This window comes from Nothoprocta perdicaria, unplaced genomic scaffold, assembly GCF_003342845.1.
Source record: "Nothoprocta perdicaria isolate Ctin4 unplaced genomic scaffold, notPer1 scaffold_17, whole genome shotgun sequence".
NCBI lineage: Eukaryota > Metazoa > Chordata > Aves > Tinamiformes > Tinamidae > Nothoprocta > Nothoprocta perdicaria.
The window spans coordinates 5,679,192-5,967,549 of record NW_020454871.1 but is presented as its reverse complement, the minus strand read 5'-3'; the positions used below and the strand labels follow the sequence as shown (position 1 = coordinate 5,967,549).

Below are 288,358 nucleotides of genomic sequence, written 5' to 3'. Positions count from 1 at the left end.
GCAGTATAAATAATAAAAAAAAGCTTAATTATTTTTTAAATATGCAAATAAAACTCCTTTGTTTTCTGAAGATCACTGACATAACTCGTATTATTCTTCTCAAGGCCTAATATCTTATGCACTATGCAGAAAATAAGTGTGTGCCGGAATCGGAGCTTCTGTTTTCTGCTCCTGCAGCAGAGCACGTGCCCAGCAGGAAGGGTTGCACATAGACCTGTAGCATCAGCTGCAGGGCACTGCATTCCCCACACGTAGTTTGGACTGTTTTGAAGTTGTTCATGTGATTCAGCCTTTTAAGATCAATTAGGTTCTCTTATTTTGCGCCCTTTGGGGATCTGCAATTCAGAGACTGTGTTTTTGGGGACTAGTAATTCTGAACTACCTCTGGCTGGATTTTCCAAGCTTGCAGCAATTCTATTCATTCCTTGGTTCTCTTCTGTGTTTTCTGTTCTGTTTGTTTTTAATCCCTTTTTATTAAACTTTAATATCAATCTGTCCCAGACAAGTGCCTCTTCACACTGTCCTGTGGCACAGAATGGGATAAGCAGCAAATTGGCTTGAAGTCTCTGAAGCGTCACCTCTCCAAAGCCCAGGGCTTTGGGCTCTCAGCTTCGAGCCCACGGTGGGCTGTTGTTGGGCTTCATGGAGCTGTTATCCGAGTTCTTTGGGGATTTCTTTTTTTTACATGGGAGGAGTTCTGGAATATAGTATATGGCTATATCAACATGTGAAATTTATTTTTTCCTTCTTTTGGGTTTTTCAGTATGAGTTGTTTCTAGGAATGTGAATGGTTTTGGTTGTGTTGTAGGGGCTTGCCACTGCTAAAATAATAATAATAATAGTTATTATTATTATTTTAGACAACCCTTCAGGTTTGACATTGTTGATGTTGTTGTTCTCCTCTTGGAATGGAAGAGGCAATAGGAGCATTCAAAGCTAGCTGAGAGTGAGACTTTCTATTGGATTTGCAAACTGGCTTTTATAGATTATGTAGCGGCTTCCTAATTGTGCATTAGGATTTGGGGTGATGTGAGCGATCCTGACGGAGAAGCGTGGGGCAGCTGCTCCGCGCGGGGAGCAGCATCCGTGTCCCTGCGCCCAGCAGTGCGGCCAGGGAAAACCTGTCCGTGGGCAAGAGCTGCTCTGTCCCCAGCCTTGCTAAGGTACCTCCCTCTCCTCAGCTGCTGGGCCATTCTGGGTTTATTTTTTTAAATGCTACATGCACTTCAGTAGTTTTCCTTTTAATTGCTGCCTTCAGTGTTTTATTATACTGCTGCTCCTAACTCTTCACCAGCGTTTCAGGTTACACCAGTACGGCTGTATTGGCAGCTTAGCAAAGCCTGAATTTTGGGGCTTCCTGGTATGTACCCCTTTTCTGACTATTTACTGCATTAATCTTTAATTAATTAATTAATTTACTACATTAAGGACAGCAAGAGGCTCTCCTTAACGTAAAGGAAGGTTCTAATCCTTTGCATTGGAATGTAGCAAACATCCTGGGGATCTTGTGCCAATAGTTACAGAAAAATAGGAAATACTATACTTGGTGTGTTCCCAATATTGTTAATACTTTCCTAATCTTGTAGATGGGATTCCTTTTGGATCTTTACTTTCATTGCTGTTTATTAGACACCTGTGTTGCTTTATTATTGGTAATGTTTTGCATTTCCATCTCTGGCAATTGTTCTTTGCTAATCACAGTGTTCCTTGGTGATCCCGATATTCCTTACAAATGCTGCCAAGTTCTTGGAAGTTGCCTGGTTGGCAGTAGTTATATGCAGGTTACATAGGGAAAGATTAAGGATCTAAATGGTTAATGGGAATTAAGCATCTATATAACTTAAAGTATCTTTAACTAACTTGTTGAGGAATATCTGAGAACTTCAGAGTTTTCTTCTTTTTTTCCTTCATTATGTGTAATGAAACTTGTGTTTGTATTTTCAAGCGGCATGTCTGTAAGTATTGGATATTCCTCTGTTAATCTTGAAAAATGAGCAATCACTTCGATCAGCTTAACGTGAGTAATACAGCTGGCATTGATACTGAAATAAGCACAGTGTTACTGTGATGTGATTGCTGTGTGGCTCTTATAATAATATAACAGCTGCGATAATGTTTCAGCATCATTGGAGAATGGATACAGACTTTATTTTTAGATGTCATAATATTCCCTTCAAAACACATGTACCACCCAACGATGATAAATGTCATTTGTACTCTCTTTTTGAGTCATCTCTGGTGTTATTTTTATGTGTAACTTCTGCTTTAAGCTTTGTCATAGTGATTAACTTAATACTTTGTCTTGAAATTTTAGAAAATGTGTGCTGTTTATCAGCCAGGGCAGTAGATAGGTTACTAGGTGTAGTAAGTTTGAATATCCAATACTAAATGACATCGGGTGTCTTGTTTATAATAGTGTTTTGTGTTGGATTTGGCTGTGCTGTCCCTAGTACTGCAAGCTGTAAAGCATTAAACCTGATGTTGCTGGTCGGGGTGGTGGCTCGAAGGGGCTCCAGCTTTACCTGCCCCAGCGGGGCAGTTAGTGGTGCCTGTTGGCTCTTTGGTGGTTTCGGTGGTTTGTTGCACCCTTTTTCCTGGTAAATTGGTGGTAAATCCTGGTAAAATTGTTGCTTGGCAGACGGGTCTTGAAGAAGAGCCCATCAGGGTTGTCAAGCCAGAGCGCTCTGGTACTGCAGTGCTTGCGGCTTGGCCAGGACAGCGACACCACTGCCACGGGCAACGTATTTCATGAAAGGGCCTTTCGCATAAACTTCTACTTACCAAATTTTTAAGGATTTAGGCAATCCTTCAGTTACTGTCTTTGCTTACTCTGTTTTCTGTGTCTCTTGACACATAAATGAGATCTTTGTCGAGTAGATTGAATTGTCTTTTTCCTGGCAAGGATATATTGTTTCTTGTGCCTTCCTTACGACCTTCTCTTCACAATCCTGAGAGCTTAAACCTTAGCGAGATAGAGTTCTTAATATTTCTTTCTATTAATAGTTTTTTCTATTTCCTGCTCTTGTAAGCTGAAAATAAAATAGTTTTAGGCATGTTTTCAATGCAAGTATTTTCTTTCCTGTAGTGGAGAAAGGTTTCGTTTACATGGGGCTAAACGTGGCTCAGAGGAGAACGGGCTTATTAACCTTCTGTTACTGCTTGTGTTCATACGTTTCAGCTCCAGGATACAAATGCCAAGCAGTTTTCCCCTCCTGTGCTGAATTTCCTCAATTTGTCAAAATGTTAATAAATAAGTAAATATTTGTATCAGACAGATTTGGAGGGCAGGGCGAGTGGAGAACTTGGTCTGACTTCTAATTATGCAGTTAATGCTCCTGCTGAACCATAAATGGTATTTTCGGTCTTGATCAGTTTTTAATTTTCCATGGTGTGAGTGGCCCACATTCTTAGCAGCCTTCTCCTTGCTTGCTCCTGAGCGTCGCTCAGCTCATCTTCTTTTTCATTTCGTTTGAGCAGCAAATGCGCTTTTTGTACAAGGTTACTGCAGTGCTTTTTTACTTATTTAGTTGCTGCTTTTTCCTCTTTTAGTTTCAAAAATGGAGTTAACAGCAAGAATAAGTTTGCATTTATCCTCCCATTTCCTCCCAAGTTTTTCTGCACTTACACTGTAAATTTGAGGGGAGTTTTGTTCAGTGTTTCTTGGAGGCAAGTGTTACGATTCATACTGCAATTGCAGATTTCTCTTTGCATGTACTTTAGATGTGTGGCCACGAAGACTTGCACAACTTTTCTCTTTGGTATTAGTCTTGGAATCATGGAAAACACTTGGATACTGCTGGTCTGATAAAAACAAACCTTTCCATGTAACTTCCTTGGGTAGTGCAAGCAGTTGCTTTTGCTTTTACTGCTATTCTTAGGATTTTCTTTTCTTCATGGTACTGGATTACCCATATGGAAAGAGTTCTTATATATGAGTAAAAACAAATGCATACACAGTCATACACATATTTTTAACAGCTATCTGCAATTAATTACTATATGTCAAAGCTGATGAAGTAACATATTGGTAGAAAGAAATATTTTACAAACTATTCCATAACTGTCAATCCCACAGCATGAGTAAAATAGTCATAAGTGTCTAAAATAAAGCTCAGAGCTGTTTCTTACCATTCGGGGAAACCTGGAACAGGGGCTCCAACCCCTTCACCTTCTCTTACCCAACCTCCATCTAGACACAGAGCACGTGGTGTGCAAGGCTGCTCCTGAATGCCTTGTGCTTTGGGAATATCTGAAAATATTTGGGAAGGGGGCACTTTCATCAAGAAATATTTTAATTGCCATAAAATGCTCAAGATTTGGGGAGCTCAGGCTCATATAAGCTGTTGTTTTAGACTCTGTGCTTGTCTCCTGTTTCTCTCCCAGTCCTGAAAGGCACTAGAGCTTCACACCAGGTACTGAGCAGTCAGGAGGAGACACTCGTGACTGCTCTAGTTGTTGCTTCATTTTGCAGATGCCTTAGTTCGGAGAGACTCCTCATTCCTTCTGCTGAGCCTGGGAAGCTGCTTTGTGCAGCTTTTTGCTTCATGTCGTAGAAGTTTAAACTGTGGAATTCTTTGCATTGTTTTAGTTGATACTTTTAGTTGATACATATGTCTAAAGACAGAATAAACGTGATTTTCTGAAGATTGTGTCTTGCACTTTCTGCCTGTTTCCAGCTCCTCCCTGCAATGTCTGGAGACTCTCTTGTGTTAGAATTCTTCTCGCCGTAAGAGAACCCCACAGTACCCAGAGCTGCTCCCTGTGCTCTCCAGGGGATCCTCTCTCTTTTGGTATCCGCTTCTTATCTCTGTCTGGACTTGCCAGATGTGCCAGTAGTTGCTCTGGATGGTGTGAATCCACACACAACAAGGTAGACAAAGAAAACTCTGTGCTGTTCTCCCAGGGGGAGCACTAAATAACCTTGTGTTACATCTGGGTGGGAATTTGTTCATGGAAGTTCTAGACCTGTGGTATCTCCGAGTAATTTCAACCCAATTTGATTCAATGAGCTTGATGATCACAGGGCAAAGATAAGAAAGGAAGGGAATGGATGGACTGTGTCAGTCTCACTTTCTTGGGTAGGTTAATACAGATTTCATGTCTGATAAGTGCAAAAGGAAAATATAATGGCTTATATGAATGACAAACTGTAAATGACAGACTGTAAATCACAAACTGTATATCCTTATGGGAAAAGATTAATTAAAATATGTGGGGTTCTGTGCATTTTTTCTCTATTGCAGGCTCAGCTCTGGAGAGACTGAGCTTTAACTTGCCATCAAATAACAGCTAAAGTTAGTTCTGCCAGGTGCTGCTAGCTATACGTATACCTCACACTGGTGAAGGGACAAAATCTTCTCTCTCAGAAATACAGAGAGAAGAAGGCTCCCTTTCTAGGCATGTCAGTGCACCTGAGAGAGATAAACGAGCAGCTCTGCTGTGTGTCTTCATTGCTTGTGCCCCTGCGTTGTGCCCCAGCACGGAGTGTCTGCACAGGTCCCCGCGGGTGGGATTCTGACTCCTGACTAGCGCTCTGCTCCGGGTGGCTCCGAGCAGAGCTCTGGCCTTCGTCTGCTTAGGCTGTTTTGTCTTTTTGTGGGTACTTCCTTTAGAAAAAAATAAGCAATTCACTGCCATATTTTTAATGCATTTCATTTGGTGGACTGTTGCTACACGTTTTTTTCCAGGCTTTGTTAAAAAACAACAACCAAGAATATAATTATACTGAGAACCTTGAACTGGTTTATAGGTAATCCCCGTTCGTTTGTTTGTTTTTCATTTTGCCTGCAGGTTTATTAGGTTGATTATCAGTTATTGCATGTAGCTAGTTATTTGTTATATCTGCAGTGGCTGGCATAATTCTGTTTAAAAATCTGGATCTTGCTTATAAATTGCAGGTGAACTGCTGTTTTCTATCATAATTACAGAGGAAACATAGTCTTTATCTTGAACAGTTATTTCTCTACAAAATAAGCACGTTTTGCCGAGTCCCTGTATACATTTGAACACAGTGTAGGCATATATGTCCTCTCAGAGGGTATGGAAATCGCTCTGCAGTTCCAGGTTAATGAAGTAGACGAAGAAGTGGGAGGTATTTAGTTCTGTAGCTCAGAGCTGGTAATTAGCTTGACCTGTAGTAAATTTATGCAATCGTAGTCAATATTCTATTTCACCCAGTTTCAAATGAGATGAATTAGGGCGAAAGTGTCTAAAACAAATAAAACCCCATTCTTCTTTGACAAAAGGTGCTTTATTTCCTCTTAGTACATAATGAAAATGTTGGTGTTAAACAGTCGCTCTGCAGCAGTGGCAGAAGCGAGGGGACCTGACGGGGCCGCGGCCTCGTCGGGAATGTGCTCCTGGCGTCCCAGAGCCTCCCAATCCGGCCTCCTGGTCCTTCCACCCAGCAGGAGGAGCTTGTCAGGGAGCTGGGAGTGACGGGCTGTTAACTGGGAAAGGGTCAGGTGCTTTAACAGAAAACTACAGCAATTCTATGTTTTTTGTATCTAACTTTCTGACAGTCACATAACCCAATTCTGTTCCTCAGTGAATTATGTTATTCTAGATCAAAGAATGTCAAAGTTTTCATAGGAGGGGGATCAGATCAATGCCTGAGGCCTTGAAGCCATGGAACAGCTTCTTCCTTTCCCTCTCATGGCCTCCTCATGGCTCCAGCTCCGCAGCTTCGGGGCTTGAGAGCTTCAGCAGCATCCGCAGCCCACGGTGCCCAGTGCTCCCTGCTCTGGCTTTCGTGTGGCCCCAGCACCAGGGCATGAGGCTCCTCTGCTGCCTCCCTCCTTAGGAAGCCCAGAAAACGGCAGTGTGGGCATCTGTAACGTGAGGTTGTGGCTGCTGGTTTGCAGTGCTGGACACTGCCTTTGCTCAGCTTCTTGTGCACGTCCTACGGGGATACGCCGTATGGCCCTGCACACAGGTAGCCCTCATTATTGCACAGCATTTTATTTTAGATTCAGATGTACTTCAAGAAATATGCCCAAGTTATTCATATATGCATATGCATACCCTAAGGATATCATAGATATTGTATGAATTTCACAGTGCTGTTTACAAACTGCTGACATGTAGGTTATTCTGTTTGACTTGGTGCTGCAGACTGATAAAAAGGTAGTGTCAGATGTTGAATCATGGTTTCTCTGAATCACTTATTCCAAAAGGATTTTGTCTAATTCTTGGATTTTAATTATTTTTGGAACTGAACCGGCTGCTTCCAGATCTGGTAAGATAAAAATGACAAAATCGTGTTTCTGGGTAGCGCTTTGCCCAGGTCTGACTTGGACAAGTGTCTCTCTAGAGCATTTGAGAGAGACAAACTGAATGCACCATCTAACATGGTCGCTGTTGGAACAGCTAGGTGGCAATGTTCTTCTTGTTTCTTATCACTGTACTAGTCCATCATTAAGATGTTTATTAGTAAAGAGTAGTAGCTTGTCCATTTCGTATGGAGAATGAAATTAATTAAAATAGTATCTAAGAAACAGTGATTTCACTGAGGTTTGGGAAGGAATCTCCATCTAAAACTGCTTATACTTTAGGGCTGTGGGTTACTTGTCCCTATTGCCTGCAAGCAATGCACAGCAGTAATTTTTTGGCATTTTTTGCAGACATATTTTAACAGAACCTCCCACCCTGTACTGGGAGGATGCAAGCTATGACTTTTCATGGAGCACGTGTGGTTTGTGAAGCTTTCATATGCCTTTACTCCAGTGCAAAGTTATTAGGGCTGTGTTTGCATTCGTGTTACAAAGCAGGGCTTCTTGAAAAGCAAATTTCCTCACGCTGTATCACGAGCAGCTGTGTCTGCGTGAGCCGTTTGCCTGCACAAGGGGAATGGGCCTCTTAATCTTGTAGCGCATGTGAGGGGCACGTGGAGCCTTCTTTAGCATCTCCACATTGCAGTTAGTGTTCAGCAAGAAAGGGAACCATTCAAAGCAAAAACACATCTAACTAGTATCGCATTTACACACTTCTTTCATTTGAAAAGCAGCATCTTCGTGTGATGCATCACAGTTATGCAGGTTGCTTCAATTAGTGAAAATAGGCAAGGCTGTGTTAGCATTTGAAGGGAAAGGTAAAGCAGGTGTGTTGAATTCCCCATTCTGGGGTGTCGCCACTCGCTGGCTTGCTCTGTGTCCGAAGGCACCATGGGTTAGATGTGGTCCTGCCCTGGGAAGCAGGGAGCCCCTCCTGGCTGTGCCAGCTTCTCCGAACACATCCCGGGCTGCCCTAGCTGCTGGTGCTTCTGGAAACGTGGCCCCTACCTGGTTCTTTGGTCTGCCGGGAGCTCCCAGTGACCAGGTTGGTGCCAGGCTGCAGTTCTTCCCAACGCTGGAGCCAAAGGCAAGTGAGAAGCTGCATTAGAGGATGGTGTCAAGAGCGACGCTTCCTGTTAGAATGTGTTTTCTTCTGAGATGAAATACCGGCTATTTTCTGGATGATGTAGGTTAAAATAAGTTACACTATGGTAATCCAGCCCTTAAGCAGCAAAGTTCCTCTGTCTGAGACCTGATCAGAGAAGATGAGGGCTGCATTGGCTTTCATTTTCTTCATAGTTTTTTGGATTTCTGCTTACTTGCAAGCAGTACTCAAGTTAGTATTCACCCTGGAAGCAGCTTCTTTAAAAGACCAAGTGAAGGAATGGGACTGTGGTATGTTAGTTCTCTGTTGGCATTTGTACAAGGCATTTGGCCCTTGTATATGGTCCATAGGTAGTGCTAAGTTACAGGAAGATACTGTGTCAGAGCAACAAAATCAACTCTTTTTCAAAATATTTAACTTTAATGTAAAATAATTAATGTAAAAACTACCACTTTGAGAAGATTTAATTAGTGTATAAAAATAATAATACTAACCTTCACTTCTAATTAGAAATTTGTGCAAGACTGAACAAAGGAAATGCTGCAGAACTCCATTTCAGAGAGCATGTTTTTGTTCTTTTGGGAATGCCTCTATTGCTGATTTGGAGACTAATTATATTTAGTAATAGTCAAGTGTACAGTGGTTAGCAAGAAAAACAGGCCTTTTCTTCAGTTTCAGAGGGACCAAGGTGCAAAACTCCCCATAGCGCTTGTCAGAGTAGCAGCCTTCCTGTGAGCTGGAGTAGAACTCTGCAATTTTTTTCTGTGGTGATGTACTCTATATTTTATATTTTTATTTTTATTATTATATATAATAATATATAATACGTATTTATATATAATATAAATATATTGTCTATGATAATATGAATTTATTAAATATATATATATTTATAAAAATCCAACCCTTCCTCAAGCGTTGAGAGGTGATGGAAGGCTGGTAGGGATGCTGCTTTGAAAAAGAGTGTAAAAGTTTTAATTGTCTGCGTGGTAGCCGGTAAAATATGCTCAGATTGAAAGACATTGTGGCTCTTGATGCTAGAATGAAGTCAGTCTTACTGTCAAAAAGGGAGGATTTTTTATTATGCTGAAATGCTCATATCCTATATATTTTCATTGTTAAAGTCTAGAATGCAGCCGTTCTGTACAAATTCTGTGTACTTTTTAAATTGTGTTGAATCACTTGACTCCTTATGCATTTCCATTTCTTGTTAGCTGTGTGGGCAGAATTGAGCAAATTTCATATACAGCAAATATCAAATTTTATTAGTAATTGTTATGATGTGGAAGTGTCTGGTAGAGTAATATGCATTGGACACTTTCAGGGTAAAATGGGAAGCATCTCTCCACAGCATTTTGTGTGTTTATTTTTGTTGTTATGATTACTCCAAGTCAACAGTTGCTTGTAAGCTGTGTTGATGTGCTGGCAAATTTGGAGGCTTGGATGGATTCAAGTCCCGTACTGGGTATCTGTTGCTTTGCTTTGCCTTCGAACTGGTGGTAAATTGCTGTGGCACTCAAAGTACATTTAAATATTATTATATTTGACACACCAAGAAACAATACCCTCTAAAAATGACTGTATTATGCAGTTCAAGATTTAGGTTTTACTTTGATATCTTTCAAACTCTTTGCCATGTGTTATCTTGCCGGCTGAGGTATCCAAAGGAGGAAAAATAAAGCCTGTTTCCTTTTTTTTCTTCCACATGTTTGATGAGAACAGTCAGTCCTATTAAGAGAGACAAGAAACCTGGTTAGTTTACTCTGCTTGTCAGACTGAGAGTCGAAGAATGGAGTACAAGGGAGTTTTATATTATCTAGAAGCAGACTAGAGTACAAAGCATTTGTGTTCAAAACTTGAATTCCCAACATTTAATTGGGAGAAGAGCCTGTAATTAAACACAGTCTAATGATCCCCTTAGCAAAAGGGCATTTAAAATATGGTATTGTGAAGTACCCTGTATAAGACAAATCGCATGTGAAAGCGTGGGTGCGTTAATGGTAAATGAGGAGATGCCCTCGTGTCCCCCTTGTTTCCATCCGGTCTGAGGTGCAATTCTGGTGGGAAGGCTTTTCTGCCAGGTCTCCTGCAGAAGGTGGCTTTTTGGGGTGGTGAAATAAATGGAAACAAATTCCATTGTATATGTTCCCCGCAAACATTTTATTACAATTATAGCAGTGTTTATTGAAGGACAATATGTAGGTTGATATGTCCCAGAAGTATTTATTGTAGCACAGCAGGAGTTCTGGAGAGTAGTAGCCAGAAAGCAATTATGGTAATAAACTGCCGAGGTAAAAACGTGTGGAAACCGTAGTGGTAGAATGGAGAGGGTCTGAATGGCTAATGTGGAGAGTAAGAATAAGCAGGAGGCTGTGCAGAACTGATGAAGTTTGCATTTTTATATCCTGATGCTGTGCCCTGCAACATGAAAGGCCTTTTATCGGGAGCCCCAGGGCAAGGTTTTTGATAGCCGCCCTACTAAATCAAAGCTAGGAAGGAAGCACAAATAAACTTAAGCTCCTGTGGCCCGAGGGAGAGGCTCCATGTGCTCTGTTGTGCCCAGGATGGGGCAGCGCTGCTGGAAGTGCCGGCGCGCGGAGCAGCGCGGCCGCTGCTGCAGCCGGGGGAGCCGCGAGCGAGGGCTGCCGTCCTGGCACCCCGATACCCGCTCCTGCTGCGGGACCGTCCGGCCCCTGCATGGGCAGCACGTTCCCCTGGTAGCAAAGGCAGGCCGTGCCCTGCGTGCGCCTGCCTGGCTTTGCTGCTGTTGTGGGGCTCTGCTTGGCAGGTTTGTGTGTAGACACTAAGCACGTAAAATGAGGAAATGCAAGGGAGCTGGATGAAAGCAGCTCTGTGCTTCCTTTCTAAAGGTTTGCACTAGTCTTGAAGTCTTAAAGTTCAGATCCCTGAGTTACTATTTCCAGAGGACTTCAGTTAAATCATATGAAATATAGTATAAATTTATGGGAGGGCATTTCCAGTGAATTCAGTACTTAAAATAATGTTTTTGTATGGGGAAAAAATCTACTGTATTTGTTTGATTTCTTTATATAGAAAAGTTTTACAGAAAAGCACTTTGATTTAAAAAAAAAATATAATGGTACTAATTGACTACTACATAAGTTTTCTGCTTATTGGTAGTTGATTCTGGGAGGAGGGAAAAAAAAAACACAAATGCACAAACAACCTTCTGTCAGGAGAGCTGGAGAGGGCTCTACCATGCCTGTACAATCTCTAACTTGCATCTTGAGTTGCAGCCTTCTGTGAACCTCAAAGTTCAAGCACTGTCTGTGCACCCAAAGTCTGTGAAGGAATCTGATGAATATCCTTATAAACCATCTACTTGGGTATTTTGTTTTCTTCAAATGGAGTATTTTTTTATTTATTTGTAATGTTTAGGTGAGGCGAGGAGGAAGAGCGGTTTGTGCTTATTTCTAGCCAGCTTAATAGAAAGGGCCCTGGGTGTTTCGGGAAGCTACATTAGGCGCTTTATTTACCTATTTGTAGTAGTTGTTAGCGTTGTCTTGTTGGCTGTGAATATTTTTATTTGCTCTACCTGGGGGCTTAGGAAATGAAGAGCTAGCAGCGTTAGGGAAGGGCTGGCCAGCGTGCACAGAGCAGCACAGCTCTGACGGGCTTCTGGATCCCCCTCTGAACTTGTGCGTCTGCTCAAGCCGGCGGCTCCCTGTTCCTGCTGTAAGCTTCTCTTTGGGCACATGTTGCTAATCGTCCTGGACTCAGCCAAATTAAATCGTGTGTTTTTAATGAGAAAGTGTTCGAATTCCTATCCATATGCTTTAGCTGGTGTCAAATCCTACTTCAAACAGATGCTGACCTCTATATCACCAAAAGGGCTAGTTACGCTTGAGCAAATTTCAAGTTTCATCTGTAAGAAACTGTGGTCTTTGCATAGCCAAGAAAATACTTATTTTTGTTAGATCGGTGTAAAGCACAGAGCAGAACTGGCAGTGAAACATGCCTGTCACCGGCTTTAGGATGTGCCATGCTCCAAAACCCCGTGCTTGAATGCAAGATATTGAAGACGAAGCCAGGTGTTCTTAGCAGATTTGTACCTCGTTCATCTTTACTGTGCTACGTTTCTGCCGGTGATTCATCACTGGGAAGATAACTGTGCCTTCTGTTTAACAGTATCTGCAGTGATGCTTTTAAAAGCTTGTCATGGAGCTTTGGGCCGCCATTTTGCACGCACTGGTGTGAATGGTTCAGTGTGGTGGAGCCGGCAGCGGCCCACACGAGGCCTTGGAGCTGCTCCCGTGGCCCCAGCCTCTTCCCGTCCCTGCTCGGAGCCAAAGCGTGTCAGTGGACGTGGGACCAGCTTAGGGAATTCTGCACAATGCCTGCAAGCGGCTCTTAGGTAAGAAGGGGTTTAGAGCTTGGGGCATTCACATGGAAGGATGTAAGTAAAAGATTCCTGGATGTTCTGCAGGTTTTTCTATTAGTTGAAGTTACGCTCTGTAAAACCATGTTAGCCAGTACAAAATTTATCTATGTAAAGCAAGTGCAAAAGGCTAAGTAGGTGATCATGAATGATCCAGCATGGTAGAGCATCTGGCCTATAATGAACAGTGTTTTATTTCATATAAATTTCTGTTTAAGGTTTTGTTTGGAGACCGAGTCTGCCTTTCTGAAAAGGCCCATATGGCTCGGGCAAAGTTCACGGATAAAGATTGTGCAACATTAGGGTTTCAGCCAGCAGTGGTGGTAGTACCAGTAATATGGATAAAGCCTGTCATACAGATCCTGTAACACTCCATAATCTGAGAAAACCCAGAAATCAAACTTGTAGAACTGAATTAGTGATGTGTGGGTATTAAACTCCTCTACTCGCTCCCATTTAAACGCGGCCCATCTGTTGTTTCCAGCTGTATGGCCTCCTGCGGCCGCGTGCCGGGCAGGGCTTTGCAGCACTAGCAAATCCTCCTTTCTGGGTCTCCGCTGTTGCTTCCGCAGCCCAGAGCCACCAGCCTCAGCATCGCTTCCTTAAATGCCCCTAAATACAGGGTACGGCCTGTTACTCCATGGGTAATCGGTGGGCTAGCTGGCAAAAGCACCTTAAGACGTCGCATATAATATTTTGAAGGCACTGGTGTTGTGTTTGGAGCTATGCGTAGTGCAACACCTTAATCTGCTGCTGTCTGTAAAGCAATGGGCTGTCACCTCCCTCAAGACCACTGCTTGCCTCATTAATATCACTGGAACAAATTAGCACTTCACAGTCCAGAAATCTTCTATAGTAGTTGCGGTGATTGATGTAACAAGGCTAAAAAATAATGATGAAATGCATGTTCCAGAAGACAGATTCAAATGGCAGGATCTTCAAAGGCAATTAAATGTGACACAGAAAGAGTCTTCCTGGAATAACGTAGTTTCAAATAAATGGCAAGATAGCTATGATACTCTATTGTTATTTTATTTAAGCTAGTTTTGCGTGCAGTAATTATCTCTGAAAACTTGAGCGTACCAGCATAAAAATAATAATAAAAGGAAGTTGTTTTATTACGTTTAAATATATGGACAGAAGAAAGTGATTTGAAGTGAGAAATAATTTCACTGAATAGATCTAGTTTTCCTCTGAATTATGCACTTTGTCATATGTAAGTACTTAGGAATTCAGATGAATCATGTCACTGCTTTTGAGCATCTATTTTATAGCAACCTATTTAGAGCTGCTATTATTCAAATGCACAGTTGAATTGTTATCAAATAATTGGATAGTTTTGTAGGATTTAAGCAACTTGGTGGTTTCTGGATCAAAAAACAGTTGCAAGTGGCAGAGCGTGGATAGCAAGGGGCTCACGTCCTTGCAGATGGGGGCAGAGAACGCAGGGGCTCGACTAGTCAGATTCTGATCGCGCGCTTGAACGATGGGGCTGGAGCCCATGGGTCTGTTGCCTGCCGCTGCCCACGTCGGTGGAGCTGTAAATGAGAACTGCAGGGCTCTGCCTGCCCAGTCCTGGGATTATTTTTCTTAACAAGAAATGTAAAGAAGGCTTCTTGCTGGTGGAAAGCAACAGTTATTCAATCTCAGAAGGCATTTACCAAGAAATAATTCAAGAAAAGAAGCACGAAAGGAGGCTGTTCTAGTGGAGGGACTGAACACAAATTTTAATTAAACTTAAGAGTGTTGATGTGGTCCAGATAACAGATATGACTAATCTCTTGTGGAACCTGCCAGAGTCCCTTTACTATGGGACGAGCTTTCAGGTAGTCGCTTCAGCGTGGGGGAGGCTTGCAAGGGGCTACTGAATTGTCACTGTCACTTAGTGCAGTACTTGAATTTTTATCACAAATCTGATCTCTCTCTGCACTCCTTGCTGTAACGGTGTGGTTAGGGAAATCCCAGCAGCATGGACACATCTGTGCCTGTGTTTGGAGGGTGCTCGGATGCCCTCCGGATTGAGGGCGCCTCTACAGCTGCATCTTCAAGAGCTTCCGGGAAGGAAGTACCAAGAACTCGATAATGAAAATATATTAGGCAAAGGAATTTTCTTGCTTTTTATAGTATTAAATTGATAGTTCTGAATAACCATGTTAAGTTTTTCAAAGTTTCTCAAATTTTAGTTTTTTGTGTCTGTGTCTTTTGTCAAATTAGCAGAAAAGTGGTGCTGCTTTTCATAGCATAGCTTAAAAAATTAGATATTTTATATATATATATAAAAAATATATATTTATGGTAGCTTGTAGGATATGCATCCTTGGGGAGCTAGGACAAATGCTGCTTTTCTTGCATAATGGAGAGCTCCATGTTTCAGTTTCCACGTACGGATTTATTCCTCCCCCCAGCACCAGGAGATGCCCACATGGAATTGAATTTTGGCTCCCTGAAGCAGGACTTACTTTGAAGTCCTAATAGAACAACTACTTATGAATGGATTGAGAACTTAAAAAAAAAAACAAGTTTAGGGTAAAGGTAATAGAAGTGTTGATGAATTCCTTTCTGTGGCTTAATTTTGCAAAAGGCAATTGAAAAGCAACTACACTGTTTAAAATAGAATGTGCTCCAAGTTCTCAAAGTCAACAATTTCAAATAGTAGATGAGCTTTGTGTGAAATAAAAACAAGCTAAAACAAGCTCCAGAGAATGAGCATAGTTTGGGGTGAAATTTAAAAGAGCTAGTTTAAGAATATAACTTTAAACTTGTATTATAAAAGCCTTACCTATTGAACAGATATGACGCATTCAGAATTACTAATATAAGAAGACTTTATGATAACCCTTTGACAGGGAATCTAGGGACCCAGCCTGTTTGTTTTGCACTCGGGTGCAATTTGACGTGATGCAGCAACTCAGAATTTTTCTGTTTAGGAGTTTAATTAGCTTGGTAGCAAAACCCTGCAGTTTTTTGATAAATTGAAATGCAATATAACTTGCTACAAAGAATTAGCTGCTGCGGTTGGTAGCCCTGGTCCTGCAGAGGAGCGTGCAGTCATCGAAGCGAGGATCTGTCTGTGCAGATCTTTGCAAGGCTGGGGTAAGAGGATGCACTTTCAAATCAATTAAAAGATTTCTGCTGACTTCGGTGGCCCTCAGGTTAGGATGCCATAGAAATGGGAGGAAATAAGTGGTGTGTGTTTGCAGTCTTCCATTGTAGAAATCACCTGAAGAAAATAGTTACGGTGGCCTTCGCTTGAACTATGCAGTTAATGTCGGTCAGTTCAGAAGGGCTGCCCCCCTCTGCAGGTGGTTGGGAAGGAGCTCAGTGGCAGATAGAGCTAAAGATACTTGATGAAAAACTGGGAGTGCAGTGGATTATTATGCTCATGCTCTGGAGAATGTTTGATGAGCAGTTTTCACAGAAGGATGTGATTGACTTATCCTTGATATAATGGTTTTAGAATTGGTGTCAAGGATTTGGTACGTCTGTTTACCTTCCTCATGCTAATCAATTTACTAAGCAAGTGGAATTTATAAATAAATATCTGAACTTGAAACTGTCTAGAAGATTGTCAGAATGCCCTGTCCATCTATCCATCATTGATTCATTGCTCATTTAAAAAATAATATTGACACCTAAGCAGCTGCCTAAATTTAGGTTGTTGAAGTACAGAGAGTTCTGGACTTTTTAATTTTGGAAGAACTTAAGCCATCTGTTGCCTTGAAGCAGAGAGATTTAGTAATCAAGTATAACTGTAAGAAGGAATTTATCTAGGGAGGCTATTAATTAACAAACTTGGATAAGGTTCAGCATCTTCCTGCTTTTAAAAGTCAAGTCACTTCTGACAAATATGTTGGACTGTAGGATCCTGGAGAAAGTCTTGGGCTAGGTTATTTGTTTGCTTGTTTTTCACTGCTGCCCTACTATGAAGAACAGTAACTGGATGAAGATAGCCTTTTTGATGACTGTTTTTGATAACCTTTATGTTTTTGGACAAAAAGGGACAGGAAGCTGAGTAACGTTGTCTATTTGCTCATTATGCTAAGGGGAGAGAGAGACCTACTCATGTAGTGGGTTTCTTTTTTAAAAAAGAAAGAAGTTCAATCTTTCCATTCCCCTGTCAGGGTGGCAATATCTCTTGTTACAGAAGTAAAGTTCACTTTGTAGGACACTAATGTGGTTGCCCTAAAAGCAGTAAAAAAGTGAGCTATTTTTTGGGGTTTGAAACAATATTTCAATATATCAAATATTTCTTTGAAGAAAAAAAATACAAATTCAAATGAAACTAATGTTCAGGAAAACCCAGTGAAGAAGATAAAGCTGTTGAAGCTCTGAACTGGAACGCCGTTGGGTTAGTTCCTTTGATGATGTTCTGTCAAAGGTGGTGTGTTTTCAGTTAAAAACTAATTAACTTACAGTAACTTTAGCCTCTGGTAAATGGTTTCTAATTAGACCTAGAATAACAGAGCTTTTGTTTGTTTGCTTTGTGTGTGGTGTTTTGTTTTCCTTATTCCAGAATTGAAGAATTAATTTGGAAAAAAATATGTAGCGCCCGCTATGCTTGAATAAAAACGTACTTTCAGGCTTTGCAGACTAAGAATGCAGCTAAGTCCACATAACTGCTAAGTATTTGCAGCTTACAGCATCATTTAAAGTTACCTTCAGTAATGGGCTGCCAACAGCTCGAGACCGCTGGACATGCTCACACCTTTAGTGCTCCAGTCGGCAACAGGGCCTCGTGGTTACATTAATATCAATAAACAATATGTTCTTGAGTTTGTGATTCTGAAGTGTAGTAATTAGTGAGGTTTCCTTAAAAATATCGGGGTGCTCCTCCTCTTTCTGAGGCCTGTGTTGCTTTTCCACTGCTTGGAGAGGTTGTTAGAGATAACAGCTCTTGGTGGCTGTGATATCTCATTAGCAGTGTAGCAGGAGATGGGGGAGTTGCTAAATGGCTTTTATTTTGCTTAGGAAATAATACTGGAGAAAAGGTCAGAACAAAAGCCATTTATCCTCTGAAAGCCATCACATGCCCTTAACGTCTCCACCAAGCTCTGTTCTCAAAGCCTTTTTCTCCTTTGACCTTCATGACTCAGCCCTCTCTGGATCATCTGCTCCTTTTTAATCCCTTCCTCAATATCCTTCCTCCTCCTACCTTTGCAGCTGAGGTTTCTTCCTGTCTGCCCTACATACCTGTCCCTGGTGTTTTTCCCGCTTCTCCCGTGATGCTGAGGCGACTCGAGCCGTTGTTGCTGCTTGATGTTGTCACCGGCCGGGTTGGTTGGCTCAGGCCCAGCCCTGTGGCAGGCCCTCCTTGGACCTTCTACTTGATCCAGACTAACAAAGTGAGTTGCTTTTGTACCCAGATTCCTAGGTAAAAGCTCTCCTCTGGCAGAAAAGTTGAAACTCTTAATCTTATTCTGTCATTCTGGGCTACTGTTGCCATCTCTCCTAATCATATTCCCCTTATAACCATTAAAAACAGTTCTATAAAAACTAGATTTCTAGCTTGTCATTTCAACCTCCCTTCTAACTCACTCCCTGTGCCTCATCAAAAATAAACTGGTTGACTTTTCTCCTTTGGGTCTCTGTGGTCTAATTCTTCTTTCTGTAATGTCAAAGAGAAGGCAAGGAGATACCCGAGTTGGCCCATGCCAAGCTTCATATCCAGCTAGGAAAGCATTTAGAAAATCACCTCTGCCCCTTCCATTCAGCAGAAAGGTTGCCGTGAATATCTGCCAAGCTGGTTCATCATCCTCAGATGCCTTCATAGAACTCATTGCATTCATGGAGGCTGCAAATTATTTAACACCAGTCACTTCAGATTACGCTCTGAGACTGCCTTTTAACCAGTATTGTCTCATTATTTGTATCCTTTTTCTTTTCCATCTGCTTGCTGTATTCATCTGTTGTCTCCCTTCTCGCTCTCCATTTGCAAACTGTTTGACTCAGATCCCTTCTATTTTGTATCCGTGATGCATCTGCTGGAACAGGAATCTGCAAACTCCTCGAAATAAGGGGGTGCTTTGGGAAGCAGCTAGTGGTGTTTGAAGGGCTGTTCCACGTGAGCGTGTGCAGAGAAGCTGCTCTTCTGTGTCTTTATGTTCTCCTTTTCACTGCTGCTTAGGACTTCATGGATTGCTTGGAGCTGAGGGGCAGGTCGGACGCCCCCAAACCAGTTTCTTCATATATTATGGCAAAAGGGAAGTGCAATTCAAGTGTCTCCCCAGCAGTATCTATTTAGCTATTTTGAATTAAGCTCTAATTGTTCCCATATTATACTTCAGTTTATTACATCTTAAAAGATGTCTCATTGAGTTTGCACAGTATTTGTTATTAAATAGTTTCAAGCAAAGATCAAAAGAAATAGCTTTGTTCAAAAATATAAAAAGAACAGAGAGAAAAGGCTGATGATGAGAAAAGAGGAAGGTAAATGTGGATATGAGAGAGAGAGGTGGCTTCAAAGGCAAACTCTCCTGTGATTTCAGGGAATACTTTGGGTGAGTGAATTACAGTAGAGGAAGTTTTGGAAGAAGTCTAGAGGAAAGTCTATAAGGACAAGAGTGCTCAGGAGCTGAAAGGTGGTAACGGAGAGTGGGTTCACCCAGGCAGGGTTCAGCTTGGCTTGTCAACACGGGCCCTCCAGCAAGAGATAATACACTGCTGTTTTGCTTCCACGAACATCCGAGCTTGCAGTGGAAAGGAACATGAAGTAGAACACTTGAATTTCTCTCATAGTCAAATTTCTGGTGAGGGAGCCCCCTTTTTAAACAGCAATGAAGTGTTTTATTTTGTGCTTTGGTTAGTTTCTGATGTCTCTGCCTTCACCATTTGTACAATTAGAATTTAAACTCTTTTCCTTACCTTTTGGGTGCATTTTCTTAGAAGGGCTTGAATTCTCTCCCTAAGAGCTTACCAAGCTCTTACAAAGTGAAAGCAATCCAGCTCTTACGAGGTGAAATTCATGGCACCTGCCTTGGTACCATCAATTCCAGACATGGCTGCAAATTGCCACCAGTTCTACTGTCTCCCTCCTGCTTCTGTTACCAGCAGCCATACACTGAGGCAGTTTAAGCACCCTGAAAGTATAACACATGTATCTAAATCCCCAAACATTCCTGTACCCAAAATATATTTATATATTTGTATTTACAGCAGTACTTAACTACATCTTTGTTGAGAGAATTAATGGGTGGTAGCCACCATGCTTGTGAGAAGAACTTTAAAAATGGCTAAGCAAATCTTAGTTGAGCACAAAACACTCTAATACTTGTATGAGATGATAGATTTATGGGTACTTGCACCTGATGATGTATGTGTGTTAGGTAACATGTATTTTATCCTTAATACATCCCTAATTACTACAAGCAGGTGGAATAATGGGAGCAGAGGCAGAATAAAAGATTCTGTCCCTTTCTTACAGAAACAAATAGGAGTTTCCTGCAAATACAAGTTTCCTTTGGATTTTCACAGATATTTTGCTGAGTTTAGTTCGAGACTTTTCTGATATTCACTCCTTGAAAAGATGTGGAAGATTCTTTTATCATCAATTAATTATCAAAAAGAAACAGACCTATGAAAGAATATGAGCATGTGTTTAATGAAAGCAATTGATCTGCCTTTTTCAGGCATCCATCCTTGTTGTTCGTTTTATTTGAAGATGACTTTGTAGTCTTGTTCAAAGACCACCTACTTCTTGTTATTATGTAGAAGGGAAAGTTTATCTCCATTTTACACTGGTAGCATAGTGATATATGTAGTTATGAACAAAGTGCAGTAGTACCGAGATTTTAAGGTTTTCATTGCATAAAAGCTCATTCTAGATATTGAGAATGGATATTTTTTATTTGGTAACAGCCTCTGATTAATAAACGTTATAGGCTAGACTTGCCAGGCTAATGTAGCTGAAGTAGTAATTATTGATGAGATGTCTTACAGAATAAAAATCTGCTCACCTTGGGCATCAGTGGTGGAATGTGGTCTGAATTTGGATGGCGGATGGAATAATTTCCCGTGGATCTTTTAAATGGAATCCATGAATCTTGTTAATGCTTATGTGTCTGTGTGATTTTCATGAGCACCTCGTTGCACTTGGGAAATAGGTTGCAGCGTTTGACTTTGCTTTCCAAATAACATCTTAAGCAAATGGTCTATATTGCAGGGGAGAATCCATGTGGAGAACACAAGGTAGTCCTTAGATGTTGAGTAAGGGTAATTTTGAGCTCACACCAGCATCGGTCTCGGTGGCTCTGACCCCTTCCTGAGGAGCAAGTGCCCTTTACCGCCTGCTGTGTCAAGCCCCGGCGTGATCCGCTGTGTCAATAATCTGATTTTACTCTGTTCAGTATTCATGCGGTGTCTCTCTTATTGCACACGTGCTCTCGGGGAGCCCTTCAGTGCTGTGGTCCCTGCGGAGCCAAGTCCTGCGAGCAGCGCTCGAGAACCGGCCGGCAGCGTCGGGGGCTTCCGACGCTGCGTTAACAGCGTGGCTCTGCTGCAGAAAGCAGCAACATCAGCCTGGTTTTCGACATTGCTTTTGCCAGTCTTGGAAGCTGTAATAAAACCTGCAAGTGAGGCGTTTTAAAGGAAATATTGTGAACTCGGTATCTGTTTTTAGTCCTGCTGCAGACAGCCAAGTTATAATATTCATGCAAGTATTACAGCGTGTAAGAGATTGTCCCTTGAAAAAGGTTTTAATTTACACAAGATAATAAAAATACCATTTGGATCTTATAACATTTTGTATATAGGAAATAGAGGGATTTTATTTTGTTTAGTTTACCTCTAGATATGACTTGTCACAACTGCAATCTGAGCATGTGAATGCCTTTTCAGTGCTTATTCATTAGCTGTCAGGATACTTTGATATACTTGCCTACTGTATTTTTATTAGTGTATTTTATTTCCCTTTAAAATCCCAGTGATGAGAAATTCACAGACTGGAAAATCATGATGATTTTTTGTTTCTCTACTTAACAGTTAATAAGGCCTTCGCAGTTTGTTAATATTCAGCACCATATTAAAATGCATTATTCTGCTGTGTTCCAAGGATCAGTGTCACAAAGATTTAGCAGCCTTCCCTCCTCTTCAGCACTCCCCAGTGAAATCTCCCTTTCTTCTTACAAACAAATCTGATGTGATATTTTCTTTGCAGCAAGCTTTGTCTTTAAAGGCCCGCAGCACTGTTATTTATCCCGTTACTTCTTTTCCACTCATTGTACTGATCTTTTCCCTCCGTTGGAGCTGGCTGCGTGTCCCAGCACTGGGCCCTTCCTGGCAGGCACGGGGGCTCCGATGGAGCTGCCCGCCACTCCCCAGTGCTGCCCGAGCTCGTGGTGCTCCCTAACCTGGAGAGGACATGTCGAACCGCAGGTGGGCACGTGGTAGCAAAGCTGAAGCACCATTGGCATCTTTCTGAAACATGTTCTTATGTTCAGGGAGCAGCTCGATCATTGCAATTTATTGCTTTGATACCCTAGCAGCTGGGTTGGGTGCTCTGCAAGGTCTCTTAGAAGAGCAGTCCCCTGTTGCTGATGGTCTTCCCTCCATGGATGCTGAACCAAAGGAGAAATGCCCATGTGCCTGCGCCCCATCATGCAGGTGAAAGCGAAGGAAAAGCCTCAGCACTCAGACACTCTGTGCATGTCCAAGTGCCCCAGCTCCTGCAGCTGGAGACACTGCAGTGGCTGATGCCACTTGTGCCCTTCACGATTACGAACCAGTAACGGGAAAGAAAACTGAGCAGCTCAAGAGCCGTGTCCTCTTCCCAGACACTCTGCCGTGGTAGCGCTCATCTCAAGGCGTGTGACATTGGCTGGTGGTGTCGCTGTGTCAATGGCCTTCAGAGCTGCTCCTGGGCTCTGCAGACATTGGGACTGACGTGGTCCAGGTTGCCCGGCTGTGCAGTGCAGAACCATTGCAAGGAGCCTCTGGCCTGTCTGGCAGCTCAGAGAAAAATCATCTTTTGATTCTAGACAAAATGTTGTGTTCCATAGGCAATCACTGTTTCAAGTGCAGGGAGATTGGAATTTAATCCTGGATCCAGGCTAAATAAATTAGTCAAATTTAAGGCAAATAAAGACTTTCTGACATGTAAACCCTGAGCAGAGAAGGGTTGGAAACAGAGGTCCAAGTGGAATAGTCTTCCTCTTATTCTTAGGTCTTGTGAAGTATCAATGCATCAGCAGATTGCTCTGTACAGTGATGGCAAAGAATGTGCACACTAAAGAAATAACGTGATATGTTGTTGCTGTTGTAAAGCACCTGAAAAATTCAAGGAAAGAAATAATTCTTAAAGGTCTCTTGTCTGTTTTTGTGCCTGAGTTTGACGGTGAATTATTAACTACACAGAGAAATCCCTCTGTCTGCAAAGTTTTCAGGGTTGTAGTTTCCATTTAATTTGCACTCAACATATTTATCTGCAAAGTACTCTCATGACGTAGTAAGTATTGTTATCTCAGTCTTCCACATTGCAGAGTGATTTGGGCAAGGTCAGTTGGGCAGTGTATGACTGAGCTGGGAGCTCAAGCTTCTCAAATCCTAAACTTGAAGGGTAAATCTTAGACAGCTTTTCTTAAGTGAAAGAATTGAAGTGTTCTTCTAGTTAATTTAAGATTTAATTTATTGCAGAAATAAATGTTGTTTTGTGTACTACTGAGCTAAGCTATCATATTGTATAAGAAGAAAAAAGGGAAAATTGATATCAAAATAATTACTGCATTATCTCCCAAATTTTCTAATAAAAAGTAATCCTTTAAATGAAATGGAACATGAAATATTGACAGCTGTCATACCTATAGGTGTGTACTTAAAAATCTATTTCTTCATGAAGCATTTTGGTCTCTGATTGAAGATGGTTAGTGCGAGAGTAGCTGGGCACTATAGAGCAGAGCTGGTGCCCATGGTTCACCCTCAGGTGATGTCCTCATGAGGAGGTCATGAAGTATCTGTTGTTCAACATAACTGACTCTACAGATACAGGTATATGTTAAATTTATAACGCAGGTTTTGAATGCATTTATGTTGGAAGTGTTGTGGTTTAGGTCACAATTCAATAGCAATTTGGAGTTTGAAATTGCGCAAATGACTTATTTTTGAAGTATATTTAATGTTTGTTTTGTTGCTACAGAAGAGCCAGATTGTGAGCTGAAAGTTATGGCAGTGCACTTTAACCAAATGTAGGTAATTAAATTTGCTTCTAATTTAAAGTGTCAACTTAGTGCAACTGCAGTGTCATTTGTAACATCATTTTAGAACTGCTTGATCCAAAATGCATCCTCACAGAAGAGTAGCTGTGGGGTAGCTCAATAGCTATAAATTTAATTAGGAATCTGACAGAGTTTTAAAGACCCACGGTGGGTTGTGGCTTTTTTTGTGTTTTTTCTATGAGAGTTGTGTGAAAAAAATCGAACTCTGAAAGCTCTGTCTAGGTTGTCTTTTTAGAAACCCTTCTCGACTTTGGCTGACAAATTATGATAGATGAAATATGATATGTCACCCGACAACTTTCTTCCCCTCCCTAGGTAGCTAGTGGTTACCCTTACAAAAATCAGCATTTGGCATTGGCTCCCTTCCAGCCATGCTTGAAATACTAGGAAATAGAAAATAACTGCCGGGGTGCAGCTGAATTATTCTGATGGCTTGTTTTGAATTTACTGAGGAAAAAGATGAGTCAGAGATTGCTTTGAGGCTGCGATTTTCAAAAAATCTCAAATAAGCTCGAGCAGAGCTGACTGGAGCCGGTGCGGGGCTGGCTCGGCCGGCGCGGTGCGGCTGGAGCCGCTGCCCCGGGGAGCCTTTCAGCATCCGTTTCAGGTGGCCTCGCACAAGCCACTGGGGATTGCTTCATACGTGGGGTATCTTTTGTTCTGTGTAAACAAAACCATGTGTAGTAAGAGTGAAAAATCTCACTTGCTGGTTAAAATGATTGCAAAATGCTGGATGAGAAAAGACTTGGCCAGGAGTGTGCTGTCTTGGCGGCTGCGTGTTACCTGCTCATGGAGTTTGGTGCTGGGCTCACTGGTCCCCTTCCACATCTGTTGGTGCTATAAATATGTCCAAATGCTTCAAGAAATAAAAGTTGCTCCTGAATATATGAAGAGCAAAGCGAGCTTCTCATCTCAGGAAAACTGTTGCCGTGAAAGCACTCGCAGCCCCATCATCTGCAACGGGAGAGCTCCAGTTGTGCGGGGACACAGGGGCTCCTGCCCCGCCACCAAGGAGGTGAAGTGAGGCGGGTGTGGGAGCGGCGCAGAGGCGCAGGCGGCTGCTCGCGGGCGTCCCGCTCCGCTCGTGCCCGCGTGCGCCCACGAGTCCTCCCGCTCTCTGCCTGCTCTTTACGGGCCACTCACTTTTCCATCCTACTTAATATGATCAAGCTGAAAATCAATGGGCATATGCTTGTATTAATACTTGGTGAGCTATGGGATGTCACTGGTTTTATGAAATATAATTAATATCTTAAAATACTGCTCTTTGGAAAAATAATATTACATTTAAATCTTTAAATGGTAAAATATAGTATATGGATTTCTTTTTTTAAAGCCCTGCTATGGATTTAAAGAAAACTTGGTAAGAAACTTGGGCTTTACTTCTATAAATTGTTTTTTTTCTTTTTTTTTTTTAAACAGTTATTTTAATGGAAATCATTTTTACTTTTAATTTGCAAATCCAAACCATATTTCCTTCTGTTAAGGGCTCATATCAGTTATGGTGGTGATTGCAGACATGATGCTATTCATAAGCTTTGGAGAGTTTTGTCATATTGCAAACCATACATAGCTTTTCTGGGCTGGTTACCTGTTCTTACTAGGCCATCCTTTGCTGTGAAGCATGTGAAAATTGGGGAATAAGACTCTTCTGTTGAGTTCTTGTTCTGGTTAAGTTGTGTTTGTATGTTTTGTTTGGTTTTCTCTTTCTTTCCAACCTGGTATGTCTGTGCTTGGAAAATCACGTATGATGTGAAGAGGTTTTGATAATACCATGCCATCTAGTAATCAACTCGGATACTTGGTTTAATGTATGTGCTACAGCAGTGAAGAATATGATGTTATGTTGAGTTGCTTTGAATCTATTCAGTGTGTATTCATATAAAATATATTTTTATAGAAATTGAGATGAGCACATATACTGTACACATTTATTTGCCCCTGTGCACCCATGCCATGATAGGTTTCCTGGGTGTTTGTTTTCCATGCAGTTGTTGTCTTGCCTGTACTTTACACACGCGGTCGTTAGGTTAAAACTGAGCCTGGGGGTTGTGCCAATGTGACAGCTATCAGATGCCACAGTTGGAAGGAATGTGAAAGTTGAATTTGGGTTGAGATTGTTTCAGACATATTTAAATTTAATACTAGACTTTAGACAAATGCTTTCATAATAGCAAAAAAAATGGATGGATGATGGCTTAAATCTTCTTTCTATAAAATTATATGTTTCTCAGAGGATAGTTGTAATTGAATTATAGAATGCCTTGTGAGTATCCCTGTCGGTGGTTAGAAAAATATGAAAAGAAGCTGAGAGACTCTTTCACAAACCTTAATATGGAAGAGACACCCTATAATTCAGCTATATGAAGCCCCCAGCAATCATATAATTATATTATAAGCGTAGTCTGGGAGGAATGAAAAGCAGCATTTATTTAAAACATTAAGAAAAATTACCTCATTGTGTGAGAGGGTTTTTATGCGTTATTCACTGAGGTCTCTCCGTTGGCCGCGTGCGGCAGGGCTCCCTCCCCGCTTATCCAAGCGCCACTGTCTGCCCGGCTGCGGGGAGCACATCAGCTGTGGGGATCCCACCTGGAGTTTGAGCAAACGGAGGGCAGGGCTAAGAGGAGCAAGACTTCATTTCTGCCTGTTTTGGCAGGGCTCGAGCTCCCTGTTTTCCTTTGTACGGTTCAGTACAGCAAGCTGAAAGCTAAAAATGGAGAAATTTCTGCCAACTGTCCTTATGTAGTGGTTAGGAATCATCTGAGCCGCAAGGAGAATTGTCTGCGGACCTTCTGTGTCCACATACTCTCAAGAACTTATTGTCTCTCCTGGAGGCTTATCTTAAGTCCTTTTCCGTCAGAAAGGAGCCTTAAAAATGTTATTCAAGTAAATGAGTCTAATTCAGCAAAACAAGAAAAACGCGTGGCAACTGGATGTCAGGGTAACTGGTAAATTCGGGTCAATGTGTCCGTAAGGAAGTGGACAGAAGGGGGCTAATGTTTAGTCTCTGCATTTGAAGATAACTTGGACAATTGCGGAGTTTGGACAATCCCAGAGTATCTGAGGGTTTTTTTAATGCTCTGGAAGGAAATTTCCTGTGTGAAGTTTCCCAAGAGCGACCACTTGGACGTACTTTGCGCTGCATTGCACCCTTCTTTGGCAGTTACCCATGTCTGGGCTTTACTGCTTTGGCTTTCCCTTAGCAATCATTATTAGTTCAGCCTGGATTTGAATCCTGGACATGAAAAGGTAGAGGAGAAACTGAAAAACTCAAAGTCAAATACAGTCCTAGACCAGGTAGTGTGAACTCTGTGCTGTTTTACAGTGAGAGAGTATTTCTTTTCAGTGAATAAAGGGGTTTGGGTTTATTTTTTAACAATAGCATGTCTGCAGCTTTCGTTTCTTGGTATATGGAACTATTTTCAGAGTCTTTCAGGTCAGAAGTTTTTAGTTTTGTTTGCCTTTTTCCCCTGTAGGAATCCTCTGTAGGATGATGTATGACTGAGGAGCTTTCTGACAATATTTTTAAATAATGATAAATGTTTGCGGACTGAAGCTATTTTCCCCCCCTCAGTGTGACAGTGACTGCAGCATACGCTGAAATAGTTGAGGTTTGGCTGCTTTTGTTGCCCCCTTCTCAAATCCTGGGTGCTGTGTCAGCTGCCCACAAGGTGCTGAGATGCAGACCCGGATGCCACGGCCCAGGCCCCAGGTGACGTGTCCCACACCAAACCTGCCCCCGTGCTGCAGTCCTTCCATGCAGGACAGTCCTGAGCCGCAGAGACTAAGCAGAGTTTGATGTTGAGCCTAGAACAGCTCCTAAATTTTGTCCTTTGATCTATTGCTTTTGAGTTGGCGATGGTCGGGTATTGTTGGCTCTTCTGACTTGTCTCCTTCCTTTTTTGACTGCACAAACCTTGTTTCCTGAGTGTTCAGATGTGCAGCTCATGGCTCGAGCTTTTTAGTTACACACTTGTAGGAGAAGGACTGCTTTGTGGCTTATTGAAACTTCTTTTAAAGGGTTCTTTGTGTACAGTGCATCTCATAGCTTAATGAAAACCAGTAGTTAATGTAGTACGATAGCGTGTTTTCTGCTGCAGACCATGGTGTTAGCGAAGCTTTCTTGCTAACCTGGTTTCTGTCAGACTTGGAAACAAGAACATGTTCACTCCTCTGTGACCCTAGGAAAAAGTCTATGAATGCAGGTTTGCATTTGCATTAGAGCAAAGCAGCCGGGTGACAAGGCCTGAGAGCAGAGCAGGCAGCGGGGGCCGGTGCCCAGACCCTACCAGGTGGCAGCTCCAGCGGGCGAGCCGAGCATGAGCATGGGAATGGCAACGGGAACGTGCCCGTGTCTTGTCATGTCCCTGGATTTCGATATGTGTATTTTGATTTGTTTGCTTTGTGTTTCTCTTCTGATTGTGTGGAGGTTTGGAGGAGGAGTTGGTTGTGATGATGATGATGTTGTTGTTCTTTTTTCCCCTCATCTCTTATATATAGCTCAATGGAAAACTGCACGAGCCGCTCCTTCGGGTTATGCTGCTCATAAGACATGCAAGGAGAGCTTGAAAGCCGAAGGATATCTATTTTCATAATCATTTCACTGCCTATTTTTGAACCTGTATGAGTTCATTATATATAGGCACGGTATTGCAGGAGAAGGTTTAGCATATGTGTTAGATGTCACTTAAAATATTTAATCCTTCACATTCTAATCTATTTCTGTGCACCCTGATATTTTAATTTGTGTTATTTTCCACTATCAGGTTCTTCTCCTGAGTAAATACACTTTATTCAGGACTGAGTTGTGTGTATGAATGCATTGCCTGGCATCTGTTGACAGTAGAATTAATCTGAATCCACTAATAGCTTCCCTCTCTTCTGAATTTAATATGCAGCTCGTCCATAAAAGTATTTCTGTTGCCAGAAACATCTGTTCTTGTAAGCATAGAACATAAAGTATTTCCATATTTTGCATTTTTTCTTAATAACAGAGTATTAGAGGTTTTCTGGGTTTTGTAGTTGTTGTGAGTTTTTTTTTCCCTCTAGAATATATGGAGGTAATAGATATGCTAAGAAATATCTAAACAAAAAATACAAAATTTAGATCCAGTGTAATCTTAACAGCAGAGATGTAAATCCAGAGTGTTTGTGTGAGCACAGTGGACCCACTTCTGGGCTCACATTCAACACCACACTAATTCATCTGAAATAAATTGTACAGACCTACAGATGAGCAGGTGAGAGCAACATCATATTCACAGGAAAGGTTAGTACGAGAGATGAAATGACTCAGTACGAGAGATGAAATGGCTCCAATTTGCGTAATAGTTTCTTTTTAAAAAAAAATTCTTTTCCTGTACCCTTCATACATTAATGATTTGCTTTTTAAAGCAAGAGGAAACAAATTCAGCAGTTCTTCCTTTCTGTGAAATAAGCAATTAAGTATTTTAAGTGTGAATTGAAGATAGCTTTTTCCTTTCTTTTGGCAAGGTAAACCAGTTTGACAGCTAGAGAGGGAGGCAGATTTCATCGTGGTTGCTCAATTAACAATTTTTTAAAAATACGTATATTCTGAAGCATTTTACTTTTTGCCTTTTCTCTTCCTTGCTGTCAAAAGAACAATTTCTGTATGCACACACAAATATATAGATATAAAATAAGGTTGTAATCCTGGAAAGGTGGTAACTTCATCAAACTTCGGTGCACTTTATTGAGAAGGTGTTTGCCACCCTATCCAAAATCAGGCTTGCTCTGAGTGCTTTATACCAAATACAGATAGACTGTATTGCTAAGTGATGAGACTAATGGGTGTATAAGAAATTATCGCTTCTAAATAATACCCTTCAGGAACCAGAAGTGATGGAGAGTGCAGGGGCTGTGAACTGTGTTGGCCAAGTGTGAGTGTCTGTGGTTGGAATTTGCCATCGGTCACGAGACTGATGTTTGCAAGGGCGTCAGTGTTCTGCCCGTGGGTGAATCCTTGGCTTCAGTTCAATCAGTAGTCCTGATCTCAGCTAAATGTTGTAAAATTGCAGTTCTTGGGATGCCAGTGTGCGGTAATACAGCGTAGGCTTCCGTGTCCTTGTCTGGTGCTCGTGCTTGAGTCCATTTTGTTCTGAAGCGAAGTGGAGCGACTGCATCTCTGCCGCCCCTAGGGAGAGGTTGGCGTTGCTGTTCGCGTCCTTGCTTTCTGCCTGCGCCTTCACAAAAACCCAAGTGACCCGAGTGGCGCTCCTCGGCTTCCTGCCGCCTCCCGGGTGGATCCGCAGAGCCGGCGCTGCGGGGGGCCGGGACAACGGGCGCAGGTGTCTGCCGGCCGGTCGGAGGGAGCTCGGCGCGCGTGCGGTGCTGCGGCCGAGCCCTTTGCTCGCGCCGTGGGCGCTGTCCGGGCGCACATCTAGGAGAGCAGCCAGACGCGGCTCCGTGGATGCCTCTCCGCTTCCCAAGTGGCTGCTCACTGCTGAGTGGTGGTAACAATTGTCCAGGGGAGTTTGATGGTGTCCGCAGTACTTGTCGGACTAACGCATGCCCTAGGAGCAGAGCAGAAGGTCCCTGCTCCACAGCCCCTTCCGAGGCGCCGCGTCAGTGGCTGAGCGGGTGGCTCGGCCCTGGTGTCCGGGCAGCCTGCGGTCACCCGGCCCGTGCCCATCTTCATCTTCCTGCCTTATGCCTCAGAGGATCCTTTCCTTTTGCACCTGAATCACTACTATTTTTTCTTCACAGTATCTCTCACTTCTACATTTTCCTTCAGATACCAATGGAAACAATGGTGCAGAGAGAGGCAGGATTGCAGGTTAGATTTCCTGTTTGCCAGCCCAAGGCTGGAGCTCCCGCTGCCATCTCGCCGCAGCTCTGCAGCGTGGCAGGAAGCGGCGGCCGCGCTCTGCGCCAGGGCTGCCCGCGGCTCCGCAGCGCCCCGGGACCTCCCCCGCAAAGGTGCGAGCTGAACGTGAGGCAATGGCATTATCTTCATTATCAATTAAACTTCTAGTGCCCTGCCAAGCTGGCATGCAAGGTGCATCAAAGGACATCTAGCTGTGGGTATGGCTGCTCGCTGTGTAAAAGCAGATCCGACTCTACTAATCACATAGAGAAAGAGCAAGAGGGCAACGCACTTATGTCATGATCAACTCACTTCAGTCTATTAGAATCTGCTTAGAAATATTGTCATTTTTCATACTCTGTTTTTCCCCTCAAGAGCCATATCTCTGCTTGGAGGACCCGAGCTGGCACATCCCTTCTCTCCAGGGTGTTCCTGTGACAGGATCATTGATGGCATTTTTGTAAGAGATTTTACTGAAGTAAGGACTGAAAATTCTGCTGTTTGCCTCAAGAATTTAAGGGTTTTTTTTTCTTTTTATTTTTCCAGAGTAATCCTATTTCTTCTTTCTAAGGATGAATTATTTCAGGGTGATTATGCTTCACATGGCTCCATATATTCTAGATGTTCTCATTCATGTTTTATCACTGGAGCTGTTACCTCTGTTTTCCTTCCCATTGCTTGCGTGTACGTACTACTTTTATATTTTTATTTCTTCTGTATGTTTCACATGAGCGTGATCTACACATTTGTCTTTGGGAGAAGCAATTGGAGAACACGCTTACTTGTATGGCTACTACACTTTGAATAAACCAAATTAACTTACTAGATAAGTTCTTTCTCCTAATCTTTAACTGAGGGAGGTGTTTCTGCACACTGTGGGGCACTGATGTCTGTCTTATCGGAGGAGGCTGCCCTCGGTGAAGAACGAAGTGAGCCACCAGAGCACAGAGCATCTCTGAAGTTGAAGAATTTCCTACCAGTTCTTCGGGAGGAAAAAAGTCCTTACATTTCTGTCTGTAACTGGGTTATGCTCACTAGAATTTTTACCAGTGCTTCCATTGGGCGGAGTTATTTTATACTTATTCATTAAATGAGCCATTTGACTATTTTTGATTTATCTTTTTATAAAACTAAAGCCAGGTTGTAAACAACTGTGCAAATCGAGATTCTGAACTTGATCCTGCTGAGAAGTTGCACATTTCTGAAATAAAGCATTTTTGCTCTCGGTGAAAGTAACAACAGACTTTGTGCAGAATTAACTGCACTATGCCCACCTTATCCTGAGATAAGTGATAGCAGAGCTAGCAGGAGTAGGGGGAACGGAGATAATTAGCAAATCTTCTGGTTAGTTCCTGGACCATTCTGGAAAAAAATAGAGATCAATTTATTGAGCTTTTTTATTGAGTGTAAATTACAGCCACCTTCTTTTGTTAGAATAATTTCTCCTGAGCATCTTCAAGTGGGTAGCCAGTAAACAGCTGTCTAATGGTATGATATTTTATGCATTTTCGGGTAAATTGAAATTTAAAAAAGCAAAGTCTAGCAGTTGGGGAATTATGTAGATTTATAGCACACTTGGAAAACTTTGGATTCTTCTGCAAGCCAGTGACTAGATTATTGTTGTCTCATATATGTGGTTCTTCATCTGCTGTTGTTTATATAGAAATCTTTATTTTGGCCGTGACACTTCTTGCTGAATTACATACTGCTCTCTGAGCGTTTTGGGGGGGTGCTGCCTACCTTTGCTCTAACTGATAACGTGGAATTCTCTGCTCTCAAGAAGCAAGATGGCCTATGGGGCAACTATTCCTGAGCATATGGTGAATTTGCTAGCACTTCAGGTGTGGCAAACCTATTAGGGTCACTTCAAAATGTAGTTACTGCATATTTTCCATAAATTCCCCCATAACCTTTATGGTAAGGTATTAATAAGTAGGTTGATGGGCTTATTCTGTGACAATAAGATACAGAAAAGAATACAAATATTTCCTTATGGGGGAAATGTAGGTGCTATAAATAAACAAGCAAATGAGCATCCTAAAACCATCTGAGCGCCTCAGCACTCAAACAAAATGTTTCCCACCAAATGGACGTGAGTTCAGGACGTCACTGGCTAGAGCTGTCCCCTGTTTTAAAGCTGGCCAGCAGTACTGCTGCTTTGTGCAGCAAGTAAAACATAGAGGATAAAAGCTCTGTACTAACACAGGAGGCTTATGATGCTGTGAAGATAGCACTATGGATGAGAGGAAAAAACAGGATGTGGGTCTGCGTGAGTGTATACTAAGACATCTGTATGTATGTGGAAATTTATGAAAGTTTGTACAGTATTCAAAAGTTAGGTCAGTCCTGATGGATTTCAGCTGTCACCATAATACTGGAAGTAATTTGAATTACGATATCACTTCTAATGTTATTGAAGTAATCTGTAAATCCCTTTCATTTATATGCCTCTTTTATCATATTTGAACCCTAACTAGCATGTGGCATGGCTGTAAATTGGGAATTAATGGAGTATCCAGAGCTGAGTACCCAAGGATGCCTCCTTCCCTGGCCAGCTGTAACCATGGTATCAGAAACACTGCTCAGCATAACCTCTTCAATACCGTTTTTCTCTTCTTCTTTTTTTTTTTTTTTTAGAGCTTTTATCAATTTTTTTCTACAGCTTTCCTGTTGCACTGACACCTAAGTTCATTTCTTATCAGCTGAGAATACACAGTTGGATTTTTTTTCCTTTAGTTAAAAAAAAAAAAAAAAAGCCAAAAAGGAAGATGAATGTAGTTCCCAAAATAACAAAAGAATATCTGTGTGTGCTGAGCAGCTATCGCATAGTATAATCCTATCTCTTTGAAGCTTTAGCTTTTCTCCGTAGACTGATAGTGTATATTAGAAATGTAGTTTTAGTAGCAATGGGGCTTTAAAGTGCTGCTCTTATTTGGTATGATAGAAATTGAAAAAAAATGAAAAAGGGAAATCAGAGCTCCTACTTGGAAAGTGCCAGCCTCTGGAGACTGCCCCCTTTCAGGGGCATTGCCAAAATAGTGTAAAATAGTATAATAATCAACATATTCCATAAGAAGCCTGTGGGTCAGATACTTTTTAATTGTAGTCAAACAATAGGGTCAAGGAATGTTTGAAGTGGGAGTGAGAAGCGAGGTGTGGAAAGGCCGGCGTGTCCCCGGAGCTGCACTGCCCCTCCGTGTTGTGTCTCCGTGCAGAGGTATGGAAAGCAGGTGCCTGTGTGTGCATGAACACGTATGCAGCCTATGTTACATGCAACAGTCTTGCCACCTATTGATGGAAGTTGTAACTTCATGTAGATGTCCCGAATATCCTTCCTTTTTCCAGCATAGCGAAGGTCTCCTGCTGGCAGGATTGGCAAAGCAAGGGGGTGGATTATTTCTAAAATAATACATCTTAAAGGCCCTGATAAGGGCAAACCGTTGGGAAGTAACGGGTGTCTTTTGGAAGCGAGGAAGGATAAACACTATCAAAGGAAGGATAAACACTATCAAAGGAAGGATAAACACTATCAAAGGAAGGATGAACACTATCAAAGAAACGTGAGCAGTGCCTGACACTGGTTGTATGGCCCCATGGGCAGCGGCATCCCCTGGGGAACAAAGGGGTGAGCAGGGCTTGTCTGCCCTTTTCAGGCTTGTCTTGATAATTTTCATTAAAATAAAATGAACAGTGCTATAATTAAGTAAATGGAGACCATATTTATAAATACATGACTGCTTAAGCTGCCCTTAAAAAAAAAAAAAAAAAAAAAAAAAAGTGTTCGGAGTCAAGTTGTTTTCCATTAATTGATGGGAGTATGATATGTTTTTATTTTAAAACAAATATCTGCTGACTCTAAATCTGATGCAATGGAAAATGAGTATTATTTCAAGAATGAGGAACTAGTAAATCTACATTGCTGTTCAAGAAGATTTTTCTTTCCAAAGAAAAATGCTTTTGTTTTCTGCAAGACTAGGAAAAATGAATCAGTCTAATAGATACTCAAGGCATTTTTATGAAACATGAGTGGAAAAATGTGAGTACTGATTTATAGTCAGAGGAAAAATATTTGGCCAATGAAATATTGTTTGTATAGTCATTAGTATACAAATACACATGTGCAACTCCATGTTTTTCTTTAGAGCAGCCTACTGCCACCATTTGTTCCAAATCAGGGTTCTTTTTGATGTTGATCAGTGTATCTCGTGGTAGAGATGCCCACAGTTTTGGAGACCTGGGTCTAAAAGGAGGGTTGTCATTTGTCTTTTTCTGGTGCTTTATGTGCCTGAAAATCACTTTGCTGCAAACTAACGGAGTCCCCGGTGTGCCAGCCAGGAAGGCTTCTCCCCACTTTCCTTGCAAGGGTCACCCCAAAAACCACGGAGCCAGGTTGGCTTCTTGTCGTCACTCTGGGCTCTGTGGGAGATGGATCCTGTGCCTCAAAGTGGAGGAAAAGGCCAGGATCAGCCTCTTCCTTGTCTGAGCTTTGCAGAGGTTGCATAGTTTGAATGCTTTAGAAATAACTGATGCTTTTGCACGCTCTCCATTATCCACATGGCCAATGCAAACTTTGAAGCCTGTCCATTTATGTTCCAGAATTGATGTTCTCCAGATACAGCTTGTTTTGTTGTCAATGGAGCTGGATTATGCATGAATAGCCTGATTAGCTTCCATGAAATTTTAATGCTTTTTCTGCAGGGCTTAAGATAGATCTCCAAACTGGTAGGCAGAGTTCCTGTCGCCCTTTCAGGGGAAGCATAGGCAAAAATTAACCTCTACTAGAGTATGTGGTAGCTGGAATTTGGAGTATTGTCCAATATTCCAAACAGCTTGTGTAGCCATGCAGGCCAGCTGAACTACCTGTGGGCTTTACTACCATATGGATAAAGGTGAAGCAGTGAATTTTCTTGAAAATATTTCATAGTAAACAATGAAACTAATAGATGTTGGAGAGATCAATTTTTTAGTGAACCTTAATGTTTTTCCTTTAATGCAATTTTATTTCCTGGTTTGAGGACTGAGTTGGGAGGTGATCCTGGCACTTGCATGCGGAGGAGCTGGTAGTTTTCTATAGCAGCTTCTTTTAGCATTGGGTTTTGTTTGTTAGGAGTGCCCAGCATTGGAATGTATCATTGACCATTGAAAAGAAGCCTTTGGAAATGATAGTAGAATAAACTTGTGTTCTTTTAAATCTCTAATGCAGTGGAAAAAAATAGTATATTTGTTGGTGTATGACTGTTGACATTTGGCATTCGTGCTTTCGTGAAACAGCAGCGCTTACTTCTTAAACAGTTGGACCCGAAGTAGAAGCATGGTCGGTGCGAGTGTCAGAACCAGGGCACTTGTCCAGGGAGTCTGGGCAAAGAGCTTGTGAAACCTTTGGTGTGTAAGGAGGGATGTAGAAGGACACACAAAATACTGGAGGAATTCAAATGATTCCCAGGCTGCACGGATAGAAGGAGGAGAAGTCTTTGGCACACACAGCATGGAAATTTGGCTTCTGTGATCTTGTTTTAAATCTGTTGTTAATATGGGAAGTTGCTATATGGAGGAAACACTTCAAAACTTTTAAAAAACATTTGGTTAATTATGTTACTTCAAACGATAATGAATTTAAATACTTAAAGATATTGTGAGGAAAAAAGGTTAACATTGCAATGACCATAGTCCTTGATGGCACGTTTAAAGGTCTTCACCGAATCTCTTTTTAGATTTAACAAAGATATTTATTCCCCTTACCAAAATGATAGGTTTAGTGTCTTGCAAGGGAATATTTAATAGAAATGCTTTGTATCATATTATCCACTTGTGGATTAAGCTTGCTGAGCTGCTGGAGAACCCTGTGGTAGTCCAGAGTTCACAACCTTAATCTGATTAGGCTGTTTCTGCCGATTAACTTGGATTTACTTATTTATTTATTTTCAGTCTGGGAGACCATAACTTCTTAGGAATCTGTGCATCTCTGCTGAGATGAACCTAATCCTGCTAAAAAAACCTCTGAATTACAAAATCTGAAGTGACCGTGGAGCTCAGCGCTTGACGGGCGGCTCAGTCAGTACTAAGCTTCCCTGGCCAAGAGCTCTCGGCTGGCTCTAGGGAAGCGGTTTGGACTAAGCAGAGCTCGTGGCAGGGCCCACGGCCCCTGCTGGGCATCACCTCTGCGTGGGGAGCACCCACGCGTTCCTCCTTCCGAGGCGACGTTCCTTTTGTTTGTGTCTTTTCTCTATGGATCCTCCCTCCTCCAGCAGGAGGGACACGTGCTTCAGTATTTACATAGTGCTTGAACGTATGGATTGATGCAGTTTACTGGTTGAATTTCTGATAGGAAAATAATTGTTCATTTGCTAACATCCTGTCAGCGTCAGCCACATAGATCACTAAGCAGGTATTACTGCTGCTTTCTGATCCAGTCACTGCAGACACTATGTTAATGATATGCATTTTTGTTTTTGTTTTTTGATATTATAAATGCCAGCATCTTAATCAAATTTGTTTACCTTTTCTGTATGTAAAGGCAGTGAAACTTGCACGGGGTGTTAGGTTTATTTTGGACGTGCTGCTATAAAAAAGCATGTGAGTATTGCTGAACGCTGCCTGGCCTTTCTAGCCTGGAAATCTCCCTTGCAAAACGCGGATCAGCCCAGGATAGCAAGCTGGAGGTTGCTAAACACATGGTGCTCATTACCTGAGGACCTTAATGACTATCAGTAAATATGATAATGTTGATTACCCTCCAGATTTCAGCCAAGATATTTATGCTATAAAAATTCAATTGCTCATGTCTGTCTCTGTTCAAACTCATCAGGGAGATGAACATACTCAGCATTCTGGTCAACTAATTAATTTTGGAACTTTGTGAACCATGTTTGGATGTCATCCCAAAAGAGAGTAATAAATTCTTAAGTCACTCTTTCACGTTTTATATGCCACACTTCCTATGAAATACCAACTTCTTCCTTTCCCTTTACCAAATAGATAAAGGAGGACTTTTAATTCCAAAGTGTGTTATCCCTGTTGCTGTTGGGTTGAAACACAGCTTGAAATACTTTAAGGCCAAGTTATCGAAGAAGTTAACATCCCACCTTGAGGAGGGCAAGTGACACTTCTCTTGCTCATGAAAGAAATGCAGCTTCACAGGCGGATGTGTTACAGTGCCCTGCTTCTTCCAGTGTAAAAATCACATTCACATGAACTGAATTGCTGCTGCACAGCTTCATTGAGGAGAGGTGGTGCAGAGAGCAGCTGGTGCTCACGTTAAGACCAGGGTAATGGTTCTGATTTGTCTTTAATGCAGCTAGAGCAGAAATGTGTGTGTAATATTATGTGTGCACGCACGCACACACAGAGCAGGCAAAAGCCACAATTTTGTTTTCATCCTTTCTGCCTCCTTCCTGTGACTTTTTACAGCTTAAGAAAGGGAACGAAGTTCCACGTTGTCATTTCACTCATGCCAAGGAGAGCATATGGCAAGTGCTTTAGCAGAGGGGTTGCCGTGACATGGTAAGCGTGTGATAAAAGGCCATGAGGAGCTGAGCCTTTCGAGAACTTGGTTCATTGCTCCAAACGGAACTGTCGCAGCGTCCTGCCCTCCGCTGATGGTCGCTGCCTGTTTCCTGGAGGTTCATCTTCCTCCAGTACCTGGAGGGCAAGGTAGGAACACTTGGTTCCTTAGACACTTCCATTGAAAGCTGCTGCTTTAGTAGTAAGAATCAGTGGAGCACACTTGGAATATTGCAGAATACCGACTTCCAAATAATTTTCCTCTTGGTATATTCTGAGAAGACCGCTGGTGTTTGTCGTTCCTAGGCTAGGAGAAAGGGCGATGTCTGGTGTCAGTTGTGCTGCACTGAGAAGCCTCAGGTAAATACAAAACTAAGAAGTTTGCAACCCTTCATTGATTGATTTATTTATTTAAATCCTTTGTAGCAGTTTAAGTGGGCTTAGTGAGAAGATGCTTTGTGTAGTTCAGTAGGTGCAACAATCTGTATCTGAGGAAGGAGGCAGTCCTGGCTAGAAGTGATTCCTTTCCAGTGTGCGTTAGAGCTTTTTCCACACGTCAGAACATCCTTATGTATTAGTGCAATTGCTGAAGTGTGGCAGAGTTTTTTGTTCTTTTTCCATGCATTCATTGAACAAGTTCTTATTCAACATTGAATATCTGAATTCCCATTGTATACTTACCAAAAAAAAAAAAAAAAAAAAAAAAAAAAAAAAAAAAAAAAAGGAAAGAAAACAACCTAGTATAGAAACATTAAACGGTCAAGTTTTTGATAAAGTCATAATAAATATTGCTGAATCTCCTGTGTCTGTCCACTCTGCTGTCTGCTCATGCCTACTTACTACTATGTTTTTGTTGAAGAGAGATTGTGGGCAAAAATGTCTGACATGTAGAGAAGAGGCTGCTTGTGATGTGAGAATGCAGAAAAGTTTGTGATGTGATGCACAGAAGCTTCGGAATCTGAAAGAGGTGCATGGTGTCCAAACAATACTGGAAATTGATTCTTATTTCCAAATGCAAATATAAGAATTCCATGGTGTAAAAGGGTAGTATTCCGCCAGTGTACTAGAGGCTTCATTGTATATATTTAGTCTGTTATGTTTCCTTGTGTAGGTGAGCATTTAGACATACAGCTAAGGCATCATCCTACTCTTTGCTGGCAGTACAGCCTTATGCTCTGTCTTTGTGAAGAAAATGAGATATTCGGTTTGCAAAAAGCATAAGGTTTGGGAGAGAGAGAGCCTGTCTTAAATTCATCTCTGGCAGGAAGGTTCCCACAGCTCTGACTGGTAAAATTGGATACATGCATAATATGCTTCCAGCTTTCGTTACAGAAGACTTGCTACGTGGAGGAGAAATTTCTAGCAGATATTCATTACAAAAGATCTGCTATTGAAATGAGAACAAAGGTTCCACTGGTGAGATCTCCAAGGATTCACGTGTACCTTTTCATAGGTGACACGCTGATACAAGCCTGTTCTCGAGGGGCTGCATCAAGGCACAAATCAGCAGTAATTTCAACCCTGCAAGATCATAGCCCTATCATGAACAGAAAGAAAATCAAGCTGACACCAGCTCAAATAATCACACTTCTGGGAGCCACGCTATATAGTACAAGTCCACTGGGAGGGTCTGCTTGTCAGAACAGTGGCACTTGAAGACACCGAGTGCTTTGACAGACATCAAAGCAAGAGGAAGAGGAGCAGTAAGATTGTTCCGAGGCGCAAGGGTGTCACGCGTGCGGCTGGCAAACTGAGCGATACTTCAAACGGAGGTGATGCAGGTGTTGGCCCTGTCTCAGGAGGGATGAAGCTAGTCAGGTCTTCTTGCAAAAAGTACTTCAGATGCCAGGGAAGTACTTCAGTACTTCAGTACTTCAGATGCCAGGGAAGCTTTTTAAGTTTTAACTTAGCTCATGTCAAAATTGGTATTTTTAATAATTAATGGTACTTCTTTCTCCAGTAGAAGAGCAGAAGTCAAGTAAAGTGAGGAAAATGGTGAGAAGTTCATGTCCCGAGGCAGTGAGTAATGGTGCCTCCATAAGTGGAAGCTCTTGCACACTGGGACATAATTTGTTCAGCTGTTTGTAAACTTATTGGATATTAAAGTGTAGCTCATGGACCTGGTATATGTATCCTGGCATTTTGAGCCCATACTGGAAATCAACATGATACTGAATTATTAAAGATACTGCTTTTATTTCAGAAGAATCTAAAAGTCTTAATGTAGCAAAAATAAATGGAGATGTCTGCCTCAAGAGAGGTCATCAATCTAAATATGAGCATATGGCAAGCAATGTAAAGCTGAGGAGTAGGGAAGGCCAGGGAGGGTCTGATGACGGGTGAGATACCGTGTCCCATTAGTCTGTGTTCACTTGGGGAGCTTCAGTGTTTTGTTCTGGAAATTTGTTTTGTGTTTCTTTTTGCTGATTTTGCATGTGGAAAATTGCTAATGCTACATGAGGCACTTGGCAGCATTTAGTGGAATCTTGCTTTAAGAGATGCCAAGGAAAGTGTAAAAATACTATCAGAAAGAACTAAAACCTACCAGTGAAATTCCCTTTTTGTGCCCTTGTTCACTGTAACATCAACTGATCACAGCTTTTATGTTTCATCAAAAGTAATGGGGCTTAAACGATTTCTTACACTTAAATGTGTCCGTGAGTACTCGGCTGAGTGTTCAGTGAAGACCTCTTCTTTTAAAGAAAAGAGAAAAAAGAAAAAATATAGCTGAAATTCCAAGCTCAATATTTTAAATAATACTACCAAAACATCCTAATATCAGGGACAGATAACTTAATATTTTTAAAGTGTTTTTTCTTTTTTTTAGATTCCCAAAGTATTGATGTGTTGTTCATTGTCCTGATGTACTAACCTTATGCAACAAAAATCAAATTAGTATCTCAAAAAATTATTAATATATGTGGAGCATGTTATTTTCCATTTTTGTAATCTTATTATCTACTAAAATGGATTTTAAAAATTACATTGTTGCTAATTAGGGCTTATTGGCTCTTTTTAACTAAGAACACAGTTGGAAAAGAGACATTGCAATAAGTTTTTCAATTTTTTGGTCATACAGTTTGCTTTACCAACAAATAGCCAAAGCACAATTCAGTTTTTGCATCATATGTAAGTAAATACAGTAGTTGCTTTATGGCAGCCCAGTGGTTTTCTCATTGTACCTTATAAAAGGCAGTGCCTGGTTATTACTAAGTGCAGTTAAGATTCCATTTTTCATATGTGTCTCTACACAAACCTCACTTTAAACTGTAAGATAACTGATAGTTTTAGATTGTGTGTGTGTGTGTGTGTATAAATTTAGAGGCCACCTTTACTGAAAGGCGTTTAAAGACTTTATCCAGTGTCTAATGGGAACATACTCTGTGGTGGGGCGACACTTAGTAAGCATTTGGTTAGTTTAGCTTAGCCCCCACTTTCTTCCCTTTCAGCAGCATTTCTAGTCAAAGCTTGCAGATGTCGGAATGCTTCGATATACTCGTCATGGTGTTAGTGTTATTGGAATTTATATGATGATAAATAATTGTTGATAATTATCAAATTTTACAAATCAAGTAATTGTTTAACTTAAGCTTGTTAGAATATTTTGTATTCAGTGAGTAGTCTGCATCACCTTGAACCGTGCAAGTTAACATTCTTAAACTCTCCTTCTAGAACCACCATTGACTCGTGCTCACGAGAATCCAACAGCTGCTTTCCAGGAGGAAAACAATAAGAACTCGCAGGATTTTATAGTGATTCCCCAGTAGTAATTCCCCAAGTAAAAGGCCACGTGTTGGCTGAGAATTATGTGCTGCCATTGAACAGTTGACATAACTCATGCTTCTTCAGTTCACTTCCAGGCTTGCCGTTTTAAATGAAGACCATTAAATATTAAAATGAATATTACCCCTCTTGCATCTATCACTATGAGGAATACAAATGTATGGACAAGTGTAATCTACCTGTAGGCTGAAAAACCACAAATCCTCCAGGGAGGGTGTTTAAACTTACGGTTTGTGCCTGAGAGCTGCTAATTGCATTTGCATATCTGATATAGCAGGAAGCCTTAATGGTAGAGTAAGGACGACTTCTTCTTGTAAAACATGAGCTAAGGTTTGGGGGTGATGGTCTTGTTGGTCTATACAAGCTTAGCTGTCTTCACCCGCCTTTATTTCTCTTGATATTGCCTTTCCTAAAGGTTTCAGGAGTTTCACTTTTCCCTGGTTTTATTTTTCATTCTTTATGGTTTCATATTTTAGAATGAAGTTCTTGGGTTTTTTGCCTTCAGCAAACTGGAGCGGAAATTACTATTTAGTAGTTCATTTTCAGGAATCCCTGGTCTGGAGAAGTAATGAGCAATCGCTAACCCTCAGATAAGAGTATATGTTGAGGACAGGAAATGAGAGAATTGTGCAGATGTGCAGTTGAGCCTGGCTCTTGCTTGAAGAGCCTCTGAGGATGAGAAATAGAAATACAGAAGGCTGTCTCTGAACTTAGGTTGTAGGTGTATGCAGTCTGCAGCTGTTTCCTGGTTATATTTTGGCAGTACAACTACAATTCATTTTAATTCTACATAGTTACTACATTAAAGACAAAAGACATTCCACATTAAAGATAAAAAAAAGAGTTTGCAGGACTTAATGGCTTCAGTCCTGTACTTGCAGGACACCCTCTTTGGCTGCATGATGCTCAAGATATCCCCAGTAAGAACCAGACTTCAGTGCGAACGAAGCCTCTGCACCACTGGTTAGTCCATAGGGTTGATGCTAGCAACCAGTATGGGAACTCCGTTACAAAGGGCGCTCTCTCAGAGTGGCCTGGCAAGGGTTTATTCAAAGTGCTGGCAATGCCGTGGGTGCTCTGGCCTTGCCGCGGTCGAGTGGGGAGCTGGGCTGGGCAGCCCCGCGCGGGCGGGAGCTTTGGCACGAACCCCTCGCATGCGAGCGCAGCCTCAGCGCTGCCTTTCTCCTGAGCAGCTGCTCTTGTCGCGGGGTTTTGTTCCACAGCAAGGAGCGTTCTAGAAAAAGTGGAATATGGAAATAGGATTTCGATCTAAAAGGGTATCTAAAAGAGAACGTGGAAATCATGTGTAATAACAACCTCCGCACAACGCGTGCATCAAAAACGTATCCATTTGCACATTTTTAGTGGTTGCATTGCTTGAAGATAGTGTTTTTCCCCCTAGTAGTTCTTTTAGGGGATGTTTTCTGGTTTACAAACTAGTGCTTGGTGGTGTTAGTTGTGTATTATATTCTTTGTGATTTCCATGTGGTATTGCTTTTAAAGTACGCTTCAGAATTATCTGTGCTGTTAGGTGCCGAGGTAACTGTATGTTTATTTGTGTATATATGTATGTGTATATATTGTTAAACCCTTCCCTGATGGAAAAGGCAGGAGAGAGCCATGCTCATAGAGAGGAGAGCATTAAGGCGCTGTGGGAAAGGTCACTTAGGGGACTGTAGGCTTTGATGAGACTTCATCGTTTTGCTGACAAGGTCAGCTTGCTATCGATCAGCTGGATGCTGGTGGTTTGAAAGAACCCGGGCAAGGATGCAGGGAGCCTTCTTTCAGCTCCTGCTTTATCCCGGTGTTTCGGAGTGGCGCTTGTTGTGCTGCTGTTTCCAAATAAGATGGGAACCAAGGTGAAGGCTCCAGCTGGCAGAGTTCAGCCTCAAAGCATTGCACCCTCTCTTCCTGTGGCAGAGCTGGAGGAATAACATGGTTGTCTTTCAGGAGGCTTTTTAAAAAAAAAAAAAATGCAGAATTGCCTTACCGAGGTTTTATTGCGTCTCATTACCTGCTATTCAGACAGGTGGTCCATCCAGGAGCATGGGGCTCCATGCTGAAGCATTTGGTGGGTGTCTCAGGGACCAGGGGGCTGCTGTGATGCTCTGTGAGGTCTCTTTTCCTCCCCAAGAGCTGCCTTGCTGACCCGGGTGCTCTCAGTCCCACCTTGCTGCAAGGAGGTTTGAACTTGCTCTTCTTGATGTTGCAGCCCTTGGTCAGGTGCTGTTTCCTCTGCTTCCCACAGGCTTTCCACACAGTCTTGGCTGTATTAAGCTCCTTGGGGTGTGCACAGCAGTGAAACGCTTTCTGTATTCCTGAATTTGCCTTTTGTGTGCTTGTTCCCAGGTTTCCTGTGGGAAGGTCCCCTCGGAGGTGAGAAGGTCCCAGTCCAAGATGGGGAGGGACGTGGCATGTGGGCTCTGGTAGATCTCCTTCAGCTTCATGGCTGTGGTCCTAGGCAGTGATGCAGCCACCTCTGCTTGAGAGGAATGGGATCTGCTGACATAGAAAAGAGTTCAGTTTTTGGCCGCGAGGAGAGGGCTGTGGCTGGGGGAGGCTGGGACGTGTCCGGGGGCTGCCGTGCGGCTCCCTGGCGCTCGCCCTGCCGGGTTCCTGCTGGAAGCTGCAGGTTGAAAAGATGCAAGATGGTGATGTCGTTAAGAGAAATGTGCCCCCTTTAGAGATGGAACAAGTGCTCAGTCGCGGTGGTTTTCTGTAATACGTTCCGTGCATGAAGTACCGTTATTGTTAGGTCTAGTAGGATGATGCGTAGGATTCAGGTTTGGGTTTTCTTCCTCAAGTTAATGTTATTTTAATAGCATTTAAAAAAAAAAAAAAAAAAGGCAATAAAATATGTCCAGATTCTTTCCTGACTAGCAATGATATAAATTCAATTCAGTTGGCTTATATTGACTAAAAATAAAATTTGATCTTTGTGAGCTAAATATTTATATATAGCTGAAATGACTCTTATATATTTAATTTTTTTTTCTTTTTTTTTTTTTCCAGGACTGTTTCCTTAAGGAATTCCAGTTGCTTGTTTTCATGACTCTAAGCCTATTTAGTCAGAGATGGAGCAGATGGACTGCAAACCCTACCAGCCACTGTCTAAAGCTAAACATGAAGTAGATCTAACTTACACCAGTTCCTCGGATGAAAGCGAGGATGGGCGAAAGCAGCGGCAATCTTACGACTCCAGAGAAACTCTGAATGAATATAGTCAGGAGCTGAGACTGAATTATAACAGTCATAGCAGGAAAAGAAAACCTGTTGACCAGTCCACTCAAGGTAAATTGTTTTTATCTACTAATTATGATTATGACATTCTAATTACTTACTGAAAGGGGAAAAAGGTTTACTTTCAAAGGTGTTTTGCAACAACCCATGTCTTTTACCCACTTTCACCAACTGTAATATCAGAAAAGTAGCAATATGGGGAGTGTGGAAGGGAAAAGACTGTTTTTCCAGAAGATGGAGTGACTGCCTGGTCTCCAGACCACTGCGTCATAGCTGTGGATAAATACGTCTTTAATAGTAGTTCTTCTCCTTTCTAACCTTGAGTGGTTAATTATGTTATTACCTTTACATATGTTATGTGGATTTAGGTACAAAATGAGCTTTTATGTTGTAGGATGTATCTGCACGTGCTTATAAGGCTTATGAATGAATTAAAATGCTTAAGTCCTCTTACCAAAAAAAAAAAAAAAAAAAAAAAGTCTAATCCCTGAAATAGCCAGCTCATTTAAAAACTGAAGGATAAATAATGTCTTATAAGAAAAAAGTAAACAGTTAAGTTCCCTTTTAGGTTTCTGCGTGTTACAGACAAAAGTCTAGGACAAATATTTGCGAGCTTATGGTGTTTGAGCCAAGGTTAGGAAGAGCTACTGTTTGGAGAGAGATAAAGGCTAAAAACTAGACTGGAATGGGTTTAAGGAAATGAGGAAGTAAATGAGCAGGATTTAATGCGTTCCTTGATAGCCTGCTGCTCGTGGGAGCCCCCTTGCTCTGTTGAACCCACTTGTGTGTATGGAAAGCATGAACGTGCTGCCTTCAGCCCTGCCACGGCTTGTGCCTCTGTGCTGGGGTAAGTAGAAAGTTGCTGGGAATGCGAGTGTCTGTGAGCGCGAGAGTCTCATCTGCTTCACAAAGGTAAAACAACAAGGTGCCATGGGCAGGGCTCGCTGCTCCTCACAGAAGTGGTTACATGGATCTGTCATAGGGTGGACAATATTTCAGAGTTAAAAAGTTTGATGCTTGTATAAGGGGGGAGTGCTTGGAAAAAAAAAAGAAACCCGACCATTTAGCCAAGACAGAAACCATTCCACTACCACCACCCAACCCAGTTTTGCATACTAGAACAATTTTCCTTTTGGACAAGAAGATTGAAACTATGTTCTAGACGATGAATGGAAAATGACCTCTTGTGTGGTATGTAAATTAATGTGGGAATTAAAGTAGCAGTGCTAGGTAGCTAAAGAGCTCTTCGGATCACTGCAGCTTCTGTTGTTACTGCTGGTATTTTGAATCAAATTACCTTTGTGCTACTGATGTTGTCTGAAAGTAGCTATAATTCATTAGAGAAATTATCATTACCAGATATAACAGAGATAAGACCCCCCCTGAACACAGATGTTCCCTCACTATAATTACAGAACCACATCAGTGAAAAAGAAGTCATGAATGCAGATTTCTCCAGATTAGTCTCTACAAAGACATGTGTTTGATTCAAGAAAAGTGACTTGATCTTGCACAGGTTGGGAAGGTTTGTGTAGCTGAGATGGTCAGTAGTGCAGTGAATGGAGGTCACGTCGATGCATCTTTGGATCTGCTTTACCTGCCTACCTCGTGGCTGGTGGCTGTGGAAGGACAACCTTGGCATTGACTGAGCCCGTGCAGAGCAAGTACAACTCCCAATGGACTCGGGCCAGCTTTAACCCAGCTAGCTTGCTTAGGTCTATCATTGCTTCAGTCAGCTTGTATGTCATCTGTTGTATTTACTCTTCCAGAACAGTACTTTTAAAAACAATCTGGCTAATAATTTCAGTGAAATGGACAAATTATGGTGTGTGCATTTCTGCAAGAAGTTGTCAGGCATTTTTTTTTCCATTCACTCAAGGCTGGCCTGTTAAGGAATCCAATTTATGCTTGTATAGACCAACAGATATTTTGCACTTACTCTGTAAGATCTTTTTTTCCTGGAAATATCTGTCTCAAGTCTTTTTTTGGTGGTTGTTGTTGTTTGTTTGTTTTTAAGTAAAGTTAGTATCTAGGATGTACCATATGAATTTGCAGTTCTTTTATGAGCATTTATATTTTTCTTCTTGCAAGTGCTATATTCCTGTACTACGTCAAGCTGCAGTGTGAGGCAAGATGTCCAAGTTTGTAGAAAAGCACTTAGTGTTATCTGTGAATATGTAGGGCAGCACTAGAACACTTGCTTACCTTCAGACTCTAATATACACTGCTTATTTGGTTTTATTATTGAGCATAACAACATTTTTAAAACAAACTTGTAAATTGAACTGTGAGGATGGAGGGATGGAGCTGAACCTTACTTGTTATACTAAAAGTCATAGTTTTCTCCTGTGATAGATTCAGGCTGGTATAATTGAGTTAGTGATCACGTTGTTCTGTGTATTAGTTTGACTTTCAGGGATTCATCTCCATGTCATGGTTTAAATCATATAGATTTACTCTTCCTCAGATCCAGTCTGAATGTTTGGCCTAGCAAGAGTCATGAAGACTTGAAATATAAAACTGAGCTGCTAAGTCAAGCAACAACAAAACCAGTTGTAAAGCTGAGTATAAAATTTCATCAGCTTTTTTACTTTGATTAAGCTAGTGTGGTGTTTCTGAAAGGGCAGCCAGCTTCAGCAGGGGAAGTCTTAGGAACTGGTGATTCTTGATATTTACTCAAACAATACCAGAAGACAATAGGTTCAGTTTAGTATTGTGAACCTGACATGACTCCATAAAAGCATATATTGAATTTGTGCTTTGAATACATCCTTTTCTAAAATTCCTCAGCAACATTGCTTTAAGAAAGTTTTTCTCACGTTTGGCACATCTTTGCAACTTAAATTAAAACCCTTTGCAGCTTAAACAAATTAAAACCCTTTGCAGCCTCCCTTTTCAGAAGGATGCACCTTCTGCAAGGAGAGAGCTATTTCAGGCAATTGTGTATGGCCATTATGCAGGAAACTTCTGAATATTAAATCTGGTGCTGCTGTCTTCTGTATAGAAAAGCTATGGTACAGAGGGGAAGGGACTCCATAGGTGCCACTCCACCTGGTGACAAAGTGTCACAAATCTCCAGCAACAAATTAGGACTGAAATAATGCTCAGACCTTAAAGTATGCTTAATTAATTGCAATGTTAGAGTAAAATCCAGCACTCAGCTTGACCTTCATGCATGAAAGGTGTGAAAGTAGATGAGGAAACAGGCACCACAGCAGTCGTGAACAAAGTGATAATGATGAAGGACGAGAGAGAAATCAAATCTGAATTCTGACTGTGGAGTGTGAGAGTAAAATCATTTGGCAATAAAAACATAAATAATGAGAAGCTTACACAAGGAATGAGGTGGAACTGGATATTTGTGATGATCTAGTTTTGTGAAAAGGATCATCAGTTCAGATGTTTATGGAAACTGATGAGCCTAAGGGCGTTGTGTTCTGCTGTTACACACAGTAGTTCATAGGAACTAGATTGGGCAATCTCATCTGTGCTTTCAATAGCTTCTGAGTAAACCATGAGGTGTGGCTCAAATTTAACTCAACTCTGGGATTATGTAGATTCCTGTGTATGGGTATTTATGTGTTTGCATGTACAGACAATCTGTATAAACAAGATCTCTAAGTTTATATGGCATGAACCCCTAGTAAATACTGTCAGTGTTTTCAGATATATCCTACAGTATTAATACTATTAGTAGCATTTTGACAGGTAACTTCTGTATCAAAGTTTTGATTCAAAAGCTTTGTGATCTTGCAAATTGTAACCTTGCTTTTATAGGTTGAAAACAATACTTAGAATACAGAATCTAGACTAGGATACTCCTTCAAGATTCCTGAATTGTTTACAAATTTCTGCAGTCAAATTTCAAACTTTCTTTCAGGAGATTTGGCTTCTTTCATTTTTCGCAAGTCTTATAGTATGAGAGTATGGGAAGAAAAAACAATACAGAATTAATCTATTGAGAAACTACCATTTCAGCTATCATTTCTAGACATGATTCCTGAGGTCTAGGACTGATGACCCATGTGGAGTTTGCAGTGTAAAATAAATGATACCTTTGAAGTTATTTAGCTCAGGAACTTGAACTTGTTCGTAATGGGAAGCTTAAAGTGTAAGGTTGCAGACAGGCTGAGCTCTTTTACTGACCTAGTAAGACAGTTTAAAATAAATTAAAAAAAATCTCATGACAAAATACAAGGTATTGTTCAGTCCCGAAGATGAAACGCTAATTGTTAGTGTGCAAATCTTGAATATCATTAGCTTGTCTCAATCCTTCCTCAGTCCTGCCTCAGCTTTCCCCCAAATAAGCGTGCAAGGAATTGAACTCTGCAAATATTGGCAGTGCCAAGAAGCTCTATTCCTTGTGGGCTAATTCTAGAGCAGACTGGTGCAGAGGAGCGCGGCCCTGATAGGAGAAGCATCTGGGATTGAGTCATTGGCATCATAAAGTTTATTGATCGTTAGCAGTATGAGCATACGGCAGTAAATTTCTGGTTAGACAAACATGTATTTCCTGGCAAGCTGAGTGCATTGAACTGCATTATGGGCGAGGCAAGCGAGAGTTATTCCTAGCAGGAAGATCCGAGAGCAATATCTTCTGGTAAATGTGTGTAAAAGGCGCTGGTGTTACTAGTAGTTCTAGGAAAATGTTTAGAATGCTTCACCAGAAATGGATGTTTTCTGGTTTTAGTCTGTGAAATGAGGAGCAACCTTGTTTGTAGGACGAAAGCTGAAGATGGGGGACAGCACAGACTTACCTGATGTGGAAAAGGTCCCTGAAGTGTCTTCAGGCACCCTGAGTAAAGAGGTGCAGGGGAACGTGCGAGATGTTCCCTGCATGAATGATCCTTGACCACCCCAACTCGCTGCCCCTGGCACCAGGTTCCCGTTGCTGCGCTTCCAGAAACACCTTCCTTGCTCTGCTTGTGCCATGGGGGCAACAGAGACACTGGAATGCCAGGAAGGACGGTTTGTTTTCCTTAGGAAAGAAAAACTGTGTGAAGAGCGCCGGAATTGGCGTTTTGTTTAGTTATGCTTTTAACTTCAGCAAACGTAAGCTTACAGGGGGAGATTGGAGCACAAACAACTAACTTCATATAACCAGTCAAAACCAGTTTTATTTAACATCAGAGACATAAATATAAGGCGCGCTGACAAGCGCTAGTAGGAAATTGCCCTGTCAGGAAAATGTCAGGGTGTCTTTTTGTCATCTGTGAAGCAGCAATAGCTCCGCACGCGCTGGCCCTGATCTTTGATGATTTAAAACTGGCGTTGCTACATCCAGGCCTGTGCATCTGCTGTGTACCAGGAGAGCAGAATTTGGGCTGTGTATAGCAAGTGCTCCTTGTTCAAATTGCTCTACTTCTAATTGACAGACAAAGGTGTTAAAAAGGCCGTTTTTTTCATCTGATTCTACTAGCCTGTTTTATATATGACGCTAGAATAATAACCCAGCATACCCCAAGTTCATGGTCACATCAGCCTTCCCAAGAGAAAACTGATGCCACCATAAAGCCTGTGATTTTTCATCACTTTAACAGAGATTTGTGAGACTTTATTACTTAGCTTTGACGGTCATACTTACAGTTTGTATGGAATAATGACATAACTTTATTGAAACCTGGAAAGCTGAATCTTTCCTTGTTGAGTTTAGACCTTTTGTGCTTTTAAACATCCGTAAAGAACAGTTAATAAGGTGAAGTTTTACTAGGGTGCATCCCCAAACTCCCACGAGGATATTAAAAACATAAAGTTCACCTATCACAGCTACTTCTTGGCTGCTGAGATGGGGGCAGAATAACTCAGTGCAGCTCTTACCTGCTGATTGCACCTTTTAGAGCCCTGGCCAGTGTTATTCATGAGATAAGGACTGGCTCAGAATGTTTTGCTGGGTAAATATTGACATCATAAATGTGGTAAAATGCATTTTCTTTGTTTGCCATGGGATAAGGTACGTTAGTTTTGAAAAGGGCACAGAAAAGCGTAAAAGTTGCTTTTAAAAGACTGTTGTCATGAAAGCTTTCAGAAATAGGATGAACTCCGCAGTTGTTTTTTTGATGATGACCTGCAAGCTGTGTAGTTTGTGTAGGATGAAGTGCTGAGGTGCTGTGGATGGTGACAGGACTCTGCGTTGGCGCATGGACCTTCCCAGCTTCTTGGGAAGGAGGTGGGAAGTGGTTGGTTGTGAGGGAAAGTGCTCGTATTTGTAAGCACTTACTGTGCAACTCAATAGCTGTAAGGGAAGAAACAAGATAAGAGAAAAGATACCTGGTGATATGTTATTATTAGATAGAGCTTTCTTTTTTCATAAATGCTGAGGGGTTTGGTATTACAGGAATCTGTTCTTACTTGTTTGTTTATACCAAACATTCAACCTTCAGACTGCAGATTTCCTTTCCGTTTGTCTTCAAAATTATTTTTTTGCTAATCTTAGAAAATCCATTGAGAACCTACTTTAAGTAATTTTTGTACCCACAGAATTTAGAGCTTGAAAAGTACCAAAGAGATGTCAATGTTAAGGATATTTAACATATATACTTTGTACTGTCTGCATGACAGGGCCTCATTTTTCAGTAGAAGCTGAAAGGTCCTTCAAAGGCCCTGCAGCTCTCCGCATGCGCTAACAGAGGGAAGTGCGAGTTCAGCCTCAAGCTGCTCTGTGTTTTACCATCTGTCTTTGTGTTTGAGCTCCGAATTGTCCAAGAAAATTGCACGGGGTGTGGAAACCTTCTCCCCGCCTGCACTTTCAGAGCCGTGGTCTCCCTCTCCTGCCTTGGGGAGCTGCAGGTTGCTGCTGCACTGTGTGCTGAACAGGGTGATGTTACTGGCTCGGGGAGAAGAGCAGAGCGATGGGGAGTTCCCTGTGGCTTCCTGGACGGAAACCTTTTCCACAAAGCGGGGAATATCTGCACGCTCCAAGGAGAGGCAAAGATGCACGAAGACGCAGGCCTCCTATAAAGGTTCTTGCACAATTTATCAAGTGTTTGGATATTCCTCCTTGGAAAAAATGGGAGGAAGAAACTATCTTTCATGGCTTCCTTTAAAAATCTCTTGGTAGGAATACCTTTATTCCCCCTTGTGAAATCAATGTTCATGTGCAAACAGCACATACAAAGTCTCTTTTCGCACTAGATTGACGTGAGCTCTCTTACTCGTTGACAAACGTGTTCTAAAACTTGCAACCTGCTGTCTGCAACCTTACAGTGTCTACTGTCGTGTCAGTGAAAAATGCCGTGTGTTTATCAAAATTCGTTCCATGCTCATAAGTAATTCCTTTGATTAAAAGATGAATAGATGAGAGGAAAAAAGAATGAGGGGGAAAAACTTTAATAAAAATAAATAAATAAGGCAAGAGAAGGATCACAGTTCATTTCCAATTCCGTTAACACATCTCATCTAAAGAGAATGAAAAGAAATTCTGAAGTGTTAAAAAAGCTTAACAATCCATTTTGCAATATACAGATGTAAAAGACCATCTGAATTTCCATTCACTTCTCAGAATTACCAATTTTCTGTAGCGTGAAGTGCCAGAAGTCATAGAAATAAAAATCGGGAGACAGGAGCATGGTCACGTTGAGGTGCCAAGATGCAGCAGTCCTTACAGCAACCGTCACCCAACGCTGACAGACTCTCCAGGAGTGTCCTAAGCCTTTGGATTGCCCTAATATATCTCACATTGTGACCTGCAATTATACTTGTCGGAGCATGTAAATGACCTATGAAATGCTGTATTCCATTTATGAAATGCTTCTGCTAAGTTAATAGAGCTTCTTCCCATCGCCCTTCAAAGTGCCCAAGAAGATGTTCAGTGAGTTAAAGCAGAGATATCAGCAAGCGTCAAGGCGAATAACTGAGCAAATCTCCTGGATCCCGGGAATGAGAAGAAATTCCGCATTGGTCCTACGAGCCAGGCTGTTATACGCACTCTTGCTGTGGCTTTTATGTCTCTCTCCCTGAAACACAGAAGAGCTGTCTTGCTTTCTGGGGCTAGAGGTAAAACCTGGTTTGCTTATCTTCGTTTATAGAGCAGATGCTGAAACAAAATAACATTTCTCCCTGGTGTTTCTCAATTATGTATCTGTCAGAAGGTTTTGTGCCTTCTGAAATAAAGACCTGTCAAGACGTAACTGGGTGAGTAGATGCCATTGCTGGTAACGTGGGGAAGCAGCAGGGGGGTACATCTTAAGTCATTTAGAGTTTGAATTAGTATTTCCTTCAAGAATTGACTCAGATACTTCTGAACTTAGTCTTATGGGTGTTTAAGTGAAGTAAATTGTATATATAATTTCAAGTCTAAGGATTCTATTTTCAGAGTTTCAGTTTTATTGGAAGCTGCTCAAAAATCTGTTTCCCACTGAGTGTCACTCATTAGAAGGCTTTGCAAGGAGATGCAGCATCCTTAGCTCAGATGGGAAAAGCAGCATGAAAGGAATAAGGTACAACCAACACCCACAGACTGATTTTGGTGTTGGTGGTTTGTTTGTTTGCTTGTGTTGTCCCTAAAATCATAGTTGTGGAATAGAAGAATGAGTGGGATAAGGTTGGTATGAACAGTTTCTGCTGTAACCTGAGGTATTAGGCAGAGTTTAGATATTATGGGTCAAAATATAACTAATCAGGGTGAGAATCACCAGGAGCTTGTGAAGCAGGCAAGTTCAGATCATTATGTTAGCATGGTAACCAGTGAAGCCTCAGTGAAGCTGTACGAGCTTTTGGGAAGAGTAGCCATGCTTCATTCAGTGTGGACGGCCTGCAGTCAGTAGCTGCTACAGAAGTTTTGATCCTTCCTGGGAAAAAACCAGCACTGGGCAGCTGCCAGCGCCCTGCTCACGCTCAGAGGTTTGGAAGTGCCACTCTGACAGAGCCTCTTCCATAGGGAGTTTATAATGATTGAAAATGGCCATTTCTGAGGTGGCCAATTCAGCGGTGCCTTGATGGACATAGGGGACCGAGCTCCCCCCACACTCCCAAAGGGACGGCGCCTCAGGCAGTGCGTGGTGGCAGCTTCAGTGCTGAGCTCTGCCTTGGCAAAGCCAGGCCTTTCCCACGCGAGCCCTGGCTGCAGACAGTGCTTTTGGCACCTGCCACGGGCCCGGAATGAGGGTTGGTCGAAGGGGGCGGCAGGAGGAGGCCTGGCTCCCGGCTGCCCACGCAGCTCCCGCGCATGGCTGGCTCCGGCGCTCCTCAGGACATGAGCAAATGATAAAAGTAAGGAAATGGGACTGTGATCAATGCAGTAACACAGAAAAGGTGACGGTCTCTCTTTCAGATGCCTTTTTGCGGCCTGTGAAACAGGCACACAGTTTCCTTAGTAATGAAAGTTTTAAATCCTCATCAAAGAGAAAGTGAAGTATTCTTTAAATATCAAATTTGTTCTTCTCTTTCAAACACTTGCATGAAGGTAATGGTTTGCCAACCTGACCTCTTTATTCTCCATCTATTGGTATGAAGAAAAAGTTCTGTAATTTCTGATGCTATTATATTGAAGACAATGTAATTTTGTAATTTTTAATGAAAATCATATCAGGGCACTGATTATGTGGCTTTATACCATGTATCTTTGGTGTGTAATCGTAATCCTTCTTAGTAATGAAATTAGAGAGATGGTTACTTAATTATTTTTGGTTGAATAAAAGGATCATGTAGTGTTCTATATCAGTGCAGCTATTTAGTTGGAGGCAAGAATTTATTTTAAAATTGCTCTACAGTATTTTTCTATTGTTATTTTTGTGAGAATTTTCAGCTAGTTTCAGCACAGTTTCTTACCCCATCTACTCCAGAAAAATAACTAGATTTTTGTCTGAAATATCCTTGCATGTGTATACCCATGTATGCGTGCACATGCACATACATATGTGTGTACATGTATTTGTTGGAGATCCTGCATTTTAAAGGAAATACAGAAGTTGGAAGTATGTGTGTGTGAGTGCAAATATTGGAAATTTTTTTTCATTGTTCTACATTTGGAATCAGTTGTTACAGATTTGAATGGATAAATATTGGAAACATCTAATAGTTGTTCCCAATGCACCCCCCTCTACTACTTGGAAAATACATCAGTAATTTCCTATTACTTTTATTACAATGTGCTTTGGGTTGAATTACAAAACTTCTCTGTGCCTCTTCAGAAGGAAATCTCAATAGAGAATTCACAAGGAGAAAGGCGTGGTGTGAAAAAAATTGTATTTCAGTAAAAGGAGTAAAAAAGGAAATGACCTGCCTGTTCTTCTTGGGTAAGTCGTGTGTTCTTTTTAGCTGTCCTTGCGTGCAGCTTTCTGGGCCAGTCCTGTATTCAGGAGTATTTAGCATGGTCTGTTTAGAAAGGTAAAACAAGCAAGAGAATAGTGTGCATACAGGATGAGCTGTTTGTGCAAATACCCTTCCTGTGCTCTGCACAGGGCTTAGTGTGGCAACGCCGCCCGCCTCGTGTGGCTGGCAGCGTGTCCGTGTCCCCTCTGCCTGCAGCACCAGCCTCCTGCCCCAGTAAAACCCACCCTGAGCTAAGGGGCTGGGCGTCTTGGTGGGCCCTGTGTCACGGCAAAGATAAGACTGCATTTCTGCCTTATGGCTTCTCCCTCAGCTTTAGCTTTGTTTGAGGAATTTCAGGTTCTTCTGCTGATGTTTTTCTTCTCTCATTTTCCCAAGATTCATTTTGCTATATAATGCCAATAACCCATTATAGAGATTCTTTAGTCTTTCAGGAAGCTTAGATGTGCATTTATATTGTGCCTGCCCTTTGCATTGGGACTTTGTGTATTCTGCTTCTGGCTAATAATATGAAAAACAAGTCTCAGTTTTTCTGTCATTCATACTAACTCTGTGTGCAGCCAGCCCTTTGACTTCCTCAGTCACGTTACTGTATCTCAGAAAATACTCATGCCTTTATATAACTTGTAGGTTTTTAATTGGTAATAATGTCGCTTGTGTTCTTGAATACATAGCATAGTACTTTCATACAAATAATTAATTAATGCTTTTGGAAAGGACATATTCATAGGGCTTATTTGTCTAGTTTGCTTTGTATACAGACTCTCAAAGGATTAACTTCAGATGTCAATTCTAGGGATACTGTTCTCCCTAGTATCGGTGAGAATTGTACCTATAGATTTGACATTAGTTTAAGCTGAAATAGTAGTAGTGATTACCACATGTTCACAATGGATTGTGCGCTATTGATCTGTAGAGTATAGGTCTTTAGGAAGAGTAATTCTAGTAATTTGCTTTTATTCTGAGTACAGAAAACAATCTGCATTCAGTAAATTAGGAAAGAACCATGAAAAGAGAAGAATTACTGGTCTATTTTTGAAGATCTCCATGTCTTCAAAATATATCTTGGCTCCTCTGTGCACTTTTTTTTTTTTTTTTTTTTTTTTWGATAGTGCTATCCATTATTAAAGTTTGGCTTGCTTCCCAGTGATGGCACAAATGGAGAAAGTGAGTGATGGCTCCGGTCAGCTGCCTGCTTTGCACGTGCCTTTCAAGCCACTCTGAAGCTGTCATGCAAATACTATTTCTAATGAACCTTCAGCATCATGTATGCTTGTTTACTGTTATTCACTTAAATGCTGCTATTTTGCATTTTAGATTCAGAGTTTAGAGCCTGAAAGCTTTTTCAGGCCCATAAGTTAGTGTGTGTTTTCTTTTTCTTTCATTGTTCTGTTGGGCTCCTCTCTGTTTCATCCCATCTCTTGATACCCCACATAGCTATTTAGCTCATTTTTGGTCATGAAAGGGAAGGCTCTTCAAAACAACCCAACTTTTTAAACTGTTGACTACAGTTGGTACATCTAGATATTTCTTTTTTCTCCATCCTGTATACCTACTCTCCATTGCAGTATTCAGCCTTAGCATTCACCTGTGTGATAACTATTTATTTCAGATAATTATCACCGTCCTTCATTGTCTCTGCACAAATAAACCTAGCTTCTGCCAATACCACCGATCATTTTTGCCACTGTTTTGGCAGAATGAATTTTCATGCTTTAATAGTGCCCATTTGAGGGGCAAGTTTGAGGTGAAATGATGGGATAGGAAACCCTTCCCTTTGATCGATACTTGAGGTGTTAGGAAAAGGAAAGAAGAGGCATCTGCTGCTCATCTTTGTGTGGTGACTTAAATCTTACACCTGAACTTGAGGTAACTGCATAATGGACATAAACAAGGTTATTTCCTGCAGCTTTGTGCTTGAATTGAGAATATGCGTTGATCGATGAAACGCTTATTGTTTTCATTGTTTTCAACTTTTGTTGAAAACATTGTCGTTGTCTTCAACTTTTTCTCAAGGGCTGAGCAATTAAAAAAAATTCTTGGTCCTTAAATTGGGTCTTGTAATGGATTTCTCTGGACTCTCAGCTGAGTGGCATAATGTTGCTAGCAAATACAAGTATTTCCATTTAATTTTATGATCTCTTTAGATGAATTATAGGCTTAAAATTTGAAATGTGTAGTAAGTCCTACTGAAGGTGCAAAGAAGGAGCATAAGTGCAGTGTCTTTCTATGAAGCACTAATATTAAGATGAATAAAATCCTTTAGTAAAGAATAACTGCAATTGGAATGGAAACAGAGCAGATCAGACATAGTATCTGTAATGGTTAGGGTTCAGTACAGGGTTTTCTGTGGCTCTTGTATTTACTTGCATGGTGTGTTTGGCAACATTCATGACAAAATCTTACATTTGTGTTGTTATTTCTTAAAAGTCATCCTCAAAACCTGCTTCACCAATCTGCCAGTTAGGATTTCAGCATCTAAACAGGCAGATGGCTGTATTAAAGAGGAAAACACTCACTTGGGAAATTTTCTGACCAATATCTCTTAAATGTTGCTGTAGCAGTTCACCTGAAGGTTGCCTCCTGTGCAGTGCTCTGGTTATTGTCCCAGCGTCCTTCCGTTCTTTCCCTGCTATTGATACATTATCTGTTTTGAGTAGAAATAAGGCAGGGAAATGGTGGCAAGGCACTGGGGTGAGGGATGCACCCTGCTTGCTGCATGTTTCATGACTTTTTCACGACTCCAGGCCGTGCCTATTGGAAAGGGTTCTCTGTACTGTGTTCCTTTCTGCATGTGGTTACTGTTCTTGCTGCCAGGCCCACCGCGTCCAACCTTTCCTCCTCCTCCCTCCTGAGGAAGCCCTGGCCTTCAAGATGCTTCTTCCTGGTTCAGCGCAGGCTGGCGAGTGCTGAGGAGAGCAGAGTCCATGTGACTGTGGATCATGTCCCTACAAACGTGTTGGTTTCTAATTCAGAGCCGCTTCTGCATTTGCCTCTTGCATCCTCTGCCAGTCCCCCTGATGAGCTGTGCTCTTTATTTCCGACGTGCTCTGCCACCGCTGCGTCCAATATCGGGCGCAGCATGAGATGGAGCAGCTCAGGAGCTGGAGAAGCAGCTGGCAGACAAATGAGATAATGCGGAGGAGCAGATAACGTGAACACTGACAAAAAACACCGGTGACTTGTGTGGGGGAACTGTTTCACATGGAGGCTCTGAACTGTGCTTCCGCAAAACAAATGTAATAGGGGGGAAAAGAAAAATCAAAAACAGAAGGGGACTTTAAGATCTGTTGAAGTCATAAAAATTGTCTATTAGAAAAGAGACTTTGGATAAAATAACCATCCTTTTTGTTCATCTGAAAACAGTTCATTTTGTAGCTGCAGAGGGGGTTGCATTTTTGCTGTAAAGTAGTCATGGAGAGGGAAGAATTTGGAATTGCCTTCTGCAGGCTGTCGCTTTACGTCACTCCGCTTGTCACAAAGGGGATGTTTGTTGCATCCCTTGGGTTAGCATTTTAAGGTTTCCAATTGCCTGTTTTTCACTCTTCAACCCTGCCTTGATAGATATGTGACAGAGTGCTTGTGTGAACTGTGTATTTCCAGATAAATGATTGTTGTTACAGTCCTTCCAAAACAGCAAAGGTAAAGTATGTTTTTATGGACTAATCCTGGAGAATTCATGTCAGGGATTGCTCCCGTGGGGCAGCGGTCGCCCATGGCCAGTAGCTGCACTCTGGCTCTCCACTCCCAGTCTAATGAATACGGACTTCTCCTGTCCAGCTGCGGCCTTAGCATTGGAGCTGATAACTGCACAGATCCTTTAAGCAGTATATAGGGTTGTCTTGGAATGTGCCTTAATACGCAGTTGCTCTCGTTTTTGCTCAACACTGGTATTTCCCTGGAGTCTCCGTTCTGAGCGTTCTCTCCCTTATGTGTCCCTTTTCTGATCATGCTTTAATTACATTTTAAATGCCTTCTGTGTTGCTGTCTCCACCACCTCAATTAGTTTCACCTCCAGCTGTGTGAATTTTTTTAATAAGGAAGCACGGAGCATTTGCAGCAATGCTGAACTTGAGCTTTTCTTATCTGCCCATGGCAGGCTTTCCTTCGGGCCGTGGCAGAGTATACAGAGCTGCTGCGGGCTAATCTGTTAGGTGGATATCTTGCCCTTTTGGTGTGATTTATTTTCGGCGGGTTAGAGTACACTCAGCCGCCGTGGAGACTTGTAACTTGACTCTGCCAAGTGTCATTGATCAAGCAGCCGCTTTGCCGAGCGGATACGGTGGGCGCGGGGGCTCCGGAGGCGCATGGGCTCTGGTGGCACAGGGATGTGGTGGCATAGGGCCATAGTGGCACATGGACTCTGGTGGCACGTGGGCTCCAGTGACACGCGGCACAGCTGGGACCGGCAGCAGGGCCGCCCCTGCGCTGTCCCGCCACAACATCACCCCATGGCAGCTGCTGGAAACGTGAGCTCTTCCCATGTGGACTACTAATAAATGGGTTCGTTCTGTGGCAACTTCCCAGCCCGTTACGATCCAAACCAGTAATTTTATTTTCTGATTTCCTTTTTGAGGGTTTCTCTAGCATAGTCCACTGCTTAGTTAGCTGTTTCTAGATGCCTCATGTTAGGTACAGTGCCCTAAACATCTTTATACACATTAGCAATACAGGTGGATGCACTGATTTGGCAGTGAAGTCCACATGATGTTTGCATTAGAAGGAGCCAGTGCCTCCCCCCTCATTTTCGAAGGAGAGCAGTTCACATTTTAATTTTTACCAGGCAGTGACCTGTTATTTGCTGGGTATCAAGTATGTCTGCATCTGACTGAAAGATAAAGATGGGAAGAAGCTGTGTGGTTAACCCAAAAAGCTGGAGTTGTGCAAGTGGAGGCCTAGGACAGCTAAAATGACTCTTACACACCTAAGTAAGCTAAGCTGTGTTCAGAAACAATTGGAATTCACACTAAGAGAGTGCAAGGTAGCTGAAAATGTTGGGAACTTCAAAAAATGCAGCCCAGATTAAAATGTTACCCACATTAAATTACCAGAGTTATCTCAGCGTAGTGGCTTTGTTCTTTGGTTCCCACAGTTTGGATAAATTTTGTTGCTAGATCATGCAAAATTGAGACACTTGTTTAAACATTGTGGAAATGTCTTTGATTCCTTTTGATTTCTTTTTTTTTCCCATTCCCTTTGGCTTAGATGAGCAACTGTGGTACTTGTTCCTTCTTTTGGAGCTCCACATCAAATGGCAAGATGAAAAAGGAGATGAGAACAGTGCTTGGTATTGCAACCCTATATAGCCCTCCTACAATACAGAGGCTTGCCCATCTTGGTAGTACCTGCTTAAGTAGATTAACAGCGTAAAAACAAATGCTATCAAATCAGTTCTGAAACATGTTCTTAGAGTTGAGTCATCCCCTTCCGTGCTCAGTTTTTCTACGTTAACAAATCTGGATTTTGTCAGTAACATGCAATGTGTACAGGAATCTTGGTTTATTGTACTGACACAAATGGCTCAGATTTTCCTCTTTCCGCTGTGCATTTTGGGTTGAAATTCCTTCTTAAGAACTGTTTAACTTGAACAGTAACAGTGCTATGAATGTCTATGCAATACGAGCACAGTGTGGTTTTGGGGAGACACAGATCTGGAATGGCCCCACCATATTCAGCTGAGTTATTTAAATGTATCTTGATGGTATCAAAGCAAAAATATGGCCCAATTTTGTAGCTACTAACACAGATTATAATAGCCTTTATAAATCAAGTAATTTATTAATGAAATGTAGTTAGAAGAAATAATAATGTCTGGAAATGTTAGAAAACCTAATAAAGATACTGGAAGGAAATGAGGAGTATAAACAGTTGTAAAATAGTTTCTGTGACTTTATATATTAAAAATAAGAAATTTGAAAATATTTTTTAAAATGACTTCAGTATTACTTAAGCTCCAGTATGGCTGACCTTTAAGTTTGAACTACTGTTGCTGAAATCCCTTTGGTTAAATGAACACTCCAAGAAAGAAGGGAATAGAAGTGGTCAGAAGTTTTTGAAGGCAATTTAATCTCCATGTCTTGGTCAACTGGAATATTTGATGATTACCCCCTCAAGGGATTTTTGAGGAAAAGAGGGGTTATTTGACTGACAATCTTATCTTCAGTTGGCTAGTCAAAGGCAGTAGATGGGCCAAGTTGTCTTTTGTATGTTCTCATTGATATCAGATTGGCAACTGGAAGTAATGGGAGGTGAATGGCAGTGCTAAAGGGTGTGCGCGGTGCACGTCTGTGCCTGCACAACCACTTGCCCTCTTCTTCCCAGATGGATCAGGCGAGTTGCTCTGAGTGTTGGCCGGCTTGGTCTGGGTGTTACCTGGGTGTCAGGAATCAAGAAAGTGCTGCCGAAGTTGTAGGTGTTTGTGTGTTAAGATCAGTGATTGCGCTTGGATCTCAAAAGGAGGAAGCAATGGTAATAGTTCAGAAACATGAGGTGTCAATATTTTGTGAAAACCAATCAAAACCAGTGGTAGTAGTCAATTTAGTGTTTTCACCCTAATTGTAAAAGAAATGAATATGTTACAAAAGTTAAAATTGATGCTTGAATGAAAGTGATGCAGAAGAGTGTCTCCACGTTGGATTCCAGTTTGTAGGGATCCAGCGACAGCCTGCGGGTAAATTCTCTTTAAAGAATGTTGGTATACAATTTGTATAGTCTGTTTGAACAAGACTGTTCAAAAAGAAGAGAAAAAGAAAATAAGGAAGAAGGGAAATTTAGTCGGTCTTTCATCTCTTAAATGAGATACAGACTTGCAGGCAAATTAGACCTGCAACCTTAGCTTTGCCTGCTAGAGCTGCAAGCATAGAGCACTAGAGCTGTCCGGGCTTCCAGACCTGCTTTTGGGAATCTTAAGGAAGGATGTTCGTTCCTCTGAAACTCTTTAAAAAGAAAAGGCAGTTAATAGTCTGCTCTAGATGGTTTGATATATAGACTGGCTGTGCAGCTCCCTGTCATGAAAGCTTTTTTTTCTTTCTTTATATACAAACTTTATGAAGTCCACAGACTAAGACTGTGACTGCTTTTAATTTGGAAAGTTAATGACAAAAGGGAGAGGTTTTGTAATTTATTGCTTCCTTGAAAGCATCACCTTCCCACACAAAACTTCTGGTTGGTTAAAAAGCAGTTTTAGGAATCAAAGAACCTTAATATTCTTTGAAAGAAAGTTTGAGTTTTGCTCTGTATGATACAGGGTTTTTTGGGGACAGAGGGGAGAAGGAGATTTTTTTCTTTCATGAAAATTATGCATTTCCTAATACACTTTAGCATGTGGAAAGTGGAATTGTAAGTGAATGTGTTGTAAAGCAAGTTAATCCAAACTCCATTCTAGTTGTAGTATTTTAAGAACTTCGTTTTTCTTCTCAAATGGTAGTTATGTTGTTTCTCATTGGAGATGATCGGGGTTTTTCTTCTTTAGTAGAGTTAGTGTGATCGTTATTTGTGATTAAGTAGGTTTCTTTTATGCGAAATGTAGGTTAAATGCTACCTCCTAGTTTCATAATCCTAAACTTCATTAGAGGAATTATACAGTTATATAAAGGAGTGCCTGCGGTGGAAATTTCTCTTCAACAAAGACTGTGCGGGTGGAAGTATTTCGCATCATAAAGGCACGCTTGAATTTGAAGAATTAAATTCCCAGTCTGATAATCTGATTTGACAAGGACAGTGTTTCTTCCTAAGTTAAAACTAAAACAAACTGCATCTACATTGCCTGACATCTGGCATCTTAGTAGTGATTCTTTAAAAAAAAAATAATTTATGGGTGTCTGATGATCTACAGAAAGAATATTACATTTCCAGAGGAAGGAGAAGGTAAGGTGGGCATCAAAAGGGGTGCCATGAAGATCTTGAAGTACATTTCCTCATTCTGTTGATTTTAACAGTAGGAAAAACAAATGCTCCCTGTGAACTCTTTGGCACAGGTTGAAAAGTTGGTACAGCTTTATTCCGGCCCTCTTTCTTAAGCTGGAAGAATTGGGTTGAAGAAGAGAACAGAAACACGTTTGCCATGAGGCCTGGGGTACAACCTCATTTTTAAATTCTTCCAGGGAAGACCCTGGGGGGTAAAGTTGCCTTCTTCCTCATAACTTTGGGAGAGTCTTCTGTGAAAGTACCGGCTTCCTTCCTAATCCCGTAGGTGCCTAATCTGCAAATTTCATGAAACTGCTCAGTGCTATCACAGATTCTGACTCCCATTTTAATCTTTCATTATTTGTTGTTAGATTATTATTATTATTATTATTATTATTAACTTTTCAGAATCTCTGGTGTAATAATATAGGAAAATAAACTACACAGTTAAGGACACATAAGGAAAAGTTGAAATGCAGTAAAAGAGAACATATGCAGTAGTATACATTTGATAAGAAAGTATAAAAGCACAAATAGCATATTTTATATGTAGAGTATTTACCTATATGTAATTGGTATATCAAATTAATTTTCTGTTTTATTAAAATAAATGCAACTTTAAATCTGTTTTGAGCTGTGATAATTGTGTAGCTGGTGATAAACAGAAGGCTTACAGAGCAAATTAATAGCCAATGTAATGTGCTTTTGCAAATTAATTGAATTTTGGTCTCTTTCCTAATGATTTTCATGTGAATGCTTACTGAAGTTTGATGTCTTTAAATTATATTGTCCCAGGAAAGATGCAGCATGTTCTCAACATTGGAACAAGTTTTTTAAAAAAAGACTTTGACTAAATGAAATGTAAGCAGAAAAATAAATGAAAGCTTATCTAGTGGGTTGTGTTACACAGAGGACTTTATGGAGCAGCTTAAGATCTCTGTGCGTTTAATTCTTGAGGCCAGTGTGTAGCCAGTAAACCATGGTGCTCAGGTGAGAAATGAGAAATTTTAAGGGCCGTTGAACACTCTGAATTTTGCGGAGTGCTCAATAGCCCTCAAAATTTCTCATTTAGGAGGATGCATATGTATTGCTTCAAAAATGAATGTGAACTTCACTTTCCCCATTTGATTTACATTTCTCCCTCCCCTCTTCCTCCCTCTCGCTCAATCTTATTATGGCAAGAGTAGCTGCCCTGACTTTCTTCTCATTTTGAAACATTAAATGTACGTGCTGGTTAAGCTATCGGATTAAGTTCCAAGTGGAGAGCCACATACACAGGCTCAGTGATAAATAACACACTAGAAAATCCCTCACCCTGTGGTACCCACAAAGCCTGAGCACCTGGGGATGGTTCCCCATTGCTGCTCCTTCAGGCCCCAGTTAGGCAGCTAATGTAAAAATAGCTCTCCAGGTTAATACAAAGAAAGGATCTGTGAACTGAAATGCTGCTTTTTATTGTTTTAATTAGACTCAAACTCATTTCATTTCCCGATAGCATAAAATATTTTACATTCCTTTATAGATTACTTTGGTTTTAATTTTTAAACAAAAATAGGGGATGAACTACTTGGTTTTTCAACCTTAAAGGTTAAAAAACCTTAGAGTGGACTATTCTGCCAGGCCCTATGGGTAGAATCCTATTGTGATCCACCGTATAAATTCATAGCTGCAACCTTTTCTCTCTGTCTGCGGTTTATGCAAAAAACAGACCTGAATTTCATATTAATTCTCATTCTTCTTCTTGAGTGGGTCTTTTTGGTAAGACTGAATCTATGATAAATCCACTTGAACTTTATCTCCTTGTAGAAATAAGTAGTATTGTAGGTAACAAGGTTAGATACGCAGACAAAAAGCAGCCTCTTTTGGCACTCTGAAGTGCTTTTCAGACAACGCATCCTGTGGGACTTAAAATACTACAAAGGCTTGTATGCCTAAGAAATAGGCTATTAAGGGACTGCATTGTGGAGGATGTCAGTTGAACACAAGTAATAGTATAAAGAAGTCAATTTCTGCTGCTCCACCAGGAAAAAAAAAAACCAAGCTAAAATATTGAATACGCACTGGCTGCTATGTTTTGGATTCACCTATAGACCAAAGGGTAAGTTCTGTGCTTTGTAAACACGAGTAAGCTAATGAGCCCTTGTGGGGGTTCCTGGGTTGAATTTCCCTGTTGCCTTGCTTGACCACGGACCGGGGCTGCTGGTGGACGGGCAGCTGCGTGGCTTGTGAGGCTGCTGCAGCGCTTGCACTTGTGGAGAGGCTCCTCAGCTGCTGAAAAAGGAGCAAATTCTGCTTCAGGTGTGCGGAGCGTGGGATGCATCTGGGTTGGCAAGTAGTAACCCAAGAATCCTGTTTGCTGTAACGCCTGTGCAGCTCTGAGGCTGAAAATGAGAATAAAACTGTTCTTTGAGAGAACTGGAAAAGAAAATAGAAATGTGGGATGGGTTTTTGAAATATAGGACGAGCTGTAAGGGGCTTGCCAGAGTTTGCAGCATTGCCTGGCCTGGCCTCCCTGGGCTTCTGCGTGAGTGGAATGGAGCCCGGCGGTTTGGAAGGAAGAGTCTTCTCCTGGCCCAAGCTGAGCTTTAGTCTAGTAGCTGCGATGGTGAAATCCGAAGAGCAGTGCGGTTGTTCTCTTAGTGCTTGCCCATTTTAATCAAAACTGAAAGCATTATCAAGGCTGGGAGTGAATCCTGTTTGCTCTCTTCTTTTTCATGAGGAAATAATGGGTTTTCAATGTATTTATTAATGTACTACAACAAACTATCCTTCCTTGGAAGTAGCCTTTCGTTATTGCTTATACCTGTTAGTGTTTTTAAATACACGTCTTCAAATGTGTAGGCTTAATTTGCTTTCCCTGAATTTTAGTGGGTTTGTCAGATAAATCTTAATTTTCTTTAATAATACAGTTCCTTAAATTGCAGTACTCGTTATTCTCCCTTCTCATGACATCTGCTAAAGCATGTGTTAACTGTCATAACTGTTTGGTATAGTGAGCAATCTGGACTTCATTTCTGCATGTGACAAGAGCTAGTTGTGCAGCTGGTTGTGAACTACTCAGAAGGATTTGGTTTTCACCTTATTTCAGAGCTCAGGTGCAGGATGTGGAATGAAGCTCTTACCCCTTTTTCATGGAAGTTCATTTCATTTAAGCAGAACTTTTAATCTTCTCTTTTCCAAGAAAGCTTTTACTTACATTTTTCAGGAACAAAAACAGTATGATGAATTAGTAACATCCACAACCTCCCTTTAAATGAATAATTTAGTCTTTCTGAGGTAGAATAGAATGAGCCTGTTCATCTAGTTCAGTCTTGATTTCATTGATCCTGGGCTCTACATGAATAATCTACCACTGTTGCTGGCTTTTTGATTGTTGGCTCATATAGAAGTCGTCTTAATTTAGTCAAGATGAGTAAGAATTGGCATGTACAGTTTGAGTTCATGTTTTGTGTAAAGATGGTTTGTATTCATTTGGTGCTGTGCAAAGGAAAGTAGAAGCGAGGAGTGAGTGCAGTTTTGGAGGCTGTGGCATCAATGTCTGCAGTGTTCATGTCCTACAAATATTTGGCCCGTGTTGTCTAATTAAATGAAGAAGAGCTTGCTTGTTGTGGATATAACAATTAAAATGATTATGAAAAAGGGCACTTTATGAACAACACTATGTTAAGTTTCATGCAGCAGCATCTTGTGAGATTGCCTCTGTGTGCATCTACCCAAGGAGCTTTGACCGTGGCAGAGTAGCAGGGCTTTTCTGGAGACTGGATGTTTCGTGTTTACCATCCTCGCACAGGTGATTTCCTGCTGGAGTTTCACAGGTGTGAGGTGGACCAAGTCCTCCCACTGCAGGTCCAGGACAGAGAAGCAGGTGAGAGATGAGGGAAGCCTCTGGAGAAGCCCTCAGGCCAGGTTACTGCTCCTGGCTTGACCAAGAGAAGCGGTGGCCATGACCGGTTGTAGGACCCAGCAGTAGCGCTGCCTCCTGAGCCATGAGACCGCATTGCCTCTGCAGTCCTTAGACTAGATTGTGGTCAAGACCTTGAGGAGAATGGCAGCGCTTTGGGTTACCTCTGAGAATCTGCTTCAAACAAGACCTGTTCCTCTCACTGCCTGTAAGTGGATTAGTCTGGCAAATTAAGGCTTTAGTTAGGATGACAGTGGAAGTGGGTATTTGGTTTCCATCTCCATCAGTGCCCCTTGTCTCTAATGTTTCTCTTCTAGAAATTGAAAAAAATACTGTATGCCTGTTTGAGATTGTATTCAGTCTCTCAAGATGGCCTCCCAGGTCTGCTGTTCAATTAGGGAGCGCGGCTCGGTAATCCTTATTTAATTAGAGCTCCTCACCGTGCTCCCTGGGAGCTGCGCCTGTAATTGGATTCGCACAAGTGAGAACACACGGCGGCTCCTCGGGTGGGAGCTGGGCCTTGCTGGGGGCGTCGCGTCCCTCGCGCTCTGCGCGTCTTTCCCCTGCATAGTCGTCCCCTCCACCCTGCTTCTCCTCGCGCTCTGCTGCCCTGCGGTGTGTGGTGGGACCCACGGACATGTTGAGCTCTGCCCAGCTCTGAATCCCTGAATTGGGCGCTCCCGGTAGCCTCTGCTCCTGGGCGAAGCACCTCCAGTTCCAGGTGCTCACTGGGGAGCCACGGCCTGGTGCGAGCAGAGTGCTCTCCAAGGTGCCTCCCTGCAAGTTCCCCTTTCCTGCTGCCTTTGCCCAAAAATGTCGAGTGTAGTTTTGTACGTTCCAGGCTTGCAAATATTGAATTCCTTTTCCCTACAATAACAAACACCGAGGAGCTTTCTGATTTGAGGGATTTATTTTAGAAGTGTTTTTTTATTTGCAAAATAAAAAATAAAAAGGCATTTTTGATGTGGGACTGTCTGCATGAGAGTATGTGTAAATACGCATATTGTATTTAGAGATGATCAGATTGGTCACCTGAGTCGCTGACCCAAGTCACCTGTCCAGGAGCATTAGTTCTCCAAACAGCTTCTCCAGAAGAAAATCCAGAGCCTGTTGCTTGACCCTCCTAACGTGTTCCTGCATCTCTCTCCGCAGAGCTGGAGTTCTGCGAGCCGCCCCGCATGCTGTGCACGGGCTACCAGGCCGAGGGGCGCGGGCCGTCGGAGCACAGCTACCCGCTGGAGGTGGCCTCTGACGGGGACACGGAGACGGAGGGCGGCGCCTCGCCGGACCATGCCCTGCGCCTCTGGATGCGCGGGATGAAGTCGGAGCACAGCTCCTGCTTGTCAAGCCGCGCCAACTCCGCCCTGTCCCTCACCGACACCGACCACGAGAGGAAGTCGGACGGCGAGAACGGTAAGAACGAAACGCGCCTCCCGGGCTGATGCAGTCACCGATTTGAACCTTTCTTCTTCTCGTTTGCTTTCATTCTCATACTTCTCCGTTCCTGTCTCCTTAGGTCTTAATGTTATATTGATACCTGCCTTCTATTTATAGCATAAACCTGATCTTATCTAACACTAAGACAAAAAAGGAGATAATGGTTTTGTTAAATTCTTCTACAGGCCATAGAGGCCAAATACCTTCCAATCTTTATGCAACGGGAAGTTTATCATTTGAATTTGGCCTATACATTAGGCTGGAAACAAATTCCTGCATGCTTATTTTAGTCAGGTATGTTTTGTGTAAAATCATCCAGCACACACGAGCTTCTGAGCCAGCTTCAGGACTCTCCAGGCAGCTGATTTCAGAGAGACATCCTGGAGTCCTAAATTACCAAGTCCTAAATCATCTGTTCAGCTGACCTTTTGAGGTAAGGCTCAGTTTTGGACTAAGACTTTTGATCTGTGCTCACGTGAACTGACAGGTCCCTTTCATGTTTTGCTTCTATGTGTACAAAAGGTGGGATTTCAGCTTAGATTGTTGTTTTTAGCTATTTGTTCAGTTCAAGGATATTTTTCTTCTTATACACATAGTGTGTCACAGAAGGGAAAAGTGTGTGTTTAATTGTGTAACAGAGAGAGGAAAATATTTACCTCAGTGCATCAGGCAGAAAATAATGAAGATCTGCTAAAAATACTTCCTTGAAGGGCAAATAGTAAGTAAATTTATTGTATTAATTTCAACAAGTTCAGCTTATTTCTTAATTTCTTTAATAACTGTGTTTTAGGGCAGTGATTTTCTAAGTGGTTAAGAAGGGATCAGAGAAAATGACACATGACTTCAGTGTTGACAATGGCATATTTATTTTGGTACTTCTCTAGTAATAACATGCAAGAGTTCAGTTTTAAGTGAATAACAAAGCACTGCCTTTGCTTAAACCCTATAATCTTTGTGATGCTGGTGGCCTGAGTGGGTGTAACTGAGACCAACGCTATTGCTCCAGCTGTAGAGGAGAACTGGTGCTCATGAGGGACTTCGGGGTCTATTATTTTACTCTTTGTCAAGCCCAGTGTGTCAGTGGTCTGGGTGTGTGCCTGCTCTGTTTGCTGCCTGCTACTGTAACAATGTGAGAATGAATGTTTTAATGTAGAAAAACAGTTTACAAGCATTTATGTTGAAATGTGTACATCATACACTTAAAATATATTTAAGATTATCAGGAAATTTTAAATACTGAGTCAGTCCTATTTTTTAGGCTTTGACCTATATAGCTTACAGCATTTTACTCTTGGGTAGTTCATGTGTATTTCCTCTTAAATTTACTTAGATTATACTTCATTATGTATTTTGAGTAGCCACATTTGAGAATATACTCAAGTCTGTTCCTTCACAGGCCAATATATCAGCTCTGAAATAGGATAAAATCACTGTTTAAAGACACTCTCTGGTTGTTTTGGAAGCATCAAACAGATTGTGTGAAACACCGACATTCCCATTTAGATTAGTGTTGTCAATGTTAATAGCAACTAATAATAGGCTATTAGTGCACAAACTGCCTTCAGCTTTGCCTGAGGCTAAGCAAAATATATTTTAACCGCAAGTAATGAATGGCCAGTTTCTTGGGGATCATTGCTTACCTCCCTTATGGTATAACTAACTCTATTTTAACATGAAGAGTGTTACCCTACAATGTATGAATGTAGTCTGCTGACAGAGACACTACTAAACAACGATATTAAATATAACTGCTATATTTCATTGAGGAAGACTGCAGTTAGCCTCCATTTGGTGTAATGATGATATCTCTCATTGCAGGAGTTCAGTGGTTTAGTCTCTGAGAAGGTTGAGCTGATACATACTCTTAAGTTGCACGATCTACAGTTATGTTTTTAATTAAATTACGGTGTCTTGGGACAAAAGTATGGGCCTGAAATGACTTTCATAGTGTTTTTTACTGCTTTTGAGAATTGTACTAAGATGCAAGATTGTGTTGTGTCGGGTTTGCTTTTGTTTTCTTGTTTATATGAAGTAAAAGATCTGGCCCAGGAGAGTGTACAACTCTGATTTCTAAGGAAAAGCAACAAACCTACCTGCTGTTTCATAGGTGGATGTATCTAAAACTACATCATATGACATGGGACTGCATCTTAGACTAGCTCATGTGCGAATGAGACTGAAGCTCTTTTTGTGTCCCTGTGCTCTTTCCTGTTGATTTGCAGAGCTGTCCTGTGAGGCAGTGTGTTCTATCCCAAGCTTACGCCCACCAAACATTCTTCAGTCACATTTGACTTGTCAGCACAACCACGTGCTCTTTCACTTCTAGGTACCGTTTGTCAGCTGAGAAGTAGTAAAGAACTTGAGTCACTTCAAAAGTAACAAAATTTTTAGCCTATTTCTGGTTAGGTTGGATTGTTTTGAATTATTTTAGAGACTGCCTTGCTTGACTCTACACGGACATAGATATTTTTATGTGACCATTACTCTTCTCTACAAAATGGTGCGAAGCAATAGCAGAAGACTAGCTTCCTACAGGTGTAGTGTGAAATGTAACCTCGTTCTTGGGGCCATTCATGCTCCATTCCTTTGGCTGCACAATTCTATTAAAACTGGACTTCAGCTGTAGTTCTCAGTCGATTCTCTGAGATTTGTGGGCAAGAAATGGGCATGTTCTTACAGGCTGAGGTAAGATGAGATGGATGATGAAATATCACTTCAGGGTGCATAACAACTAAGCAGAGGATACATATTTTTCAGTTTTTTTTTTTAAACCATGCAAGGGGAAAAACTTAAAAAATAAATGCTGTGCAAAGTTTAGAGATTCCTTTTCCCACAAAAATTATTGGGAAGCCTCTTGACATCAGCATTCAGTATCAGATTTAATTTGGAGTAATAAATGTTTTAGTAATATCAAGAATTTTAAACAGCAGATTACAATGAATAAAATATTAGCCATATGTTAATAAGTAGAAGTAGCAGAGAAATAAGGAACACTTAATATAAGTCACTTTCTTGTGTTCACATAGTGAATCAGCAGCAGACTCAGATGTTCCCTAATTCTCACTCCTGGGAGTAAGTTCTGCTTTAAAATATGCCAGTTAAAATCTTGCATAACTTCGCTGAAGTCAATATAAGCCAATTCACATGAGCTCGGAATTGAGCTCCAGCCTTGCACCCTGGAGAGCACGTGCCTGCCTTATAAATCCTTGGTGCACTAGGTTACAGATAAAAGCTGAGTTTATTGACACAGGAACATGTAAGATTAATATTGCGTAATTCACCTAAGTATTTATTTTATACCTTGGGAGCAATGGGCCATTTAATAGAGCTCTTGACTCCAATTTCCTAAATCTCCGGGGGGAGTTTCCATCCTTTGATTGCCAGGCAGGTGGGTGACTCTGAGCAAGTCACCTCAGCCTCTGCACTTGGGTTGCAGGATCTGTTCAAGATCCTTTTCATGATAAAGATGCTGAAGCAGGGAAAGAAATGCTGAAACTGTGATTATGCAGCTTTGTGAATGCTGTAGGTGTTCAGACATGCGGAGAATTTCAGTAAGGACAAGATCCTGTTTTAATTTATAGTGTGTGTCAATAGACCCGCTATGAAATCACACCTGTGTAAGTTGGACCCAAATTCAGCTCTTCATACAAGTGTTGTGTTTTAATGCAAGACAGTGAGAGCATTGGGATTAATGCTGCTGTTATTTACTGTTCTTTTGTAAACAAGCCAGTCATTAAGCTGATCCCTCTCCTTTCTTCAGGAAATGATTGCCAACAACTACATTATAATAACAATTCATGTGCTGGGAAGAGCTGCCCATGTGACTGTCAGTGCAGGATTCTGCCTGTAATAACTGTGGCTGTGTCTGAAGTGCTTCCATTAGCTTTGGTCCTGGCACTGTCTATTTACAATGGAGCAATTAAGAAATTGAGTTACTAATTTGCAAGTAGAGCAGCTAGGTCAAATATGATGTAAGTAGCCTTGAAAATAGAAAGGGAAACATCAGTCTAATCCCCCCTTTTTCTGCATCATTTAATATTTTCTTCTTCATTCCTAGTGTTCCTTGCTGTGCTGTGGATTGTACACAAAATTATGGTCGTGTACTGGATGTTTTCAGTCACCCACAGGATTTGGACAACCACATAATTTACACCAAGTGCAAATCCCCTATGGTGAAAACTCTTGGATTTGTGGTGTAATAAGGTACCTTCTTAGATAGTTGACATTCTCCAAGATACTTGCTAGAAAAGGACCGTTAATCCTCTCAATGCGAGAATTCATTTGCTTCTGTCATGTGTTTTTTCTTTTCTAGCGCTTACACAATGTTTTTATTGGTTGCTTCTACTATATTCACTATTGTTTCGAAAAACCCTTCTCGGTGTCAAAGTGCATGAATCTCGGCAGGAACACAGCACCAGTTTGGGGGAGCACTGGAGTCTGCAGTGATGCTGTAACTGCTCTCCCAGAGTTGTTAGGAGAGTAAAATGCTTTTCTCCTTTAGAAATGTTACTGCCTCAAAGGAAACATAAGTTGTCCGAATTGCCTTGGGTAAGTGTGGAGGCTTCTGCAACATCACCCCGCCTGTTTTGTTGGGAGAAGCCTGCCTTCGTGGAATTGCATTTATGAAATTGCTCACATACAAAGCATAGATAATGATGAATTGTTGTCAGTATTATGGGGGAAAATTCTGTCCTTTGAAATAACTATCATCATTAGTTTTGTTGACTGACAAGGGTATTGCATTAGCCTGACTTGTTTCAACTTTCACACTGCTCACGTAGTGTATTAAAATCAGTGCACAGTGGTGTTAAAAAACTCCTTTTAGTTTTGTATGATTTTGTAAGCCCAGTAAACATTCATTTAAGGAGAGATATCAAACAGCATTTAATATTTCACACTAAAGATAATAAAAAAAAATTGAAAATATTTCTGCTATTTTCTGATGTTCCACAATCTAAATGCCCTTCACCTACACCATTGTAAAATGTAGCTATATATTTATCCAAGATTGGGCATTATTTTTAGCCCTGCCATTTTGTTTTCTTTTATTGGTAACTAAGAAGAGAGGAGAAAGCTTGAGGACAAGTCAGGACTGATTTTTATCCCAGAGATTAGGCACTAGGCATAAAAGTTCAAAAAAAAAAAAAAAATCACTTGGCTTTCCTTCTCTCTGTAATGCAGAAGGGATAGCACATGTAGTAAGAAGCCTGTAGCACTGTAATTATTGCTCCCTCTTTCAGCTCCCTTCATTTCAGCAACCAGCCTGAAATGAGGAGGACCCAGAACAAAGTATTTTTTATCTATTTAAATGTATACCATTAATCCTGCCTGAGAGCAGGTCTGGTTTAGGGTATGGCAGGGAGCAGTGGCGTTCTAAACACTAGACATGTCTATGCTGTTATTTATTTTATTATTATTATTATTAAAATATTTTATCCCTTGCCTTTAGAACATTCTATAAAACCAGAAATTCACTTTTCAGAAATGGCCTACAATCATATGTTGTGCATATTTCCTTCTAAATAATTTATTTATTTTAGCTTAATGCTAGTAGTTACCTTTATGTACTGCTTCTGAATATAAACAATTCCTGCTCTTATGCCTTAAAATGTAAGGAATACTGATCCTTAAGATACTAATTTAGAACTGCAGCACTCAAATGAGTATATACTTGACACGCAAGGTTCCATTTTTATGAAAGACTTACTTGCATTGCTCTGGAATGCTCACATCTGAAAAGTAATCTGTTTTCAGAGGAGAATGGGTGCTGATTCATCTAGTTCATCCAACAGTATTAGCAAATGTCACAAATTCGATAGGTCGAATATGCATTACATATGCTACGTTGCTTCAATGTAATCATTTTGCAGTGCCTAGAGAAAATTGGTCCCTGTTTAATGCCTTCTATAAGTTACTGAAAAAATATCATTTTCTCTTAATGTTTAAAGTTTCTAAGCTATATACCTTATTTGGTGACATCCCTTTATTTATTTAAATTCAGATGTGATGTGCTAGGTAAAAGAAGAAAGTATAATTAATCTATATTATTAATTTATAGCTCTTGACTGCACAGGGATTCATGTGCATATTGCTTGAATCTAAAGGGTAGGAAATCATCCTGTATTGCTTAATTTTTATGAAATAATGTCATGTGAGGAAAAGCATGCACATTTAATGTCAGGTTTGGGAAATTATGGATAGGAAGTGATAAAACTGTGACCATACGATGGCATTCAGGAAAGGAATTGCCACTTTTTCAAACTAAACCTTAACTACTATATCTTTGTAGTAAAACTACAAAACTGTGCAATTCTGTAGTTATACTGCAAAGATATTCAAAGATTGTTATAGTTTATTTCTGAACTTCTTAATCTTCAAAAGTGACAGTCACGCTAAGAAGATTGGACAGTTGGAACTTGTTTTTCATGAAAGTAGGGGATGGTCCTGTGAAAGCTGCTTGTAAAACGTCACTGATGGAAAATGAGCCTAACACGAAAACTTGTGAATCCTGATCGCAGGAGAATTATACTTAAGGCTAAGGTCAAGTTACTCTTCTGCGTCCCTCAGCCAGTGTAATTTTTAATACGGAGATAGTGAGACTCTTTTTCCCCTCAGCAGAATGCTTTTTGGCTATTCCAAATAGAATTACTGTAAATGACATAGAAAGAAAGGATCTAGCAAATCAGTACAGGGTTGGTAGAAAAGTGGAAAATACTGACAAATTATCCTTTTAGGGAGAGCAAGGTTTAATCTAAATATCGTTTCTTCTTGACAGTATGAGAGTTTCTAAGAATTCATATGTCATCCGATGGATGACAAAAAGATTATTCATTCCTCTTCCTTCAGCCTTTTTTTCATTTTTACCCATTTAATTGGTTGTATGTTAAATTACATAGGAAAGTCATATCTTCCATTTTCAGATTGTTAGTATTTCATTTCACATTTCAGTGGGAGTATGATGAAGATCTGCATAGATTTGTAGTTTTCAGAATTACAAATATTAGCATATCCTCATTTTTACAAGGGAGAAGTATTGGTACCAGCCTTGGTCAGGGAATTTAAAAGTAAATGGTGAAAAGTAACTGTGACCTTCATAGTCTTCTAAAAGAGAAAGAGAAAATCAATATACTGGGCTCTGTATTTCCTTTTTCTGCAGTGGAAGATAGGATAGGAATTGGAAGTTGTATGTAAAATTACAATATAATATTACAAGAATGAGATATCACTTGTTTCTCCTTGCTTTCATGTAAAGGTCTTACAAAAAGAAATATAATATTTTAGATACTAATTTGTTTTCCTTAATCATATCTTGCTCTATGCACAGTTTCATATTCTATAGCATAAGCTTAAGCAGAATTGTGTATAATTAGCTCTTCTGGAACACGGATCCAGGAGCATTGAATAATTCCTGCAGGCAGCTTCCTCTCCCTGACAGATGTTTTTGAGTAATATTTTAATTAGATTCACATTTTCTGATGACTAATTACATTGCCGATGTAGCTGCTTTATCTTAAGCTTCTACTCCTGATGATTTGCAATGTAAATTCTACATGGTGCTGTACAACGCTGACTTTGGATTGAAGAGCACATGTTGGCATCTGAGGGCGAGCTGCTCGGCCGAGCAGAGGAGCAGCCCTTCAGGCACAGATACTGAGGTGCCTTAGCAGAGCTCTGCTCCTCTGGCCTGGGCACTGGCCAGAAAAGGAGCTAGAAAAAGTCTCAAGGAAGTTTTGAGCGTTGGCAGAAACGATGAGTCTGCCTTAGGAGGGTGAAAGTGTGGCCATCAGGTCAATGTTCATATCGGAGACCTTGCCAATGGCAACACAATTAGTAATGGGCAGTAATCAATACAGCAAGGTATATTGGAAAAACTTACTTAAGTTGAAAGAGGAAAAGCATCAGTATTTCAAACAAAATCAGGCAAAATAGATAATTATCTGTAGAATTTAATTTCACTTTGTCTCCAAATAATAGTCGGGTTATAGAAGTTTGAACACATGCAGATCAGTGATTCTGAAATATTTCTGTGACAGTAGCTACTAGGCTTTCTCCCCATTTTTCTTTTTGAAGATCCCATTTAGCTTTTTGCTGATTATGCTAATAAATACTGCAGAGAATGACTCCAACTTGATGCAGCCCAAGTTGTCTCATTTTGGGGGTGTATTTCTGGAGGAGTTGAATGCTGCTGATGAACTGTTAATTTTCTTCTGGCTTTCAAATCTAGCCGTTGCATTGAGTGTTTCTGAATGTTGCTTTGGGCTTGCTTATGTAGCTGCCGTAAGCATCTTACTTGTTTTGAAGCTGCAATGAAATACCACTTGTAAGTGAGCTTGGAACATTTTATGATGATTTATTCTTGTATTCTCCAAAATATTGTTACATTTCTCTGTCATTCAAGTATCATGGCCATGGTAGGGTGAAAGGTTTGTTTTATGTTTGTGTGGGTGGACTGATTTCTTTAATGAAGCAGATGTCCCCAGGAGACCTTCAAGAAGCTTCAGAAGAGTAGGTGGAAGGGAGTGCTGGTTGGTGCTGTGGTAGGTCCTTCAGGCCGTGTTGTCACTCCGCTTAGGCAAACCTCAGTAGTGGAAGTGCAGCATTTGCCACAGGGTTACGTGGCTCCCTCGAGCGATCCCTAAGCTACAAGAGGAGGCAGCAAGAAGAAAGAAGAGTATGTGCGCTGCAAATAACCAAAAATAAAAGTATAGGTAGTCAGCAGAGCAAAACACATTTAATCAAAGGGTATTACTGATATTTTCCTGTATAGTTATTGAAATGTATATGCAATACAATTTTCTTTCTCTGCCTACGATTATTTGAGAGTAAACACATATGGTTTCAGTGCACTTACATCCATAGTATCTGTTGTTTTGACTTTAGTGCCTTTCTCATTGCCTCATCAAGCAGCAATTTAAAGTGGCCCTTTTGGTTTGAGACTCTCCTCATATTTGATTAACTTTTCCCCAAATGGTGCTTTTGAGAGCATACTTGCTGTGTCATGTTAAGCACTTTTAGAACAGGTATTTTACCGTTTGCTGAAGCGCAGGAATCGTAATGCACACTCTGCTCTATAGTTTGGTATGGACAGATTTTTGATGCAACTTTCAGATTGAATCTATTAGATGCAGATTGAATCTGCTTGAACTCATGATATGGGGATTTCAAATAGAGCTGCTTGCTGCACATGCCTTGTTAATGGGTCCTGATGAGCTAGCTCCTAGCTCAGCAGCAGAGACATTGGATTTGCTTGCTTTATTTTTCTGGCGGTACAAATTATGGATGTGCTTGCAACCCCTTCAATTACACCAAAAATCTAAGTAGCAGAAAACCCCTTGCTTCTAATTATTGTTGTATATCCTCAAACTGCTTCCTGAGTTAGTGCTGTGGTTTGTGGTTTCTTCTGGCGTTGATGTTTTTGTGATATTTTGTGGGTTTTCAAATGAGGAAAAATCTAATTGATGATTCTCGCTGCAGCCGCCTGGCCGGGTGCTTGGTCAGTGCCCGGTTGTGGTGCCCTCCCTGCGGCTCGTGGCTTGCAGGGGGTTATCGCAGCTGGCCGTTCTGCCTCCACTCTCGCCTCTTAATGTTTATACTTCACTTCCCTCTGAACAGTGAATTCAGCTGTGTTTGCATGTTTGCATATTGTGGCAGAAATACAATCTCCTGAATACGGACTTCTCCAGAGCAGCTAATAATCCACAGTGCTTGAAAGCTCCTTTTTCTTTTTATCACCTGTCCCCTTCTCCAGTATGTTTTCTGGTTACTACACTGCAGTTCGATTTTTATTGGATCACTTTAGAGCATAATAATTTGTTTCTGATCCGTAGTACCTCTCCTCCATGCCTGAAGTGGTCCACATAATTTCAGTTGCTTGTTTCTGTTTACATCTTTTCTCTGAAGTCAGTCTTCTACTTTTTGTCTCAAAATACCTTTCTGACTGGCATCACCATCTCAGTCTTGTGATATTCAATTTCCTTTTAATACAAAATCATATAGAAATTATTTGTTGTGCTCTACCAGCCTACAGTACTTGCATTTTTTTTTTCAGTTGTATTATAGGTATCTCAAAAATTGGTTGGAAACTGATAGTGGCAAAAAGACTATTTTATAAAGTTCTGGAAGAAAACAAAAAGTAGAAAGAATTTTATATTAAATGTATTTAAAAATATTACACTTATAATTAAAATAGGCATGCTTATATACAATTACTGTGGATTTTTAACAGTGCTTATTAATGTTAAAAAAGATCCATGGTGATGAAGAGTCTAAATGAGTTGCATGTAAACTTTGGGCATAGGTCATTATGGCATTATTTGTTTGTGCATTGTGCCTCTACAGTAGTTGAGAAAGAATCATTATCTGTGATCAGCTAAAAAAATAAAATTAAAAACTAGAACTCCACAAATTTTCATGTTGTAGAAACCTATGTTAAAGTGTCACACTTGATCTAGGTTTCCCTCACACTTGGTAAGAGCTCTTAAGAAGCTGAACTGGGATCAAATCCGTGGCAAGGATCTCTGCTAAGAAAAATGGCTGTGAGTTGCCGTTTCCAAAAATGACTTCAGCTTCAATTCAAATAAAAGCAAATTCTTTCAGCTGATTTTTTTTTTCCCAAAACATTAGGTTTGTGCAGTCATGAAATAAAATATAGTTCTGGCTGTGAACTCATGTAAATGGATCCAACCTCTAGACATCTGGCAGAACTCAGGTTGTAGCTTCCCACTGGGGAAATATGCATTAGGAGGCAGAGGGAGAAAACATAAATAACCTGCAGCCAGATTGGAAACCAGCAAGGACAGTCCACAAAGTGGAGATGTTTGGCGCTCTGCTCTGCCAGCTCAGGTCATGTTTCCATGATACCTTTGACGGCTGCTCCCTGTAGAGCGCCCGTCACCGCAAATGCAGAGTCCCCAGCACTACTGCCGCTGTCACTGCTGCCCTCTCGGTGTGTAATGATGTAATTTGCAGTTTCGGGTGCCCACAGGAAAGAACAAGCAGTCTGGTCCTCTTAGGAGCGTAGCCTTTTCAGGGCTCCAGCGTAGCTGCCAACAAGTCGTGGCAGCAGCTTCCCGTCCTGCTGCTTTCCCTGCTTCCTGCCACAGTGTTCTCTACTTGCTTCAGTTAAAGGCTCCTTATGTTCTCGAAGGAAACCTACATATTTATATGACGGTTTGATAAAGTCTGTGATGGATAACATGTTTGAATCCACAAATTAGCTTCACTATATTAATAATGCTGTGAAAAAATCAGGTGGTTAGGAATCAAGAAGTGCAAATAAGATGTGTTTGTTTAGTTTTAAAAGATAGGAAGAAAGAGTTAAAAAAAAAAAAAAAAAAGTGGGGGGGATGCAGGGAGTGGGAAGCAAAAATGTAGCCATCATTCATGTAGACCAGGGCTCTGGTTGTATTTCAGTGACCTCCCTTATCCCAAGAGAGAGCTTCCGAAGTGCAAGTCAGGCTCTTTCTGGGTGGCCTTCTAGGATGTGATTCATGGCTTTGGCCACACTGCTTATTCTGCTGGATAACAAATGCCCAAATGCTCAGTGTACAGCTGCTGCTTGTAGCAGCTTGAGAAGTTTGAGCCCTGGAAGTATTTATATACCTAATCCACAAATGTGAGTGGTTGCACTGAAATCAATCAGTGCTCAAATGGAAAAGGTGAACAGGTGAAAAGCAGCTGTAGGTTTTGGTCTTTTCAGATGATAAATTTGCTGTTGGCTTTTGGTTTGACTGACACAAATGTTGCATCATAATTTCAAGTAATTTTAAAAGCCAGTAAATGTTTCATAAGTTTTCAGATTAGGCATCTTCTTTTTATCCCACAGTGAGCCACATGTACATACAACACAAGAAGAGCAAACACCCCAAAGGGCGGCTGGCTTCGTAATCCAGCAATTGTTCCTGTTCATATGAACAATAATTGTATTTGGCTATTTGCCTGTTGAGTTAACAAGTTTGATAATTTCAGACTGAGATCCTTCTTTGGATGGCCCCAATGAGCCACTAAAACAACAAGACAACCATTAGGAACATTAATTAGAATTTCTCTTCTATAAGTAGATCTTTACAGACTTGTAGTGCTTAGATGATTTGATTACTTCTGAAAACATGTTTTCAGGTTTGTTTTAGATACAGATAGTTGTCTGAAAACAGCAAATGACAAAAGCTTTAGCATATTTCAAGGCAGACAGTAGGATCAGCTATTTTATTTTCTTAAGAAGAGCAGAACTAGGAATAGCATTCTCCTAAACTAGCCTAATTAATTTTAAATGCCTACCAGATACGATGGCATTTTGTAAATCCACATCTTTGAATTAATTTCTTGACTTTTCTCTTGAATGTGGCCTGTGTTTGTTAATTTGAGGGCACCTCGGGGATTAGTTGGACATGCTTCTCGGTCACCTCAGCAGTGCGGTAGACTGATAACTCTGGTTGAAATTTGTAGTCATCCTAAAACAAAATAGAGAAATAGAATAAAAACCCATCTCATCGAGCTGTCACTTTGAGGGCTTAAATGTGACAGATTGTGGAGATGAGGAAGAGGAACCTGAGCTGCAGTCAGGTTCTGCCGGCTCAAATTAAAGCATTAGTTGTGCTCATAACAAAGGAGCACAAGGATTTTCTCTTCTTTTTGGCTTCAATGATATTACTTCGAAATGTTGACCTCAATTCAATACATGTAATTAAGTTTATTCTTAAAATAATGAAGGAGTAGGAAAAATGAAGAAGAAAGAAAAGTCATAATAGGACACTGGAGGCAGGTCACAACAAAAGGTTTTAGCCTCACTATTTTAACCTTCTGGTTTGACAGTTTTGTGAATTTCTTCTATAATTTCCTAAACAACATTTCTGGGCAGTGATACTTATTTTTTCTATCACAGGAATACTAATAAATCCATATCAAAATCAAGACCATGCTGCAGAGACAGTTAAAAGATGTTCTGCATAGATCAATCACTTAATCTCTGTTATCTTTCAAGGTGCATTCTGAGTCTCATATAATATAGATAAAGCTCCTAGATACAGAACTTCATTATTAACATTGAAGAATTTTATTACTATCCTTTTCTTATCTTTTGTTAAGATAGTGTCAAATCAAAATTTGCCCAAATATTTATTTTCTGCATAAGCATGTTTTTATTATGTCAGTGACATTTTTAATACATTTTTAATATGCTGAAAGCTTTTATTTCCCTTGATGTATTTTGCACCCCAGAAAATCAGGCATGAAAGTAGAGCAGACCATAAAAGTCTTCCATTATTGCTGTTGCTTATGTTGAAAAGTAAATGCAATAATTTTGAATTTGTAAATTCTTTTAAATTTATCCAATGATAGATAATGCAGATGCTTCTCACAGTACTAACATTTTTATTAATACAATATTTTATTAATACAATATTAATAATCTGGTTACCTCTTCAGTAGCTGAAAGAGGGAAAAGATGCATAGCATACCACATATCTGTGTTGGGGACATGAGCGTCCCTACGAGAATGAAATGGAATGAAAGGTGCTGCTTAATCTGATATTTTATCTGCAGACATTAGAAATGTCATTACTGTGATGGAAATAGATATAAAAGACTCCAAGATCCAGAAAGATACAGAAGGAATCAAATGAAATTTTAGTTTTCGTTCTTCTAGTGGATCCCCAGAGATAGCTTTTCAGTTCCCAAAATTGGTGTTTAAGCCTGGACAGGATGCACATGAATCCCCTTGGGATGGTGATGGGATTTGAATGGCTGATCCCTGGCATTTCTTTCAGCTTTTATTTCACTGTGGATAGATGCTCCATCTCTTCAAACAGCAACATTTTGCCAAGTACTTGCCTAGGAAAACTTTGAATAGTGAACTTAAATCTCTTGAGCATGTCTCTATTTCTAGCAGAGCACTTGATGTAGATAATGAGAATCTTTTATTAGGATTTCTCTCTTCTGAATTTTAGCACTAACTTCCCTGTTTAAAAAAAAAAATGTAAACCTTTAATATTTGACATTAATGTTTGAATTAGCTAGCTTAAAGCTAAGATCCAAGAAAGCCATTTTATCATTTTAATGTCAATTGGCAGACTTAAATTTGACCTAATGACTCAAAATTTGGTCTGCCATGCTTTTGCTAGACTTTTATCTTTAGTTAGTTATCTAAAGAACATCTTTTATTATTATTATTATTAGCAAAGACTGGGCTACAGTGAGAATGGCTGCTAATTATTACAGTTTATTTTGTAATAATACAAATACAGCCTGAGGAGCTCTGCTGTGCTTCTCTGGCTGCCTGCAGAACACTAACGGTGCAGGATGCAGGTGCTTGTCTGTCTCCAGCTCTGCCCTAGGTGTAAAGCGCATCATCCTCGCTGATGCCTCTGTTTCTTAGCAGAGCGTTAATATCCCAGTAACATATTTGCCCTCTATGTCTGGGGACGCTCACCAGGACGTGGCTTTTCGTCACTGTGCTAGGACAGTGACTCTTCCAGCTTATCCTTTGCTTCACATTAACTGCTGGTCAAGGGTAAGAGACTTGTGCTTTTCTGAACCTTACGGACTTTCTCTTTACAAGAAACCCGGCAAGCATCTACCCTGTGCGTGGACCGATGTGTGTGACTCGTTTGATGCCAGTAGAAGGAATGAAGTGACCTTGAAACGAATGTTTGCAGTCTGATACTGTCATTCATAGAGAGCCACAGAAATTGAACTCAAATGTGAAAGTGAAAGAGTACTTTAGTTCTTCTTTGCTAGATCAGCAGTTTAAGTGAGTTTGCACAAGCACTGAGAATGTGCCATTGAGAAGCTGCTCCTTTCATCTGTTTGACTTGCATTTTGGCATCCTGTTGTGGCTGCTGTGTGTGGAGAGGTAGAGGAGTGGACTTGGTTATCTGCTGCCAGCGCGTCACACTTCACGACCAGCCTTAGGTCCTGCCTCAGACCAACCTTAGGTCCTGTGAAGCAACAACCTCCAGCCTAGAAATTTCTTAATGCAATCCAGAATTTGAGTATTTTGCAGATTGTTCTGATTTTAAAAGGGGAGAGAGAGAATGTGGCTGCAGTGAGTGTGGCAGCATGTGCCATTCGTTGCCTCTGCTGGTTTTCTGGCTGTTGCCCTGGCAGAAAAAGGGCTTTGACCCAGGTTTCTAACTCCAAAGCAAGGTTGCATGGTTGGGCAAGGAGGTCAGGACATCGCTCACCAAAATAGGGACCTGATCTTAGGCTTTGTAGAGTTGCTTTTGAAGGGCAAATACTTCCCTAGCTTTATTGTGCTTAGTGCTACCTCGTTACCAGTTAGTCTATAAGTGCTAATAATAGAGGGTGATGAAGGCACTCATTATGTGTAAATACATATTACTAAGTTAATTTAATTAACACTGACACTTGTATGCTAATCCATACATTTAATTAATGAGAAGATTTCCGCATTGAGCTATAAATCTAGATTAAATGGAAGCTAAATTTGTCTCACTGTTTTGTTGAATAAAATAAAAAAAAAACTAAATATTCCTCACACAAGCTAAGATCACAGAGAAGTGAATAGGTGAATGAGGGTGTGTGCATGTGCATGCAATTTATCATGTTCTGATAAAAGGTCTTCTTGTAGAAGTTGGAGTAACGATGTCCTGTGAGTGTGTGCAGAGAGACAAAGATCCAGGACGAAGGTGACTCGCGTGGCCTTTTATCCCTCGGTTGGAGTGTTTTTTGGTTAAATTAAGAGCATCAGGCAGAAAATTTTACAACTTGTCACCCACCACCTTTGGAGAACTATAATCCCTCCCGCGACGCCACGTGTTCCTGCCTGCCTGCAGGTTTATTTTCAGTGTTATTTACCCTTTCATGTGAACAGTGCTGCTTTTCTGCATTTACGTACTTTCCATGTAATGATAACGATCACTAATCCGTGAATATCAAATCTAGTAGTAGTCCCAAAATTAGGAAGTATCAGAATTAAAGGTGCGTGTATGTAGGTATTATGCTACGGTTATTATCTGTATTATCTCATCATCCCTTCTCCCACAGGAACCATCTCATATTGAGTGTGCAAAATAGACTGTGCTAGCTTAATGACGAGCAATCCAATATTTTACTTTCTTTTCATTGTTCAATGTATAGTGTTAAACCTTATTTATTACTGCTATTCAAAATTTGTTCCTACAACAATATTAATTTCCTGTTGGCAATTCTGCCATGCTCACCACTACAGTATACAAATACTTCACAAACTAATTTATTTTCCTCGGCAATAACCCTGACATGTGGTGGGGGAACTTACCACCATTTTATTGTGAAGAATTCACATGAGTACGGATTAAAGTCAAATACCTCTTAAACTTGAGGGTCTAATTTGAAATACCCAACATCTGAATTTTTCTTTCTTTTTTTTTAAAAGAATGCTTTGAGCATTAATGCAATATAATGAGAATAGCTTTTATTGCCTTCAGCTAGGACTCTATAGCTTTATAAAACAGGGAAAATGAGAAGTGAAATTATGTAACGTCAGCTGGTCTACAAGCAGTTTCCTACACCTCAATAGATAGATAATGTAAAAAATGAGAGAAGAGGGAGGATTTGAAGGAAAACCTTGGAGTATTCTCTAAATTTTTTTCTTCCCAAGGAAGGGCAGAGGTATCTCTTCTGTGCAAATCTGCTTTGAAAACCTGTGTTAATAAATGTAAGTTTTGTAAATGTAGATTTGTAAGAAGCACAGATTTGTGTATTGGCACATTCTTAGAGAGTTGCCCATGACAAAACTAAAACTTTCTTCCTTTGTAGTTTTTCAGGCATTGTTAGGACAGTGCTGCCGTTGTGTACGTGACAAGCGTGCCAGGCTGGCGCTTCTCCGAAAGCCGGACACCTCTTTGGGAAACCCCTTGGGTGTCATCCTCTGTGTTTGCACATTGAGGGACACGGTCAGTGTTTCGGAGATAGGTCCTTGGTGTGGCAGCCAGGAGTGCCTCACCCCAAGGCTCTTTGGTCTTGCTTGCTGAACCTCCGCATCGTTTCCTTCCTCGCCTTTCTGCACGCGTGGCGGAGGAATTGATCAGCACTGGTGCAAAAGTAGGTGTGTGTACTTATATACAAGTTCAGTAAGAGATGTGGCCTGAGGGAGTTTGAATTTCCAGCTAATGTGTTTGTTTTCCCTGTCCCTTTTTGGCTTTGTAGTAATTATCCTATGCTAGAATTTCAATTTAAAAAGCTACTCAATGAACTAGCAGTCATAATTACAACGTACAGCGTTTCTATCAGATACTTGCAATATTCCCCAAGCCTAAAAACATTCACTGAATAGTCACTTCGATTATACCCAAAATGGATTCATCTACTCTGCTAGACTGTTAGCAGAAATGCACCCACCTGCTCCATGTTGCTGCATTAGATGTTATCCAGAGTTTTCTCGTGTGTTGTGTTTTATTATTGGGCTTGGGTCTGGCCCCTAATCTTTGTGGGAGAAAACTAATCCTTCTCTTTCATACAAGAAAAACATTATTAGTATTAATTCCTGCTATAATGATTATTTGGTTTTGGATCCTTCTCTGCAAACTGCTCTAATCTTGCTTTGACATATGTATTTTATGCCTGGAGAAATACAATATTCTGAAAAACCTATTAAGGTAATGTCTTTCTGTGAAAAATCCATTCTGGGGAGGATCCTTCTTACTTAGGTGTAAAATCCCTGAGAACAGTGTGGAAGGGCACAACTGGCTTTTAATTCCCATCAAATTCCTTGAATTCCTATTGCCAAGACACTTGGCCTTAGCAGGAGCTCGGCTGCAGCCTGGCTGGTCTCAGACCTGCTCCTGTTTGGCGTGTCCAATTCAGCCAAGAATTTCTTCCATTGCCACATTTATGTTGCCAGGAATACTATACAGAACCCCATTTTGTGTACACAGATGTCCTTGGAAAAGATACATTTAATAAATGTAAATACAATTATTCCTGAGGCTAATGATTTTGTTTTATACTGTTTTTTGTGCTTCCTATACAAAGCACTGTTTTTGCTAATAATTTCTTGAAAATTAGTACTTACCATTAGCTTGAATTATTTATGAAATAAGTGTGTGCTGCCACTTAGTGACCAGACAAACGGAGAAAACCTCTTTGATTCTGAGTTTTATTGTTTGAGTTATATTCCATTGCACAAAATGCTCTTAGAAACTGAAAATCTCACCTTCTCTGTGTCCTGTGGTTACTAAAAGCTCCCCAGTAACACTGTTATGCACAAATGACACTGCTGATTAGATGGTCACAAACTTTTAAAGGCCAAGTCTGGGTATACCTGGTGTATCCTGCAGTGACTTGACCCTCAGCCATGGCTCCTTGGGATAAAAGGCACGCTGCCTCCTCGCACTCTTGGAAAAGAGAGGCTATGGAGGAGTTTTTCCTTGTGTTCTCCCTGCAGTCTCCTCACTTAAAGAATGGAGGTCACTCCTCTTCCTCTTTCCCTCATGGGCCTTACATCACCTGTGAGGCCCCTGCCTTTCCCTCCTGTGCGCTTAAGACAGGCTCCCTTCTCTGGTTTTTACAGCACTGGTTGATTTGTGCTCTGGTGTGATCTCTAGGGTTGCTTTCTTAGCACTGTCGTGGGAAAATTAACGCTTTTCCTTTTGAAGGTTTTACTGGCTTCTGGGTTGGAAGATAAGAAGATATTGGACTTAATAAAGACCAAGTATAGTCATTGTGTTGTATTGCTGGAATATGCTTTTAGGCATGAACATACACAAAATGATGAACGGATTCAGAATATTAATTTCATACTTGAAATTACTTTTAATCCATTTTAATTTTTTGGCAGTTCCCTTTTTAGAACTCTGTGTCATCAGCATTGTAATACTAGCCTTAAAATAAGGATTAAACAAAGTTAGGGGGAATTTTTGCAGCATTGCCCTGAAGTCTTTTAAATAATGCAGATTTCTCAGTTTCCACATTTTATAATGTTTCTAACCTGCTTGTTACTTGTATTATGCTTTTGTCATTGTTGGTATCCTAGCTTTTGAGTTTTTGATAAATTAGCGCATTCATTATGAAAAGGGAATAAAGAATGTGTGCTGCAGTAAGACTCTGTGGAGGAGGGATTGCTAAGGGAATGAAAAGGTGGAAATTAACACTTCAACTGTGCCAAGCGCTCAGGAACGCTTAAAAAACGAGTCTCCGAGTAACGCATGTGTACTCGGCAGAGTGGGCGAGAGGGTGTCACATCAGTGCTATTTAGAGGTAATCAGAAGTAATCAAAAGTTTTAATCTCAAGTGGTTGACTGTACACGAAGTCTCTAGTAGCAGAAAGAGCCCGTTAGAAGCCTAAAACTGTGGTTTGAAGGGCTTGGGGCGTTGAGAAGCCACCCTGCAAGGAGGTTAATGATGGTGGTGGTGAAAATGCTGTAGGAAATGCATGTTGCGCTCTTAATCCGAGCTGGGCGAGAAGACTTATCCTCTCTTTCTCCATTTAAGAGGCATTTGGGAAATGTTTTTATTATGTCCATCATTCACTGCTGCATTCTCACCAAACAGCACGCTTAAGCATCTGCTTCCCTGAGCTTGACACCTGGCTGAATATTCAAAGGCATACTTAGAAGTGCTGCCGAAAAGAGAGAAATATATTATTAATTTGACTCTCACAAAACATGTTTTTAAACTAATGAAAGGTCAGGACGGGAGAAGAATATCTTAGTGCATTAGAAAGTACATTACCTTGATTTAGCTGTTAGCAATTCTAAAGTGAAATGGTTAATAAGGGATCTTGGCATTTAAGTGCTCATAATTAGGCATCTAGGTTTCCTATCACAAAACCACAGCTGGCACTAATGGGTGCCCTTGTTGTCGGTGTCAGCCATAGGCCAAGGACTGAGTGAAGATAGAAGAGAATTAACTGTATTCTCGACGGAGAGGGGCTGTGCCTGTTTGGGAGGAAGCAGGTTTAAGGCTTCAGGGCTGATCTTTGTCGTAAGCACTGCAGACTTCTCAAAGAAGTCTACAGAACTGAAGCTTAAAGACAGCATTTTAATAGTAATCATGCCTGCAACTTTTGCTTCTTAAAAAGATCTGTCTTAAGCACTTCCACTGCATTTGGCAGAAAACAGAACCTATTTCAAGCTAAAAATACATGGTGTTGTTTTGTATTTGTACAATGTGAAATAAATGGCTGAATCATAACATTACCAATTTCATGTGTTTTCTTACTGTTGCAGAAGAATTTTTTCCTAATCTGACCCTGGCTGTTTGCCCAGAATGACAAGAATACATACCGAGATGATGAAATAAAAAGAAATGTTCTTTTAAAAAACTTTCTTTTAAGGAGCCTTTTCTGCATGAGAGTCTCTGTCTTGGCAGCTCCCGTACAACACGGCTGTTGATTTGTGTGAGTTTTCAATTGTCATGAAATACTTGAAGGCCAGGATCCCCTGTTTCCCTCTGTATTTTCTCTGTAATCAGGGATGGGATAGAGAACAGAATTACAGCTTGTCAGACTTGCATCAACCTAAAATGCCCTCCCCAAGGTGAGGGAATGGTGAAAGCGCTTAAGCAGAGTCACCAGCTTCTCCTACTCAGATTAAATCACTTTCCAGCAGGCAGCTTGTTTGCGGGTTTCTTAATGGATGTGCAGTGGCTGATGTCATGTTGAAGACCTGCTGATGGATCATGAGAAGCTGGCAGGGATAGAAAGCAAATGGTAAATTTAGCAAATGAATTGTAGCAACATGAACTCTTGATAAAATGGTATTTGGAAGGCATGCTGGATTTTGTTGCTCAACAGGTTTTGACTTGCATTTAATTGTTTTGATGAATATTTCAATTTATTTGTACTTTAGCACAGCTAATGGAACTGTAAACACAGCATCACAGGAAGGCTTAACTCTTTCAGAAGATTGTCAATATAAAACACTACGAGCTGTATCTCACATCATTAATTTTAACTGCAGTTTGCACAGACAAATAGTTCTGCTCCTGCGGATGCAGCTGCCTCTCAAAAGCTGTTCTGAAGGGATGGCTGAAGCTCAGTACCTTGGGGTGTGACCGGGCTCCCTGTGCATGAGCTGGTAGACACTTTGGCTTCACACTACCCTGGAAAACTCCTGTTCCTCATATGTCAGTTTAACCCATTCAGTTTATTAATCTGGGTTGCATTGGTTTTTGTGAGGTGTCAGGAGGAAAGACCTGGCCCTAGTGTGCATTAGCTTTTAATGTAGAGGCTTCCGTTCTGTATGTTCAAGGTATGTTTCTCATATTTTCTAGAAAATTTATTTTTCATGACTGTAACAGAAAGGGAGAGATCTGCCTATTTTTGAAAAAGTGGAGCTCTTATTTCAATGGTTGGTTTTATTGATGCATTCGGCCCTTTTCCTGCCCCACGTTCCTGTGATGGCTGAAGGCTTGGAAATAGCTGCTGGAGATTGACTGCCCAGGGCCAGTTTTCTCTATATCCTTCAGTTTCTAGATGTGTTGTGCTGCTGGTTGTGACTGGCTCACTCTAAATGAAGAAAAGTTTTGCTTAATGCCCCTCTCTGATATCTTCCACATTCAGGCATTCATTTTTGCAAGTGGGATGAGCATGTGTAAACACTAAACTCTTCTGAAATTATTTGTGCAGCCTTCAATGTCTGACAAGCTCATGGATGTTATTAAGGTTGTAAATCTTGGCTATAATTTATACAACTTCTGTTCCAGTAAAATCATTCAAGTCACAGAAGCCGTTTATTTCCTTCTCGGTGGGCAGTGGTGGAGACGCTGTGTGGTGTAAATGGTCTCTCTGCAAGATGGGAATGGCCTCCCCGTGACTTTTAACTGCCATGAGAGATCCTCAAGATTAACTGTTGCAAGGCCTCTGTTCTGCAGTTATTTTAAAAGGTCATTTGGAAGAAAACAATCCATCCTGTTCCTTGAGACTATATATTAAATACACTGTAAGTTTGCTCCCAGTTAAACTAGTGGTGAAAAAGCATCCAGTTCTGTGGAGCAGTCTGGGCTGCGCTCAGTTCTGCCTCACCCGTGTAAGTGTTATTTGACGTGCATGCATTTGGACTAATAGCTTGTTCCATGCCATGTGTATTTCTAATATCCATGGAGACAAGGTTATTGCTCCCTCTTACCGAGGACAGTGGTGAAGGTTCAGCCCTGCGATGGTTCTTCCCAGCTCTGGTCTCCTGCTCTGTCTTGATTTGCCAAGTGCCGGGGAAAGACCCCTCTGTGTTGATGGCACTGGTGGCTCTCGCCACACGAGGTGCCTCTGTGGAGCTGAATTCCACAGACTGACGTTTGTGTCATTTCTCTTCTGTATGTTTGTGCACGGTGGGCAGTGCACAACAGAAGCCATCGATGTGCGTACAGTATGATTTTCCCACACCCTGAAACCAGCCTCGTTTTGCAACTGCCAGCTCAGAAATGCAGAGAAGTTCCTGATACCCAGGAACTTCTTGGGTTTGTGTTTTCTTGGGAGATCTGCAACTATATTAAGTATCTGTAGCAATTCTGTCAAGACACTTAAGAGTGATGCTCTCATACTGCCTTGGTACAACATAAAAACCTGAGTGTAGAAGTAAACTCCTCGTTCTGTCCTATCCTTATCATCAGCGCAAAGTTGGAGTTTTCTTCCAGCACATTTTCTTCCCTATAAACTTGTGCACTGGGGATGAGCTGCGCTGTTCTTTACCCGCTGATGGTGTCAGGAGCCTGGCCAAGACGTGTGCGGGTGCCGGCCTGGGCACTGAGGGGCAGTCTCTCTCGGACCCCTTGGGAGATGCACCTGCGGTGGCCCTGCTTTCCCTGGGGATTAGCAACAAGACGTTATTAATAAACATAATGGGGAAAAAGGCATATTAAATTCAAAAGTCATTTTTAAAATGTCACATGAGGATTTTTCTTGATATTTACTGATAGCTTTATTAGGTTGATTTCATTATTAAGTGAAGTTGATAGAAATGGTAGTCAAAGGAACAGGTGTAAAAACATCATGCCCAAAATATCACAGGAGAAGATTTTTTTATTAAAGAGTTCTTTCATAGAAGGTGGTCGTGGGCTTGAACAAAAAGAACAGAAGATTTAAAACACTGAGCTATTCTTATTTGAGTAAGCTTTGCTATGAAATCTAACCTTCTAGAAATAATATTATTTCAAAGAACCAAAACAAGACCTGCTAATTATGTTTTCTTATTTTTACATAAAATTGTATACATTCATTTATTCATGTTTACTAAGTGAGATCTTTTTCCTTATTCTGTGAGCTGTTGCAGAGGTGAAGATACTTAGTAAATTTTTTTAATTGAGAGTTGTATTTTCTTTCTGATGGTATAAGATTATACTGTAAAGAAGGCCAGGATGGTTGTTTTCTGAGTTAAATCCAAATTTAATCAATTTTAATGATGTGGCCAAGAAAAATTAACTTCAATAGACAAAGAAAAAAGAATTGGTATACTCAATATGTACAATGTCTATCTAAGTTGACGTACTTCAGGGCCTGAGAAGACGAGACAGCCTGCAAGGCCTGTTGCTTGTGGAGAGAAGGGAATTAAGAGAATATTTAATGAAGATATTTTTCTTCGTAGTAAAGAGAACTTAAGTCTATGTTACGTTGCTTTGAAGTACAGTATTGAAATTGTAGGTTATTCCATTGTCAAACTTAGGCTTATGTATTGGCCAGTGCCCAGCTCTGTTTTCCCCTGCTACTCCAGCAATTGTATTTGCTGGTCTGTGTTACAGATCAATATTTCAGTAACTGTGAGTAGAGTTCAATTTTAGCTTTCAGGAAAAGAACTGTTGAAAAGGTGTTGTTATTTTTATAATAAGGGAAGCATAATTTGAACTGACAAGAAGTGAGAAATTAAGTTCAAGAGCTAGATCTGTGCCAAATGGTCTCTATAAATGGTTTCACACCTATAAAATCCGGAATTGTCATCTGAGCTTTACAAAGGCATTCATTACCGAGTGTCAGCCTTAACTGTAGTTAATTTTTTGTCATTTTGTTCTTAAAGGCTGTTCTTGCTGTTTATTATCAAATTTATTTATTTCTATTGATTTTTCACCAATGCAACCATCGTTTTTTGTCGATTGTACATTATATGAATTATATTCTTTTTTTTTTTTCTGTTTTTCTTCCCCACCAAAACCAGGGACCTTCTTTGAATGCTTCTTACGTCCTGCTGCAGCCTTAGATTTTTCTTCCAGAACTCTCATGAAGTTCATTCTTGGATGATTGATGGGGCACAGGGTTTCATGAAGATTGTTTTTCATATCTTTCGCAGTTGCTGCTAAATCTTGTTCCTACAAATCAGAGTAGAAAAGAAAACTATTTTGTGAGCAATTTAATTAATACATGTGCACTATGCGTATGCATACATGGCATTAGTGTACAGGGGGAGTATGTGAGGGAGAATAGTATGTGTATGTATGCTGCAGGTGTGGAAGGTTGGAATTAGGCTTGGCCCAAGGAATGACTTTAGACATGAGTGTTTTGTCACTGCACGTAAGTGATTAATTTTGTGCCGAGCCCTGGCCTAGTGTTTTTATCCCATTTTGCTCTCAGTGCGTCCTGGAGTGTGTGTGTCTGCTTGGGTTTTGTCTGCAGGTCTGCCTGCATACGGTTACATTTGTGTGGGTTTCTCAGATTGAACTGATGTCTTTTCTGGCAAGTAACCAGGAGGGCACTGCAGCGTGTAGTAGGCAACTGGAGATAGGGCTACTTGCCACAGTTTCTTAAGGTATTGTGTGTATGTGTGCATATATATACACACACACACACACACACACACACACACATTATATATGTGTGTGTATATATATATATTCATGTGTGTGTGTGTCTGTGAACCAGCAGCAATATATTTTCCATTGTGTTAAATGGCGAGAGTGTTGAGGCATCTTTCCTGAGTATATGAAATTACTTGAAAAACTCTCAGAGACCTTGTCACAACTCTGCATGTGGTGTAGTGTTTGTTTGTTTGCTTACTTAAAAAGCTAGGATTTTTTTAACTTCTTATTTATATTTTGTCCGTGCAACACTGGCTATGCAATGGACTTCCTCATTATTCATTAAATTAGTGGGGCTTTTGTTGTGTTTTTCTCATCTTTGAAGTGCCCTTTAAAATTCCGTGCCTGTTTGCACAGATGTCCTTAGTTTTTCCCTGTTACCTACCTCATCCTCTGCAAAGGCAATAAAAGGCTATTTAATGTCAGGTCCTTGGGACTTGGGGTCCAAGAGTGCATGGTGCCCCAGGTCGGGCTTGTGGCAAAGCCTCAGCAGGGTCTGCCAAGCTCGCCGGGGAGCCGCTGCCAGGAGCCTGACTGCCGTGGCGGGACAGGAGGGGAGCAAATGTCATCCTTGGGCATGGGTTTATGTAGGCCTTGCTCACCTGCTTCATCTGTCTTCATTCTTGAAAGCGATGCCGATCGTATAACTGAAGTTGCTGCAACAGCTCCTCCATTTGCTCCTGCAGTCTTTGCGTTCCCTCTAACATCTTTTTGTGCATTTATTTGTTATTGTATCATAAAAGTTGTTTACAGATAGTACTGTTTCCCAGTGCCTTGGTAGAAATAGCAAATGAGCCATGCTATTCTATGGTCTGTATCTTTGTTTTATGTATACAGTGATTTGCAGTCCTACTTATCCTTGAAGTATGTCTGTGAGCCCTGATTAAACTGTTTTCCTTAAAATGGCAGTTTTGATTTGTAGCAAATCTCTCCAATTTAAACACAGCAGTTCTTCCTGCAGCTATGCTTGGCCCTCTCTTTTAAACAGATCTCCTTTTTTGTCCTTTGTTTAAAGTATGATCATAGCTAGTCCCCTTAGGTTGTGCTCCACTGGGAGACTTGTGTCGGACTGAATTTGCTTTGATTCTGTTGCATACAGTATAGTTAATGAAATTATATATAGTTATTCTGAACCTATTTTAATTAACATAGGCTGAATTTTACTATATGCAAGTATTTTTCTTACATAGAAATACCAGTGTATGTCAAGAGCAGTTCATACCAAACCCTTATATTAAAATGATATTGCTTTGCTGCATATTTTTGTGACATGTTTTGTACAGGACAGGAGTCATTTGAACTCTAATAATGTTTAGTATTCTGGAAAACTCTAATTAGAGCACCAAATTATTCAACAATATTTTGTTGAACAATATTCAACAATTAAAGCAACATTTTTAAACAATGTAAGATTAGCAGCATATAATTGTTACTTCTATTTTCCTTCAAGAAGTAGATTTCTTAATTTTTTTTATATAGACAGAACAAAAAATTAAATCACAACTTAATATTTTCTGAATATATTTACATAAATTTTGTTAGAATGATGGTTAGGAAATCTGAATGTATAGAGAAGAGATGCATCGGAATGGTTGTGTCAGAAGAAGCTGATAGATCCTTAGATCACATCTGGAGTCTCCCTTGTCTGACCCTCAGCAGGTGGGCAGAATCCCATCTGTGCTCATTGGAATGGGATTGCATTTATTGGAATTTGATAAGGAGATAGGGCTTTGCTGCCTGCCTTCTGTCTTGGTTGGGGAGGTTGAGATTTTGGGTGTTACTTTGATACGGTTTTGGAGGGTTGTTTTGTTTTGTTTAAGCTGTGAGCTATAGAGATCTGAAATCACTCCCAGAGCTGTGAACAGCAGCAACAATAAATGAGCTTTTCAGGCTCAGTACTTACATAGCAGTGGTAAATTTGTTGAAAAAGTACATGTTTAAAGGAGATAAAGAAATTAACTTGGACTTCTTTTTTTCCTTAAGCTTGCTCTTTTGGAAATGGCTCATTGATTAAACAGCAATAAGTAATAGAGCTTTCCCTTGGTCCAGGTCAGCTCCCTCGGAAGAAAGCTCTGTAGTGAGAAATCAGGTAGAACCAAATTTTGAGCTTTATCATCACTATTTTATTCCCACAGCTGAGTCACCTGAGGATGCTGCCTGTTTGTCCTGCCGTATACTGACTTGTGTGATGAGAACAAATAGGAGGTTATGCATTCAGCAAAGGTTTTCTGTGTTTTTGTTTTTGTTTTGTTTCACTTCAAAAGACCAAATCCTCAGTGGAGCTTAATCTCTTCTTTAATTTCTTCTCCCATGTTTGTGTTCCAGGCCCCTTTGGCTTTAGTTCTGTAGGAATTCAGAAGAAGTAACCTTCCGGGGCTGCTTTTTTTTTTTTTTGAGCAGTGGTGAACAAGTCGGTTTGCTTTCACTGCATCCTGCTGCTTATTGGTGCCTTTTGCTTGGCAGCCCCCACTCCGGAGCACCACGCACCTTCCCATCTTCTTCTGAGATGTTTTCAGTGTCTTTATAGCCAGTTGAGGCCAGGTGTTGTTCATTAACATGTAAATAGTGCAATTAGTGCCAATTACGGTTTTTTAAAGAGCATTAAAATCAATGGGAACACAGTTGTGTCACCCACACTCTTCTTTGTGTTTTATTACTTTACTTTCTTTTTTAGGCATCTGCTGGTACTTTCAGTGTTAATTCCTGTGGGGCTCCAAGCTGTTGTTTGCTTCTGAAACAAAACATTAACTCTGTGAGGAGAAGATGCTGGAGGATAATGCAGATGCAGGAACTCAAGTCTGATTAGATTTCATCACCTGGTGAGGCTTAAGTCTCTATTATATATATGAAAAGGGCATAAGGACTGCCCCAGACCTCATCAGTTTCAGGCAAGCCACAGTCATCTCTGTTGCCTCTCTCCATACATATATACTCCCACACAAACATACGTACATATACAGATATTTCATTAGAGATAGCTGTGGCAGGAGTGCCTAGATCAGTCTTCTAAATCAAGCGCCATTTGACTTCAAAACAAAACTCAACTAGAATTATTCACTGGCAACACTTTGAGGTAAGGATGTCCTGTCTCTTTGCGGTCCCTTGTGTTTATTGTGCTCCTTGCTTTGAAAACTCTGTTCCTTGGGTCATGGATTACATGGCTTTCCATGCCACCTAAACCTTTCTACTTACTAGTTTCTCGTTTTTTAGGGGTTGTGTCTTCAGTCAGTCAAGACAAATTAATTCTTGATGTTAGATGCAAGGGACCAAATTAAGACTAAGAAACTGCTTTTAAGCCAGTCAGAGCAATAATGTTAAATATGAATGTTTCTGGGAGCAGTCAGCAGATCATAGCTGAGGAAGAAGTTTACACATTAATAAAGACAATTATACAGTTCTCACGGCTTCATCCTCTACACAGCAACGTGTAAGGAGATATGAGAATTTCAGCTTTCTTTTCCAGTACAATTCTGCTCTTTTCAATTGTTCAAAGAAAAAGGTGCCCTTAGGACTAAAAAATTCCCAGGCAAATGGATAAATGGGTTTTACAAAACCACTCAATTTAGATTAGTCCCTTGTTTTCTGGGGCTTTATTCATGATTTTTGGACAGTTGTGGTCATAAATCCTGTTTACCTTTTATATAGGCTTCCGGGAATTTTCTGTTAGTCTTTGAATAGCTTTTTCTAAAGTTTCAATTGTGCCAGAATATTTTAAACTGAGCAGTTCCTGTCTGAAAGAAACACATTGCCCCTCCTTAAGTGAACTCCTCATAACGTTGTTGGTGTTGTGCTACCAGTCTTCGGTGCGTGTATTGGTGTTGCACAGCACGTTGCTCTGAACAGGAGCAGCTAAGCGCGGTCCAGGTGCGGGCTGCAGGAGCAGTACAGTCACTGAGGTAGCTCCAGCTGAACCTCACTGGGAATCTGGCTTTCCACTGCATCTCCCAGGCAGACAGATGGTCTTCCATACATCTGGAACAGGCTTTCCCGCTGGTATCTTCGTTCTCCTGAATTTTAAGGAGGTAGTTTTTATGTTTTTAATTTTAATGTGTTTCACTGTGTTGTTTGGCACTGCAGGTGGGTTGATGATTTGGGTGCTTTATGAAATGCATACTAATTTTATTACTATTATTCAGTAGCAGTGGTTTAAAAGTTTAGTGCAGTTATTGATTGGCAGTCCATTAAACTTAAATATTGATAAGAAATTACTCATTTAATGCATAATTTCTATCATTTTGTTTTGGCTATTGAAAGAACTGAACTATTAACTCCAGCCACAATATTTATGGATAAAATCCTTCAGCTTTAAAATTAAAAATAATTAGCTGTTGTCACAGTACTAATTATTGTACATACAGTATCAGCAGGGCTATAATCTATCTGTCCAATATGCGTTCTTCCCAAATTACATTAATCATAACTTGCTTAAATGTTAGCAAATGGTTCTACAAAGTGCTGGCAATAGCGATTCTTACAGTTGAGAAATAATGAAGATGTAAATCACTTCTATGCATCATTGCCATAATATTCATACGATAGGATATGAAACTGCTGCATCTGCTTTTATACTAATATTCGAGATGGTTATTCTTTGTGATGACAGTATCGTACGGTAGTGGTGCCGATTTCCCACTGTGCAGAGGTGTGTCAGGCAGTTGCATTTGTGAATTTAGATTTACTCTTTTGAACTCGTGGTGGGAGTCAATACTGGTATGGTATACTCTAAATCTAAGAGAACATCATTGATTTTTGGATATCAAGGTGCTTTATATTAACATGCATGTTCAGAGTAGGTTTTATCCTATGAAATTCTGTACATGAAGTATAATATTTTGACTTTTTATTGAGAAAAGTAGGTCTTCACTTTGTGTAAATTGCTATGGCTTGTTTCAACAGAGATACGCTATTTTGTATGACAATACATTGTTTCAGGACTCTAGTTTTCACATAAACTTGTTTTGATGGTGCAGTTTGCTTGATGCAGCATCGTGCATGCCCCAGCACGTTGGGCTGGGTTCTAGGCTCTTCAGCATGTTAGCCATGTGAGCTGCAATTGGTGGTTAGCTCGGGAGCACGCGCTCCTGCAACCTCTTGTATCTGGAAAGTTGAACATAATTTATTGAGGAGAGCACTGGCTCAAAGGCTCTCTCCATATTTCTGACCACAGTGTTAGGTCCTGCCAGGCCTGGTTCCCTGCAGTGCGGAGCGGGCGGAGGAGCTCGGAGCTGCTGCGCTCGCCACCGCTTTCCCTTCCATCCTGGAACTGGTCTGGGAAGTTACCAGTCTCTGCTGGGCTGGGTCTTCCAAACCCATGCAGAATTTAGTGACTAGAAAATGGAAAAGAGGCTGGGAATACACAGGTCAAGTGTTTAAGGTGTTCAGATGTTAGCTCATTATTAGGTCTGAGATTTTTGTAGGCTGTAATTTCAGTTATTTTTTGGAGAGCTGCAATGCTTAAGAACACATGAGACCGTCCCCGAGCGAGTTCCCTCCTGCACAAGGTTATCAAGCGAGTGCTGGCTATTATCGTGCCCGAGAATCTCAGAAGGGACTTTAAAAAGTGTTTTTTATAAACAAAATGAGTAAAAGTAAGACAGAGTAATAATAAGAACCTGCATTTGGCAGCTGCTTTCTGAAGTGTGCCATTCTTGTTGCTATGATAATAGAGAAAATGAATATATCCTGTCAAGACCACATGACAGGAACCCTGAAAAGCTGTGAAGTGACTGTACACAGTGGAATAAAGGAAATCCACTTTGATCTACCATTTTTGATGTTTTATAATTGCACTTATTATCAGGTCCTTTACTCTCTTCTTATTTGACACAAGATCCATTATCAGTGACAGCGTGAGTGTGAACATGGGCTTGATTTGAAAAACTACTTACGATGAGGTAATGGGAAAAAGCTTTTTGTTCCTAACTGTTGAGAAAGGGAAAAAAAAATTAAAACCATTTTAGTTAGTGCTATCAGCTAATACCTTCCCAGAAACGCTCCCCTTCACGGTAGTATTGTTTATATGCTGCATTTGAGTGCAGCTTGTTTAATTAGTTCTCTAATGAAATATTGTATAACAAAATGGGACTTTATCATTTGCTTTTATGCTTTTGTTCTGCCGCGAACTAGGGCAGGTCGCTGTGCCCAACCTGAACTAGACACCATCTCCTTTTGTGCTGCATTTGAATACAACCCATTTAATTTTTAAAAAAATGCTCTCTATTGAAATTGTCAAACAAAGGGCCAAAGTGCTGTCCTTTTAGCTTTCAGTGCCGTCTCTTATCTCGGCTGCATGAGATCAGAGGAAGCGCCGCTCCGCACAAAGATTACCAGGTATCCAACTTTTATTGGGCTGTATAGCAGAATTACTGTCTCTTTTTGGCATCAGCAGTGTGGCTACATGGAAACGTTCATTATCCTTGGAGCTTTTCACTTCTGTATTGTGCTGGGAAGGAGAAAAACCAGCGAGTTGGTTATTCGCTGTGCTGAACACATTTGAGATGATGCACTGGGGCAGGTATGTGCGATTCCTGCAGAAACCAACCTGCCCTCCTGGTGGTTATCCCTAGCCCAGATAGCCTTACCTTGTCTTGGGTAGTAAGAGTAAGTGATAGTGGAGCTGGTGCCTTTGCCGGGTAGATCAGGTGGCTGTCCTTGAGGATGGCCGCCCAGGCCTGGCGGAGCATGGGGCTGTCTTAAAGCGGGCAGAAAAGGCCCTCCCCAAGTTCAGGCTTCTCCACTCAAGGGAGAGAGACCTTCCCCTGGGACTTGGGACTACCCTGAAGTGCTCCCTGTATTTCCACAGCTGATCTTTAAAATGGCGAGTTGTATTTTGCTGAAAGCCCACATGCTTCAGGAAATGTGTCATTTCGGTGTCGTTCTCCCCAAAACGGCCTTCTCCATTTGGAATGCCTCATTGGAGCAAGAGTGTGCCCTAAGAGGGTGACTGTGGAGGGGCTCTCTGGGAAAGTCAGATAATGATGGAGAGGACTGGAAATGATATCCCTGCCTGGCACAGAGTTGCACATCTCTCTCATTCTCTCTGCTAGTCTCTCGGGAAGCTTTGTTATGTACAAATAAATGTTTATCGCCTGGAGAGGCGGAAGGCCCGGCCTGCTCCGCGTCCCAGGTCAGGCTCTGCAGCGCTGTGTGGCAGGCTGGAGCTCCACTCCTCGTGCCACCTGGATTTGAGTGACACAGAGCTGGTGTTGGGTGTGAGAGCCCACGGCCCGAGTCGGGGCAGCTGGAGCTGTGGGTGCCCTTCACGTGGGTGCCCTACGGACAGGCTGTGCGGTGCGTGGCGGGAGCGGATCTGCTCTCCTCCAGCCCTCTCTGTGCACAGCCCGGCTGTCCCTGTCCGCCCTGGAGCGCCGTGCTCAGCTCTGCTGCCTTGGCCAGCGAAACTGTCACCTTGCATCGGCTGTGGCTGCGCTTAATGCGTGCTAGCACTCGGATAGTGCCTTTCCGTGTTCCAAGTGCTACAGAAGTACTCAAGCCTGCTCGCAGCTGAACCAAATCCCCACTCATTGCCTGGCTTTACTTGATGGTAGGAACTGCAGAGCAGAAAGTGAAGAGCTGCTTCGCACCAGGGGAAGCATCAGGAGACACCGTGAGAGGAGCAGTGTGTCTCTGTGTGCATCAGGAGAGAGCATTAGCAGGTCCCCTGCACTCACCAGGTTTGTGTGAAGGGAAAATAAGCTGGAGTCCCACATCATCAGTACCTCTCCCTTCCCACTCTGTGAAAGAGGCTGTTGTCCTCTGATGACAATAGTTTGACCCTATTTATAGCTCTCATAGGGAATGTCCATGCTGGGGCTCGCTCGCTGTGTGCTGTGCATAGCAGTTGCATGCAGTCCTGCTGTGCATGCAGTTTGTGCACCATTTCCTTGTAATTCATGGAGTCTGTACTGGAAATTCTCCCGGTGATTTTACATACTCAGGGTTGACATGAACAAAATTATTCACTTACAACCAGGCACATTCAAGGGAGCTGTACTAATCCAACTAAGCAGCAGTCTCTGACTGCTGGAATAAGAGGCATCCTATTACTAAACATGGCACTTGCTGTTGTTTCTATGCAGTCTGGAGCTTTTGGAGGCTTGGAAAGTGGAGTCTTTTGGAAAAAAAACCACAAGTATTTAGTTCTGTGTATGTAAAACATGGCTATTTTAGTGCCACATATATCAAGGTTTGGAAGATGGCATTCAAAATGGAACTTATGCCTCTCAATGAAGATGGAGGCAAACATACCCAAGGCTGTCATACTGTAAGATCATCTGGAAGGAGATAAATCACTAATCAGGAAATGGATAAACTTCCCCAAACCTTTTTACTTTGTATTAAGCTTTGGAGTCAAATCAATACCATAAATGTCAACTACTGTTTCGGTCATTTAGCTTTGTTTAGTGAAGTTGAAGTTGCTTTTGCATTAGCTATGCTGTCAAGTCTAGTGCACAGCAATGCTTTTAAATCATGTAGCAATATAATCCTATTTGTGCAATCAAATTGCAAGGATATGAGAAGAATTTTGTGCCTTCGGTTGTTCCAGTACCAGTTCTTTCTTCTGAGCTCCTTTGGGACCAGAGTGATTCCTTTGCAGGCAAATGTGGGTGCTTGCACGGAAGTGCCAGAGCAGAGCTGGTGACAGATCCTGCCCTTTCTTTTACTGTCTAATCAAAAGGACAGAATTAGGACTTTGGGAGGTCACTACAGGCTGTAAACTAGCCTCAGAGCATCTCTGCAGCCAACTGATGTTCCCTCCTGAAGTACTGGGCAGAATTTTCGTCCCACGGATCTCAATTTGGACTGTGGACTGCCATAGAGCTGCCCTTTCTGGTCTTTGTATTCAGGTATGCTTTCTGCCATTGGAACCAGTTCATTAACCTGGTTTAGTTGTTCATCCATTTCAGATGTGTTTTTTCTACAATAGGATATGCTTTCATTTGATAGGTATGTGGTGCATTGCCTTTTCTTTAAGGTGAGGTTGTAAAACCAGACTGTAGAAGGAGAAAAGCGGTGTCTGAGTAGCCTGCTCCATGTGGGTACATACTTTCATGATTTCTACTTCAGAAGTACTGAATTATAGATATGCCAATTATGCTAATTTTGAAATTCCAAAGAGTTGAATTTTAGCTGAAGCTGTAACTTGGCTCTAATAATTAAATTTAACAGATCATTGGGAAATTGCATAAACTGAAACTGTCTGGTGATCTTCTCCCATTCTCTCCATTCCCATTAGCGAAGGGTAACTGCAGTATGTACTTTAGATGTCTGTATTACCACCAGCCAACTCTTTTCTCCAGCTCCATGACATATTGAAGTTATCTGCAATATTCAATACGAGTGCCTTTGTGGAAGGTTGTGAGTGAGTGTCAAGGGTAACATTTTAACAACTCAGGGCAAAATCATTTTGGAATTATTGTTCAGTTCTGAAAACTGTGGATTCACCATGTTTATGTACATTAAGTTTAAAACTGCTGTTTTAAGTGTCAGTACCCACTTCAGTCTGAAATCTGCAAATTAAGTGTTTGACTTCTGTGTGCATATGTATGTGTACATATACACATAAAATGCATCCTTTTTAAGTATAGATATACTCAGATTTTTATGTACACTGACTGCCAACTTTACATGTACATAAATAACTATATTAAATTTTACAGTTAAACAATATTAGCAACATCTTTATCTCGGTAATCTGTAGCAATGGATTCCTACATTAACTACATTTTTTAAAAAGCATTCCTATTTATCAGTTTCAAATTTGTTTCCTGTTTCATTTAGTGATCCACTGTATACATATTGTGAATGCAAATAGTATAGTTGTTTTCCTATTAATTATCTTGTTTCTCTGTCATTTGCCTCTTATTTGTCTTTAAAGAACACAGTCTTTTTAGTATCTCCTCATGTAGAGCATTTTACATACCACCAATCTAGTCACCTGCCTATAAAATTTCTTCTCTTTTTCCTAAACTGTTCTGAGAAGTGTCAAGAGTACAGTAGTGCACAGCACATATATGCAGTGCTGTAACACTGTTTTGCATTTTATTTTCTATCTAGTTCTCTCTATTTTTGATACTGCTCTTCCAGTAGTAGAGCTGTCCGTGGAAAAGAGGTTTTCACTGAGCTGTTAACAGGGCATTTTCTGAGTCCTGGCAGTTAATTTAGATCTCAGCAACGAGTTTGTAGTCATTTGCTGATGTGAGATTTGATCTGCTGATGAAGATTGCTGCCCTTTTGCATACGTCCGCAGGACTTTGCTAAAAGTTCTCAGTCTGTTTATCTTTACTAATTCACAGGAGCTTGTATGAACTCATCTGGATGAATGAAAATTAAATCCTCCAAATGAAAAAAATGGTGTTTTACCATTTTTGTCTCTGTTACTTTCTAAGTCACATGTAAATATGTTTAAATAACCTGATTTCTGGGACAGAATCATGTGGTGCTCCACAGCACTTTGAAGCTTTGATAAATTTACTTTGAAGTGATAGTTTATTATTTCTAAGTATGTAAAAAATGTGTGCCCTTTCATGGGAGGACTGCTAGTCTCTGCAGCTACACCTAGCCAGCTGAGTCAGAATAATGTTATTTGAAATCAATTGAATTAATCCAAAATCATACTGTTGTAGCTGGGAAAAGAGATGGATCCTAAATTCACACCTTAATCTTTCAAATAAAACCATCTGCTCGAAGTTTGGTCAGAACAGGTTTTAAGCCCATCATCCTTGCAATAAAAGCAAAATGAATGGTTCTGTGAGGCATTCAGCTTTTTGTACATAAAAATGAAACAACCTTGAAAAATCTATTGACTTTCCAGTAGGTTAATATTTTCTAGTAGGTGAATATAGCCTATAAACGTCAAAGTCTGCAAACAGATGAACAGAGGTTCCTCTAAGTTGCTATAAATTGTTGAAATTTGCCTTAATACTTCCTGAATGCATAACACAATAAAGTCTGGTATTTGACCTTTCAGGGCTAAGTTTGACAGGAATCCATAAACACATTCTAGTATGTTTTCAGTTTATAAAGACATCGTTGCACCCGCATCCCATCCCAAATTTTATGGTGCAGATGTGTGCATTTTAGTAAGGCAATGAAAACCTTTCAAAAATCAGTTCCTTGGGCCATGTTTTCCCCTCCTTTTTCTGGATGTCAGAGTGTGTGGAACCTCAAGTTTGCTCAGTATCACAAAGTGGAATACCTAGAGGATTCTATGGAGCCGTTCATGGCTGTCGCCCAAAGACGCCTAAGATGTGAAACTTTCCTAGGGAGCTCCCAGCTGGTTGAACTTACTTGGACCAGTATGAGGAGGCACTTGCCATCTTTGCAGTGTTGGCCCTTCTTTTAGAGCCCCTCTGTCTCATTTCATTTTCATGGATATTCTGCGCTTCCAAAGTTACCTGTATGAAGTCTGGTGATGTTTTTTTGTTTGGTTGTTTGTTTTTTTAATTTTCCCCTCCTTTTCTCCTGTAATTATATTAACTTCTGAAACAGGAGTTTGCCATAGGATTCAGAACTGAACAAAGAATAACAATTTTCTTCCAAGAATTGTAATTTCTGAGAAGTTAGTGGGTTTGTTGTTCTTTGAATGTTATCATTGCAATTTTCAGTCAAGGTATAATTATTGTTATATCATAGAATAATTATTATAAAGTAGCTTTGCCTAGTCTGGAAAGCCAAGAAAAATAGCTGATAATGAGTTGTGAATAATTTAGAGGCAATTTTAACAATGATAAAACAAAAGCTTGCAACAGTGCACTCAAACTTTGCATGACTTAGGGGGAAATTTCTATAAAATTCAGGGCTAACTGTATAGCCCTACGTTGGGAAAAGATAGAGATTTTTTTTTTCTTCCACCTGATGCTAACTCAAATATATTTGCAGTATTTGAATTCAAAATATTAATTATATTTAGTTAGAAGCATCATGATAAATATTCGAGTGTTAATGAAAAATATGTTCCTTTTTTGATATTCTGTTATGTTTAGGTTTCTATTATTTAATTACAGGTCTTGATATGAAACTAATCACGCATGCGTCCATATGAAGCTGGCACACTGACAGGATAAAATCATTAAACAGTCATTACTATCAACTGATGTTGGCCTGTAATTTTTGCAGTTAACGGGGGAGTTGATGCTTGGTGAACAATCCAATTAAAACTGGCAACAAAAGACCTAAAATGTCAGCCAAATTGCTTTTTAATAGTCAACGCAGCCATCACAAAACATAAACATTAAAGTCCCCATAGTAGCATAAAGCTTCATGGTGAAACAATTCTAGAAAATGAATAATAATTACAGCATCCTGAGAATTCTTTTAATAGATGTGCACTCATTAAAATACTTTGTTGGTTAGATTCATATGAAAAAGTATGTTTCCCTAGATACTTCTTTATGTATTTGTTTTGAAGGTTTTATTTGATATTTTATAGGTGTAATTTCTACCAATATTCAAAAATGCATGTCTTATTTACAAAGAGCTTAAATAGCTGTATATAGATAAGCGTTGAATGGAAAGCACCTTAGAAATGTATTGTGAGGTAAACTGCGAAAATGGTCACAGAGAGCTCTTATAGCCTATTAGTGCTGTAAAATAATGTCAACTTTATTAATTTTGAATTGCACCAGATTTCTTTTGCAAGCTGAGCAGGAATAACAAGAGAAATTTTTCAAGCCATATTTCCTGAAATTAACTGGCTAAATCAGCTTATGTGCTAATGACTTGATTGGTACTTGATTAGGTACTCGGGCTCAGGTCTTCGGGGTATTTAGGACTGCCTAACTCAACAAAATCCAGAGTGAAGTTCAGGTCCTAAGTAGATATGAAGAACTGGGCCACAAGCTCTGCTTGAAGGAAGGTTTTAGGCATGTTGGTGTTTCTGCAAATCTGCATGCTTGCTTATAAATGCCGAAATGCGCGTTTGAGAGACTAGCTTGAAAACTGTAAGTTTGTGCCCAGACTAGTGTGTGCCTTAGGCATTATATTAGCTGTTTATTTGTTGTTATTTTGTCTTTCCCCGAAGGAGTTTTTCTTTGTTTTAAAAAATAATTGCCTTGTTGTTTACTATCAGTTACGCCTGTGACATTGTCTTTCCTCCAGCAAGCTTAATATGATGGAAGTGTCAGTATTCCAGAAGAAAGTGTTACCAGCATCAATGGCAGAAGCAGATCTTTTTGCAGCAGTATATAGGTTGTTTTTGTGGAGGATGTTGAAAAGGACAGGAAGGTGTTAGCTGCTTATGTGGGTAAAAGGCAGGAAAGGTTGGTCAGCTACTTCTACACTAAGGTTTATATGAATATACTCTTTTAAAGTAGTTTAATGTATAGATACAACACAGAATTCTATTAATCCTGAATTATCTAATAATCACTACCTGCATGTTAAATGCACTTCTCTGTCTCTGCATGCAATTGATCATAAAAAATGGATCTCCTGTTTAAATTGTGCTCTTCAAAGTAATGTCAGTAGGTATGCTGGGGATGTGGTAATCTGTAATTATGGAGGTAAAATTTCAGTAGTTTGGAACGCAGAGAGTTAAGTTTCCCATGCAAAGTTGCTGCATGCCCAGGTTGTTGAAGAAAGTGGGCAGCGATTCATCCACGAACCTGTGGGCAGGATTGGTAAGAAAGTGAGTTTGTGTCCATGCTCTTATTTCCACTGAACTTCTGGGTTGAATATGCTGTGTATTTCATTAGGATTTATGGTTCCTAGATCTGTTACCTAATCCCCTTTAAACAACTCTCTCTACTAATGAATTTAGTGATGCAAAGGCAAAAAGTTGCATGTATAACACTCTGCTAAGACTGTTAGTAACTGGGGAAATGTTAATATTTACAGCCATGCCTAGCTGCAACCTATTTTACCAGTCATAAACTGCTCTTTAATCAAAATCTGCTCACCTGTAAGGTCAGCAGCATTTGCTGCTGGGCTACGTGTAACTGGCTTTTGTACACCTGGATGATAGGCTTACGGTGTAGGCTATAATCTCCCTCCCTTTGTTCAGAGGCTTAGAATAGTAATTTACTCTCCCCTGCGAGTTGCCACTGATAGAAGTTACAGCCGATGATGTTGACTGAACCCACCACTTGAAAGTAATGGCAGGAATTAGGCATTCTGCTGAAATATCACCTTTAAGCTTCCTGGGAGCTGTCAGTCTCTGTTTCTGAGCCTTGAATACTGCGTGACACTAATTGTACCTGCAGCTGCTGGATCTGCTAAATAAACCACTGGAAGGCAGAGCGGGCAGCTTGGATGGCTCTCCGGGTCTCCCCATAATTGGGCAGCCTCTCTGCTCCCCCGTCCCCCTTCTTCCCTTGACCCGTGTGTCTGGGCCACCGATGGCTCTTGTGTTGGAACAGATTTAACAGAATGAACTCAGTCTCTGTTTGACTGTTTCTCAGAGAAACTCTGATGCCTGGATCCTAGTGCACTGCTCCACCACCTGCAAGGAGGGAGATGGAGGAGACAGAGGAGGGTAGTTTCATTTCTAATTTGTCTTATTAATTGACATAAATGTGAGCATTTTGGCATTTCATGTGAAGGTGATGAATTTTCACATAAATATTATATGTAGAGTGAATTGGTATTTAACAGCTATATGAACAAATAGCGTAAAGCAAAGCTATAATTCAGACAATTCAGCAGAATAAAAACACCTCAGGAGCTCTGGTTATTCACTCCCCTTTGGCAATGTTTATTTTATATGAACAAGCATCTGTGCGATTATATTGTCAGGTGCTACTGCATGATAACATTTAAAACTTGTATCTTATCCATGGTAGGCACTGTTATAACCCAAAAGTCATTTCTGGTTGCAAACTACAGCAACGAAAATGGCATCATATAGTGCAATGTTTATGTCCAAAGTTATTCTACTTCAGCAATCAGACTCCCAAGTTAAATCACTGAGTGATGGAGTTAATTAAGGAGGAGAAGCGCTGCTGTAGTGCTAATGGGCTACAGATATAAGTGCCTCTAAGTGAGGCCAAGCTCGTCAGGAAAGGTAATGTCTTTGTTGCACCAGCTGATACAGCTGGAAAATATATATATATATATATATATATGAGCTTTGGGCATACAAATCCTTCTTTTGCTTTGAGTATATTAACAATTCTGTCATCATAAAAAGCAAAAACACCCCCACCCACACACACATCTAAATAGATAAATCGGGCTTTTCTTCAAGAATTTTACAAAGTAAAAATTGACAGGCTAGGTGCATTGTAGATGAAGAAGACAGATGCCAGAATCTTTTGAATCTTAAAAGGCAGAATATTATTAAACACATCCTATCAGCAAAGTTAGCAAGGGCTGCCATGCAATAGTTCCCTGGTGATAAATCACTGCCTTCCCATCTCTAATGAGTTCTGGTCTCCATTCTTTTGCCTGAAAAATTTGCTCTCCTTTCTTCAGCTGAGTAAAGAAACAGTTTGCTTGCAGAGGTGCTTCTGAGATAGCTACTTTTGGTTTTGCAATAATGCACTAGCTCCGATGTCTTTTTTGCTTTCATCATTCTGCTAATGAGAGGCTGGCAACATCATATTTGATGCCTTCGAGTGCGGCTGCGTTACCGTGCAGTAATGACCCAAACCCAGAAGTCCCCATGATGAAAATTGCTAATGTTCTGAGTTGACAGCAGTCATAAGGCGTTCATATTTACTGTCAATTCCTTATGCAGATAATTTCTCATCTGTTTGTGCTGTTTGAATTGCATAGTTTCTGGTTTTTAAGATTAAGTAATCCATTTTAATATTTTATGTGTTAATCTTACAGAATTTTTACAGCAGATATCTGTTAGAAGTAGGATGAAAATGAAAATTACAGTAATGAGAGAATACTACTAATCTACACAAATAAATATGGATTCTAGATAGAAATATAGCTGAATAATGAAGTGTTCCACAGGACATCATACTAGACAGAATTAAAGAAACAGAAAATACTTCTGATTATAATGTCAACATTCTGTATTACCCTGGTATTGAACATTCAGTAATTACATTTTCACAAAGTTTGCTAGAATGAGGTGCTTCTGACTCCTTAACAATTATACTCACTTAGGTCATACACTGCAAGGTTCAACTCCTAGTAGTGTAAGACTGAGAAAGGAAGGGGTGCACAAAGTTCCTGAGATAGGAGTCCTGACTGTTCTAATAGGTAAAGTTAGACCGTGCAGCAGTGAACATAAATATTACTTGTGTTTTAAGAAGAGAATTAAAGTATATTTTTCATTGTAAATATAACTGAATATGAAGGGAAAATAAGTTTGTTACCATTAGAAAATTGTTAAGAGTTCTTATTTTACCAAATCTATTCTTGTTAAAGTGACTCATGAAAGAGAAGTTAGAAGCTGTTAGCAAGTGCCATGTAGTTTATACGAGATTCAGGTGAATTGAACATATGTGTTACTAGTAATGTGAAGGAGGTATTTAATGGGATCCATGTAAGCACAGGGAACTGAAAGTTTAATTATGATAAACCACTAGTTTAACATCATTACGTTATTGCATTGCTTTGCAAATCCGTCCTGTCAGAATTTTTTGCTTGCTGACACGATTGAAAATAGTCTAAGACCTCTGTTAACTTTTGTTCAATACAGAAAATACTGCAGTATTTTCTATACAGAATTGCTGTAATGATACAGGGGTTTCATTCCGCTGTTAGAATGGTAGTGTGGTAGGAAACGAGATACTTGCTCTCTTTGTGTGCATCTGCACAGGCAAATAAAGGTCCTGGAGCGCCTTGGTCATGCGGAGGGCTGAGTTGTGCCCCTGTTCCCTGGGCCTGGTAGGGAGCATCCCGACAGCTCCACGAGGAAAGCGTGCAGCGGGCGCGCAGCCGCAGGCAGCAGCCAGCGGAGCGTGCAGGGACCAGCAGCGTCTCTGGAGGTCTCTCCATCTCTTTTACTTAGCGTCACGGATGTAAACTTCTCGTCCAAATGACCTTTAATTTATAAGCTTATTGCCTTATAATTTTAACTTGCACAGAACAGTGTATTTTGCAGAATTCTTTAGAGATGCTTAATATTTTATGTTCTAGAAGATTTGCTGTGTAGTAAGATGGGAAGAAATTACTTACAGCAAAAAGACTATAATGTCATCATGTCTGACAGCTCCAGAAGCAAAGAATTTTGCAGCCAAGGTAGGTTGACTACACGTTGAGTCGTTTCAGAAGGTGTAAGCGTAGAATATATTACTTAAAACACAATGTAAATTGCTACATCAACAGATAATCTCATACACATTTCTCTTTCATATTTGCCTTTTCCCAAAATATGTAACAGCAAAAAATACAAGGAATTCAGAGATGGGCGATAAATAATTAGAGGCCTGATAAGATCATAGGGGCATGCACAGAGGGAAACATTAAGTCTGAAGATACAGTCTCATAGAATCAGAATAGAAGGAAAGGGTATGAGATCAGTATGTATATTAATATTTAGCAGAGTCGGCAACTATAACACCAGCATTTAGTTCCTAGTCTTTCTTCTTAGAGCTGAGCATGAATCTCATTGTAAAATTGAGAATCTTAGTGTACACTTTTTATCTCTGTTCCCAAGCATTCAGATTCTTTCTGTTCCTTGTGCTGAATATTTTCCAGTTCTTCAATTTGTGTAAATTGGGCACAATGCCCTGGGTGTAATCCTTGTATTCTCTTCTGGAGTATCACACGCATCTTTCTGTATGCTATTGTCTTTGTATCTTCTGTTTTCATAAATAAGATTATGTTCATTCATCTCTGCATGATAAAATATTACAGACTGCTTTGAAATTGAGTAGTGTTGTACCCACCAAACTTTTAAATAGAAACCTACCCCAGAGTCTCTAAACATATGTTCCTGTTTAGTCAATTAAATAACGGATTGCAAGCTAATTCATACTCAACTGAGACACCTCTAGCTAGAAACATACATGTGTGTATATATATATATTATGTATAAAATTTTGAAACTTAAAAAAAATCAAATATTTCAAAAGTACTGCAGGTTAAGTGCAGATGTTTTAAAGTTCAGTACTTTTGCTGTATGTTTCACTCAGCATTGTAGTCTCCTCAGCAGATGATAAAATAGTTCGATTACCTCTTTTTATTTAGTGGATCCAAAGAGTATACTTCAAAACTATTAAGAAAATGGTTGAACAAAAGACCTGGGTTATTTTTAGAAACAGTTTTTAATTGGGAGCTAGCTAGTGCATAGAGCCTTTAGGTTCCTCTTACAGGATTCCACGTATTAACGTAGTTTCTAGGAAGGGCTTTCTATTTGTCGAAGAGGGGTCTAGACTTAGGTGGGGACCATCTGCCTTCACATGGCACTGCATCCTGAGACCGAAGAGGGTGTTTTTTGATTTTGGATGGTCCTCAGATGGGAATCTGATCTGATGCCAGTTACGGTAAAGGAGAAGTTTTAGCTGAAGTCAGGCTTATGGTTTTATTTTTAGGAACGTCAGTAGATGTATCAGAAACTAATAATGCTGTTATTCCATTTCATATGTAAACTTCCTGATCTAAGAAATTAAGACCTAAACATTTCTCTATTCAGCAACTATTACAAATAAAAACAAATATTGTCATAGATAGACAGCATTGTGTGGGGCAATAGCAGCAGGATAAAAATGCCAAACTAATCTAATTTCCATATCACTCCTGTACACACCAGATACTTCTTGGCTTTTTACAAGTTATGATGCGTAATTTCACTTTTTAGATATTTGAATGATTTTGTTGAAGAATTTTTTATGGAGTCTGCTGTTCATTCAGAGATAAATAAAGTTAATGAGATGTAGGCTTAGTTTCAAGCAATATAAAAATAACTTTGGTAAATTGGAAACAGTCTGTAAACCTGATTAGAAACTCAGACTGGATTCTCAGCTCCGTGGATTTACAGTGGCTCGTTGAAGTGAAGATCTGATGCAGAAGATCTATCTTTAAATCACGAAAGCCCTGTAGTCACTGGTGGGAGGTTTCCTGTGGTGGCAGTAGCATCACGGAGGGTGATGGTGGGATGGGATGTAGCTGTCCCCGAGCCCCGATGCGCTGCCGTGTTGTGGGAGGCAGCGCTGGGAGATAAGGTGCACTGTCAACCAGCAGTGTTTTATGGAATATCGGCTTCGCAGAGCAACTTTGGCCTATCACTTGCAACAAACTAAATTATCTGTCAGATAATGCGTGTGCTGACAAGAGGATAGGGAAGAGGAGAGGAAAGGAGCCAAAAAAATGTTCTGCTAGATAGATGGGGCCATTTATCCCATGCACCTGCAGAAGCAGCGGTCACCTCAGCTGCTCCACGCTTGCCCCTGAGCTCTTAAAGTACCTCCTGGAGGCTGCCTGTCCTGGCGGAGATCAGTGAAATGATCTTGTAGCTCCCAGCCCCGCAGCTCTGGTGTCAACACGGTTTGTCGCACAAATCCTGTGGGACGGGCAGTAGTCCCATGGATTTGCTGTAGAGCGGGAGGTAAGTATGGTACCTCCAGATCATGGACTTGTGGATGCTGAGCAGCAAATGTTATGTCCAAAATTTTGGTAGCTTTCGATTCTAAAATAGCAGGATACAGGATTTACTGAGATTAATTATTATATGAAAGTGCCTTAGCAGATTATTTCAGAGCTCTGGACTGTTGACTCCAGTGATTTAATTTACTGAGGTCTCCAATTTTCTAATATGCTTAGAAGTGCTTTTCTGGTATATGCAAACTAATATTATGGTGTAAACCTTAATGCAAGTCTAAGAATGCTGCCTTGATAAAAGATCAATGAAATGTAAAAGGATTAGGCCTGGGCCACATCCGTGACAGCTTTGCTTACGGCAGCATGGCGAGGCTTATGCTGAGCAGGAGACAGACTTGGTCCTGCAGCCAGGGTAAGCCGTGCTCGCCGCAGAGGTAAGAGTGCTTTGCCCCAGGACCATTCCCAGAGGGAATTCCACCTCTTAGCATGGAGTGTGCCAGGATTTCCCCCTGTGGAGTCGGTGGATGCCAACCCTGTCTTCTTGCAAGCATTTCTGTTGGAGTATTGGAAGCAAACGTAGGTGCACTGAAAGGGGGTGAGGTAAAGGAAGGGTGTGAAGCCGGAGCAGATGCTGAGATGTGCTGGCTGCTGCCATCTCTTCTTGAATCCCCTTGCGGGGCTCCTGGCCATCACACCAGAAGCCTTTGGCAAGCTGTGCCAGGAGGTTTTGCATTAGGAGGACTGTGTAGCTGCTGTGTCAAGGAAATCTGCCACTGTCACCCCTTCCTGGAGGCTGGCACCGAGGTCGCCTTGACTGCACCCCTCTGCAGGCTCAGAGACATGTATGGTATGGAAAGAAAGCGCTCGTACCTGCCTGTGATTTGAGACAGCCAGGGTCTGCCAAGCATCTGGGCAGTTTCATTAGTTACATCCTTTGAAAGGGTCAAAACCTACCTCTCACAAACTCAGTAGCTTCTGAAAGACGAGATTTAGGGGCTGGAAGAGTTTCAGGTTAATAGCTTCACAGTCTGCTCTGTCTGGCAGCAATTTTTATTCAGTATAATTTTCAGGGTATTCATGATATTTTTTATCATTCCTTTACAAGGGAATTTCTTGTCTCGGTTCTCCATGACTTCGTTCCCTGCTGCACCGGGAGTCTTTGGAGACTCCGGGGAGGAGTGGAGAGAACCCGATTTCCTTGTCCCTTCAAACTACCATTATTCCCTAATCGCATCTTCCCTTTGCAGGCACCAAGCTTGCTGCTACCCTGCAGGTCTTGATCTTGCCATCCCTCCATGATGCTCAAAGGCAGCTCCAGGGCCACCTTCATCATCATGGAGCCCTTTTCACAGGCATCCAGATGGAGAAGGTTCCAGGTGGGCTTGAGGAGACCTGTTCCCCAAGTCTAATTGAATAAATGCTGACAGAGAGTAGTAGAAATATGCTGTGGAGTAGAAATGCCTTTCATCATGGAGGATGCTCGTTAGGCAGTGGTTTTGCAGAAGAAATTGCTGCATTGTTTTCTCTTTTGAATTGAAGTGCAAGAGTTTTATTCTTGGAGTGCGTCTGTTTCTTTCACAACTGTTCTTAAATGAGATTTATACCTCATGAAATCATGCAGTATCTGTGCTGTAATTCAATGTCAGGTTGATTTATTTGTTCTTAACCCTCCTACCCCCAAAAATCCTATGACAAATTACAAATGCTCTGTCTTCCTTCATTTTTATTTTTAAACTGAACCGAACCGCAGTGCTGGAGCACGTATAATGTACCTTATTCTGTTTATAGCACTCTTTATTTCATTGAGTAATGTATTTTCTTTGGCAGGCCGCAGCAGGGCCTCGCAGAGACCCAAGTCTCGAGCGTGGCGGGTTGGGTTTAACACCACGCGTTGTGTGGCGCTCGCCTGCCCTGCTCGCACGTGACGCGGGTGTCTCTGCCATTTCAGACATGCCGGGGAGCCCGCACAACCAGTTCACGTTCAGGCCGCTGCCTCCGCCGCCGCCGCCGCCTCACGCGTGCACGTGCGCGCGCAAGCCGCCGCCGCCGGGCGACTCCCTGCAGCGGCGCTCCATGACGACGCGCAGCCAGCCCAGCCCCGCGGCGCCCGCGACGCCCGCCGGCGCCCAGGAGCCTGTGCACCTGCACAACAGCTGGGTCCTCAACAGCAATATCCCTCTGGAGACCAGGTATGTGACCCCACGGCTCCGAAACGGGGCGTGCGAGTCAGGAAGGACGCGTCGCGTTGACCGGAGGTGGTAACGGGGAAGTAGGTTTGTCCTTCAGGCCAAGCCAAGGCGTTCTGAGGCAAGGCTGTATTGCTTTAGTTTCTTCTAGAGGGTTGATGCTCTTTATGGTTTGTAAAGTTTGGGAAGAGATGGAGTTCTCCAAGGTGTGTACATTACACAGCTGTCTCTGATTCAGACTGCGTGCAAGTAAGAGTGGTGCTTGCGTCGTGGTGCCACCATCCCACCTTCTCATGGGGACATCATGCCCGAGCAGTCATCAGCACTTGTGGATTTGGTTAGCAGTTGTGTGTCCTCTGGCAGCTCTAGAGTCACTTCAGACTTCAGCACCCTGTGGTAAAAGAGAGATATCAAGTAATACTACTTTTTTTCTCCATGTTTGTTCAAACATGTAAATGCATATACAGACTCAAAGAATGCCATAACCATTTAATAACACTGAAAGGATGTAAGCCAAAGACATGAATTAAACTTGAAAAACCTTACTTTTTGAAGACAGAGCATGGAGGATTCAACTTCACAATCATCTGTAGTTTCCTATGTTGAAAAATAGCAACAAACAGATACATTGTGTATTCCGAAAAGCTGTGATTCAGTTCCCTGCATCCTGCCTGCAGGGATGCATGCGCAGCTTCCGCTGGCTTTCTGGCCATAGGCTTCTTTGTTCATGGTAAGTACTAGCTAATTTGATGGCCTTTAAGTACAGTCATGTTGCTGACTTGCTGCATTTAATGAGCCCTTGAATTTCTACAACATTTCTCCTTCTATTAGAATCATTGTGAATATAGAACTAGGAAGTTTCAACAAGGATTTTGTTTGGATTTTGAAATTCTACAACGTAAAAAGCACAGGATTGTCTCAATGATACTTGGTGATACTCTAAAGAAGTGAAGAATTAGCTGAGTCATTATATGATAAAACTTGACTTTTTTTTTCAAGCAGGCTGTCTGCTTGAAATACCTCAAAAGAAACAGGAGGAAAGAAACTTTTCCCCCAAATTTAACACAGACAAAATCTGAGTTTCACTAATCGCTCAATCAGTGTATTTTCAAAGTTATATCAAATAGATGAACTAAAAGCATTTTCTTCTATTTGAAATGTGTGTTCAACCACATTTTTCTATATGTCAGAGAAGTGAGAAAAAGGGAGGGGGGAAAAGTGAAAGAATAGTGAAATAACATAAAATGAAAACTCTTTAAAAATTCATTAGCAGCAGCAAAATACTATTATTTCTTAAATACGTTTTTTTAAACACAATGTTCTGTAAATGGTTAGAATCATCCTTCTGTTTATGTAGTTTTTATAATAAGTCTCTCTCATTTCTGTAACAAGGAGTCTTCACATGAAGGGTCCTATCTAGATACCTCTCTGGGATTGAATCCAGATGAAAAGGTACAGGGGATTAGGAATCAGAACCGGAGAACGTGCTGTGGGCTACGCTTCAGTGCATCACCAACCCTGGGAATTTTCTGCATTTCCAAACTTCACTGACTGCTTTGGGTGGTTTTGTGCACCCCAGTAGCTAGCTGCTAGCTAGCTCTCCTGAACCTGCTGAAAGGGTATTTAATCTTAAATCAGGAACCACGAAACTGTTCACCAAGGAATGCCTGCAGTTTATGTAGGGACAAGTGATGTAGCGGGTGAACATGTAAAAGAAAATGTTTGGTGTCACCGTTTCCAAGAACTTAGAGGCATACAGCACAGCCTTAAACAGAGAAAAATAAAAGATTTTTTTTTTTTCCTTCTTTAACAAGGAATGATTCAGGTAGGATCGCAAACACCTGGCCAGTATCTGACTTCTCTTCCCTTTCTCCTGCATGAATATTCATCCCTCTATTAAAAGTAATCCTTCAAAATAAATGGAAGCATGTAAATGGTAGCTGTATTTCTGTTCTAAATCTTTAATAGTACAAAATCTACCTAATATATATGTACTTAATAGGTATAGATTTTTTTTTAATTTGCAACATTTGTAATCGGCAAGAAGATTTAGAGAAATAATTTATTCTGTACTGAAATAACTGGCCAAAATCTACAATGCACATGTTCAGCCTTGCTATCCAACAGACTGTCCGGTTAATCCATAATAGCACACATGTTTGCACAGTTTAGCTACTGCTGCATAATACAGGAGAAATTCCAGACAGATTTCCTAGAACTAATGATGTGACTACAAGTCTCACTTGCTTTGGATGGACGGAAATGAAGCAGATTTATAAGTGGGCTTGTAATGGCAATGTGTCACAGGAAAAAAAACTCCATAGTTCTGAAAGTATATATAGCATAATGACTAGAAATCTATTCTTACATAATTATGCTTTGGAAACCTACATTAGACTGATAAAGGGTGTAGTAGAGGCTTATGCAGAGGTGGTACCTGCCAGAATTTTTGCTGTAGAGTTAAATTTTGTTACATTTTTATAGAAAAGGACTAATCAGAAATTTTGCAAGTGTTGGTGCTTCAGCTAAAGGTGTTGCATGCATGGGAATCCAGGGAAGAGTTTCCATGGGAAACACTCTTGCGGGGACCCAACCTGCTCTCCCAGCTTTCTGGTGCAGAGTTTAAAATAGAAAGGTGAGAACTTGTTAAGTTTGCACCAGCTTTTGCCAAAGCTGAAAATAGCATCTCCATCATCTTCATAGTCAGGGCCAGTTCTCTGCTCCGGCTGTGGGTCTGACTGTACCCAGTTTGAAGCAGCAGCAGAAGCACCGTTGCAGCCTCAGAGGATGAGATGCAGAACAGCCCTTGGTGAGGAAAGAGAAAAAACAATATAAAAAAATGTACCCGTAAGAGATGTAACAGCTTAACCCACCAGCTGACCGCGCTGCAGCCTTCAGGGCTGTAATGTGCCTGTGAATGCAAATGTGTGCTCAGTCTGTGTGCCTGCACACCCAGGGCTGGAAACAACTTAGGCCTTATTAAAATGACTTAGGAACACACAGCAATTATGTTGTGTCACATAGAAAATAATTTGTAAGTGCTGTCAGAAGAAAAGACTGCAAGGTTCTCTCGCACCGCATAAAAACACAGGAAACATTGATTCTCTTTTTTCGCAGCATAATTTTATTGGGCTCTTACATAAATTGATTTTTTTCTTCTCTAGAATGAAGTACTTGCAACCTTCTGCCTATTCCCGTCCTTTCCCTGCTATAATTGTTTTTTTCAGGTTTCATAGATACTTTGCTCTAATGTTTCAAATCTTATGATTTACAGAGTTATACATTGTCATTATCTCTGACAGCCCCATTTGAACCGGGCTTACTGCTTTTCATGGAGTATGTGTTAAACCCTGACAACTCAGAGGAGTGTGTTTTTTCTCTTCTCTGCTCCCTGTTAGTTGACTCAGCGTTTGTTTACATGGCTGAGTTGTTCTTTTTTTTTTTTTCCTGCTGCTTCTTGCTTTTTTTTTCATTCAGGCAATTTCCAAAATGCAAGTGAAAAATTAGATTTTAAGAATGTATTTCGGTTGATAGTATTTCTGATCCACTGTGTATTAGGCTACAGTACCCTCTCAGGGATAAACCTTTGGACTTTTTGGATACGGTTTTATGTTTAGACTCCCTGAGCGTTAGGTGTATGTTATTTTGTGATATTTAAATTCTCTGACAAAATATCAAAATGGACTAATTCCAATTTTGTTTCAAAGTGTGTATTTTTAGCCCTGTATTCTGTGCTTCAGGATTTTACATATGTGCTTGTTCCTTCCTTTTGAAATGAAATTTCTTTCTCGTTCCTATAACCCATTTAGCAGTGTTGGCAGTAAGGTTAATGCTGTGCTGAATGGACTGAAATCTCCCTTCAATGCACTGGAAACGAGCCAAGTCCTGTGAAAAAGACAGCTTAATTTAAGCAATCTTATCACCATGGTAATAGCTCCTCTAAAGGGACAGTGAAGTACCAGACCATGAACCTGTGATTCAATTATCATTAATTTTTATAAAACTTTAAAGTTGTAGGGTAATAAGAGAAGTATTCGGGATTGAAGGCAGTTGTGATTTTTGGTTATTATTCAGGAATATTTCAGGGCCCTAAAATTTGATTCTGGTTCAAAGCACTTAAAACTTGAAGAGTTTTGGAGTTTAAGAAGTTGATTTGACCCCTTATACACTGAGTGGGATTTCTTTCTGTTTTATGTAATTGGTCACAGTGCATATTTAACATTTTCTGGATTTCAGTTTTCTTGAAAGTAGTCTTTTTCTGGTGCTTTTTAGTATAATCTCAACAGCTGTTACTTACCAAAACATTTATTCAGAACAGTGGTCCTTTTCCTTTTTTTTTTTTTTTAATTAAGCTCATAATTACTTGTGCTGTTCAAAATATATGTTCATAGCTTTTGAAGCTGCAGAAACCTGTACATACTCGATCGTGGTCAGTTTAAGCTGGAAAATGCAAAAATAATAATAGCAGTAGTGGTAGTAGCAGTAGCGCACGCGCAGACATCCAGTTCAGTGGGAGATCTTGCAAGCTGCGTGTTTTCTCCTTGGTCACTTCACCCTGAGAATGCAGCTCCACTGCAGAGCTGCACAGAGCATTTTTGTGCCTACCTTTCCACCCTATTTTCCCAGGATTTTTCACAGCTCCGGAGGCAGACAGGTGTTGGTGACCATAAAGCATCAAGCAAGGAGGCAATTACTGCTTGAGCAGGGCAGTTCATTAGTTCGGTTGTGAATGGAACTTACCCCTGAGTTAAATGACCAAAAATAAATGCTAGGGAATATCATTTAGGAGCTTTCCTTCAAATTGTGGTGTTCACTTTCTGCTATTTTGAGATGACTTCTGTGTTTTGTCATTTTCTACCTAATTAAACAATAAATCTAACCCACAGAGAGACTGGTCATATTCAACCCAGACACAAGGCAAGGGTTAGAAATTCCAAGTCCCATGTGCTCTCTCTGCACGGAGGGAAAGATCTAAAAATATTTAAGACTTCTGGATTGAAAAAGATATACTGAAAGTCATAAATATGACCATGAACTTAATATAAAAGCTGTAAATATGACCCTAAATTTAATAATGCAAGGATAAAACCATCTTTTATAGAAGTAAAAATACAAGCATTTGTCAACTCCAGTGAATTATCATTTTAATGTCTCTAGTTATAGCACTTAAGGCTCTGTCTTCCTGTGAATAATTTGGAAGCCAGTCACTACAAGGCAATTTAAGTTGTTTGTATACTCGACTGTAATTTTTTCTTTGGAAGAAGGTCAGATTTGAGCTTTCCTGGCACGGTATGATAGTATTTGTATGTGTAAGTGTTTTTATCTAATCTGAATATAGTAATTTGAAATGTCTTGTTGTGGATAATTCTTGCTCATTTTGAATAATAGACTAGTGTATAAGGTAATAAATGAGAGTAAAAATATGTTGTCGTTTTCTGCCCACTGATACCCAAGTTGGTCAGGTGGCTTCCTATAAAACACACCATTTTCATTTACTAAAACAAAAGAGGAATAAATGTAAGTTTTGAAAGAGAAAAATGTTAACAGGTGAATACAAATGACTTAATCTGATTTGGAAGAGAGAACATCTGTAGCAGAAAAGGACACAGGCATACAAACAATGGTATCCTTTAATTTTAAGAAGAAACTTAAATATTTGGAATGTTATTGCCTGGAAACATGTATCTATACTATGGCATTAGTATAGCAGTGTCACGGTATATCATACTGATGAAGCCCTTGCTAATCTATTCAAGATTAAATTCCACCTCTGCTAGCGTAGCTTTTGTTTTAGCTACTTGTTCAGTAAACAACCAATGAAACCAGAAAAAGATTGAATTTCAGCTGACTGTCGCCTGTTTAAACTGTTTTTGATTGATCTTTGGCACTGTTGTGTGTTAATATAATGATTGTCCCAGATTTCTGCTGGGTCTTTGAAAGCTGAGGTGTCTGGTTAAGGGAGTGGAGTTGCCTTGGGCAGTAACGGGTGAGCGCCACGTCGCTTCTGTTGGGGCCCTCTAACGAAGCGATTAGCAGGGGACACGGGCAGCCTTTTACATCCTGCCACGTGCAGGGTCACAGGGCTGAAGTTTTCAAACACGATGCAAAGTCAATATGAGTGCGTAAAGAGAGGCAATTCTATGGAAATGATTCAGAAAGCAAATCCAGCCCAAGAGGGAATTAAAACAATGCAGTTGTATTTCCAAAGACAAATCTCTGATGGGTCTTTAAAGGAAATTCAGTTCTACATATAAAGATGCAATCATATAATAAATGAGCTACATATTTTTCAAGACCATTTCCCTCCTCTTTCATCCACATTCTCATAAATAAATAGCTAGAATAGGGCACAGGGCTGCACAAGATACAATTCTAGGTCAGATTCTATCTGTAATTATGAATCATGTCTTATAATTCACATACATTTTTGCCAGATTGGTTTTAAACAAGATGGTATTGTTAATATATTACTGCCGCATAACTGCTGTCTTGTTTCTATACTATATATTTCATATATACTGCATATCAGCTGTGTGGGAGATGAGGAATGATTTGTATGCAAAGGTCCATATTCTGATCATTAGTTAAGTTTAGAAGTTTCCTTCCTGCAATAATTATGCTATTGAAGAATGGCCTTTGCTGCTCCTGGTAGCATCTAAATTAGAATTATTTCAGTTGCGTTAACTAGGCAGTGAAGTCACACAACTTATTTAAAAAGAAGTTGAAGAACTTAAATGACCAAACTGAAGACTTCTTAGCTTCGTTGTCACTTAGTTATGCACTAGATAATTAATCAACTAATAACTACTTCATGCAACTGAACTGAATACAGGTATGGATGTATTCCTACTTCTGTTATCCAGGAGAACTGTGGGCAGATCCTCTGTATTTGTCTTTCTCTGAACTCCTTCATTGGATTGCTTTCAAATCACCTTTTTTTCCTTTGTTTTTCTGTTACAAATTTATCATTTTTGGTAAAACAAAGGAAAACATGTTGAACTGTATGAGATGGACTAAATTGAGATTGAAACACAGGGCGAGTTCTCTGAAGCAGTGCCAAGCCCTTGACAGAGTAGAGGGACATGGCTGCAGTACTGGGATAGCAAAATACTCTCTCAGGATTTAACAGAGGAGGCCTGCGTGTGGTTCGTGTTGTTTCTGCAGTGTTACTGCCTTATCACGTGAATTCAGTTGGGGTGTTGCTTCAGGTGTAGCTTTTACAGGACTTAGGTTGCCACTGCAGGTAACAAGCCAATGGAACAAAACGTCCTGACAGAGGAACATCAGGATGGACAGAAGGAAGTTAATTACCAGCCTGTATGTTTTTAGTCACTGTGAATGGAATATTTTGGTGCGAGCTGCACGCCTGCTTATGTGCCGTTAGTCTCGAGGTAGAGCGCGAGCAGTTAGGTGAGCCCTGTGGGACCCCTGGACTGGGAAAGCCAGCGCCTCTGCGAGCTGCAGGACTGAGGGGGCCCAGTTCCTGCCTCACACCACCTAACTCCCCAGAAACTCCCCGTCTGACCAGGAGGGGACCAAGCAGCAGGTTGGGACCTCGGTGCTCCCACCAACCTGCCCTGGTCTGGCCACGCGGGTGGCAGCTGGGCACAGGGCAGAGCGGGAAGAACCGACGTTGTTACCCGCAGCTCCTTGCACTTGGGGTCCCCTGTGTCCTTCCTGCTCCTTACGAGACTGGTAGGATCCTTTCCTCCTTGTCGGATTTCCTGGTGAAAGTTGAAAGTTCAAAAGATTTGGATTTGTAGAGTTGAACAAATATACAGATAGGCAAACAGGTATTACATTACATGATTACATTAATACATATTTTTTTGACTCTGTGTTTTGTACAGTGAAATTATAACTGAGCCTTGAATATTTTTATATCTTACAGCTATCAGTTTTATTAACTGACTTTTATTTCACAGATGCCTATGTCCTTTATTTCTTTTTTCTAAGAGAATTATATTTTCATCTTCATGATTTTTTTTTACATTTTTGGGAACATTTGGGTCTTTCCTATTTAGTATGAGTGGTCTTATCTATTGCTCTTATTCTCTGTTTTTTTCTTGTTCTCTTAATTGAAAAAAAAAAAGCTCTGCCTTTTATGTTAGGTTGAATATTAAGGCACATAACCAAGCTAAAGTCACATATAAACTCCTGAACTGCGATTTTTATTATTTTGCTCTTTAGAGAGAGGCTGATATTATAGAATTGATAGCAACAGTTTACTGTGTCCTAATGTCCTTTGGGAGCAGTGGTGTGCTTAGACGGATGAGTAGTCATCTGAGTTTATGAGAACATAGTCACAGTCTAGCTTTGGAAATTTGTCTTTGTGCCACCAGTGTTTTTCAAATTCTGTAGAAATGTCTTGAGGTAGTCATTATGCGCTCCCCAAAATGGGATGCATAAACAATTGCAGTTGATAATGTTTTCTCAACCGTATTTCATTGGTAGCTCCCTTGCAGTGTAGCTTTGCATCATAATCTCTGTTTTATAACAACAAATTAGAGCTATATCAATTCTCCTGGGTGTGATTATAGTTTTCTATCTGTCTGAAAGGGTGTGAGCTGAATCCATCTTGTGTGTACTCACATTCTCATGCTCTCCTGCTATTAAAGAAACCCCTCTGCACACTAGTATTTTACCATCAGGCTATCAAACCACATTTATAAATCCTTGTGCAAGAGAATGAGATTATTCCTGGCTATTGATTGCTAGGCTATTAGAGCTTTAATAATACCTCTCCATTCAGCATCTCTTTGCCTTTACCTCTGATATCTTTGAACTGTGCACCATATAGGGCAATCAATACTGCCAGTATCAGACCATTTTACAGTAATTTCCAAAATTTATAAAAGGAAAAGTATCAGATAAGTAGGGTTTTGTCATTACGTTCTGAACATCCAGTTAAACCAGTTAAAGACCTGTTGACTGGTTAAGATAAATTACAGTAATACTGCTCTTATTTTATATCCTTATTTTACTTGTGGTTCCTTACGTATATAAGAGAAATTTTGCTTCGAAGTTGACCACAACCAAAAGACTAAGTCACCACATATCTTGTTAACTGCTGACCGAAAAGTGAGTCTACCATATATATGGGCAAAAGCCTTCATGTGTGGCAGTGAAGCAGCCTAAAGAAATATAGAAGCCAAAATAACCAAGCAAAGTCCAGTGGCCTGATAAGGGAGAAGCAGGCAGAGAGAGTCTTGTAGGAAGTTATGTTATTTCATTGGAATTTATTATGGTATTGTATTTGATTATATTTTTTTTTGAACTTAAATAGTTAAAGGGAAAGTTAACATGTTCAGATCATTACCATTTATGAAAATAATCATAACATATAATTAATAATCTGACTCCCAGTGAATGAATGGGAAGGCCAATGGGACTGCTTTGTCTGACACAGCCCCGGGATGCTGTGCTCAGTGGAATCAGGTTGTCAGTACTTGGCTGAATGCTGCTTACATGTGTAGTAGGTATGAAGGCTGAATGTGTGTTACTCAACACAGCAATACCACAAAATTTGGCTCTTAATGGTTTATCAAAAGAATCCATGTAGGCAGACAGCATAACTGTAATACAAACTAAACAGTATTTTCGCTTTTTATGTAACTGCCTGAGAAAAGGCCCTTCAGAAGCAAATCTGCTTGTTAGTACCTTTTTATTTTCTTTAATCTGGCCTTTTGGAGAACTGTAACGTTTCTTTTAAAATGCTACAAGAGAAACAGTTCTATCCAGCTCATTGTCCCATTTTAGCAATTACCATTTTGCGAGCATGGATTTACAATATTCTTATATCAAATGTCCCAGGACACTCATGTTTCCTCTGAGCGCCTGGTTGTGTGTGCGCCCTGCTGTGGATGAAGCAGAGGAGCCTGCCAGGGTGATGGATACGTACACGCACTCAAAACTTCTCTTGCACCTTCCTGAAGGAATAAAGGTGCATTTGTCACCTGAAAGGCTGCAAAGGATGTCAGCTCTCATCAGGGAGCTCCAGCTTGGAAATTTCGCTGTGTCGTTTGGTTTGCACATGTGGTTGCCCACGGCCGCCAGCCCCTCATCCCTGCCAGCTTATCGCTAACCTAAAACAAAGCAAAAAAGCCACAAAAAATGTGTGTTTGCAAAAGAAGAGCACTTTGTATGGTCAGATTTGGTGATGTCCTTTATTGCTACAATATCTGAGCATGTAGAACAGTGAGTTATTTTTTAGAAGTTGAATATCTCTTCCCTAACTCTCCTGGAGAGTACTTTCCAGTCCTGAAAATCCTCCATATTCCTATAGCTGACTGCTGTAGGTGCGTCCACCAGAGCCTGTTCTGCAGGACATATTTCTCTGTCTTATTTTTTATGCTAATGTTAGTCTTTGCTTGGGTGCTTGTTTTGTTGGAGGCCCTCCTCCCACCCCGACTGAACTAGGCCTCCTCCTGGTGAGCTTGCCAGCCTAGTGCATTTGAGAACCACACGGAAGGGAAAAAGCATTTGTAGAGAGGCTGCTCTCCAAATCAGTGTCTCAGTTAAGATTGCTAAACTAAAGATTACTAAAGTGTGTGTACTTTGCTATGCCATAACTATCACTTTTCAAGATAGATAGGGTTGTCCTGAGGGTATCCCACGAAGCAGTCTCCTTTCTCTACTGTTTTTATTTTCCCTATTCTCTGATGACAATCAGTAGTAGAAAATAAGTACAGGGGTGCTGGGAGCAATGGGACCTGGCACACTTTTTCCTGTGCCATCTGTAGGCTGCTTTCAGCAGAGGTTGGTGTGTCTGCATCTCCCAGATACCTACTGACAGTCTCTGGCGTGGCTAAAATGCTGCACTTCCAGTGCAGGGTGTTTCAGTATACGTTTTCCTGTCTTTTATGTTCTCTGAAGGCATATACAGTATTTGCCATGCTACAATGCTTATGTAGTTCCTATCACTTTTGAAAGCACAAACTGGTGTTTACAATGTGCCTCTCTCTCTTCTTTTTGTAGGCATTTCCTATTTAAACATGGATCTGGGTCTTCAGCTATCTTCAGTGCAGCCAGTCAGAACTATCCTTTAACATCCAATACTGTTTACTCTCCACCTCCTAGGCCTCTTCCTAGAAGTACCTTTTCTAGACCTGCCTTCACTTTTAACAAACCTTACAGGTGTTGCAACTGGAAGTGCACTGCCCTGAGCGCTACCGCTATTACCGTGACGCTGGCGTTGTTGCTAGCCTATGTTATCGGTAAGCCTGTTTCTTTGCTACTGAAACTCTTCTTCACCTTTTCAGTTCTGCTGTCATGCTTGCTTTTGCACTAATATAAATATCATGTTTTACTAATAATATTTGCCGCTGGGTGCTCTGTAAATTCTGGCAAGCAAAATGCTAGATTGGCCAGAGGTTGCGTACGACAGGGAATTCTCATTAACTTTCTACTCTGTTAACCTCAATGCTGCCTAATAGAGAAAGAAATATTATTCAAGATGACATGTTTGCACTAGTAGAGGACTCCTACTGATTTTAATTGCTGTGATATTTTTCTTAAAGTAAAGGTTTGATTTTTGTATTAGGACTTACAATGTTGTTACTCTTAAATAATTTTTAGAGATACTGATTACTGTATTGCATTTTTGCCTTGCTGTTTTTCTTTCATTTCTTTGATTTAATCGAAATCGAATACCTTCATGTTTTCCCCTTAGTTTTTGCATCATTGGTTAGACTTGTAGCGGTTTAAAAATACTATATTTATGTTTTAGGGAAAAAAAATAAAAGTTACATATATCAAAGTGGACTTATTTAATTTCAAACTCATTTTGGGTAAGTAACGGATTTCACAATTTTGGTATCACGCTAGATTGATAGGATTTATCAAAACAGTTAGAAACTCCTTCCTTTTATTTGGAAGATAAATACTGAATTGCACTGGGAGTCAATGTGATTAAAATCATATACTAGAGAGCAAAGCTTTTTGACTTACTGCATGACATTTTGGCTGAACATTAATTTGCACGGTGGTTTTGCAGTTGGTGTTTATTGCAGGATGTTTGTTACAATCAATCTTGGATTGTGACTGTGACTTCTGTAAACACACAGAATTGTTGCTCGTATGATTCCCTTGCTCACATAGACTAACTTTGTTGCTGTAGCCGGTGATCTGTAGAGAAGCTGAGCCAGGCTGTCCCAACAGTTTCTTGGCTAATAGGAGTGTCTCTGGGTTTATCTGAAAGAGTAGTTTGCACTTGGTAAAGTTTGTGTGGAGACACCAAGATCTGCCTTCAACCAGAAAAGAAGCCATTGCTTTTCTATATCGCCTGAATAAACTTTTTATGATGGATTTGAGTTTCTGAACCAAGTCCCACTGAAAATTCAGTTATTTCTACTTTCCACTGTATTTTTGGTCCCCCAGTGACAAAGGTCTAGTTACTCTCAGTGACATTTTCATAAAGAGAGATTTTTTTTTCTAGCACCCTGATCTAATGCAGATGGGAAAGCAGATTTGATCATTTCTGGTATATGGTTATCTGAAAGCACCTGAGGATCTAGTAAGCTACATTAATTGCAGATTTGCATAACAGCTGGTGAGCATATGCCCTCAGTTAGGCCTGGCTGTATAATTTTTGCAGCCTCATCTGTTTGCTACATACATATCCCACCCACGTTATCTCAGTTTTAGCTGGATGAGGCACTGCCTGCTTCATACCTGCCTGGATCTGTCTGCCACGGGGAGAAATGGCTTCATTTTGCAGAGGTGCAGGGCTGCCGCCCTCAGCAAGTGAAGAACCTTATGTGAAGTCACTGTGTTGACTTCACACTGTGTTGACAAAGGTGTTTTCTTTGTAGCTACTAAGTTATAAAGGAGTTTTATTTATGTGTGTGCATATATATATATACATGTACAAATGAAGTAGCTTTATAGTTAGTTATATAAAGTAGCTTATTTGTTAGGCAGTACTGAGTAAAATTAGCATACCTTTGTTTATATTTTTTAGTTATTTCCACAACCAAATATAACCTCTGAAACAGAAATACAAATTTAGAAAAATTTCCCATGTGCGTTTGTTTCTTTTCATTTGTCCCAGAAATTTTTCAGTTGCAAAAGCTTTCATGTCCATTCAAATACTAGTTAATTTATTCCAAATTAATATTTATGCTGCCTCTTTCTAACTAGTTAAATATTAACCCAGTTTCAAGCTTCAGATCAAAACAGGCCAAAAGTCTTGGAAATTCAAGGCTTATTCCAGATCAAAAATTTGCAAATGGCTTTAATATTTATAAGGAACCAACGAAGACCAGTGTTGTATTGGTGTAAAATATCATTGATTCCTTTTTCCTCAGAAGATGAATTAGCAAATTTTCCTTCTTGTATTTTTCAGTCTTTCCTTATTATCAGGGAGTCTCAATAGGGTAATACTCGGTGAGCCCTAAGTGTGAATATTGGAGCTTTAACTGAGAGCACATATTTCCTCTGTATTTTCTAACTTTTGAACTCCTAGTTGTTTTTTAAATAATAGTAGTATATATTTTTCTCATATATTCCCATCTTTGCCCTATAAGTCAGCATGTTTATGATTTGGTCCCCCCTTGCTGAAATAAGTTTGAATATTATGGACGAAAAGGAACTGTAAATGATTATGTAAGAGCTGATGTATTGAAAAGCTTTAGTCACAGTATTTAGTTTAGCAAGTAAAATATTTTCATGTTTTAAAGGTTTAGGCAAATGTGCAAATGACCGCTCCAACCGGAGAAACAAATAGCTGACTGTCCTTGAGGGAAAATTACAGGAATACAGTTACAGTCAAAGTTTTTACTTTTAATTATAAAGAGAAGCAGATGAACTCCTGGCTTGGCGCTGGTGCATATTTCTCTCGGTGATGTGAGGTGTTTCTAACGGCCAGAACATGGATTCTCAATTACCACATGAAAGAAACGACCGTATCAGTTTGATTCAGTGCAGTCGATAGCTGCGGCCCTGTGCTCATCTGTTAGTCTGGGCTGCTCTCCCCACCAAGAAATAGCTTCGTGTTCTGGAGCCCTATCACTAAATGCAATCTCTTCTATTCTCAGTGTAACAAGAACTTTAGAATTCATCATCAATTAGAAAAGAAATTCAACCCAAAATTTGAAAAGAGTGTATAAGGCAAATACAAGAGTTAAAATAAGAAGTGAAAAGGGATTTTTTTCTGTAATTCTTCACTACTGCACTATTTTCTTTAAATACAGTATGATGTATGAGGATGTGACTGTTCATCCAGTTAGTTATTTTTAGCCCATTATTCAGTAGGGTTTTTCTTCTGTGATATCTCACCCTGTTTACCAGTATCTGATTCGGACTTGCAAATCACCAGTCCTATTGATCAGAGGTGCTGAACTCCTGCAGTGCCTATTGATTTCAAGAGGCGATGCAGATGTTCGGTGCCGCTGAAAATTGGATCCTGTGTTCCTAGGTTTAACCAGCACTGACTACAAAATGGCTATTTTATATACGAATGAATTCTCGAGCGTGGATGCTAAGTTATCCTGGCCACTGGCGACGTTACCGCTGTTTATGAGTGGGCAGAGGAGGTGGTATCAGGTCTAGGATTCCTCTCATGTAGAGGGAAGGGAAGTTAAAACAGGCCTGCTGTTGGCGTGAAGGCTTAAGGCAGAACGACTAGGCCGGGGTTGGAGGCCATGTGTATTTCAGACCGGGGCCTCGCTGGTGCCGCTGCTGTTGCCACAAGCCTCCCCACGCTGTCCTGTCGTCTAACGTTGCTTTGTTTGGCCCGAGCTTTAACAGCCTCCCCACGCTGTCCTGTCGTCTAATGTTGCTTTGTTTGGCCCGAGCTTTAACAGACGGCTTAGTAATGAGAAGTGAAACCAGGCTAATTATTCTATGTCTGCGTAGGAGGATTGCACGGGAGGGGAGATATTTTTAATCTCAGGTATAGATATATATAAAGGGGGTGGCTTGAACTAGAGGGAGATGCTTGAAAGTTAAGGTGGATAATAAAAACTATATATTACAGAATAACACAGCACTTCAATACAGAACCAAAAAGAAAAAAAATGGTAGGTTGCTTCAGGCTGAAATCCAGTATTAACAGTTTCCAATATCATTGTGGTAGGATATTAGCATTTTATCTACAAAACAAGTCTAAAAGTCTAGAAAGGCACCTGTCTGTAGGTTCAGATTCAGCAGCAGAATTTGACTAGACTCCTAGCTGTCTTAGATATTTTTCTCATTAATTCGCCTTTACACTGGCCACACAGAACTGAAGAAGTGATGTGCAATGTGGCTTTATGCCACAATCAAAATGCCACTCAAATCCATTTTTAAAAACAGAACCTGATAGTAGTTACTGCAAATAACTGCTTTTCTGGTACTTGGTCAGAGCAGGAAGAATAGTGAGCTGCAGATCTGCTCTCTGCTGTGGCTCTTCTAACGTCTAGGCTTCATGTGGGATGTAGTCGTGGGAGAGATGTAGTCTCATCTAATGAGACTTTCCAAAATAACTAAGAACAGCACAGAAAGCTGAACAAAAGCATGTAGTGCAGGTCAACAATTTGCAGATAATTCGCATTTCTAGGATTTCTGTCCTCTGAAGTTCGTCTTGGGGATGATGAGCACAGGACTTTTTTGACATTTCCTCACTACTGAGAGTCTATTCTGTATGTGCGCCAAGCCTCTTATTCATATTCTGCCAAACATGTAGCACAGGAGTTGACAAGCTGTGCTTACACAGAAGGTAGATAAGAATAAATTAAATTAGATCATTGACTTCATAGCAGATGGTGGGTTAATCCAGTTTGCGAAGTCAATTCTGAAAAAAAAATGCTTATATGTTTGTGAATATTTACTTTTACAGTATACTGCAAAATTGCAGAGCTGGATTGCACCTTATCTAAAAGTGTCAGTTTTATTTAAATGCTGCACAAAATGAGCAACCTGGTCATTTACTTAGCAGGTAAAGGCCCAAACTCTGATTCTGAACAGCTCCCAAGTGCTTTTGGTTACAGAAGTAACATGAACTAACCAAAAATCTGCCTCTGGATAGAGAAAATCCCTCAGACAGAATAAAGCCATCTTAGCTTTTCATGTCCTTTTTTCCATGAAGGAAAATTATGGGTAGGATAGAAGATATAGGCCTTTAATTTATCTTCTGCAAGAGATCTGCTTTATACCTAATAATTATTTTTCTTTACAAGCGTAGTAAATTAGCCAGGAGAGGGACCGTAAGCAGACTCTGCTGTACTCCAGGTCACTGCTCTAATGCCACCTTGAGCGACCCCACGCTGCAGCCTGTCCAGGGGAGCCGCTCAGTGTCACGGCACCCACCGTTCTCTTCAGCACCACCAAATACAGTAGCTGGACTAAAATCCTTGTCTATGATGTAAAATCTCTACATCCACTTTTTTGTTGCTACTTTATCTGAAACTTTATTTCAATTAAGCAGCACTATCTTAAAAATATGTTCTGAGTACAGGTAACATCTCTAGACATTTCGTGAAGAGGGTCAGATTTGGCCTTTAGGTATATTTGCCTCCTTCAAATCATCCTAGAGTAACGTAGAGCTCTACGTATAGTAGCATATAACTCATAAGTAACATAGAGCAGGGAAATAATATAATGGTGGAGGGGTGAATATACTGAAAGTTCAAGCAAACTAAGAGAGAATATGTTTTCAGATGAGATTTGCTGTAGCGTGGAAGAGTCAAGGAAACAGAGGAATCAAGATGGATGTTCAGGAATGTCAGGTAGAGAAGCACAGGTGCTGATAGCTTTTATATGAGAGGATTGATCAGGCCCAGGTGAGGGGATATGGGTTGATTCCTCTGGGGACTCACTGCAGCCCTTCCTAACTTGAAGTAGGAATTTTGCAGCTGTGAAGCTCATTGATGTTAAGAAACTGTTTACTCACTCACTTAGTGAAATATCTGAATATTTTACATACGATGCATGTACAATATAGGAAAAAGACTTCGTCAAAGTTCAGTCTAACTTAGGTAAAAGAAAAGTACCACAGAAGAGGGAAGAGGCAAGCTAAAGCTCTCTGTCTGCTAAATACACACGGAATATTCCCTGTAGGTACCTTCTGGAAAAGGTATCTCTAAGAATCAATGGCTTTTGGTTGTAGTCCGGTTCTTACAGGAGTAGTACCTGGATCCAAAGGCAGGTATGTAGTATCCTAGGAGGCAGGATAATGAAAGTCCCATTTACTGCAACATTGCCAGGTAACCAGGCTCCCGCAGTGGGAGAAGCCGGTGGGATTAGTTCAGGCGCACGGTGGTTCCGTAGCAGAGCGCAGTGTTTCCAAGCGCTGGGTCCCTCGTTGTGTAAGAGGAGGCTGCTCTGCCAGTATCACACGCGGTCCCCCACACGCTGCGAGTCAGGAGTCCAGGGCTGGCAGAGCCCGGCATCTCTGCGAGGCAGTTGGTGTTTTTCAGGGAGGAAACAGCCTGTCAAACATGCATACAAACAGTTTTGCTAGCTTGCCAAGCTCTGGCACAAACTGTAAAAACAACAGCACTTCCTCAGCCTGAAGGGAAGACAAAGCAAGCAAACTAGTGGAATCGGTGCAAACGGATGACAAAATGCATAATGTATGTAATCTGGAAACGGTGTAGAGTAAGGAAAAATATGCATTACACATTCAGTTCTTTTCTGTGATGTGCTCTCTGTAGCTGATGTAAATACTCTCTTAAGATAGGTATGATAACAACAGTAAAAATACATATAGAGGTTATGCTTCTTGATTGTATGGGCACTAAAAGCAGTTCTGTATGTGCAATTATGATTCACGTCAGCTGTTAATGTTTCATGTATTAATATAATTATTTGCACTACTATAAATTAAATATGCATTTATTACTTATCGGTCCTATTACACTTGGTTCTTTTTGGTTGTTATTGACTTTTTAAATTGTAATGCCCTGAAGTTCAGGTGAGGAGCACGAGCTGCGAGCTCTGGAGCAGGGCAGGGTGCTGGTGTATCTGTTGTTCCTTTATGTAGCAGTGATCTGTCTTACATTAATAAGCTTGCGGATCAGAGCGGCGGGCTGAGCTGACTACAAGCTCCTTTTAAAGCATTCCCAGGGGCCCACAGCACATTCCAGGCAATGGAATATGAAGCAGTTGAGGTGAATCTCTGGTTTGGGAGCTCTCCTCTGATTCGAGAGTAATCCTCTTCTAGGGAGGGGGAATTGGCATTTCAGTGGTGTCTGCAGAGCCCGGGGCTGATCCTGAAGCCATGGTCTGAGAATTCAGTCAACTTGCCTCTCTTCTCCTGCAGCCAGTATGAAAATACAAATGTGGCACAAAGTCTGTGCAGTGTCACCTCACCAATTCAGCTGTCATTGGCTGTGCTTGGCTTGCCTCGTTCTTTCCTGCTGCTTGATCCAGGAGGCGCAGACCTGGAATGAACCCTGGTGCAGTGACAGCTTGGTGTTCAGTGGTGGCTTTGGCAAGTCCTTGGCAGGAGCCCACTGGAAGCCTGGGTTCCCAGGTTAGCTGTTAAGCATGCAAGGCAGACATGAGCAAACAGATGCAGACAGCAATGTGCTGGTTTCCTGTACATATCATGATTATTTTTTTTCTAAAAGTATATGCAAGTGTAAGGGAGAGCACAGCATCTTTTAAATGAGAAGTCTCATCTTAGATCATCCTCATTTTTTTTTCCCTAGTGTCCTTGAGGTTCCTATACTTTTCAGGAAAAGCTGATACATGGCCTGTATTTTTAGACTTCTGTGGTGGGCTGCAGCTACTCACTGCCAATTGCTGCCTGTGGCTACAGAGATCGTTACTCAATTTTTGCTCTTTATATGATATTTCCATCCCCTCTGTGGAGGGGTATCCTCAATCCATATTTTAGTGGGTCATCAGTCCTCCCTGCTGAGTTACTTCAATACCGAGGCAACCTCTTCCTCGAATAATTTGTCCTCCTCAGTAAGGCCTGGGTAATTGGCTAGAAAGACTGCAGCACAAACATATTATGCTGAAAATTGTACCTTCTGTTGCTGGCTTTCTCCTACAAACCTTCAGTGCTTCATATGAAAAGCAACTTAAAGAAAACATAATAGTGAATGGCTATGTAGCCAGAATGAAGTAAGTAGCTGCATAAAAATATGTTGTACAAAAGGGTTAATAATTAGAAGAGTTTTCCCATTGCACAAATAATAATATTTTTTTCTGTTCTTGTTCATTATAGACTGATTACATGTATTTTAGATACAGAGCTAGAATACTGTCTGCAGTTTAATATAAATCTATCCAAGTCACTGTTTTTACTCATGTTTAGACTAATCTAAATGAAAAGAATTGGGAATGCGGTAGGCACAATCTTGCTTAGAAGTGAGTTGGAAAGGGTTAGAAATTTGCTTCATGGCAGTGTTTTAATCAAACAAACTCTGAGCTCTTTGGCAGTTGAAAGTTGATGGGCAACATTGATGTAGCATTAGAGTCTGTCACAGACACTCTGTCATGCAACTGTTATCCTATTATTGCAAGTTATTTCCATTAATTGCTGTAGAAATTCATCACGCTGACCTGGCTGAGCTCCAAAAGAAAGTATGGAAGCTAATTAAACATTGAGTTTTTCAGGTAAAAGAGTAAATTGCTCATTAAAATCCATGGAATTCTGATTTATTCCTGACAGAACTAAATAATACTTCACTTGGCAGAAATTGGGTCATAACAATCTTTTTTAGTCTGAGTGACTGTGCTGTAGCTTAGAAATCAATTAATTGGTGTTCGTTTCTTTGCAGCAGTGCACTTGTTTGGCTTAACCTGGCAACTGCAGCCTGTGGAAGGGCAGCTCTATGAAAATGGAGTTAGCCATGGAAATAAAGGAACAGAATCCGTGGATACCACCTACTCGCCGATTGGAGGAAAAGTATCTGATAAAACAGAAAAAAAAGGTATGTATGAGTGGCAGGGGAGAGGATTTAGAAATATTTAAACATTACTCCAACTCTGATTCTGTTTGTTACATATCTTAAGAAGTTGTTGTATGTTCTCTGGTATAATTTTAAAGCAGATGTGAAAAGTCCATGTCTTGGTGATGTGCTCTTCAGGAGAACTCCTGAAATTACCAGAGTGAAGCAGGCCCTTAGGAAAGCTATGTTCAGCACCCAAACAGTTGCCCTCCTTTGGTTAGAGAGTTCAGGGGTTCCTTTTTCAGCCAGGAGAGGGGAGAGGCTCCCTGCAGCTTCCCGGTTTCCGCGGAGGGCTTGTGCAGCAGCTCTGCTTCATGGACCAAAGCCAGTCTAGGGGAAGTGAAAGTCCTTGTACTGACAGCCCAGAAGATGCAGCAGGTTGGAAATCCTAATGCTTTTAAAGGCATCCAATCCATTAAGGCTTAAGCTAAAATACAGCGTCCCTGTCAAATCCTGGTTCCCTCAGTTGTAGGGAATGAGACTGTAGGAATCTGCTGAGGTTTCACTTGAAGCCTGAGCGAGTCGAAAGGCTCCTTGCTGCCCCAGGATGGTGGGACTGTCACCCCACTTTCTTGGTACGTGTCCTCACAGCTTCCCATGGCCCTGCAGGGATGTGGGGAGGAGCAAGTGGCTCACCTCAGTTTGCTCTGCAGGCACCAAGTGGCTTTGTGGGGTGGGTGGGCAGTCTTGTGCCAGGTCAGTGAGCTGACCCAGTCCTGCCAAGGGGCACACATGGACTGGCAAGGACTGCGGAACCAGGAGCCTGAAGCAGGGAGCAGGGTGACTTGGGCAGACGTGCAAGTTCTTCCTGTCAGATCTTTCCGTTTAATCAGCTAGATTGACTACCCTGTATCAATTACAAGCTCTGACACGTATTTCCTGTTGAGCGCTATGAGATAACTGACCACGGTGATGTGTTACAACTGTAGGAAGCAGATGGCCCTCCCATTTCACCTTAAGATACTTAAGGGAGGGGAAAGAAAAAGAAAAAAGAAAAAAAAAGAGAAAAAAGAATGAGTGGATAAATCAGATAGGTTAGATTGGAGAAAAGTGAATGGGAATATAATGCAAACACCAGTCATTTGCAAGAAGGTAAAATTGTCCTGAGAGCTCTGCAACAATATGAGAGCTCTGGAGTGTTCGACTTCCCTAGCAGAGCAGCTGTCTGATTTTGTGTATGCCAGGTAAGATCTCGCCCTTGATGAGACAAGGGGGAGCATTATTGTTCCAGACCCTCCAGAAGGAAGATTACATCCCACTAGAGAAGTCTAACAAATCAATGTGGCACAACTGCTAAGACATCGTGTCAGATGAATGAGCAGTGATGCTGTTATTTTCCATTATTTCTTCCCTTAGAATGGATTGACGGTGAATTACTTTAAATGTTTTGTACACTTTGGTATTGTTGTCCAGGTACGCTGTGGGAAATATCTAACCTATCTCAAATAGTTTTTCTCAACTACGCTAAATAATTTTGTCAATAGATTACAGATTTAACAAGGGCTCTTCCAAAGCATTTGGCTTCCGAAGGTGGAAGAACAGAAGAAAAACACATCAGAACATGGTCTTAGAAGTTAGAGATGCTCAAAGGCATCTCAAGATATCCCAACGTGTCAAAAGACTGCAAAATCCCCTTACTCCAAACCATCCAAACCTCATGTGAATCCACAAAAACACCCAAGAACAAGGTCTCATCAAGCTCAGAGGCCAGTCTTTAATGTAGTTACATTGTTGGCACTGTGGTTCCACCTTCTTGTTCTTCATTTTTAGGGGGATCTTATACAGGGCATGCTAACCGGGAGCATACACTGGGGGAAGCACAAGAAAAAAGAATGGGAGCTTGGGATCAGGCATTGATACGTGGGCTCTGGCTATTTTCTGCCTTTTTTTTTTCCCCCCTTTTTTTAAATCTCCTTTCCTCCATCTTTTTTCATAGATACCAGTGATTTTATTCCTCCATGTAGATACAGTGGGAAAGAGGACCTGGAAACAGGCAGCTCTTTTCTCCCTTCGCTTCAGCAGTATACCACAGAGAGAATTGATTTTTGCCTCTAAATTTGAAGCCCCTAGTGCGATTTCACAGGAATAAATAAGTACTGCCAGATATTGTGACCTCCCAACTCTATGTAGCTGCATAGGATGCTTTGCCAAACTTTGAAAGCATATATTTTAACTAATCTTTTAATGAAAATCAAGTTGACAAAACAGCAAGTCAGAGTTCTTTAAAAAATCATTTTATAACACACTGACCCGTGGCTATGAGTTAACATTTTAATACGTAGCAATGTGATTAAAAACTCAGGCATCCTATTGATGCTGGTATTTACCCGGGGAGTACAAGGAGATTGATTGTTTCAGGATCAGTAATAATCATCATATGGGTACTTTCTTGTGAAGATAATTGGCACCATGCTGCTCAGAGTTTTACTTTCTTGAAGCCAAAGAAACCTGCGATTAGGAATCTATCTTAGACTTTAGGCTTACAAAGAAAGTGCACTTGGAAAGAACAGGAAAGATGTAATACCAACGGGGAGCTATATCAGGAATAATATGTAGATAATTAAATCCTGCTTTTTCATAGGTATAATGTTGTTAGGAGAAAGATGGTTAGGGAAGAAGTGCAGGATTGTAATTTGAAATGCTTGTTTCAGTGTCTCCAAAGAAACAGCAAGAAAAACATGAGAGGCTGGTCTGGAGAGTGCATCATCAAATGGCTTGTTTGTACTGCTGAGTACCTGTGTAGCTCAGTTCAGCATAGCAACAAACTGAAGCATTTTCCTATAAGGAAGGAACAGCGTCTCGGTGAATATGAAAACATGCAGTTCAGGCAGGGCTCTTACAGGAGCCATTTCATGCTGGATGGTTGTCTGAGAAAGTTGCATGTGAAAGGAAGGGATGCTGCAACTACGTATTCTCGGTGGGCAATGTATTATTTTCCTGTATGCCACCGTTGTCAATAGCAACATGCATTTCTTTCATACATAGTGAAATAAAACTAAATCTAAATGCATGTTGGTTTTTCTTAAAGAGTACACCAAATTATTACCAGAATGAAAGCACTTTCCTTTCAGAGAAATGTGGGAAAGCTACTGAGATGTGTTGAGCCTAGCCAAACTAACACATTAATTAAGCAAAATTTGATAGCATCAAATTAGGCATTTCTCAAAGGATGCCTGTGCCCTAGCTGAACATGTGATGCTTTTTATTTACAACAAAGAACCCGGCCTTTTCACTCTGACAAACTGAGGAGCAGTTTCTGTCTTTTTAAAGGACTTTGAACCCAGACCAATAAGGCCATTAACATCAAAAATTATCCGGAATCCTTGACTTTCTACGCAATGCTCTGCCATCTTGTAACTGAATCTCGTTAATTCCTGTTTGTCAATACCACCAAAAAAACCCTTAATGTTTTATTTAATGCATGATAATTGCTTGCAAATAATCACTAACATTTAATATTGCTGGATTACTGGAAAGAGAGGAGAATTCTTAAAATTTATATCATCCAAGTAGAACTTAGCATGTGGATTGGGGCAGGACAATATGTGTCTTTTGTGTTCAACTGCATTAAAAGCTTTAATGTATTTTCAAAATTGAATATTCAAGGTTGGTAGGGGTCCATAAAAAATTGAAGAAGCTTTGTTAAAGCAGCACGAACTAAGTAACAGGTATGTGAGTTCTAGAAAATGCATTCTGTGCCCTAAGAATAGCTGTTTTTATGGAGCGGTGTGTGTTAGAAGTCACTTCCAGTTTTTGCTGTAGCTTTGTTACTAGTGACACAAAGCAGCCATAAAGCTGGAAGATCCAGTACCCTGAGAATTGCTCCTGCCCTCTAAATTAAGTCCCTATTCATTAAGCATGCTGAGTACCTCCTACACTAGTTAAAGCCTTACGTAAGAGCCCGCTGAGGATCCTGATGCAATTAAAGTTTAGGAAAACGCTGGCCATAGCTTCACTACTGCCATGTTCACTTCCAGGGGAAATCTACAATATTTCAGGCAGATTATGTTGTATTACACATTTTTATGCATTATTGTAAAAACTGAGATTTGAGTCATTTTTGCTCCGCTTTATCCTTCATTCTGCTCCACTTTATCCTTCATTCTGTTTTGGAATGAATTAAAGCATAAATGGCTAAGGCTGCTGATGGCAGTTTTCTGCTCTTGGGCTCTTCTTGTGTGTAGCAACTTAACTTGCCTTTTTTTCCAGTCAAGAATGTGAGTTTTGCAAATCACAGAGGATGGAGTTACCTCTGATAGTAGCAGGACTGAGTCCATGCCTTGAAGCTTGTCAGGATGCTGATCTCTGGCAGGCAGTAAAATACAGAAAGATGGTGATACAAGCCAGCAAAGCAAGCCAGCTCCAATTTAGTTTGGCAACAAATTCTTTACACGTTCCATTTCCCTTTCTATTTCAGCTCTCTCATACCCTTGTGTAAAGTTGCATACTGTAGATGTCTGCAAATTTATTGTTAGTCATTGTGAAGTTATGCCAATTTTTGCTATAGACTTAATGCTTGTCCCTCTCCTTATGCCCTTGTATATCCTTTTATGCAGAAAGACCAAACAAAAACAGATGTTCTTTATTCTCTAGGACTAGAATATCACTGCTGTAATACAGTCATTAGCAATAGTGGTTAATAGAAATCCAGGCTTGGACGTGGTGTCTCAGCCACCAGATCTGATGCATTTTCTGCCTTCCCCAGTGTCCCTTTTTGTGGCTTGGGCAGCAGCCTGGGTGACGGCTCCGAGGAAGCCCCCTCTGCACCCCCGCGTTGGTGGGTTGTGTTTCGCAGCCTGACGGTCACTTAAAAAGCCTGTGGTTACCTCAGTGGCCCTAGAACTTTGCTGTAATCAGGAACTTGTTGCAAGATTTCCGGGGCAAAAATGTTCTGCAGTGTGGATTTTTGTAAATATTGCAGGCAAGTTTACTTCTCAATTGATTAATTTTTTAAAAATGCAATGAACTCAGTGAAATGCCCTCAGTTTAGGGGTTGGTGTCAATATGCTCCAGTGTATCTAAGGATGCAACATTATTTTCAGCTGCTATGAATATGACTGTTGATTATTTTCTTTGTTTTTGCAAAATCAGTGTTTCAGAAGGGCCGAGCCATAGACACAGGAGAAGTTGAGATTGGAGCCCAAGTTATGCAGACCATCCCACCCGGTTTGTTCTGGCGCTTCCAGATCACTATTCACCACCCCATGTACCTGAAATTTAACATTTCACTGGCGAAGGATTCTCTGCTGGGAATTTATGGCAGAAGAAACATTCCACCTACTCATACTCAGGTAATTAGCAATAAAGTAATTCAATCATGCATTACATTTTCAAACAGCAAAGTGGATGCTAATATTCACAATTGCACTTTGAAAGCACCGGGGATGGAAGGAAGGAACTGGATGTAACCACAAAACGCTGCCTGCTCATCCCTTTCTCTTCCTGAGGTCTAGCTGTACCCTCAAATTGTGCTTTCAGATGGAGGGACTGGGTGGTCCTGGAAAGGTTGGCAATTCTGGCTACTCCATAGGGCTGCAAGAGGCCGGATGGCTGCAGCTATGTGACCGTGTGGCACCTGCAGCCCCTATGGGGCCAGCGGGCTGGTGTGCCACCTTGCCCAAAACTGCTTCAGGCTTTTTAGTCCTTGCTGCAACTTTCATCTCAGAAATATTAAATGCCCTTAGCTGTTGTTGGCTCTAGCTGAAACTGTGTCTGCACTTGTGCTGAAGTGGGGCTTGTCTGAAAATCAGGCTGAAGAATGCCTAGAAAAAAAAACAGAGCCATTTTTGAACAGGGTAAAATAAATAGAAATATTTGTAAATAGATGTAAATAGAAATATTTACATCTTGTCAGGTATTTTGTTGCTAATTCATCTCAAGGCTGCCAGTAGCCACTCCATTAAGTATTTCTTTTTCAGTGACACAGAATATTTGTATTAATGCTTATTTTCATGAATAAAATATGAAGAAAAAAAGTATATGCAAATGCTAATGTGTGATATTTAAGTGACAAACATTTAAAAATTTGATGTAGAACAATAGCTTATTCAGTCACTGTTTGGTGTTTGAGATTAATCACGGCCTAACCTAGGCCGTGCATCTTGGGAATCTTGGAATTGTTCCTTTTAAAGAGATACAGTTTTTAAAGTAAGTCTGCTGAATTTAATGGAGCAGGTCTGAACTTACCCAGCTGCAGAAGAGAGCAAGTTTTGATGCCTGATTTCAGACCTGCTATAGATCATTTTTTATATGTAATGAAGGGCTGGAGCTAAATGGACCAGGTTATACAACTTCCATTCCCGTTGGTGAATCCTTATTCATTCGGGCAGGTTCCCCTGAAGATTTCAGTGGTTTAGCCCTGTTTGACTGAGACAGGGCAGAGTAGATCCTATACAAATTTACCAAGCGGTTAATTTCTATTCATTATTATTTCAGTTTGATTTTGTAAAACTGATGGATGGAAAGCAGTTAATTAAACAAGAACCAAGAAACTCAGAGGAGCCTCAGCAAGCTCCCAGGAACCTGATCCTAACTTCACTGCAAGAGACAGGTTTCATTGAATATATGGATCAAGGGGCTTGGCACATGGCATTTTACAACGATGGAAAGAAAGTGGAGCAAGTATTTGTGCTAACTACAGCGATTGGTAAGAATGATTGTGATAAAATTCTTGCTCTGATTTTTATATTGGGAAACTGTATTTAAAAAGGTGTCATTGACCTTGACTCCAGCTTCTCTTAAAGAACTTTTATTTCAGTTTAATGTATTTGACCTCACTGAGAATAGCTGCATACTTATGCCAATATTAGACAAATAGCCACATTCCTGCATTAAAGATGGATATTATCAAAAACTATGAATTTTTCATGTGTTTTAAGATTATATGCTAGCTTAAATGTCTGAGTAATTTCTGGTGATATTTTGCTCAATGTTAATGGAAATGGGTATGTGTCCTCTATGTTTATATAGGAATCATAAATCTTAGAAAAATAATCCAGACTTCAGGCTTTTGTTTTCATTATGTTAATCACTTAGAAAATCTAAAAGGCAGCATTTGTGGGCTTGATTATGGTTATTGCTATTTGTTGGAGAGTTACTCTTATTTCATATGATTATTTCTTTGCACTATTTTGTCTGCAACACAGAAGGCAAATACATGAGAAATTGTCCCGTTGGCATCTTAAATCAATATTGCCTTTTTTTTTTTTTTTTTTTTTTAAATATGGTGGACAAAAGTTTGCAACTTTAGTTGTTAGTGAGCACAGCTCACATATGGGGTTTGTTTGGAATTCAATGTTGGGTAAAGTGTTGTAGTATTTATGACAGTGTTGGTTTGCTGTAAGATTTTAACCATTTTGCCCTTTAGTTAACCTGTTCAACCATATGTTTAGCAAGATGTCTTTACTAGTAATGGACATGCCATCTGCTCTTTACAACAATTAGAGGCTATTTTTACTAGATGGTAATACCTTGCAAAAAATGGCAATATCGTTCCAATACCAACATTATGAAGAGCTTGCATAAAATCATTTTAAAAAGAGCAGGTAGAATTGTAATGATGATATTATGTGAGAAAGCTCTTATTTGCAGTGCTTTGAGAAAAAGCACCTTTTCCTAGCAGAAGAGGTGCCAGTGTTCTTTGCTGTGTGAGAAAGTCCTACTCAAGGTGTCTGGGAAGCTTCTTCACGGATGCTCAATGAAGAGTGTGAAACCTGGCCAAAGTCCAGCCCGGAGCAGAACGCAGGCACCTTCCTCCCTGTTTGTTTCTGCACCAACACAGAAGCAGCATTTCTAAACAGCATAACCCCTCCGAGAGGAGGCTGCAGCTGCAGTTTCCCTGAGGAAAAGCCTTTCCCAAAACACCTGCCATGGACAGACACGCTTCAAAAGGATCTGGCTTTTTCTCTGTTTCCCCAGCAGTTGTTACTTAAGTTCCCATCTTTCTGCAGCCAAAAGGACTTTTCTAGCTCCAGTGCTGGTGCCCACCCAATAAATAGCCTTTTGGCTGCTCATTTACCACTGTTTTGTGACTACCGGCCATCCTGTGCCCCACTGCCCCAGGATGTGAAAGGCTGAGTATGAAGCATGTGCGTATGGAGGAGCAAAACGGAGATTTTTTTTCTTGAAATCTAAGTCTGTTACTGCATTTAGCCTCACTTTATTTAAGACAGCTTTTTTTTTTATTTCTTCTGATTATGCAGAAGTGGAAATCTTCCCTTTCCCCTTGGAAGTCCACTCACATAGTTCAAATGAACACCGTAGAAGACAATCTATTCTGTAGGCAGCTTTCAAACAAATTACTTCACCAGTAAAAGAGTGTTTAAGGTGGATATTTCTCAGGAAATACTTTGGTTCTTATAGTGCTTTTAATGGTGGTAAATTTTACATGAACACTTAGTTTAAAAGCTTTCCTGTGTAATATAAATGATGCGCTTGTTATCTCCAAGCTGTCAGGGCAAAATCTAATATTTGTAAGATGCTTGAACAGGAATTTTCTTTTATACTCCCTATGAATGGAAATGGGTCTTTTACTGCCTCTGTACCTCGTTGTATGTTAAGCTGTGTCCTGCAGAGTGGTGAAGATGCCATTCGCTTCAAAAGTCAACCAATTTCTCTTTTTCTTTGTGCCCAACTCTGCGGATAAATAGAAGTGCTGGACGACTGCTCCACTAATTGCAACGGGAACGGGGAATGTATCTCGGGGCACTGCCACTGCTTCCCGGGCTTCCTTGGTCCCGACTGTGCCAAAGGTAATCTCCTATGGACTGACCCGTGGTGCGTGACGGGAATCAGGGGTGATGTGGGCGATTGCTGCGCTGGCAGAGATTCGGAGTGATGAGGGGAGATGAAATTCTTTTTTCCAGCCAGATGGCACATGTGTAACAAGCACAGGCAGTACAAGGCTTCTTGCGCTCTATTCTTGCTAAGCTGCTGCAGCCACCTCTCCCTCAGTGGCTTTCGGAGTTGGGGCTCTTCCAGCCTTCCTTTACTCACTCTTAAAAGCACATTTTTAACACTTAGTGTGTACTGGTATTTAAAATTGACAAACCAGCTGTTTCTTTTTGAAGCAACAGGCACATGATTGTATGCTTTCGTGTGGTCTTAACTTGAATAGTGTCTAGAAGAGAAATCTTTCAGAAACTTTTCCAGCGCTTTAGGCACAAACTTACTAAAAATACTGTAAGTGAGCTTATTTCTGTTTCATATATTTCTGGCAATACTGTATGACATACTCAGAATATTCTGTCTGGAGAGTCTTGCGTTTTTCCTACTGTTTCCTCAAATTCATGGTTGACTTTATATATAAAAAGATTGGTTGGTACAGAAATTGGTACTGCCTTGTAAAGCCAAGCTTCCAGATCACTGGTTTACACTTAGATCAGTGACAGCTCCAACTTCAATAATGTTAAGTCTGCTTAGAAGAAGGAAGAAGAAAAGGTGGATATCTTGCTCCAGTTCACCGGAACAAATGCTAATATTACAGAAAATTGCAAGCAGGCATCGCTGTGCGAATCTCAGCAGAGCCTAGCCAAGGGCTGGGATCCGCTTTTACCTTTGGGCATGTCCCGTTTCAGGTGAGCATTAAGGTGTACAAGTTAGGCAGGACAAGGAGACTTGTCTTCCTGTTGCACTTCCTCTTTCAAACATCTCAGCCTGTCACAGCCCAAAGTCAAAGCAAAGTGACTGGAATGGGAAAAAAAGAAATAAAAAAGAATTACCGACTGATAAATGTAGTATGTGTTAAAATATGTAAGTATTTAAAGACATTACAGAGGTTAATTTGCCTCCTTCAGATTCATGCCCAGTGCTGTGCAGTGGAAATGGAGAATACGAGAAGGGTCACTGCGTTTGTCGGAATGGGTGGAAAGGAGCCGAATGTGACGTCCCAGAAGAACAGTGCATTGATCCGACCTGCTTTGGCCACGGCACTTGTATCATGGGAGTCTGCATCTGCGTCCCTGGATACAAAGGAGAGATTTGTGAAGAAGGTTTGTGGAGTTTTTCTCTTAGCATTTTTGATTGTGTCTTTCATCTACCAGGCTGTTCTACGCATTCTAGGTTTTAAAGTAGTTAAAAACACACATACATCTATGTGTAGGAAACCTACTGTGAGGCAGTACTGTTTTTCTCTAAACCACGTTTACTGTCTCATGGAAAGTAATGTTGATGTAAGGATCTAGGCCTTAGTGACAGTTGGGGGAGTTGATCAGATAATGTCTAATACCCACATTTTTATTCAAAAAGATTTTAACTATTTGACATTACCTGGTTAGAATATCTAACCCTGTTGTGCAGGCCAGACCCCCAAAAGGCTCAGCTGCCCTTTTAGGGAGGACTGTAGCTCCCCAGTGACCTCCCTTGCCTCTGGCTGCTGAATGCCGAGAGCCGGGTCCGGTGGGAGTCCTCGCCTCTCAGCGGGTCATGGGCTCTTCTGCAGGAGAGTTGACAGCAAAGTGGCCCTGCCAGCCAGCGACTCCTGTATTTTGTGAAAGCTGTGAGATCACCCTGACTTGTTTGTCTCCACCGACCTTCTCTGAGAGTCCTCATGCTTCTTCCAGGGAGGGTGGCTAATACCCCAAGCCTCACGGCAACCAGTAGGCCAGTCCCATAGCAACGTGCTCTACCAGAGCCTGGTTTTCTGTGCCCAAGAAAGGCAACTGGGACGTCATTTGGATGAAATAGAATGTGGTCGTTTTCCAAAGCAATCAGCAAGTCATAACCAGCTATTCTCTATCTACATTCTGTTCATTTTAGAATTTTTCCATGAAGAATGTAGTAACTCTGTAGAGTCAAGATAGCAGCAGGCAGTTCCTGTTTACTGGGTGTATTGTGCAATTCTGTTGCTGTATGTCATTTTTACTGTGAGCCTATATTCAGGGTACTAAAATGACATCTTTTAAAGCCTCACTAGTAAAAAATGGGAAATTACAAGAACGAGTAATTGTGTTTCAACTAGTTATAGTACCAATATGTCTGTGCCCTATCTGTAGCAGGAGGAAGCTGTCATTTGCCTGTTAGCATTTCTGAAAGCTCATCAGCTACAACTTGCTTCCCCCATGCAGAGCCATGAAAAACAGAACTGTTCTTCATGCTTGCCCTGATCTGATCATTTTTTCAGGAGTCTCTTTAGCCTGAAGCTGGTGACAGCACACCTTGTGCCTCCTGTTGTATAGGTTTTAGGTACTACTTTTGAGTAACTCACAAAGCAAGTTTTTACATAGCCTGGATACTCTAATGAGAAAAATGCAAATTGGGATGTTCTGGATGGATTTTACATATCTGTTACAGTTTTAAAAGGGAAAATCAAGAGAAGTGCTTTTGGTATACCTAATTGTATTTTCAAAAATGTACAAAATCAGGAAAATTAAATGGAAAAAAAAGCAAGCAATATACACGTTTACACACCAGAGCCATGATACCGAGCAAGCCTGGAGCTTGGGCAAAAGGCTGACTGAAAATTTTATTCAGCTGCTTTGCTCGTTGTCATAACGTGATCCTGTAAAACAATTGAAAAAGTAATGGAGATAAATGTGTTCAGACAGCTGTTGAAACTAGAATCATGAAAAAATTGTTTGTTCTTTTTCAAAGAAGAAAAACACTTAAATGAGAAAATGAGACTATGTAGAAATAGGATGTATAGAACAGATCTATACAACCTGTACATAATGCGGCTAATTTTTATCGTGGCAATGGGTGCATGACATGACTGTTAACTATCTACTATATTGCACAGCTTGTGGAAGTAATTCTGTCAATAATTCAAATTACATTGTTGTATGTAAACCTGAGGATCATTAACTGTTGAATTTAGTATCATAGCAGTATTGCTAATCACAGACATGGTAACAAATGTAACACTCAGAGAATGCCAATAGCTGAATGCATCCATTGCTATGGACATCCTTTCAACTTGTCCTGTCAGATTATCAGTACTAAGTGATACTTTTTAAGCTGTGCAAATCAAAAGAACTGTATTTCAGGACAAGAGAAGGTTGCCAAGCACATTTATTATTGCACAGCAAGATGTACTTTGTCCAGAAGTACTGATTTTCCCTTTTGAAGGAGTCCACTGCACTGGGCACAAGCCTGGAAGGCTGGAAAAGATGCAAAAACATCCTGAAATAAGATCCTGCATTGGTGGTATAGCACATTCAAGAGATAAAATGTCACTGCTTTATTCTTTGGTCAGAAAGTTCAGTAAAGTGGAGACCATTAATCTGTAAGCCTGAAGTGCTTGGTCTTCTGTTACTAAAACAGAGAGCAGTCTCCTCGTTTAGCAGGGAAAGCTGTTCCTAAGTATACAATTTAAATCTTAAAGAAGAGCTCATTCTAATACTTGGAGCATTCAAAGAAGAACTTTCAAGGTGTCTTTTTAAGATTAGCTTGAAGCACAATTTAACGTGGAAAGGGCTTTTGGCTAATTGTTTTGCATGCTCAGACACCCCACAAATTCCTCCTCAGCCAAGCAGTCCTACCAGGGCCTCCCGAGAGGGCACACTATGTGCTCGGCTTCGCATTTGTCTTGTTAGGGAAATGCCAGATCTTAATAAAAGAATATGCTGATTATACAGCCCTAACCAACTGATTTAAATTCTTCTGCAGAGCTCCTGAGTTCTTCACTAGGAATGGTTTAATCCAAATTGAGAACAAATTTTGCTCTTTGTCTGTTTGCAAATTGTTCATCAGTATGTTATGTCTTTTATGAATCTGTTAATTATCTACATTGCCCAGCACATACTTTTTAGGAGCGCGTAAGATTTTTGTGGTTGGTTTTCAGTCAGAGATTCACTGCTTGAGTGGGATCATTATTTTGGGGGGATCAAAGTCTCTGCTATGGAAGTAGCCTTCCAGGAGATCTTTAAAGAATAAGTCTTTCTTTTCAGAAATGTAAACAAACATAGAGTGCAAAGGCCCAGATGGAAATACACAATGGTAGAAAAAAATTAAGTGCTTCAGTTCTTCTCCAGCTCCTGCTGCTGAAAAACAGACTTGGCTAATTTGGATCACTGAATTTATCTAAAGAATTTGCATTTTAAAAATAAGAAAATTGTGAGATCTCTGAAAATCTGCATACTTCTTTTCCTGTTTTTAATTTACCTTTATACATTTGTTAGCCAATTTTTTTCCTTGTGTATTTGTTAACATTGTTTCAGTTTGAGCATTTGCACAGAAATCACTTTTTTACCTAATCAACCTGAATGCCCAATGTTGTGTTTCACTGGAAACCCTTGTAATAAAGGTGTAAGGCTCAAGCCTGTGTGCTCCTTGCTTCCCAGAGGACTGCCTGGATCCCATGTGCTCCGGCCACGGCGTGTGCGTCCAAGGCGAGTGTCACTGCTCGGCGGGCTGGGGCGGCGTCAACTGCGACACGTCGCTGCCCGTGTGCCAGGAGCAGTGCTCGGGCCACGGCACCTTCCTGCTGGAAACGGGGCTCTGCAGCTGCGAGCCCCAGTGGACGGGGTCAGACTGCTCAACAGGTATGGCAAGATTTTGCTCTCTTCATAAAAGCTATTGAAACCTCTTGTTTTCTCTTGGGCTCATGGAAAGTACAAGTATTGGTTTCAAACTCAGGATGAGTGAAGCAGAGGTGCTGTGGCATTGAATTTTTGCTGTGGGGTATGCAAGTGAGCATATTGAAATGAATATTCATCCTGTAATGGAGCATGTCATTACCAAAAAAATGTACTACTACTTTTTTTTAAAGTAAAACTCACAGAATTTAATTTGATGATTAACATTATCCCAGTACAGAATAGATTCAAGACTTGCTGAATGCAATCAATTGTCCAGGCCCCATCCATGACAGCTTTTTACTACTGACTTGGTAATAATTTGGAGTGTTTGTTACAAAGACCCTCGTTTCCTCACTCTGAAATTAATGTGTAACTTCTGTCTGACGCTATTGGAGGTGATACTTTGACAAGAAATGACTTTCTGCTAACTTTCAGCAAAACCCCAGTTGCTTGCATTTTTATTATGTGTTTCATTATGTGTTAGAAATATTCCTGAAGGATAGCAATATAGTAGAAGTTTCATTAATGAAGCAAATAATTAGCTAAGTTGCTAGTTATTTTCTAAAATTGTTTCCCACTAAATATAAAAGATAATTCTCTTCTGATAGGAAGCTACTGTAGCTCAAAAGGAGTTATTAATCTCTCATGAGTCTGTTGTCAGCTGCATGGGACAGTTGAGTAATCAGTAAAAGAACTTGGAGATAATAATGGCTGCAGTGAAGAGGCTGCTGTCTTGTCTGCAAGGATCTTCATTTCTGTGTTTGTCTCAATTTCAGAGTTATTTTGATGGATTCTTAGAAGGAAGGATTTTTTTTTTTCCTTACTTCCATCAACCAGTAGGCAACAAATGTCTTTTTGTCCCTACTGTCTTCAGAGTTATAGGATGCTTTTATGACCACCAACAGGCACCCATATAGCTAGATATGTCAGGTTTCTCCTAGCAGATTCTCTTCTCTCATAGCTATTAAACACGATTTGGGATTGTTGTGACAATATGATGAAAATTAGATGGAACTTCAGATGTTCATTTGCTGCCAGAGACTGTCTTGTTAGGCTCAGTGCGTACTGTGCAGGCTTGATCTTAGTGAGGAAGGAAAACATCACAAGACAAAGTCAACAAGACCAGAGGAAAAGCTTTCATATGCAAATAGAAAAAAAATCATGAAGTTCTGTACAATTAATAGGATGAAATGGTGTAAAGCAGAGCCTACTCATCTGGAATCAGAAGGAAAGGAAAACTTTGCAACTGATATACCCGAGGTCTGCCAGGCTGCCTCAAGCCCTTGTACTTTCCCAGCATCTGAGTGCCTCAAGCCACGCAAGTGGAAGAATCATTGTAGGAGCTGAGAAGTATTTGCTACGTCTTGGGAGAATTTGCCTTTCTGTATGGTTGTCAAGCATGTGAGCTTTCTGCATTTGCCAGTAAATACTAAGCATTTCCAAAATAAAACAAATGGAAATTATTTTTTAGTTTGCATGATTTCCTAAATAGGAAATTAATGTTTCTTACTTTATTGTAAAAAGCAGCAATAACAGAGGAACACCAGTACTTCTGACTGCATTATCCCACAGATACTATGGCTCACCAGCAAAGGGGTGAGCCACCTCTACAGTTCCTTCCCCAGCCTGCCCATTTGTAGCTTTTTATACAGTAAGAAATTCTATTTAAAGTGTCGCATACTATGGAAAGAAAGAAAGAAAACAGTATCCGGAAGGATTGACAATGTTTGGAGCCTCAGCCTGCGATCTAATGGAATCATTCGTAGATTTTTGAGGCTAGGAAAAAAAATTTAATGTTCATGCAGTTTGACTTTCCATAAAATACATACTCAAAAATTTTTTAGTTTCTTCTTGAAGCTCATAACTTCTGCTTAATATTTAAAAATTCAATCTTCATCAAAAGGCTGCAAGTGAAAGGCCATCTACTGTGCTCCAAGGTAAATTAGTTCAATCACATCTGACCCTCACTGCTAAAAGGTGCAGCTTCTAATCCCAGTTTGAGTAGGTGAAAAATCCATGTTGCTTTCTCTGCTGGATGAGACTGCCTAATTTTTCTTCTAAAAGTTCCTACTCTCTTCATCTCCTACCAGTCTCTTCGGTAAACTAAAACTAACATAATGGTCTCCTTAAGGGGTTCTTCCCATTGATTCGTTTTTCTAGAGACTTTTAGTTGTATTGAGTGGAAATTCATCTGATCCTGTGTCCATCGGGAAGATTGCTAAACATTCTCCAAAGCAGGGGTGTATATTTAAAGAAATAAAGCAGTGCAGGTAAGGACAGGAGAAGTACTTTCAAATGAAGTGTAGGTTATTGTGAAAATGGATGATCTGATGGGAATTCTGCAAGAGTCAGTTCTATCTTTAAAATATTTAGAATATACTTTAGAATATTTTAGAGATGTCCTGATTTGAGGAAATTTCTGTGTCTGTGTGTATGCAGATGTGTGTATGTATATATACATATCTATCTATAAATATATATATATACACATGGAGAGTTGTGCAAGTTCTGGTAATTTCTTGAAAATGGGAGAGGCTTTTTAAGTGCTGCCAGTATAGCTGTGGTACAGAAAGAAAGCAGACAAACCGAAAGAGGCTCATTTGTAGACAAACTTAAAGAAAAGCGTTTTCAAAATGTGATTTTTTTTTCCTTAATGATGATAGAACTTGAGTTCTATCAGGGGAGCCAATATTTTACATCAGCATTTCTTGTAGTGATACCCATGGTTTATAAATAAACCTCTACCTGTGCACATTCATATATGCACAGATCCTTCTCTCTCTTTTAATCTCTCCTCCTTGCCTCCTTATAAGAAATATAATGCCAAGAAAGACAGAACATTTTATGTATTTCCTATTTTCAGGTAGTCCTTTTGGGAATATGACTGACCGTATAGGGTTTTCTATTGCTTTTGTAAAATGATATCAAGCAAACACTAAAATGCTAAGCTTAAACATTCAAAGGTCAAAGAAAGACAAAAGAAGATACCTATGCCTTAACTGATTCATCTTCCTCGTACTTCTTATGAAACTGTTTGCATTTTTCTCACTTAGAGAAATGCCGTTTTGCTGAAGATGTATGGCCTGATCATTCAAGCAGTTACTTGCTCTTGTATTTTTGCTGTTCTGCACAGCAGACATTTATAGGACTATATCAGATCAGATTTTACATGAAGTTGCTTATTGAGAATGCTTGGATTTAACAAATTCTGAACTCTGACATGATTGAATTAATTGGGTAGTAAGAAATGGTTAGCTTAGAAAAGGATAAATATGTAGACAGCACGATGGGGGAGCAGATGCACAAGAGTAGAGAGGAATGGAGTGGGTGGGATTTTCTATTCATCCCTCAGATGAGGCTGTATCCAAAGGGTTGTGAGAAGGAAGACACTGCAGCTCTGCTCCAGCTAATATTCCATGGTTCCACGTAGAGGTCTCCATATAGGGATAGGAACCTGCCATTATATCTTTTCTTGGGTCAGCAGCTAAATGCCTCAGACTGGCCATTGAGTTTGTACAATGCTTCTTCTGTGGAGCTCTTCCTTTTTCTTCAGGCCCAATGTACATGTCCTTAAAGAAATAATTTATTCAGTGGAGTAGAATAATTGGATAAATAACATCTGTACTACAAAGACCAGTGTAACTAGGGCAGCTCCCTAGTTTAATATTAGAGCTCAGAATTAGTGAATAGAAGTGTCCAAAAATAGCTTGTAAGCCATGCAGGAGATATTGCTTGTGCTGTGGCTGTGGAGGAAAGAGCGGTGGCACTGGATGAAGCACCTTTAACCAGGCCAGAATCCACCTGACCTGCTGCTTTAGTTGATCGATCAGCTCAAGCAGCTTTCACTTAGGAGGCAGTCAGTCCTAGGCTTGTGGGGAAGAGCATCGTCCTGTTAGCAGCTCGGAGCTGGGGCAAGTGGGCATCTGCTGCCAGCACCACTGTCCTCCTCATGAGCAGCCCTGCCAACTTCTGGCCAAGGGATGATGATTTGGAGGTGCTTTGAGATCATCTTATTATCCTCGCAAGTATGAGACCAGGATCCTTCTACAGCATCTCACTATCTTTCCAGCTCACTATCTTTCCATCCTTTTGACTTCAGGAGGACTTCCAAGACCAAAGAAACAGAGCAACAACACTGCTATAGTTCCACACTGCTCATGACATTGACCCCAGCAGCCATATAACATAAAGCAAATAGTTCTTCATGTATCACCTTGGTTTTGACTGATGCCTTTAAGCAGCGTATGATTTTCTCTCTAATCATTTATTTGTGGAAAACTGAGTGCTTTCCTGATGTAAAACGCTAAAAATTAAAAACCCTCGATACTATTCAGCATATGAAGGTATTTTGTGTTTCAGTTCATTCCTTACTGTTTTGCATGTCATACCATTCATTTTGTTTTGGTTTTTGCTTTTTCCTATTTCATTCATCCTTTGGCAAGTTGCACAAAAATATCCACAGATGTTAGGGCCGTGGATCTTGCCTCCTTTATGGCCATTATTGATTTAGTCGTCTGACTGTGGAGATGCCTTAGAGAGATGCACAAGAGATTGGGTTCCATTTCTCATTTAGTCTTCCCTCTCCTCTAAGAGCTGTATAGAGAATAGAAATGTCATATTCTATTCCAAGTGACACTTATTATAAAACTTTTTTTTTTTTGTGACAAATGCTTGTACTGGAAAAGGTCATCCTTGCCTGTTTGGGAGTCTCAGCAGCTTAACCCCATCCAGTTATGACTGTCGGTGAAAATCCATTATTATTCAGACCGCCAGCGTATGGGTCTGTTGACCTGTGCAGCATGGGGATGGTTGACAGCATGCATGACAAAGTAAAGTAGCTGAATGGAAGACTGAAAGGAAACCACCTTAACATCACCAGGACGTCAGTGCAGTCAACGTTCTGCTTATTGTCTGTAGAACTTTGTTGCTTTATTTATAAAGTGTCATCCTAAACCCCTTGAAGTTAATGAGTCATTTCCCTTTGAGGTCTGTAGGCAGTGCTTTTCAGAAAGACAAACCTCAAGCTTGTGCGTACTGACTACTCCTCCTCAGATAGAAGAGAGCCCTGGCTAATTGAAGTGATCTACATGCTATTCTCACATTAACAACAGTCAGTCCACAAAACAAAAGCCAGCAGTTCACCTCTAAAAAAGATGACTTGGTGCTTCCATAAAACTCAAGTAGCGGGAGGGAGTTTTCCAAGATCATGCTGTCTCCCCAGATAAAACCGGGACCACATGATTTGTCTTACTTTGGACATTAAAAAGCCAAACTTCATGAATAAAACATCAGAAAGGCTAAAACAAAACAGGACAAGAGGCAGTGGGCACACACTGAAGCACAGAAAACTCCCTCAGAACTTGAGCTCAGCGAGCAGGAATTAGCATGCAGTAGGTCCACCAGAGCACGGCCAGTGCGTTGCTGCTGCGAATCCAGCCCTGAGCCATTAATTAATTGCTGCATATGCTGTGCCCAAAATATTATAGACTGAAAAGTAATGAAATCTGTGACAGAGCTGATACCTCTGACATCCCGTCCTGCATTCATTTCTCTAGACTCTACCGAGTTCAGCCAAAGTAGGCCAATTTCTGTCCTCCTTACTCCAGGACATTTGTCATAATTCCACTGAATCCATTTATACCACTGAAGCAACCTAATTATGGTTGGTTAAAAAAAAAAAAATAGTGGCAGTTCTTCGTCACAAAAACATTCATCCTAAAATGATTATATGTAGATGGTATATGTTTAGCATATCTATTTTTGGTTAAACTCTCTCTAGCAAGATTGGCGATAATTTTACAAAGGGTAAAAATGGATCAGCAGCCTCTTCACTGAGTATCTTGCAGAGCATAAAACCTCTCTAAACTGAAGTGCTTTGAAAAATGCAAAGTGTTGTAATTGTTGTAAATTGATATGTGCAGAGTAGAGTAATTTAAAAATCATTAGAAGTATGCATTTTTTAAAGTACTTCAAAAAGAAATGAAGGCATAATACAGTATATTAATATAGTTCAAGACATCTCAAATTGATTTCAAAATTAAACATCAAAAACTGCAACTTGAAAAAATAATTAGGTAAAGTCATTTCGCTGCAATCAGAAAACTCTTCAGATTTAAGAAATTGCAGATTATGAGTGTCAGTCATTCTGATTTGCCAAGGACAAGGGTATTCAGTACAAGAAAACTCAAATAGTGAAAATAGCCTCGAAATTTCTTCACTACGTGATGTGCTCTGTCACGCATTTTTTATAGACTCTTCTTTTATGTGCTGGCACTTTTACTGTACTTCCTATTTTAGACAAATCTGAAGAACTTTATCTACTATAACCATCCCTCATTGTTCTGTTCTGCAGAAATGATGGACTTAATTCCAGCTAACTGTCCTGCTTCTTTAATTTGTGAGGAGCTTTGACTATTACTGCTGTGCTAATTAAAAGGATGATTGAAGTTTCCCCTGCTGTACATTGTTTGACATTGTAGAAAGGCTCTTCCTACTACTATATATTTCACTGAGAAGAAAAAACTGTGTAGCTAGTTTGATTTGTATCTCCTGTAGAGTTGCAAGAGTTTGCAAAAAGATATCTGGTGAGCAAGATTTCTATTAAAAACTCAGTAGTTAGGCTGGAATACTGAATGCGTGTTGCTGGAGAATTTAAAATATGAGAAATTTAAGGCGGTGAAAGAGCATTCCAATAAAAATTAATTCTCCTGTATGTTGAAATCAGTCCAGGGGGAACAAGAAAGACCTGATGTAGTCATGTATTGATTTAAGAAATAGGATGAGTCAAGGGTATGAGAGATACAATAAGGAAACCTGGGATGTTTTTCAATAGATTGCTGCTTATTTTGCAGATCTGCCAAAAATAATGGTTATTCCCTTGCCTTTTTCAACCTGAAAATTAAGGTTCTTAATCTATTGCTGTCTGCTCCTCATTCAGCAATTATTGGAAATATTCAGATATAAATATAAGGTACCTAGGTCAGCCTTTGTAGATCCTGGTCTAATGCACAGCAAAGTGTTGCTTAGTGCGCGGGGCGGAATCGCAGAGCCTCTTCAGGGTGTTCCTGTCCCAGGAGGGCAAGCTACAGGAGTCAGGGCTCTCCTTCCTTCCGGAGGCTGACAAGACTTCCCTCTGTGCATGCACAGCATCGCATCTCTATAGGGAGTCCAGGATTCCCAGACCGAATCCGGCAGCTCTGATTTGAGGGTGATGCTGATTAAGACTGGTAGGTGATGCCACCTAAGGAACACCCCGGTTGTGAATCCGCAGGAGTTACCACCAGGTTCTGTGGCAAGACAGCTGGCCCGTTGTCTAGCAGCAAAGCTTGGCAAGTACGTTTGATTTTGGTAGCAATTCAGGTGTCTAAGTAATTAAAAAAAAAAAAAAAAGGGTAAGCTAAGCAAAGCGTTAGGGATATAAATCTTGTATTTTGGCAATCAGAGTTGTAACTGAGCAACTACATGCCTTTGAGCATCTTCTTCTTACCAGTATGGTAGCAGAACTACTAAAAGTCATTAAGTATGATAGTAAAACAGCTGGCAGGATTTTGGATGGGAAGAACTTTTACGAATACTCTATCCAAGAAAATACCAGGAGAGAAGTTCTGGATAGAAAAAACCCATACTGCTCCATAGCTCGGTCCAGCTTCTAAAGCCAGCAAGTTGGGACAAGCTTCTCTGGTGTTGTGGATTCCATAAAGGAGTGGAAATCCAGAGCCTTGGCAGACAGGAGATGAAGAGTCTTCATCTCTTTATTTGCCAGGTCAGTTCCAGTGACAAAACTGCAGCAAGGTCCTGGCCAGAGTGAAGGCAGCGCTGCCGACAGCCTGTCAAGGGGATGCTCCTGTTGGGAGGAAGCTTCCCATCATCACAGCTGGAAAAGCACGGGGCTAGAACAAGAGCACAAAGAAACAAGAAGCTCTAGTTTTTATCCTTTAATTAATTTCAGAACACCCAGCTGTGAAATGTGCTGCTTAAGTCCCCCCAAAGCAGATATTTTGAACAGTTTTTATTGTTGTGGTAAGAATTTTACAAAAATAGTTATCCTTTCAATATGCAGCGGAGTCTTTCTGTTAAATTTAACTTGCCTCTGAAAATAGGAAATTGCTATCAGTAAAAGTTTAAATTATGGAAGCCTTCTCCTGCTTGGAAACTTTCATTTCTCCTGCAAATTGCTTTGTTGAGCTTTTCGACTGTGTAGATAATTGCAGCAGTAATAGATGTAGACATCCAAAGAATTACTGGTCTTTGCCCTCTTTAAGCAAGGACTTTTGCTTAAGTGTTTAGGTTCAGATGACACTTTTTAAGCAGAATTATAGTAATTATGCAAAACCATTTCGGTGGCGATAGAGCAAAACAACTTTGTGCTTCATAACTGCAGTGTGTGTTTGGGCACATCGCTCTCTAGGAAGCCTTGGCTATTTTGTAAGCAGCTTATAAAAACAGTACCTATCACCCTGCGATCCACAGTCATTTTGGGGAGGGGGGCTGCACAAAGCTGGCTGGCTGCTGCATTTCCTGCCCCTCTGTGTCACCCATGCAGCTCCTTATAAACACAGCTGCAGGGCGACAGCCACCACACGCCTCTGCAGCTGCGTTGAGTGGAAAGTTCCTGCAGAAGAGACACAAATCTGAGCAGCCTGTCAACTGGGCAGCATGTCCAGGCAATGCAGGACCAAGGGTAGCCAAGAGTTTGCAGGAGGAGGCAGAACCAGAGAAGCGTGGGCAGTAGCAGGAGGATGAGGTGCTTGCTTACAGTTTGCTCGCAGCTCAGTCAGCAGGGGCTCCTCTGCACTTTGGCACTGCAATTACTTTTACACAAGTGAATCTGGATAAATATCCTGGATGAGGTATAAGAAGTAGGGCCCACTCCCACTTTTTCAGCGTTTTTTTTAGCCCTTCAGAAGGGCTAACTGAAATATATCTTGATTACTGAAGTCAGCAGTTGAGTCTAACATACAGAGCATGTGATCTGGACGAGTTGAGGATTTAACAGAGCCCTTTTGGGGATCAGATCCATACTAAAAGGTAAACCTGTAAGCCAATGATATTGGTGCCTCCACTTTGCTAGCAGTGTTTAGATAAAACATTCCTTCTTTACTAAATAGGACTAAACAAATTTACTTATCAATTATGAAAACTTAATGCTCAGAGTAGAGCCCTATTCAGTGTTAATAATGATGCTTCCTGGTGTATCATGAAAGATTTAGTGCATGTATAAAAGATGTGTCCTGATCGAACCGGGCAGGCTGGCAGCCCTTGGCTGAAAATAGCCTTTCCTTTATTTTCTTTTGATACTGTGTTAGTTCAGGCTGTACCTGTGAGGCAGCTTTATTAAATGCACCTACTGCTTTGCCCATTTCCCTTTATCCTGCCGAACACTTTGGTTGCTCCGCATGTTTCTCATCATTATCATACACCACCTTGTGCCTTTCCCCAGTTCTCGCTGTTTGTCGCTTCCCCAACAGGTTCCCTTTTTTCCTATTTCCCCATACCCTGGCTTTTCAGCCCGAGGACCTGTGGTTTCCGTTTTCCCTCTGTGCGTGAGCACAAAGCCGCAGCTTCCAGGGCTTTCATGTGATTCATTACTGGCTCGAGCCAGGTTGTTCTGGAGCGCTTTCTTGCCGCTCTCCCGATCGCATAAAGTGCTGCACAAGGCAGACATTGTAAGGCATTTTCTTCTGTGGCTCGCGGTATATTGTGAGGGATTTTATGAAGCCTGTTAGTCAGAGAAAGAGCCTTGAGTGACCGCTGTAATTTCAGCGCTTTACAATACGTACAACTGAAATCAAATAGCGGAGGCAAATTATAAAACAGGACAAAATTGGAACGAGAAACTTGCCGTTTCCTTGGGAAACTGAGTATTAAAGGAAAGGTTATCGTGGTCAGAGTTGTGTGTGGTTCTCCTCACCCTTGTGTCAGTCTAATCTTCCTTGCTATTAGGTTATATTTCTGCTCATTTATTTTAAACATTTCCCACAAAGGCCTTATCTGACCTGCCAACCTGTGTCATGTCCAAGAAAGAGCCGGCTTCTGTGGCTGCAATCCCTCGTGTGTCAAGCACAGCATAATTGTATTCTGCTTTACACCAACACTATGCCTGGGTAAACACAGATATACCCAATGGCAAATGAGTAATCCTTTTCAGTGATATCAATTTTCAGAGCTTAGGCTCCTTGAAATGAAATATCTGTTAGTATGTTTACCATTACCAGTCCAGACTCATAAGATGGTATTGATTAAATTTTTGCACTGTAAAAATACCATTCTGAAGCACAGCACAATCAATAAAGGGTGAGGGTTTTTTATATATACAAATTGGATTTGGATCAGGAAGAAAATATTCTTCATCAGATGGAAAATAAAGTTGAAGAAAAAAGTGCAATAAGAGACCCAAAAAGGGGGACGAGTTCACCGAGAGGTGTTTCTCCATCGTCTCCCTGTGCTTGCTCTATCGGCCCCTCAGACATTTCTTCTACCCAGAGGTTACTTTCTCACAGAACCGCCTTCTCAAGCAAATCGGGGCCTCTAAGGTAGGAAAAGAGATTTTCCCAGTAGGTGTAGCATTATGAGAGGGTACATTACAGCAATTGCATTCATATCTTTTAAGGTGCACAAGAGTGTTAATGGCATCGTTGCTCCTGGAAGTCAGCAGAGCTATTTTTAGAGTACTTACTGCATGAGGAATAAGCACAGTGAGATGAGGCTAGGATTATTTCCAGAAAGCAATTAAAACAGTTAGTAGATTGATGGGGAGAGAGTAGGAATAACAAACAGAGAGGCTATGGCATTTTAGTTCCAGTGGTTTGGTCCTGGGTGTTGTGGGCTGCAGTGAGAAGATAAGAAAGGTAGTTAGGAATCTGGGAAGCAGCATATCAAAAAGGGTTCCTGCAGAAAGCTTGCGATAAAAAAGGTTTAAAATGAAACAATATTTGGAGAAGTCTTAGCTTTGCTGTGTTGCTGGGAATATTTGATGATTGGTTGTTACTTGTGACTGAGTTATCCTAGGTAATAATCTGGCCTGTGTGAAGTTGAAATTTTCTTTCCCTTTGAGATTTAAGGAGGGTCTTTATGCTTCTGTAATCCACAGAAAACCACAAATGTTTGTAATACATTATGATCCTCCCTGGCATCAGTCAGGGTCGGAAATATGGGCAATGATGATCGGGAGTAGAATCTGTTTTGTACCGGGATGCGCCATCATGTCCCACTTTGCTCAAGAAACAGAATCTTTTGAAAACAACTTTGGACATATCTGTAGCGATAAGTTCAGTGCAACAGTCTCAAGATGTTCATTTAAATAACAACAAAATGTTGTGCTCAGCTTACTTGCATGGATAGAACAAACCAGCCAAGTCTACAGATTTTTGTAGTCTCATGCAATGACCTATATATTTCCTTATGAGGTTTAAGTATGGGATGCCTGGAAAACAAGACAAGGAGAACAAGACAAGGAATGCTGTTGCAAGAGAAGTTTACACCGAGAAAGTTGTTGTCCTAGTTTTTGTTGCAATATGCTGAGAGTAGAGACTTTTTTTCCATGCAAGCAGTTGTCAGTTGGTGATGATCTATCAGCTGATTTAATTTTGATTGTACCGGTTTTTGTATAAAGTTTTATCGCTCTTTTCCATTGAGTGTTGCCTGATGGAAAGATAGAAGGCATAGCTGGGGTTGCGTGGAGTCTGTGCAGGAGTCGGGAAGCTGCTTTTGCCGCGTGTTGCCCGCTGGAAGCTCGTGTTGCGTTGCTGGAGGAGGCGCCTTGGGTTGCGCGGAGGGAATCGGCTTTCGCCGGCACGTCCGAGTCCCTGCGATTTCAGCACTGGCTGGAAGAGCCAGGGCTCTTGGGTGCTCGAATCCTGCCTTGTAATTCTCCCGCCTTGCCTCCCTAGAAGGAGTTGAGCCTCCAGTTTCGTGGTTTGACACTAATCATCATTATGTAGCTGCAAACATACCAACAGGAGAAAGTGGATATTCAGTGGGACTGCAATTACAACTATATTATCAAAAAATTACAAATAATACATTAAAAATATATTCCTAGACATACGAAAATAATGGGAATAGGAATAATAACATTCTCACGTTTCAGCTGAGTATAGCCCAGGGTATTTGGTTTCAGTGAGAATCACAAACTAATTTTTATCTGTGAGCTCCAATTATCTATTACCACCGAAGTTCTGAATTAGATAAAATAACCTCCCTTTTCTGCTTCAGCCAAAAATGGTATACGAATGACTTAAACAGACTGATGAGGACCATTGCTGTGCTTTTGCATTTTCTCAACCATCTCTTCCTCTTGTCCTCTTTCGAAGTGAAATTAATCTGCCCATGAAAATCAGAACAAATGAATGGCAAGAACACCTTTTACGCTGCCTGTAGGCTTGAGGGCCTGAGCTAAAAAGTTTGTTAGTATAATTGTGTCTGGCTAAGAGAGTATAGAGATGTGCACCTAACAAGCATGCTGTTGGAACAAGCGAATTGCTAGAAGAGTTTGTTTAAATCAGGGCATTTATATAAAGCTTTTTCTATTACAGACTCACTAAGCTTGGTTTTAAGCCTCTATACTGTACTTCTATCAGGTAACCTATTCTAGTGGGGACAGCTTTCCATTAGGTTTTACTGAAAGAACAAAATAGCTCAGATGCTTTGAGATGATAAATTTTAAAATTTAAAGTTTTAGACTTTTTTACGATGTAAAAAATTGTGTTAATAAAGTCAGTTGCGGAAAATGAAAGCTAGAACAGAGTTGTCTCCGGGACACAGCAGGAAGGTAATTTTAAAAAGCTCAGGAACATTGTTGAAATTATCATGCAAGCTTATTAAATGCAATGTATATTTAAATTAAAAAAAAAAAACCTTTCTTTATTAGGCCTAGATAGGTGATGTTTTTGCTGCCTCCAGCAGTTAAACATATTGGGTGAAAGTCAGGTTAGATTAATTTCTAATCTTTATGGAAATCCATTTATTAAAAAATGGATAGTCAAGTTATGAATATGATGCTTAGGGGTTTAGACTGTCTGTTGCACCAGTCACCATTTGAAAGTGAAGAAAAGTGAAATGAAAGTGTTTCGTGTTATGATTACTTGACCACCTTTGTTTACATGTATTTTTGTGTTTTTGACTTGATTTTCTAAGAGTTACTCCTGAACTATGTTGAATTAACATTAAAATCTTCCTTTATCATTACAAATTATAAAATATTTAGCTTTAATTTTCCTTTTCAAGTTACATAAGTAGAAACTTATTATAAAACACATTTAGAAGGACTCAATGTTGACTTAGGTAATTAAAATGGAGAGTACAGAGTGAATTTTTAATGCTTTTTAGATTAGTTCAGGAATGATCAACGTATTTGTCTTCTACTCAAGAATATGCACAAATAATGCTTTTTTAGGTGCCTTCCCTGCAATTTGCTCCGTGCTTAATTTGCATTGTCATTTCTCTGATACGTGCTAATGTTGTAGCTATGTCCAATAGTAACGTGATTGAGTAACACTTTCTAAAGAGTTATATTAATAAAAATAACTTTATGGGTGAATGTATTGCTGTAGCGCCTTCTTTCTTGTTGGTAAACTAGAGATGACTGAGAAGTTGTGCTGAAATAGTTGGTTGTTTCAAAATTCTGCATGCACATCACTCTGTGGCATTATATGTTGAAAATACAGGTCAAGTTAAGCAATTGCCCTTTGGATAGCTACAGAAGATTCTTTAGAAACTGTCCTGTGCTGTCAGGGAGATGTTAAATTCTCTTGTTTTGTTAAATTCTTCCAGCGTTGCTCATTATCCCCGTGTGTCTGGAGACAAGGAGATGGGGCAGGTGGTCACTAGTATAAACGTGCTAGCATTTCATTCCCCTGATTGTAAAATAATAATAAGTGTTGGATCTGATCCTCCCTCCCCCCCAGCAGAGGTATGTCCACAATAATCCATATTTATTTTGTTTCTCTTCGTAAGAAAAACGTGTCAGGATTAAACTCTGCGAGGAGGTGGGCAGAGGTGTGCTGTATGGGAATGTGTTTAAGGTTTTCCACAGCTGGTTCCCTGAGATTCATTTGCAATTGGAAAAGTTGGAGGACGTTTCTAGAGTTGCTAAGAAGATAGGAAGCTCTGTCTATCACTCTTTTTTCCTCCGCATCAGACTTTCAGGCTTGGAGTTAAGTTCTGAGTTATGTTTTATATACTAATATCTGGACTTACTCCCTGAAGTTTTGGCATTACTTCAGCTGAGCCAGTCCCACAGCTGCAGTGTGTAGAGGGCTCTTAATCCAGCATGGTCCAAACCCATCTATTCCACGTAGCCCCTTGTAGCGCAGGTGACAGACTATTTCTTAAAATCCTCTCAACAAACTTTTCCACTTACAGTGAAATACGAAAAGCTGTAATATAATGTAATGAACTAGAGGGGGATCAGGAGAGATCAAAGGCATCTCTCGAGCAGCCTAAATCCTTGAAGTAGCAGGTAATTTGTTCGATTTAATTCTTGGGAGTTAGCCCGTGGCCCGTGCCATAAAGGTAAGCACAAATAATTGCAGTGATGCTCTGCCGGTGCCCGGGGCGAGGAGAGGATTCCTCTATGGTCCCGGGTCTGGGGCGCAGTTGCCTCCCCGACAGAGGAGAAGGGACTTGTGAGGGGGGCAGATACCAGCACGAAGGCAGAGCGGGTCCCCCCCTGCTCTCTGAGCCTTGGTCTACGTTCCCAAGGAAAAACAAGAAACAAAACAGGAAAATGATGCAAAATCCCACTAAATAGGTATATCTGCAGGCTGCTTTTTCTTCATGTTACAATGCTCAAGATGGGTGAGAATTCAACATGAACTTTATAAGCTGTGCTCAGTACTACAGTGACGGTGCTTGCTGCTGTGGGTGCTTTCAGGAGTACCTGAAATGTACTTATGTACCATACTTCTAAGATACAAATAATCATTGTTTAAAATCTGTCAAAGGGAAAATCTTTCCAACGGTAAGTGTGTCACTGGCATTTTAAATCAGAACAGACATTATTTGGCATATGCTCATAATATTATCATCTGCTTTGTGAGAGGAAGGAGGAGGAAACGTTTCTAGGGCAGGTTAATTGCAGAATAACAAGCAAATTCTGTCTCCTGCCACTAATTATTTGAAATAAATTTAAACTCTAGAGCCCTTTTGTAATGAAGGCATTCTTTTCACCAAGCAGCACTAGGCTAAGTGGAAGCAGCGTTGCCATTGGCATGTTGTGATGTATGGAAGCAAGGCAGGACTCGTTGCACTTCACACTACGCAGAGCTCTGCAACACCCAGGTGGAGGGTTTGCTCAAGTGAGAGGTGGAAACGCTCCTGTCTTCCTGAGGGTGTCCATGAGTTTTTAGTGGTTGGATCAGAAGGAGGAAAGAAAGTTTTTATCCTTGGAAATAACTGCTAAAGAAGGAAGCAGTAAGATTGGGTGAGGTCTGAAGTGGGTGATATAACCCAGTATTTGATCCAGTGATGAGTGGCATCAGTCGGGAAGCGGTTATGTTTGTTATCAGTGCACAGCCTATATCCAGTATGAAATTGCCATTTCACTTTATCCGTTTTTTGCCCCCTTGTGCAGAGCTCTGTACCCTGGACTGCGGCAGCCACGGCGTGTGTTCCCGAGGGATATGCCAGTGTGAAGAGGGCTGGGTGGGACCGACGTGTGAAGAGCGGAGCTGCCACGCGCACTGCGCGGAGCACGGCCAGTGCAAAGACGGGAAGTGCGAGTGCAGCCCTGGCTGGGAAGGAGACCACTGCACCATCGGTAAGGCATTGGTACCTGTAGCAATAAATAACTATGAGCTGAACCAGCCGTGCAAACCTCTGCTACAGCCTTTAGTCAAATTCAGGTGGTTTTGGGAAAAAAACAGAGATATAGGATCAGACTGGGTATGAAAAGGTGTTTCTGCCGTCATGATGCATGCTGTCTGTCCCACTGTCCCAGTGAAGCTTTCTGTTTAAAAGAAATAGCACTGATACATTAATTAAAGAAAAAAAGAACACTCAAAGATATCTTGGTGCCAGTGAATGTCTGGGTTATGCTCAATATGAACTTAGTCATGGACAAAGAAGAAAAAATAATGCTCCTTCTTAAGTAATAGAAGTTGCAAGAGGATGAAGTTATTACTCAGCTTAAGTAATTCTCACATCAATTCTTTTGCCTTTGTGTCTGAGGATTTGCATATTTTACTTATTGCTAGAGGTGTTTTTTGTAGCTGGCTTCTAACAAGATTCCTAATAAGTTAAAGCTTTCAGCTTTCCTTTTCCAAAGGCATTACTCTGCTGTACAAATGTAATTGTTATATTTTTAATGGAATATGAAATGGAATATTTGTGAAGTCTTATAGTGGTGCTCTCTAAAATATCATTAATGATTTCACAGAGCAGTATTATTCATAAATATTTTAATTGCATAAGAGTCAGGTATCTAATTTTCAGTCAAGTAAGCAGCATAACCTTTCATGCTTGCTTATTGAGAAAATGTAGGTTCTTTTATCTTCGTCTTAATCATTTTAAAATAATTCATTCACTGGCTCTAGAATTTGTTGAATTTTATTTGCCAATTCTGGAATTAGATTTGTTGAGGAAGAAGGGCCTAATTCTCAAAAGGCTCTGTATAATGAATCTAGAAAGGACCGAAATAATGTTGAAAACAGAGCTGGAATAATAAGGTGAAAATAGAGTTTATTTCCTCGGTTGTTCATGTTGTAGGCACAGCCCGTGCCGTCCTGCACGTCCTTCTGATCAAATGGAGAACAAACCCACAAGATGCATTTTGATCATAGCAGTAACAATAGCCCTAACTGTAATTAATAAGAGGGAGACAGTTTAGCCAACAAGTGACAAACCATAAGCAATGGTTTCTGTATTTTTATTTTGGTACAGAAATTCAATCCATCTCAGTTTTGTTCTTTTCTTTTTTAAGCTCACTACTTAGATGCTGTTCGAGGTAAGTTTTTTTTGTATCAGCTTTGCAAAGAGTAATGAAAAGACAAAAAAGTACTGGGAGTGCTGTGGTCTGTGTTACCTGTTTTGCCTGAGCTTCTGCAACCTTAAGTTGCCAGAAGAGTAAGCATGCTTCGTGTGGATATCTAATGTATTAAGTTAGGCAAATGAGATTTTTGTTCTTGGTTCCCATTCCAAAATAATGACAGAGCTGAGAACTTGCTGGAAAAAACAGTAATCCTGTCTTCCATGAGAAGAAAAATTTTCATATTTTTTTCGTTTGCAATTACAGCAAGCTTCTCTTGATAGAGAAGTTCTCGTTTTTTAGAACTATCTAGTCTCAATGTGATGCGGCTGTGCTCAAACTGTTTGAAACGGGGAGTAAAACGTTTGTGTTGCTGTGTGCCTGGTGCTGCTCGTTAGCTTTCTGTGGCTTGCCTGAGGTCCCGCTCCGTTATGTCAGTGTGAGCACGAGCACCAGCCTTGCCTGTGCTTGGCAGCCTTCCCTCCCCGTCCTGGCCGTGCTGTGCAGGGCAATGATGCACATCCCCCTTTCAGAAGCATTCCCAGGAGAAATATCAAATTAACCAAATTCCCCAAAGACTTGAACATTTATTTGTATTTTTTATTTTAAGAATTAGATAATAATAAAAAGGTTAGGCACTCATTTGATTAGATTTATAATCTGGAAAGATTGGAATAATAATGGTACAGAGCAGCAAAATAATCAGATTCAAATAATGAAATAAGTCTTGTGAATCGAAGTGGAAAAACATCCCCTTTCCCAGAACCACTCTCAAACCTGCTCTTTCCTCCAGTCATCTAAAAGTGGCCACTAATTGGCACTGCAGTGTGCCTGGTGCTGGCCAGCCCCATGCCATTTCTGAGCAGCAAGGTCCAGAATTCCCGTGCATAAGCATGATTCTCTGTACTCCAGAGCTCTTCCGAAGGCAAAAGCCAAACCATCCTCCACTCCTGTATCCCACTGGGGTGGATGAACTGCCCGGAGGCTGAGGAGGAGGCCAGTGATGTGCAAAGTTGCCAGGACATGTGCCGTGTACTGGGCTTTGGGTCACAACCTGACAGACTAGTTGCACCTGCCCTCTGATTGTGTGGGCAGCTCTTCAGGGCCCTGCTGGAGCATCCATCCCTCGAGGCTGCCAAAGACACCTGCAAACTGAGTCCTTTTCTTTCGTCGTCAAAAATAAAAATTAAAATAAATCCCACTGGTAATACAGTAGTGTTGATCCTCACTGTTAAGTATAGGAGAACAGTCCATGTTGGCAAAGAGAAAGAAGCCTCTTAGAGGAGATTCCTCTTGCAGTGTTAAGCTTTATCCTCAGTCCAGCTTTATGCTCAGTCCTTTGGCTCTGTGTGTGACATGGTGAGGATTGAACAAATGTCTGAGCTCTGGCACCAAAGACTGCAGGCAGATGGACATGAGCATGCACATGCAAGAGACAGTCCCTCCATCACCCTTACAGGCACACAGCACAGTGTATTGCACTGAGAATGCCCAAATTACCATTGATTCAGGGTTTGCAAGCATATAATCCAGGGATGGTGTGATCCTTGTTCCAGGTTTGATCTAGAATCACAGTCACCAAACAGCAAATGTTGGTCCTGTTTGAATCCGATACAGCTCTGTAAGGAAGCCACAAATGGGCATTGATTAAAAGGAAATGATCATTTGCCTTCTGTGGAAGAAAAAGGAATTGTGTTGTGGAATGAATCAAATCAGCTTTCCCTTGTCCAGCTGAGTCTTTATGGACAGAGTAGAAAGATCAACTTCCCTGTGGCCTATAGGAAGAGTATGCCCACAAAAGCCAATTGTAATTTAAATGATATTTTTGGTGTATAGATTTGATATAAGCCTTGCATATATATGTACTTTCCTTGTGTTATATAACATGTTTTTCCATTCAGAGGAGAGAAATGGACACAGCAGGCTGTTTAATATCTTGTTGTTCATTTACTCTCTGATGAGTTTTTCCTCTGCCACAGATCTCTCATGATAAAACATTACAATTTGTCACTGAGACATGATTTCCTGGGCAAGCAAAGGGAGGGACAAGGATGAGGATTTCCTCATACTTATCCAAGAATATCAGTGGAGCACTGTAATGATTTGAAGGCCAGAGTATGATACTATTTTGCAGAATACTATAGGATAATTATAACCTTAATAGAAGAGAGCAAAACTCTTTCACAAGGGCTTCTTTTGTACGTTTTCTGTTATAGATGGCTGCCCAGGGCTATGCTATGGAAATGGGCGATGCACTCTGGACCAGAACGGCTGGCACTGTGTTTGTCAAGTGGGCTGGAGTGGCGCTGGATGTAACGTTGTCATGGAAATGGTGTGTGGAGATAACCTGGACAATGACGGAGGTATGATACATAATTCACAGCTCTTTGCTTCATTGGCACATCCTTGAGTTTCTTTTGTGTATGTAGTTTGGGGGTATTTTTCCTGTTTTATCACAGAACATCAACATTGTGCCTGTTTGCTCAAGGCAGTTGTACCCGTGTCTGGAGCTGAAGCAGGCAGTGAGTGAGCAGCTGCAGGATCAGACCCCTGTGTTAGCCTTTCTTGAAGGCAGTATCTGCACACAGGCTCATGCCATCCCTATTGTCCTGCTGAGTGTTTCCCAAGAAAAGCATATTATAGTAATCACTAACAAAGGTTAGGTTGTCTCCTTTCCGTTATTCCTCACGTTCAAAATAACTCCAATATCTGTTTTTTTAAAAAACGGCCAATTGAAACCAAATTAGAAACCCTCTCTCCTAGTACTCTGTGTCTGAAGAAAGCCTCCATAGTTTAGTCTTCCGTTAATATCAAGCAAATACATTTACAAACGTAAAGCATTCATTTAGCGATATTCCTGTTTCTTAGGGGTACTTTGGGGATACAACACAGTACATGGAATTATGTGGATTTGAGTCAGTGTCAAAAGTGTGCAGAAGTGATTTTGGCAAATATCGTAAGCAGAGTCCTCTGCGAAAACACTCATTTACTCTTTCCTAACAACTAAACCAAGGCATTTACAGTTAGGTGCTCCCTACCTCAGCCCTTGCTAGCCTTGATAATTTTCAGGGCTTTATATGATTTGGGACTACTGGGGAAAACATAGTTGTTGCACTAATTAAGCAGCCTCATTTCTAGCAGCCCATTCCAACACAGGCTATTCCTAGTGTATTCCTTTCAGGAAAAATATCTTGTCTTTGTGTAGATATCTTGTCTTATGTCTTTCTGCCCCTACAAAACTCAAAGGGACCAAATTGTTGTTCTAGGAGTTAATTCTTATTTTTTTCTTCTTTTAATGAGGAATATTTCTTCACCTGGCAGTCAAAAAGGACTATTGTTTTTCACTTTTTTAGTTGTTGCTATTCCTTACAGTGTGCTTGCTGCTCTGCTGTGCTTGAGGCTGAGCAGCTCTCTCCTACAGACTGTGAATATATCTGCCCCAAGTACAATTACATTCTTCTCCCTTAACTTTAGCTTTGGGAGGTATTGAGATAAGTACCGTCCAACTGTGTCACACAACAGGTCATCTCAGTATCTTGAGTGAGGTCTCACACCCCAACGTTGTGTCAAGCTTTAGTATAATGATTATGTAGGGTTTTTTCTAGGTCATTGATAAAATAAGCTTGATTCAGGGCCAAGAGCTGAGGTCACTGAAGGACCTCAATAGAAACACTCTGACTCAATGATGATTCCTCATTTGCAGATATATTTTGAGACTTTCTGATTTTGTATCCTGTGGGCTCCATGGCCATGCTGTCCTTTGGCAAAGCCTTCCTCCTTTCTGAATCCCATTCAAAATTGCCTTATCCCTCCCTCACCCTTCTTCCTTTCCCACCTCATTTCCAAGTCCGTGGTCACCATCTCTCTGCCCACTCAGCCGGCTGCTCTCGGCTCGGCGGCCGGCGCCGTATCCGTGTCCCACGTGGGCCCGGCCCGGGATCGCGCCTCCCCGCGCGTTCCCATCTGTCCTCAGCTCCCCCCCGCCGGGCCAGCCCGAGTCACTCGTGCTCTTAAATCTGCCCACAGAAGCCCTGCTTAGCCTGTAATGTATGTAAGACACTTCCTGATACACTCTGAGAACTGGCTCTCTATAAATTGCCCTGTGTTGTGGCTCTGTATGCTTTATATTCTGCGGTAGCAGTGAGCTATTGAAAGAGTTGGCAGTCTTAACTCTAAATCTCCTTGAATTTGTCAATTTAAGGCAGACACTTAACATCATTTCACTGCAGGTTTTAAAAGTAATTTTCTTTTTCTTTTTTAATGGTAGCATAGCATACACTAGGACAGCTCTGTTGACATTACAATTAGAGATAAGTGCTGAGAGAAATATTTAATTAATCTGACTGCTACAGATGGGCTAAATGTAATTAAGTTTCCTTCACAATCAATTTTATATTAAAAAAAAAAAAGAAAATTATATCTACATATTGAAACCACATCTCGTTATATATGAAATTCAAAGGCCTGATTTCGCGTAAGCATAAATCAGAAAAAAAAAAATCCCCCACGGTCACTGGTGATACAGCACTGCTAAGTTAATGTGGAAGCAGAAGCTGGTTCCTTGCATTTGGGGTTTGTGTAAAGAGAAGGATAAAAACAGGACACGGGAGAGCGACATTATGTCTGTGAAGTCCTGCTGGCTGCGAGAGGGTTCCGTAGACCATGAGCGTGTCATGGCAGGATAACAAATTATCCTCTCTCAAGCTACATAACTGGATGTGGTTCATAAAGATGGAAGCTAATATGTTTTTGCCTGCAGTAGTGGGGAGCTAGAAGCGTGCGCCTCGGCGAGGTACCTGCTGGCAGGCAGTAACTTGTGAAGTTACGATGTGATCACCCCCAGCCAGTGACACGCGGCCTCCAGATATCACTCCCTAGTACCCACTTCAGTGCCGCTGTATATTCCAGACCTGGGAAAGGTCTTATTTATCCCACTTGTGAGTAAATCAAGTATCTATCTCAGCACTCGGGAGGGGTTTTGTGCTTCGAGTTCATTAGGGAGAATCACAACCAAAGAATGAAGCCCTAATAATGTTGAACAATTATTATTCCAAGCAAGCTCTAATTTCAGGGGTTAGTCTCCAGGATAATTCTGTGCAGTTTCTGGCTGATTGATTATACAATACTTTTAGATGCTGAAACCCTGACATTTTTACTGTATAAAAATACATGGTAGAAAAAATGTATAACTTTAGTATATGAAATAAAATACTTTTATTAGTTCCAAGGCATAAAATAATGTCACTTTCTTGGTATAAGGAAGTACAAGTTTTACTGTTTGGCCTATAGTAACAGCACAAAAGCTTTAGGAGAGAGGGAGTTCTCGGTTCTTTCTTTTAGGGCTCAGTATATTAGTATGCATGGTAAGCCATAAACGTGCTCCCTTGAGTCCCAGTGCTACGGACATGGAAGCCCCAGTTCCACAGCAGTGCAGTTTTTCATGCTGATAAGGTTAAACACATGCAGAAATACTTTTTTCCAAGCAAGGAGAGTAGTTTTTCTTTTAGCTCCCATTAGCATCCGCACTACTTGGAGCTTGGTTGTACCGTGACCATCTTTGCCTTTCCGTTTCATAACTCCCTGTTAGCTTTTCCAGCTTGTAGACTTAAGGGCATGTTTACCTGTTCAAATATCACTACAAATATCATTCAAAAGGTCTTAGCATTATAGCAGATGCATGACAGCGTGGCTTGCACTTGCTCTTGCGGAGTGCATCTGCAGTCTGTTAGCAGTGTGGTGTCCATTAAATAATGCCAAGATCTCAAGCACGTGTCCTTTGCGGTGGGATATGGCTCTGCCCAGCTATAGCTTTCCTCAGTATTGCATTATTTCCTGTTCTCATTTTATATTCTTTCTTGCATTGTCATGACAGCCATGATTTCATTTTCAGTTTATAAGATGACCATTTAGCTCATTTGAGCAGGTCATTTTCTCTTAGCCTACCATTATTTTTGACTTCTTTTGGAAGCTTCAGGAGCTCTGGGAGATTGCTCGCAACGCTCTGCTGAGTGCTGTTAATGCCTCTCTTGGTGCCCAAGGCCGGCAGGCAGAGCTCGCTGCTGGCAGGCAGCAAGGAAGTGTGCAGAGAGCTGGCATCGGCTTGCAGGTCACTGCTCTGCCCTGCCAAGCCACAATTTACATGATATTGTTATATAAATTTACATTGATGCTGAACGTACAAGCTCAAAGATGCAGCCCATCATTCATCTTGATTTCTTTGATAGTGGTCTCTGTTTTTAGTTTGCCAGGATCTCTTTTCATCATTCGCTTTCTTTCAAGAATCAATCTCAACTGTTTGCTTTAAAGTACTGTGTACTACAAGCTTTGAATTTGCTTTCAAAAGTCCTTTCAGTCACTTTTCACTTCTTGTAGCATTCTCCAGGCTTTCCCAAGCATGAGAAAACAGATGACTCAGCATAGCTTATGGTTGATAGCCAGTGCAGCTAAAATATTGATGTATTTCTGACCTATCCATTGGCATTTTAATAGCCTATCCATCACAGAGATATTGAGTCCGTATATAAGTAATATGCTATTATTACACAATACATATAATACTGATAGGAATGGTTTGCACTGCTGCTGAGCAGCGAGGGCTCCCCAGGGATGCTTATTGTTTCTGAAAATCATACCCTGATTTATTTGCATGCCATTGTGTGCAGAAGGCCAAACACCACTGGCATTCATAGAATAAAACACGGGGCCGCCTTCCTGCGCACACATGCTGGCTGTTGCAGATGTCCTGATGCAAACCCAAGCGTTCTTAGGCTACTGTAGAGTATTACAGCTAAAATTTGAGAAGCAGGTTGGATTAGTGCGTGCTCATAAGCCTTGCAGTCTCGTTAATGTTACTGCTGCTTAGTCTCTGCTCAAGTTACCCTTCAGTTTGCTCAGAATCCTGGCAACCCTAATTGGACTTAGCGGAGTCTGCGGTGACATGAGTAGGCACGGACATTGCTTAATGCTTGGGTGAAATCTCTAAAAGCGAGTAAGCAGAGGCAGGTGAAGAGTCCTGTGGAAGTTTTTTCCACAAAGAACAATAGTATTAAGCACTTGACTCCATGAGTATAAAGCCTGGAAGTCTCGCTGACAGCAGTGCCATCCTTGTGTAAGAGTGTGATGCATCTTCGCTTCTCAGATATGTACCAAGCCCAAATGGCCTCTTTGATGATTACCATAGAAACAGAGGTGGAAGGATTTAATTTCCTCACTTCTGTGGCTTTCTTTCCGTCACAAAAAGAAATACATAGTGCATATGTGCATATATATCTATACATGAGAAAATGTACTTTGTCCAATGGTAACAGTTTATGATTCCATTGATGCAGACTCCTGATATAGCAAACATTAATACTATTCCTTATAGAAGATTTCCTGGAAGGATCCCTTCCCCAGCAAGGAAGTGGGGAAATCTTGTCCTGCATGAGGTACAGCAATGCAGAGAGTGTGACTGAGAGCAGAGCTGCTTGCTGCCACGTGCTCTGTCATGTCTTCGAGCTTGTGTAAATTATTTAAACGTGCTACGAAGCGCTCCTTTATCCTTAAGTTGGTCTTTGTGAGTTCTGTTTTAACAGTAATGCTGGAAATATTTTCATTCTCTAATTTATTAAAAAGAAAAATGTAGTCCAACATTACATCTCACGCACATAACAAGGTATCTGGAAGAGGGGAACCTGTTCGTGTCTGATTAATTTAGAATTTGACTCATCAGAATCTGAATCACTCTGTTATATAATCTGTACTGCACTGGCAGAGGTGCCTGACTGTCTTTTATGTTGGAAAAAAAAATAAAAAAGAAATGCCAATGGTAAAATCAAGTCATTTACACCTCTGTGTAATACATTTTAGTCTTCATCCGTGTTGTGATGCACTGTGGGGTGATGGAAAGTAAAAAGTTGAGTGTACAGGCCCCCCTACTGTATGAAATACTGCGTTTGCTCTTTGAGTAGTTAATTCCTGCTCCTGATGCTCATCTCCTGAGATTTAACAGAAACCTTGCTGTTTTCTCAACGCTGTGGGTTTTTTAATGGTTGGTTCCTGAAAATTGAAAAGAAAATTTAACCAAAAAACACAACCATCGCTTGAGGATTAAATGTATTTGCAGCGTTTTCAGGTGAATGAGTTTGAAGCTATAGTTCATAAACAAGATTTGCCTTTTCTGAGTTACTCTTCTAGACTGAAAACCTCCTTTCAAATAAGATTGGCTTGTTGAACATGTTATCCTCACATGCACTTACTAATACAGGCTGCAGTATTGCATGCTGCCTCCATGTGCGACTCAGCAGTCTGCACCGGAATGTGTTCCCGGATTCCTTTTAATGAGTGTAATGTTGAATTGCAGCAGTAACCGCAATAGTTAACCGCTGAAGAAAATATTTGTAGGAAGCAAGAATATCTGACTTCTGAGGTGTTCTGCTAACAGAGGCTGAAGCAAGGGAAGGGCTTTATGTCTTCATTCCTCTCTGTCACTGGGTGCAAATAATAAGTGGTGTATGAGAAGACTGGAACAAATTGCTTTCAGTATCCGTTAATGAAGTTGCTCTGTTCAGAAATCGCAGAGCACTTCATGTTGATGGTTCAAAACAAAATGTTTCCTTTGTGGCTTTGGCCATCTCTGGAGGGAGAGCACCTGCCTCTCTCCACAGCTTATCCAGCCCAACTTCTGGGATTTCACAGCTGTATGGACGGGAAAGCCACCCTTTCCACGAGGGACGAGGGAATCCACCTGCAGGGCACTTCAGTAGAAATAACTCCATTAGCAGAACTGGTAAGAGTTATCAGTCACTCATCTTGCTGACAGGTAAACTGCAAAAAAAAAGAGATGAAAATTGAGTCCAACTGGAAAAGGGAAGGCTCTTTCCCTTGGCTTGGTTTCTGCAGGGGCAGTGTGAGCGCCTGGTGCTGGCTGCCAGGTGCACAAGCGATTGACCTGTGCCGAAAAGCACGAGGGAGCTGTGAAATATTTAATTGTCGTTTTTATGGCTCTTTCTTTTCTAAATACAGTAAGTATCAGGCTCAACTGTTTCTATGAATTTTCACGTTTATTTTTACATAAATAAGAGAATCAGGTCAGCTCAGTTCCCACATCTAGTAGCTTGTTGACAAAGGAAAATTAATCAGAAAAGCTGCTGTGGAAAAGCTAGGTTTCCCTGGATGCTGTTATTCCGGAGCCGATATGCCTCTTTCACCTTTTGCTGATTAATACTTACTCTGCCAGAGCAGCATTTTTCAAATTTCCCAGGAATGTAGCAGTCAGCTTGTAGAAATTAGTATCTTCCAGAAAGTCCTGTGTTTTTTTGAGCAAGACTTTGAGCAAGACAGCCGTGTCACTAGCGAAAACCTGCCCAGAGCAGGTGCTCCTCGTCACACACGGAGCCCCACATAGGCACCTGCACCAGCAAGTGCAAGAGCAAGAGGTTGCTGTTCTTTAATGCTTTCTTAGTGTAATTTTGCAATTTTGGACAATTTAACCATAATTTGTTGCTTTTCAGCTCCCTTATTAAGCATATTGAGAGTTTTGTTCCTTGGCCACAAAGGAGGAAACAATAATAAGATATTTTCTTTCCTTTCAGTTCCAAACCTGCTGTTCAGGTTTCAACCCAAAAAGCTTTTCTTCCATTTTTGCTTCATCAGCACACAATGAAACCGCCTTTTGTTTGTGTAGTTACCTTCTCCATCAGCCTCCCACGTGGCGTTGTTGAGATGGCGGCCCCTGAGTGTTTTGGCCTGCTGATTTCCTGGAGAACTTCAGTAGCTTTTTGGCTTTCCTGAAAAAGATGTGACGGCCACACTCAAAGCCAGTAAGCTCTGCACGGCCCTGTGAAGCTCTTCTCTCGCGGCTGGCAAACGCCTGTTGCCTCCAGGCCTGGGCAAGTGTAGAAAGAAGGTGAAACCGCTGTGGAACAGCGATGCACTGACCTGTAGCTGGCCCAGCGTGGCTGAATCTGAGGCGCTCACACTGTTGTCGCTGCCTGTTTACAGTCACCCTTGGTTCATTATCACAAAAACAAGGCTGCTCTGTTTGATTTCCCAGTTGCAGGAGGAGAGAGTTGTTAATATTTTTTGCTTAGGCAAACAACCGTCTCGCTCAAGGTCAGGCAAGGAGTTTTGATTCTGGAAAAGACCATTTTGGGCTGCTTGTTTGTTCTGCAGAAGGGCTTTTGCTTTCCTCTCTAAGCAAATATTTTATGCTGTTATTTGGTGTGTATTTGCAGAGCACAGGCTGCTCTACTAAGGGGAGTGGAAAGGCTTTTCTGCTCTGGTGGTTGGCCTTGCAGACATTAAAGTCAGTGGCAAAACTTCAGTAGCCTCCCAGATGATGGAGTTTGCTCTGAGGACACACAATTTTATAGGAACCAAAATGCTGGTAGGAACAGAGAATAATAAAAAATCCAAGTATGAAGTGAAAATGCAGGACAGTCTGTTGATACTGTAGCATTCCAGATTTAACACAAGGGAAATCTGCCCAGTGAAATGTTCATTTAGCATTTATGCAGCCTGCCCTTGTTAAAAGGATCAAAAAAGATGTCTTTTCTTGAAGGAGGTGATGCGTAATCTCTCTGTGTATGCATTAGTGTCCTGGTCAGTCCAAGCCCGTTAGCAATTGATGAGTCATAAAATTCATGTTGCCTGTAAGATGATTGAGCATTTTTACCATATTGTATTAGTTCTGACTATCTGGTTGAGTATGTGATTTAGGCAATTTAGATATCTACTGTGCTGATAGGTAGAAGCAGTTAAATGCTGATGGCCCCATTTTAAGTTGTGATTAGATGCTTAATTTAGACAGATTTCAGTACTACACTTTTAATCACAAGTTTTGTATATTTAAATAGTTTTATTTCACCCACAAATATAGTTGCATTTTTTCCATGCAGAAATTATAGCTTTTTAAATATATATACATATGTTCTCTTTATATATATATATATATTCTCTTTTTTTTCTGCTTGAAAATGGGGGAAAGAGGAATAGTTTTATCTCAACCTTCCATATGTGCTTGCTTAGGGACAAGCATCCACTATCTGTCAGGTTCCTGGTCAGCACCTGCACCATGTTGTGTGTTTGTACTGCACCAACAGCTGCAACATATGCATAGCAACAAATAAATAAGAAATAAACATCCTAAAGCAGTAATAAAAGTACTATAGAGTTTAAAAGGGAACTTAACGCTTTTTGTTTACTACTGTAGAGAAGATGCCTATGAAAGTTAGATAACATTCCAGACATCAGATTATTGCGTGTTCAGGAGCAAATGTATATCCTTCACACTTGTGAGCAGATAGTGGTGACAGTAGAGGAGCTTTAGAGAAATGGGCTGCATGCTAACAAGGACTTTGTGGTGGTTTTCTTTTTCTGTAAGTTCTACAGTGAAGGCAGTTCACTTAGCTTGTAGGATCTGCCTTCTCATTGTTGTGTTGGAACTTTCTGAGGCAATACAGTGTGGATGACTAGAGAAAAATACCCACCCTGAAGTAAGCATCTACATACATGCTCTAGGAAATTTGAATTTATGTCATCCTGTTTGTCATGCCCTCCAATGAATTAAATGCCTCTTCTCTGGTGCTTTTCAGTAGTAAGCACTTTGTCTTATTCTCAGAAACACTCATCTCCTGGCTTTCTTTTCTCCATTTTCAGATGGCTTGACAGACTGTGTAGACCCTGACTGCTGTCAGCAGAGCAACTGCTACGCCAGCCCCCTGTGCCAGGGTTCGCCGGATCCCCTTGACCTTATCCAGCACAGCCAGCCGCCCTTCTCGCAGCATCCGCCGCGGCTCTTCTATGACCGAATCAGATTCCTCATCGGGAAGGAAAGCACTCACGTCATCCCAGGAGATGTCTCATTTGAGAGCAGGTAACTTTCCTTTTACATTAAAGACTTCTGAATATTGAGAACAGCAATAAAATTACTTAACTAGGGAGAAGCACTGACATGTTGGCAGTTGAGAATTCTTCGCTGTTGATCAAAAAATATCAGAATAGCAAACTTCGAGGTCAGAACAAGTCCAAATCCTTTTTTTTCTTTTTTCTTTTCTTTGGCCAACTCTCTTTATTACCTGGTAGTTGATAAAAGTGTCAGTGTAACAAACTGTACTACTTTTATTAACTGACGGCTGTGGAAGGTAAATGACCTTGTACTTCAAAAATAAGTGGAGGGAAGTTCAGCTCTTTATGCAGTAGAAGCATCCGATGGCAGGAGGGGCTGGATTCAATGAGCTGTATTCAGTCACCTCTCTGCCCAGGAGTGCAGAGTTTACTGTTTTGTGCTGCAGGTTACTCTTAAGCTGTCATGCAAACAGTGCAGTGTGATCATTGAGTGTCTGTGAGATTGGCACGTCCTTGAAGAGAGGAAGCTGTTCACACTGGCTGTGTGGCAGGAAGAGGCACTTGCTTTCTCAGAAAACCTGGTAACACAACTTGAACGTTTGAAATGCAGGGGCACATAAGTTTTTATGCTGTAGCTCACATGGGAAGCTATAATTTACAGGTTGACAGAGAGATCCACAAATCATCGCATCATCTAACCACTGCCCTGTCAACTAGGCCTATGCATTAGATAAACCATATCTACCAATAATGAGGGCATAAGAATTTTATTTTCACCACACTTAGATTACAACCTTGTCTTCGTTCTGTAGCTGCCCACAAATTTAGTGCACTCTTTCATTGTAACTTATTAATTTTTAATAAAATAAATATGTAAACTGAGTCTTTATTGATCTAAAATGCCTAAACATTTAATCACTTTTAATAATGTAACAGGATGTTATAAGTGTGTAGAACAATAGTGCACAGAAATGGGCTACATGAAAAGCCTCCACCTGGCAGCATCCTTGGCTACCTGTACACGTAGCAGAGCATAGTGCAGTTTAGAGCAGAAGTCACCAGTGAAAGATGTTCCTAATCAAAATGCCTCGCAGGAAGGTGTTTTCGCAGAGCAGGTGAGCACTCAAGTCGCCCATACGGTGCTTGGTGGCATGGCAATTGTTAGCAGCCAGCCTGCACATAATCCCATCAACGTGCCTTTATAGATACAAGGAACTGATCTTTGAAAGCTGTCGTTGACAGGATGTAACTTGGATTTGAAAGACTCTTCTGGATATTTCATTTCTGCGCCCTGATACCTGGCATGCCTTTGGAAAAGGAAGGATAATGACAGTCTGTTGGTGATTTATCCTTTGAAACTGGTATAGCTGCAGGGATGGGGAAGGCTCTGGTAAACAGCAGTGCGTGACCAGCAGGCCACCCTAGCCATGGGTAGGTTTCAGGCTTTTTAATAATAATATTTTAGACTTCATAGTATAGTAGCAGATATGACTTGTAGTTGGATTCCTGCATTGTTCACACCCCAGATATCATTTCCTTCTCACTATAAAGAAAATTGCTGGTTAGTTTGCTGAGCAGATCACAGGGATTCAGATGATGCTGTCTGCATGTGTGGAATCAGTGCAGTGCCTTAAGAGACTGATGCTGTGTCACGTCTCTGGGGCGTTGTCAGCAGTAATCTGCAATGTCTGGGGCACCCTGAGGACTTCGTTGGTCCTCACTTTGCTTGATCTTCAAGTCTTCCTGGCTGTTGAGAAATTGTTTGTCCATAAGTCAAATAATATTAAAAACTGTCAAAATTTTCCTTAAGGATCACAGATAAGTGGAATCTCAGAAGGAAGCAATGACTTAGCTGGGTGTCTCTGTTCAGAAATCTTCCCCTAACACTGTCAGTCAGGCTGTCATCCACTGTCTGTTTTGCTCCTGGGAATCAAGATTACTGAAAAGAAGGTAGTGAGGCAAGTGTTAGTACTGTAAATACCTCAGACTTCTGTGAACCTTCCTGCTTGGTGCTGACCAAAGCATGTTTGGGTTTTTATTTCCTTAAGGCTGGTACTGAAGACTTCGTGTCCGTGCAGATGATGCCAACTATTTTGGTTGCTTACAATGCTGTTTATTTTATTGTGTAGGTGGTTCGATAAGAAATGCTGGAAGGATTGAATGAAATTGCTCCATTCATTTATTTTGGAACATTAGTATCTGTTCCCATTTCTTCTCAAATGTAAAATTCTGCATATCCTATCTGACACATTTTAGCTTTACAATAAGTCTCTGAGACCATTTGTAGGAGTAATGAAGAAAACACCAGAAATTGTCAAAAATCTTTCTCCCCATCCAGGTGGCATTGTGCAGTGTTTTACTGTGGTGTGTGATCAGTGAAACTCCATGATGGGTCTTGCTTGCATGAATCCCCTTCTACATAAAGACAAAGTGATGTTGGGTAAACTTGGGAATGCTGCTGAAAGAAGGTGAAGATTATCTCTGTATTTCAGATTGTGAGACTGTTTGATCCCTGCCAAATACTGGCATTCTCAGCATCTTCTGAAATACCAAGATTATTTGTTCTACCAACTGCTAGAATATCTTTCCTTTTGCATTTGCATCTTGACTTTACTTTAGATTTTGCCAGCTATTTAAAGTTTTCAAATATTTGGTCTCCACAGCACAGTCAAGTTCAGGGAGTGAACCTTGGCCAAATACTAGACCAAAAATATCATTAAGGTTAATTCTCCTGTTTTAGAAGTATATTTTGCTTTCTGATATGTTGTTTGTACTGGCTTTCTGCAAAATCCAAACTTGAACTGTGTCATGCTTAAGGGCAGATTAGACACACTGTGAATAAAGGGAAGTCTGCTTGCTTACATCAGGAATTATTCTGACCCATTGCAAGTAGTGGAGTGTAGCGGATTACAGTGTTTTGGCATCTTCTGTTCTCAGGAAGGTTTTTAACTTGTTTCTTTGCCGAGTAATTTTAACGCATGCTGCTGGCAGGCTGTTTGACTCGCTGCAAATTGCCTACAAAAGAAGGGACCAGTGCATGGTACTGAATTAATTACCCTTCAAAGGCTGCTTACAGCAACACTGTCAGCAGGAAGAAATGAATGTATGTTGCTAGCCTTCAGCTTAATTTCTCCGAATGAAGATTTTAATCAGAAATGTAATACAGTAAGTGACATCTTCTGATAATGTGACACTTGTGAATTCACGAGTTTCCTTGACGCAGTGACAGGTCTGAGCCTGATGCCTCAGCCTGAGGTGCTCAGAGAACCTTGGATGCTTAACACAAAAAAAAAAACAGAAGTGAAAGAATATCAAGTAAGTAGTAGGCACAATGGTGGTGGATTAATAAAACGCCTGAGAAGTAACAAAATAACGCACCTAGAATTTTGAAGTCCTATTTGTATTTTAAATTAGAGATGTCGAACAAACTGCCTGCTGGCGGAGAAGTGAGGCCCTCAAAGTGGAGATCTGCTGCTCCATGTGGAACGGCCCCGAGGCTCTTAACAAGAAATCCGACTTCTGTACTGCCCTCGCAGCCCCAGGGAATCTCTGCTTTTCTCAAAAAGCAACTGCTCCCTCTGGAGTTGCAGCTTTAGTACAGCCTGCCAGGGGACCAGAGAGATTTTTAATGCATTTGAAAAGGCGGACGGAGCTTATCAGGAACACATTCCTCCCCTGATACAGGACAGAAAATAGACGCTCCTCCAAATTAGAGAAGACATTTTGCACATACACAAATTGGACATCATAGTTTGCAAGGCTTACTGCAAGATTTTGCAATCCTTGCAAATAAGGTGACTGTTAGAGAGGTTGGATGAGTTGCTATCCATGTGAGAAATAAAGGCAGGCCAGTCACAAGTGTGTGGAATGAGCTCCAGAGGCTGGGAAGAGGGAAATGCAGCACATCGTGGAGGCTTAATGGGCTTCAGAGGTCGCTTTGTTAGAACTGAGAAAGCAGTGAGCAGTAGCAAGCTGCACATCCGACCCTGCAGGAAGAGAGGGAATGCTGAAGCCAGAAAAGCACGAAATGGCAGTGGTGTCAACAGTGACACTGCTGCAGGAAGCATGTGCTGAAAGCTCCCGTAAAAGGAGGAGCCAAGTGGGGTCCTCTGCAAGGAGCAAGGGCACCAGGAACCTGCAAGGAAGCTGGGCAGCCTCTGGAGCATCCATCCCCTTTGGGAGACGGTAGGAGTTAGGGAAGAGAGGGAACCTCCTGCAGAGCCTTGCTAAATGCAAAAAGTAAAGCCAATTTGGATTGAATACTGTTAATCAAAGATTTAGTAGGTGTCGGTAATTCAAGAGGAGGCCAAAGAGGAAAGGCTGCTTCAGCCTATAGCAGGATAATAACAAGACAGAAAATAATGAAGGCAACACACAGACAGGTTGGAACTTTTAAAATCTAAAAGATAGCAAAGACAGTTCAACACAGATAAATGTAGAATAATGAGGTTTTTGAGTCTTTATCGCATACTGTAAATGTGTTTGGCTCCTAAAATGCAAGGAATAATAAAAGAGTAAGAAAGTTGAAATATAAGTCTCTGAATATTATTTATGAATAATGAGAAACAAAGTGAGTAAAGACAGACAATATATGAAGTAATGAAGACTGATTAGTTGCTATCACATAAATCTGTGTGCTTGATAAAATAGGAGGAAGGAGTACAGTCGGAAGACAAATCTTTGCAGAATGAGAAATGGGGAATGAGCAAAAAGGAGTACTAGAATAATATACAGAATAGTGATGTATCTTGCAGGACTCTCTGCCTCAAACCAATGTACTTGGTAAATATATGGAATGCAAAAATAGAAGTATTAGAAAAGGAAGGATAGGTCTGTAGATGTCAGAAAATAAGAGAAAACAGTAGAAACTTGTAGTTTCTGTTCTAGCAAATCAAAAAGTAATTGAACCTGGCATAGTCTGTTGAGACATATGAGAATTTGATTGCATTCCAGAGGGGAACTGGTTTTGCCCAACTTAGTTAATGCAGAAACCTAAAAGGTGGTAAATTAGAACTCTGTTCTGCATACTGAAAGTAATGCAGCTTCCTTTTCGTATTCAGCTGGGTTTTTCAGCAACTCTGCTCTCAGCCTACCTGCTGGCAGCATGGAATTGGGATTAGCTGCCCTGGTGAACGGCGTGCTCCCAAAGAGGTTAATTTTTACCAGTTGTATTTTCTCAAGGCACAGCCAGCTGAGTTTGATGATATCAGAGCTAGAAATTAACGTCCTGTTGAGTGGCTTTGGAGAATGGGATCTTATGAAACAAGACAGAATTTTGAGAAATATATAGTCCAGCTTTCGCCTGTTGATTTCATTGCATCGAAATCAATTAATCTCCTAAGGCATTTTCTTCAAAAATAGCATATAGACCCTTGTGTAGCTTTCATTTAAAGAGCTATTGAGTTTTTCCTTTAGAATACCTACTCATCGTGCAAAGATGGGATGTGTCTTTTGAGACACGTACGAACTGGTAACTTGAGAAAAAAAAATGTAACGGTGCTTAAATTTATGCTTATTGTTTACATTGAGTAATTAATACCAGAAACATTTCTAGGTATTCTGACTCTACATGTCTTAGCCTACATGTAAATTGTTATAAAAAGACTTCTGAATACGCTGTTCACTCTGCTGTTTGAAACTGTATTTCCAGGAAATATGTGCAATTGTATCACTAGGTACCCAAGACCTGGATCCTTCGAGCTAGTGGAAGCATCTAATGTAGACCTGAGGGCTTGGGGCGAAATACGAAAGCTGTTTCAATGGACTTTAGCTGTGTAAGCCCTTAGAAAATCTCAGAAGGTCTTGATCTGCACTGTGAGAGTATTTCACATCTTACTCCTCATCTCTGATGTGACTTGTTTCCCTTATGATTCTTGGGTTATGAGTCTTCAAATGCGTAAAAGGCTAAAGCTAAGAAAAAGAGTATTTTGTTCACCACGGCCAGGGCTAGGGTGAAAGTGCTGGTCTGAAAGGGCAGCAGGAGAGCTTCAAATTACACAGCAGACGAGACTTGCCATGAGTGAGGCACTCACGCAGAAGCATTGCAGGAGGTTGCGTGGTGAGCTTATAGAGTTAGACAAGCATCTGTCTGGAATAATGTAGGTATAGTTGATCTTACCTGAGGCAAAGGAATGGACAAGATAAAGTCTTGTATGTCCTTTCAGCTCGCATTTTCTATGATTCGTGATTCTCTTAGCCTCCGATTAGACCCACTTAGTTATGAGTTCACTTTCCTGTCCAGTGAGTTTGATGTGTTCTCCTGATCTGCCGTCTCTCTCGGGCTCTTTACATTGACTGGAAAGGAAGGATTTTTTTTGTTTTCATGCTGGTAAATGGGTGCAAGTCTAACACATCCTAGAGGGAATTCTAAAAGGCATAACATGCGTTACACCTGGTTAGGCTCTCTCTGGATTTATGTATATAACTTCCTGAAGTTCAGTGAAGACCATGCATCTCACTGCTGCCTTAGCATATTTGTTCAGCTTTTCTCTAATAGACAGTGATGCTCTGTTCCTAGCACCAGAGAATTGGGTTTGGTTCTCCTCTTTCACAAATTGTCACCGCTGGAGCTGCAGCAAGCTAACCCATGCTATTATGAAACCTTTGCAACACTATTTAATGGCAGAGCAGCAGAAATATACTGAATTGTTGCTGGAAATAGAAATGTACTTGTGCATTCATGGTACACCAAGAATTCATAGCACAGTCTGTATGTTTTCAGTATAAGGTAATGCTTTTTCAAATCAGTCTTTCAGGCTTTGAATTTTCATTCAAAATTAACAGTCACTGTGATTTCACTGTTGTTCTGCCTTTGTTTGGAACAGAAGTATAGCGAAGTTTCTGAAATAATCCTGCTCTTGCCTTCCATGTGTCTAACTGTCACTTTTGCCTGTTTCGTTACAGACGTGCCTGTGTCATTCGAGGCCAGGTGGTAGCAGTAGATGGGACACCTTTGGTTGGAGTCAACGTCAGTTTTCTGCACCACAATGAATACGGATACACCATCAGTCGACAAGATGGGAGGTGAGACTTTTATGTACAGCCTTTCATTGAGTTAGATTTTTTTACAGCTGGGACCATCTACTGCCTCTGTTCATGTGCAAAATTCTCCTAGACACCACTGTTCTTAATGTGGACTGAGGATGGCATCTGGTCCTCTGTTTGGGGAGCGCAGCTCATTAGAGCTCCCTGTGGTAAAGAGAACAAAGCAGAAAAGGAAGAATAAAAACACAATAGCAACAAGAAAATTACAGTGACATTCAAACACCTGGAGTCCAAGTGTGACTGTACTGCTGTCACAGCACCTCTAGTGAGTCTCTGTTCTGAATGGTGTCAATCACATACTGTTTGGCATATTACTAACCTCCTTGACATTTGAATATTTTCAGCAGTCACATTTTCCATACAGTTCCCTGTCTTCCATCTTTTTTTCTTTCTGTCCTTAAGTGTGAATCTTCAGGTAGTTTGTTGAGATTCAGTAGAGAGCTGATCACCTGATCCATACACATAAAAGATTCTGTAATGGCAGATTCTTATCAGAACCTAAATGCTTAAACTGCTCTTCTGCACCCAAGCCAAAGTAATTCTGGCTTTCCCTTTCTTTTAGGGCTGAGTTTAGTTCCTGAAAAGAGCATTTCCCATGTGTCCTACATTGTATTCCAAGGCTGGCCATCCATTTGCAATACCTTCATGATTTGAACTTTAGTCATATTCAGTTACCAAGGGCTCTTAAAGACTTCATCTTCCTTGACAAAAACAAAAGTGGAATTTTCTAAGAGGGAAAAATAATTTGCTTTTATTTCCACAATCTTTTGGGGTGGCACTGTCATTCAGTACAAGAGCATGCATATTTATTTTCTCTTATTTTAGTGACTTTCAAATCACACTACTGAAAGTTAGTAATTATCATTTCCTATTTACACTGGCTTGGATAAAGTTGTTGTATAAAGATATGCTACCTGTATTTTGCTGTGAATGTAATCGGTGTCATTTGGGAAATGTGATGAGAGATGCATAATTAAGTCTGACTTCTTATCACAGTTTGTTACCATCAAAAGCCTCCATAATAGATGCATTCAATAATACAGAGGGTGAAGTGTCAATTTACATATTACCGTATGGTACCTGACTATAGATGTCAGAAACTCGGGGAACTGAGACTGTGTACAGCTCGCTTCTGCGTCCCGCTGCTTTGCAGCCACATATGCTAAGGGTTCTCACAGCGGCTCCCAGAGGAGCCCCATGTGCAGGAGCTCCTCAGTTCTCAGTGCAGTTAATCAGCTGCTTTTCCAAAATCTTCATATCCTGCGCTCCGTGGCCTCCTGTTTCAATGTACTCAACCTTTTTCTCCTGCTACCTTCAGGAAATGGGAAATGGATGTTAATAATGGAAAGACGTACCAGGCTTAAGAGTTCCTTATTCTGCGTTTCCATATGGAATTTCTTTTCATATGGACCAAAGTATGGGTTGACAAAGGGTGGATCACCACCCTTGTTATGGTATTTTGTGTGTAAACAAACTACTTCTAGTGATTCTAGATTATAAGCAGTGGAGAAGGGCCAGGTAGTAGTGCACTACCAGACCTGGACTAGTGTCACATAGGGAGAAAGGAGAGAGACATCCAGCTTCCACATGAATGCCTAAGTGACACTGGAGAAATCCACTGGAGTGATTTCACACAGCAAGTTAAAGGTTGCAACAAACAATATAAAGAGGTGTTTTGTGATGCATTGAAAATTGTGGCGGTGTGATGATGAAAAGAAAATGAAACATAGCATTTTATTTTGTCGTTTCCAGTTTTGACCTTGTGGCTGTTGGAGGCATCTCTGTCACTCTAGTTTTTGACAGATCTCCATTCATATCTGAAAAAAGGACCCTTTGGTTGCCTTGGAATCGATTTATCATCGTGGACAAAGTTGTAATGCAAAGAACAGAGGCAGAAATACCATCTTGTGACATCAGTAGTTTTATTAGCCCAAATCCCATCGTACTCCCTTCACCCTTGACAGCATTTGGAGGGTCCTGTCCGGAAAGAGGGACCGTTATCCCAGAGCTGCAGGTAATACAAATACTTTCAAATTAGTAAAATGTTCTATTACAGAAAAAAAGAATTCTAGACAGTTCTAAAAGTTACCTTTCTTGACCTGTATTAATGAACCTGACATAATTATTTGGTGATATTGAGAATTTGACACTGAATGTCAAGCAGATCCAGCCTTTGTCATTAAATTTGCATGCACAATTGCTCCTATCAGTGTATTATCATAAAAGTTTTATCAAACTCTTCTGCCCAAATCATATATATTCCTGAGGTGCATACATAAATATTAAAGCACATAGATATAAAACTGACACGAGTTTTAAAAAAATGTGGATTTCACTGAAATCAGTAGTAGAACTTTCTGTTTAAAAGTTACAGTTTCAGGCTTTCAGACTAATTTGGAGCAGTGGTGTGGTGGGTATTCATTCACTGGGTATTTGGCACTGCCTTAATGTCTTTCCTTGGGCCTAGAAAGTTCTGAAGGTGCCACTGTGAGGGGCCAAAAAGCGGCTTTTAACAACAGTGATGTTACACCTTCCTCTGAATGCCATCAGTGCAGGCTGCTCTAGCACTGCTGAGCAAAGCGCTTTCCTCCTCTTTCTTTTTTTCTCTTTTCTTTTTAAAGATGCTCATTTCCTCCCACCAAGTAGAAGCAGAAGGTGGGGAGTGCTACTGTGATTTATTATTGAAATCCTGATTTATTTATAATGATGCACAAAACCATTCCTAGGTTACAGACAAACAGTACTGCTTCACCATACATTAATGTGAGACATCACCCAGCAGGCCATGAAGATTTCCAGGGATTTTTCATCCCTCTATATCTCCGTATATAAAAATTCTTTATAATGGCTTCTGCTGCTATATGCTACTCCTTGAATTTTTTTCACTTGTTACGTTGTTTTTTGTTTGTTTGTTTGTTTGTTTTACTTTTTTTCCATGATAGAACAATATTAACATGGTATTTGCAATTGGTTACATTTAAATGTCGTCTTTTCTGGAGTCAATGTGTATTTAGAATTGCTTTCTCATTAGCTTTCCACTTAACTATTATGTTCTTCAATGCTTAAAAGAGGTGATATGAGTTGGATACCCAGCAAAATACAGTTTTGAATCATAGTAACACCCATAATGTTTCATATGTTATTTGAGCAAATAGTGTTCAATCAAAGTCTTATAGTAAGGTCTTTTTTGGATTGTCTTTTAAGTTCACTGAGGGAGCATGGAAGGTATTTGGCAACTACTTGAAAATACGAATATTTTCGCCCTTAAAAAAAAAAAAAAGAATGATGAAGAGCCCTTTTCCTATATGGAGGAGCACTTTGATTGAACTCAATAATATTTATTTAAGTATCTGTACAACAGTAGACAGCTAGCTGATGGCCACAGTGCTGCTTCATAGAACAGTACAGGTGAACCTAATGAACATAGATTAAAAATAACTGATGCACATTGGTAAGAAAAAACTGGGTCACATTATTCCACATGAAGTGTTCCTAGGTCTTTTTTAAGCAGTAAGGTACCTAAAGATGCAGTCCACTCATAAGAGAAACTGCTCCTGGTCCCTTTGCTGGCAGCAAAGGGTCCTTAGAGTGTTGATTTTTATTGTACAGGACTGGGAGATGAATAAAAAGTAACCCAGAATAGCAAGGAAAGGAGATATATCAAAATATATTAGTACATATGTATTTCTTCCTGATTTTTTTCTATTAAAAAATAAGAGGAGATGTCAGATGTATGACAGAGGGGCAGCTGGGATGTCAGCAGGAAAGAGGGGAGCACTGCAAGTCCGGAGCATTAAAGGGAGCGGGAATTCCCTGGCAACACTGCATTTCATATGTTGAAACGACAAGTGCTGGCTGGCCTCCAGCAGCACTGCAGCAATCCGGTGGCAGGGAGACTGGAGCAATATGTAAATAAAAGGGGGTTGAAAGTGAAGCATTTTATTGTTGAAGAATCAAAAGCAAAAAGAAGGGGAAAAAAAGGGAAAAAAAATGGGGGGTATGAGCAAAACACAGTATGTATTTTTCGAAATTGAGCTAGTTTAATATTGTGGCAGATTGGTTGTTATTACTGCAGCGTGCTAGAATCCTTGACCTTCGGGGAGGTTAATGGAGCAGAGCGCAGAGCGGTTCCCGGGCTCGCGCGGCCCGTGCGAGAGGCTGCTGCAGACGAGCACTCGCCCTCGGGCGCTGTGAGAGCTCCAGCGCTCCCCAGCTCCGAGGTCCCCGTCACTCAGAAGGCCAGGGCCAGGGTTTCTCTGCGTGCCACGCGAGCTCCCAGCCTCCGCAGCCCCTCTCGTTGCTGAGGGCATCTCCGCGCTGCGGCCGGGAGCTGACGCTGCGCCGGCGTGGGCATATCCAAGCCAGCTCGGATCCGACCCGTTGCGACAGCAGCAGTGACAGCCGCGCGATGGGATTTGACCTCTGCAGCGCGTCCCCAGGACTTTACCTGTTAGCTAGATGAGCCTGACGCCCGGGCGGTTTCCTGCTCAGCACTGCGTGTCCCCAGCTGCCTTGTTACACTGTGCCCTGGTACGCTCTGCGCTCTGACGCTGTCCCTTCGTGCCGCAGTGGCCTCCCTGCGAGCCCTTCTGCGCAGCGCTTGGTCTATCAGCCAGACCGTTTTCTTTCTGAGCTCTCTCATAGCAGGTCCACTTTGCCTCCCGAACAGCACAGTGTCTTCAAATCGTCGTGTAATACAGAATCTGGGTACAGATTTAAAAATATATATTTGTATAATTATATTCTAATTAAAATGTTCATTAAGTACACCAAGTAATAAGACCAAGGTGCATCGACTAGTGCTTATACATATGAATATGATCACAGATACCGTATATGCCCCTCTGGGTATAACAGTGAAGAATTAGAGAAAAGGGTTCTGTAACAAAGTAGACACGGTGCCACCTAGCCAGATGAGAAAGCAGTTCTTGGTGTCGGAGGTTCTTCAGTATGCTACTGCACTGCTCAAATAAGCTCAGAAAAGAACAGTGTCTTAAGCGATACTGTCTTCAGGTCCTATTTGTACAATAAAAACACCTGTCGTTATTAGAAATAATCAAAATTTTGCACTTTTCTTGGCCAGAGGTATAAGCGTATGATTGTTTTTATCCAAGGTGGTCCAGGAGGAAATTCCAATACCTTCCAGCTTTGTGAAGCTTAGTTATCTCAGCAGTCGAACACCGGGGTATAAAACTTTGCTGCGCATTATTCTGACACACACAACCGTCCCTCCTGGAATGACAAAAGTACATCTGATAGTTGCTGTTGAAGGACGTCTGCTCCAGAAATGGTTTCCAGCTGCAGCCAATTTGGTCTACACATTTGCCTGGAATAAGACAGATATTTATGGACAGAAGGTTTCTGGTCTGGCAGAGGCGATGGGTATGTACAATCACTTTGGTACAAGCAGAAACACTAACACATATCAAGCCAGGAAAATGCACTTAAGATTTTGTTTCTGCCCTTGCATGGATTTCAGTCAAATGCTTCTTTAACTAATTGAAATGACTTGTATGATTTTCTAGAAACATTTGTTTTCATGTTCCTTCAACATCCTCATTCTAACTTAATCAATTTGAAAATCCCCTTTTCCCTCTGAGAATAGTTACAGATTAATGACATTATGTTCAGCTCTCCATTTTTGAATGGTACTTTGAATATGACCTTTGGTGTGTCATTGTGTCTGCCATTTTTTAGCTGTGACATTTAAAATGTCATTTCCATTTAAGGTTTGCAAAATACAGAATTTTGGACATCCTTTTTTTACTGCGTTTTATGACCCCACCAGTTAAAACTTTTTGTTTGTTTGTTTAAAGGTGTTCGTGTGAAAATCATCATAGTACTTAGACTTCCTTTACTAAGTAACATAAGCAGATAATCAGAATTGCTAATGAAATGCTGTTTGTGAAGATGCATTTTATTTGGCCAGGCCGTTTTGTCCAGGAGTCTAATCATTTGATTTTTAAAGGAGTTGCCTTGCTTTTGAAGTCAGGGGACTGTTATTCTGAGGGGCAGCCAGAAGTTCTGCTCAGCACTGTTGCCTTGGGCATACAGACCCCATATGTGCCAACTGGTCCTGGCTTCACAGCATCCCGCGAGTCCCCAGCAGCATTGAGCTCTTCACTGCGTTATCACGTGCCCCCACACAGGCAGGTTGTGAGGGAGCTCTGGGGAGAGGAGAGGGAAGGAATCCGTCACTTCCACAGTCACTGCTGCTTGGAGACTGCTGCAGATGCAGTCGCTGGTGTCAGCAAAGGATAATGTTGGAGTCAGAAATGTGGAGTATGATTTACATTGTGTAATGTACAGAGGAATATGTCAAGAAATAAGGAGCTTACCCCAAGGTTGTGGTTCCACAATCAATTTATGAAGATACAGCTGCAGGCTGCTGCCGGAAGGGACATTCCCACATTCCCTCCTTCTCCCCTGAGCTGCCACTCACATTCATTTGATCATGAAATGAGCCAGATCAGGAACAAATTCAGCTGAAAACTGAAGCAACCAGAAAATAAGTGATAAATTTTCGGTTTCATTAGTTTCCTGATCTGCTATGAATGCTAGTGCAGAAGTGCAAGTCTACACATTTCAACTGCATCTCTCACTTTACATTGTCCCGCAGCAATCAGAGCTCCAACCTCAGCGCAGGCTTCCCTGAGCTGGGCTGTTGCACGCGCACCTGATTTATCACAGCAGCCCTTCATGGCTCCTCCATCTCACAAAACCTTGTTGGGAGGATGTCAAATCCAGTCCTAACCGATTGCAGGTGCAAATTCCTGCAGGTGTTTTGCAGTGGAGGTCGGTTTTAAATGAGTTATTGGTCCTACTTACATGTATTTGGGCAAGTGCAGAAATGGAAACGCATTCATATTGTGCCCTTTGGTGCTCCTGTGCAAGCCATCTTTATGGGGTTCATTCCTTGCACTGCTATTACTCATGTATGTGAGGTAGAACCGGGAACCTGTTCCCTCTGGATCATTTAAGAGGTTTCTCATGACCAGGAAATCCAGTACATGCCTGCACTTTATAACCATTTTAAATCAAATGCATAACTTAGAAAATGGTATATCCATTACAAAATCCTGAATTAGAAGTAGATAAGGTGCATGTGTTTAAACATGAATAGGACTTATACAATACCATGGATAACATTTTTTAATTATTTTGTTGGTGCTTTTTTATTTTACTCAAGACTTAGTTTCATTGGGCTTCTTGCAATATAGAAGGAGAAATCTTTATATTTCAGTGCATTGTTAGCATGATTTGTTTCACTCCAATAGAGATGTATTTAACTTGACAGTGTAGAATTCAGGGACCTTTCTCTGCATCCATTATATGAATTTTGTCAAAATTATTTCCTCTGCCTGCATATTACCAGTATCTAATACTATGTTCTGTTCAGATTTCATTTTAATTACATTAAACTGCAGTAGCTTGAGGTCCTGGCAACTCGGGCATATAACCATCTGCATTTATAAATACTGTAAGCATCTCTATTTTCCTTCAGGATTATTGACCACAGTGAGCACATTCCAGGGACAGAAAAGGCGGCTTTGTGAGCAGTGCTTGCACACCTAAGAGGGGCTGTCCCGATGTGCTGGGAAGTGTTTGCCAGTGTGTGCGTTCATTCCCCGAGTCTCCAGCAGAGAGGCCATTTTCTCTTCTTCAAGCAACAGGATAAAGTAGCTTTTTTATTTGTTCGGAATCAAAACATCGTGAGGCTGTTGCCATATGAAACCTTTGCAGTGTAGCCTGTGTTCTCCTGGGAGTTAACATAGCTTGAGGGAAGCTTTCCATGGAAATCCCAGCGCCTGTCCTGGGAAGCCCGGCCGCACCTGGGTTATTTCCTCGAGCATCTGCGCGAGGGGCTCCTCGTTCTACACAGGGATGAACCCACCCTCACATTTGATGCTCTTAGGGCTTCACAGGCTATTAGCTTACATGTTATTTAAGCTTATTTCATTAAAGTTATTGCTCAAAGAAGCTACTGCTAAGTACAAATAGTTCAGGAGAAAGCAAGATAGAGATCGCTGTCCCGTTTAATCATGTCTTTGATTTCTTACCTGCTTTTTTTTTGCAGCAGTATCAGGAGAAACAACAGCAGCTTGTGATTTATGACATGCTAGCTCTATAAACAGCTTAATCTTAATTCTTCTAAATAATTGTATGAAAAGGTAGGGTTTGGATGCACAGTACATCATCTTTTGAAATCCATTTTGAGGCTGAAACCCTACTTGCTGGTTATTAGTTTCCGAAAGCATAGTTATGGGCACTGAGAATAACACCCAAAATGTACGAAGTTTTAGACATGCCGTATGTAGAGCACCTAAGGAGATGTGGGTTTTCAGGAGTCGGAGTTGAGCTGCAAACCCTTGGTTGTCTCCACGAAAATGATGAACTGGCTCTGCTAAGTGAAGTTGCTGTAGGGAACAGCTTTCCGTTTGCCATAAAATATTTATCTTACAAACACAAACGTTCCCTGCTGTAGCTGGCCAAAATATTTTGATTGCATCCGGTAATGGAATTTTGATGGAATTAAAACTATTCATGGTTCAGGTAAAAAGGGAACTGAAATTGCTAGATGGATAAAGTATGAGGAAAATACTGAAAATGTCAGAAGGCTACATTTCTTAAAATATTTTTATATTTCATCTTAGTATATTTTTAAAGACTGTTTTATTTTTAAAAGCTGAAATATTTCAGTATTTCCTAGATCAAACTTTTGGGACTTGGTTTCAAAATAGCATCTTTTAGTTAGGAATTAATTCCAATGAAAAGGTTAACTAGAGGAGAAAAGTAAATATAAAAAAATATATATAGTGGTTGGAATGAGTGATTTTGCAGTTACCAAAAAATTCTGAAGGATTTTTTGTGTTTTTCAGTCGTTTTGAGCCAGCCTTTTCCCAAAGATTTCTCTTGGTAGGGGAATCAGGATTTACAGAAGAGTGTTGGCCCACTGTAAGGGGAAGGCATGTGCCACACAAGCCTCTTAACAGACTTTTTATTTAATTCTAGAAATTTTCAGTTGGCAATCCATTTCTTTCCAACTACTGTTCTTGTAATTACAACAAGACCCTTAGGATAAAGATCACTAAGTTTCAAAACTGCAAATACAGAAGTAATATTCTTTGGCTTACCAGGCAAACAAAAACAGTTTCAGGTTCAACACAGAATTTTTCTATTTAAGCTCTTATTCAGGTAGGTAGTAGAAATGCAGTAAACAATTAAGTCGAAAGTTATTGGGAGAGATTTATATTCATAGGACAATCCTTAATTGATACTCTGCTTTGAAGCTGTAGTACCCATAGCTTTCACAAGATACTAATCTCTTAAACTCTTTATAATACCCTTCCCCAATAGCAATCAGGCAGAAGATAATTAGTGGCATCATTACCTGACAGGTGAATATAGAAACCTAGAATGAAAAATTACCCTACAGTTCACAGAGAAAAGCTAGTCTGATACATCTTTAATTATTTGTTTGCAGTGTCTGTGGGATATGAATATGAAACGTGTCCCGATTTTATTTTGTGGGAGAAAAGAACCGTAATCCTTCAAGGCTTTGAGATGGATGCTGCAAACCTGGGAGGCTGGTCTATAAACAAGCACCATGTGCTGAATCCACAAAGCGGTAAGTCCTTCCTTCGCTCACTGGCCACGTGGAAGAGGAATACAGTTTTTAGAGAAATTAATTGTTCGGATTTTCAGTTTTACACTTTAAAGTGTTTATTCCTTATTGTTCAAATATGCACCTTCATTTATTAGGGGGTGGACCATAAATGCCACAAAGGGATATTCCTAGTATTCTGGCTCGCAGGTGGTAAACGTTCGTTTCACTGGTTCTTCTGACCACTAACACATTGTGGTCATTTGGGTGGGCAAAGGGCACGCTAATTTGGCCTGAGAAGCTTTCAGCCCTGCACATTTGGTGCCACAGTACTAAATTTGAAGCCACTTTATAGTGTGTCATATTCTCAGTGAAGGATCTGCATCCCTAATACAGCCTCCAACTGCCATCCGTTTGTGGTGTTGTCAGCACAGGCAGAAAGTCGTGGTGAGACACGAAATGTGCCTGAAAGCAGCAGAGCGAGGCGTGAGGCTGCCCGGTCATCCCCACGGGCAGCCTGGCAGGGCCCGGGCAGCCGCTGTCCCAGCACTGCCCAAAGCATTATAAGTGTCTGTAAATCCTCATGATGTCCTAACATGAACCCCGCGTGCAGATTCTTCAAGCTTGGAGACTATAGTTGCCTTTCACATTGCTTTTATTTTATTCATGCTTTTTTTCATCCCCTAACACCTAAAACACAGGAATTACTCTCGGGGGGATTAAATTATTAAAATAATATTTGCATATAAGTTATGGTAATTAGAAAAATAATTTTGCAGATAAACAGCTATCTCACTTCCCTGGGGAAGAGAAGCTTAGGCTCCTGTTTCAGCACATACACATCAGGATAGTATTGGATTCAGTAAAGTTCTCTCAATTTGCTCCAGCTGAGAGTTTGTCCACTAAAATCTATTTCCATCTGTGAGCTTCAGTAATGGGGGTCCGTGCACAGATGTAGAGCTGTCACGTCTTTGCAAGTTCTGTTGTTGAATGCACAACTACAGTATAAATATTCCAAATACAAAAGGTCAGATTTAGTTTGTAAATTATCTGGATTTCTGTTTTGATTTAAAATAGTTTGACATTTTGAACAGCCGTTCTTTCATACCCTGTCTTACTGGTTTGTATAGATTGTCTCTTTTAAATGCCAGCTATTGACATTTAACACAAAGAGAAATCTGACCTCAGCCAGCTCAGCCCCCAACTGTGAGCCCCATAGTCTCCTCCTTAGTGCCAATTTGCCACTTGCATAGTTTAATTTCCAGACTAAATTGCTGGCAGGAACTCCAATATATTTGACTGTCCGCGAGCTGCGGTGGTTCCAAGCATAATTCACCCCATAGCGCTGATGTGTTTTGAGATTTTATGAAATACACAGTTGTAACCAAAGCAGGGCTACATCACTGTCACTGCGTGGTGACAGGCTGCTTCCCGGCCACGTTCAGCTGGGTGGCCCTAACTTTTGGGAAATGCCGGTGAGTGCCGAGGGGAACAGGACACATCTCCTGCTCGTGGATGCTCCTCTGGTCACTACAGGCTTTGCCCGTGCACCCCTGGCTTGTGTACAGGGGCGTGAGCACCATGACCGTGTCAAGCAGCCACCTCACCCGGTAGCCTGGAGTTTGGTAGGAAGCAACAGCCCATATAATCAGCTGTGGTAGTCAAAAGGGTAAAAATAACTAGTACATTCCTGCTGTCATCAAGAAACTGCTCTTCAATTTCACTTATGCAAAAATGTACTTTTAAATAAGGACAAAATTGTGATTTCACCTTAGAGTTGTTCGTCTCAGAGTTATCTTCACACCACCACGAGTGGAATAAAAAGCACGAGTAGCCTTCTTAAGTGTGAATATATTGAAATTTTCATTTTTAATTAAAGCATTCCCTCTGTACATATGAAGAGCTGCATATTTTAGAAGCATGAAATTTACATTCATTTTGAAATGCTGTCACTGGATTAACTACAGAAATAGCATTACAATGTAATACAAATATATTCCTAAAAATTCTCTACTGCAAATTACAATGTTCTTTTCAGACTAAAACTTAAACCACTTCAATTAGTGAGTTCAGTGTTGCTGAAGAGCTTATATTTAACTTCCCCACTCAAGCTTCTCTTCTAGCAGTGTGTGTGTGTGTGCTTGCCTGCTCTAAGACAAGGTGTATGTGCTTCCTTCCCTCCCCATAAAGGCTTTTCATTTTAGAGCTTTTAGAAAGTGAATTTAATCACACAGTAGCAGAGTTAAGGAAATAAATAGATGCGGTTACTCAGAGTTACATTTCATAGCACAGTCTGAGCTCTGGAGGTGCGTGTATTGATACGTAGAACTGCACAAAGTGAAAAACATATTCTTTTGTAGGGTTAAGCATTCAAAACAAGACAAACAAATAAAAGCCTCTCTGATTCCAGTACTATGTGGGGAGAAAAAAATAAAAAGTAAACGAAAAAAGATTCTAGTTTAGTGTTTTTTCGGCACAAAGGTTTTGGTGAGTAGAAGAAGACAGACCATAAGTGCTTGTTCCTCTATAGAGATGCTTTAAAGGCCCAGATAGCTCATAAATACAAGCAAATGTACTGTTAATTATTTTCAGAGTATTCTTTGAATTAGATTCCTGTCTGATTGCCAAATGTATTGATTTCATTTTTATTTGGGGAAGAGGGAGTAATTTTGTGGTAGCTGTTGCCTTAATCCAACACAGCACCGACTCAAATGAAAGCAGCAGCCTATAAGCCTGGAATCGCACACGTGCTTATCTTTATGGAGAGCACAACGTATTCTCCAGGGCCCTAATTATTTACCGGCCTTTCTAGGAGGCAGCTGAAAGATTACCTGCACCAAGCTCGCTTCAGCCAACCTGCAGCATCTTCCCTGCCTGGTATTTTTATCTGGTAGGTAAGGGAGGAAGTGGCCCTTAATTTGACTGGCCCAATTCCAAGCGACTTTTCTGTACTGCCTTTCAGCTCCAAAGAAACACGGCTGTTCTGTCCTTTGCTATTCAGGAATAAATTGGAAATAATGGATTTCTCTTTGAAATATCAATAGCAATACTCCCCAACTTCCAAGACGACAGCTAGTTTCAAATTTAACTGAAGCTGCAAAGCAAAAGTTGGTGGGGAAAGTACATGTACACATTCGTTGTGCTATGAGAAACCCCTCGCGTGCCTTCCTGCAGTACCGAGCTGTGCCCGTTGCCCTGGCTGGAGGCAGGATCCCCCGGACCCCGAGCTCCAGCACTGACTTGCAGCTCGCTGGACTCCCAAGCTCCGCAGAAAAGATTTACTGAAAGCACCTTTTTTTCCCCACAATACCATTTCTCAGGTGGGAGGTGAAATGTGCTCCAGCAACGGCGACAAAAGCAGCTGTCAGCGGGATCATTTCTTGCAAACTCTTGAGTATTGTGCAATACAAAGGGGTTTTCTTCTCCCATTTTTATTGTTCGCGCTTTAGCTAGGCAGGCTCATTTCAGTGCGTGGAAGGTGCTGTGTGTCATGTAAAGACAAGCCAACCACTGGGCCACTGCAACCAGAAAGTCATTACCTTGCAATATGGCTTTAATCATACCATTTTTTTATATAAAGTGCTTGGATCTATAATGGAAATAAGAGATTTTGGAAGTCTGAAAGAGTTTTGTGATCTGAAAGAACACCTATCTGCTGTAAAGAAAAAAGCTAAAGTTTTGTAATAATATGTCAATTTGAAGGTAATTGCTACCTCTATCACCTCATATATATATGTCTATCACCTCATATATATATATTTTCCCTTTGGAAAAAAAAAAAAGTCTGGTAATTGGAAAGAGTTTCAATAAAGTTTCCTGCAGGATGGGCCTGAAATATTCACACATTGCCAAGTTGTTTTACACTTTATGGTTAGCACCTAATGGTTTCTTATTGGTAAGAAATCCACTTGGGCCTCAGAATTACTCCTCCACTTTTAACTTGGCTGTGCTGCGGTCAGCACCCTTTTTATATACCATGAAGGACTTGCATTTAAATCTGAATATTGATTTTGTACTGCCACTCAGTGCTCTTTCCTGAAAAATGCATAGTAGTCCTGCTATTAATCTCCTTTAATTAAATATTCAAACTGCCTGAGAAATTCCTCTGCTACCTAATAAAAATTTATGAATAAAATGAATATTAAAGTAGTAATCCCCAAGAAATCAGATAGCACTGCAATTAACAGTCAATTTGTTAGAGCATTAACCAACCATGAGTTCTCTTCATGATGTTGGCTTTTAAAATAGCCACTAACCACTAATCGACAAAATGGTGATGATGAAGCTTGGGACTGCATGAAATAGGGAGAGATTAGGGGAACTCATGGCTCAGTCCTTAAAAGATCCAATGATTCGTTGCTGGTTTGCTTAATGCGCTTTCCTGCAGGAACACAAAATCCAAAGGAAAACTGTGGCGTAGTTTAGCTGCCCTGTGCACGTTTTTACTGTCCCCTGTGTAATTTCTCTTTGCTTGCTCGCTTTCTCGTAGGGATTCTGCACAAAGGCAACGGGGAGAACATGTTCATCTCCCAGCAGCCGCCCGTCATCTCGACCGTGATGGGCAACGGGCACCAGCGAAGCGTCTCCTGCTCCACCTGCAACGGGCTGGCGCTCAACAGCAAACTCTTTGCCCCCGTCGCTCTGGCGTCGGGTCCGGACGGCTCCGTGTATATCGGAGACTTCAATTTTGTCAGACGAGTCTTCCCATCAGGGAATTCTATCAGCATATTAGAGCTGAGGTAAATTAAATAAAATTGAAAAAAAAAAAAAAAAAAGGAAAAGAAAGTCTTGCCCTATCTGGTGGTCATTATCCAGGCTGCGACAGACCTGGGAAAACTTCAGTGAGCACCCCTTTTTTTTTTTCTTTATGTGACTTAAGAGAAGCAGTCACGTTTCGTTGCCGAGTGGGGATGTGTGTCTCTGACTGTCAAACTCAACTGAAAAGTTAGGCTTACTTTAAAGTCACCAGTTACAAAGAGCGTTAGCACCCACCTTAAGCAGCCTTTAGAACAGGTTTTGCATAATAGGTTTCTACAAACTAATAGATCTGATTTTCCTGTGAGTCGTTTAATACATTATTTTTTCAGAAATGAGTTAAAAATCTTCAATGAAGTACTTCTTTTTAGAAAAAAGGAATAAAATTGTAACTTAAGAGAGGATATGTACCATCATCTCAGATTGTGATATTGTGGCTGAAGGTGGACCTACATATTTTAACTTGATAAAATTTTATTGTTTCTCATGTGTAACAGAAGGGTATGGTTGGGTTTAAGCAGACAGGAGCAACTCAGGTATTGCAGACTCCACTGTATTCATGGCTCCGACTGAAAAGGAGACAGGGAATTTTGAGGGAAGGAAGTGATACTGAGTGCTACTGAATGGAGCTATGTTTTGATACTGGTTTATAGCTCTGTAAGCAGTTTGCAATGAGTACAGCTGTGTTAATGAATACTAACTGCTGTTTCTTTTTTTCTTTCTTCTTTTTTAACCCTGATCTGACTTACTAGGAACAGAGACACAAGACACAGGTGAGTAAAACACAGTAAAACATATGAACCACATGGCTTTAAAGAAAAAGTGCTGTGAAGGCCATGTTAGAAGTCTGGATGTAGAGAAAACTGTGAAATTAGTAAACATTAATAATTTATTGTAAAGAAGACTTGTTGTGTTCCCTTTAAAGGGATATGAAGTCTTTCTCTTAGAATCAGGTTGTTCATCACCAAACAAAGCTTGAGAGGTTTAAACCTGAAGGCTGGTTGTGCTCTCAGGCTGTTCTATTCACTTTACATGATGCTAGTATGATAACAAGTACAGCTTTCCAAGGAGACCAACGACATAGTTTTAGCAACAGAGAAACAACCAAATTTTAAAAATAGCAAAAGCAAGTTGCTTCTCCCCTTTTCATTTAATATTGTGATATTACAGTATTAGAGTTCCTTTAAAGCGATGAATGTTGCGTGTTAGCCTGCATTGGATGGAGAGGGGTCCCTAGCAGTCAGTCTGCAGAAATGGCATCACAGGCTGCAAGGAGACAGCAAGGCACCAGGGCACCAGGCATCATCGAGACAATCTTCTTAGCATTTCAGAATAGAAGTAGATCAATAAAGCAGCACTAGTTCAGCCTAAGTTGATGACTGCGTGTTACGGTAGGAAGCAGTGTGTGGACTGCATGCACATTTTGAGGCCTGAGATCACTGGTCCGAATTATGTGGTTTAGCCCCAATAAAGCTATGGAATACCTCAGGTTACTTGCCAATTCATTGATAAAAGATGTCACATTTCATATATTCTACAGTGAAAACTTAGTTTAAAAAATCCTAGTTGGTAAGGGTAAGTTTCATATTTTAACTGAAGGATCATTTCCATTTTCCTGTATGTTAATCTGGTCAGTCTTTTTGTAAATTGATGAAAAGACACAAATTGAACAAATTGAATGTTTTTACTATGTAATGCATTCAGAATGTTAATTAGGTTTCTTTCGTAATAAATTCTTATTTTGTTAAAATACTATTAAAAAAAAGTTGGTGCCTGATATAGAGGTTTTTAAGTAGGATACTGTGGGACCAATGACTACATGTTTTGTTAAGCCCATGAAGGCCACATGGACAAATCCTGCTTTGTGTTTGTCCTAGAGATTTCCACAAAGCTCAAAGAAGCATGTGGAAGCAACGGGTGAATGTTGCTAAGCAAGAGGAGTCAGGCTCCTGACATTCCCAGTGGGAAAAGGTTTCCAAATTGAAGCCCTCAGTGCAGTGTTTAGTCCCCAGAGAATGAGAGGGAAAGTGTCCTTTTTTCCAGAGTAAAAGGAAGTGCAGTGTAGTAAAGGATAGTGTTTGAAAACCTGGAAAGACACCAGTTATATATTTGGCTTTTTAAATCAATTCATCCAGTTTAATTTTCTAAACTTTCCCATCATTGCTATTTTAATAAGAAAAAGTGAAGCGGTTTGATAACTGATCAAATGGAAGCCAGGCTTTGAAGTTGGAGTGAAAAATGGACTAAGGGGAAGTAATAACTTGTTCTGGAAGGAATCATTGTAAGTACCAGCCTACTTGACACAGTTTTTTAACAGGCTAATTCAAGTAGTCCCCAATTTAGATTTGATTGCAACTTTTCCAAAGATTAGGAGTGTTAGATTTTGTTCCATTTTTTTCTGGTACTTTTTAAATGTAAACCTCTTAGTATTCAAGGCTTTAAGCAAAGATAACATCAGGAGTTCTCTAAAAGCCAATGTTTTAGACATCATGACAAGGATGACAGAAGATGTGTCTCTGAGGAGGGTTTATAAAGACCCCTGGTCCCCTACAGTTCAGTTTTGATGGAGTGTGCATTTATTTGACATCTGAAATTATCCTTGCAGCTTTTCCCTCAACAGTGTTTTTATTGAAAAATCTTCTTTTGGTTAGCCAGTCTCGTCTGAGCTTGCTGCAGATTGTTCAATGACTTATAAAGTTTCTAACAAACCAAATTTTATAATAGTTAAATGTACTTAGGATTATTGCCTCATCCTCTTATTCATTTTCACCCTATCAAGATCCTCTTTCATACTCTGTATTTCCTTTGCCCTGGGTTTCACATCTTTGTCTTCATGGTGAGAATATGCCATTCCTTGTATTTACACGTCTGTCTTTTATGAAAGCTTATGGTGAGGATCAGCATTAGTTTGTGGCCCAGTTCTCAGAGAAGGTGAGATGTTTCCCTGCCTTTGGGGATGAGGAATGAGAGTGGAGAGAAAGCAGCCCAAGCATTTCTCATTTGTTACATTTCTCACGGCACAACTTTGACATAGTCTCTCATAAATAAAAATACGAGATTTCAGCTGATGATCAGTTAGAGGTGTCTTAGCAATATGTAGATTACTGAGTTGACTGCTAAACTAAAAGAGATACTAATAAGTATTTTTAATTGGTATGTAATATTGCTCTGTAAGCTAGAACTGTGGGATAGATGATTAATGAAGCTTAGTCTCTCTCATCCAAGCACAAGCTTCAAACTTAAGGAGGCTCCATTAACTTCAACTCCAGTCAGTAAGAAAAAAGTCTTTGTCACTTCAGTCGTTACATGGATGCCTTGTTTCCTAATTTGTTGTGGTACAAAGTCCTGGGCACTCGGGAAGAGCTGTACCCAACATTGTGAAAGCCACCATCTAAACAAAACTGATAAGCTTGAGAGAACTGCATCTCTTTTCCTAACTTAGTTTTAACACTTGCATGTTAATTAGTTATAAAAATGTCATAAAATTTTTCCTTAGTGAAGTGTAGTTTTCACAGCCTTCCTAATCTGCTTAACATAATACTTCAGAGCACATTTCACATTTGTGTGATGAAATTCTCTATAAAGCTACAAGAAGTATGGGAAGGTCACTGTCTAATACAGCTCTTTGCCAGGGATCAGATACTCTGCAGTGGCAGCAATCAGCGTGTTGCTCAGGCCCTGCTCAGCTCCCACCATTTCAGTAAAAGCCTGTGTATGCTAAAGGATCTAAGCCCATCTGCAGTTTCATCTTATTTTATGATCGGAGGCAGTGCAACCTCGCAAGGTTCAGGACAGTCGTGTGTGATACAATTTCCTGAACCAAAATTAACTTTGCACTCAAAAAGAGTGCAAACTCTTTCTGCTTAATAAGATGCAGCCCAGTTTCCTGATTAGAATGGATGATTCTCAGCATTTAATTAACATATGTAAATATTTCTTAAATAACATTTCATAACCTCAATAAGGCACTTCAGTGTGTGAATTATGGTGCATTAATTCATGCCTAGTTGCACTGACAGTACTTGGCCTTCTGCCTTGCTCCTGACAACACAGTAGGTTTGAATTAAGGCACCATGTTTCACACCTTCATATTTCCTAACGTTTAAAAACAGATAAAAATAACCGGGAGTAGGTATTGGTGCCCCTTCAGAAGAGCCTGTGATTCACTCTGCTGCAAGTCATAGATTTGTTTCTTGCTGCCAAGAGGACCAGAACTTAACAGATACAGAAAAATGACCTCGCTTTGGAAAATAGGAGTTATAACTATGGTAAAATCATTGCAGTTAGCTTTATATTTGTTGGCTTGGTACTGATGGCGGACTACCTCTGGCAGTGGCACGCTTTGCGTAAGATAGCTCCCTAATGTGTAGCTGGCAACCTGGCCAGGCTTTATAGCTAGTCCTCATTCCTTCCTTCTCGCCCATGGTGCTAATTTAAAACCAGTCTCACTTATGCTGCTGTCTCTCTCCAAACAGACGTGTCTTTTGCATCAGTAGGAATACAACCATTGTACTATCATGAAAGAAGATTGAAAGGGAAAAAAAAAAAAAAAAGCTGAACTTCGATGCTTTTTTCTTCTTTTTTAGTACGAGTCCTGCACATAAATATTACTTGGCTATTGACCCAGTGTCTGAATCTCTTTACTTGTCGGACACAAACACCAGAAAAGTCTACAAAGCAAAATCTCTCGTTGAAACAAAGGACCTGGCCAAGAATGTGGACGTGGTGGCTGGCACGGGGGATCAGTGCCTGCCGTTTGACCAGAGTCACTGCGGCGATGGTGGAAAGGCATCCGAGGCCTCACTCAACAGCCCGAGAGGTAGGAATGTGCCCACAGCACTTGGTGGTCCTCTGTCTTGTTCATACCTTGCTTAGAAACTCACGTGTGTTTGGATGTACTAAGACGGGTGTGAGGTGGCATGTGGTTGAATTCATAAGGAAACTAGATCACAAAACTCACAAAATTCCATGTATTTGATAGAGCCAGCCCCTCCTCACAGAGTGAGCAGCACACTGCAGCCAGCATCCTCCCTGTGTGGCAACACTCCTCTTTAATTACCTTTCAACTGCAGGATGGAAGCTTTTAATTATATTTAATTTTGAAGCAAATAATGTAGGTGTGAAGTCCATTTTGAAACTTAATGCATTCAGATGACCCCTGTACATTGATGAAATGTACACTTACATACTAAGTCAGTGTCCTTCAATAAGCCAGCAAAATTGAGTTTATTTGAAAATCTATAGTATGTCTCTCCTCATTAAATACATTTTGCAAGGTGCCAGCATCTCATGCACTCCAAGCAAAGTGAGTGTTATGATGCAACCAGCCAAAATGCATGTGAAGTCTTGAATCCCCAAGAGCACCGCAATTAATCCACTTGCAGTGTGCTTTGGACCTGTGATAAAAGTCTCTGGACTTGATCCTCTAATGAAGTGTTCGCCCCCAGCTCCCACTGAAATCACTGGGACCACAAGGTACTGAGCATCTCTGGTGGCAGAGCTCTAAGTGGACTTCTAGCAAGCTGGCCCTGCAGCACACTGCCTACTCCTGGTGACTAGCTCTAAGGGAGAGTTTTGATTAGTTTTCATGAGCTAATAAAGGAAGGCTGCATTTCAGGAGGAAATTAGAGTGTATATCCTTGCAGAAATGTTTCAAAGACAAACAAATAATCCTGTTTTAAGGCTTAGCAAGAGACACATTGTAATTATAGATACAGTGACTTTAACATGTCTTTAATGATAGAAGGTAAGTGCAAGGTAAGTACAAATAAATGTTAATCTCCAGTCAGCTAATTAATGTAATGAATCAATTCTAAAAATAGAAAATAAAGGTTTTCAGATCTTTTAGCAGAAAAAAAATCAATGTATTATTGCTGATTGATTATATCTAATTACACTACAATTATTTGTTCCATCTTATTTTCTTATTGGAGGACTATGGCAAATATCTTTAATATACCATCTGCATTAAAAATACGCATAGCTGGCTTCCTCAATAGAAAGCTCTAGTCATAGAGATTAACAGCAATAAAGATAAAATTCGCCAGTTCTGGGGCAGCCAGCAAAAGCTGCTAGAATTCACTCTAAGTGGGCAGTGGTTCATGTCTTGGCAGATAACGGCTCCCAGCTGTTTTCAAGTAAGCACCTGTTCTAAATTCTAACCGATTACCTTGAAATTTTTTCTGTTGCATTTGTTATGCTTTGTATTTTAGATTTCAGTGTGGTATAGTGTCAATATGTACTCACTATCAAACAGCAGATAGTTGTGTGTTATCTTAATGGTCTTGTAAGTGTGGTACATTATCTTTCTCTTAGATGTAAGAAGTTGAATAACCTGAAAAGCAGTCAGAAATGCTTGCCTAGTTCCGTAAATTTATTATTTATAAGAAAACCTAAAAGTTTTATGTACTTCAGTGCAGCTTGGCCAGTATTTTGATTGCTTATTTTGCTTGTTTTGAGGATCTTTATTAAGTTACGAGATACCAGGTCACATTTCTGTTGAAATTACATTCAAACAGTATATGCAAAATAATTTCCTGGAAGAGAGGAAATGTGGATAAATTTTTTGGTGCATGCACAGACTCACCAATATCTTTTCCATGCTTAAACATACTTGAGCACAAAGCAACAAAACCTTATGTAGCATTTGACTGCATAAACAAATGAATCGCTCCTAATTTCTCTCCTTTGGGTTATTTGCAACACAAAAAATATGTGCCTGATAATGCAGAAGATAGAACTGCTCAATGACCAGAAAAGATTGTAGCATTTTTTTTATCTGATGCAGAGAAACTGTGTTTGTTCTTGTTTTTGCTGTTATTTTTAATCCTCAATATTCATTCTTTTGCAGTAAAGGAATAAGGTAACAGATTTACCTGTTTTACTTGGGAGAAAGATGGTATCTGGAAAAAAAAAATCAGTTTAGCCGCTGTTTGACCTTGCTTAGTTCCAGCTTAAGTTACATTTTCACTTTTGGCTACTTGTGGCTTTGGATATAGGCTTACCTATATGACTCATCCATTTGTAAAACTGATAAGCAATACCTACTGTGTAATGGTGCTGGGAACATAATACTGCTTGGTAACATTGCTCAGATGTATGAGAATAAGTGGAAATTCACGTATTCTTTTTACTTCTCTGAGTGAAAGATGCTTCAAATACTTTCTTGACCTTTTGGAACTTGCACTGATTGTTCTGCTTGAGTAGGCATGCGAGTGCTCTTGGTACAGTTCTAGAATATTATTTAATCTCTTAGGCTTTCACAACCTCTTATTTTTCGGTATTTTTATTTGGCCTGACTGTCTTTACCTAGTCACTGGGAGCAGAGTGCCCAGCATAGTACAGTCACACCAGTAAATTACCATTTGATCTACTTTCCCCAACTTTTATTTTGCTGGTAATTCACAAGCTGTGTAGCTTTGTTTGGCCTGTTTCCACTTCTCTGTGAAGGACTAAAGATGAAGGAAGGGGCTTAAGTGGACATTAATCTTGCACAATTGTATATGTGTTTGAGCTGACTTTGAAAGATGCTTTTAAACATGCATGGGTGATGTAGTTGAAACTTGAACTTCAATATATTATTTTTACTGGAACTTTCTTTAATTCTGTAGAGAACTCAGACTAATGAGTCATGTAATAGATGACCAAGTGCTTAAGCAGAATGTGAAATGATACAAGGTGGGGACATAAAATAAGATCTGTGACAAGCTGAACACATTTATTACACAAGAAGATATTGAAAATGAAGAAGTAACTACACAAGATATTAATCACTGACTGAATTCCAATCTTTGAACTTTACCAAGTAGCAGATTTTAATTTGGGAGTGGAGAGTTCTGTTTGGTGAGTTTGGGAATTTTTTGGTAAAGATATTTTGGCACCATCTAGTCACCAATCCTATCATTTGAATAATCTAGACTAATACTTAAAATAAAGCACTGAGGGACAGCACCTTGATTTTTCCTAGGTAAGTCACTGGACATGGCAGGAGTAAGAAGCACTAAAATGAAAGAAATTCCTGGGAGTTATTCCATTTAGCGCTGCAAAGCCAGAGTCTGGATCAAAAGTACTGTGCACTTACCCTGCCCTTCTGAAGTCAGTGGGCTTTAAACGTATAAATGCCTTTGACTTTCCAAGCTTAATTGACAGAGGCGCAGTGTGAGTGGAGACAATCAAGTTACCCCATTTTGCTGAGCTGCAATATCTCTCAACAAGTAGGCAAGTGAAGTGACTTAGATTAACATCTGATTGGAATGACGCTGTGTTTGCCGCAGCCTCAGCGCATCCGCTCGGGACAGCTATTGTGGACCGGCAAACTGTGTAACTTGATAAAACATTAAGTCCCTCCTGTGTTTGAATGATAGTTTTCAAAAGTGACCTACAGCATTTAGAAGCTCAAGCACTAGATCCAAAGATTTGTGCGCACCAGGTACTGCAGTGTCTGCTTTTAACTCCTGCATCCAGACCAGGCTCTTCAATTGGGAGAGAGATGCACAGACAGTCTTTGCAAGCTATATGGAGAGTAACTGCCTTAAAAGCTATTAAAAAGTGCACGATGAGTGCAAAGTACTTAAATGCAGTGCAGTGACCTCACTACAGATGCAGTGACCTCAGGGTAAGTACTAGGGAAATGCAGAAGGTTGAAATGGGCTCTAAATCCCATGCATAAAGATGCCTTATTCACAGTTGCGGCAAAGTACCTTTTTTCACTCTGATCCATAGCCAAGAACTAGCAGCACAAATGAAAGCTTAAATTAAAAATCAATTCTGCAGTGTACTTTTATTCATTTTGCTTAAAATTATTTTACTAAGGCAATGCTAGAAAAAAAAATAGTATTATCCCCCACCAATCGCTTACATCCTGAAATAATCACTCTTGTTGATCACCATCTGCAGCGCTGCTTTCTAAAGTAAATAAAGCTGTAAGAACAACTGCTCAGATTAAACCTTTAAATTTGTCATGTGACAGTAGTCTATTTAAGGCTGGCTCCTGCTCAGCTAAAAGATTCCTATTAACTTTAGTTGTATCAGTTGTACCAGTTCTTATTATAGCCTTCTGTGAGGATTGAGACCACCTTCCCTTTACTGGGTAGTGAGTCACTAATATTTATTCAGCAGTCTCTGCCATTTTCCAAGTCCATAAAAGCTTTTGAAGACTTCTATAATATCCAAAAAGAAAGGCACACGGGGTGGGATGCTCACTATCAACACGTAAAGTAATAAGCTGATGCTAAGCAAGGTAAATTTTCAAACTCTCATCATTGTTATTGTTTTCATGATGTGAGAATCATTAGAGAAAACCATATCTTTCCATTTTTGATTCACCAAGGTGCTTTCCTTAATTTTTCTTCCATGATTTTTAGCTACTTATGATTTCAGGCATCTGGGAATCTTACAGAAGTCTTTTTTAATGAAAACTTTCTGCAATGCAAATTTTACTAAATTTCATCAAAACTTCAGCTGAATGCATAAGAAAGTTACTTTTCTGCTAACCAATGTGAGCAACGTGTGCCTCCCACCTCCCAGCATTGTGTCTTGAACTGGAAGCAGGACACATTTGTTTAGAATCAGTCCTTAAAATAATATTTTTAAATAGTATTGTTCTCAATAGTGCTACTGTTACACATTTCCAAAGCAAACAACATTCGAGTGCAAAAATGACTTTGTGTTTCAGCTAACGAAAACTAGTTGAACATTTTGCTGCCAGTACTGAGAAAGTAATGAAGTAAAAGATGACAAAGATCACAAAGCAACAGAATGCAAATCATTTGAATCATATTTGGAGTGGTGTATTATGGTAACCTATAAATAACTAATTGCATAAAATTGCTTTAGTAGTTTCTAGATGGCAGCTTTAATTAAAAGCACCAGAGACATTTAGAAGTTTAGAAATGGATGGCATGTAATTTGCCCTTTTACCAACCATAAAATGGTAATTAACCAATTTGATTCACTTCTTCCTATTAAAAGTTTTATGAGAATAGCAAGTTCCTTCTAAATACAGTTTTTCTTCAGCAGAAGGTAGCACATTCTCTTTTATCAGTCTCCACCAGTAGTTTTAGATGTTCATGTACAAATTCTTCAGAAGTTTAATTAGAAGTTTTCAACGTGAAATGCTCATTTGCAGAGTTTTTAAATGGGCAAAAAGTGTCAAGTAGAATTTCCAGAAGCAGGCATTATATAGCTCTTGCTGTTATTCATTGATGTATTGTTTTTGTTAACTAAAAAAAAAAAAAAAAGAAAGAAAAAAGTCTTAGAATGACAAGTGTGGGCTATGGCTATGATATGGGGGGGGAAAAAAAAGAAGAGGAAAAAAATAGGAAACTTGCTCTATTAATTTTAATCCCTACTTTTTAATTTAATTACAAATCCACCATAAGCTTACCCCCATTAACATTGCCAGGCCAAGATTTCTAGCTTGCAGCTAAAGGTCAGATGCATCATACTCACATCTGTTTTGGAGTTACACCTATGGTAGCTATGCACAGAAGTTAGTAGTTTGCTTTCAAAGCATTACTTGCATTTGTCATTGTGGATGTATGTGCACCAGGGGAGATCTATCAAAAGTTAACCCGCTTAAGACCCGCTTCCCAAAGTGTATTGCAGGAGAGGTTACTCTCTCTGCACCTACTGCAGCTGTATCCAGCCTGTCTGCTACATACTGCTTTGTGCAGAAAAGTTGCAAAGAGCAAAATTTTTTGTGCAAATCATAGGGCTGATGATAGGGAATTGCTAATGTATGAGGGCCTGAGCAGCAGTCCATTTTTTATGCTGGTTAAGAGAATCAAAACAGAACTGATTAACAGATCAATAACAGTGTTATAAATAGTCTAAGATGTCCGAGCATAAAACCACTGGAGATTCTGCTGTTTTATATGCAGGTGCAAGATCTAGTTGCATGTAAGACCATTCTGGTGACCAAACACGACTAAAGCAGTTCTTTGGGACAAGGAGGTTGCTCAGAAAAACAGATTGTGCTCAGCCTTTGAGGCAAAGGACACAACCAGATCCTCACACAGGAGGACTTAGGCTCATGTGTAAGTAGGAAACTCGGATATCCCAGCAGCCTAGGTCTGGCACGCGGGCAGTAAGCCGTGCTTGCGCCTGGAGACTGTGTCGTTGAGGCATGCAGTTCATCCCATAGGAAACCAGAACCAGGATGAGACCCTATGGCAAACTACAATGCACAAAGGAAAAAAGAAAAGAAACACTAAAAATGAGCCTTTTCACTCAGTCATAAATGAGCAGTGTTCGTACTTGCACTGAGAGCAAGTTCTGTATACACTGAGGCTCGGGAAGTGCCTGGTTCCTCCCTGACTTTCTAAGTGATTAGAGAGCAGCTAAAGTGCTGCGTGTGCTTCTCCATGGCATTACCCTGTGCGTCACAAAAGGATTAAAAATAAGCTCTTGGAGTACAGATTATGTGGAGCATCATGCAACTCGTGACAGCAGCATTAATGAGTCCAGCATCTAATCGTGAGTAAATTGGGAGTGTTTAACCAGAGATCTGGATTTTGCTTTTGGATGATGTGTTATCTATAGGGCATTTGTCAGTGAGATTTAAAAGTATAAGTGTTTTTGTTTCCTAACAGGTAAACTAATGTTATCTTGTGTGAAATTGGAAGCTACTAAAAGGTGTGGGGGAGTTCTGAGTGAAGTTGTTCCACAGCACTGGATGTAGTGGTTCTGTGCTGCGCATATATAAAATAATGCTTGAAATTTGACTTCTTAGGAATTCTGGGAATTCATTGCCTTTGGTAGCAGCCTCAAGGCCACAGTCCTGTGTTATTTCACTGGCATAGGTGCTTCTCCTGCACAGATCCTCACCCTGGGGCTCCCTGCTCTGGCCTGTATCCGAGTAGGGGTGCCGCAGTCAGCACAGCCCTGCTCGGAGGACAAACCTGTGTGTCCCGGCCCTGTAGCCCAAGGCATTCGAGCAGTCCTTGGGCATGGCAGCACTGGGAATACTGCTCCTCTGAGTGCAGTTTACAGCCAGGTGAGGACACCGAATTGCTAATTTCAGAGTTCTAATTTCAACTACCAGCACTGCACCAATAGCCTGAAGACTAAGCTTAGTAGGAGAGTTAGACACTAAAAAGTTAACTGCTGTGGCCTTTGGATTTTTTTTTTCTTGTTTTTATGATGATGCCCTTGGACCTTGGAGAGCTGCCTAAATGTCACATACAAAGTAAAGGTGCCTCCAAATGGGAGCTGAAGCAACGAGGATGCTTCAAGAGGACATATCTGAAATCCTGCATCCTTTACAGCTGTATTTGGCTCTTCTGGCTGTTAGTGCTCCAGGAGAAACCTCTGTAGCTGCCAGCATATCCAGCTCCCAGCAGGAGAGTATCCTTGGGCCTGGGAGGCTACCCTGGCTCCCAGTTACATCTGCCCCTTTATACGTAAAGAAAGATTAAAGATGTGCAATGGGTTGGTGGCAGGGAATTGGATTTTGCCTTCGTTTTTAATGGCTTCTGGAGGTGCCATGTGGTGCCCAAGCTGGCAGGCACGCAAGCGTTTTGTAAACTCGGAGTGCACGCAGTCTTCAGTTGTGCTAATTGCAGGGGACAAAAATCCAGAGCCATATAAGCCACCATCCAAACCATCTGTTGAAGTCCTCTGCCTTTCCTTTCTAGGTAGCAGAACATAAATTCATTATTAAAAGAGCTTGGCTGTGCACAGCAGATGCTGTAATTGCAAAGTTATGCAACTTTAAATGGGAAATTATGAAGTAGTTTTTAAAGCAAGAAATTGAGTGGCTTGGATGGAGAGGATTTCACAAACCCAACTCAAGTAGAAGTGCTCTTCTAGCTGCTTTCAATTTTTCAAGGAGAAAAGACCGTATTTACATTTCATGCAATATAGAGAAGTCTGCCAAAACAGGAGCGCAGGAAGAGCCGAGGCGGAAGCGTGAGGCCGGGCCGAGCGGTGCCACCACGTGTCGTGGCGCGGCCCCTGGCTCCGTGACACGGTTTCCACAGCGAATGAAAGAAGATGGTGACCTTCACCTTGCCACCCATCTGCTTTAGGGCCTGTCCTTACTTTGCAGAGCAGTGGGGTGAGAGCTTTGGGGCACCAGAAAGGGCAGAGCCCTGTTAGCTCACGCTGCAGCATCCTCAAGCCCTAGGTTGCCAGAGCACTAGCCTGTTTCCAGTACATGACACGAGCATTTTGGGGCATGCTGCAGGACATTCAGTAGTCTGCTATTCCTGGAGACCAGACAACTTGTATAGATAACCCCTTCTCCAACAGGAAAGGGTTCTCTGTGGCTTTTCATGGGTGCTGCCTGCTTGCCCCAGTGTTCTGATAATGCAGACGGAACTGCCATATAACAGCTCTGCATCTGCATGAGGATTAAGAAGGTGAAAATGAAAATAAATCAGCTATAAGGTAAGGTATAGAAAAGCTAGTCTTCCCCGCTGCCTATGGTAAAGGACATGATGCAAAGTTGTTGAAGAGCATAATTCTAAGAATGTATGTTATAAGTGCACCTGCTGCTTTATTCTATTGCTTCTCTATATCTCTGGAAGTCTGAGAGACTCTGATACGTGGATATCTTTCCATATGCAGTTTGTACAAATGTCAAATACAAATACAAAATAATAGAAAAAAAATGACTCATACTTTTCTTAATCACCAGATTTTCAGAATCTAGGAGGAGAGTAAATATTTTCAAGTCATACTTTCCAATCTGGATAATGTCAGTACTAACGTTTTTTTTAACCTTTCCTTTCATCCAGGTATCACTGTAGATAAGCACGGATTTATTTACTTCGTTGATGGTACCATGATTCGGAAAATTGATGGGAATGGTGTGATCACAACAATAATAGGTTCGAATGGCCTCACATCAACCCAGCCGTTGAGCTGTGACTCTGGAATGGACATCACTCAGGTAGACACCTGGTTTTCATGCCTTGTCAGTGTTTCACACATTATGGAGACAAATAGCTTAGTCTCCCCTACAAAAATTAGGTATCAGGATATGCTGGATGAATCAGGTAATTCTGTCCTGCACATTTTAAAGACATGTTTTCAAGAGGAGCAGTGATTTGTTGCTAGCACATGGATCTTTCATTCAAAGAGTTATAGTAAGGTATAGCATATCTATGCAGAAGCATGCTTGCATGTGAATGTTTAGAGGGGCTTATATAATGAATACCAAGTGTGTCTAAACTGCTTTAGAAAGTTACTTGCTGCTTTGAAATGTATCTTTTAAACCATCAGAAGTTTAGAGTGCTTTTCTTTGGTCCAGCGTTTGGACTGATTTGTTTGAACCACTAAATGGAGAAGATGTATATTCTGTTGATGTCTAAGCGTCTGCTGTAAATCCTAGAAGATTATTTAGTAAGTTTTAATTGGTTTCAATTAAATAAGAAGAGATGTGATTGCTTGGCTCTAAATCTTGTAAATGCCAACAACAAAACAGTGATGCTGTGCAGAAGCTACTGCATGTCAATACATTTCTCAAAGTACTTTTCAGTTCTTATTTCACAATCAGTGTAAAAGAAATTGGCCTAAAAACATCTCTTTGCCTCTCTAATTTGTAGTAAGAAAGATGAACAGATAAATATGAAGAAACATAAATGCTCCTGCCGACTAGTCAGTGAGCAAGACGTAGGTATCACAAGGAAGGGATTCTGTTTTGCCAATGAATACTTGAGTTAATCAGCTTCAAAGTGTGGGGACAAACTTTATTAAAGTAAAAGTAGGGAAAAAAGACACACACGCATTCAGGAATCATCATAAAGGTGTATTACAAAATTTATAAGAATGTAGTTGATTTCATGTTTCATTTTTTTCCCTTTCTCGCCTTCCTGTGCTCTTCATCATTGTAGGATCACAATTTAAAAACACTAAAGTATTATATATAATATGTATAGTTACATAATAATTATATAATTAAGAGCTTCTATATAGAATTTGATTAGTAGCAGCAGCAGGCTCCTGTGATGCTGTAATCAAGTACACAGAGAATATGGGATTGATATTTGGGTTTGTTTTGTAATAGGTTTCCCAGGGGCAATCAATGGTATCTGAGGCCAGAGTCATCAAAGCAGTTTGGGATTTATTGCCACTATAATCAAAAGAGAAAATCATGTCCTCCTACTATTTCATATGTCACTACACAGCCAGTTCTTGTAAATGCAAAAAAAAATCTGTCCGAGTAGGAATTCAGTATTCCATGTAAAATAGAACAGGATTAACCGATTTATCTGGAATTTAAACCCAAAGTTGAGCTAGCCCAGTAATTGTCAATTTGTCACTGCTGTAGGATGCCACGTGCCCCCGAGGGTGAGCACAACCCCACTCACAGGACCAGTGTTCCTCCACGGCGCGGCAGCTGGCACCAGGGACGCTTCCGGGGATTTGGGGCTGCCTGCAGCACGTTGTACTTATTTCTTAGATACATAAAACAACTGCCTGGAGCATCCGTAACCAGATTAGAGATCTCAGAGGTGCAGGGATGGTGCCAGGCGCAGTGTCTGTTCCCTGCCTCCTTCTCCTTGTGATCCGTGTCTAGGGCTGTGCACGTCACTGCTTCACTGGCCACATAATGTGCGAGTGTTCGTCTGTGTGCAGTTTTTTGCTAAATTTCTGTGTGATATGCAAAAAGAAACAAAATCATATGCAAACAAAATGTACCAGTAATCTGAAATTTGATTTTTTTTCCAATTCCTTTTTTATTCACTAAATAACTTAATTAGTGAATAAGTTGTGGGAAGGGGGGTTAGCAAATGAACAGAATAATTTTATTTTTAAAATGAGTAGTTACAAGTGAAATTATTTGGTGAGTTGCTTAGTTGCTAGAAAGAACAGACCTAGTTCAGCTTACTCTATAACTGCAGTACCAGAGAGGAAGGGCCTCTGCCAAATCACAGATAAGAAAACGCATGTTATAAAGCAAATTCTTCTCCACGTTGTTTTCAGGATATGGGTATTCTGGTGAGACACCACCATCTTTTCACAGACACAGAAAGGAGCTGTGTTCTCTGTGAATAAAGTGAGCACTGTACTTGCATGCTACAGGAATTTCTAATCGCATACATTGGGACAATTTTAAGATAAATACTCTGAAACACTACATATTCTAAACAACATAATCAGTGATGGCATATAAAACACCCTAAAAAGTTGCCAAGCAATCTAATTACTTTAAAAAAAAAATGAAACTAATTCTATCTTACTAAATAATTGTCAGTGATTGATAAAGTCTTATTATTCACAGCCTGCAATACCGAAGTATTTCTTGAACCATTTCTGGTTTTATAGGTTGGTGGGATGGGGGGGCTAAGCATCCTGTGTCATACTGAAATTCTTCACAGAATTTGGGATTTTGAATATTTTCACATAGTGTGGAAAAACAGACCCTAAGTAACCCTGAATGCCCAGAATGAAGGTTGTGAAAGCTAACTATACCAAATTTGGTTGATAGTTGTCTTTCAAAGGCTGTTGTCAATTAACACAAATCTACAAAGTAATCATATCCCATTGAAGTCAATCATATTGATCTGAAATTAGAGCAAAATAACAAAGTTGCATTTTTACTTTGTCTCAAAAAATGTCCTTGCAAGCCTACTCAGTTTGTTCCGGAGTGGCATAAATACAAATGAAAGATGAATTTGGCCCATGTCCACCTGAATTGTTTTTTGGCTAAATCACAAATAGCATTTACATCAAGAGAATGTGGTTTGCTCACAAATTGTATGTTTAGAGGAACTTATGAAGTAGGTTAATAAAATCAATTCTAAAAGCTAAATTTGCTCTGACAATAAAATCAACAACTTGCTAAAAATCAATATTTCTTGATTTACAGAAATACAAAAATGTACTCTTAAAGTAAACACACAGAATCACTGCCCATTGGGAATACTACTATAAATGACAAGCTTTCACTTTAAGGCATTCACTTGACTATATGAGTTGATTATGAAAGGGTTTAATCATTTATTCCAATATCAGTCTGACAGAAACACTTCGTATTAATCATTCTGTACTTGTTATTCACTGCCTTCCTGTTCTTAAGCGTGCAATAGTATTCTGCATTCATAAGGGGGGAAAGAAGGACAGCTGGGGTTGAGAAGATTATATGTTGTGGCAAATAAACCACCAAGCTCTGACTAATTACTTTGCTCTCATACTTCACCGTGAGGATGTTAATCTGAATTTAGAAAGGAAAGGACATTACAGTGAGGCATTTATATGGTGTGCTGATGTTCTCAGTACTGTGTCTGCATGTACAAAACTTGAATGACTTCTTCTCGCTGCAGTGCAAGTCAAGTGATTTTAATGTTTTTCAACAGGTTAATAAGGAGGAAACAAAATGAAAATGACTCTTTGGAGCATAATTTATGAATACACCTTGCACACACACATTAAATGCTCACCATCGGTAGCAGTGTTTTAGTAGACACCATGGTGAAGGTCACCTGTCCAGGGCTTCCTGTGAGATAGGCTGGTCTCTGAACCCTCACTGCGAGCTCATGAACAAGTGCTGGATCTTAAAGGCAAAACATTTTCCCAGAATAGCAAAAAGGGGCCTGTGATACTCATTTGCACTGTGAATTTAAATACTGAGTATGCTGCTATACAGTATCCCATTCTTCATGTGTTCTGTAGGAGCTGTTTGGTTGTATGTTAAGTACAAGCCCGTGCTGACCATCACACCGCTCCATCTGAGCTGAAGACCTCGTGGTTTGAGCTAATTGATCTAATGGTCATGATATTTCCTTTGGCTAAGCTGAAGCATAGCTGAAGAGAACACAGTGTTACCTGCTCTGGGTGGCAAGGGTATGGAGGTGCCTGAACCAGGGACATGAACTTCGGGCCATGTTATTCTGACTGTCCCCTCAAATTACCACCCCACGGGCTGTTCATCAGCAGAGATGTGCTGGATGACATCCATGATGGTGGGACCTCCAGGTGTCTGCTGTGACAGGCAGCTGAGGTGGGTTGGAAAGGCCGGGATGGAGAGGAGTGGCAGGAGGAGAGAGAGAGGTTCTTAGAATCATACAATGCTTAAGGTTGGAAGGGACCTCAGAGGTCATCTAGTCCTGTTCTGCTTCACTGCTTGGCGAGTTTTAGCATGATTCTGACCTGTACCAAAGGCATCTCTAGGTCACTTTTTCTCAAATGCCCACAATTTCAAGGTGCTTGCTGCATCCCCAAGGGAAACAGAAATTTTTTAGCCCACATATTGTTTGCAGATGAGAGCACAGTGCCTGTGTGAGCGTGCCTGTCTGTCTGTCAGTATTCTTTTTCTCCCAGTAAATTGAAATCTTTGGCCAATTCCAACCAGATTTTTCAGAGGAACACCAGTCTTCACAGTCATTCAATTCCTGCAAGTTCCATAAAAGATATTAATCCAGTTAGATGAGAGAGACCTAAAGTGCCCTTTTGAAAGGAAATATTGCAGCATGAGCTTACTTTTATTAAACTCCTGAGATTCCACACAGGATCTAATAAATGCCCTGTTCACAGAAAAGGCTTCATTTGGTACTTGGACCCTATTAAACTCCCAAGTCAGTCAGCCATGCGACGGAAGTCCTTAGGAAGCCAGACTTCATTAGATCCAGTGTTCATAGAAGTAATATTGACATTGTGGGAGGTTTTGTGAGACAGTAAAAACACTTCCAGCTCAGCTTGAGCGATAAGCTTCATTTCGCTTCTGCCTCCATTGCCGTGGCGAAGACTGAGGAGAGAATTAGCGACTATTTCTGCCATCTCGCAATTTCATCCTGTATCTTTCCTCCCATGAGAAATATGTGGGCTGAATTTCCACCACTGTGAACCGTAAGTCATTTATAGCTGTGCAAATGTTAGCATTTAATATTTGGGAAGAGTTTAAACCAAGCTGGAGCACTGTTCCTGCGGATGTACAGACTAAACATTTGCAATGCAACAGCAAATGCATCCCGAGAGCTTTCTCTTCCCCGTAACCATGGCCTTGTTCTTGCACTGCTGTCGATTCCAGGAGGCATGACTCCATGCCAGAGCAATAGCTCCTGACTGATTGATAGTGTTAATAACTGTCACTGCGGTGCTCCAAAATGAAAGGTCTGATTTGAAGACTTTTTCTTGACATTTGCACTTCATCAGCCTTTGTTCAGGAGTTCTCCACATGAGGGATCCATCTATATCGTGTTGCTTCACATAAACTTCAGTGATGCTGCAGAATGTTTTGTGCTCTCATAAAAAATGTGACAGTTTTACTTGTGTAGCCGATTTGTTTGCATAGGTCGAATTAAAAGGCGCATTTCTAGAATGGGATTTTAAGGGGAGAGACTAGACAGGGAGCCATCCTTTGCAGGAATGCCGTGTCCTGGACAGCCTGCTTTGGAGGACTGGTGTGCAGGAGTGGATATTGGGCAAAGCAGTAGTTCTGCTGATGACTCCTTGAAATACTGAAGTGAGAGATAGAATGCTGGAAAACGGGAGTAGAGATGAGTGAATTGATTTAGAATGTGGTTTTTATCTCAAAAATGCAAACATTGACATTGCTCCCGCAGTCACAAGTGCTGCCGGCGCTCCCCAGCAGTGTCTGCGAAGGCACAATGTGCTGAAATAGGATTTTGAAAGCCTGTTGAGCAAAACAAAAGGCTCACGGGACACTGTGACCCCACTTGAAAGCAGCGGCAAAGGTTTGCTGGCAGAATAAACAAAGCATAAACATAACTTTAAGTGAGTACATTTGGAGGCAGTAGAGGAAAACGTGAAAGACAAACGTGTGATCTGATGAAGGGCTGAGGAAGGGGGGCAGCCACTGCCAGCAGAAAAACAGAATTGATTCTAGAGCTAAGTCCTTCTAAGCCAGCGTGAGAGCAGCGATCACAGAGCAATGGCAGGGTTGCGTGGAGCCGATTAATTCATTAGCGTGGCAGGTGAAGGAAGACACAAGTCATTTAGGTGCATCCCTGCATACCCAGGAGCCTATACTGCATTCCTGTAAGAGCAGAAAGCACAAAATGCTTGCTTGTTCATTTATTTTAACACTAGGCATTTAATGTTCTAATTGCATCTACCTGCCATGAAAAACCAACTTTGTTTTCACTGTAGCAGGGTATTGTAACCCTCCCGTTGATTCCCTATTAGGCCTTTACGTGTGTGAGGCTTTTGCTTGTTAATTACACACGTGTGTAATTAATTCATCTTAAATGTTCTAAATCTCTGAACCATTTTTGTAGGACTTTATGTAGACACAGTTGTTAAATGTATTCTTGAAAGCCGTGAACAAAAAAACAGGGCAAAAAAAGAGAATGATGATATATATGTATGTCTCTGAATTTTTGTGATCCTGCTTTATAGGACAATTTCAGAGCTTTTTATTTTCTTTTCAGAGGGGATTATTATTACTCTCCTTTTCTGATTTTTGATGGATGAAAGAGACTCTAAACAGTGTTATTTTTTCTTCCATTACAAAATTGTCTTTTTCCCTGGTTCTTTTTACTCTGCTGCCTGATTTCCCTGGCTATTTTTGCCACAGGTGACCAGAGCTGGAGTTGTGGCCCCGGCAGAATCCATGCCCGTGCTGCCCCTGCCTTCAGTGCAGCTGGGGCTTCACACCAGTTACTTTCACAGGCTTAATGAAAGGGTGGTGGGTGGTAGGCATGTAACACACAAGTTGTATACTAGGATGTGTTGGAAATGCTTCTGAAAAATAGATGAAATTAGGTAAGGAACAGAGTTTTATCAAGATATTTTCAAACTTTTGTAAAAATCAAGTCCCCTCCCCAAACATACTGTTAATCTTCAGAATCCTAAACAGACTTGAAATAAATAATTCCAGTCATAAAAACAGTGTCTGCAGGAAAAAACAATCATCAGGCTCCATACTCTGAAGTAAAACCAAGCTAATTGCCTTTTTTAAGAAGGTTCTTCAGGTAGAAGGTAAAATAATCCTTCTTTTTTTTTTTTTCTTTTTTTTTCTTTTTTTTTTTTCCCCCCCAGAGGAGAGAAAGGGCTAAGTAGCCTCCCTCTAACAGGAACTGAGAGAAAAGAGGCTCATAGGATTAGGACCTGAGGTGGAGAAGAATGAGTGAGAACTCATGAATCAAAATTGTAGGTGTATAATGTGATTTTTAGAATATCAAGCAGAGAGCATGATGGTTTCATCCCAGCTAATCTGTACTCTAATCAAATTATCCCATCACTGAATTTGAAGTGTTAGTCATAGAAGCCAGATACAGTTTGGTGAATTTGCGCTGCAATTTCTTTCCTTAGATGTCCCAAATGGTATTTTTCTATTGGTCACTTACAAAGCAGCAATTTGTTTCAATTATCTGCCATAAATAATGCATTATTTCTGAGTAAAATACTATATACATTTTAATCAAATCTTTCAGCAATTGCGTCCTTTTTCTTAGAGGTAAGGATGCTGGGAGCTCCAGACCATCCATGCTGAGGAGGAGGAGACTGGACAGGCCTCTCCTCATGGTCCTCCATGCACACAGAACAGATTCTTCTCTCTCACCTAGTGGGAGACATTGGGGTCTCTGGGAAAAGATGGTTTGGTGGGGCAGTTTCCTCAGTAGAGGAGATTCCTTCATGCACTGCTTTGGGACAGCAGCAATTTGGTTTTTGTTAGTTATGAAAGAACTCTGGAGCTTCTAAGCAGAGAGACTTGACCAAAGCCTCATTTGACGCTGTTGTTAAGCTGTAGAAATGAAAGAAATGGCCACTCACCCAGTTGCGTTGCTTTTTATTCCTTGTGCACCTATAGCCTTTGATTATTTCTCTTATTTAAATCCTGCTTCGGTGGGATGGAGTCTAGCTGGTGAGTTATTTGTGGCAGAGGCCTTGTGTCTGCAGAGCTGAATTATACTGTTGTAAATTTTCGCGTAGCTCTGCCAGATGGGTGAGAGTCTGCAGCAGGCTGAGATATATTGAGGATAGTATCCTTTTTTTTTTTTACATTTTTTGAGGAAACACCATTGACATATTCATGAAAACTGTGTATGTTTCTATGCATATTATATATGTGTGTGTGTGTCTATACAGCATTTACATCTAGTACAGACCTACCACAAGTAATTAGATAAGGAGAGGGCAATTTCAATGCTAGCAGTTGTATGTTGTATGTTTTGTAGCTTGCCAGGCCTGGTGCTGGTGCTGCTGTAACCCCTCTCTCCAGAGCAGCCCCTCTCCCTGCAGCATGCAAGATTGACCAGCCAGCCTGCACTGGTCTGTGGAGTAAGAGATGCAGCAGCTGCTGTGCTATAAGTAAATAACATTAATCGAGCTTAGTTTGAAGTACTCTTTAGTGTCTCTATGCTGAATCTTTCAGATTGCCCAGAAAATTTGGGCATTTGGAAACGTAGCACACCGTGAGGTTGAGGAAACCAAACCTGCTGGCACAACTCTGGCGCTGGAATCCAGGGCAGCTTTGAAACTGGGCACAGCAGTCTCCAAAGGTGGCACTGCCCTTCCTGCTGAGCTGTGTCACGCTGCTGGCACAGACAGCATTGCCTTGGCTAACTCAGTGGGAGATTGTCCTACATCTTAGAGGAGTGAGGATTGGTCTTTGGCCTTCAGGTGTCCCTTGATAACAGCATAAATCAGGAGAAAGGTCATTGAAATTAAAGGAATAAAACCACTGGAAGCGAAAAAAAAGGAATAGGCATTTAACTCCTTAATTAGTTCATTAAGATTTTGCAAAGCTACAGACTAAACAGCTGCATATGAAAAGAGCTGTCACATGAGTGAAAACATTGCCATGCAGCCCTTGGCTTAGGAGTGCTCTGCAAAGCCAGGGCAGTGATACTTCTGGACTGCAAATTGCTCCAGTAGCTAAGGGGAATCTGAAAATCTGTAGATCCTGTCAAAACAACACTGTAACATTAACAGCTTACAAAGGGCAGGGCTTCGGAGCATGTCAGCAAGAGAGAAATCTGTGGGGTGTTGTTTCCCATGCTGTCTTGGTGCTTCTTGGGTCTCAAAGCTAGTTATAAACAAAGACTGAAAGGATTTTAGTACCGAGAAGTGTTGCTTTGGAGGTATTAAGGCTATATCCAGCCTTACCAAAAGAACTGAGTTTGGTCTGAGTTATCCTTGCAGCCTGCTGAAGTCAAAAGCCAGCAAGCTGGGATAACCACCAGAAAGCAGCGTGAAAGGAGCTGCATCCTAGGAAATGGCAACACCGAGTGCTTGATTTCTCTTCTTCCTGCTCTTGTTTCAGTTTGTGCATCTTTTCTACCATTCTTTCTGTCAGGACAGGAATTGGTCATATCCATTCCATCTTTGGCCTGCAATACAGAGGTTACATTTTTAGCCAGGTATTACAAAGTTTAGGCCACAGAGAGACACAGATGGAATTGAACTCAGTGCGTTATCCTGACAATAACAAACAAGTTAGCTAAGAATGTCTGAAGGACATTCAGCTTTTACAAACTGGGCCTCATCTCCTGCTGATAGATTCCTTTGGGATGGCTGTGGCATGCAAAATGATACACTGCCTTGGAGAATAAATTTATGAAGTTTTTCAATGTAGGTCACATTGCAGGAAAATCGTAAATGTCTGAGCATCACTCAATAGCCATTCAATCAAACCCTCCAAGCAAAATGGGAAACTGAACAGCATGTAGCTGTCTCTAGTGAGAACTGGGGAAAGTCATGATATGATGTAAAACCCTTTAGGTCCCCCATCCATATGTATTTTTTTGTAGGGCAAGAATTTGAATAGATTCTATTTTTCTTGCCAATTCAGAATTTGATTTCTGTGTCCATATCAGTGATGACAAGAAAGCCAGCTTTTTTTCACTGTTCTACCACTAACTATAATAAACATCTTGGAAGGGCCATGAAATGATATGTTGAGAATCGGGAGAGGTCAGATAGTCAAAACTTGGTATAAGAAGCCTAGCCATAAGCAAGTAATTAAATTATGAAACAGTTTTCATATATTCCCATCCAGCAGGATTTACAGTTTATAGCATTTGCTTCAGCTTCTTTGGATTTTTTGGTTCAGATTAAAAAGGAGCAGCGGTCTTAAAAAGCAGTTTCCAGAGGTGTCTGGAATCTAGAGATTCATAGAGTTTTCTAGATCTAGAAATCGCAAGAGATTCATAGAGATTTGGGGCTCCTAAGATCTGCAGCTTTGCTAGCACTTTCAAGGGCCTTTCTAAAGACTTGAAGAATCTTTGTAGATCTGAGGTCTATCTTACTTACTGGCTTGTCTCTAGGTGGAAGGCTGGCATGTCTCTAGATGGAAGGCCATCTCAGAGCCTTTTCTTGAGCCTAGCTAGAGGGTGCTCAGGCGCCTGCCAAGGGCCTTTCCAGAGCCCTGGTGCTGCACTTTTCTAGCAGATCTTTCCTATAGCTTGCGTTGAGTAGTGTCAGGGCCTTTCCAGACACCCTTTCCTTGTTCTGCAGGCTTTTTATTCCTCCAGAACCTTTATGGGGCGGGCCATTGTAAACATGTAGCTTTTCAGGATCTGTTCCAGGGCCTGCTGGTCTCAAAGCCCACCCTGCTCCTGCTGCCCTTTCTAGAGCTTTCCTGAGCCTTTCATCTGGAACCTTTTTGGGCCTTTTTAGAGCTCAGCTGTTGAAAATCAAAGACTTTATTTAGCTACCCAATTATGAACCCATTAGAAACCTAATTTCAGGTGCATTTGTACAACCTAGAACATCTGTGGCGGTGAGGAAGACTGAGCGCCTCTCCATGGCTGTCTGCACGGGGAGCACTGCAGTCACGAGGGATAATTCTTCAGTTTTGCTTCAAAACTTCAGTCCTAATCATTATCTTTGTTTGCTTTCCTGGAACAATCTGATATTGCATATCCAAATACACATCACAGCAGTACCTAATGCCCGTAGTTGACAAAAATTTAAATCTGCCAGCCTCCAGTTTCATGCTAGGATGAAACACTCTGTAGTGTGCTTTTGTACAAGTGCCTATCATTGTAAATAATAGTCACACGCCTGGAATACAGGATCCTGTTTGCTCTGCATAACATGCTGCAGTTTTTTTGTTAGCTGTTTAAAATCTAACAAACAGCAGTGGGTGTTTGCTTTCCGTGCTCCATGGTAGCAAGTTAATTACATGGGTTGTGTTCAGTTAAAATATGTATTGTATAAATATTTATGAAAAAAGAGGTTGCAAAAGATCATGACCTGAAAACAATTAGCTGTGATACTGATTTCCGCCAAAGGAAGGACTTGCATTATTTCAACAGCACTTTTTTTTCTAGAGTTTATATTTACATATGAAAAAAAATCTATGCAATATAAAGAAGAAATTCTAACTTATCTACAGCTGTTTTGTTTTAATGGCCTTTTTCAGTTTATGAAAGATATTTCACCTTGAGATGGGTTAAAGAAATGTTGAATTCTGTATCATTGCTCTAGGAATTTGCCTGAGGAAGATATTCTGCCCTAAACTGCAGAATATTTGTTTAAGCCATTTTCATTTGCAGTTTTTTTTTCTATCTGTTCAATGGTTTAATTCTTAAGGGGAAAAAAAAGTCATGAAAAGAGTTGGGGGGCTGGTTTGTTTTGTTGCTGTTGTTTTTTTCCATGGACATTGTGAAGTTAATATTCATTCTGGTGCCTGTGGGAATATGTTCTGCAGCCCTGATGCAGATGCGGAGAGGTTTGTGTCTCCTGTACACCCAGCTCCCATTTGGGGCCAACTCTTTCTGACTGTTCACCTCTGGTTTCACTTTCTGCCTGGTTTTGTGTCAGGAAGCCCTGAGGAGCAGCTCAGTTGTGAGAAGTCATGATCCTGAGAGAGACAATCTCCCAGGCATTTTAAGTCAAACCTATAGAAGGTTTTAATTTCAAAAAAGAATTCTTGACTTTGCAGAGGAGAGTCAGTCTGCGTCCAAGGTATGGGTGAGTGATATACGCACCATGGCTTGTGCTGTTCATTGGAAGGGCTTTAGCTTTCTATGTTAGCTGGGAACTTCATTTCTGTGCATCTTCTCTTCCCCTCCATTTTCTGACCCAAAGCTCTTTTAAGCCTCAATAGTTGCTAAAAGCAAAAGGCATGTTAATGCCTGAAGCTTCTTACTGTTCTCAAACAGCTTTTAATAACTGCCTCAATTAAAGCTCTTCAATGTCTCCTACTTTTCTTTGATAGCACAGTAACTTTCTGTATCTCAGCTCAAAATGGAAAGATGAGGCTAAAACTTCTATAGACTTGCTAAGATTTATTCAGTCTTTCATGCTGCCTCAGTTAGCAAGAACAGTGCCTGGAAGTCCAAGGTGAAAAGTGAGGCAAAACAGGAGTGTTTCCATTAACTAGATTCCTGCTTAGACCTGCTCCCTCCTTCTAATCATGCAAATTAACTGCAAAGGTTTGTTTGGAGGACATCAATTCCCATGCCAACACTAGAGATGTGTTCAGGTTAGATTCAAATTCAAGGTCTATTTTGAGACATTTTAATTGAAGAATCTAAGCAAGCTCCTCTCAGAGGTACCAGGCTGCTAGAAATACTTTGTAAATTACCTCTGGGCCTTTAACGAATTATATTTTTCATAACCTGTATAAGCCATGGTACCATGTTTAAAAGGACCTAAGTGGCTTAGGAATCCAAGTCCCGTTGGTTTTCATAGTAACCGGGCTTATGTGATTCTGGAAAATATTCCCTCTATTATTAAATAAAGATGATGTGAAACCTGTCCCCATAGAAATCAGCTTTTGCTATCGATTTAGTAGACCCAGGATTCTTCATATCGTCTTTGAAGTTGCAAAGCAGAAGAAATCATAAAAAAGAAATTGTAGAAGAGGAAAAGGGCTGGAAGGGGAGCACAGTGAAGCTTGTGCCGTGTGAAATGATGGAGATGAGCAACGAGGTTCATTCAGAGAGGCCCCCTAATTTCCATATACAAAACTCATTTATTTGGGCTCATTTATTTATTAGGTTAGGCAACACTGAGTGTGGAGAGTGTGACATCTGTAAGCCTTGGAGCAGTGTCTGCTCCAGCCAAACTGGATCGCTGTGGATTTCCCAAAGTGGGAAACAAAAGCTACTTTGAAGGGGAGAGGAAGGCAATGCCACTCTGAGAAAGTGCTCGCGCCGTGTCCGCCTGCAGCGAGCTGAGTTTGGACTCTGCACAGCTGCAAGTGAGTACAGATGGGAAAAGTGAAAATGCAAAGTAGCAGGAAAAGAGCAATGTGGAGGAGTTTGTGACTGATCAAGTTTGTGAGTGTGCATCATACAGCTGCATAAAGAGAAGTGCTTGGGGCTGAGCGGCGCAGATAGGAAGCAATCCATCACTCAGGACTATCAGAAAAATTTTGGCATGAATTTCACGCTGCTACATGAAAATGAATCAAAATGCACAAGCAATGCGTGGCAAGAAATCAAAGCAATGGAGAAGCCTTTGTATGGATTTATGCAGCTTCTTTTAATCCATCATAAATTAAACTTATCCCAGTGAAATTTCCTCCTGTATCCAAACAGTTAAGCTCTTGAAATTTGCATCTGTAGACAAGGATAATGGTTCTGCTTGTTACTTTTCTTACTTTGAGGGAAACAGAATTTGTTTGATCTGATTTGTCAAAAATAATGCCAAAAATGCCAGAGCCATAAGATCCTGCACGAAGTATGCAGAAAGTCTTAGCCGTATGGTCAAAACCAAAAATAAAACAGAATTCTTCACAAGCTAACGCTTACATGTGTGTGCTTGTGTGTGAACATGTCTAAGCAGCACATTAGTGCATGCTGTCCTACCAGTGCTATTTTGCAAAAAGAAAAAAAAAAGATTATTGTAACACTACTTTTACTTTCACTGTGGGGAAAAATTTAAAGAGTTTTCAAAACCATATACATATGTACATAATATATACACACACACCAGTACTGGTATATATTTAGAAGGAAGAAACAACCCCCCCCAAAATATCATTATGTAGTTACCTAAATGTAGGTCTCCTATCCAAAACCTGTTTAAACTGAACCCATTTTAGTATACTTAGTGCATTAAAACACTTGACATGGAAAAATTTATCAGAAAGCCAGACCAATAGGTGTTAATTTTGCACTTCTCAAACCAAACACTGATTATCAGGCATAGCTAGAGCTTTGGTGTAGACGGTTACAGCTGAGTTCCCAGAAAACTTGACATCTTAATAGTTACATATAAAAAGCCTTATGACTCAAGGGCTCCTTTGTTTCTGCAGTGATTTCGACTGCAGAATATGCTTGAGCTCCAGTGAACCACACCAGGATTGTGAGCTGGAAATTTGGGAGGGTGAAGGTCCTGTCTGCAACCAAGCACACCTTGTCTGCTTGTCAGAGTGGGTTATTCTCCAGTGACACTCTGCTTGTTGCTTGGAAAACAAAATCAAATGTCAGAAATTTGCATTTGCAATTTTGGGTCCTAAGGAAAAAATGTATGTATATGGGAAAGGAGTATTTCCAAGGGCTTACAATGTATGGCTTGAGATTAGAAAGTATATAAGCTGACTTAATATTCTAACCCTGAGTGCTTTATCTGAAGAAACTTTTTAATGGACACGGTCATATCAGATGAGAATTGAGATCTTTCTCTGTAATATGTTTATTGGGTTTGAATGAAGTGCAACGGATGGCTTGGTCGCAGAGAGCTGCCAGAGGGCAGCCTGCTTTAAGAGAAGAGAAACAACCGGTGACTTTTCAAGGTAACTGTCAAGCGGAGGGTGCAGTTACACTTCAGCTTAAGCTGATTTAGGTGATTAGCTGCGAGGCAGCCGCGTGCCCAGGTGCAGCTCATGCAGCAGCCCTGGTGTGGGGAGCAGCCTCCTGAGCAGCTGGGGAGCGCTGAATCAGCCCCAACTTGCACTGCTCTTTGAGGCTGCTGCGAAGCCTCATCTTGACAAGAGGAGTGCAGCTTTTGCATCAGTTTTTAAAATTCTTCCTCAGTGAATGGCCAGGGGGTTGTTTGGTATTGATTTGTTTTTTTATTGGCCTATTTGGCCTGTTTTCCCCCCTTTCCTTGCACTAGCATAAGCATGCAGTGAGCAGCAGCTGTTACCTGTGCGGTGCTCTGCAGACGTGCACTTGCCAGCTTTAATCATCTTACCTGGGATTAACCTATGAATTCACCCAAGAAGGCTGCAAACCTGGGCGTGAGAAGCTGCAGCTGTGTCTCCTGTTAGCTCTGCAGTGGGCTGAGCAGCAGAGGTCGGGTATGGTAATGAAAATTGGTTAGTGTCCACAGTTACAATTTTATTTATTTTTTATCATAACGCAGCTGTGCTTATTGTGTGACCAGTATCAAACTAGATGTTCTTACAGCTTGTAGCTTGTGGGAATATAGCATTTTCTAAGATTTTAAGTCATTGTAAGGGAAATGCATAGTACGTAAAAGATTCTTCTGCCTTAATAAGAGACTTAGCCTCAAATCAACCACAAAAAAAACTTGCTTTGGCCCAAGTCAGTCCCTGTTTGTCAGCAAAGGCACCAGATATGCTGCCACAGAGGGAGGAATTTAGATTATTCTCTCATTATTTAGCTTATTCTGTGAGGCAAAGGCAATGTAAGCAGCAGCAGAGCAAAACCAGCTACTGTGGTGCAGCAGCTGCTATGGAGTGTCCTTAGGGCAAGAATAGTCTGGTCTGGCCTAAAGTGTTTTATCACTCAGAGTCTAGTTCTGGCTAACCAAAGATTGTCTTTGCATTAGAGTGATCTGTAAAAGAGATGCTAATGTTAGTGGGCTGTATTTTTCACTAAAAATTTGCTCTGATAAAGCAGTCACATATTCAGTGTTTTTTTCCCCGAGTTTAACACTTTTAGACATTTTATGCAACCTAAGTAGTTTTGTTCAGCTTCTCAGTGAAATCTCAGCTGCAAAGAAGAAAGCATCAGCTAGGAGCTATGTCTGAAGCAGCCCTAACCCATGCAACCTAGGCATTCTCATATGCATCCATGGAAATTGGCACCGTTATGACTGGAATCTGTTTCCAACTGTTTCACCACATTTATCATCATTTGGATGGCTCTACCACCTGCTACAGAAGAGATTTTGAACCCAATGGCACTAGTCTTAATGCAAGTTATTATGCTGTCTAGCAAGATGGCATAGGCAAAACTTGGATAATTGGATTATTTGGGGTGCCTTTGTAATTGTTTGGTGTATTCAGCAAGACAGAATAGTCACAATGCCCTTACTTTATTAAAGCACAAATTATCATACCAGAAACGTGCTTCTGGAAATGAGATTATTCAGGAAATACTGGTGCTTGAGAAGTGGAGAAGCTTGGCCTGCATCCTGGTGCCTGAGCTGACCCCAGGCAAGCAGGTGCTCGGGATGGCCACGTTCTCCACCATATGTTATTCCTCAGCACTGAGCGTTGTATTAACACCTGTGGCCTCTAAAATCATAGATCTTTTAATTAGTGCAGCGGAAAAATAAACAAGAATAGCAAGAAAATCAGCAAATAACAGAAGCTTCTATGATAACTGCATGTTAAGTACAATGCATTTTAGTCTGCTGTTTATTTTCTTTTGCTAATTGAAATACTTGGTCCAGAAAAAAAACAAAGCAGCCATCTCTTCAGAAAAGACAGCAAGCAAAGCGTCCTCTGAGAGACAAAAATAGACTGTCTCTGTGGCTCAGTTGTTTTCTGATCTTCCCGTGCACAAGCTGCAGCCCAAATCCTGCACCGACCGATAGCTGGAGAGAGGGACCAGCCTCCTGAGTTGCTGTCCTCCTGTCCCGCCCTCCTGCAGGACTTCAGCAAGAGGAGCGTGTAGCCCTGGCCTGTGCATGCTGCACTTGGCACTGAAACCAAACACTGTTGGGTTTCATGCAAATGGAGAGGCTGCCCCTGCTTTAATGGCAGCACATTGAAGTCCTCCATATCCTGACGCAACAGATCAGGAGAGGGAGATCATCCTTACAGCTTTTATTGCAAAGCTTTGCTTGGTTGTCACTCACCTTCACGGACAAAGGCAAAAGGCTAGCCTTAAATAGGCAGAATTTTCTTAGTCTGTTACACTGCTGCTGGAAGAGTGGTATTCTGTGTGCTGTTGTGTTACAAACAATTATCAAGCTTATACTCTGGGTGACATAGAAGCCTTACTAACATTTCCCACTTCCTGAATAAACCCGGAGGCACGTCAGGCCTCTGCAGTGGAGCTCTCCTTTTGTGGGAGGGTACTGACAGCTTTCAGCTCTTCGACACTGCCAGTGTTGGCTGCAGCCTTGATACACTGACATTTAGACCTGGAAGAATTGCCAGCTGACATTGCATGACATGAAGCACATGCTTTTGGTTGCATGAGTGTGCAAGCATAATAAAATTCTCATCTCGATAGACTTGGGCAAATACCTTTCAGAGAATATGAAATTACTTTTGAAATCAAGTTTTGTGCCACAATGATTTTGGACTTTACAAAGAATATGCTTTTTAAAACTTACTTAGCACACAAAATTAATGGTATATCTTAGTGAAGCAGCACTGGATGAATCCATTGCATGCCTGGATACCATGGTGATGAGAGGTGGTTGGGTAAAACTACTCAAATGACCTAAGCATTTTTTTTATTTCTTCTTCTCTGTCTTCCCTCAATTATTTTTTTCCAGGTGCGGTTAGAGTGGCCCACAGACCTCACAGTGAACCCCCTAGACAACTCACTGTATGTCCTGGACAACAACATAGTTCTGCAGATCTCCGAGAACAGGCGCGTGCGGATAATCGCGGGACGCCCCATTCACTGCCAGGTGCCAGGCATCGACCACTTCCTCGTCAGCAAGGTGGCCATCCACTCGACCCTGGAGTCGGCCAGAGCCATCGCTGTGTCTCACAGCGGCATCCTGTACATTGCAGAAACGGATGAGAGGAAGATCAACCGCATCCAGCAGGTCACAACCAATGGCGAGATTTCCGTAATTGCGGGAGCCACCTCAGAATGTGACTGCAAGATCGATCCCAACTGTGACTGTTTCTCAGGTGAGGCAATGCCCGTTATTACCAGTCGCTGCTCTGTTGAGATTCCCCAGGCATGACTGCAGATTAGTAGCATAGGGAAGAAAAGGACAGATGAACAGTGTCTTTGGAAAGCTGCAGGCCTTGTTAGATAACCTTCATGGCTTGGTTTAATCCGTGGTGCTGGAGGAACCTCAGAGGCTCCCTAGCTGTTCTGCCACCAAGATTGCACAGTGTTCAAAGCCAGCTCCAATTCTGCTTTTCTGTGCTGGCTTTGCCCATGTTCGGGTTGGCACCAGCCCCGATACAGCTTCTATGTAGATGCTGATGGATCAGACGGATCTTTTCACCAAGATGGTCACCACATCCAATGGAAAACAAAAGCTCATGACTTCTCAGCAATTGAGTCATACTGTATGACAATCAAAATGATGCAAATGGATAAAGGTTGAAATTTCTCTCTTCTTGTGTGTTTTAAAGTGACTCAAACAGCACCAGGTCCAAACTATGACTTTTTTTTCCCATAAAAATGCTGTTTCATAATGGGACAGTCAGATGAGTGCAGGATGTTACCTTGTCATCTGTAAGAATCATTTGTTCAGCTCCATAATGTCATCATAATTTTTAGGGCTCCCCTTTCAGATAAAAGGTTAATTACTAACATTAAATGTGTCAAGAACGGAGAGGGGAAAAAAATGTGAATTGTCTTCCAGAGAAGGTGGGTTGCTGGCACGGTGCTGTAATGACAATCCGAGTATCCTGTGCATTTCTAAGTGATGCTGGCTTCAGTTACTGATATGGTAGCACTGTGCTAAATAGGATCTTGCTCAGGAAAGAGGATGAAGAATCAACTCTCAGTGCTGAAAAATTATGGCAAATCTAGTGATTGTGCCAGTGCCAGGTTGGTGAAAGGCATGGCCAGCTTGTCAGAAACACCAGCTAATTTGTGCATTCCCAAGGCTTTGTTCAAAATCTCCAACTAATTTAATTTCTCTGTGGAAGGAGAGCGATTCAAATAGTAATGCGCTTTTCTCTAAGTGTGAGCTTTAATACTCTTTTTTGCTACTAGTAGAAAATCCTGCTCAGCAAAATCTTTTGATGTGTGTGTCGGTGCTCATGATAGTGAAAATGTCCTCCTCTAACCTTAAAATGCATAGACTAAACTACCAAGTGATACTGAAAGCAATGCTTTTTCAAAATACTTTTCGGCTAATGTTTTGTTGTTCTCCTGCAACGTTGAGGTTTTAGTAAGTATAGACTAATATATGCTTCTATTGTCATTTCAGCTGATTTTTTATTTTCTCTCTGATTTATTTATATCATGATCCTCCTCTTACTGTGAGCCAATAGACGAAAGTAGAGGATGGAACTACAGCTGTTCTATTTGTTTTTCTTTCACATTTTACCAGGTAGTACTCCCTGAACAGCAGGATTGGGAGTTAGTAAAAATGGAGTAAAGGAAATAATTCTATCTTATTGTTTGTCTTCAGTGAGACTGGTTTAAAATTACGCCATTTTCTGTAGTGGGGGGTTAATTCATTGGAAGAGGATGCTGTTTTATTGACTTGTAAATGATACTGAATAGAAGCAGTGTGGCAGACCTAGGCGTTCAGGTAAAATATAGACATTACAGATTCCTAAAATACTTGCTGTTTTTGCCGTAGGAGATGGTGGATATGCCAAAGATGCAAAGCTGAAAGCACCTTCTTCTCTAGCCGTCTCCCCCGATGACACGCTCTACGTAGCAGACCTGGGCAACGTCCGCATCCGTGCAGTGAGCCGAAACAAGGCTCATCTCAGCGACATGAATGTGTATGAGATCGCATCGCCGGCAGACCAGGAGCTCTATCAGTTCACCATCAATGGAACCCACCTCCACACGCTCAACCTCATAACCAGGGACTATATTTACAATTTTTCCTACAGTGCAGAAGGGGATATTGGCACAATCACAAGCAGCAATGGTAATTCCGTTCACATTCGCAGAGACACGAGTGGCCTGCCCCTGTGGCTGGTGGTCCCAGGAGGCCAGGTGTACTGGCTGACAATAAGCAGCAATGGGGTCCTGAAAAGAGTTTATGCCCAAGGCTACAACCTGGCGCTGATGACATACCCTGGAAACACAGGACTTTTAGCAACCAAAAGCGATGAGAATGGATGGACAACTGTGTATGAGTAAGTCCCCGTCGTTATAAGGATGTTATTTGAAATGAACGTTGAAATTTATTTAGATGGTTCTAGCAGTTTGAAAAGATTCCCTGCTACTAATGCTGCATGGTAGAGGACAAGCAGTTCCTCTGTATAGGCTTGTACAGGGCAAAAGATCAACCTCATGTGAAAGCTCTGTAAGCAGCACCCGTTAAGTGTAGCAGAGACTACCTGAAATGATGCTTCATTTTCACTTTGTTGTTTGTTCATCCCTATGATGCTTCATTTTCACTTTATTGTTTGTTCATCCCTGTTTCTCTAAATGAAAATATAAATAGAGAATTTCTTTGTAACTGAATAAGAAGGGGCAGTATGTAATATGAAGCAGGAATTTGCAAAAATCTTGAAGCAGGTAAAAATATGTGTCTATATATATGTATAAGGATAATATTCTCACAGGAGAAAGGGATGTCATAAAGAGAGACTCTCCAAGGAAGCACTATTCAAAGGCAAGGGTAAAATGGCCTTTAACCATAGGGGAAGAGGATATATAATAACAAAGGGATGTTTAATAAGAGGATTGGGAATGGCCTGATAAGCAAATGCTCAGGAGAACCCTGATGACTTCCGAAGGGCAAGCAAAGGCGGTTGAATACACTCGTCTTAGAAGAGCTGTTGAACAGTGAGGACATCCCAGAACAATCCAAGATAAATGAACCCAAGAAAAAGTTCATATTTGGTTATAAAGAGGTGGGATGTGTCAGGGCTTCTCATTATTTACAGTAAATTATGTTAATCCCTGTTTGAGGATGTGGCAGCTGATTGATGGAAATGTTATGATGGAAATGTTAACATTTTGCTGTGAGTTCAGAGCTCTTCCAAGAGGATAATAGTGTCGCTTTCTGTAGGGTACAAGGCTTTATGGTCAAAAATTAAAATAAAAAGTAATCTAGGTGAGATGTGAACAGAAAACACACTGAGGAAAAGTAAATCACTGTATAAGTCTCCTAGAAGGGTAGGTGGGTAACCATCATCAGAGGTTTTTAGAATTACACTTTATTACCCTGCAAGGAGGATCAAAGCAGGGCAGGCTATTGCCTATCGCTTGGGATTTGTTTCTGAAGGGGATTTTTTTCCCATCCTGCCCTCCATTATTCTGCAAAAAACAGACTAAATTAACAGGGTTAACATAAGTATACACAATTAGAGGGGACCATCTTTGTCAATATGCTGGAAACATGGATCTTCCTGCTGCAATACTCATTATCAGGCATTTACTGATAGAAATTTAAATTATCATGCAGCAAAACATAGCTCACTGTTGTCCTGGTGCTGTTTTAACATTGATCTGAGGCTGTGCCTATTACATGCATAACTGAATCCAAATACGTGCTTCTTTGTAATAACTTCAGCGTGGAGAGTGACCCATTTAAATCACAACATGAGGATGGGATCAGTCCAGACTATGAATCCATGATGCTTTCAGAAAGCTTTCACAATAGCTCTAAGTCATGCATATTACTTCTTAAAATACTAAACATCATGTGTGGCCGGGCTGTGATTGTCACTTGAGGAGATGGGAGTGTTAGAGCAGATTATTTGTAGTCATGCGCTTCTCGGTGGGTTTAATCTTGCTATTCTTGCTCCGTCCCATTGACATTCAGTTCAAATCATTTCATGCAGTTATTGCTTAGGCTGTTGTCCTCTGGCAAGTTGTTTATTCAAGTATGACTCAAATACAGTGGGATCCTGTTTTTAAAGGATGTCACCTTCTTGCAAGTGCCTCCCATTGTATATAACACAAATTTCTTCACATGAAAACACCTGTGCTCGGAAGGATTTTCATTTTCTGAGAATAACTTGCTTGAAGATGAAAGCAAATTCCAAAATAATACAACACTTAAAACTGACATGAGAAACTTTGGCTTTATTAAACATTTTTCACACTTCCACTAGCTTAACTGTAGGCTGTGAATATGCAGTCCTCAGTGCTGCTTCACATTGCACAGCTCCTGCACCTTTGTGCACTTCTGCCACATGCCTGTTTGGAATTGTGATTTTCCTTGTCCCTTTTTTCTGAGCTGTTGTCTTCATAGAAACAGTGAATATGGGTTCACTATAGTGACAAGAAAAGTTGGGGATCTCCCTGGCTGCGTTTCCCCGTTTCGTTCTTTTGTTCTAGGTCCATTGCAACAATAGTTAATATCATAGCATAAACAGCAGCAAAATCAAATAGTGAAGTAATGCCATAAATATTTATTATCTGGTCCAAAATTTTAAGTCTCTTTTCTAATATGTGGCAATATCCTGAAAGACTGAGGTATAAAATGTTTTACCTGCTGCAGTCAGAGGAGCAGCTCACTACAATTAACCCTGTGCTGAGCGGGGCGGTTTTCAGGAGCTGGATCCCAGCTTTTGCTCTAAGTAGGTCACAGGACATGACGGTCCTTAGTCATTCTTTAACCAGACATTATTTTCCAGATAGGTCACATACGGAGCTGACATCTGGTTTCAGTTTGAAAAATAGATTTTTGAAGGGTTTCCTTCAGTATTTAGAGTGCTTCTGAGTTCCTATATCAACACAATATTGGAGCTAAGAGAATTTACCCTATAAGCAACTTGGAAATTGCTTGGAATCATCTTTTTTTTTTTTAAGCTAGATCTGCATTCGCTTCTAAAAGTTCAACCCATGGCACTGTCAAGCTGAAACAGGGGTGAGTTTGTTTAACAACACGTATCACACATACCTGGGAGTAGGAGCAAAGATAATGAACTGTTCAGAACATCTACCTATATGTCAGATTCGCTCACAGAGCGAAATTATTAAGAGGTAGAAAGCCACCTACAAAAGTACTTGTCATCCATCTACTCTAATCTGATGGAATGAAAGTACTGAAAGAGCTCTTGCATAAAATTACAGCTAATGTACAATTTTCAGTCATCCAGATTTTTTTAATGTTGGCTCATTAAAGCTGTAAAAGGGGAGAGGGGCATTAGGCCTCTATTAAATCAAGGACAAGGAAACACCTGCAAGAAACAACTCTCTGAAAAAATTAATTAGACTGCTTTCCCTTTGAAATGTTATAACTCTTAACTGTATGCTACGCTTAGAAATGCAAATGGATTGTGAAGATATATCCCCCAGTGTGCGTTTCAGATATTGGTGAGCACTTCCTCATGTGAGTACTGAAATCAATGCAATTATTTGCATGATTTAAATGGTCACTGAGGTGATTAACAGTGGCATAACAGGGCCCCAAATTAACATTAAGAAATATGTCATGATTCTACCCCTATTAGTATGGGCAGAACATTGCTCTGCAAAAATTGATTCCAAGTATACTAGTATTCATCATGTGAAAGGTGGTGGAATCTGTCCTGAAAGGACTGGGTTTCTTGGAGCAATCCGAAATTAAAAAACTTTTTAGATGGTCGTGCTGTAGAGTTTGTTACTGAGACACTCATCTGTGTTCTCATGGAAGTCAATGGGATGGGGAACACAAGGATCCATTGACACGTGTGCTGTTAGAATTGCTCAGTGGGTGAGCATTCTGCCATCCATAGCTACTCATGCCATTTTTCAGCTACACAGGAAGTTTTTGTGTCTCCTGATGAGCAGCTAGCTGCATTTCTGCCGAAAAAATCATCATTTCTGAATCTTTCTGTGGTTAGGTGGAAAGCCCAGGTGGACTAGCAAGTTTTCTCATCTGTTTGATCAAGCCATAAATGAAAAATAAATGATTAAATGAAAAGGAAATGAAAAAATATAGGTGACCAATGCTCATGGCATTTTCTAAATGATGACAAGCAGGGATGTGACTCAGTTTTCATCCCTGGATGTGGAAGCCAGTCAGTTCACACAGAGCCAGCATAAGGATGCTGTGTAAAAAACTTGCATGGTATGCGAGTGCAGTAGGAAGTGAAGGAGAGAGACTGTATTATATTTAACATTTGATGGATTCAATTGTCAAAAAATGCAAGATGTTCACTAGTTCTTTCTCCAGTATTTCATGTGGAAAGAACAGCTGCTCTGTTTTTCTTTTTTATATTGGGGAAAGGATACTTGTTCCGAAATTACTTTGGAGAGAAAGTGTTTCTTTCCAGACACTTTTTGTGACATGTATATTTTCTCTGAGGGAGATGAGTATCCTAAAGAAACGATGCCAACCTGGTGAAGTGAAGGACAAGTCCAGATCACCTGTTGATATGAATTGGAAGGGCTCCATTGGAGGCATTGGAGTTGTGCCAGCTGATACACCAGCTGAGGATTTGTTTTGTGAATGAGGGAGACAGTCACTAAAACATTAAATCTTAATTATGTTTTCCTTACTGCACAAATAGGTTTCAACCTCATGAACATGTGTTGGTTTTAGTCATGCAAATGGATCAGAGAGGTCTCTTGAATGAATAAAATGTGTTAGCATCAATAAGATTTTAAGATGGGAGACGTTAACACGTAACAATATCAAGCAGTGAGCATCGCTCTGTATTGTGTTTCATGTGAACCATCAGAAAGAACAAACATCTCTGTAGAACTGAAATACCCTTTGGAGACACTGTTCCAAATTCCTTGCATTAGTTATTCACTTTTCTGTAACATGGCCTGATTCATATAAGTGTCTCAAAGAGAAGGAATTTTTATAGAACTAGTGAAATGTAGGTTAACTACAAAGTTTAGATTCTGTTGCTATGATTTCTGAGGAGAGTTTTTGCTGATTTGAGTAGGCTCATTGGAATTAACATGTGACTAAATAGGAGTCAATCACTGCAGATCTCAATCCTGTTTAATCACTATTGCTACACCTCTGGTTGTCCTTTAATTTAGCATTCATTTGGTGTACTTCAACCTTCAGCAGCAAAATCCAGTCTTAGAACTGGATTTATTTTAACTTTGAGGTTGGAAAACGCCCTTTCTAGGGTGGGCGAGTTGCCTGAACACCGAGTGACCTCCAGCGGCCACCGCTTTGTATCACATCACAGCAGGGCCAGCCCTGACCTGCATGCACCGGTCATGAAAACGCTGGAGGAGGCTGAATCCTGTAGTTTGGCATCTCAAGCTATTTCCAATTATATTTTATCCAGATTCACCAAGCAGGAAATTACTGTACCATTTTGAGTAAATGAATGAACCATTTTTTCTTTTTCACTTACTGCCTAGTGTTGACAAGGGTTTTTGTTGTGGTTTTTTGTTTTTATTTTATTTTCTTAGGAGTATCTGCAAAGCATTAGTGATATATGTTCATGGCTCTTCAATGTCATGTATTTCAGATATGACTCTGATGGCCATCTGACCAACGCGACGTTTCCAACCGGTGAAGTCAGCAGTTTCCACAGTGATGTTGAAAAATTGACAAGAGTAGAGCTTGATACTTCAAACAGAGAAAATGTGATCACAGCCACAAACTTCTCAGCTACCTCTACAATATATACTTTAAAACAAGGTAATTAAGGCATTTCTGTTACTTCTTCCCTAATTGTTGCATTTCCAGCTCTAGACTTTATTGTGCTTTTAACCATTTGCCAAAAAAGACCAAAGCTGTTTCATTTGTTTCTTGCTTGCTTGTTCTCCTGGCATAGCTATTAGAAACCAACCACTAGTTAATTTTTTTCTCCAAGGCAGTGCTCAGTTCTGCAGATAGGTTCCATTTATTGAAATCTTCAGTCTCTCCAAACGTCATGTATGTCCTCTGGTATTCAGAGAAGTTGGAATAACCTACAATAGACTGAATTTTGTTGCTATGAGAAATACTGCTGGAGTGATGTGCTCCACTGACATTATGAGGCTGCAGTGCCTTGCTCAGCTCACTCTGGCCATGCTGCATCTCACAGCAGGGCTTGCAGGAAGGACTTGGCGCAGTTCCACTAGTGCCTGCTGCTGGGGTGAGGTTTGGAGTAGGCCACTGCAAACATCATAGTATTTCTGCTTTATTTTCAGGACTGCTGTAGAAAAGCTTTCTAACCCTGAGCAAGTTACAGAAATTTTCTCTCTCTCAGCTTTTAATCTTTAAAAAAAAAAAAAAGGAAGAGCTCACCTCAGGTGGCATTCATTCATTCCTCTTCACTGATGCGTTAGAGAGAAGGCATTGAATAAGTGGAGAGAATTATGCTTTATTATAGCATCATATCACCCGTTAGTCTTTGGGTGACTGCATCTGCTGTTTGCTTCTGCTGGTGACTGCATGACTGTGTTTGTCCTTAAATATGCAGCTTCTGAAGGTTGGGATGTTACCAAATTCTGTCTCAGGAAAGCGCCTAGCACACTGCAGGCAGCACCAGAAATAAACAGCCACTGTTGCGGCTCTCCTGCTTATGAATTCATATAATTTGCATATTTCTATATCTCTGTGGAATGTGAAACTGTAATGAAGCATCCTGTATGCAGATGTATACAGACACCTTGTATCTGACAGAATGTCTCTTTTAATGCAATGTCTATGACCTTCAATTTCTGACATGGCCAAATGTTTTTTACGTAATCATGTCCTGAGAGTTGCCAAAAGAGGTGCCCGTCCTCCAAGGTGCAGTCCTGCAGCCCTGGGGGTGCTTGCTGTGGCACCACTGTTGACCTGGTTGTTTCTTTCCCAGCTCTGCTTCCCCAGTGCCCCGTGTGCATCAGGCTTCAGGCTCATAGCTGGTCACCACTGCGCCTGAACCCACTGCGTCCTGTTAGTTATGGTAAAGAGGAGACCTTTTTAATATAGTGATACCAAGCGAAAAGACCAAAAGGGGAGACTAGTCCTCATCCTAGACATTTGTGAAAATAGCTTTCATACCTTACCTTAGATATTCAGTGCATTCATTCATTTTAGACAGTATCATATTCTGTTGGCATGGCCAAACATGCTAAAATCATCAGAATATCGGTGGTCAAAACCAAGCTTACAAATTTGCATGTTTTTAGCCTGAAAGCAAAAGCTCTTTCTGTCTGCTGCAGGAAGCCTTCACACTGGAAATAATCAGGCCAAACGTAATAAAAAAGCTCTTTACAGATGTGAAGACCTGCAGGTTACAGGTTGCAAAAATCACACTGCAGTTGGTATGTATTCAGCTGTCTGTAAACTAGGGGCAAACAAAACCCTTTTTGCATCTAACATTTGCTTTATAAAGCTGTAGATCTGAACTTTCTTGTGTTTCCTGGTTTGGTTTGTTGTTTTTTGACAGATAACACGCAGAATATCTATCGGGTCAGCCCAGATGGATCTCTGAGAGTCACCTTTGCCAGTGGAATGGAAATCACTCTTAACACAGAGCCTCATATTCTAGCAGGAGTCGTCAGCCCCACTTTAGGGAAGTGCAATATCTCCCTTCCTGGAGAGCATAACTCAAATCTCATTGAATGGAGGCAAAGGAGGGAGCAGACCAAAGGCAATATCTCTACGTTTGAGAGAAGGTTAAGGGTAAGACTTCCTCTTGTGTAAAGTGCAGTGTTCCCTTTGAAAACCATTGAACAAAAACCAGGTTGAAATATTTTACTTTATAAGAATTGCAATGGAAAGTATGTATCAATGATGGGCCCCAGCCATGAATTTCAAAACCAAACTCTACCGACTCTCACAGGGATGTTTGATCTCTGTTTGATTTTCGTTGTTAGACTTGACCTGAAGACATAATTACTTTTTTTATTCTGCTTCTTTTTCAACTAAGAACTTAATTATGCCTTTGGAAGAAGCTGTGAGCAAAGGACGATGCATAGTTAGTCTGGCACAGCAGCAGACTTGGAACAAGGTTCTGTCTCCCTCAGATCTCACTACCCTTTTCTCTGCTGGGGGAAATAGCACGTGCCAGCCTGTGCATGATACAGGTGATTTCTCAGGGCACCCCCCAGGTGTCCTGGCCAGTACTTTTCCGGCGGGCAGCAATGCAGAGCTTCATCATATATGCAGACAGACTGTTTATGTTGCTCTCTACCTCCTCATCCTACCTGTGATACAGTTTCAAACCTCCTCACTCCCACTAGCCAGCTTATGATATGGCTCTAGCAAAGAATTATTTTAACATTGCATCCATGAGTTGTATTTGTTTTCCTGAGAACTCACAGATTGCAATGACAGATGGTCAACATTCAGCATTTAATTAGCTAGACCAAGGTGGCAGAGACTGTTACCTTGCTGAAAAGGTTTTTGAAGAAATGAGTTTTGTTTATCACATGAATACTCCTGGAAACGCCTGTAATGATAGTAGGACTATCCAGGACTACCCCTACCCATTTTAGATTTAAAAATACTGCATTATTAACCACAGACTATCTGGATAGTTATATCTTTCTAAGTAAATCTGTTAGGTCTGAAAGTGTGCAATTGGGTGTTAAAATTTCTGGATAGGCTTTTGATCATCAGACCCTGCCTAGTTTTTTACTCAAAAAGTGCGCCAGATTAGTTTTCAGTTGTGCTTTTCAGTTGTGCTTCATTTCAATTGAATCCAAAACCCCAGGCTTGGCTAATCTGGCCAGACTGTCCTTTGTGTGTGAAGCACCTGTTTGAAAAGGCATCTTTCAGACTTCAGTCACAACTGTTTTGTAAGGAGCTTGAAAACAGGCAAAGGCTTCATTTAGTTTTTTTTGACCTTCCTTTTCTTGCCTCTTCTCCATCATGGCATGAGCCCTCATAGCCAGGGATGCTGCTGAGCAGCTATTTAACCTATTACAATGGCAAACATATGTGCTACAAGATGGCAGGATCCAAGTGATGGCCTCATGGCTCACTTTACATAATCAATGCATTCTGTATAGTTTTGTGCTTGGAGAACTTCATAATGTTTGTTTATTTAAGTTGTTGTTCTCAAGCAGGAATTGCTTAATCAGTCATCTGTTCTGCTTATGTTGCAAGGGTCAAATTATTCCTGACAGTTATGCTCAAGACATACTGCATTCTGCACAGTTTTCTTATAATGTAATTTATATTTTCTATTGCTAAAATTGATTACAGGTTGTTTTAACACATTTTCCCTTGCTTCTTGTTTCTTAACATTTCATGGCAGAAGGGGAAAAAGGGGGGAAGGAAATTCACAAATTGGTCAGGATTAGATGGATCCCAGCTGCAGACCTAAAATACATGATTTCATCAAAATATTACAAAACTAATACAATCCAGAGGTCAAATGATAGTCCTGTCTCTCAGCCTCGTGGTGCACAGAACCACTAGTGTAATAGACTTTCTCCCCCTTAGCCATCCGTGCAGTGACACGATCTGCAGTGTAAGAGCCTTTGATGTTCTGCTCTCTCAAAATCTCTGCCCCTCCAAAGGTGTCCGCTAACAGCCGAACAGTTGGATGTTGGTTCTGCAGACCTACAGCTGTCTTTTTATACCCACCCAAGATTAAGGGGACTTGGATTGACCCTCCGTACTCAAAAATATGTCAACTGCCTGTACGACAGGTTTTTCCCTTAGCCTTGACTGGACTGAGCTCTAAGAGCATCTCTTACCAAGGGCTGAGGGCTGTCATGGGGCAAGGCTGGAGACATCTGGTTGGACAGAGAAATTGAGGACTTGACAGTGGAAAGGAGAAGCATTCTGAGCATAGGAGATGCTGTGTAAATATGGATGAGAAAAAAGGGACAAGTAGCCTGTGGAGGCCAACAGAGAGGACGTGGGAGGATGGGTGAAGTGTGTGGCTCAAGGTGGTCAGCTTTAGTGCTGAGACTTTGGCATGGGGGGCCAGTGAAGTAGGGAGTTGATGGGGGCATGAGGAGCGGTGCCGCTGGAGAAGGCGAGAAGTAGCAGTAGCATTTACCTGGGGTAGCTGCCTCTGCTCGATGACTTGGTTATAAAAGAAAAGACACAAGAAATCAGTAGCAAAATTACCATCATACCATGTGTTTGAAGCAGCAGGTCAAACAGTGAAAGGGATTTCGGGCTTATCGTTGACAAATCCTTGAGTATGACCCAGAAAATAAAGGTAGAAGCACTTGTGCTGGTTGAGGTTCTGGTGAGACCTTGTTCAGAAAACTTCTAGCAAGTCATATTTTGAAAATAAAGGTAAGCTCTTAATATTCCATGGTTAGCACAATAGGAAGTATGTTGGAAAGTGTGCAATGTAGGGCAAAAAGTCCTGAAGTACTATGCTGAACTTTGAGAATATATGCAAAAAAAAGCTCTGGGCATTGGACCAGTTCTCAATGGAAATGAACAGACTTGCAGGAACCCTCAGTAAAAGAGAAAAAAAGCACAGTGGGAGAGTTTTCTGAAAGGAAAAAAAAAAAAAAAAAAAAAAAAAAAGAGCTTTTTTCCCCTCAAAAATTCAGGCTTAAAGATGTCACTTAAGGATCAGTCCTGATAAAGTAATTGAAGCAAATGGTTTGAGCGCTCAGAGGTATAAATTAGAAAGCAGGTAACTGGGAATGCGAAAAAAGATGACCTAGTTGAAAAGAAGAAAGCTTTTCCTTCTCTGCCACTTCCTAACATTTTTAATTCTTAATCACAATTAACAGACATCTTGAAAGGATGTCATCCTGTTAGTATAAAATCAGTTTTGGAAAAGAGGCCACTGTTAGCAGGTTCTGAAAAATATTGTAGAATTTGTGTTTTAAACTGAAATTACTGCCTGGTGTGAATTCCCTGTTCCAGAAATAGAGCAAAAATGAGTGTGTTAGCTAAAATGCTAGAGCAGACATCTAACGATCTCAGTATCTGACTCAATGGGAGAAATGGGAATTAATCACAGCTTTCCTTTAAGTGCAGAATTGCCTGCCCTGGTATTTCCTGAAAGTATATAAAACAGTCTGTAGGCATGTATGCATTTTACATTAATAATAAATCTATCTACAATCAGGCATTTCAATATCAGTCTTAATCTAGCAAGACTTCTTTTTTATCAATTGAATCACTATTTTAATTGACTTCTGAAAATGAAGCAAAGGCTGTTGTTAAAGCCAATGAGCATGGTGCATAGTAATAAACTCATTGGAATTCAGCTCTGCTCACTCCCATCTTTTGCATAACTTAGAAGGAACTTGGCATTGGATACAGTCCAGGGGTTTTTAAGTGAATATCTACTAAATCGGATTCTTCACTGGTCTTTCTTTCTTATGCGTACTGTTTTTCTTTTTTAGATAACAAAATGGAGATAATGCATTGGCCCCAATTCAAAAAAATAGGCTTTGGTAGATACATTTATTGCAGTATTTAAGAAATTATTCCCTTTTATTAGCAACTGTTATAGTAATCCTAAGGACAGGACCTCCCGTGGACCCTGAGGAGCTGCTGTGTATCAGGTTACTTCCATTCAAATCAAAATACAGACAGGAAAGTAATATAATTGTCTCCTCCAATTTACACATTTTAGATACTTGAGATTTGAGAGCTAAACTCAAGAATGATATACTTGTGTGATTATTTGCATTGCAAAGCTTCTGGCACTAAAATTAAGGAAAGCATAGCCAAATAATGTTGTAAAATGTATAATAAGCATATCTGTTTGTGAAGCACTAGTATGATTATTGAAATCAGCTGAATTTTGTCCCTGTTTTCATCAGATGAAATTCTGCTCTGATGTAGCTTCTAGAAACCAGCTCTTCCTAGCTTCTACATGAGCTCCTTTCTCTCGTAGGAGAACCTTACTCCTTTTAGATGCCCTAGAGGAGTCATCTTGCAGAAATCATGAAGAAACATAGAGATGAGGACTGGTGGCCATGTTTTACCCATCTTGCTTAGAGATCAGATTTTAAGTTAAATCTTGTTTAAGGAAGTAAATGAGACATAAAATATGGAATACAAAGGAAATAATAAAATATACACATATCTATTTTAACTATGTGAGGTTTTAAATACTACTCTTCTCTATGAATTCTGCATCTATTTGATTTTCATTCTTACTGATTGCATCATTCCTGAAATCTAGATTGCAAGAGATTTGTATTCAATATTTTCCTGTTTATTGTCTGAATCCTGCAATAATAATTATAATAATAATAGCAATAAAAACATTAAATATCTACATAAATAATAAATGAATATGAGTGAGGATATATCCCCTGCTTGCTTTTTAGACATTTTACCACCAGTAGTTTTTTTCAGAAGTTGCAGGAAATTTGCAAATGAATACATTATCATAAACTTCCTCCATCAGACTGTGTACAAGCAAATATAGTCGAACCGAGCGTCACATTTTACTTGTGCTCCTTAAGAGTCATTAGAACATAAATTCTAATAGTTACAGCAGTCCACGGGGGTATGTAGGTATTTTACAGATATTGTAAATGAGCGGTATTAAAGCTAGACATGTGTGCATATAAAACCCCAGGAATGGTAGTTGAAGAAAGAACACCTGCTTCCTCTAGATTTTCAAATTATTTTGTATCTAAAAACAGAAAGAGGAAAGGAAAAATGTTCTTTCTAATCACTACCACCATATGATCACAGCTTGAATTATTAAACAGGCATCTTAACTGTTTCCTCTCCAGCTCTGCCTGCTGGTGAGAACCAAATACTGTGTGAACACCAAAAGTGGCATCCTCTCTGCCTTGCCATTTATTCTTTGGAATAGATTAATACAATGATGCTGAAATATAATGAGTTAATACAATGGGCATTGATCTGAATAAGACAGGTCGATAAACAATATTTTAGGGTTCCCTAAATTATGATCCACATTTTAATGGAATGTAATATTAATAGTGACTGCCCAGTGACTTGCATGATTTAAGAGGACAGATGATGAGAGCACCGGATAAATATATTTTGTCTCTGGGAATCAGGCTCAGTGTTTGACTGGACTTTTCCCACTGGAGCATCGTCCCCGCACCAGTGTGAGCTGCACTGGCCTCGCAGGCAGGGTGAGAGCTGGTCCGAGCCCTGGCCCTGGGCTGCTTTTGGGACCAAGGAGAAGGGCACCCGTGAGCAGCGGATCATGGATCCTTTCCACGTGCAACTTGTTGTCGGCTGTTCTTGATCCTCCTATTTCCCTTGAGAATATTTTTCTGTTTTCTCGTGCCTAGTAAGCACTGAATTCACAATTATACTGTTAAACTATTGCACGTTTTAATTGCGGTTATTATATGTAATTAATATGCATTGTTTTTCTGACCTTGTTGTGTCTTTGTGTTTAGGCCCACAATAGAAATCTGCTCTCCATTGATTTTGATCATGTCACCAGAACAGGAAAGATTTATGATGATCACCGAAAATTCACCCTTCGGATTATGTATGACCAGACAGGCCGCCCAATTTTGTGGTCACCCATCAGCAAGTATAATGAGGTCAATATCACTTACTCACATTCTGGATTAGTGACCTATATCCAAAGAGGAACCTGGACTGAGAAAATGGAATATGATCCAAGTGGGAACATTATTTCCCGAACGTGGGCAGATGGTAAAATATGGAGTTACACATATTTAGAAAAGGTAAATCATATTTTAAAATTTTTTAAATGATTGAACCAAAGTGAAAATGTGTTTTAATGCAGATGCTACATTGTGAACAATGTTATAAACATACCTAGCAAGAAGACTTACGACTTTTTAGACAGAATAATGAATATGATTATTATCTTTGTACTGAGATTATGACAGATTATGCCAAAATCATGAGACAGTGACTACAAGCTTGTAGCTATTCAATGCTGTCCTGAAAAAGAAAGACTTTTCCTATGGAGAGGAGTCCTGTAGTGTTTATGAGGGCTATTTGAGCAGAGATAAAAATAAACCTATATGAAATCAACTATTTCTCTGCTTTTTCAGAGGCTTCATGTGCAAATGGCCTGACAATTGTAATTATATCTATAGGCAGTAATCAAAAAAATGCAGGAATAGATGTGCAGTCTGAGGAAAAGCTGCATCATGTCATTCATCTATTGATGCATCTCATTTGATACCATCCCTTTCTCTCAAAGCAAAAACGGCAATTTCTTAATTCTTTCAGAACTCAGTGTGAATTTTTATTCAAATAGTGCCCTCTTAAACTTTTATTTAAATAGCACAGACTTAAACTCTCCAATATACCCTGTGTTTGCAACACATTTTCTCTGAACCTGTTAACCACAGGGAAAGGATAGAAGGGGCAGGTGAGGTAAAAGTGATTGGGGTAATACACACAAGAAATCCAATGGCTTTGAAGTTATTTATATATTTAAAAGTTCCAAATGTGTACTTTTCAGATAAACTTTGCTGTACTTATTTTGAATGTATTTAAGCCTGATCCTCAAAACACTTGAATCTAACCCAGAGAAAAATGATTCACACTGGCAAATGCATAAAAAATGTAATTCCTTCCTTGTCTGCATGCACAATGGCTTTTGCACTTGTTAACAAGATTGGCAAACCCTAGAAACTTCAGAAGTTTGCTTCAGTTGAATTTGTCAGGGCTTCTTTTGTCTGCATGTTCTTCTGCAAATGCACATGAACAGGCATTTAGTACAGCTTTCAAATATTTGGGCATGTGATTCCGAGGATCTTTTGTTTCTTCTTTGCACCTAATGGACCGTAATGTTGGAAAGATTTATCCTTTTTATCTTTCCAAACCACTTTGTCCATAGCTTATAATGAACTTATAAATAAGCTACATAACCGAAAACTGATATGCTGGGCTTCTGCACAAGGGGGCAATTCCTGAGCCTGTAGGAGCAAATGGCAAAAGCCTCCTGGTTCAGGGGGACACAGGCCTAGTTGGAGCTGTAACTTGTCATTAAAATTCTTGAAAGTCATGGACACCAGGGACATAATCTCGCAGCCATTTAATGTGCCTTCATCACTGTCTGCTACAAAGAAAAACGGATTCTTGTCAAAACTACACATGAAGATACCATTTTGTGGCCCCATTACAGTCAATAGCTCATTGCGTTAATTATGTAACGATTGTTAAAGGTTGCCTGAAACCTCACGAGACCCAGTGATTCCTTTTATCAAAAAATCAATTATGTAGCTCTCTTCCACTTTTTAGGTATTTACTTTTTCGTTTATTATCATTCTGCGAGTTAGTTGTATGGCTTCATGAATCTCTCTTTTCCAAGGTTAGTCACAATAGTTTAAATTTTAAAAAGCACTATGATAGTGGTACTGCAAACGGGTTTTACTGATCACATTGAGTTTCCCTTGCTTTGGCCCCTCTCGGTAATTAGTTAATGGCCATATAGAGTGTCCTGAGTTCTCGGAGCTCGAGTGTGCAGCACTGCTGTGACAGCCAGACGGATCGAGGGGCCCAGGCCCGTGCAGGTGGGACAGAAATGACATCTAGTGGCTGCACGCCGCGTGCCGGCGCGTTCCCAGCAGAGCTCCGAGCCATCCTGTGAGCGCCGTCCCGACACGGCGCGGGCCAGCAAGCGGAGGTGTCCGGCTACACTTGCCTTCGTAAACCGTCAGAGTTTGGGGTGTTTTATGAACTGCCCTCTGAAATCCTTTAAAGCAATTAAAGCCCTATTTGGGTAAATAGTTCAAAAATCAATTGTAATGTTATTGGGGTAAATGGGGAATTACTTTATTTCTCTTTGTAGTATCCTCTCATGCTCTTGATGGGATATTAAGTCTCCAACCCTTTTAGTGTTGTCCTTTTACTATCCTGAGCAAAAGTGGAAAAGCCACAAAATACTGCAAAAATGGCACACAGGGGCACTAAAGTTATATTAGAGATGTTTCTGATCTCGTTATTCATGCTCTGTCAATGGCAGACAGCTTAAAAACAGGCCCGGGAGCTGTATACAGAGCGAGGCATTGCATCGGTGTGAGGAGAGAGCTCAGCTGGTGCTTTACTGCAGACTGGGGACCGGGAGCTGAAGGTGAAAATAAAACAAGCCGTGTATGTTAAAATGCTTGGCAGACCAGCTCAAAAGCAGTCAGAAAAGCCTTGGTAGGAAGGCCTGTCCAAGGAAGCTGCGAGCGGCATGTGCGGGTGCTCGCTGGCTCGCGCGCGGGTGACAGATGGCCCTCGCCAAAGGCAGGAGGAACCACACGTGGGGAGGGCGCAGGGAGCGCGGCCGAGCCTCAGCCCGTCCTCAGCTCCTGCAGGAGGCACCGGGCATTTGTCAGAGCACAGCGGCTCAGGCCAAAGTTACTTAACCCGTTGCAGGCTTTGATATTTTCTCGACATAGGTTTTTGAGCTAAGATTTCAGTTGTGCAAAAGCACAGGTTTGTTACGGGCCTGCTGGAATTGGGCCAATGTTTAAGCTTGGATTTAAGCTTGGATGCTGTGGTGAGGATGTTCAGGGCTCAGGTACAGCCGAGCCTCTTGTTAGAGCCGGGTGAAACGCTACAACGTTCTCCATGGGTCTTCCCCCTGTCTTTCCCTCGTGCTACTTTTGATAGTGACACTTCACCACTCTGCTTGTACTCTGCATTCTCTGAGCTTACCCCTGCCTAATGGAAAGGGTTTAGGAGTGCAGACCTGGAATTTGCACAAGAAAAGATGTCTGCCATGCTTGCACGTTCATCTACCAAAAAAACAAACCAGGTGTCATTGATGAGCCATGATTAACCAACACAGGGCAGTTTTGAAGTACTGGTACAGAAATTATATTCTTATAAAATACAAAATGCCAGAGGTAGAAGTAGTTTCACCAAAGAAGCTGCAGAATGTTTTGATCCAGCTGTAAGCCCGGAGCTGCTCTGCCACCAGAGGCAACCTGCCTTTCGTAGAAGACATACAGAGGTGTACATCTATGGTAGAAATATGCACAGTGCCAGTAAAAGCTAAACGCCTCCTGCACACCATCTGTACCATTGCTGGAACAGATGCTCCACCTGTGCATAGAAGGGAGCGGTTCCCTCTGTTTTTGCTTCCTGAGAGAATGACCTAAATATTTCAGAGCAACACAGCAAGCCAGCGTGTGGCTGAAGTGCTACTGAGAGCCACATCTGCCTTCCAGCTTGGGGTCCTTGCATCTTGACTTATCGTCATTCGCTCCTTGTTCTGGGCTGCGGTGATGGCTGGGTTTCTTGGAGCTTTACTTCGGGTCACGCAGGCAGTAAGAGCAGACTCCAAGACTGGATGGATGTTTCGGTGTCTCCTTAATGTTGAGGCACTCACTAGATTAAAGGCCCTTTGCTTGCGGCACCACTGACGCTGCCGTTGCTGTCTCGTTGCAGTCGGTGATGCTCCTCTTGCACAGCCAGCGCCGCTACATCTTCGAATACGACCAGTCCAGCTACCTGCTCTCGGTGACCATGCCGAGCATGGTGCGCCACAGCCTGCAGACCATGCTCTCCGTGGGCTACTACCGCAACATCTACACCCCACCCGACAGCAACGCGGCCTTCATACAAGATCTTACCAGGGATGGCCGCCTTCTGCAAACGTTATATCCTGGCACAGGGCGCAGGGTCCTTTACAAGTACACCAAGCAGTCCCGGCTCTCCGAGATTCTTTATGATACTACCCAAGTCACCTTCACCTACGAGGAGTCTTCTGGGGTTATTAAAACCATACATTTGATGCACGATGGGTTCATCTGCACCATCAGATACAGACAAACAGGTTGGTGTAACTGCGGCTACTTTGGTAAAGTTTTGGCCTTGATTCTGCTAATACCAACATCACTTGCCTGACTTGAAATTCCATTATTTTTACATATAAAAGTCCCTGTTTTTATGTTTCAGTAGAAAAATACGTGTGTATATCTCTGTGTCTCTGTCCACAGGCCTATATAGCTGTCCCATTTGAAATACGCAGTTTTCTTTTTATTGTTTGGTATGGTATAGCTCTTCTAATGTTTGGTTGTTTTTATTCCACTGTGTAGATCTCTGCTAAATACTAAATCAAGTTGTTTTATTGTTTGTATTTTCAAGTTTCTCTATTTATACCAGAACATAATATAAATTCAAAAGAACTGTTTATAGGAGGAAGGAAAGCACCACGTAAAATTAATTCAAGTTAGAATTATCTTGTAAGTAAGCAGAAATCATAATTATGAATAAAATCACATTAATTTAAACAAACATTTATAAAATATAAAAATTTCGAAGAACAAGCGTTAATAAAGATTTGAATAAAGATTCGTGAGAGAATGATCTAACATTCTTAATGGTACATTAAGAATGGTACAGTCTGAGGCAGTCAGGTATTATCAAGAGTCAGGCCTATATTTGAGTTCATGAGTTGTCTTTGTTAGTTCTGTAAGTATACTGTAATAGTTCATTATTTTGCTTGTTTTTCCCCTATTTATTATGCACAGGTCCACTTATTGGTCGCCAGATCTTCAGGTTTAGTGAAGAAGGGCTTGTAAATGCCAGGTTTGACTACAGCTACAACAATTTCCGTGTCACGAGCATGCAGGCCATGATAAACGAGACTCCTCTCCCCATAGATCTATACCGTTATGTTGATGTCTCTGGTAGGACCGAACAGTTTGGGAAATTCAGTGTCATTAATTATGATTTAAACCAAGTTATAACCACCAGTGTGATGAAGCACACCAAAATTTTCAGCGCTAATGGCCAGGTGATTGAAGTACAATATGAAATTCTTAAAGCTATTGCTTACTGGATGACTATCCAGTATGATAATATGGGCCGTATGGTGATCTGCGATATACGTGTAGGCGTGGATGCCAATATAACAAGATATTTCTATGAATATGATGCTGATGGCCAGCTTCAGACCGTGTCTGTGAACGACAAAACCCAATGGCGTTACAGCTACGACCTTAATGGCAACATCAACTTGCTGAGTCATGGAAATAGCGCTCGCCTCACTCCTCTCAGATACGATCTTAGAGACCGCATTACCAGACTTGGAGAAATTCAGTATAAAATGGATGAAGATGGTTTTCTGAGACAAAGAGGCAATGAAATCTTTGAGTACAACTCTAATGGTCTGCTGAGCAAAGCTTACAATAAGGTTTCTGGCTGGACTGTGCAATACTGTTACGATGGTCTTGGAAGACGGGTTGCAAGCAAATCAAGCCTAGGAGAACACTTACAATTCTTCTATGCTGATCTCTCCAACCCAATAAGAGTTACTCACTTGTACAATCATACTAGCTCAGAAATAACATCCTTATATTATGATCTTCAAGGTCATCTCATTGCAATGGAATTAAGCAGTGGGGAAGAATATTACGTTGCATGTGATAATACTGGAACACCTCTAGCTGTATTCAGCAGTCGGGGCCAAGTCATAAAAGAAATCCTGTACACTCCCTATGGAGAGATCTACCAGGACACAAATCCAGATTTCCAAGTTATCATTGGTTTCCATGGAGGCCTCTATGATTCTCTTACTAAACTAGTGCACCTGGGCCAAAGGGATTACGACATTATTGCTGGTCGGTGGACAACACCAAATCATCATATATGGAAACACCTGAACACCGTCCCACAACCATTTAATCTCTACTCATTTGAGAATAACTACCCTGTTGGCAGAATCCAGGATGTTGCTAAGTATACAACAGGTAAAAGTAACATATCTCTTAAGAAAATACAGTATTGGATCAAATTCCTGTATGAATCCTAAGATTTCAGAAGTCATTTGCACTCATCAGAAAATACCATTTGGCTCTGCTATCATATGGAACTTATCTATTTAGATATTAATTATCTATTCTTAGATAATTGATAAAATAATTGATAGTTGTACGAGCTGCTTTTCTATATGCCAAAATCAGAAGAAGAATGGAGGCAGCATAATCTGATTTTTTTTTCCATTTTAACTAGAAAGAAGGTACACTATTGATTTCATTACAGCTATGTATTTTAATCAGATCATTTGTTTTCCTCAATAAATGCAGAAACAAGTGCTGAAAACATAAATTGATGTAAAATCATTACTTCTACATAGCTGTCATTTCTAAGATTTACGTGTCTCATTGCTAGGATGCTTTGTTTTGTTTTGTAGACATTGGAAGTTGGCTAGAGCTGTTTGGTTTCCAGTTGCACAATGTACTGCCTGGATTCCCAAAACCAGAGATAGAAGCTTTGGAGACAACGTATGAACTTTTACAGCTTCAAACAAAAACCCAAGAGTGGGATCCTGGAAAGGTTAGCAGAAACTCTGGCTGTTAAATGTTTCTACCTCTAAATTTAGGAAGATTTCTCAGAAAATAATGGAAACAACGTGGCAGTTTCTTGCAACTCGATGGGCAAGTAGTCTGATGATGCTATCAAGCTGAGTGTTGTCACACTGCTTACTGACCTTGCAGCAGGGTTGTAGGGATAGGCTTGCAGGAATATGGTGAGGAAACCTTGCACCTGCTTATGGGGAAACTCTGCAAAATGCAGGGGGGCTGCACGGGTGAAAGAGTAAAAGTGGTGGTATGAGAATGGAACAAATCAGGCAAAATTTTATGGACTTAAACAAGAAAACACATTTTCACCTTGGATCATAAAGGTGACACAGCAGGATGTGCAAAATCACTGAGAGTGCAACTTCACAAGCCTCTGCAGAGCTTTTCTGCAGGAAAACAGAAGTTTTGCTGTTGCGAATTTGTAGGGGGGATTGAGTGGACTTTTTTTCATGTGTAATGCTCAGCCTGGCTCCAGGGCATATTGTGCCTGAGGAACAGCCGCACAGAAGGTATCAGTGTCCAGCAATCCATGAAACTGCCACACGTCCACCTACCCAGAAAGATGCCGAGCAGGTGTTCATGTTTTGCATTTAAACACATGAGCATCTGTGAACAAAATAGCACATTTTAAAAACAGGAGGGAAAAGAGATACCTTTCCCATTCATAGGTGACAGCACAAAGTGCAAAGGGCTGGAGGGTCGGAGCTGGTTCCAGATTTAGGAACATGTCCATGTAAAATTCTCACAGCTGAAAGAAGATATTACAAAAGCACAGAAAGAGAGCAGTGACAGAGTGCTAAAAGAGAAAACAGATGGTTGAAAGGGGGTTTTCGTATCCTCAGTGGGCAATAAGATCTACAGATCTTATGTACTCGCCTGGTTCCTATTGTTCTGTTGTCTTGAGACCTTCACAGTCTGCTTTCCTTAAGGAATGAGCTGTAAAAGATGCTGTTGCTATTTTACAGAAGACATAATGAGACGCACAGAGACCAAGTGATTTGTCTGGAATCACATGACAGGGCACAGCTTTGAATTTGAGTTTCCTCGAGCCTACAAGCTGAAAGACCAGCCATTAGAATAACAATTCAAGGAGGAGAGGGAGAAAAAAAGAAATAATAAACATGAAAATATTTGTGATAAACACCTTTTCAGTTATTTGATTCATGGAAACTAAAGAGTCCAAGAGACAGAAAGCAATACCCAAGGCAGTTAGAAGCCTTGTGCATATAGCCAGGCTCTGCATTGGTGAATGACAATTTGCAAGCAGACTTACAAGATCCATTCTGAGCAGTTAAGGGGATCTTATAGGGTCTATGAGACACTATAAGCAACTAAAGAATTCCTCTGCTTTAACTTTGTTGGCATTTTCCTTTCCAGACTATCCTCGGTATTCAATGTGAGCTACAAAAGCAGCTCCGGAATTTCATATCCTTGGATCAGCTGCCCATGACACCCCGGTATAGCGATGGCAAGTGCTATGAGGGAGTGAAACAAGCCAGGTTTGCAGCCATTCCCTCAGTTTTCGGAAAAGGCATCAAATTTGCCATCAAGGATGGCCTAGTGACTGCAGACATTATAGGTGTTGCTAACGAGGACAGCCGGCGCATTGCTGCCATCCTCAACAACGCTCACTATCTGGAGAACTTGCATTTCACCATAGATGGCCGTGACACCCATTACTTCATCAAGCTGGGGTCTTTGGAGGAAGACTTGGCGCTCATTGGCAACACGGGTGGGCGGCGCATTTTGGAGAACGGTGTCAACGTCACCGTGTCCCAGATGACTTCAGTGATCAATGGAAGGACTAGACGGTTTGCCGATATACAGCTCCAGCACGGCGCACTGTGCTTTAACGTCCGGTATGGAACAACCATAGAAGAAGAAAAGAACCATGTCTTAGAAATAGCCAGGCAGAGGGCAGTTGCACAGGCCTGGACTAAGGAGCAAAGGCGGCTCCAGGAAGGGGAGGAAGGGATTAGGGCATGGACCGATGGAGAGAAACAGCAGCTTTTAAGCACTGGGCGGGTACAAGGCTACGATGGATATTTTGTTTTATCTGTGGAGCAGTATCTTGAACTTTCTGACAGTGCCAATAATATTCACTTTATGAGACAGAGTGAAATAGGCAGAAGGTAACGAAGAAAATCTCTGCCTTTGCGTCACCAAAGACTGCCTGTTTTTAAACATAAAATGGTTTATTGTATTGGTTTTTCTAGATCAGAACTCTGTATATATAAATATAGAGGAAAAAAAACATATCCAACTGCCTTTAAATGTGACAGAAGATGGTATTTTAATATTGTTCGTTTAACTCTGAGATGACAGTGAGATTTTTAGTTCTCGTGTGGCAGTATTCAAAGGTTTCGAGGCAGAGCGCCAGGCGGCCGCACCTCACGCGGTGCCCGAAACTCGTGGGCTCTGCTGTCTGCTAGAGAAACACGTCCTTTCTGTTGTTGATTTTAATTCACCAGTTATTCAGAAGGTTACAGGGCCTGGTTCTGCAGCCCGTCTCTCCCAGGTAGCCGGTGTTCCAGGGAGCTGTCCCACGGAGTCAGGGGGTGGCACACAAACACCAGACCAGCAGAAACTGCCTCGTTGCTCTCCAGCCCAGCACACGTCACTCTTCACAGCGGTGGTGCCAGGGATTTCCCAGCCTGGAAAACCCAGCTTGCGCTGGATGCAGCAGCACGTGAAGCCTGTCCCCAGTGACACGTAGCCACCTCTCGTGCTCGGTGCCCACCTTGTGTCTGGTTTGGCCTCTCCTGAGGTCTTCTGTGGGCACTGGCTCTGCTGGCGCCAGGGGAGCTGCTGGGTGCCGAGGTGGGCAGGGTCACAATGCGGTGCCGGGTCCAGCCGCTCTCAGAGATGGACAAAACTTTCTCTGGTAGCACTGAAGCCAGCGGGAGTCTCTCTGGATCGGGCTTCAACTCGGTGCTTTTGGGACAACCTCTGTTGCCCAGCAGGGAGGGTTGCTGCAGTTGCAGGGGTGCTGAAAAGCCCTGCGGGACCAGTGTGCCCTGCGTCCCTCGGACCAGGGCTCCTCACAAACCATCCGTAAAGCGCAGTGTTGGTTTTAGGCCTCATGTTGTTTCCATCTCAGTTTAATAAACCTGTTGTACTACTCATTTTTTTTTGAGTCTGAAGAAGATTGGTGAGTTGGGAGTTGATGAACCTAAGTGTGGATAGTAAATATGTTGATAAACGTAGAACATTTTGGAGATGACTCTTCACTTTTCAGCTCAATATCTAGAGCGCACAGAAAAACATTATATTGCATGGGCAGAAGTTTTTCTTTCCCAAGGTATCATGCGCTGCTGGCACAGTTATTTCATTGCAGAGTAAGAGATCCTTTTTCTAGTTTGCCATTTTTAATAGACCTGATTATCCTGAGGTGGAGGCGCCTGGGGGTGGGATGGGTAAGCAGATTTCCTTCACTGACTTTCAGAGGGAGCTAGAAGTCTTGTTATAGAGCCTGTGTATCCGTAACAGTGATGTTATTGCACATTTCTTTCAAAAGAGACACAGCAAATATACTGAAACAGTTTCTGCTTGTATTTACCGAAGCCAACAAAGTGCTTGCTTTAGCTTTCTTCATTTCTTTCCACTTTTTTTTTTTCCCCCCCTTTATTTTTTGGGCAAGTGGAGCAGCCTGTACTGAAGTTAGAGCTGAGCCTGCACTGCACAGTCAGGGTGGTGATGGGTGGCCACCCATCAGCTCTGGCCCCAAGGCACCCTCTGCTCCCCGACCTGGCGGGGATTTGGGGTGAAATCCACACTTTTGGATCAGGCTCATCACTAACTAAGGTACAGAACTTGGAGCTGGCAACATCCTCATTTGGTAGCTCTAATTTCCGTAATTTTCCATAAAAATCATGGAGAATTTGAATACCTCCACACCAGCCTAAAAATGGACCTTTGAAGTCCTTGAGCCTCTAATATGCTTTTAATCAATGGAAGAATAATTTATGAACTGTATATAGAGAGTGCATTCATAAATGTGATGATGTATTTTATCACTGATCCAAGATGTCAATATTAGAGTCTATTTTACCTATATTTTAAGCAATTATACTTTTTTGCAATTCGCTAATGAAGTATCATTTTCAAACTGCTTTAAATATCCATTATAAACAAATATTTGAAGTTCTTAGAATTACCTTGAACTGTGCATTTCTAGTATGTAATACATATTTAGTTAGCTTGTGCCTTTAGTTTCTTAAAGTTATATTTGTATTATATGCAGGAAATGCACTTTGTATTAACCTACAGCTGTGTTTTTTGATACTGCCTTGATTACTGTTGTTCTCCTATAATGCCAAAAGGTCGAAGAGTGAAATGTATTACAGGTTTGTCTCTGAAAGTAGATTTGGCATTTCCCGGGTCCTGGGTAGACCTTCTAAGGTACATTTTTGAATATTTCTTACGAGAATATTGATGTATAAAGACTCACATGACATTACATGGCCCTGTTCCAAAAAAAAAAAAAAAAATCAAGAATTGAGAAAGCTAAAAATAAATGTTATCTTGAGATAACAGTTCAAAAGAATTTTGTATAAGAGCACTGGAGAGTGGTGGTGCATCAACACGGGCCAGGCACAGAACTACAACAAACAAATAGCTTTGGACCATCTAGTCCATGAACAACCTCAGATGGAGGCAGGGAATAGGGAATATTTCAGTCTCCATTTTTTTTTCCTGGCAGGTAGGCCAATTTTTGCGTGTTGTTTTTGTATTCTTCTTTCTTTTTTGATTTTGCACTATAGCCTAGAGACCCAAATGAGAAAACAAAAATCCTACTAATGGCATGGGAAACTTTGTCAATTAGATCAGATAATTTGATGCACATTCTGCACTGTGATTGAGATCCTAAAAAAGCAGAAAAACACAAATTAAAAAAAAAAACACCACTATTGCACACTATTCTGTAGCAGAGTCTCTACCATGAGAAGATACCTTATGACAGCCAAACAAATAGTGCATATAAATAACGTTTCCTTTGCTTCCATATTTATTTAGCAAATCTAGAACATTTCAAAGGTATAAATATATATATAGATATATATGTAGAACATAGCCAAATAACTATATATGAACTGGTCAGTGTGCAACTCGGTATACACATGCTAGCTGTTTAGTTTGAGATCTTCAGCGTCCTCTCGGTTGTAACGCAGTCAGACTCTGGGCTCCCCGCGCGGCGGCAGCTCCGGCCCCGTGTCCCGCCGGGAGGGCTCCGCGTGGTGAAGGAGCCGCCGGAGCCGTGGACGGAGCCACGCGGGCAGCGCCGACGGCTCCTCCCGGACTCTTTCTACACCCGTCCTCGATGCAAAGCGTCTCCAGGGCCCAGGCATCCCGGCTGTACGGCGCAGCACTTCCCAACAGGAACTGGTGAGCTCGGCTTGGCGCTGTGGATCTGTCTCAGCATCCGTCATCGGCCGTCGTCTGTCCAAGGAAACGTGTTTTGACGATGACCAGTTTCTCCTTAGCTCTCGTGGTGGACTTTAACCTCTTAATAAATGTTAGTATATCAGATTGTGTCCTTGACAGTATTTTACTTGTATGAACCATGATAAACCATTAAAGTCGTCATGCTCTTCTGGCAAAAGTGTCAATAAAAGCGGGAGCGACGTGGGGCGTGCACTATGTGTCAGAGCAATGTTCCTTTCAGCTTTCTCATGAGAAGTAAAAATGTTTACACCGTATGCCAAGATCTTCGGTTTCTGCCTAACGCCGGCAAGAGGTTCCGATCTTACCGAAATTGTGGTTTAACGGCCCGAGCCTTGTTGCTAGGAGACACTAGGTTCCCCTTTTTTAATTCCTGCTCTAACTCCTGTGCTGAACAGTGACTGGGTACTGTACAGGTCTGTGTTACATGGCTGCAGTGAAACGGTCTGAGGTTTGCTCTGGCTTTCAGACCAGAAGCATGCTTTTTCTACAAGAACATCCCAGCAACGTGCTGTAAATATTGAAAGTTAATATATTATGTGTCGATATTTGGGGGAAAAAAAAAAGGTACTTTGACTATTTCATTTTTAAAAAATAAAGGTGCAAACTAATGGCACGTGATGTTGTCTGTGTTTCCACCGTGCGGGATGCCCTGAGTTTAGGAAGCGCTTCCCTATGAGTGCCGAGGTGTCCCCCAAGTGCAGCTTGAGGCAGCACTGGTTGATGCAAAAACCAGGGGAGTGAGCGGTGTTGCCAGCAGTGTTTGGTTTTACTTCTGATTCACCAATGAATGTCGGTCTCATAGCACTGCATGCAAAATCACAGCTTGGCTTTGCACAAAGGTGACTGTTTCATCAGAAAAACGTGAGCGAGGGAAGGAGTTCCTGGAAAGCAGCAGCAGCTTCCACGAAGCAGTCGTGCAGCTGCCGTGGGGCCCGAGCAGCAAAGCTGAATCGTAGAGTAATGGTTGGAAAAGGCCTTTGAGTCGAGCCATAAGCCCCTCAACACCCCCTGCTAACTGTGTCCCTCAGCGCCTCGTCTACACACTTGAACACTGCCAGGACCGGTGACTCCACCACTTACCTGGGCAGCCTATTCCAATGCTTGACTCTGCTTTTCATGTAGATTTTTTTCCTAATACCTAACCTGAACCTCCACCAGCCACAACTTGAGGCCACTTCCTCTTTTCCTAGTTACTTTAGAGATCGACTCCTGCCTCACTACAGTCTCCTTTCAGGTAGTGATTAGGTCTCCCCTGAGCCTCCTCCTCTCCAGACTAACTTCAGCTCTTCCTTCTCATAAGGCCTGTGCTCCAGCCCCTTCACCAGCTTCATTGCCCTTCTTTGGACACTCTCTACGTCCTTCTTGTCCTGAAGGGCCCAAACTGAACACAGTATTCAAGGGGCGGCCTAACTAGTGTCAAGTCCAGCACGGCGCTTCCTAGTCCTGCTGGCTACACCACTCTTGGTATGAGCCAGGAGGCCGTTGGCCTTCTTGGCCACACCGCTGGCTCACGTTCAGCCGGCTGTTGACCAATGCTCCCAGCCCCTTTTCTTCCACACAGCTCTCCAGCCGCTCTGCCCCAAGCCTGTAGCATGGGGTTGTTGTGATGACCGAAGAGCAGAACGTGGCATTTGGCCCTATTGAACCTCATACAATTGGCCTCAGCCCATTGAGCCAGCCAGTCCAGATCCTCTGCAGAGCTTTCCCACCCTCAGGCAGATCAGCTCTTCCTCCCTGCTTGGTGTGTCTGCAAATTTGCTGAGGGTGCTCTCAGTCCCCTCACTCAGATCATCGATAAAGGTATTAAAACACTGTCCCCTGAGGAACACTGTTCGTGACTGGCCACCAGCTGGATTCAACTCCATTCACCACCACCCTCTGGGCCCGACCAACCAGCCAGTTTTTCACTCAGCAAAGAGTACCCCTGTCTAAGCCATGAACTACCAGCTTCTCCAGGAGGAGGCATTGGGAGAGTGTGTCAAAGGCCTTGCTGAAGTCTAAGTAGACCATGTCCACAGCCTCATCCACTAGATGGGTCACCTGGTCATAGAAGCAGATCAGGTTGGTGAGGCAGGACTTGCCTTTCAGGAACCCGTGTTGGCTGGGCTTGATCCCCTGGTTGTCACACACATGCTCTGTGTGATTGTCCTCAATACGATCTCCTCTGTAACATTCCCTGACATGCAGGTCAGGCCTCTAGCTCCCCAAATCCTCCTCCCACTCCTCCTACCCACTCCTTCTTGTAGATGGGCATCACACTGGCAAGTCTCCAGTCATCTGGGGCCTCCCCTGTTGAGCAGGACTGCTGATAGCTGATGGAGAGATGACAATAGGGAGCTCTTATTTCCTGGCCTGCCTCAGAGAGATGGTGATAAGCAATTGTTCATACAACAACCGCACTTACAAGAAGGAATCTAACCACACGGCGCCACAAGGCAGGAGAGCTCCAGCGTGAGGCAGCAACACAAAAGGGTGCAACGTCATCACCTGAGGGCTGTCAGGACCACGGCGACTCAGTGTGTGGCACACTCATGTGTGCTGAAATACGTAACAATCATAAATTTAGTAGCTTCTAAATATTCTATGACAGAGCAAACCAAGCTCAACATACCACTATGCTGCACAGTCAGATAAGGATCTTGGTTGAACTGCAGGATGTGCAACAGGTTGGTGCAGCGCAATGCACCGTGTGGTGCTCATGTGGAGCTGCTTTGTGGTGGCAGCGATGGGAAGACGCTGAACCAGAGAGGACAGCTGAGCACAGAGTGGGAATCGATGTTTGTCACCACGTCCTGACAGTGCCCTCCACCTGTCCCTTCTTCATGTAGATGGCTGTTTCCAGTGTGATTCACAGGGAACAGGCTGCATGTCATGACAAGCGGCATGCACACACTCACGTACATGCACACACGCACAAAAACAGCAACACAAAACTTCAGCCTCACCAAATGCAAAGCAAAATGCTGCTTGCACAGGACTCACACTGCTTCCCCACTGCAATTACTGCCCCTTCCTGCCTGGCACCCCCTTTGCTATGGCCACATGACAACACGGGGACCCACGGGCCCGTCAGTGAGGTCAAGCCAGGGTGTCGGATCACACTGTGTGGGTCTCCCTAGTGCATCACCACAGGCAGCCACACACGTGGCCGTGCCAGCGCCTCGCAAGGCAGCTGGCACCAGCGACATCCCTATGGGCAGCAATGCACAGAGGTGTGACCTAGGGGGGAGCAGCTGCAGTACACCAAAATACTCGGCTATGGAAAGCAAGGCAGAGCAAACAGCAAGCCAAAATAATTCATTTCTTTGAGCCATATACATTTTTTTTCTTTTTGATGTAAAAAGAATAGCTGAAAACCACTGACCACAGAATCGTTGAGGCTGGAAGGGCCTAGAGATCCTCTAGGCCAACCTCCCCGTTCAAGCAGGGAGGTTGGGCTAGATGTTGTCTACAGCCTCATGTTCCCTATGTCATTGGGTGTTCCCAAGCACTCAGTAACGCACTGTCATCACCCGTGCAAGCAGTGAGCAGCCTATCTGCAGGGCAGGAGAGCCTGGAGGGCCAGTGCACCCCTAACACGGTTGCAGTGGGAGATGATCACTGCCATGTACACAGGTCGCCCAAGGCAGGAGCACCATACCCTGAGCAACTTCTGTGAGGACATGGGCCTCAGAACTGCCTGGCCCAGTGCTGCAGGAATCTCAGCCAGAGCAGTTGATTCTGAGGTCGTCACATAAAAAATAGGGGCTAATATTGAAGTGGAAAACACTTCTACTTGGGAGTACAAGGACAGGAGAAGAAAAAAAAAAAAAGATAAAGCTATTAACTGCTTAGTGGTTGACTTTTTTATCATATACATATATATATATACACACACACATATATATATAAAAAGCAAAACTAAATTCAAAATATTTCAAAACTTTTTAGAAACTTGAAACCTGTTATGAGCTAGAAAGTCTGTTACATACACATTTCTGCAAATGTTACGTGAAAACTCATGGAGTTGTGTTAACCATCACATAAGCCCGTCTGCTGCGGGCACAGCAGAGCGGCGAGACAGGCCGCGCGCATGCACTGCGGTGGGGACGTCTTCATGAGGGCTGCAGGGGGAAGCCGTGGCCGTCCGTCCTCCCTGAGGAGAGCAAGGGCAGAGAGGTGAGGGCAGCGTCTCGGCGGCAAGCAGCCCCAGCACCACAGTTGCTCTCACAGAATCATCGAATCATGATAGTTGGTAAAGACCCTTGTGTTCACTGAGTACAACTGCAAGCCTCTCAACACCATACCTGCTAAACCAAGTCCCCAAGCACCTCATCTTTCTTGACTACTCTCAGGGATGGTGACTCCACCACTTGCCTGGGCAGCCAGTTCCAATGCTTGACTACTTTCTATGTGGAAATCCTTCTTAATGTCTAACCTGAACCTCCCCCAGCACAACTTGGGCCTCCTCTTCTCAGGACTAGATCATCCCAGCTCCCTCAGCTGTTCCCCATAAAGTCTGTGCTCCCACCCCTTCATCAGCTTCGTTGCCCTTCTTTGGACTAGATACAGGACCTCAAAGTCCTTCTGGCAGTGAGGGGCCCAAACCGAACACCGTATTTGAGGTGCAGCCTCACCAGCATCAAGTGCAAGGGGACAACTGCTTCTCTAGTCCTGCTGCCTACACAATTCCTGTTACAAGGAATGCCACTGGCATCCTGGGCAACAGCAGCAGGGAGTGCAGGGAGCTGTGCAAGGCTCCCACTCCGGCGAGGCCACGGAAAAGCCCCGCTCTGCTCGCATTAGCAGGACTTGGTGCCATCCATGGGGTTCCCAGCAGCAAAGCTCAAGGAGGGTCTGGCCCGGGCGCCTCACGTACCTGCAGCCGTGGGGCGCTTGGCCTTGCCCTTGGTGACCACGGGGTGCTGCAGGGGCGTCACGAGGCCCTGGTCGGGCCTCTGGAAGGCCGTGATAAGGTTGCTGATCTTCCGGAAGAGCCGCCGGTGCACGCCGGGCGCCGTCTGCAACGCCACCGGTCCCACGTGTCACACAGGGCAGGACGACGGGTGGATGGCGCCACCGTCCCCGGCCCAGCAACGAGCCACGAGCTGCCCCGGCCTCAGCGAGCTGCCCCGGCCTCGCACCCACCTCCCCTTCCTTGCCCTTTTTAACTCCGCAGCAATATGTGACTCACAGTTACCCACAGGCCTGGCTGACCCCAGAAATCAGGCTTGTGTCTCAGAGCACTGCAAACACTTCTGTTGTTACAATAACAGCCAAAGAATTAAGCCTGTGTGTTTAGCAATTATTTACTGTTTGCAACTCACTGTTAAGGTGCAAACCGACTGCTAGATAGGAATTAATACGCTGACTAACTCCAAACAGAGCAAGACCTTCACCAAAGAAATGGAGGGTAACATTCACACTGCTTGAGCAGCAAGGTCTATATTGTGAACAGGCTTGTGCACACCTGAATCACCAGCTGCTTAGCACTCAGGTGGAGACACATTTTGTGTCAAGATTTGGCTATCCTATAATTGCACATGAATGTATATTTTTGTATCCTATATATATTTTACACAAATGATGAAATACTCTGGAGAAGAAATAAAAGTTTTAAATTGTGAATGTTGTACGTGGAATCGCTTTGGACATTCTGGCATCAGTAACACGTGTGCTAGAAGAGAAATGAATGCTGATGGTGCTTGTCAAATTACAAGAGCACAATATTTCTGCCATTTAAAATGATGCAAAACAATGCACTACTGCATTATGCAAGAGCTGAGATATAACAGGGAATGAATTTACGAGCTCAGGACTGCCAGAACTGGCACCAAGACATCTTGCTGATGGGCTCGCTTGAGATCAATTACCTTCAATGAAAATCCGACTATGCAGAAACATGAATAATTTGGATATACTTCATGAAATCAATACCAACATGAAGAGGATGCAGGTGTTTTTCAGAAGGACAGGGAGAAGTACCCACCTCAGCACTCCAGGACCCTTCGTCTGTCCTGTACACCCTGTAGGTGTAGACGTAACCTTGATGCCTGTAAAAAGAAATATTATTTATTATTACTACTCATTTATTTTGTCAGGTTTCATGTGCAGCACACTCTGATAATTGGTAGACCAACCTTTCCTAAATAAATCCATCCATATGGGCTACAGTTAGATGCAAAACTGAGACCTAGTTTGGAAGCTGTCTTCAAGCCTCTTTTTTTTTTTTTTTTTTTTTTTAAATATGTGCGGTATTTGTTTTACCCAGATCTAATTTATTGAGAGCCAGTTACTCCAGGTTAAATGACTGTTGTGCTTTCTGATGGAACATTTTTACTTTTCCTAATGGAACATTTTTATTTTTACTTTTTCAGTGATGGTCTTTTAATGACAAAACTAACACATAACTTCTCCAGAAAAAAAGAACACTTGTATTATTGTCAGACAACACTGCTGCTATGTGATTTATTTAAATGCAGATATTCCCAGAAGCAATACTATGAGTGTAATAATTTATTTGGAAAGCTAGCACCACAAAAATCCAAGTAAATTACTTTTTGTCTTGCCAGTACATTCCCAGTCCTCAAACACTGAACTGATAGAAGACCCCTGAACCTTAAGAGAGCATGAAATCTTCTCTTTTTTAAAAAACATCTATTTAGAAACCTTTGAGAATAAGAAGCCATAATACCTGCTGGTGTCTGCAGTGAGTCCTGCTGCTCCTAAGCATCCAAGACAGTGAGTGATCTACTTGGTAAAACCCTACACCAACACCCAAAGATACAGCTTAGAAGCAGGGACATGGTAGCGGTTCCATGGGTGCAATGTTAGTTGAGATGGTATCAGACAAGAAAAAGTGTATTTATTTTATACTTCACGGACTATCTGACTGCATAGCAGGATTTTAGGGATCACTCGCTATTTCAACATCAATTTTTATTCTTAAGAAAGCAGAAAAACACTCTATCTCTTTCCAATTTTGCACAGTGTTACAGTAGTTACCGCAAAATAGGAGTCACAATCAATGACGCAGACACCCTAAGATCACAATTACACTCCATGTCATTGCTCCTGGACAAATTCTTATTAAAAAGTCATTATGGCAGCCCCTGCAAAGGGCTTTGATTTAGCCAGTGAGGATGCTGTCACATTGCTCTGACACCACAGAGTGGGAGCTGGGCACCCAGCTCCGATTTGTGAGCGTTTTTCCCCCCCCCCCCCCGGCAATTTAGCGCAGAGCCCCTGGACACAGAGCACATTCCCTCCTGTCCGACCTGCAAGAACACGGATGGCTGCTGCCTCCCATCAAAGGTGCCCTGCTGCTCGTGCAGGTGGACATCCATCCAATAGAAATCCCAGCTTTCCACCACAGTTTCGTCCACCTTCCCATTTTAAGGAGCATTTTTGCAGAGCCACAAGTCCCCAGTTGGTGCCAGATGGACATGAGAAGCATCTGGTCGTGATGTTCATGGACCACCAATGGAGAGGTGGAGAGGACCGACACAGACCGAGAACACGGTGGTACTCATGTTCCACCCTTGGATGGTCATGGTGGTTGATAACAGAGCCCAAGCTCAGATGTTTAAAGCACATCCATAGAGAGGCCACCAGAGAAGTTCATGTTTGGAAAAGTCATTGCCTCCCATTATAGCCCTTGGACCATCTTTTTGTACCACATCTTACAACTGATGCGATATCCTCATATTATAGAGATGTATCACAGATATTTTCATCTTCTCTTGAGTAGCTGATGTTCACATTATCTTTCTAGAAATCACAAGGAGCTTTCCTGCTGCCTAGTGTATGTAGGATGTCAGTCACTGTATGGATACTGAAATAAGCTTTTTTTTAACGTCAGGGTAAAGGGAAATACCAAATCCAATTTTGCATTTTATCCCGTCTCATTGGAATGGATGTTTTACCATCTCCCTGTTTTTCTTTCCAAACCTCAAAACCAAGAGAACTGTCTTGTAAAATCAAAGACTCACTCTCTTGCCTCCTACTTTTACTAATACTCTGTGAGGATCACCAGTGCTTGTGCTTAGTTGTCCTGAAGCATTCCAATTGCTCAATCACTTTAAAAATCTGATTTTTCCACAAACGGCTCAGTTGCCTGGAAAACTACCATCTGTTGTTTGTCTTTTCCTCCTCCTAAGAGAGCCCATGACTTGAAGTGGTGGGAGGATTGGGGTGCTCAGAGGTCTGATGGCTTTTCACATGCTGCCAGAAGAGCCTACTAAGCTGGACAAGCTAAAAAATAAAGCCCAGACAATATTCACAGCCCAAGGATAGAGTCACCTACATAGCATAAAAACCTGTAAATAACACAGACAAGCCTGGGGAAAGCACTAATGATAATACAGATATAATCTGCGAGAGAAACAGGAACAAGAATGTGGACATTTTGAGCACGATGTGGAGCATGAGCGGAATGTGACAGTGCTGTCACAGCCCTGCCAGTGACAAGTGAGAGCTTCAATTCATTTGGCAAGTCTGCTTTTCCCTTTTCCCCAGAGGAGGACAGACTGCAAGGCATGAAGAGGGTTTAGCGTTCGTAAGCTGAAAAACTCCATGTTCTCATCTGTTGTTAGCACTGAAGCCATGAGCAAACAAACCCCCTTGTGCAAAGGGAGATGAAACAGGCATTTTGTGGGCGCTTCTTCGGAGGAAATGGACCAAGGAATGGGGCTCTGTTTTGTTAAGAACATGAAAAACTAGGTCTTCCCATCCAAACACTTGTTGCCAGGATCTTTGTTTCCACAAAATGAAGGCTTTTTTTGATAATTATTCCCATAACAAATATGATCTTATCAAAACTTTCTGTTAAACAGCAGGAACTTACTTCATTACCACTTCAAAGTGCTTTCTACCTTGAGTGTGTGAGTGACATGATTTTGATGAGCCAAAAATGTCTTTACTTTTACATGGGCACAGGCTCCCATGAGAAATACCTTATAATTTAAGCAGCCCAACATAAAGTGAGATCAGTGGGGCTGAAGGAGGAACAAGCTATTTTTCTAAAACAAAAATCAGAAGAAAAAAATTAAAAATTGAGCCTGTGCAGAACATTTACTTTCCAATTAGTAGAAGAGACAACACCTGGAGAAAGCAAGAAGGAAAGTGTGCTTACTGGCCCTTAGGTCTCAGGAGATGGGAAATTCCCCAGCGATCATCAGAGGATGGCTCAGTTTTCTACAACTTATTCAATTCATGGCAGAAAAAAGGCTTAATTACAGGCTGTCCCCATGCCTAGCTGCTCAAGCCAGTAAGCTGAGTACCATGTGGCCTGGGCACAGCTGTCCCCATGGGCTGGTGGCCACTCTCCCCCTCACAGCTTGTGTCTCAAAGCCATTGTCCATACAGAGCCAGGCCCTGACCTCACCTCCTTGGGCAAGGGAAGACCAAGGAGAAGGACACGTAGCAGGTCAATGAGAGGAGGATTTCAGGTGGGCTCTCGCTGACATCCGCTTGTCTGGGTTTCCCTGAGAAGGACCTCACGCCCAGCAAGCACCGATGAAAGGCAAGGCTGTCCTTTCGTCTGGCCTGAGCTCTTCTACAGCAAGCTCTGCTGTCACAAAGGTCCTACTCTGTGCCAATGAAGCTAAAGCAATGGGCGCAATCCCGAATTAGCAACTCGGTGACCTGAGCCCTATAGACTCCTGATCGAAGATGGGAAGTGCTGGTGCATCGTGAAGATGCTGGCAAGGTGAAGTGCAAAATAAATCTTGCTAAAAAGACAGCACTGGGCAGCACTTAAAATTTTAAGAGTGGTTTAGTGACCACTGATGATTTTTCTCTCCTCTCACATGTTTCAGGTAATTTCTTGTCTCCATAGCAAAGGAGCTCTACCAGCTGGGAACACCACTAGCACCGTCTCTGTTGCAGCAACATAATTAGGAAAACTTTGTCAAAGGAAAAATCTAGGAAAAGTTCTTATGATGACAGGAAACAGTCCACTTTTTGTATTACAGTTGTATTTTTCTTTATAGACAGATAATTCCTCCCAATGAGCTACAAAGGCATCTTTTACAGATGACATACCAAGACAGCATCTGTCTACCTGTCCTCTCCACTCCTGCTTTTCAACTGTGATCAGACTTGCTAAACCCATATTTTCCTTAACAGGTGAATAATTATAATCTTCCGCACCACTGAAATTGCTAGAGGATATTAGCTGCATGCTGCAGCTTAAAATTAACCATGACATTTCGGCTGCATGGTACATTTTAGAATCACTTCCAAATGTTTTGCATCTCAGTTGGGGAATTTTATTAAACTAATTTGTATTCATTTCTGACTCCAAAATGGAATGTAAAGGGATCAAGACAGAGATGGGGGAAAGCAATGTCAGCAATAAATGACATCAATTTCCTTCTCTTTACATCTCTTTTTTCTGATGTCTCTGCACTATAATAATCAACTCTTCTTATGTGGTGCATTTGCATCCTGACCTCACCTGGGAATTTCAGTTAGACAATACTACTTAAGAATGAACTACAACCTATGAGTAATGGTCCTGGGTGGGCCATTACATGGTGCCTTTTGGGCTTCTGCACAAGGCTGTCACCTCAGACTAATGTGAAGGTGAGAGATGGAGATGTCAAATGAGGGTATCAGGTAAAACAATGTATTTTCCGTATGTTTTCTGACAGTTGCATGGGGAAATGGTGGGGTTTTTGGTGCAGTTATTAAAGCAAGGGTGAAAATTTGCTTGAAGGAAGGTTTGTCTCCAAGCAGTGGTGGCCTCCAAGTCTGGTTGGCAGCTGTCAGCTCTGGCCACATCTGGGTGCACAGCTACAGCAGCTCCATGACTGCACGCTAGAGATGTCACCTGTCCTGGCTTGGAGGAAAGAAAACTGGAACTCATTTGAGACTGGGGATCTTGGAGAGGAAGGGTGGTGGTGGAGCTGGTGTGGGAGGAAAGAGAAGGGGCTCTGCAACCATGTTTGCCGGGCAAGGAAATGAGGAGCAGGAGTGCGATCAGAGCCACCAGCACGGACCATGGCCCCACAGCAAACAATGACACAGCCAGTCCAGCCCATCTCATGCACAGAGCGGGTGTCCACAATAAAAGGTGCTTGCAGTGCCCATGGACCACAGTGAAAGGTCCCTTGGAGTAATCCCTGTGCAAAGGGGTGAAATAAGGCAATGGCAGCCTTATTAATGGGAGCTTCTCTCCCTCTCTCTTAATTGTTATGCTTCTGCTTGGTCTGTTCATCATGTAAAGGTCAAAAAGTCTTGTTAGCTAATGCAGGAGAAAATCCAATTTAAGCTCACAGCTCTTCCCTCCATCCCAGAATATGCATTTTCTGGTTGACAAGCAGTCTACTCCCCGGTTTGTTTAGGTCTCAGGCATACAATCAAGGTACAACAACTTAGCAATTACCACCCATTCGCTAACTCAGCCTGAAGAAATAGCACACACACTGAGGTGATGCTCAAGCTATAAGCTCAGTGTCACCAAGAGTGAATAAAATAGTTTAAACTGGTGTTTACAAGATCTGAAAAGCCCAGCAGTTGCTGCTGCTGACCTCCCAGTAGCTCCCCATACTCCCATTTGAATTTAAACTTTGGATTGCTGATTTCCTTACTTATTGTGGCCAAAAAATATCATCTTGAGCATAAATCTGTAGCTAAGAGTAGCTTCCCATACAATTATATTATAAAGCAAATGTATTTCGTATCTCTGTGAAATATTATTAATAATTTAGCAATAATTCAAGAATAGGAGTCATTTGGTGCAGCTGCTGGTTAGATTTCTTGTGTTTCTAACAGAGAAAAGGTAGGCAAGGCTCCAACTAAAACATTTCTCAACCTGAAATCATTACTCAAAGTAAAAATGCAAATCTCAAGCCTGCAATATGATGATAGAGCTAGTCTAGGTTCTGCTCTCCAGTGATTTTTACCCTTTCTTTCTAGGTTTGCATAGTGATTAGCCACTGTTCAGACCACCTACCTTCTCTTAGATCTTTCTAAGAAAATCAACTGAAATATCTGAAAGCCCCTGAAAAGCTATTCTTGGCAAAGGCAAAGCTCACTCTGATTAGTGGGGAGCTGAAAGGAGCAGGAGCTCACCTCAATAAATCTAGCACTGTGCTGTAAAACAGTTTTTCATAGCAGAAAACAGTGCGTGATATTTACAGCAGCAACCTTGAGCTGAGGGGCGCCCCTTCAGAGAGAAGCTTTTGTTCCAAATTACATTTTAAATGCTGCTACTGATGATGTGCAGTGTTATAATAAATGCAATTAGCCTGCCATTTCCATCAGAAATATTACATGGCAAACAAAAGATACGCTAAGCTGCAGGCAACTCGTGAGGGTGTATTATACCTTCACACTGCACAGCTGATCCATCTGCTGCACCAGAAAGTTCCGGCACGTTGCCTCAACTTGTGCACTGTGGTTATGGTGACAGATAAAGCAGCGTATGTAAAATCTGATAGGACTGCAGCCTATCCCTGTTGTGATTATTGTTGCTTCAAAAGCCCTAAACAGTTCCCTAGTTCAGGTTTCGATTATTCTCCACAAATTGAATGCAGTGCAGTACATGAATGGCTGATTTCAAACAAATAATCTGAACATACGGTTTGACGAGGATGTCATGTTTACCCAAACACTCACGCAGAAATATTTAAAGGTCTGAAAAAAACTACTAACATTTCAAGTATATGAATTTTAAGACCCAAACTACAACTGCTTTATCTTGGCCAATTCAGGCATGAGCTCCTTGTTTCTGCATGTGCACTCATCTATCTGTGAAGTGGCACTTTTGGTACTCTCAGTCATTTTATTCATGCATTTTTTCAGGCACAGTTTAAGCAGCTGCTTCCCACACCAGCCACTGCTATTGTGTCCTCTGTCCCCCACTGACTTCATTAGGAGCTACATGAACAGAGGATTTCTGAGGGTGCTAAAAATGTCAAGCCGAGTATTGAGTGAAGAGGAAAACACAGCAGTAAAGAAAGCTCCCTGGAACAATCAGTTGCTGATATAAAAACCTTGGGAGTACTGCGCAGAGTGTCTAACGTGTTTACAGGTAGGACATACATATTTTTTAAAGCATAAACATTTCTACTATCCCAACTTTCAAGAACAGCAAAAACCTTCTTGTTTTTCTGTGCAATCAGAGACATTTCCAGGAAATCATTGTGTGCCTCTGCTACGACATTCAAACCATGGTGAGCAACGTGCTTACAGTATATATTATTAGTTTAATAATGGTATTCATACAGTGAAGATTGTGGGAGCACTTAGTTCTAGGCACCTTGCAAAAGTTTGCAGGCAACACCTGCATTTACAAGAGCCCCTGGGGTCCTCGCTACAAAATAAAACCTTTGCACTCATCCATGCATAGTCTTATTGTGGTCTTCAAATATTAATGAAAGTGGGTTCTTCGTGTTTTACCACAGCCACACCAAAAATAAACAAAACTAAAAAGAACTCAGGGCAACAGAAAGCAGCACTAAATAGAAATAAAGAAGAATTTAGGAGAATTTAGAATTTAGGAGAAGCAGAGAGGAAGCAGAGCTTTTTTGACAGGCCCTCAAAAGCCAGCGCCCTGCCTGCCACTCTTACCCACGGCCATAGCTCAGGTTTTATGCAGCTACCTGTCTTTTTTATGCTTGCTCTGTAAAATCAGTGTCAATCGCAAGGGCTGCAGCAAGTCTTTGACTCTTCTCCCTTCTAAAGGTCAGGGCTCCACTTTTAATTGGAAGAAGAAAAGGCAATCGAGCCTGGCCGTAAACAGCGCTGCCTTCGCTACGTGCCTAAGGAGCCTCCAAGGCTGCCAAAGTGTGTCTAGGTTTTCAGGGGTGCCCAAGGGAGGCGAAAGGGTGACATCAACTTATGGAATGAATATGAAATTGGAAAAAAACGGGGCATTATAGAGTACAACCCTGCAGCTGTCACAGGACTTGTCTCTAGCAAGTCATCTAGCACCCCATGTCTGCTCTTCCGATTAGAGTTTGGGGGCTTGAGTCCATTGGTTTATTTTACTAAATCCAAGCTTAGAGTCCTCCATTGAATACATCTCTAAGGCCTTCCCTACTTGCTCCTCCAGTTTCTTTACAAAACTGTTCTGCTTTAGTAAACTTTTGCCCATTAAAGCACTTTTCTGGTTTATGGCACACATTTCTCTAAACTGTCATTGCTGTCGTCAGTGCGAGACCGTTTTCTGGTATCTTTATGATAACTGTCTTTGAAGTTATTGTGTGATACGTTGTTTACTGTATCATCTATTTCTTACACAATGTTCTGAACTGAAGTATCAAGAAGTATTGGCATCGAGACTTAATGCTGGCATTTTTCAGCCAGCTATATTGGATCATAGTCATAGTAACATATTTCATTTAATTTCTTAGCTGGACTTACCCAAGATGTTATTGAACATTTCCCTCATACTTGAGGAATTATAAAACATTTTAAAGAACCTATATTCTACAGGAAGCCTGCATAATATTTATCTGGAATATTTTTTAGTGCAGAGATCTTACATGAAAGTCCCATAATTTCCAGAAACAATTGGATTCAGTTTGTTCCTTACTGAATCTATTTTTAGTTTTCCCCAAAATTTGAAAAAGTCCATAGCTAAAAATCCTTGCTGTTCTTCCTATTATATGTATTTTATTTCACTCAAGAACTTTTATCCTAAGAACATAAATTACCATTAATATAGCAAAATGTCCCAACTGACTGCATGCAGACGAAAGACCTTGTTATACACTTACATCCTGATGTAGGCTGATGATGGACTTCTTATTTTAGGCTCCTCTGTTTTAGGCAGCATTGTAACATTCCGCTTGACCCTCTTTCTAATTCCTTAGTGCTTTGCCTGCACTGAATGGCTTCTGAGTGTTAAGGAGATATATCACCATTTCCTCTAATATTTATTTAAAAAGGCTTCTGCTTTTATTGCCTATCCCCTTGCTGAAATCACAGCACTCCTTACCTCTCTGCACAGTTATTCTATTTTTGTTTTTTTCAGGATACTTCATATTTCTAATTTTCCAGCTTGCTGGTAAAGGCTGAGGTAAAGCATTTGTTAGCAGTGGTGTTCATCTTCTACTTTCATGAGAGTAGTATGCCTCTTCTGCCATGAAGACCATTCCCTAAAAGGTGGTGGTGCATTTGTGGTCACCTATAACCCCCTCACATGTCTCCATTTACTGGGCTGCAGAACAGGAATTGCAATGCACACCCAGGGCTTAATTACAAATTGCTTGCAATGAATTCAACACCTTTGGGGAAAGCTTGACCTATGACTTTGCCTTTTCCATTCTTCTGCTTGGTACCTCTAAGTGTCTTTGCTATCTGTTAGTGAATTTCTGACTGACACGAGAACAGTTTTCTCTCATATTCCTTCCCCCAACTTTCAGTTTTTAGCTGAAATAAGAAGCAATCATCTATTTAGCCTTGATAGACACCTCTTTGCTCCTTCAGCACAACAACACTGCATCCTGCAGAACTAACTCTCAGGACTTCTCAAGCTTCAGCTTTTGCTAAAAGTAGGGCAATTAAAATGCTTCATTAAAATGAGGCCCTATGCCTGTGCAGTCCCAAAGCTCTGTCAAAGAAGCCTCTCTCCCCCCTTTCTGATAGAACATCTGATCCATCTCTTTCACAAGCTGATGAATTACCTTAGTTTGTTACCCATTGCTGTGTCAAACAGCACAGTGGCCATTTACTCCTCATCCGACTGCATGGGGGACACAGAGCTGAGAGCCAGCACCCAGGTGAAGGCAAGTCTTTGTCCGGAATAGCAACGACTTGGTGCTGCCGCTCCCACTGCCTCGCCAAGCCAGGAGAAGATGGGGACGTGGGTAAGCTGGCGTTGGAGAGGCAGAAGCATCTGACCAAGAGCAAGAGGTTGAGCAGCAGCACACGCGATCCTCAAGCCACAGCACCCAGCCCATCTCTACTGCAGCATTTATGGCCTCCTCCATGTTCCCAAGCAAGTCATCTCCCAGGTTGAGACCCCAAAAAAGCTCTACGAGGTCTTTGGAACCAGACTTCAGACATTTGCCTTCATGTCTAGGCAGGAGCACCCTGCAGACACTGGCTAGTGAGCCACCAGTCGCTGTCTGTGCGGCCAGTCCCTCAGGCACCAGCTCGAGGAGCGAGGGGCCCGGCTCCCTCCCGCGCTGCGTTGAGGGGCTGCTGTCTTGCTATACTCACAGCACGCAGAGGCAGTAGACACCCGAGATGGTCTCGCTGTCCCGCAGCAGGTAGCTGCCATCCAGCCCCGAGGCCAGCAGCAGCTTCTCGCCGGCCTCCCGCGTGATGCCACCATGGTACACGGGCAGGGACTCCATGGCAGCGAGGCGCTGTCCCGGCGCGGGGACACAGCGGTGCGGTGCTCACACACACGCCGCTGCCTCCAAGTGCTCCTCAGCTCTGCCACAAGGGTAGGTGTAAACAGGATGTGTTCACGCCTTGGGGGCCTCCTGGGGCGGGCAGTGAGATGAGGAAAGAGGGAGGAAGGAGCGCAGCTTCCTTTCGGCTTGTCTCCTCACGTCGTGACATGCTCACACGCCTCCACGTGTGGCACCGAGGTGCCATTTCAAACACACGGCTCTCAATCACGCAGCCCACGGGGTGACAGAGGTACCAGCCCCACGGTGAGCAGGTGTCCTTGTGTGCCACAGCAGCCAGCAGCAGGAGCCCAGGAACGCCGACGGAAAAGAGGCTTCTCCTGTGGTCACGCGTGTTTCCTTGACGCGCTTGCACCTTGAAACCTCTGATGGGCTCCTGTTTGCAAATGGCTCTGTTTGTTTGCAAATGGTCTGCAGAGTTGTTTTCTCCCTCCAGATATTTCGACTCATGGGAGAGCAGAGCCCGCTTGCTGAGGCTGAGCTGCGCTACGCAGCAGTATCAAGGCGGTGGCGAGCAAACACAGCCGCACAAAATAAAAGCTCACACGGGCACAGAACACCGTGTCCCAACTGAAAAAAAAAAAAAATCAGTGTCTTGCAACAGAAAGCTTAGGAACAAAGAGTGAAAAAAAAAAAAAAAAAAAAAACAACCAAAAGTAAGGGTTTTTTTCAGGTGTTCATCAATCGAAGTATTTTCTCTTGAGCCTCTCCGACTTTTTACCTTTCAAATCTGACCCTCAAGATAGCTTTTCATTACCAATATTTTATTTCAAACTGCATGCAAACTTGGAGGGGCGGGCATTTGTTGTCCCACATATCATCGTTATCTTGGCCACAGAGCCATGCATCCGTGCCTAATGGCAAAGCCACTGCTTTCCCAGGGGCCTGGGAGCCCCTTCCCGCTGCTGCCACCTCCAGCCAGGGACTGCCTCCTGCTCAGGGCCACAGCAGCTGCACAGGCTGAGGAAGAGCTCAGATTAAGACGGACTTCTGCTGCTCTTTATGGCTGTTCAGGTTTATTACATAGATTTCCAATCTCCTATTCAGGTGAATCTGGGGACTCAGCTTTCCTGCTTAATTTTTTAAACCAGTTGTTAAAGTATTTGCACAACAAAGTAGTGCTACTTCCTACTGTAAATGGGATTAATATGCATGGTGACAATGTACAAGCAAAGCAACACTCCCTCGCAAAGCTGCTGCCTACTTCTTTCCTCTTTTTTTCAAACTACCTGTACTCTGGGGGATTTCATCTAACTTTCCCATTTCTCAGCCTATTTTCAATATTAATCACTTGATTTCGGAAGTATGCGTGTTGTTAGCGGGAAAGGAAAGCAGCCAGAGTCATCCAATGTCGCAGGCGTCATTTTCCCACTCACTGGTTTCAGCCAAGGCATCTGTAGAAAATCATGAAACTTTTGACTGCAAGAAGCTGTCCTAATTGTGGAGTCACAGCATTACCTGAGGGCGCTGCATACTTACAGGGGTTTGATGAAGCAGCAACTATTAATGAAAAAGAGAGGGCTGTAAACGCTGCACTTGGCTTTCGCTAGGTAGAGAAGCCACAAAACTCTCACCACTGCGTCCATACAAATCCCTTAATGCCCTGCTGGCTAGGGAATATGCAGCTTTTAAGAAGTAATTGAAATGTTGAGCTATGTGACAAATGATACCAGGTAACTGTCAAGGGCAGAGAGCACAACACAAACTGCTCCAAAACCAGTGACATTGGTGCTGCTTGGTCTAAGAGAGATTTTGTGACACTGCTGTTGCTATTCTGTGCTGTATGACCACGGCTGGAGGAACCCTCCCTTGCACCAGTCAAGTTGTCTTCCCTTCAACTTTGCACGGCTGTATTCGTACCGACTGCTCCTATTTTTAATACACTTATTTTGAAACAAAATGCAGGAGAACTGTTGCTTGTCATCCTGTTTCACAATGCTGCACCTCGCTCGAGCTGAGAGTGCAAACTGTAAAATACAGCAGAAGCCTTAGGAAAGCAGGAGAAATGACCAAGAATCTATTCTAGGTAGGACGTAGCCTCCATTGCCTTCCAGTGGAAACGTGTGACCTAAAAGGACCACTCAGCTGGCCCTATTGGATCCTGGGTGGTCCTTTCTCTTGCTTAATTTGGACAACATTCAGCATATTCATGCATGCCATAGCTTTGGCCTAAGCTATATCAGTGAAGATAGCAGTCCTTGCAGCATGCTATGAAAAATTTATCAAAAATATACATGAAGGAAAGGAAGTACTTTAAAGTGCCCTGAAATATTCGGCCATGAAACACAGGCTTAGAAAGATAGGCCTGCATAGACCTCTTGGGTCATCAAGTCTAGTTCTCTGCTATCTTAGCCAAGCACATCATACAATCCCTTTCAGCAAATCATTATACTCTCTCTTAAAAGTAGCTTGGGGTTTGTTGTGGTCTTGTTTGTCTGTCGTTGTTGTTGTTCCCACTGTTCTCATTGGAAAGCAATTGCAGAACATCACTATTCTGTTGTTTGGTAACATGCTTCCAATTTCCAACCTAAATTTATTCATGGCCAATTTGTGCTCATTTGTTCTTGTGCCAATGTTGTCATTTAGTTTAAATAGACATTTTTCCATTCCTGGAGCTTAGGCCTCTGAGTTATTTATAAAGCCCTCTCAGCCTTCATTTTCCTAAACTCCTCTCATAGTTAGGACTCTCCCTCGTCATGGTCAATCTAATAGTCTTTCCCTGTGCTTCTGAAAAGTGAAACAAATTTGTGTGTAGCGGACTAAATCCCACCAGGTGCCATATACACCCTTACGATTACTTTATTACTGTGGCGAAAATGCCTTGCTTTGCATGCTTTACGTCCCCTCCTTGATCATTTCTTACCTCCTAAGCATCCAGGTATAGCAGAACCCTGGCTAACAAGCCCAAAGAGAGATTGTGCTCAAATCCTTTCATCCATTTCTATTCCGCTCCTCGAGGTCACCCACTTCTTCCTAAGGGAAAATTCTTTGTCTCTGTGTTAACGGTATCTCCCTCTTTTACATCACTGGTAAATGCCATTAACATACGACTATTTTTTATGCCAACCATATCAGGCCCAAGACTGATGCTTGACAAACTCTACCTTCCCTTCAACACTTATTTTCTTCTACTACTCACTTGCTTATCCACTTTTCAATTTTTGTACTAATATTGCATTTTAGCTAATAATTTTCCATTGGGCACTATACCAAATGTTGCACTTAAGTTTACATTATTAGTTCTAAGCACATCCTTTGTCTCTAAAGATCAGTTATGATAATATTCTAGACATGGGGACTTGTAATGTGCCTGAGAAGTGGAAGCAAGGGAGACAAAAAGAAATTACCTCAAGTATTCTGAACACCTGCAAAAATTTGAGACGATTTTCATTTTCAGCTGAACTGCTTCATTCACCCCTAATGATGACATTTTCATACATTGTTGGATTTTATAACAATTCTAGCTATTACAACACTAATGCAAAAGCATCATTAAAATTCTCAAATAATGTTATTTGACTGAAAATAAGAATGACCTGTAGGACCTTTATGAAATTAATGCCACTGCAGAACTGTTATAGGAAGGCCTTGTATAAAGGGCTATAAAGCAAGATAAAACTAAAATACCTGAATTGGTAGTTTTGCTGATGCAGTGGTATTATCTTAAATGCCATCTCTATAGAGGTGCTGGAAAAGTAGCTTCAAAATCACCACCTATTGCAATGATTCTGGAAAAAAAATAGTCAAAAGACACATTAAAACACAAGTGACTTTAAAAATGATTTTCACTATTTCGTATCACTTTCGTTTTTAATGTAATCTCACCAAATATACAGAACAACTGTAGAGAATTATATCTGTAAATGGATAGTTATGTGGACTTGCTGTACACATGAGAAAGTAATATGGAGATTCAGTAAAACATTGGTTATTCTATATAGGACCTGTAGAATCGTTATCAATTAATTGCATATAAGTCCTAGGTAAAATCTCCCAATTCAAAATATGAATTGCTCAAATATCACATGAACTTCTGTTGGCATATTTGCTATTCAACCAGTAACTACTGGTGGAGCCCAGAGGTCAGTTCTGGGTCCAGTACTGTATAAGATCTATAAGATGTGGCAGAGGCCACATCTGGAGTGTTGTATTTAGTTCTGGGCTCCTCAGCCCCGGGTAGGCCAAGGACCACAAGGGTGATTACGGGATGGGAGCGTCTCTCATGCACAGAGGGGCTGAGGGAGCGGGTACTCGCTAGCTGCAGAAGACAACGCTGAGGAGGGATCTTATCAATGTGTATAAGCAACTGAATGAAGGGTGTAAAGAAGACTCTTCCCAGGACCCTGCTGGAGAATCAGTGATTCTGTGACACTGTGATGATTTCTATCCAGTGCTCAGAGCCTTAAAAAATAATCATTCTCATCACTTGGGAAGTGGGCATTTTAAACCCCTGATAATTCTCGATTCTGGGGGATGACTAAGGATATGGAAAGATTACAGACCTTTATGAATGAAACCATGCTCTATACTCATCATCTTTTGTCTTATGAGCACAGGTAAATACACACATACCATAAATGATGACATTTCACTGAACTTTAACAGTATTATTTCCTTTGTAGGGCCTCGCTTATTACCTATACAGCTGTTTTGAATGTTTTGTATGAGAGATAACACTAAAATTGAAAGCTACATAGCACAATGAAAATCATATTAAAAGTTATCTGAGTCTTAATGTGGTTTCTTTTACTGGTTAGTATTTTGAACTCTATTTCTCTAGAACATTGCAAGAGCTGTCTATTTTGCAGGTGCCTGTGCATGTGCTTTACCTAAGCAGAGATGCCATTTGCGATAATGTCACCATCAGCAAAACTAGTCATAGTAGCTTGTGCCTTTTCATTTTCTATTACCTTTTCATCAACCTTTTCCTGTAAAAATGTTCAATGCACTGATTGTCACGAGCATTAGGCAACCAACTGCTTTGGGAACCAGGGTGTCAGCATCTCTGTGATTTAACTTAATCAGCTTCACAGTAGACGGAGCTAAATCATATAAAGAGAGTCTTAGGGTGGAGTAGATATCCACATTGGAGCTTTTCCTGGATGTATTCATGTGCAAGCAAGTCTGAGATATAAGTTTAAAAAAATACATTTTCACACATACATACAGACACTAGTTAAAATTAATTTGCTGATGGCCTATCTTAATTCATAACGGATATTTATCTGAATTACAAGAGCACCATGTAATCGAGCATAAGTAAAGGTCTTTGTTCTGGAGAGGAGGAAAGAGTCTCAGTTCTGAACCATATGCAGTGGTGTGTCTTATCTCTGCCTGCAATTATTTCAAATGCACATCCAGATGATAGCATTTGTATTCATTCTGAGATTCGTTGAGTTTGAGACCAGAAGGGATCATTGCACCATCTGGCCTGACCTCCTGGATATCACAGACCATTACATTTCCCCAATTACCTCTGTATTGAGGCCTGTAACATGTGTTTGACTAAAGCATAACTATTTTTGAGTAAGGCTTATGTCCCAGAAAGGCAGCTAGTCTTGATTTGAAGCCATCAAGAGGAGAGAATCCACTACTTGCTGGGTACTTTGTTCCAGTGGTTAATTGCACTCTCTATTAAAAATGTAGGTCATGTTTGCAATTTGAATTTGCCTGGCTCCAGATTCTGTCCGCTGGCTCTCATTAAACTTTCCAGAGTTAAGTCAAAAACCCTTTGGCACCCATTATTTTTCCCCTGTGTAAGTATTTACTCTCTCACGTCAAGTCATCTCTCTTTTATTTTTTTTTTCTTTCCTAGTAACTCTCACTGAAGTATTAAGATTCACATGTGTTTTCTCCAGCTCTTCTTGTCTGTGTATTTTTATTTTGCCCAGTGTCTTTCAGCAGTGCACAACCTGTACTTGTGATACTGATGCATGCAAGGGAAGAGGAGGCTCCACTGCCCTGGATGCACACACTGATTGCTTTGCTGTTACAAACCTATAAACTATCACAAAGTCTCTCCTTTCCAGCACATAACTCATCACGTGTAGGCTGAAATTGCTCCATGCTCAAATTTCATAAATACAGAATTCAATATTTAGCATTTGATTCCAATGTTTATGGCATAATCCAGATTTATTTTATGACTGTGCTCACCACATCACCCTATACAATTCTATCAATTTCTATTCATTCTCAGATTGTTCACCTGGAACCAAACATTGCTCGTGGCAAAGTGAAAATGCAACTGTGTGGAAATTCCTGTATCTAACCCATGTGTGTAGTATTTTGAAATTCCAGACACAGTGTATTTCTAACAACACACAGGAAAAACAGTGGATTTTTTTTTCCTTAAGTTTTTAGGTTTGGTATGATTTATTGACCATGTTTAAACCAAACATTAGAGCAAATAGTTCAGTATAGCCCTGCATTTGTTCCCTCTTTGCGCTAAGGAGAGATTTTTCACTTTGTAAATCATTCAAAATCTATTGCAGTGATGTTACATTGGTCTCAGTGCAGAGAGATGTACATGCACACTTGCACCCTCTCCTAATATTTTATATAGGAAGCATATTGATAGTGGATTTCTCTGCATGCTTATATCACAAGCATGACAGCAAAACAGACGCAGTCTGCTCTTTTACATTTTTAGCTGAGTATATACAGATTGCTTTTCTGGCCTATCTCACACTTCAGCAACAAGAGAAATTACATTTCTGTCATAAAAAATTAAAGAAAGAAATGGAACTGAAGATGTGTGTGTAGACATACACACTTGTATACGTAGTGCTTATATATTTAAAAATACCCATAGGTGGTAATTATTTTTCCTGACAGTTGCTGCAAAAGGGTTTGGTTAAGCTTTTTCCTTTCCCATCAGTGAAAGACTGCCATAGTCTTCTGACCAAGAGAGAAAACTTCATATTGGACTCCACCATGCCTGGCTGTACTGTCATATCAAAAGCTCCATTGACAGTGAAATGGCAAGTAGGTCTTGTCCTGCTCTGAGTGAAATCAATAGTAAAACTATCCCGCTCGCAGCGAGAGCAAGAGCAGGTGAAACGTTTCTCAGCAGAAAACAGGAAGCATGTGTTTGTGGAGCACAGCGATCTTTAGGCAAGGACTACCCGGCATTTGCCTTCTGCTTAGACCTTTCCCGCATTGCTCTGATCAATGGCACAGATTAGCAGCACTCTGCATATTCGGCAGCTCCAGGCAGAGCAGCAAAAGTCTGTGGGTGGATTAAACCCACATGTCCTTTTCATTTCACTATCGATCGCAAGCTAAATCAAATACAGGGCGAGAAAAGAGCAGATGAAATTGAAAAGACAATGGCCAAGACAGCAATATTTACATGCCAAGAGAGGCTCTGATGCCTCCTATCACTGTCATGGTTTTGTGCATTTAAGGTAGTTCTCTGTGGCATATATGATTTTTTTTTTTCAAATGTTAGAAGCCAAGCAGATGAAGACTGCAGGTTGTGCAGAGGATCCACATACCTCTAGGTCACTGATTTCAGTCAGTACCAGATGGGTATCCTTTGAGAGCCAATATTCTCACGCACGCACTTAGAGAGAAACACTTCCCACTTGGCTGGTGTCCTTCGGCAGCCTTGTTGGTTGGGAAATCACGGGATTAAATCTGGAGATTAAATTTGCTACTTGCCTTGTCATAACATACCCCTGAGTGGTTGCTAGCAGTGAGGTCAACGCCAAGTCCCGAGCAAGGTGAAGAGCCCCAGCAAGGCTGGCAGGTATGTGGACTAGCCCCTAAAAACAAGCTGTCAAAACCCTCACATTGAAGTCTAAACATCTAAGTGGGCTTGGAAAGTGGAAATGAAAAAAAGAGAACACCAGATCCCCAAGATACGTTCTTTGCCCCATGCTTATCATAAATCCCATCACAGCAAGGATATGAGCCTCGGCTGCCTGATTTGCACTCAGGCTTTCCAACCTGTAGCTTAAAAAAAAAAAAAAAGTAAACATTGCGCCATTAAGATTTAATTGCTTTTATACTCTCCGAGGAAGCTTTTACTATGAACTATTCATAAGCCTGCTCAGGGCTGGCCAAGACACCTATTAGGTCCGTGTGGATGGAAGGCATCAGCTCAGGAGCATTTTGAGGTGCCATTTTGGGGTACCTGGCCCCAAAAGGCGCCCGCAGCCTCCGCGCTGCGCCGAGCCCCTGCGGGCAGCGGCCGTGGGGCTCGCACCTCAGCTCCGAGGCCGCTCTTTGCACCTGAACGCTGCGCTCGGCGGCTAAATGTAGATGTTCGGCTGTGATTTCCTGCTCTTGTCTCACTGCAGAAACCTCCTGCCTTATTATTATTTCGACATCAGAAATTTTCCATCTCAAATTTGCCCTGAATTTCCATCCCCCAATTTTCTATTGAATATGAATGAAATGGGAGGGGAATGGCTCCCCTCAATATTTTAGGGAAAATTTTGAAGCAAAATACAATTTGAATTTGAATTTTCATTTAATTAGTTTTGACACAAACGTTTCTCAAAAAATTTCTCCTTCTGCATTGTTAAATTCCAACCGTACTATTCTTCCTGAAATGCCTTCAATTATAATTTCTGATATACACTACAATGATTCTGACACCATTCAGTCACCATTCTTGCCTAAATTTTCCAAAATTCCCTTAGTTTATACAAAAATCACAAAGATGAAAACCTAATGTTACTTCCTTTGTAGAGCATATATATACTTAACCTGGAAGATAACTGAAAAACTACTGTGTGAGAAAAGGAAAAGCAAGTAGAAGTAACAGGAATAGAAGTAGAGCTAGATACTATTTCACTTAAGAGAAAAGAAAAAATGGTATAATCACCAGGGGAAAAATAGAAAAAAGAATAAAAAGAAGAGACGAAAACTAACAAGACTCATGCTTTTCCCGTTGACTTTTAGCCTTGTCCAGAATACAGCCCAATGGAAAGCCTCCTCTTAACTACCAGGGCTTTGGGCTCACACAGCTTCCTGAAGCATGACATTTCTAGTCCTTTCCTTTCTTAACAGTTGTGCCCCTTGAAGGAGAGATATCACAGCTTGCTTACTTGGATGTGACTGCCCCAAACTAAGGTCACGGAGGTAAGCATAAGCTCAGGCATGAAGCTCCTCCATTTAAGGGTCTATAATGGAATCATCCACTTTAAGAAGAAAGGACAGATGTTTATAAAAGGTCCCCATGCTCTTGTTCAGTCATAAAAAGGTAAAAGTAACTTTTATGAAGATAATATTATGCATTTCTTTACATGGGTTTAAACAACATTCTTGACTTCCATTGGCTTCTTGATTTCCATTAACAAAGTATGTAGGGACAAAGTATTTACGGTATTATTATTAAAAAAAAAAACTATAAAAAATCATAACCCATTTGTTCTACACAGTTGGTGCTTTATTCACTGTAGTGAATAAAGGCAGCAGTGAATATACTATTCACTGCTGCCTTAATTGGAGGAAGTCTAATAACACAAAAATAGATCACTAATATTTGACCTCTTATTCCTCAATTTCCTTCCAGGGCTAAAGAGCTGTTTCACTGCAGCCTTTCTAGATTACATTGCCTGGAAATTATACACTAAAACCACTCAGAAGATTGTTTCGTTGTGGAGGCAAAATGAAATAAAGTAAGCCCAGAGCAGCACAGGAACAGTGCAATGAACCTTTAGCACTGCAGTCCAGAACATCTGCTAGTAGGCACGACCATTTCGCCAGGAAACGGCATCCACTAGGACATGATGTGAATCCACCTTTTTACTGCCTAAGGGTAAGATTTATTTCCTTCTCTCCAGCTCATTTTCCCTTTTAGTATAAACTCTGCTATTCCTCTGCCTCTCCTCCCCTCGCTGAACATTACCTCCTACCGCTTCATTGTACTGTCCACAGCTTCAAGGAAACAGAAACCTCCAGACACCTATAAAAAATAAAGCCAGTTCTCCAGTAATAGCTCCTGGTCCACCGGAGATGGTGGCATTAGTGCATTTCTCTCTATATTTAACTTCCCCGGCGCTTTCCCCGTGACAGGCAATGTGTCCCCTCTGCCTGTTATATACTGCCCGCAGACTCAGGAGCGCAGCTGCAGCAGAGGGAGGGCAGCGCGGAGGCACGGTTGTGTTTGTAGTCCTACTTATTTATCAGAGTACTTTTATGGTCCCTGTCCAAGCACTGTCTAAACACTATAGGCAATTAAAGGCTGCCTCTATGGGAGAAGGATTTAATTTTGCAACAGAACAAATAGAAGGATGAGACCTCTCGCAAATTAAAGCTACCAACCAAGCTAATGATGGGCACGTGTCCCTCACCTAAGTGCATGATTTGTGCACTTAGACAAGCCAAGATACACATTTCATCCAGGCCAACGAACAAAGACTGTTATATCACAACTAACTACAGAATGAAATCACTGCAGGCAAAACTATTCTGAAAACTACACATGAAAAGATCCCTCCATGTAAGATGCATCTATATACATCTCTAAAGAAAGAACTTCTCTCTCTCTCTCATACAGGTTGCAGTAGTCCCAGGTCCTATCATGCATTACTGCCAGCATCTAGCATGCATCTGTGTATGAGAGCCCACGGCATTTTCCATTTGCAAAAGCAGTCAGGAATCACATGCTTAGACTGATTTTGTTCACCTAGCAAATCCTATCATTTTAGCCAAGAAATTATTTCAACCATCAAGTAAATGTATAGCCTACTTAATCCATTCTTTTGTTTCATTTCTTCATCTTTCCCTCCAATAGTCTTGGTTACTTCCGTCCAAATGCAACCTACTGTCAAATTTTATGAACTTACTGTTATACCATAGCCAGAGATTAAAAAGAAAACCATTTCAAAAGGTAAAAAATATAAACTATTAGATTAGCTTAGTAAAACATAAATTATTTTAACTATTTTTACAAAGATTATGTTAATGTATTTGATTCTTTTATTGTTGATCGAAGGCTGAAGTGCAGAGTATTCAGAGAAGCCTGACAGTGAATGACAGGGCCATTTGTGATAGAAAGACTGAGGTGGCTGCTCCTGCTCCAGAAGCCTCTGTCTGATTTGCAGAATTGTGCCCCGATTTGCACCTGCTGCTGAGGTCCATGCAGGAGCAGCTCAGGGGCAGAGCTGAGCGAGGCAGACAGACTGCGGCGCCGCTCGCTGCCCTCGGCCCTCGCTCGGGAACGGGGGCCACCACGGAGCTTCCTGCCTGGGGCTGTGAGGTTTGACACAGGAACGGAGGTGCCCAACTGAAAAGCAGAGCGTGACATGTCCCCACCATGAAGACGTGCAGCGCGAGGGGTCTGTGAAAACCCTGGTGTCACAGCTGCTTAGCACCTCTGCAGCGATGACAGGGCAGTGAGCGTCCCAGGCCTTGCCAAGTCCTTGACAAGCTTGCCTCGACCCTGACCCTCTTTGCACTGCACGCAAGCTCTCCTTGGCCCTGACCATCTTTGCAAGGTGTGCAAGCTTTCCTCAGGCCTGACCATCTTCACACCACATGCGAGCCTTCCTCAGCCCTGACCACCTCTGCAGCCCTGACCGCCTTTGCACGGCACCAAACACCCTGTCCTGCTGCTCTGGGCTTGCATGCACTCTACGTTACCCCAGGAAACACATACCAGGGTTATGTTTAAACAACTTCTTTTAATTATCAGCTTTAGCAAGCAGATGAAGCATTTCTTATGTTTGAGGTGCTTATTTTCCATTTCAAACCCTGGGTAAGACAAGTACTTACCTGAGACAACTCTCAGGTGGAGGAGTCTTGCTTTGGAGTTTCACATACACAAAAGCCACCAGAATGGGATGCACGGGTCTCCTCAAAATGCACAAGCTGGAAAGAAAGAATTCACGAGGTGTTCTGTGTCCTACATAATCTGTTCTTCATTACAATGCAAAACACTAGAAATACAAATGGAGAAGAAAAATTAATGTCTGGTTAGCTAGGGGACTATAACCTAATACGAGGCACTATAATACTTCCATATGCTGCTTAATGAATCAATAGTGACAGGAAAAAAGATTGCTTGAGCCTCAGGCCCTTAATAACAGCGTATAACATAGCACATGTTTCCCTTTAGGTGTCACTCCCAAAAGTCAGTATGTGCAGTTCCTGGGGTGGTGTAACAAGGATGGAGTGCGATGCCATCGAGACAAGACATTTGGGCAGTCGGCGTTGCCGTGAACCCAGACAGGCAGCACAGTTTGTCCTGCACGGGCAGGGCAGAGCCGAGAGCCTGCGCGTGGCAGCTGGTGTCACCAGAGCCTGGAAACAAACCGCAAATAAACACAATGAAATGGAAATACACCTTGGTTAGCAGCTGTATTGTGAGGCCCAACTGATGATATTGGTGTGAAATAAACCAACGTGACACACTGCCAAATCACATAGAGCCCCGTCCCACAACTCTTGACTTTGGTTACTGCAACCAGCAGTATCTTCCGTCTGCTCTCCTGCCCAAGCCCTGTAGATGCTTCCTGGGTGCACTCTCCAGTGCAGCCTCTTTAGTATAGGCAGATTGTAATCAGCAGTGAAGTGCTCTAGCATTCATTTCATTGAAGGATGTATGACTTGAATTACATGGCATTGTATGGTAATTAATACCAAGAAGGGACCCTGCATTGCAATAGCTATGAAATCGTTTAATCTGTGTGGATGAGAAACAGAGAGAACAAATTATATGATATAATCGATATTTTTATCTTATGTTATTTACTTCTGCTCAGCTAAATCCTGTACCATCTTTCATAAACTTATTTCTTCTCAAAAGGATAGAAAATGGAACTAAATCTCTAAATAGGACCTCATGTCAGTTCAGAATGACTCAAGGTCGGGGGTTCATTTTCCGAGTCTAAAACTCTTACCTGCTCCCTACCAAGGAAAAGTTACTGGCACTCAGTTCAGTCGGATTTTGTGTCTGCAAAAAGAGTAAAAAGAAATAGAGTACTGTAAGTGCGAGTACAGAGCACAGTAACAGAAATAGAAAGCGAGCTCTTGTTGAAGAAGGGGGGGTCAGGTTTAAAGGCTAATTTTTTAAGTGTTGCACTGAGCAAATCTTAATAAAATTGTGATGGCAAGGGAGCATCAGAGCACCACCAATCTTGGTGCGCTGCTTCAAATATGAGCTTTGCAGTGACAAGGGCTGTAATCGCTGGTTTGTGTCCTTTGTCTATGAGGCAGTTTACACAATTAATAATGCACGCCTGCCCAATCAGCAGAGGGACATGTCCTTGCCCCCAGGTACTAATCATGTGTCAAGACAATTAATTGCAGAGATGTACTGTGTGAGAAAGGTTGCCCTTAATGCAAACGGCGGCAATTTTTCTGAGCAGCCCAATGAGATGATTGGCTGAATATCCCCCCTTCCAGTAATGCTGCCCTCTCTAAACAAGAGAGAAGTTAGTCAACAGGAGACCTAAAAACAAACCTGCCCCTGGGTTCAAGTCTACAAGATCCAGAGCAGCCTGTCACCTCCCACTGAACTGGATCGTGATCTTCAGTAAAGGTTACGATTTTCCACTTGCATTGGACCAAAGGTCTCTGGAAAAAAGCATTCAACACCTAAACACCACAAAGAAGTGGTTTTTTTTTTTTTTTTTCTCCCATATATTTTTGCTGGTTCACAGAAATGCTTTTCTCGCTTAAGCTTGGTCCTGCACCAGGGAAGGTTTGCCACTGATTTCCACAGAAGACTGATCAGATCTTCCATTAGTCAACATCTCATTCCATGTGTAATTAGGTGTAGATGAGGGAAGAAAGTGGGGATCCTGATGGGGACATGGACTTTGGGGATAAAAAGCAGCCAACGTGTCAGGCGAGTTTGAAACCATTTGTTTCATTTTCTTTTCTCTTCCTTCTCACGGTGAGAG

At 41.2% G+C, this 288,358-nt stretch overlaps 2 protein-coding genes across 3 annotated transcripts; one reads left to right on the top strand and one right to left on the bottom strand.

Annotated features, from left to right (window-relative positions):
• The first annotated feature begins 45,108 nt into the window (after window positions 1-45,108).
• On the top strand, window positions 45,109-255,169 carry TENM1 (teneurin transmembrane protein 1). 2 transcript variants are annotated; one of them, XM_026035943.1, is made up of 31 exons: window positions 45,109-45,382; window positions 68,556-68,816; window positions 114,946-115,186; window positions 126,161-126,399; window positions 134,896-135,048; window positions 140,158-140,357; window positions 141,502-141,712; window positions 143,715-143,816; window positions 144,861-145,055; window positions 148,344-148,544; window positions 164,152-164,337; window positions 165,499-165,522; window positions 167,760-167,906; window positions 177,181-177,397; window positions 184,273-184,392; window positions 186,166-186,427; window positions 189,528-189,795; window positions 193,898-194,041; window positions 198,507-198,756; window positions 199,525-199,545; window positions 203,359-203,591; window positions 212,512-212,666; window positions 230,279-230,645; window positions 232,286-232,796; window positions 238,038-238,210; window positions 239,931-240,166; window positions 245,812-246,108; window positions 249,782-250,169; window positions 250,867-252,087; window positions 252,531-252,673; window positions 254,077-255,169. In XM_026035943.1, exons 1-31 carry the CDS (start codon window positions 45,166-45,168, stop codon window positions 254,833-254,835), a joined length of 8,142 nt encoding a protein of 2,713 aa, XP_025891728.1. In that variant the 5' UTR covers window positions 45,109-45,165; the 3' UTR covers window positions 254,836-255,169. The 2 variants fall into 2 exon arrangements, with proteins under 2 accessions (XP_025891728.1, XP_025891729.1); XM_026035944.1 differs by lacking the exon at window positions 165,499-165,522.
• Window positions 255,170-262,238: 7,069 nt separating this feature from the next.
• On the bottom strand, window positions 262,239-274,436 carry SH2D1A (SH2 domain containing 1A). Its single transcript, XM_026036008.1, has 4 exons — window positions 274,300-274,436; window positions 264,113-264,176; window positions 263,003-263,144; window positions 262,239-262,279 (listed from the first exon to the last, which is right to left on the bottom strand). The coding sequence occupies exons 1-4, from the start codon at window positions 274,434-274,436 to the stop codon at window positions 262,239-262,241; spliced, it is 384 nt and encodes a 127-aa protein (XP_025891793.1).
• Window positions 274,437-288,358: the final 13,922 nt, after the last annotated feature.

Bases quoted from the DNA above. Each gene is read 5' to 3' on its own strand.
- TENM1 (XM_026035943.1), top strand. From the start codon at position 45,166: ATGGAGCAGATGGACTGCAAACCCTACCAGCCACTGTCTAAAGCTAAA. The intron at 165,523-167,759 runs GTAAGTTTTTTT...TTTCTGTTATAG, and splicing joins CTACTTAGATGCTGTTCGAG to ATGGCTGCCCAGGGCTATGC. The intron at 232,797-238,037 runs GTAAGTCCCCGT...CATGTATTTCAG, and splicing joins GGATGGACAACTGTGTATGA to ATATGACTCTGATGGCCATC.
- SH2D1A (XM_026036008.1), bottom strand. From the start codon at position 274,436: ATGGAGTCCCTGCCCGTGTACCATGGTGGCATCACGCGGGAGGCCGGC. The intron at 264,177-274,299 runs GTGAGTATAGCA...TTCTTTTTACAG, and splicing joins GTCTACTGCCTCTGCGTGCT to GCATCAAGGTTACGTCTACA. The intron at 262,280-263,002 runs GTACGTGAGGCG...TGCTCTCCTCAG, and splicing joins CAAGCGCCCCACGGCTGCAG to GGAGGACGGACGGCCACGGC.